A 215253-nucleotide genomic window follows, 5' to 3' on the forward strand; every position below is an offset into this window, starting at 1 on the left:
AGTTGCTATGAAGATCAAATTAGATCATGTGCAACAGAAGTTTAGAAAAGATTCCAAAAGCACTGTGCAATGGGAATGTATTTTTAAACTCCACTGAGTGGACTTAAAACTGTTTTTTTTTCTTTCTTTCTTTTTTTTGTTTGAGACAGAGTTTCACTCTTGTTGCCTAGGCTGGAGTGCAATGATGCCATCTTGGCTTACTGCAACCTCTGCCTCCCAGGTTCAAGTGATTCTCTGCCTCAGCCACCCGAGTAGCTGGGATTGCAGGCGCTCGCCACCATGCCTGGCTAATTTCTTTTTCTTTTGTTTTTGTCTTTTTAGTAGAGATGGGGTTTCACAGTGTTGGCCAGGCTGGTCTCGAACTCGTGACCTTAGGTGATCGACCCACCTTGGCCTCCCAGAATGCTGGGATTAAGGCTTGAGCCACCGCACCCAACCTGTGTTTCTTTTTTAAGCAAGAAAACAAATGCCTCTCCCCAGCGCTCACTAAACAAATCCCTCTTTTTTTTTTTTTTTCCATAGGATTCTTATCCTTCTTGCCCCACTGCAAACAATCTATTTTCTTTTGGCCTTTCCGTCCATCTGTGAAAGGGTCAGGCTTTCTAGCTAACCCTTAATCAAATATTTTTGATGACCACAGTCAAGACAGTACTTATTATGTTTTTTTTTGAGATGGAGTTTCGCTCTTGTTGCCCAGGCTGGAGTGCAATGGCACAATCTCGGCTCACTGCAACCTTTGCCTCCAGGGTTCAAGTGATTCTCTTGCCTCAGCCTCCCAAGTAGCTGGGATTACAGATGCACAACACCACGCCCAGCTAATTTTTGTATTTTTAGTAGAGATGGGGTTTCTCCATGTTGGTCAGGCTGGTCTCGAACTCCTGACCTCAGGTGATCTACCCACCTCAGCCTCCCAAAGTGCTGGGATTACAGGGGTGAGCCACCCTGACTGGCCAAGACAGTGCTTATTAATGCCTGAGATGCATCCAGGAGCACATGACCTGGCTGTGACTGTTCTAACAAAGTTCCCCACATGAGTGGCTCAGGACAACAGAAAGTCATTCTCTCCAGTTCCAGAAGCTTGATGTCTGAAACGGGCAGGGCAGTGCTCCCTCTGAAGGCTCTAGGGATGAATCCTTCCTTGCCTCTTCTGGCTTCTGGTGGTTGCTGGCATTCCTTGGCTTGTGGCCACATCATTCCATTCTCTTCCTTCATTCTCATGTGGCCTTCTCCCCTGTGTGTCTCTGTCTCTTCTTCTCTTCCCATGAGGATGCCATTATTACTCGATTTAAGGTCCACGCTATTCCAATATGACCTCTTTGTAATTAGATCTGCAGAGACCCTATTTTCTTTTCTTTTTTTTTGAGATGGAGTCTTGTTCTGTTGCCCAGGCTGGAGTTCAGTGACGCAATCTCAGCTCGCTGCAACTCTGCCTCCTGGGTTCAAGTGATTCTTCAGCCTCAGCCTCCGAAGTAGCTGGGATTACAGGTGCATGCACCATGCCTAGCTAATTTTTCTGTTTTTAGTAGAGACAGGGTTTTGCCATGCTAGCCAGGCTGGTCTTGAGCTCCTGACCTCAAGTGATCCTCCTGCCTCAGCCTCCCAAAGTGCTAAGATTACAAGCATGAGCCACCATGCCCTGCCCCTATTTTCTAATAAGGTCACATTCTGGGATTCCTGGTGAATGTGAATTTTTGGAGGACAGTATTCAGTCTAGCAAAAGGCAGAACATCCTCATTTTCTTCCCTACCTCAGAAATAAAGAAGTTAACTTCGACCCCTCTGAGAGAGAGAGGCTTCCTGAGCTTCCAACAATCAATTATCCAAATATTAGTCACAGAAGAGCACTAAGGGTTGTGCGCAGCACGTGGCCAGCCCATTCTCAGAGTCTGTCAATTTTAAGGTGAACGCTAATCCTGAATGAGTTTTAAAATGTATTTGGCATATCCTGGTCATTGCAAAAGGTTCTCACGTTGTGATGGCTGGGGCTTCCCTCTCAGGTGTAATCTGCGAAGTCAGACGTGACACAGCCTGGGTGAGGTAGGCCAAGCTGGGAACTGGGTTAAGAGGGAAGCTAGGGAACGATCTCCAAGGTCTCAGATCCCAAACTGGCTTTAGCCTGATTCACCCAGAGGGATCTCATAAAAAATGCACATTCCGGGGCCCACCCCAGACCTAATGAATCAGAATTACCTGGGAAGGAGCCTGGGGAGCTCTGTTTTCAGAAGCAGCCCAGCCGAAACCTATGGTCAGACAGGGCTAGGAAACTGAGCTCAGTCTAGCGCGGTAGTTCCCAAACTCGTCCGTGCTTCAAAAAATACAGATGCTGATGTCCAGGCATGGTGGCCCATGCCTATAATCCCAGCAGTTTGGGAGGCTGAGGCGGGAGTATCGCTTGAGCCCAGGAGTTTGAGACCAGCCTGGAGAACATAGGGAGATACTGTCTCTATAAAAAATTTAAAAATTAGCCAGGTGTGGTGATGCCCGCCTGTGATCCCAGCTACCGTGGAGGTTGAAGTGGGAGGGTTTCTTGAGCCCAGGAGTTGGAGGCTGTAATGAGCTATGATTGTGCCACTGCACTCCAGCCTGGGTAACAGAGCGAGGCCCTGTCTCTAAAACAAAACAAAAAACGATGCTATGTCCCATTCCAGAGGTTGAGGTTTAATTGTTCTTGGGTGTGGCCTGGGTTTTGGAAGATTTAAAAAAAAATCCCAGGTGACCCTAAAGTGTAGATGAGTTTGGAAACCACACATTTAAGGCACACTTGAATGGGGGAGCAGTGAGGTGGCGCGGGCTAGCCGGCCAGAACCCAGGGGTGGGGCAGTAGGAACCAGCATTGCAGAGGCCATTAAGGCTGGGAAGCATAGTGTCTGGGGCCCATAAAAATGCTTCGGCATGAATGCTTTAGACCTAAGACAATTGGCTCCTAAATATGCAAACTGCAAGGCTGAAATGAATGCTTGTTTAATGCTTTACAACACTGTCAAGTGATCAGCTGCAACTCCGTTCTGAGGGCCTGATGCCTGAGATATGCCTGTAATGGGGGTTGATTTTAATGAATTTAATATGGTGTGGAGTGGGGCCTTCAAAAGTAAAGATGTCAGTTCTAAGTTGGTTGCAGGGGTCTGGGCAAAGGTCTTAAAACCCCATGGTGAGCACATGGCCAATCCTGAACACCCCAATTTTAAAAAAGGGCCTTTTTTCCAAGAGACTTTTTGAAAATAGCTCCTATTTTGAGGGGAGGAACCCTGGCAGGAGAGAGCCAGAGTTAAGCCCAGCTGAGAGGGCGTTGGCAGGCAGGGGCCTGCCTGGTCCTCACTGAAGCTTGGTACTCAGGGTGAGCTTCCTAAACCAATGCAGATTTGCCAGCCCACTGAGCCTCGCAGATGAGAACCTGCATTTCAACAAGGTCCTCGGTGCAGCAAAGTTTGAGATATACTGGGCTAGAACACCCAGGGGACACAAAGGTTCTCTGAAAACTAAGGAAAATAGGCAGGGTGTGGTGACTCATGCCTGTAATCCTTGTATTTTGGGATGCCAAGGCGGGCGGATCACCTAAGGTCAGGAGTTTGAGACCAGCCTGGATCAACATGGTGAAACACCATCTCTACAAAAAATACAAAAATTAGCTGGGTGCGGCCGGGCACAGTGGCTCATGCCTGTAATCCCAGCACTTTGGGAGGCTGAGGCGGGCAGATCACGAGGTCAGGAGATCGAGACCATCCTGGCTAACACGGTGAAACCCTTTCTCTACTAAAAATACAAAAAAATTAGCCAGGCATGGTGGCAGGTGCCTGTAGTCCCAACTACTCGGGAGGCTGAGGGAGGAGAATGGCATGAACCTGGGAGGTGGAGCTTGCAGTGAGCCCAGATTGCAACACTGCACTCCAGCCTGGGCAACAGAGCCAGACTCTGTCTCAAAAAAAAAAAAAAAATTATCTGGGTGAAGTGGCAGGTACCTGTAGTCCCAGCTACTTGGGTGGCTGAGACAGGAGAATAGATTGAACCTGGGAGGCGGAAGTTGCAGTGGCCTGAGATCGCACCACTGCACTCCAGTCTGGTGGCAGAGTGAGACTCCATCTAAAAAAATATAAATAAATAAATAAAAAATAAACATAAATACTGGGCTAGAAGACCCAGGAGACCCGAAGATTCTCTCAAAACTAGGGAACATAATCTAGGTCACAAATATATTCTCTTCCTCCTTCTCCCCATTGCCCCCCTCCACCAGTAATCTTTATAGACTCAAATCGAGTTGATGTTCTATAATCAATTCTAGTCACTTTTATTTATATTTACTTATTTTAGAGATGGGGGTCTCACTATGTTGCTCAGGCTGGTCTCAAACTCCTGGGCTCACGTGATCCACCCACCTCGGTCTCCCAAAGTGCTGGGATTACAGGCATCAGCCACTGCACCTGGCCGTCACTTTTATTTTTGATGTTAAAATTATAAGCTAATGCCTGTGAGACCATAAATCCTTTTTATGCACTCAGTACATTTTCGTGTTTACCTTACATTTGTATTATGGAAAAATTCTGTTTTTTCCACTTGTTTCTATTTGATAATGAAGCCCTCTGTGCCTATCACCAGCCTCAGCCGCCATCATCTCATTACCAAGCTGGGTTATTTTGAAGCAAATATCTTCTAATATTTAGCCGGTGTTCAAATTTCCCTAACCATCCTAAATGAATGTTTAGAATAGTCGTTTCATTGGAAACAAGGTCAAAACAAATACATTTTACATTTTTAGGCCAGTCTTGAAAGTAAGTGTAAAACCATGTGTGAGGTAGGAGGTGGGACTAGCCTCTCAAGGTGGGGCCTGGATACCAGAACCAATTGAGGACTAGCTAAGACAGATTCCACAATGAATAACACCAGGAGGTGGGAATATTAAAGTCCATTGTGAAGGATGGCTACCACAATTTTTTGATCAACTAGTTATCAACCCTGACTGCAGCTGAGAGAGATTTGTTTTTGCTTTTTTTTTTTTTTTTCAGAGACAGGGTCTTGCTCTGTTGCCCAGGCTGGACTCAAACTCCCGGGCTCAAGTGACTCTTCTGCCTCAGTCTCCCAAGTAGCTGAGACTACAGCTGTGTGCCACTGTGCCCAGCAAGATATTAAAAAATACTTATGCGCGGACACCACTCTAAACCAACTAAATCAGAATCAGATATAGTGAAGTCATTAATCATTTTGCTCCTGGGTCTTTATGACAGTTTTGCTCCTGGGAAACTCCTGGGAATGCGGTAGAGAGAGAGAAAGAGATGGGAAAATAAGATTTTAAGAATGGTTGTTATGCATTTTGAAAATAATTTTTCTTTGGTGTTTGTCTTGAGGGATGGCGGTAAACATTTCAGTTGCCTTTAAGTATGCTTGCATGCTGGAATGATGGTTCTTTGAATGTAGCATCGAACTGGCATTGGGCCACATGGCAGCCAGCGTGAGGCTTTATGCCACATTTATAAACATGAATGTCATGAGCCCACTCTCAGGGACCTTACAATTTGGAAGGTTGGGTCAGATCCACAAATCTCTTCTATCTCATGGTAAAGGAAACCTGGCATGTAGCAGGAGATGGCGTGATAACCATAACATATTGCATGATCAATATTTGTATTCTTCTTAGCAATATTAAACTTTTTGACCCCCTCCATTGTGTCATCAATTTGCTTAACACAGTTTCTTCCTCAGCGTCGGTTTTTAGGCCTGGCATAAGCTGTTTGAAACCCAGGAACGTACCCCACCCATCATCTTTGGCCTAGTTAACACCTCCCCTCCCTGAGTGGTGGTTTGGAGAACCTGCTTGTTCCTCATCCCACTGATCCCAAAGCCAAGACACCCCACAGCTGCTGACCAGGATTAAACCTAACGGAGATTTAATGCCGTTAAATCAGAAGAAATTCTGATTCTCAGGGACTGACATTCATTCACTTAAATACTTGCAGAGTCGGCCAGGTGTGGTGGCTCACACCTGTAATCCCAGCACTTTGGGAAGCTGACGTGGGTGGATCACGAGGCCAAGAGTTCGAGACCAGCCTGGCCAACATGGTGAAACCCTGTCTTTACTAAAAATACAAAAATTAACTGGTGTAGCTGTGCGTGCCTGTAATCCCAGCTACTCAGGAGGCTGAGGCAGGGGATTTTCTTGAACCTGGGAGGTGGAGGTTGCAGTGAGCCAAGATTATGCCATTGCACTCCAGCCTGGGCAGCAGAGCGAGACTCTGTCTCAAAAAACAAAAAACCCAAAAACTTGCAGAGTGAATTTAGGAAACCATGAAGTCCACAGTTTGATCCAATGCCTTCCTTTTTCTCTTTCTCAAATATTTTGAGCCAGGTACTATCCTAGATTGTCTTGTGGTATTTACAATCTAGGAGAAGGCAGGAGAGAGAACTAAGAACAGAGAGCATGTTCTGAGATGTCTACTGTGTTTGCAGGTACCTTCTCTCAATTTCCCTACTCACTGGCCATGCTGGAAAGCAGGTCTTGGCGCTATATTTGTACCATGGTACTTCCCCTCCCTATACTCAATTGGTTGGCCAGAAGCCCAATTGTCATTCTCTCTCTCTCTCTACCTCTCCCTCTCTCCCTCCCTCCCTCTCCAAGATATCCAGTAACTGACTGATCAGCTGGCGGTGGGCTCTGCTGGCTGCCATGATGGGCCACCAGCAAAAAGGGAAAATTGGTTGTGAGTGAGAAGAAGAGATAAGAAAGTCCACAGGCCTGATAAGAAAGACCATGGGCTTCCAGGTGCGGTGGTTCACGCCTGTAATCCCAGCACTTTGGGAGGCCAGGATGGTCGGATCACGAGGTCAGGAGATTGAGACCATCCTGGCACACACGGTGAAACCCCATCTCTACTAAAAATACAAAAATTAGCTGGGTGTGGTGGCGGGTGCCTGTAGCCCCAGCTAATTGGGAGGCTGAGGCAGGAGAATGGCATGAACCCCAGGAGGTGCAGCTTGCAGTGAACTGAGATCGCACCACTGCACTCCAGCCTGGGCAACAGAGCGAGCCTGCGTCTCAAAAAAAAAAAAAAAAAAAAAAAAAAAGAAAAAAGAAAAAAAAAAGAGACCATGGGCTTCTGAGAGCAAGAAAGTGGAATTTTGGTTTCTGTAACTGCAGTTTCCATTCTCTCATGGCCTCTCATTTGTTTCTTGTGCCCATGAGTTTGCCTGTTAGAGATAATGTGTGTTCCTTGTCCTCAAGCTCATGCAAATGGGTTTCTGTTTCTTACAATCGTTGTTGCCAGATATGGATGGTGACTGATGCTCTACTAAATGCTGAAAAAAAGCAGAGTGGAAGCACAGAAAAGCGGGCTTCTCTGAGGAGGTGACGTTAGAGCCCAGTTGGAAGGCAGGAGTAAATGTGCACCATGATTTTTTAGGATTAAAACCAAGTATCTCACTGCTTGGGCACATGTAGATAGAGGTGATTTAACAGTAAAGTGTCCCAGTTGTACCCATTGTCAGTTACCTCACCACAGGGATTATGTAGCCCTGAGTTTGCTTAGTGCTTATTTATTTTAGGTTGTTGTTTATCCAAACCTCTTAAATGATACATGTTTGGAACAAGTAACAGCATCGTTCATTGATGTTGTGGACAAACCACTATTTTATTACTCAAGACTGGGTAATTTATAAAGAAAAAGAGGTTTAATGGGCTCACAGTTCCATGTGGCTGAAGAAGTCTCGAAATCATGGTGGAAGGCAAAAGGAATGTCTTACATGGTGGCAGACAAGAGTGATGAGAGCTATTTTGGTCATTGTTCGCTGGCCATAGAATTTACTTCTATATTTTGAACTAAGATGAGAGCCAGGCACGCAAGATGGGTACAGGTCTGTCTTTTGTTTTTGATGATGAAGATGATGATGAAATGGCTGACATGGTTGATGACTTGCTTTTTCTCATCATCTCAGACCTAGATTTTTGGCTGGACTATTGGCTTGGGATAGGTGAAAATCATTCCTTGTATCGCCTTATCTTAAAGTCAAGACTGAACCAGCCTCCAGACTCAAGCCTTCATGGGGCTTCAGATACCATGAGGAATGGGTGTCCCTGCAATATTGTCTTGGCTGTCAAAAGTGTTATTGGAGCTGGGCAAGTGGGTGCTCTCCTGTCATTCCATCCTGCTTAGATTTCCCATTCAACACCAATCTTATTTCCTTTTTTTTTTTTTGACGGAGTCTCGCTCTGTCTTCTAGGCTGGAGTGCAGTGGTGGGATCTCGGCTCACTACAGTCTCCACCTCCCAGGTTTAAGTGATTCTTGTGCCTCAGCCTCCCATGTAGCTGGGATTGCAGGTGCACACCATCAAGCCTGGCTCATTTTTTTTTTTTTTTTTGGTAATTTTAGTAGAGACAGTGTTTCGCCATGTTGGCCAGGCTGGTCTTGAACTCCTGACCTCAAGTGATCCCCCTACCTCGGCCTCCCAAAGTGCTGGGATTACAGGTGTGAGTCACCATACCTGGCCCCATTTCCTCTTATACCATAAGTCATTGCCTGCAGATGTGTTTTCTCCATTAGTTTGCAAAAGCTTCCTGAGAGTAGGTCTGTGCCTCATTTATTCTGGAACCTCCCTGGCACAAAGCACAGGGCTTTATCTTCTGTAGGCATCCAACGAATGTTTAATTTCATTCAACAGCTCCTCTTACCACTGCCCCCACCTTATTTGCAGGTGGCTAAGTACAATCGGAACAAGTAGGTATCATAAGATTTAGTCCAGAGTCAATTTGAGAAGAAATTACTTTAGTGGTATGAAAAGAAACCATGCTATTTAGTCAGAATACTTCTGAGAGTATCCCCTGTCCAAGCATTTGCTGAATTTCTATGTACTAATTTTCAGGTGGAACAGTATGGTTGTGGAGAGTCCATTTGGACAGAGATACACTTTCATGCATTCATGTCTTTAACAATAATTTGTGGCCCTACTGTGTTTGTTCACTAACTCCTTTGAACCTACCACATAAGCTATATCTGTATTTTCCTTGTAATTTGGGAGGTCCAATGCTTCATTAAGCTCATATGCCTGAAACTAATGAAGAAAATAGCTCGTTAACCAGCTAGTATAAAAGTAGCCACCAAATCAAGTCAATCACCTGCCTTAAATTAGCCCAGTACTCCCAGTTCTCCCAGCGGAGAAGCCCATTCTGAATCACAGTCAAGACATTGATGGAAAAACAGCTCCCTCTGGGGATCAAAACCACGCTTACTCCAAATCCTCCTCCCCAGAGTTCTACTCATTGCTCACCCACTGAACCCAGAACAAACCAGAAGTGCTTGAAATGAGGACGGGTAGCTCCGTGTACCAATCGGAATTTAAAACTCTATCAATTCCTGCTGTAGAAATGAGGCTTCTCCCCAGGACCAGCATTCCACGCAGGCAACTCTTTTCTAGATGGAGAAAACAGAACCTGAAGACACCCGTTTCCCTAAACTGCTCTTGCTCATGTGTAAGTGCAAATGAAAAATGCTGAGGCTGATTCTGTTGGCATTGCTTTTTAATTACAACCATCAATAAATCATTTTATCCCTGAACAAGACTTGAGAATGACCCGAAGGCAGAGGCACAACTCCTTAGGAATTAGGCCAACAGAGAATGGGCTATCTCTCTTCCCACCCCTTCTCTTACTCTGCTGTCAGAAACAGAAACCTTCTCTGTGAGTAGCTGGGAGCAGGAGGCCGCACTTGAATTCCATCTGGGGGTTCTGTTGACACAGTTTTACCCCAGCCTGCCTTGATGGCCACTGCCACACAAGCTGCATCTGTTCTTTCTTCTGCGCCTTTTGTTACTTCGTTGTTTTTCCTCTTTCTAGTGTAGTGAGCTGAATGGTGGCTTTGCACAAGATATATCCAGATCCTTGTGCCTAGAATCTGTGGAGGTGGCATTATTTGGAAAAAGGGTCTTTGCAGATGTAATTAAGTTAAGGATCTTGAGATTATCCTGAAGTATTTTAGGTAGGCTGTACATCTAAAGACAAATGTCCTTATAAGAGGACACTTTTGTCCAGGCGCAGTGGCTCATGCCTGTAATCCCAGCACTTTGGGAGGCCGAGGCAGGTAGATCACCTCAGGTCAGGAGTTTGAGACCAGCCTGACCAACATGGAGAAACCCCATCTCTACTAAAAATACAAAATTAGCTGGGCATGGTGGTGCATGCCTGCAATCCCAGCTACTGGGGAGGCTGAGGCAAGAGAGTTGCTTGAACCCAGGAGGAGGAGGTGGCAGTGAGCTGAGATCATGACATTGCACTCCAGCCTGGGCAACAAGAGTGAAACTCCATCTAAAAAAAAAAAGGACGCTCTTTTTCATGCGCGTCCGTGTGAAGAGACCACAAAACAGGCTTTTTGTGAGCAATAAAGCTGTTTATTTCACCTGGGTGCAGGTGGGCTGAGTCCAAAAAGAGAGTCAGTGAAGGGAGATAGGGGTGGGGCCACTTTATAGGATTTGGGTAGGTAAAGGAAAAAGGGGGGTTCTCTGGCAGGTAGGTGTGGGGGTCACAAGGTGCTCAGTAGGGGAGCTTTTGAGCCAGGATGAGCAAGGAGAAGGAATTTCACAAGATGATGTCATCCTTTAAGGCAGGAACAGGACATTTTCATTTATTTTGTGGTGGAATGTCATCAATTAAGGCAGGAACCGGCCATCTGGATGTGTACATGCAGGTCACAAGGGATATGATGGCTTACCTTGGGCTCAGAGGCCTGACGTTCCTGTCTTCTTATATTAATAAGAAAAATAAAATGAAATAGTGGTAAAGTATTGGGATGGTGAAAATTTTTTGGGGGTGGTATGGAGAGATAATGGGCGATGTTTCTCAGGGCTGCTTCGAGCAGGATTGGGGTGGCATGGGAACCTAGAGTGGGAGAGATTAAGCTGAAAGAATATTTTGTGGTAAGGGGTGATATTGTGGGGTTGTTAGAAGAAACATTTGTCATTTAGAATTATTGGTGATGGCCTGGATACAGTTTTGTATGAATTGAAAAACTAAACGGAATAAGAGAAGGAGAAAAACAGGTATTAAAGGACTAAGAATTGGGAGGACCTAGGACATCTAATTAGAGTGCCTAAGGAGGTTCAGCATAACCTTGAGAGCAAAGATTATTTAAGAGTTAAGAGTGGTGGTTTGGGGATAGCACCAGGAGATATCAGCTGTGATGGCTTGGAGAAACAGTGTAAACCACCAGTGTAAACAAGAGCAGGGCATATATGAGTAGTTGAGAACGGTGAATAGGAGTATGACTAGGCAGAAGATAGTAGGGATGACAAGCTTTTTGGGGCACAGTCCAAGTTGGTCTTGTGTCTGGAATGAGACTGGGGCCTAATAAAAAGGAGCGTCTATACAGGAGATCCAATGGGTATCGGGGGACCTGCCCCGATAATCATGTAGGTTCTTTTCTATTTTCCTAAGCGTCGACTGGCTTCAGAAATAAAAGGACAGAGTACAAAAGAGAGAAATTTTAAAGCTGGGCGTCCGGGGGAGACAGCACACATTGGTAGGATCCGTGATTCCCCACAAGCCACAAAAACCAGCAAGTTTTTATTAGGGAGTTTCAAAAGTGGAGGGAGTATACGAATAGGTGTGGGTGACAGACATCAAGTACTTAACAAGGTAATAGAATATCACAAGGCAAGTGGAGACAGGGTGAGATCACAGGACCACAGGACCGAGGTGAAATTAAAATTGCTAATGAAGTTTTGGCACCATTGTCATTGATAACATCTTATAAGGAGACAGGGTTTTGAGATTAACCGGTCTGACCAAAGTTTATTAGGTGGGAATTTCCTCTTCCTAATAAGCCTGGGAGCGCTATGGGAGACTGGAGTTTATTTCACCTCTGCAATCTCAACCATAAGAGACAGGTACGCCCTGGGGGTGCCAGTTCAGAGACCTACCCCTAGGTGTGGATTCTCTTTCTCAGGGACGTTCCATGCTGAGAAAAGGAATTCAGCGATATTTCTCCCATTTGCTTTTGAAAGAAGAGAAATATGGCTCTGTTCTGCCCGGCTCACCAGCGGTCAGAGTTTAAGGTTATCTCTCTTATTCCCTGAACAATTGCTGTTATCCTGTTCTTTTTTCAGGATGCCCACATTTCATATTGCTCAAACACACATGCTGTACAATTTGTGTAGTTAACGCAATTATTACAGGGTCCTGAGACGATATACATCCTTCTCGGCTGACAGGATTAAGAGATTAAAGCAAAGACAGGCATAGGAAATCACAAGGATATTGACTGGGGAAGTGATAAGCGTCCATGAAATCTTTACAATTTATATTTGGAGATTGCAGTAAAGACAGGCATAAGAAATTACAAAAGTATTAATTGGGAACTAATAAATGTCCATAAAATCTTCACAATCCACGTTCTTCTGCCATGGCTTCAGCCGGTCCCTCCGTTTTGGGGTCCCTGACTTCCCGCAACAAATGGGCTGTACCTTGCAGCATTCCAAGGACAGGCCTGACTTCTGAGAAGGGAAAGTGGTAAAAGTATTGTCCAGTCCTTTTTCAGTTGGTGGCTGAGCTTGGTAAGGTGTGTTTTTAAAAGACCATTAGTCTGTTCTACCTTTCCTGAAGACTGAGGACTGTAAGGGATATAAAGGTTTCACTGAACACTAAGAGCCTGAAAAAATGCTTGACTGACTTGATTAATAAAGGCCGGTCTGCTATCAGACTGTATAGAGGTGGGAAGGCCAAACTGAGGAATTATGTCTGACAGAAGGGAAGAAATGACCGTGGTGGCCTTCTCAGACCCTGTGGGAAAGGCCTCTACCTATCCAGTGAAAGTGTCTACCTAGACCAAGAGTTATTTTGGTTTCCTGACTCAGGGCACGTTGAGTAAAGCTAATTTGGGAGTCCTGGGTGGGGGCAAATCCCTGAGCTTGATGTGTAGGGAAGGGAGGGGGCCTGAAGAATCCCTGAGGAGTAGTAGAATAGCAGATGGAACACTGAGAAGTTATTTCCTTGAGGATAGATTTCCACAATGGAAAGGAAACGAGAGGTTCTGAGAGGTGGGCTAGTGGCTTGTACTATAGCATAGCCTGCTTTTGCTGGTGTGTGACAATTAGGCCTGGTGGAACTGCCATCAATAAACTAAGTGTGGTCAGGGTGAGAAACAGGGAAGAAGGAAATGTGGGGAAATGGGGTGAATGTCAGGTGGATCAGAGAGATGCAGTCATGGGGGTCAGGTGTGGTATCAGGAATAATGTGGGAGGCCGGATTGAAGTCCGGGCCAGGAACAATGGTAATTGTGGGAGACTCAACAAAGAGTACAGCAGAAGGAGCTGGGGAGCAGAATGTATATGTGGCAGGTGTGAGGAAGAAAATACATTTTGGAAATTATGAGAGCTGTAGAGAGTGAGTTGAGCATAGTTTGTGATTTTAAGGGCCTTTAAAAGTATTAGGGTGGGAGCAGCTGCTGCACAGAGACATAACAGCCAACCTAAAACAATAAGGTCAAGTTGTTTGGACAAAAAGGCTACAGGACGTGATCCTGGTCCTTGTGTAAGAATTTCAACTGCACAGCGCTGCACTTCGGCTGTGTGTAATGAAAAGGGTTGGGATGAGTCACGGAGAGCTAGTGTAACAGGACGAGTTGCAGACAAAACTCCTCAGACACCGGATTAAAGAAGGAAGAGGTTTTTTTGTTCAGCCGGGAGCGTCGGCAGACTCGTGTCTTAAGAGCCGAGCTCCCGGAAAAAGAAATTCCTAGCCCTTTTAAGGGCTGACAACTCTAAGCGGTCTACGTGAAAAAGTCATAATAGATCAAGTAAGCGTGAGGAACGTGACTGGGGGCTACATACATCAGCTAACAGAATAAAAAGTTTTTACAATGCTTTCTCATACAATGTCTGGAATTTACAGATAACACCAGTAGTTTTGGTCAGGGGTTAATATTATTGATATTTTAACCACCAGGTCCAGGTGGTGGCACCAAGGTCGTCTAGCTATTTATTTTACTTCTGTTTTTTCCAACTTTTTGCTTTCTCCCTTTTTTGCTGTCTTACAAACTAGGGAAAAGGGGAGGTTGGGGAGAAACTGGGAAGGACAACCGGAGAAGTGGTGGTCTCATACCATATTTCCCCCTTTGAGCATTTTCACTTTTTAGTGGGAGTTCTCACTCTCATCTTTACTTTTTGAGTCTATTTGTGAGATAGAGCGATAGTGATTTATATAACACACGTGTGCTGAAGTTTTCTGATGAACTAAAGTAGCTACAAAACCTTTTATCATTTGAAAAAGCAAGGGTAATACACAGGGGAGCAGCAAGCAAGTTCCTATCACTAGCAATACACCTACAATGAGGGTTTTAAATCCTGCTATAGCTGGAAACCATTTTTCCAATAAAGACTCAGGATTAAACTCGTGCCAAACCTGTACAGGCACATGTGCCACCTTTGTCATGTCCCTGACTATGTTTTTAACCACCTGTCCTTGATCACTTATTTGTAGGCAGCAATTGGTTAAGTTAAATTTTCCACAAACTCCTCCTTCAGCTACTAGCAAGTAGTCTAAGGCCAGTCTATTCTGATAGATAGCATTCCTTATTTGGGTTTCTTGCCAAGCTAAAACAGTCAAAGCTCTGCCAGTTTCATTAGTAATTATTTCTAAGATGGCCTGCAACCGTATGATCCAATTGAGCATGTAGATGGGGGTTCGGTATCCCCATAAGCCGTCTTGTGCCCATGTGGCAGGCCCATAATACTGAATGATCCTTTCAGGGGGCCACTCATTATCTTTCCAGTTTCCTATAACTGTGCCTTTCTTTTCTCGGGAGGCGTAGACAGGGAAACCTAGGAGCTCACCCATTTTTATGGGTAATAAGAAAAAGGATGGCTTAATAGTGCCAATAACACAACTGCCTGCCCATTTATTAGGTAACCGAATGTAGGCTCTGTGCCTACATATCTAGTATAGTCCAGTGGGAACCGTCCAGTCCTGATGAGATTCTGGATGAGCCTAAGCATTTTTTAATTTAGAAAATTTACTAAATGGATTCTTTTCAGTGTGGTTTAGGCCCTACTAAGTAATTGTCTTTGTTGTGCTGTTATACAACTTCTGTCCTATACAATTAAGCTTTCCTACAGAGATGATAAAGTGTTTCCCTTCTCTAGCTATACAGTATTGTCTAATAATTGAGGTTTTTAGGACCTAGAAGTTGCTAGCTTCGGCCTTCTAACTGGAATTATATCAGGAGCTGGATCAGTAGGCACCAACTCTCGGGCTTCCCAAGGCCATCTGTCTCCGATAGTGGTTCCTCCGCATACATAACAAGAAGTAACATTAAGTAAGAAAATTACATTTTCTGCTAATTGGAGAAACACATTTTTTGTCTTTTTCAGAAGTTCTGGTGCTGGCAGATTCAGCTCCTCATAAAAGGTTTGAAATACTGGTTTGGGAGAGCACTTGTGGACCTCCCCTCTAATTAAAATGGCAACTTGAGGGTTTCACCCTGTCCTATTGATCCCCAGGGTTACACGTTCTCCCTTTTTCCAAAGGGGATCTAGGGGATTGGTAATTATTAGTTCTAGTGGGTTACAGTGACCAGCAGCACAGGAGGGGTTGGCTTCCCCCTTCTGAAGATAAACCGGGTCCTTTTTGTTCTTTTTTTAAGTAGCCTAAATAACACATGGCCAATAGGCACAATTTTTACAAACCCCTGACTCATGACAAACATATTTATTTTCTACTCTTTAGCTCCTTTCTCAGTTAAGAGAACCACATCCTATTTCTAGCTTTTTACTATTAATGGCTGCACAAGCATCAAATCTTAAAGTTATTTGCTTGGGGATTTCTTTTTCTTCTGTTCTAGTTATTATTTTACTTGTATCACCTAGGAAAAGGCCAGTTCTTATTCTTATTTCAAAAACGGTGGTTGCAGGGGGCTCAGATGGGTTATAACACACATCAGGTTGGTCATTTCTCGGGCTACATACCTTGTACTGAGTGGCATTATACAAACAAGTTTCTTTTATTGTTTCCATACATTCATAATAACTATAGAACAGAAAGATTGTTTTAATTTGCTGTCCTACTTCGGTGACCTGATGAATACACTGGGAACAGTCCCCAGTTTGAGTAAGATCAGTTGAAGCCCTTACTGTATAAGTCCAAAATTTAAGAAAAATGAATCCAACGATGAGCTTCCTCATGCTTCGGCCGTGCGTGGACCAGTCAGCTTCAGGGTGTGACTGGAGCAGGGCTTGTCGTCTTCTTCAGGGTCACTCTGCAAGGGTTGTCTGGGCTTGGTCTTGCCTCCCAGGTTTCAGGCGCTGCAGGTTTTACATGGCTGTGGTGGATCCAGGCTGGGATTCCTTCTACCTTCACAGCGGTGGGAGTGCTCAGAACGACAGTCTGGGGTCCTTTCCACAGTGGACACGAAGAGGCTCCGTTCCAGGTCTTGATCCACACTCGATCACCTGGGGAGAATGGGTGAACTGGGGAGAATAAGCTAACAGGGCATCTCTCATTTACCCAGGCTGAGATTGTTTGTGTCATTTTTCCTAAGGCCTGTAGCTGTCGCTGTAACTCAATTTCACCTAACTCTCAGGGAGTGCCTGGAAGTCCCCGCAATATAGGAGGGGGCCTATGATATAATATTTCATAAGGGGAATATCCTGTTCTTTTATAAGTGGTACATCTAATTTTAAATAATACCATAGGGAGAGCCTGTATCCATTTTAATCCTGTTTCCTGACATACTTTCCCTAAACTATTTTTGATAGTTTGATTCATTCACTCCACCTTTCTGGAACTCTGAGGCCAGTAGGCAGCATGCAGTTTCCATGTGATCCCTAATATCTTTGCCGCCTTCTGTACTAAGTCAGCCAAAAATGCCGGCCTGTTATCTGAGCTGATCCATAAGGGCAGTTCAAATCTAGGAATAAGATCTCGAAGAAGCACACGAGTTACTTTACAAGCTTTCTCAGTTCGTGTTGGATAAGCCTCCACCTACCCAGATTAGGTACGCCCAAGAACTAGTAAATACTTGTTACCTCTACACTTTGACATCTCTGTGAAGTCCACCTGGAGATCTTCAAAGGGGGTGCTCCATAAGCTTGTATGCCGGGTGGAATGGCTGGACTTTGCCTCGCATCATGCTGTCGGCAGGTAACACGCCGCTGCCTCACCGTTTTGGCAAGAGCTGACAAATGCGAGATGTAGAAATACCAGCCTAACAACTTTTCAAGTGATTCCTGACCTAGATGGGTGGTTTCATGCACAGCCAGTACAACTGCAGCTCCCAGCAGCTGTGGCACAGCTACTCTCCCATCCGGTAACCGAATCCATCCTTCCTCCATCACTTGTCCTCTCTCTGCCTGGAGAAAGTCCTTTTCATCTTTAGAATAAGTAGGTACAAGATCAGGTGCTTGAGGGAGCATGGGGGCTGTGACTGATGCCCGGAAGGGGGCAGATGCTGCTTTTCGAGCCTCTAAGTCAGCGCGGGAATTCCCTAAACCAACCAAGGTGGAAGCTCGCTGGTGTCCTCTGCAATGCATAACTGCCACCTTGTGGGGTCTCCATACGGCTTTTAATAATTGCAAGATTTCTTGTTGATATTTTATGTCTTTTCCCCCAGAGTTCATTAGGCCCTTTTCTTTATATAATGCTCCACGCACTTGAAGGGTTGAAAAGGCATATTAAGACTCAGTGTAAATGTTGACATTCTTAGCTTCACTGAGTTCTAAGGCCCGAATGAAAGCAGTGAGTTCAGCTTTCTGAGCTGAAGTGCCCTGGGGAAACGATCTGGCTTCAGCAACAGTGTCCAGAGTTACCACCGCATATCTTGCACATCTCTCTCCTTGTGGGTTGATGAAGCTGCTCCCAGCCACGTATAGTTCCTAGTCTACTGATGCCTAAGGCTGGTCCTGGAGGTTAGGTCTGCTAGAGTAAACTGAGTCCAACACTTCTACACAGTCACGCTCGACAGGGCTCTCTGATACTGGGAGCAAGGTAGTGGGGTTCAGGGTGTTACAAACTTCAATGGTTATACGGGGATTTTCACAGAGCAAACTTTAGTACTTAGTGAGTCTAGCATTCATTAGCCAATGATGTCCTTTAGTATTCATTAAAGTCACCACAGCATGGGGGGCCTTTATGTTCAGGTTTTCTTCAAGAGTCAGCTTATCTGCTTCTTGTACTAGCAGGGCAGTTGCTGCCAAGGCCCTTAAACACAGGGGCCATCCTTTAGAAACCCCGTCTAGTTGTTTAGAGAGGAAGGCCACCGGCCTCGGCCAGAGACCCATAGTTGGGATTAAAACTCCAACTGCCATCTTTTCTCTCTCTGACACATACGATGGAAAAGGCTTTGTTAGATCGGGTAGCCCCAGGGCTGGGGCTGATATAAATCTTTCCTTTATCTCATGAAAGGCTTGCTGTTGCTGGGATCCCCATTCAAAAAGTCCCACCCCCCCCCTCCTTGTGACCTCATACAAAGGCTTGGCTAATACTGCAAAGTTTGGGATCTACAGTCTGCAAAACCCCACAGCCCATAAGAATTCTCTCACCTGCCTTCTGGTCTTAGGCTCCGGTAGATTTCAAATGACCTGCTTTCTTTCTGATCCTAGGCTGCTCTCCCCCTTTCGGATAGTAAATCCCAAGTAATGTACCTGCTGTCAGCAGATCTAAGCTTTTTTCTTGGACATCTTATACCCACAGTCCTCCAGGTGCCGGAGTAGAGCATCTGTTCCTTTGGTGCACCCGGCTGCCGTGGAGTGTCCCAGCAAAAGGTCATCAACGTACTGAAGCAACACGCAGTCTAGGTCTCTGGTGGGAAACTTCTGGAGGTTTCGAGGCAATGCCTCCCCGAAGATGGTGGGGGAGTTCTTGAACCCTTGGGGAAGCCCGGTCCAAGTGTACTGAGTAGTGACACCTGACTCCAGATCTTCCCACTGAAAGGCAAACAGCTTCTGGCTCTCAGGGGCTAATCTGATGCTAAAGAAAGCATCTTTCAGGTCCAAGCAGGTGAAGCAGCTGTCCTCAGCTGGCAGCAACCCCAGCAAAGTGTACGGGTTAAGTACTGCTGGATGTAAAGTCACTGTAGCCTGATTCACCAAGTGCAAATCCTGTACCGGCCAGTAGTCCTTGGTCTTAGGCTTGGGAACAGGCAGGAGGGGAGTGTTCCATGGAGACTGACAAGGAACTCTAATTCCAAAAGTTCTTAGGTGCTTGAGATGGACCTGGATACCTTCAAGAGCTTCTCTGGGGACCGGCTCCTGTTTTTGCCTAATCGGCTGGGCCCTAGGCTTAACGTCTATAAGTACGGGGGCTTGGTTGCAAACCCTGGAGGGTTGTCTTCCACCCACACTCTTGGCCACAGCTTAGCCAGAGCTGGTCTTATCTCTTGGCCCCACTCAGTTAAGAAAAGTCTCCATTCTTCCTCTCGGGGGACCGTAAGGGTCATAATGACTCCCATTCTGGGTAACTTTAGCAGCAAAGAGCCATGCTCTGTAAAAGAGATAGTGGCTCTCAGTTTGCTAAGCAAGTCCCTTCCCAACAAGCACAAGGGACAGTCAGGTGTGTACAAAAACTGATGAATCACTTTATGTCCTCCTACAGCACAAGTCCGAGGCAAGCAGAAAGCTTGCTTTGCTGAAACTCCCGTGGCTCCGATGATGTCAATAATCTTTTTGGATAAGGGGGCGACCGGGGCGGTTACTACCGAATGTTTAGCACCGGTATCTACAAGAAAATCAATGTCTTTACCCCTAACTGTCATCCTGACCATGGGCTCTTTGGGGGTCCTTGAGCCCAGTCCCCCTCAGTCCAATAACCCTTCTGCCAGGTTGAGCAGGGCCCCTTCATCCTTGTCCGGGGCCTCCTGCTCTGAGTCACCTGGTTTTCTTTTTAGCTGAGGGTATTTGTTTTTCCATTGTCCTATTTCTTAACAATAAGCACACTGATTACGCTGCAAGCTCTGAGAGCCAGGCTGAGTTTCCTTCCCGGGGCCCCCCTTCCCTTGCCTCTTTGGGGGACCCCTTTGATTGCTGTCGCTAACAGGTCAGTGTTTCGCTGGGCCTGAGGTTCATTGTCTCTGTGGTTTTCCTTACGGCTTACTGCATCCCTGCATCCCTATTTACAAACACCTGGTTAGCTATTTCAAATAACTGTGATGTGTTCATCCCTGCAAACTCAGCCTGTTTCTGCAGTTTTCTTCTAATGTCTTCTGCGCTTTGACTAACTAAAGCCATGTTAATCATGCCTTGATTTTCAGGGCTATCAGGATCAAAGGGAGTATACACACCATAGGCCTCACACAGTCTCTCCTAATTGTGCTGGACTTTCTTCTTTTCTCTGAATGACCTCAGAGACTTTGTTAACATTTGTGGTCTTCTGGGCTCCCCTCTTTAATCCTTCCAAGAGAGCTTCCCTGTCTCTGTTTAGCCTTTGCATATCCTCTCTTTCATGTGGGTCCCACTGGGGATCAGTTCCTGGTAACTGGGTGCTTACATACTCTTGAGGGTTTTGGTAATCAGCTGGTGCATGTTCCTCTAGCCACTTAGTTGCTTCTTGGCGCACTCTCCGCCTTTCATCTGTGTTAAAGAGGAACATGAGCAACTGGTGGCAATCAGCCCAGGTGGGGTTATGGGTCTGGATAATAGTTTGGAGCAAATCAATCAGAGCTTGTGGCTTTTCGGTACAGGATGGGGTATTGTTTTTCCAGTTGAGAAGGTGGGCAGAGGTGAAGGGCTGGTACCCAAAAACACGCCTCCCCACCACGTGACCATCCTCATCTATCCCAGTATACCGCTGCTCTCTCAGGGGCATTTGTGTCCCCGTTTTGGGTCTTAAATGAGCTACCAAGGGAGGGGTTTCTCCCGAGTCCTCACCTCCTCTCTTGTCTACTCTGGGTGGCCTAGGGAAATGTTTGTCTTGTGGAGGCGCAAGCACTGTGGACTCAAAAGTGGGGAGCCTGCCTCCCTGGTAAGGAGAGGGCACCACTGGGATCACTGGTGCCATCTCCTGCAATGGATCTTCTGATGTTGGGTCGAACAGAACTTCAGGAGTTGATTTCCCTCGGCGGGTGGAGCGGGATCCTTCCTTGGCTATCTGTCACTTTGCTACTAGCACTGCTGCTGCCTGCCCTCTTAGCCACTGTGGGGGTTTTAGCATCAGCTGTAACCAAGTGTCTATGTATGGGAACGGGTCTGGGTGTCCTGACTTACTAGTTACCTTGTGCCATACCTTAGAAACAAGGGACCTGTCCAGGCTTCCTTCTGATGGCCACCCTACTTCTAATGTTGGCCAATCTATTTCACACAAAGTTCTAAGTTCCCCAAAGTCTCCATTAAATCCTTTCTTAAAATTTTTCAACATACTTCCTAGTGGAGTAGGCTTACTTTGCATCTGACCCACGTTTCCTCGAGACAAAACACCAAGCTCAAACCACAGGCACACCACAGAACAAAGAATGGGTAAAAAGGGCACACACACACTTTTTCAGTTTTCACCAAACCAGAATCAAAACCAAAATCAGAGTATCCAGAAATCCAAGCCAGGTCAAACCAAAACCAAAGTATCAAGCAATTCAAGTCAAGTCAAAAACAAAAACCAAAGTGCCAGTACAGGCACGCCGTGGGTGATCAGGCCACGCTTCCACTCAAATGGAGTGGGCAAGTTCCAAAGATCAGTCTTACCAAGTTTCAAATGTCCGGACTCCAAGTGCCTCTTCCTTCCCTGTGTTCAGCCACTGTGTTGATCCTCCATGGGGGCCTACCACACACTCCTCTGATGAGGCATTCCTCTGGGGCAATTGCCTACCCGGGAGAGCTCTCAGGATCCGTGTCGCTCAAGCTGGCCGGAGTCCCCCGCAGGGATGCTCCACAGGGCAGGCCTAAGCCACCTAACGGGCTGCCTCGACTTTCCGTCAATTACCTCGCTTCCCAGTCAGGGAACCAAGACTAGGGTGGGGGCAGTCTTTAAAGCTGTCTTCAAGGAACAGAAAGAGGGTGGGGAAAGGATTTAGGATCTATGGGGTCAGCTAGGTTTCCTTTTGTGAGGTTATATAATGGTTTTGTTAGGATGGCAAAACCAGATATCTAAAGATGAACGTATCCAACCATGCCCAGGAAGGAAAGGAGTTGTTGTTTTGTAGAAGGGGTTGGGGTTTTAGAGATTAGTCACACACGATCGGCAGGGAGAGCACGTGTGTTTTTATGAGAATTATGCTGAGATAGATAACACATAAGGAAGAAATTTGGGCTTGACTGAAGTAATGGGGGCTGTCTGTGAAGCTTTGCAGCAGTACAGCCCAGGTAATTTGCTGAGCCTGATGGGTGTCAGGGTCAGTCCAAGTGAAAGCAAAGAATGGCTGGGATGAAGGGTGCAAAGGAATAGTAAAGAAAGCATGTTTGAGATCCAGAACAGAATAATGGGTTGTGGAGGGAGGAATTGAGGATAGGAGAGTATATGTGTTTGTTACCGTGGGGTGGATAGGCAAAACAATTTGGTTGATAAGTCATAGATCCTGAACTAACTTGTAAGGCTTGTCTGGTTTTAAGACAGGTAAGATGGGGGAATTGTAAGGAGAGTTTATAGGCTTTAAAAGGCCATGCTGTGGCAGGTGAGTGATAACAGGCTTTAATCCTTTCAAAGCATGCTGTGGGATGAGATATTGGCATTGAGCGGGGTAAGGGTGATTAGGTTTTAATGAGATGGTAAGGGGTGCATGATAGGTTGCCAAGGAGGGAGTAGAGGTATCTTCTACTTGTGGGTTAAGGTGGGTGGCAATGAGATGTATCTGTAGTCTGGGAATAGTCAGGGAAGCAGATAATTTAGTTGAAGTGTCTCGGCCTAATAAGGGAACTGGGCAGGTGGGGATAACTAAAAAGGACTGCTTAAAAGAGTATTGTCTAAGTTGGCACCAGAGTTGGGGAGTTTTAAGAGGTTTAGAAGCCTGGCTGTCAATACCCACAACAGTTATGGAGGCAAGGGAAACAGGCCCTTGAAAAGAAGGTAATGTGGATTGGGTAGCCTCTGTATTGATTAAGAAGGGGATGGACTTACACTCCACTGTGAGAGTAACCTAGAGTGTCTGTGATGGTCCTGTAGGCTTCCAAGGCGATCGATCGGGCAGTGTCGGTCTGCAGCTGCTAAGCCAAGAAGATCTGGAAAGGAGTCAGTCAGAGAGCCTTGGGCTCTGGGAGTGGTGCCAGGTGAGTTGAACAGTCCGATTTCTAGTGGGGTCCCACACATATGGGACATGGCTTAGGAGGAATCCCAGGTTGTGGGCATTCCTTGGTCTGGTGGCCAGATTTCTGGCACTTGTAGCAAGCTTCTGGGAGAGGAGGTTCTGGAGGAATGCCTGGCCACTGCACTTTAGGCGTTTGGAAGCTCTTGTGTGCTGGAGATGTGGCTGGGGTTTGTCTCACAGTGGAGGCAAGGAATTGCAACTGAGAAATATGTTGCTACTTGGCTGCCTCTACTCTCTTATTGTACACCTTGAAGGCGAGGTTAATTAAGTCCTGTTGTGGGGTTTGAGGGCCGGAATTTAATTTTTGGAGTTCTATTTAATGTCGGGAGCAGATTGAGTAATAAAATGTATATTGAGAATAAGACGGCCTTTTGACCTCTTAGGGCCTAGGGCTGTAAAGCATCTCAGGGTTGCTGCCAAACGAGCCATGAACTGGGGTGGATTTTTATATTTGATGAAAAAGAGCCTAAACCTTATCTGATTTGGGATAAAGAAAAAGGAGCATTAACCTTGACTATGCCTTTAGCTCCAGCCACCTTTTTAAGAGTAAATTGCTGGGCAGGTTGGGGAGGGCTAGTCATGGAATGAAACTGTAAGCCAGACCCAGTGTAAGGAGGGGAGGTGATAAAAGGATTATAGGGTGGAGGAGCAGAGGCTGAGGAAGAATTGGGACCTAGCTCAGCCTGGCAAGGAGGGGAGAGGTCAGATGGGTCTGTAGAAAAGGAAGATTAGAAAGACTCAGCAACACTTGGGGTTGGGACTGAGGGGACAGGTGGGAGGGAAAGAAAGAAGATTTGGGATGAGTTGCATTGGGAACAGAGACTAGGGAGGGACCGAAGTGTAATAGAATGCCTGGACATCAGGGACCTGAGGCCATTTGCCCATCTTATGGCAAGAATTATCTAGATCTTGTAGGATGGAAAAATTGAAAGTGCCATTTTCTGGCTATTTGAAACCACTCTTGAGTTTGTATTGGGGTCAAGCGGCATTGTAGAAGAAAATAAGGCATTTAGGTTTTAGGTCAGGTGTGAGTTGAAGAGGTTTTAGGTTTTGAAGAACACTGGCTAAGGGAGAAGAAAGGGGAATGGAGGGTGGAATCTTGCCCATAGTGAAGGAGGCAAGCCTAGAGAAAAGAGAGAGTAGAGACACAAAGAGAAGGGGTGGGGCATTCTTGCCTTCCAGAAAAGCAGGAAATGGGTTGGGGCACAGAAATAAAGGGTTGGGGTGCAGAGATAGGAGGTCAGGTTGTGGAAATAAGGGATCAGAGCACAGAGATAAGAGGGCAGGGCATGGAAATAAGGGATCGGGGTGCAGAGATAAGAGGGCGGGGTTCCTGTGCCTCCCCCAGAAAAGCGGGACTTGCCGCTAAGGGTGAAGGACCAAGGCAGGCATCCCTGTGTGGTCTGACACCTCTGAAACCTGGGTGAATAATCAGAGAGGCGTCCCTGCAATGATTAAACACCAAGGGAAGGCTGCCTTCCCTAGTCCGTGACCAGCACTGGAGTTTTGGGTCCATGGATAAAACGTGTCTCCTTGGTCTGTACCGGAAAATGAAAGGAATTGAAATTAAGAGAAGGGAGAGATTGAAGTGTGGTGCCAAGATTGAAAGGAGAAAGATGTTGAAGGATAGTGAGGGAGGTTGGAGAAGAGAGTAAAAAGAAGCTGCTTCCCAGATTTGAAATTGGTGAGATGTTTCTTGGGCTGGTCAGTCTGAGGACCTGAGGTCGTAGGTGGATCTTTCTCACACAGCAAAGAGCAGGAGGACAGGGGATTGATCTCCCAAGGGAGGTCCCCCAATCTGAGCCACGGCACCAAATTTCACATGCATTTGTGTGAAGAGACCACCAAACAGGCTTTGTGTGAGCAATAAACCTGTTTATTTCACCTGGGTTCAGGTGGGCTGAGTCCAAAAAGAGAGTCAGTGAAGGGAGATGGGGTGGGGCCATTTTATAGGATTTGGGTAGGTAAAGGAAAAAGGGGGGTTGTTCTCTGGCAGGCAGGAGTGGGGGTCACAAGGTGCTCAGTAGGGGAGCTTTTGAACCAGGATGAGCAAGGATAAGGAATTTCACAAGATAATGTCATCAGTTAAGGCAGGAACCGGCCATCTGGATGTGTACATGCAGGTCACAGGGGATATGATGGCTTAGCTTGGGCTCAGAGGCCTGACACTCTTACTCCAGAGGAGGAGACCCAGACAGAAGAGGAGGAGGCAAGGTGATCACAGAGGCAGAGATTGGATCATGCAGCCACAAGTTGAGGAATTCTAGTAGCCTCTATAAGCTGGAAGACGCAAGGAATGGATTCTCCCCTAGAACCTCTGAAAGGAGCATGCTCCTGCTGACCTTTGATTGATTTTGGACTTCTGGCCTCCAGACAATATTTTTTTTTTTTTTTTTTTTTTAGAAAGAGGCATGCTCTGTTGCCCAGTCTGGAGTGCAGTGGCACGATCTTAGTTCACTGCAACCTCCACCTCCCAGGCTCAAGCCATTCTCTTGCTTCAGCCTCCCAAGAAGTGGGGACTACAGGTGCCTGCCACCATGCATGGCTAATTTTTGTATTTTTAGTAGAGACAAGGTTTTGCCATATTGGCCAGGCTGGTCTCGAATTCCTGGCCTCAAGTGATCCACCCACCTCAGCTTCCCAAAGTCCTGAGATTATTTAGGTGTGAGCCACAGCACCCGGCCCAGACATTGTTTGAAGCCACCCATTTCATGGTTCTTTGCTGCAGTGGTTGTGGAATATGAATGCACTCGTGCTGTTGGTTAGACTTTGCTGACCTTGTGTCTGTTATTCCCTGGCAGTTCTACAAGGCCTGGAGCAGATACGAAAAACCTCCCTTCTTTGCCAAATGGTCCCCAGCTTCCCCATTCACTGAAGGCCCTGCGGTCAGGAACAGTCAGGACTTTGCACCCAGTTGTTGTGAGTGTTGGCCGACCCTTCCTCTTGTGTGATTCATGGACCCTTAGCATTGCATCACCTGGGAGCTTTTGGAATTGAAGACTCTCAGCGCTCACCGGAAGGACCTCCTGGGCCAGAATCTGCATTTTAACAAGATGCCCAGGTGATTTGCATACACGTTCAGATCTGAGAAGCGCTAGTAGGAGAAGCTTTAATGTGGTAATTAGATCTTTTCTCCACCTGCAGGAATCTTAGTTTCTTCATGTTAAATCTATTAACTGTGGCAATGGTATGGGGGTTATAAAACAAAACAAAACCCTTACATCAAGAATGCACCCGGGTGTGTTATGGATGTGGGTGAAATGAAATGTCTGGAATTTGCTTTAAAATATCCTAAAATAGCAAGAAGGAAAAGAAAAGTGGGAACTGGAATGAGATTGGAGAAATGTTGACAAGTTCTTGCAGTGGGATGATGGGTGCATGGGGGTTCATGGTATAATTCTCTCCCTGCTTTTTGTGTATATGGGAAATTTCCATAATGAAAAGTTAGAGGTCGGGCACGGTGGCTCATGCCTGTAATCTCAGCATTTTGGGAGGCTGAGGTGGGTAGAGTGCTTGAACCTAGGAGTTCAAGACCATCCTGGACAACGTGGTGAAACCCCATCTCTACTAAAAATGCAAAAATTAGGCATGGTGACAACATGCCTGTAGTCATGTTGAGGCACAAGGTTGAGACATGAGAATCACTTGAACCCAGGAGGCGGAGGTGGCAGTGAGCCAGGATCGCACCATTTCACTCCAGCCTGGGTGACAGAGTGAGACTTGGTCTCAAAAAATTTTTTAATTTTCTTTTTTTTGAGATGGAGTCTTGCTGTTTTGCCCAGGCTGGAGTGTAGTGGTGTGATCTTGGCTCACTGCAAGCTCCATCTCCCGAGGTCACTCCATTCTTCTGCCTCAGCCTCCAGAGTAGCTGGGACTATAGGCACCCAGCACCATGTCCGGCTAATTGTTTGTATTTTTAGTAGAGATGGGGTTTCACCGTGTTAGCCAGGATGGTCTCAATCTCCTCACCTCGTGATCTGCCCACCTTGGCCTCCCAAAGTGCTGGGATTGCAGCCATGAGCCATCGTGCCCGGCCTTAATTTTGTTTAATTTTTTTCTTTTTTGAGACAGGATCTGTAGCCCAGGCTGGAGTGCAGTGGTACGATCCCAGCTCACTGCAGCCTCTACCTCCTGGGTTCAAGCGATCCTCCCACCTCAGCCTCCCGAGTAGCTGAGACCACAGGCATGTATCACCACACCTGGCTAATTTTTTCCCTTTTTCTAGAGGCAAGGTCTTGCTATTTTGCCCAGGCTGGTCTTGAACTCCTGAGTTCAAGCAATCTTCCCATCTCAGCCTGGGAGTAATCCCAAAGTGCTGGGATTACAGGTGCGAGTCACTCTACCCAGCCTCAACTGTTTTTCATGACTCCACTTTTTCTCCCCTCTTGGAAATGAGTAGTCTTTGAGGGAGTGTCTTTTTTGTCTCAATCTCTGGTTTCTTTGCTCAGTGCACCTGTGTTTGGGGCTTTGTTGATCTCCAGGCCTTTTTCAGCAGCGTTGTCCCTGGAGAGCAGGATGGGAGCTGATGGCTTCTCAGCATCTTTTAACTCAGTTTAAAGATGACTATCAACAACATCTAGTCAGCATCTGTTGCTCTCGGCAGCTGGGACTTCATTTCTTTTCTCTTTCTCCACCTCTCTAACCTCTTTAAGACTCTGCTTTGTCATGGGTACAGCATCACCTGTGTGGCCCTTAGGCTCTCTTACTTACATGTGATCTGCGTATTATGTCTTTACTTCAGGGCTTCTCAACCAGGGGGTGATTTTGCCCCCAAGAGAACATGTGGCCATGTCTGGAGACAATTTTGGTTGTTGCAGCTGGAGGAGGTGGTGCTACTGGCAGCTAATAGGTAGAGGCCACGGATGCTGCTAAACATCCTACAATGCTCCGGACAACTCCCACTAAGACAAAAGAATGATCCAGCCCCAAATGTCAATAGTGCTGAAAGTGAGAGACCCTGATTCCATCTTAGAGATCATCCAAGCACACTTGGCCAAATAGTTTTTGCTACTATCCCATGAAGAAAAGGCAGACTCATGACTGATGGCAACGTCGATGGGAATTTTGTTTACTTCTTCTTTGTGGACTTTGGGATACGATGACTTACCATTTGTGCAAGTTGTGCATTGCATACCTCCAGGGGGCGCCACCCACATATTTATGAAAATGCCACCCCAGGAATTGCACAGTACATAGTCTACATGGCAATAAACAGTTGCTCTGGTTTTGGGGTTGTCCTGGGTTGCTCTGGAACTGGGAGGAACTTTATTTCTGGCCATTAGAGGCCCTGAGCATGACATTGAGTATCCTTTCAAGAAAGGAGAAATGTTGAACAGAGAGGACCTCATTTTTATAACTCTTGACCATCATCTAGTTACGCAGCATCCACTTTTCACCCCTGGGCCATATCCATTTGACGGATGAAAAATCATCAAATTATAATATCATGGCTTTTACTTTTGATAGCTTCTGCCCGGAACATGGCGGTAACAGCTTCTCATTTTCAATTGATTCATTGGGGGAGAAAATATACACGACTGCCCTAAGACTTTCTATTACATACCATTTGTTTGACGGGATTTCTTTAGTTTCTGTAGCATAACTTATTCTAACTGGTCCTCAATCACTTTGCAATAAAACCTGAGATTGTGAAGATGTTCACTGTCATTACCAGTGACGGAGCAGTAAGTACAGAGTTCTGGAGAGGGAAGGAATCGAGAGAGTTAAACTAGCAGAATGAGCCGCTCACCCTCAGCATTGCTTTTAATCTTGGTGAGAACTGAGGGGAATTTTGACAGGGTTCAGGGGGACTGCGGGGAGTGGGGCTGGGAAGTGGCTGTTTGCACGTGTGGTCAGCAAATCCAGTGAGGGGGTCCATGTACTGTAGGCAGCCCCGCAGATGGAGTTGGGATTGCCCTAGACTGAGTACTGGGTCATCAGTACTCAAGACATCAAGGCCCAGGCTGGTGCAGGAGATACATTGCACTGCTTCAGCCTTTCTTCTATCGCTCCTCTCCAATGACAGTCCCCGATTTTCCACCGAGGAGTCACTAGTTCCCCACGACATGTGTGCGACTGGCCATTCCCCACCCTGATCTGGAGCTGGGGCATGTGGTCCCAGCCTGGATGTCAGTATCCTTCCACCACCCTGGCCACAGTGATTGGGTCTGAGAAGCAGATTAGCCAAAGGAGAAACAATCTTGGAAATTTCATGTTCATGCTTAAGAAAGTAAAATGGAAAGCGGGGGGAGGGTGAGGGGTCATTCTGATGATATAGTTTTAGGACCTGGATGTAGCCATACCTGTAGCTGTCAACTCTGTGCCATAGTACTGCTTTTTTTTTTTTTTTTCCTTCAAATTTAAATACTTTCTAAAGGCAAGGTCTTGCTATGTTGCTTAGGCTGGTTTTGAAAAGTCCCTTTGGGGGGATGCTTTCACTGCTTCACTTCCTTTCTATGACAGCTCAGGGAATCAGAAGACAAGCGAGATGATTTTTTTTGTTTGTTTGTTTGAGACAGGGCTTGCTCTGTTGCCCAGGCTGGAGTGCAATGGTGCAATCACAGCTCGCCACAGCCTTGATCTTCTGGACTCAAGCGACCCTCCTGCTTCAGCCTCCTGAGTAGCTGGGACTGTAGGTGGGTACCAACATGCCCAGCTAACTAAATTTTTTTTTTTTTTAGAAGTGAGATCTCACTATGTCACCCAGGCTGGCCTCAAACTCCTGGGCTCAAGTGATCGCCCTGCCTTAGCTTCCCAAACAGACAGGTGTGAGCCCCCACACCAGTCAACGCTGTGGTTTTATGCACCTGGTGTCCCCCTACGCCCTGAGAAATGGTCCTCCTGCTTCAACCTCCCAAAGTGCTGGGATAACAGATGTGAAGCAGCATGTGTGGCCCACATAGTATTCTTATGGGTTAAATTGAGTCCTCCTCAAAACATGTTGAAATCCTAAATTCTAGTAGCTCAGAATGTGACCTTATTTAGAAATAGAGTTATTGCAGGCCAGGCGTGGTGGCTCATGCCTGTAATCCCAGCACTTCGGGAGGCCAAGGCGGGAGGATCACCTGAGGTCAGGAGTTTGAGACCAGCCTGACCAACATGGAGAAACCCCTTCTCTACTAAAAATTCAAAATTACCTGGGTGTGGTGGCGCATATCTGTAATCCCAGCTACTCGGGAGGCTGAGGCAGGAGAATTGCTTGAACTCAGGAGATGGAGGTTGCATTGAGCTGAGATCGCGCCATTGCACTCCAGCCTGGGCAACAAGAGTGAAACTCCGTCTCAAAAAAGAAAGAAAGAAAGAGAGAGAGAGAGAAGAAAAGAAAAGAAAAGAAAGAAAGAAATAGGGTTATTGCAGATGCTATTGATTAGGATGAAGTCATCCTGGAGTAGGGAGGGCCTAAGTCAATGACTGGTGTCCTTATAAAAGAGGAGAGGACACGCCGAGTCACAGAGACACAGGGAAGAAGGCCATGGATTGGATGGAAGATTGGACTGATGCGTATGCAAACCAAGAAACACTGAAGACTGCCAGGAGACCACAGGAAGCTAGGAAGAGGCAAGGCAGGACTCCCCGACAAGTGCAGGAGGGAGCGTGGCCCTGGTGGCACCTCCGTTTGAGACTGCTGGCCACCAGAGCCACAAGACAATCAATTTCTCTGGTTTCAAGTCACCCAGCTTTTGGTATTTGGTTGTGACAGCCCTAGGGAATGAATATAAGTACTTTCTCTTTTTTTTCTTTTTTTGAGATGGAGTCTCGCTCTGTTGCCCAGGCTGGAGTGCATGGCGAGATCTCGGCTCACTGCAGGCTCCGCCTCCTGGGTTCATGCCATTCTCCTGCCTCAGCCTCCTGAGTAGCTGGGACTACAGGCGCCGGCCACCACGCCCAGCTAATTTTTTGTATTTTTAGTAGAGACAAGATTTCACCGTGTTAGCCAGGATGGTCTCCATCTCCTGACCTCATGATCTGCCTGCCTCAGCCTCCCAAAGTGCTGGGATTACAGGCATGAGCCACCATGCCCGGCCGAATATAAGTACTTTTAAATTAACTCTCCTCTTCTCTCCATCTTCTTCTAAATCCTCATTTTTGCCTAAGCAACAGCTAGGTTCTAATACGGATGTGATGACTCACTTCAAAGTGGGGGAAGCCCCCATGTGCACCCAAAGCTCCTGCTGCCTTGGCCCTGGCTTCAGATACTGGACCATCATTGTGGAGGCTTGCTGGAGATCTGAGCCAGGACACCATTCTCTGTTGCCTTTAAACAAAGGCTGGTGCTCGCCCAGGCATGTAAGCTCCACCGAGGATCTATTTGGAAGGCAGAATTCTGAGATGACCCCTTAGGTTCTTGCCCTGGATAAATGCCAGGTGTAATCTCCTCTCCCCTGGAGTGTAGGCAGGACCCGTGGCTTGCTTCTAATCTATACCTATGAAAAAGATGAAGGGATTTTGCAGATGTAACTAAGCCCCTAATCCATTCACTTTGAGTTAATCAAAAGGGAGATTATTCAGGGTGGGCCTGACATCTTCAGGTGAGATCTTCAATGAAGGTCTGGAGGAGACAGACTCCTTCCTCCTGGTTTTTGGTTTTTGTTTGTTTATTTGTTTTTGACATGGAGTCTCACTCTGTTGCCCAGGCTGGAGTGCAGTGGCACGATCTCAGCTTACTGCAACCTCTGCCTCCTGGGTTCAAGTGATTCTCCTGCCTCAGCCTCCAAAGTAGCTGGGATTACAGGTGTGCTCCATCATGCCCGGCTAAGTTATGTAGAGACGGGGTTTCACCATATTGGCCAGGCTGGTCTCGAACTCCTGACATCAGGTGATCCACCGGCCTCGGCCTCCGAAAGTGCTGGGATTACAGGCGTGAGCCACCATGCTTGGCTGGTTTTGAAGAAGCCAGCCACATGAGTTCCACAGTTGCTTGGAAATAAATTCTGCCAACAACCATGTGAGGTTGGGAGAAGACCGTAAGCCTCATATAAGACACTAATTACAGCCGACACCTTGATCACAACCTTGTAAGTACCTGAGCAGAGGACCCAGCTGAAGCTGCACCCCCAGACTCCTGACCCACAGGAAAGGAGAGGTAATAGATGGGTGTTTTAAGCTGCTAAATTTGTATTGATTTGTTATGCAGCTTAGAAAATGAATACATCATTCCATTTTTAAAAAATCATAAGCTAATCACACCATTCGATTTCGTTTTTTCTTTTTTTTTTTTGAGACAGAGTCTCACTCTGTCGCCCAGGCTGGAGTGCAATGGCGCAATCTTGGCTCACTGTAACCTCTGCCTCCAAGGTTCAAGTGATTCCCTTGCCTCAGCCCCCCAAGTAGCTGGGACTACAGGCAAGCACAACCACACCCAGCTAATTTTTATATTTTTAGTAGAGATGGAGTTTCACCATTTTGGCCAGGCTAGTCTCGAACTCCTGACCTCAAGTGACCTTCCTGCCTCAGCCTCCCAAAGTGCTGGGGTTACTGACATGAGCCACTGCACCCGGCCTGACACACCATTCAACTTTAAGGAACTTCCAGGTGCTGTGGTCACGCCCCCCTTGTGTGGCATGCAGGTGGGGAGAGATGGGTTGGAAGATGACTGGATGGGGGCATGGAGCTAGGTGGGAAGAGGAAAAGTGTCTTGAAGGAAGTAATTCCCTTCAGATAAGGGAGGGAGAAGCTTGATCAATATGCAGACTTTCACAGTCCTTCAGTCCTGGGGATATTGGTGGAGAGACAGGTCTTGCCTTACATTTGAGAGTTACCATCCCAGGCAGAGGCCCTACTTCCACCTTCTTGCCGGTGGGGCTGGCGAGCAAATACTTAGAGGAGAAACGAACACCCTTTGTAAGCATGTGAAAAGTTTCTGGAGTAGAGAGATGATGAAGCAGGATATTTGGAGTCAACAGCCAAAGTTTTTATTTTATTTTTTATTTTCTATTGTACTTTAAGTTTTAGGGTACATGTGCACAACGTGCAGGTTTGTTACATATGTATACATGTGCCATGTTAGTGTGCTGTACCCATTAACTCGTCATTTAACATTAGGTATATCTCTTAATGCTATCCCTCCCCCCTCCCCCGACCCCACAACAGGCCCCAGTGTGTGATGTTCCCCTTCCTGTGTCCATATGTTCTCATTGTTTAATTCCTACCTATGAGTGAGAACATGTGGTGTTTGGTTTTTTGTCCTTGCAATAGTTTGCTGAGAATGATGGTTTCCAGCTTCATCCATGTCCCTACAAAGGACGTAAACTCATCATTTTTTATGGCTGCATAGTATTCCATGGTGTATATGTGCCACATTTTCTTAATCCAGTCTATCGTTGTTGGACATTTGGCTTGGTTCCAAGTCTTTGCTATTGTGAATAGTGCCATTATAAACATACGTGTGCATGTGTCTTTATAGCAGCATGATTTATAATCCTTTGGGTATATACCCAGTAATGGGATGGCTGGGTCAAATGGTATTTCTAGTTCTAGATCCCTGAGGAATTGACACACTGAATTCCACAATGGTTGAACTAGTTTACAGTCCAACCAACAGTGTAAAAGTGTTCCTATTTCTCCACATCCTCTCCAGCACCTGTTGTTTCCTGACTTGTTAATGATCGCCATTCTAACTGGTGTGAGATGGTATCTCATTGTTGTTTTGACTTGCATTTCTCTGGCCAGGGATGATGAGCATTTTTTTCACGTGTCTTTTGGCTGCATAAATGTCTTCTTTTGAGAAGTGTCTGTTCATATCCTTTGCCCACTTTTTGATGGGATTGTTTGTTTTTTTCTTGTAAATTTATTGGAGCTCATTGTAGATTCTTGATATTAGCCCTTTGTCAGATGAGTAGATTGCAAAAATTTTCTCCCATTCTGTAGGTTGCCTGTCCACTCTGATGGTAGTTTCTTTTGCTGTGCAGAAGCTCTTTAGTTTAATTAGATCCCATTTGTCAGTTTTGGCTTTTGTTGCCATTGCTTTTGGTGTTTTAGACATGAAGTCCTTGCCCATGCCTATGTCCTGAATGGTATTGCTGAGGTTTTCTTCTAGGGTTTTTATGGTTTTAGGTCTAACATTTAAGTCTTTAATCCATCTCGAATTAATTTTTGTATAAGGCGTAAGGAAGGGATCCAGTTTCAGCTTTCTCCATATGGCTAGCCAGTTTTCCCAGCACCATTTATTAAATAGGGAATCCTTTCCCCATTTCTTGCTTTTGTCAGGTTTGTCAAAGATCAGATGGTTGTAGATCTGTGGCATTATTTCTGAGGGCTCTGTTCTGTTCCATTGGTTAATATCTCTGTTTTTGTACCAGTACCATGCTGTTTTGATTACTGTAGCCTTGTAGCATAGTTTGAAGTCAGGTAGTGTGATGCCTCTAGCTTTGTTCTTTTGGCTTAGGATTGACTTGGCAATGTGGGCTCTTTTTTGGTTCCATATGAACTTTAAAGTAGTTTTTTCCAATTCTGTGAAGAAAGTCATTGGTAACTTGATGGGGATTGCATTGAATCTATAAATTACCTTGGGCAGTATGGCCATTTTCACGATATTGATTCTACCTACCCATGAGCATGGAATGTTCTTCCATTTGTTTGTGTCCTCTCTTATTTCGTTGAGCAGTGGTTTATAGTTCTCCTTGAAGAGGTCCTTCACATGCCTTGTAAGTTGGATTCCTAGGTATTTTATTCTCTTTGAAGCAATTGTGAATGGGAGTTCACTCATGATTTGGCTCTCTGTTTGTCTGTATTGGTGTATAAGAATGCTTGTGATTTTTGCACATTGATTTTGTATCCTGAGACTTTGCTGAAGTTGCCTATCAGCTTAAGGAGATTTTGGGCTGAGACAATCGGGTTTTCTAGATATACAATCATATCATCTGCAAACAGGGACAATTTGACTTCCTCTTTTCTTAATTGAATACCCTTTATTTCCTTCTCCTGCCTGATTGCCCTGGCCAGAACTTGCAACACTATGTTGAATAGGAGTGATGAGAGGGGGCATCCCTGTCTTGTGCCAGTTTTCAAAGGGAATGCTTCCATTTTTTGCCCATTCAGTATGATATTGGCTGTGGGTTTGTCATAGATAGCTCTTATTATTTTGAGATACGTCCCATCAATACTTAATTTATTGAGAGTTTTTAGCATGAAGGTTGTTGAATTTTGTCACACGTCTTTTCTGCATCTAATGAGATAATCGTATGGTTTTTGTCATTGGTTCTGTTTATATGCTGGATTATGTTTACTGATTTGAATATGTTGAACCAATCTTGCATCCCAGGGAGGAAGCCCACTTGATCATGGTGGATAAGTTTTTGATGTGCTGCTGGATTCGGTTTGACAGTATTTTATAGAGGATTTTTGCATTGATGTTCATCAGGGATATTGGTCTAAAATTCTCTTTTTTGGTTGTGTCTCTGCCGGGCTTTGGTATCAAGATGATGCTGGCCTCATAAAATGAGTTAGGTAGGATTCCCTCTTTTTCTATTATTTGGAATAGTTTCAGAAGGAATGGTACCAGCTCCTCCTTGTACCTCTGGTAGAATTCGGCTGTGAATCCGTCTGGTCCTGGACTTTTTTGGTTGGTAAGCTATTAATTATTGCCTCAATTTCAGAGCCTGTTATTGGTCTATTCAGAGATTCAACTTCTTCCTGGTTTAGCCTTGGGAGGGTGTACGTGTCGAGGAATTTATCCATTTCTTCTAGATTTTCTAGTTTATTTGCATAGAGGTGTTTATACTATTCTCTGATGATAGTTTGTATTTTTCTGGGATTGGTGGTGATATCCCCTTTATCAATTTTTATTGTATCTATTTGATTCTTCTCTCTTTTCTTCTTTATTAGTCTTGCTAGTGGTCTATCAATTTTGTTGATCTTTTCAAAAAACCAGCTCCTGGATTCATGGATTTTTTGAAGGGTTTTTTGTGTCTCTATTTCCTTCAGTTCTGCTCTGATCTTAGTTATTTCTTGCCTTCTGCTAGCTTTTGAATGTGTTTGCTCTTTGCTTCTCTTGTTCTTTTAATTGTGATGTTATAGTGTCAATTTTAGATCTTTCCTGTTTTCTCTTGTGGGCATTTAGTGCTATCAATTTCCCTCTACACACTGCTTTGAATGTGTCCGAGAGATTCTGGTATGTTGTGTCTTTGTTCTCGTTGGTTTCAAAGAACACCTTTATCTCTGCCTTTCATTTCATTATGTACCCAGTAGTCATTCAGGAGCAGGTTGTTCAGTTTTCATGTAGTTGAGGAGTTTTGAGTGAGTTTCTTAATCCTGAGTTCTAGTTTGATTGCACTGTGGTCTGAGAGACAGTTTGTTTTAATTTCTGTTGTTTTACATTTGCTGAAGAGTGCTTCACTTCCAAATATGTGGTCAATTTTGGAATAAGTGTGGTGTGGTGCTGAGAAGAATGTATATTCTGTTGATTTGGGGTGGAGAGTTCTGTAGATGTCTATTAGGTCCGCTTGGTGCAGAGCTGAGTTCAATTCCTGAATATCCTTGTTAACTTTCTGTCTCGTTGATCTGTCTAATGTTGACGGTGGGGTGTTAAAGTCTCCCATTATTATTGTGTGGGAGTCTAAGTCTCTTTGTAGGTCTCTAAGGACTTGCTTTTTGAATCTGGGTGCTCCTGTATTGGGTGCATATATATTTAGGATAGTTAGCTCTTCTTGTTGAATTGATCCCTTTACCATTATGCAATGGCCTTCTTTGTCTCTTTTGATCTTTGTTGGTTTAAAGTCTGTTTTATCAGAGACTAGGATTGCAACACCAGCCTTTTTTTTGTTTTCCATTTGCTTGGTAGATCTTCCTCCATCCCTTTATTTTGAGCCTATGTGTGTCTCTGCACATGAGATGGGTTTCCTGAATACAGCACACTGATGGGTCTTGACTCTTTATCCAATTTGCCAGTCTGTCTTTTAATCGGAGAATTTAGCCCATTGACATTTAAGGTTCATATAGTTATGTGTGAATTTGATCCTGTCATGATGTTAGCTGGTTATTTTGCTCATTAGTTGATGCAGTTTCTTCCTAGCCTTGATGGTCTTTACAATTTGGCATGTTTTTGCAGTGGCTGGTACTGATTGTTGCTTTCAATGTTTAGTGCTTCCTTCAGGAGCTCTTGTAGGGCAGGACTGGTGGTGACAAAATCTCTCAGCATTTGCTTGTCTGTAAAGTATTTTATTTCTCCTTTACTTATGAAGCTTAGTTTGGCTGGATTTGAAATTCTGAGTTGAAAATTTTTTTCTTTAATAATGTTGAATATTGGCCCCCACTCTCTTCTGGCTTGTAGAGTTTCTGCTGAGAGATCAGCTGTTAGTCTGATGGGCTTCCCTTTGAGGGTGACCTGACCTTTCTTTCTGGCTGCCCTTAACATTTTTTCCTTCATTTTAACTTTGGTGAATCTGCCAATTATGTGTCTTGGAGTTGCTCTTCTTGAGGAATATCTTTGTGGTGTTCTCTGTATTTCCTGAATTTGAATGTTGGCCTGCCTTGCTAGATTGGGGAAGTTCTCCTGCATAATATCCCGCAGAGTGTTTTCCAACTTGGTTCCATTCTCCCTGTCACTTTCAGGTACACCAATCAGACGTAGATTTGGTCTTTTCACATAGTCCCATATTTCTTGGAGGCTTTGTTCATTTCTTTTTATTCTTTTTTCTCTAAACTTCTCTTCTTGCTTCATTTCATTCATTTCATCTTCCATCACTGATACCCTTTCTTCCAGTTGATCGAATCGGCTACTGAGGCTTGTGCATTTGTCACGTAGTTCTTGTGCCTTGGTTTTCAGCTCCATTAGGTCCTTTAAGGACTTCTCTGCATTGGTTATTCTAGTTAGCCATTCATCTAATTTTTTCCCCAAGGTTTTTAACTTCTTTGCCATGGGTTCGAAATTCCTCCGTTAGCTTGGAGTAATTTAATCGTCTGAAGTCTTCTTCTCTCAACTCATCAAAGTCATTCTCTGTCCAGCTTTGTTCCATTGCTGGTGAGGAGCTGCATTCCTTTGGAGGAGGAGAGACACTCTGATTTTTAGAGTTTCCAGTTTTTCTGCTCTGTTTTTTCCCCATCTTTGTGGTTTTATCTACCTTTGGTCTTTGATGATGGTGACGTACAGATGGGGTTTTAGTGTGGATGTCTTTTCTGTTTGTTAGTTTTCCTTCTAAGAGTCAGGACCCTCAGCTGCAGGTGTGTTGGAGTTTGCCTAGGTGTCAGCAGTGGAGGCTGCAGAACAGCGGATATTGGTGAGCAGCAAATGTTGCTGCCTGATTGTTCATCTGGAAGTTTTGTCTCAGAGGAGTACCCGGCCATGTGAGGTGTCAGTCTGCCCCTATGGTGGGGTGCCTCCTGTTAGGCAACTCGGGGGTCAGGGACCCACTTGAGGAGGCAGTCTGTCCATTCTCAGATCTCCAGCTGCATTCTGGGAGAACCACTACTCTCTTCAAAGCTGTCAGACAGGGATATTTAAGTCTGCAGAGGATTCTGCTGCCTTTTGTTTACCAATGCCCTGCCCCCAGAGATGGAGCCTACAGAGGCAGGCAGGCCTCCTTGAGCTGTGGTGGGCTCCACCCAGTTGGAGCTTCCCAGCTGCTTTGTTTACCTACTGAAGCCTAGGCAATGGCGGGTGCCCCTCCCCCAGCCTTGCTGCCACCTTGCAGTTTGATCTCAGACTGCTGTGCTAGCAATGAGTGAGGCTCCATGGGTTTAGGACCCTCTGAGCCAGTCGCGGGATACAATCTCCTGGTGTGCTGTTTGCTAAGACTGTTGGAAAAGTGCAGTATTAGGGTGGGAGTGACCCAATTTTCCAGGTGCCATCTGTCACCCATTTCTTTGACTAGGGAAGGGAATTCTCTGACCCCTTGCACTTCCTGGGTGAGGCAATGCCTCGCCCTGCTTGGGCTCATGCTCGGTGCGCTGCACCAAGTGTCCTGCACCCACTTTCTGACACTCCCCAGTGAGATAAACCCAGTACCTCAGTTGGAAATGCAGAAATCACCTGTCTTCTGCGTCGCTCACGCCAGGAGTTGTAGACTGGAGCTGTTCCTGTTTGGCCATCTTGGCTCCACCCCCGCTATTATGATTCTTACACAGAGTCCTTTGCTTTCCAGCAGCCTCCTCTTTCTCCTTTTTGGGTTGGAATCCCTCTATTTTAGTGGCCACTGGGATTCTGAAATGACAAGTCTTTGTCTCAGAGACCTCACACATGCTCTTCCCTCTGCCTGGAACAGTTTTCCTTGCTCTGGTCCCCTGAGATCTCTTTCAGCTCAACTGCCCCATGCTCAGAGACCCCCTTTCTCCCTCTCTAGTTTGAAGCCAGTTTACCGCTGTAGTCTGTGCCTGGAATACTCGTTTTCCTCCTTGATGCCTGCTTAGTTGTCACGGGATGTATGTGCCTGTTTGGGTGTCTGGTGTCTGTCTCCCCGACTGGACTGCATGCTCCTGGTGAGCTGGAGGGACTGGACTAGCACAGGTCAAGGCCCTGGGGCTGGAGGGAGCAGGGCAGAAGGCACAGGCAAAAGGCCTTTGTGATCCGGAAGGAAGTGAAGGAGAGGGAGAGAGATGAGAGAGTCTGGCAGAAGATGGGCCAGGGGCCAGGCTGTGTGGGATCTTTTGGGCCACAGAAAGACATTTCAATTCTTATGTAAGAGAACCAGGACACCATTGGAGGGTATGAGTCACCTCATCTAACTGAGTGCAATGGCATGATCTCGGCTCACTTCAACTTCCACCTCCTGGGTTCAAGTGATTCTCCTGTATCAGACTCCCGAGCAGCTGTCGTTATAGGCATCTGCCACCACGCCCAGCTTATTTTTGTATGTTTAGGATAGACGATGTTTCACCATGTTGGCCAAGCTGGTCTTGAACTCCTGACCTCAGGTGATCCACCTGCCTCAGCCACCCAAAGTGCTGGGATTACAGGGGTGAGTCACCATGCTCGGCCTTATTTACTTTTTTAAAAAAGATCAGGCCAGTCACGGTAGCTCATGTCTCCAATCTCAGCACTTTGGGAGGCTGAGGTGGGATGCTCACTTGAGGCCAGGAGTTCAAAACCAGCCCAGGCAACATAGTGAGACACCCCCTGCCCCAATTTCTAAGAAAATGAGAAAATTAGGCATGGTAGGACTGCTTGAGACCAGGAGTTTGAGGCTCCACTGAGCTGTGATTATACCATTGAGCTATAGCCTGGGCAACAGAGTGAGACCCCGGAGCCGCCTCAGCCTCCCTAGAGCTGACCGAGCTTTTGCTTCTTATCACAGGGAATGACGGACGCTGGGGCTTTGATGGGCATCAGGTGAAATGGGCAGAGTGACGCTTACCTGGGATGGCAGTGAAGTGGGAAGGGGAGGTCATTGTGACAAGGGGCGGCATGAGGTACTTGGCCTTGACGCCCTCCCCGGCCAGACGGTCCAGGTTGGGGGTGTCCACATCCTGATCCTAGTCCCAGCGGAAGCCCTGGAAGGAGATCAGCAGCAGTTGTGAGTGCTCTTCTTCTCTGGGAGGAGGTGGCCGCCCAGCAGGACAGGCAGCGGCAGCAGCAGCTGGAGGGTGCCGAGCCATGTCATCCCACGAGCACCTGTCATGCACTCCTCACACAGTTCATGGGCTTCTCCCTCTTTAGTCCATTGTTGAACAAAGTCCACATTAATAATTCAGCCCAGCTCTGTTGTGGGACAAACAAACAAACTGGAGTGTAGCAAGGTGCTGCATATTTGCAGGACAGGATGAAAGCGTTCTGGAGATGGATGGGGGACATGGCTGTACAATGTGGTGGATGCACTTAACATCACTGAATTTTTCCTTTGAAAATGGCTAAAATAATAGATTTTGTGTGTATTTTACCACAATAAAAAATCAAACTGGCCGGGCATGGTGGCTTACACCTGTAATCCTGGCACTTTGGGAGGCCAAGGTGTGTATATCATTTGAGGTCAGGAGTTCAAGACCAGCCTGGCTAACATGGAGAAACCACATCTCTACTAAAAATGCAAAAATTAGCCAGGCGTGGCAGTACATGTCTGTAATCCCAGCTACTCGGGAGGCTGAGGCAGGAGAATTGCTTGAATCCGGGAGGCAGAGGTTGCAGTGAGCCGAGATTGCGCCACTGCATTCCAACCTGGACGATGGAACGAGACTTCATCTCCAAAAAAAAAAAAAAAAAAAAATCAAACCACATGAAATATTTTGGACTCTTATACTAATTCCAACATTTTGAAGATCTGAGGAGAACAAACTGGATTGGTGCTTTCCTTGGCTTAGTATGTTCTGTTTTTATAGGGAGAGCAAATTATTGTTCACCAGCACTATTAAAATAGCTACAACAGGATGGGCATGGTGGCTCACACCTGTAATCCCAGCACTTTGGGAAGCTGAGGTGGGAGGATCGCTTGAGTCCAGGAGTTCAAGATGCCAGCCTGGGCAACATGGTGAGACCCTGCCACTACCAAAAAATACAACAACAACAACAAAAATAGCTAGGTGTGGTTGTGTGCATCTGTAGTCCCAGCTACTTGAGAGGCTGAGGTGAGAGGATCACTTGTGCCCAGGAGGTTGAGGCTGCAGTAAGCCATGATTATGCCACTGTACTCAGCCTGGGTGACAGAGTGAGACCCTGTATGGAAAAAAAAATAAAAAGCTGCAGTGGACTCAGTGATCATGAGACCAGGCACTGTATACGTGTACATCATCTCATTTAATTTTTTCTCTTGTTTAAAATTATTTTTTCCTCTAATCCTCATGTTGATTGACATTTTTTTTAATCCTAGGAATTAGTTGAAAATTTTGCATAAGAATTAAAAATTGCCTGGCCTGATGGCTTACACCTGTTATCCCAGCACTTTGGGAGGCTGAGATGAGAGAATCAGTTGAAGCCAGGAGTTTGGGCCAGTCTGGGCAATATTGCGAGAATGCAACTCTATGAAAAAATTTAAAAAGCTGGGTGTGGTAGGGTTCACATGTAGTCCCAGCTACTTGGAAGACTAGGTATGAGGATTGCTTGAGCCCAGGCGGTAAAGGCAGCAGTGAGCTATGATTGTGCCATTGCACTGCAGCCTGGGTGACGGAGTGAGACTCTATCTCTCAAATAAATGGATAAAATTGTGGTATAATATATGCAACATTTACCATTCTGTGTATCTGAAAGTGTACAATTCAGTGACATTTTGTACATTTATCATGTTGTGCAATTATCACCACTACCTAGTTTCAGGGCTTTTTCAACACCTCAATTGGAAGCCTCATATCCATTCAGCAGTCACTCTGCATATCCCCTCCTGTAGCCCCTGGAAACCTCTCATCTACTTTCTATCTCTGTCGATTGGCTTAGTCTGAACATTGCATATAAATGGAATTGTACAATATATGACCTTTCATGTCTGCTTCTTTCACTGAGCATGTTTTTAACGTTCATCCATATCACAACATGGATAAGTTTTATTTTCTTTTTAGACCCTATCTAAAAAGAAAAAAAATTGTAAAACAAAAACAAAAACAAAAAAATATATAGGATGGAGATCAGATGAGTCCTGCAAAGTTTATAATATTTACTGTCTAGCACTTTACATAGAAGCTTGCCTACCTCTGAATGATATGCAGGTACAGAGATGACATTTATCTTGGCACTTATAGAAAGACCTATAAATTGTATAAAGACATCATCATTGGATTTCCAGTAACAAGAAGCGGCAAGACATGACGATGTGTCCAGGTGTTCAGGTGAAGTTTAGGGAAGGTCTTGTCTTGACGAGGTCGGATGTGAGACCCAGATGAGATAACCCCATTTCCCATGCTGAAATTGCCTGAGAATTTCATTCCAGTTATTTGCGTAGGTTGATTCTTTCGGTGGGGGTGGGGTGGGTGAGGAGGTGAAGTGTCAGGGGAGTTCTATTTTGTATTTGCACAACTTGGCTTTCTTTTTACTTGGTGTGGTGTTTTGCTGTATGAGGAATTTCATAGAATTTTATAATGAGTATGCAGCATAGTGGTTTGAATCCTGCCAGGCCGAGGGTCATATCTCAGCTCTGAAACTCATTATCTATGACGCCTTGGGGCAGGTCCCATAACTCTCCAAGCCTCTGTTCTATATTCCATGGGGTTGTGAGGTTCAGATGAAATAATGCATGCTGGCAGGAATGGTTACTGCTCATGGGATTTCCAGGTGTTCCCCGTATTCCCCAGACACCCTGTAGTTAGATGGATCCATGCCAGGGTCCAATGCTCTATAAGTGGAAGTCACTGACATCACCTCTAGTCTACAGCTTTTGAGGGCTTGGGAATAACTATCTCATTCTCTCATCTCCTGGTGCAGTAACTATGGGAGAATCCTTGCATTAAGATGGTAGAATTTCCATCATTCTAGGACTTTGAGTGGCCATATGGAGCACATCATACCCAGCCAACCCATTGTGGACATGGAATGTAAGAAATCAACCTTGGTTGCTAAGCTGCTGAGACTCTGGCGTTAATTTGTTACCGCAGCATAACCTAGTCCATCCTGATGCATGCAGCATGCAAACCACTTATGTTGACCCTTAGCCATGGTAAGTGCTCCACAGATGTTGGTTACTTTTGGTAGGAAGATAGATTGCCTCTGAAAGTTTTGTTAGCTGATCTCATGATGCCAATGTTGCTATTTTGTAATTGGATAAATTGGACTTGGCTCTCCTTCCGGCATGTGGGAGAGAAAGATGACTGAGAGACAATAAGGCACTATTATCTTCAGTTTGTGTCCTTGGATACCCTTGGTGGCAATGAACAATGCATGCCCCTCTGAGAAAACTGGACCTAAAGGAGAATGGGAGATGATACCAGAATTGGGAAAGTCCAAGGCCCCAGGCATTCCCTGGTCTGGAGACAACTTTGAGTCCTTGGTGGGAAGATTCTCCAAGGGAACATAAATGCTTCTACTATCTAGTTTGTCTCTTTGAGAATTAAAACTTTTTTTTTCATTCCAGTAGCTTTTGGGGTACAGTTCGGCTCTTTGAGAATTGCATACTAATTAATTTTAGGGGTCATCTGTACACATCTCTATATTCCTGAAACATGGTAGAAACAGCCAGCAGTCAGGCAACAATCTATCATGACCACTAAAATATCCCCAAAGTGAAACACCAGATGTGATCCACTGGGTTTAGTGGAGGTGGCTGGCTTGACAGTTGATTATATTTATTATTGTCACTGTGGTGATTATGGCCACAACATTGTGATGCGTGTTGGTCTTCTTTTGGTGAGTTGCAGTTTGGAAGGAATAAATCCATTTTTTTTTTTTTTTGAGTCTTGCTCTGTCACCCAGGCTGGAGTGCAGTGGTGCCATCTCAGCATGCTGTAAACTCTGCCTCCCAGGTGCAAGTGCTTCCCCTGCCTCTATGGCCAGGCTGGTCTTGAACTCCTGACCTCAGGTGATCCACCTGCCTCAGCCTCCCAAAGTGCTGGGATTACAGGCGTGAGCCACCATGCCCGGCCCCATTATTCATTTAACCAATATCTATTGAGCGCATTGGGTGTGGTGGAGGATGAACTGCAGGGGAGAGAGGAAGCCTCCTCCTGCCACTATGTTTTCAAGTTGTCCTAATACTCCACCATGACACTCAGGCTTATGGGTCCCAGAGCTCCAGAAGCATCTCCTGACCACAACATCCTGACCCAGATTCTACTGAAAAATACATGAGTCTAGCAGAGCCATCTCTGACACTTCCCTTCTTTTGAATGGCTGATCTGTCAGCCATGGGGAGCCCTTATGAAAGTGCAGTGTGTTTTGTGAAACTTGAGGTTGATCAAAGAATACCATTAAACTTTGTTAAGAAATCTACATATTGATGACATAGGCAGTGGGGTGGAGGTGGGGAAATTCCCAAATACATTTTAGGAATTATCTCAGGAGGTAAGAGTCAGAACTCTTGGTTGCCAGTGACAGAAACTCATCTTACTAGTGTGGAGTGGAAAAGGGATCATGTTTTTCTCTGCACTCCCCAACCCCAACCCCAAGCAGATCCTGAAAGAGGGACAGGATTGCAAGTGGATTATTTAGGAGATGATTCCAGGGAACACCAATAGGGGAGTGAGGAATTGATTCATGGAAAGGCAGGAGGCCACACAGGGGGCTTCAATGAGCAGCTTACCACTCCAGGCAACTAGGATTTGACCCCACTGGGGACCTCTGGGAGGTGATGTGGAATACATTTCAAAGTTGTTCCATCCAGGGGGCAAAGATATTGAAGCATTTATAGCCTGGCTCCCATCCATCACTTGCTGAGGACTGGTCCCAGGGCATCAACTCTCTGGCTTTGCTTTTTTCTTTTCTTTTTTTTTTTTTTTTGAGACATAGTCTTGCTCTGTCACCCAGGCTGGACTGCAATGGCATGATCTCAGCTCACTGCAACATCTGCCTCCCAGGTTCAAACGATTCTCTTGCTTCGGATTCCTGAGTAGCTGGGATTACAGGTGCCTGCCACCATGCCCCGCTAATTTTTTAATTTTTTGTAGAGACGGGGTTTTGCCATGTTGGTCAGGATGGTCTCGAACTCCTGACTTCGTGATCCACCTGCCTCGGCCTCCCAGTGTTGGGATTACAGGAGTGAGCCACTGCGCCTGGCTTCTGTGGCTTTTCTGACATACTCCATGCCTGACTTTGAGAAAGCCCTCAGGTGAAAGTCTTGGTTGTATGCAGTAGCAAGCATGTACTAGAATGATAAAAACCAAGGGGCTTACCACAAGATCTCTCTCTCTATCTCTGTCTCTAGCTTTGTCTGCATACTGGCTTAATTTCTTCTTACTCAAGCCTTTTCTCCATAAGGCGAGAAACGTGGCCACAAAAGCTCCTGTATTTCTCACTACACACAATTCCTGTCATCACAGAGAATGATTAACTTGGTCTAGTTCCAGTTTGGAAAAATATTCAAGGGAAGAATTCTGATTGGCCAATTTAGGCCAGATGCTCATCCCTGGACCAATCAACTGAGGCCAGAGGGGTGGAGTCATTTGAGAACATGGCAGCCCCCATGAGAGCCACATGAGTGGAGTAGGAAGTGTGAGTCTCTATAGAGGGGAGGGCTGCTAGGCTGAAAAGGCAATAGATGTCTGCAGTGAAAAGAATAGATCAGGAGATACATTCTGTTAAACCTGTTAATTATTTGAAAAAAAGAGAAACTTTCAATATACAGTCACAGTATACGTGAGCCGGCGGCTCACGCCTATAATCCCAGAACTTTGGGAGGCTGAGGTGGGCAGAGCAGAGATCAGGAGTTCGAGACCAACCTGACCAACATGGTGAAACCCCGTCTTGTGCGCCTGTAATCCCAGCTACTCAGGAGGTGGAGGCAGGAGAATCACTTGAACCAGGGAGGCGGAGGTTGCAGTGAGCTGAGATCATGCCCCTGCCCTCCAGCCTGGGCAACAGAGTGAGACTCCTTCTCAAAAAAAAAAAAAAGTTACATTGTGGTTCCCCCAGCATGATTTATCAGAAAGGAAAAATTTACAATATGCGTATTTCCTATGCACAGGCTACTGCTATGAATTGAAATTCTTAAATTCCAAAGATTAATTAAAATGTTTCTTAAGACACATAAACTGTTAGAATCTGCTTATAATGAGGCTGAAGTTGAGTAAGAAGAGAACTGGCATTTAGGACACTACTTTTCTTCTGTCGAGTACTTTCAAGTTTTGGTTCTGCCTGGAAGTAGATGCACCTCAAGGGAGGGTTGCATGTAAAGTGTGTGTGTGTGTGTGGTAGTTTCCAAAGATGGGTACAACTTTCTGCAAATGCTCGTGCAGTGTAATTGAACCAATCTTTCCTTTAAGAGGTAGAGTTTATACTCCTCTACATGAATCTGGGCTGCCTATGACTTGCTTTGGCCAGTGGAATGCTGCCAAAGTGATGGTGACCAACTTCTAGCCGTGAAAGGAAAATAAAGCTTGGGGCCCCAAGATCACTAAGCTAGGCTGGGCTCGGTGGCTCACGCCTGTAATCCCAGCACTTTGGGAAGCTGAGGCGGGCAGATCACCTGAGGTTAGGAGTTCAAGACCAGCCTGGCCAACATGACAAAACCCCGTCTCTACTAAAAAATATGAAAATTAGCCAGGCGTGGTGGCAGGTGCCTGTAATCCCAGCTACTTGGGAGGCTGAGGCAGGGAAATTGCTTGAACCCTGGAGTTGGAGGTTGCAGTGAGTCGAGATCGTACCACTGCACTCCAGCCTGGGCAACAGAGCGAGACTCTGTCCCTCCACCCAAAAAAAAGTTACTAAGCTAAAGAGAAAAGTCAAGCTGGGAACTGCTTAGGGGAAACCTGCCTCCCATTCTATTCAGTCACCCCTTTGTTCACTGAGATAAATATATATCTGATTGCCTCATTTGGAGAGGCTAATCAGGAACTCAAAAGAATGCAACTATTTGTCTCTTAACTACCTATGACCTGGAAGCCCCTTCCCCTTGTCTCACCTTCACCTTCACCTGGAGTTGTCCCGCCTTTCCAGACTGAACCAATGTACATCTTACACATATTGATTGATGTCTCATGTCTCTCTAAAATGTGTCAAACCAAGCTGTGTCCCTACCACCTTAAGCACATGTTGTCAGGACCTCCTGAGGCTGTGTCACAGGCATGCGTCCTCAACCTTGGCAAAACAAACTTTCTGAATTAACTGAGACCTCAGATTTTTGGGGTGCAAATAGTCTTAGGCCTTGAGAGCCCTCTCGTAGTTTCCATATTTTTGCCCTCTTGGATGCTGGCACCAAGCAAACCTTGGCTATCCTGCTTAAAGGGCCATTTGGAGAGGGGCTCTGGAGGGCGAGGGGCCACATGGAGGAAAACAAGTTTCCCCGGCTGACAACCAGCACCAACTGCCAGGCACGTGCATGAGGCCATCCTGGATGTTCCGCCCAGCTGGCCCTCCAGCTGCAGGTAGCCACACAAATGAGCCCAGGTTAAACCAGCCAGGAAGTCCCCATACAACTCACAGGTTCATGAGCAATAATGGCTTGTTGTGGTTTAAAGTTTCTAATTTTAGGTGCAATAGGTAACTGAAACAGCCCACAAGGGTGTGAGCCTGTGGAGGGTGCATTTCCCACCTGCTGAAGCTTCTCAATTCCCAGCATCCAATCCAGATAAGACTCTTGTTCTCAGTGTCCTTGATGGAAATGGCAATGAACTTTTTGCAGATTGGACCATCTCGGGAATCCCAAAGATCGGAAACTATTTTCTTTCTCAGAACCTTCCACACAGCATTGAGCCTTAGGAATTTCTAAGAAGGATCTGGAATGAAAAAAAATCTTTTGAAAAGGTATCTGTATAGCTTCAGTTTAGCAAGATTCATGGTGGGTATTAACACCACTAAGTGCTGGTGTTAAGCCAAACCATGTTTTTCAAAGACTCATCTGGCCTCAAGGTTGGCGGGATCAGAGTGGCCTCCCAGGATCTATCACATCCTCAGAAGAGTTGGTTCAACTGGCATGTACCCAGATCTCTTTGAGCTAGTATGATGCTCCCTTGAGTCAAAGGCTGCCACATCACATCTCCTTTAAGTCCCCCTAAGTACGACCCCAGAAGTATTGACAAAATAGTGCTATTCCTGAAGATTTCAGGAGGACATAAATGAAGAGACTAAACTGCAAGGTACCAAAACTTCCATCTTTGCTAAAGACCCTCATCCAGGCTGGGCACGGTGACTCACGCCTGTAATCCCAGCAATTTGGGGGGCCAAGGCGGGCAGTTCACCTGAGGTCGGGAGTTCAAGACCAGCCTGACCAACATGGAGAAAGCCCATCTCTACAAAAAATACACAATTAGCCGGGCATGGTGGCACATGCCTGTAATCCCAGCTACTAGGGAGGCTGAGGCAGGAGAATCGCTTGAACCTGGGAGTAGGTTGCGGTGAGCTGAGATCGTGCTATTGCATTCCAGCCTGGGCAACAAGAGTAAAACTCCATCTGAAAAACAAACAAAAAGTCCTTATCCAATGGTCATGCCACTCTATCTGGCCATGTAATTTCTCCTCCTGTCTTTCTGTAGCAACAGCCTTCTGAGGAACCTCACTCTGCCGTTCAAAACCCCTTCAACTTGTACCCTTCATCAGCAAAGTATTTAGCTCAACATGTATGCCTCTGGGGGAACTCATCCACATGCCATGTAAGGATATTTCCAGCAACATCATCTTCACTATCCCAGGACAGCATTTTAGAGTGGATTTCGTGCCTGCTGGATGTGTTGTACTTGAGCGAGTTAGAGAAAATGCCACACTTTGAGATGAATTAAGAGTCTGTTTATTTAGCCGGCGGCCAGGAAATGGCTAACGTTTAAAGTTCTCTCGGCCTCAAAGAAGGGGCTAGATTTTCTCTTATACTTTGGTTTAGAAAGGGGAGGGGGGTCTAGTTAAAACAATTGTACAGAAGTAGGCAAAAAAGTTAAAAGGATAAATTGTTACAGGAAAGTAAACAGTTCTAGGTCTAGGGGCTTTAAGACTATTACAAGGTGATAGACGCGGGGCTTTGGGCGTTATCAATTGGAGGAATTCCTGGGAACTGCGGATACTGCTCGCCACAGTATCTTATCAGTTAATTGCATTCTTAGATGTGCTGGGAGTCAGCTTGCACTAGTTAAGTCCTTGAGGAAGGGGCTGCCAGTGAAAGAGCCAAGATGGAGTCTGTCTGGCTCTCTTAGCTAAGGGAGAGTCAATTCAGGTGGAAATAAGGCTAGGTGATTAAAAGAAAGGGAGAGTCTAAGAACAGGGTTAGTAAAAACAAGGTTGGGCATTACATTCCTCACTCGTGTTTTTGGGGAATCAAATTGTTGATTCTTCAGTTATAACAAGGGGGTTATATTGAGTCTTAAGATACATAAGTTTGACAGAAGCTACGTGTTGTTTTACAAAATTAATAAACTAATTTAATATACAAGGTCCAAAAATTAGACTTAATAGTAGGATGGGGAGGGGGTCTGGCTAACTTAGTAATTAGAATAGTTAGCTCTGGGTTCTAGTTGAACATGCTTTGATACTAGGGGATGTTATTTTCTTGTTCTTGTTGGCTCTTATCTAGATTTTCTTGCCCTTTCTGGAGTGTATCTTTTATGACTAAGAATGGTGGAGGAACAGTTAAATCAACTTTGTCAGGGTGTTTCTGGAACATAGGGTTACTTAGATCAGTTAAAGGCCTGATTGGCTTGGGTGGGCTTTATGAGACTAGGGTTTTTTTGGATGGTGAACATAGTCTTAACATTAAATCCTGGGATATAAAATCTTAATCTTCATGACATGCCATGATACTATTGAGTTGAATTAAGGTCATGGACAGCTATAGTAAGAGGATTACAATTTTTCTAGTACATAATTTAGGATGAGAAGCACGACTTGTGGAAAGAGTTGAAGATCTGGTTGATCTTTTAGAGTAGGTGGCTAAAGTTACATATGTCTAATCAGGGCAGGAAAACTGATAAGTATCTTGACAGCTAACATCAGGGTGATTTCTAGGACAGAGGTAAAAGCCAATATTTTGGAGTCTTTTTTCTGCACTTTTGGAGCTCCCACACTTAGTTTGGCTCTTGGAGTGTCTGAATCTTGCTGCAAGGTCGACACTTCCTGCTCCTGGGACCGACAGATTGTGTTGCTTTTCGTGGGTATGGGCTGGCTTTGGGAATAGTACAAATAAATCAACTGCAAAGGAGACTTCCTTGGAGGTACTGGCCTTCTAAGTGGTGTTTGCAAATACATGTCCTGTTGTGAAAGAGGTGAGGAGAAAGGAGTAGGAAGGCACAGAGGATGTTACGGGCAAAAACAAATAAGTGAGGTAGTAAAAAGAATGAATCTAATGGCTTCACCTGACTTAGGTGCAGTTTTAAGGGCCTGACTTAGGCCTGGGGACTTATGTTTTTAGCTGGGCTCTGTTGGCCTTTTTGATGCGGGAGTGATGAATCTAAGCAGGAAGGCTGTCTACTTTCAGAGCCATTGGCGTCATGAGGATGACGGTGTGAGGTCTTTTCTAAGCAGGAGCGAGTCTTTCTTTTTGGAACTTTTAAACAAACACTAGGTCTCCTGGCTGGAACGAATGGCAGGACTTTGGTCAGGAATTGGATTGGGATGGGCTCCTCGAACAAGTGGCAGGATGATATCTTGTACCTGTTGGAGAGACTATAGGTACTGCAACAAATTAGTTTGCGATATTTCTGCTAATTTGGCATTTCTTAGCTTAGGCAAGATAGGCGGTGCCTTCTTATACATGATTTCAAAAGGTGAGAAATTTGCCGGGTAAGGGTGCACCTTACTTTAAGTAGGGCTAAAGGAAGGAGACTTACTTAATTTACACTATTTTTTTAAGATTAATTTTGTAGGAGTGTTTTTTAGGGTGTAGTTCATGCTTCCTACTTGCCTGAAGCTTTGGGGTTGATAGGCACAATGGAGCTTCTGTTGAATGTTTAATGCCTTACTGACTGACTGAGCTATAGGCGAGGTGAAGGCTGCTCTATTATCAGACTTTATGGCAGCAGACAGCCTATATTGAGGGATGATTTCATTGAGTAAAAACTTAACTACTGTGTTGGTGGTTTCGTTTTTGGTAGAAAATGCCTTAGTCTATCTGGAGAAGGTGTCTACTAGTACTAGAAGGTATTTGTACTTAGTCTGGTGTGGTTTTACTTCTGTAAAGTCAATTTCTTTTTTCTTGGTGAGTTTTTTCAGAGACAGTGGCCTGGGCTGGGTTTAGGACTTTGTTTGGCATTTATGTGGGCGCAGGTTGTGCACTGGAGAGCTGCTTAATCTGTTAGGCTTTGAAGATGGGGGATCTTAAAATGGCTCCGGAGGAGCTGAGGTAGCTTTGCTCTTCTTAAATGGGTGGTAGACTGTAGGTAACTGATTAAAGTTTCTTTAAGAGTTCAGGGTATGAAGATTCCAGAGTCAGGAAGAATCTACTAACTTTCCTGATTTTTATTGGCTCTGAGATCTGAAGCCAGTTTTTTTGTTGTTGAGTATACGGGATTGTCAGGCAGATCTGGCTGTGGAAAGGAGACTGTGGGCAGCAAGTTTAGAGGCGTGACTGAAAGTCTCGCTGCGACCTGAGCTGCTGAATCAGCTTTCTGTTTACTGTGGGCAATGGCTGTGTTTTCTTTTTGATGTCCTTTGCAGTGGATCACAGCTACCTGCTGAGGTGAGTAGCTTGCTTTCCTGGTAGATGGCTTTACGTACATGCACAGTAGCAAAGGTGTACTTGCTGTCACTGTAAATGTTAATACGTTTTTTCTACTTTATTGGAGAGCCTGAGTGAGGGCGATCAATTCAGCCTTTTGTGCGGAGGTGTTCGCTGGTAAAGCTTGAGCTTACAACACATCTGTCTCCGTGGTAACAGCTGCACTGGCTTTTCATACTTCCTGCTTGAGGAAGCTGCTACTGTCTGTGAACACGGAGGCATCTGCCTCTTCTAGGGGCACATCTTGAAGATCAGAGCAGCCAGTTTTGATAGTTTCTAACAGTTCTTGACAGTCATGAGCAGGAATAGTGCAGTCTGAGTCAGGAAGTAGTGTAGCTGGATTGAAACACTTTGAGGGAGAGAAAGTCAAACGAGGCTGATCTAACAGTAAACTTTGATACTGCAAGATGCGAGCATTTGACATCTATTTGCCAGAAGCATTTTGTAGTAAGGTCTTTATGGCATGAAGAGCTGTAAGGGTTAAATTTTGGCTTAGAGTTAACTTATCATCTTCTTGGGCCAGGCTTGCTATAGCCGCTAAGGCTCGCAGACAACTTGGCCATCTACAGGCCACAGGATCTAGCCTCTTAGATAGACCACTGGGCATCTTTAGGGTATTAGAGTCTGAGTAAGGCACGTCTTTAGCAACTCTTTGGCTTTTATGGAGACATTGGGGAGGGCTAAAGCAGGGGCTTCAGTTAATGCTAAATTAACGGGATATTTCATTCTGTACTTCTTGGATAGCTGCCACTAAGATTTTTGTTTGTCTTTTGAATGCTTTATCAGCAGCCTTTTCAGCTGCCTGTGTTGCTTGTTTTTGTTTTTTAAACTTTTGATGGTCAAAAACTTTTTGGGCTATTTCTGAAAGCTGACTGATATTTATTCTAGCAAAGCTTTCTAGTTTTTGGAGTTTCTTTTTAATATCCGGGGCTGCCTGAGCCACAAATGCTAAATTAAGAGCACGGCTATTTTCGGGAGCTGCCGGGTCAAAAGGGGTGTAAGTCTGATAAGCCTCCTGGAGGCGCTCTAAAAACGTTCTTGGTGACTTATCGGGCCTTTGGACAACTTCGGTCGTCTTAGACAAGTTTATGGGTTTCTGAGCGGCTCTTTTAATACTTGCGAGGAGATACCGGTGAAAATCGTCTAAAGCTCCCTTTCTACTTGAGGAATTTGGGTCCCAGTTAGGCTGGGTAGAGGGAAAGACCTCCTCAAGGAGGTCTCTAGCTTCTCCTTCCGGTCCACTGGCTGATGTGAGGAAGTACTTTTTGGCTTCTTTTCAGATACGTTCTTTCTTTTCAGAGGTGAAAAGGGTTAAAAGGAGCTGTTGGCAATCATCTTAGGTGGGTGAGTGAGTCCGGAGTACAGACTCTGTCAGAGAGGTCAAAGCCTGGGGCTTTTCAGAGAAGGGAGGATTATAAGTTTTCTAATTATATAAGTCAGAAGCAGAAAAAGGGACACAAACTAAGAAGGGTGCTGAGCGCTCGTCACCTGGAGGGACTTGTTCCTCTCTCAGTGGTAGTAGAGGGGCTACTTCTTCCTGCCTGCCACGGTCATGATTGAGAGGCAATGGGTGGCGAGCCTACAGGGGACGTCGTCGAGGAGACATGGGATAACTTTAAGGGAGCAGGCTGGTTGTAAGGCGGTGGGACTGGGTGAGGGAGACTCCCCCCTTCTTCAGAGGGAGGCAGTACAGGGGAAGCTGAACCGGCTGAGGGTGGAGGCGAAAACGCGGTCTGGCTTAGGAGGACCTTGGAGGTAGAATTATGAATGGCGCATGAATGGAGCCATGGAGGGGGGATCCTGACTAATCTTAGCTATTGATCAATGTAGGGAAACTGATCAGGGTGGCTAGGAGTTTCAGTAACAACCTGCCACACAGCTTGAACAATTGTGAGGTTCAATGACCCTTCAGGGGGCCACTTGACTTTAAACTTTGGCCATTTTATTTTGCACAGTGTCTGGAGCTTGCCTTTTTTAAGGCGGACTTTATAATCCTCTGAGGAACTGAGAGGAAAATTCTGCAGCATACATTGGAGAGGGCTTTAACTTTATAAGGCTGGGAGGAAGTGTTTCTTATTTTTTTTTTGAAGGCAATTTAATAAGATTTGAGCATAGACTTAGCATGGACAGAGAAACTTATTTCTTGGGGGACTAGAGTAGTGAAAGAACAGAAGCAACATGACTAGAAAGAGCAGAAAAACTACAACAGCTAATACTACTTGCTACATTACTGTAGCTTTAAGATTGAGGGAGGAGGACTAGAGCCAGCCTGAGATCTTCTGGGTCAGTTTGATCTAGGCGTTCTTCTTCTTCTTCTTCTAGATCTGCACTTTAAGTACTTTTGGTGTCTTTATGACTTAAAGGCAAATAGCTTAAACTTAGCTTTTTCTTTTAAGGGTTTAAGGAGTGAGAGCAGAGCCAAGTCCTAGAGACGCTGAACTTGCTGTCGCACCAGAAAACGAGATGTGCGGGGTAGGGGACAGGGACGAGGTGGAAAAGGACTACTCGGATCATTTTTAAGGTGGGAGAGTAGCCACAGAGGAACAGAGTAAGAATCTAAACAAAGTAAAGCAGTACGGGTGTACGTTTCTTTACACAGTGTTCTACTTAAGGACACAGGAAAAGTTACAGAATGATAAAAGAGGTGAGCAAGGAAATCTGCAGGGTGGCTGTTTTGAACTCACTACTGGTTTAGTTTAGAGGAGGTCTAATCACTTGGACGTGGAGTATGACGATCTAAATACTTAGAACTTTCATGGTGCTAGAAATCTTAATCAGGAAAATGTTTTTCACACTTGTTCTTGTAACAACACTTGACTTGGTTCTGGCAGAAAAGACAGGACTGTGGTGGCCAGCCTAAATGATTGATGAGAAATTTAACCTCCTGTGACAAAAAATCAGCACTAAGGACTTTGAAGAAGTTTTTACTTAGACGTCTTGGGCAATATCACCGTCCTGACATGCAAAACTTTCACAACTACTAACAAGACAATAGAAACTGAACAGAACAATCAACATAAGGCAAACAATTGACTTTACAGCATGTAAACAGTTATGACAGTTTCTTCCTTTTTTTTTTTTTTTTTTTTTAGACAGACAAGGGGAGTGGTTCCTGTGATGGGATCAGTCAGATGCCTGCCTGGCCGCTCCCCCTGAGGGGACTTGGGCTCCTCTTAGCATTGGCAGGCCGGTATAAACTTCCGGCTCAGATCGAGCTATGCCTGATGCTGCCTTAAGCCTTATGAGGTCGCCAAGGAACCGCAGGTGAGGGTCTACTTGAACTCCGTAGCTTTCGCCGTGGAGCTACAAACTGGAGGACAAGCGCAAGCCCTTGTCCTCCCTCATTCATTCATTATTCACAAAGAGTTTATAACAGTTTTTTTTTCTTTCTTGGAGATTCTTCAAGAAACTGGAACAAGAGAAAGATGAGAGATAGAAAAAGAGAGAGAGAGAGAGAGAGTGATCGGTCTGCCAGAAACCAGGACTCAGTCCTCCAGCATCCTGGGATGTGGACTGAGTCAAGAGAGGGCCCCTGTCAGGGCCACTTCCCTCCTAGAAAGAGACACAGAGGTGCCTAACAGAAAAACAGGGCTCTACCTTCTAGCGTCCTAGAGAAACGGGCAGAGTCAAAAGAGGGATGCCCTCATCAGGGCCGCTTCCCTCTTACTAGAACTGAAATCAAATCTGACCTACCTGACCTCGGGGTCAGAAGTTGAGGACTCAGAGGTGGAATTTTTGTGGGCATCCACACGGTAGTCGATCCGCTCTCCTCTGGAAGACGGTCACCTTTTGGGGACCTGAAAATTATTTTTCAGGTGGCACCCCCCCTACAAGCCGGCTGTCCTTCCGGGGGAGCCCGGAGCGAGCCCGGCTCTCGCCTGGTGGCGTTTCTCGCTCGGGCCTCCAAATGTTGTACTTGAGCGAGTTAGAGAAAATGCCACACTTTGACATGAATTAAGTCTGTTTATTTAGCTGGCAGCCAAGAGATGGCTAACTTAAAGTTCTCTTGGCCCCGAAGAAGGGGCTAGATTTTCTTTTATACTTCAGTTTAGAAAGGGGAAAGGGGTCTAGTTAAAAGAATTTTACAGAAGTAAAGTCGGCAAAAAAGTTAAAAGGATAAATTGTTACAGGAAAGTAAACAGTTCTAGGTCAAGGGCTTTAAGACTATTACAAAGTGATAGACGTGGGGCTTTAGGCATTATCAATCGGACAAATTCCTAGGAACTGCGGATATTGCTCGCCACAGTATCTTATCAGTTAATTGCACTCTTAGAGGTGCTAAGAGTCAGCTTGCACAAGTTAAGTCCTTGAGGAAGGGGCTGCCAGTGAAAAAGCCAAGATAAAGTCTGTCTAGCTCTCTTAGCTAAAAGAAAGTCAATTCAGGTAGAAACAAGGCTAAGTGATTAAAAGAAAAGGAAAGTCTAAGAACAAAGTTAATAAAAACAAGGTTAGGCATTACAGATGGGGTTATCCTTATATTCAGCACAGTGTTTGTTCTGAAACTTCGATGGAGTGCTCCTAGTTTGATAACTTGGACCATGCCAAATAAATTGAATTTATCTTTCTTAACAACAGATGTTTGAATACAGCCTCGTGTCCCTCTCTGCTCCTTCCTGCCTTCCTCCTCTCCTCTTCCTTCCCTTCCTTTTCAAAAGCAGGGTTTGCAAGCTTTTACTTCAAAGCATCAGATAGTAAATATTTTAGAATTCGTGGGCCATACAGTCTCTTGTAGCAGTTAATCAACTCTGCCACCCATAGCATGAAAGCAGCTGATATAGGTTGAATATGTGTCCCCGCCCAAATCTCATGTTGCAATGTAATCCCCAGTGTTAGAGGTGGGGCCTGGTGGGAAGAGATTGGATCATGGGGGTGGATTTCTCATGAATGATTTACCATCATCCCTTTGGTCCTGTCCTTGCAATAGTGAGTGAGTTCTTGCAAGATCTGGTTGTTTACGAGTGTGTAGCACCTCCCTCCTTACTCTCTTGCTCCCACTTCACCTTCTGCCATCATTGTAAGTTTCCTGAGGCCTCCACAGAAGCTCAGCAGATGTCAGTGTCATGCTCCCTGTACAGCCTACAAAACTGTGAGCCAATTAAAACTCTTTTCTTTATACATTACCCAGTCTCAGGTATTTCTTTATAGCATGAGAGAACAACCTAATCCAGCAGCCATAGACAATATGTAGCAAATGGTCATGGCTGTGTTTCAATAAAACTTTATTGACAAAAACATGTGCAGGCAGGTCAGATTTGGACCATGGGCCATAGTGTCCCAACCTCTGCTCTGGAATATTCTCTTTAGCCTGGATGGACATCTCTAGGTTGGTTTTTTTTTTTTTTTTTTTTTTGAGACAAAGTCTCACTGTTGCTCAGGCTGGAGTGCAGTGGTGCAATCTTTGCTCACCACAACCTCTGCCTCCTGGGTTCAAGCAATTCTCCTGCCTCAGCCTCCCAAGTAGCTGGGATTACAGGCACCTGCCACCACACCTGGCTAATTTTTCTATTTTTTAATAGAAATAGGCTTTCACCATGTTGGCCAGGCTGGTCTCAAACTCCTGACATCAGGTGATCCACCCACCTTAGCCTCCCAAAATGCTGGGATTACAGGTGCCCGCCACCACATCTGGCTAATTTTTTTGTATTTTTAGTAGAGATGTGATTTCACTATGTTGCCCAGGCTGGTCTCGAACTCCTGATCTCAAGTGATCCACCTGCCTCAGCCTCCAAAGTTCTGGGATTACAGGTGTGAGCCACTGCAGCTGGCCTCTAGATTTTTTTTTTTTTTTTTGACCATTGATTATTTGGTTTGACTTTCATTTTCTTCCCCATTGTGGTAGTCATTTTCTGAATGCCTGTTTGTTTGTCCATCTCTTTCCTCTGTAGTCCCTAGAGTCAGATGAACTCCTCTGCAGGTGCAATGGTGTAACACAGTCTAGTGCTGAATTTTGAGCAGGAGAAAGAGAGCAAGAGTGACCAGTACCCTTGGAAACTCTGGCCTCCTGAGAATTTGGTGTCTTCTCTGCAAAGGTTGCAAACCTGTTAACCCACAGGCCGGAGAGAGAGACAAGCCAGAATCATGATCTGTTAAGCTTGAGTTTAATATTTGATGCACAGAGATCACTGAGTTTTTTGATAAGAATTAGAGGGGGAAGAAATGGCCACAGAGATCACTTTCTATCTCCAGGTGAGGATTCAGGAGATAATTCTGCGAACAGAAATTCCTGAGAACTGAGATGGGGGAAATCGCTGGTATTAGAAGGGTGAAAAGGTCAGTAATTAAGGCTACGACTGTGCTCTTAGAGGCAAAAGAAGAAAATGAGACTGCCAGGCATGAATAATGAGAAATCTTTGATGGAATTAGCCATGCAGAACAGATACTAAATGCATCCTCATTCTTCTCATAGTCAAAAGTTTTTGCTTAAGCTGGATGGGAAAAAGAGAATCCCATTTCACTAAGTATAAAAGAGGGGATTTTAGAGAAGGTCTCAGAAGAAAGAGATGTGGCGGTTTGGTGAAACTCACCAGAGGCTGAACCCTCTCCAGCATAACACAGGGATTGGGAGGAGCGGGGAAGCATTAGGCCAGGTGCATAGCCCAGTGCTGCTCTCTCTGGACTTTCTGCTCTCTCTGGACTTGTTTGCTAGCTGAGCTCATCCATTTGCATAATTTTCAGTGCCATTTCTCAGCTGATGAGTCCTGAACTTTTGTCTTGAGGCTAGACTTCTCCTTCAAACAGCAGTCTTAAACACTCAACTTCTTTCTTGTTTTTTCCACTTGTCAACTCATGAACAACTCAACCTTGTTAAATCCAAAGCCAAACTCATGGCTTGGAGTGGTAGGTGATGGCTGTAATCCCAGTGCTATGGGAGGCTGAGGTGGGAGGATTACTTGACGTCAGGAGTTTGAAGCCAGCCTGGAAAACACAGTGAGACTCCCTATCTCCAAAAAAAAAAAAAAAAAAAAAAAGGCTAGGCATGGTAAAGTGCATCTGTAGGATCTGTAGTCCTGTTACATGGCAGGCTGAGGCAGGAGGATCACTTGAGCCCAGGAGTTTGAGGCTGCAAAGAGCTATGATTGCACCAATGCACTCCAGCCTGGGTGACAGAGCCAGAGTCCCTGTCTTAAAAAAAAAAACAAAAGCAAAACTCTTTTTCCTCCTCCTTCTCCATGGGCTCTGTCCATGCCATCTCTGTTCTGTAAATGGCACCATCCCCTGCTGAGCTGCTCAAGGTGGTCATAACTCATGTGTTGTGGTAACTCTGCTTTTGCCCTCTTCTCCAGTCAGAAGTCCTGTGATTCTAAACTTTATCCAACTTGTCCACTCTCTCTATCTTAACTGTCATTATCTTTGCCTAGGACACTGCTATCCCAGCTGGGCTACAGCAGCAGCCTCCTAACTGGTCTTAACTGGTCCTCTGCACCTGCTCTCCATGCTCAGCAATCCATTTCCTACCTAGCAGCTTCAGTGATCTTAAGGTGTCCATTGAGTCTCATCCCTGCCTTTCCTGCCCATGGCACATAGAGTCTTCTGCCTGTTCCTGCCACCTCTCCAGCTCTCTCCTATCTCCTCCCCTTGGCCTACTCTATTTCAGCCACTCTGGCCTCCTTTTGTTTTCTTCGATTTTCAAACCTCTCTCCACGACAGGGCCTTTGCACTTGCTGCTTCAGCCTGGAATGATTTTCCTCTGCACCTCCCCAAATTAGACCATCCTTTAGGTCTCAGCTAAAATGATGCTTCCAGACAGCTCTTTCCTGACCCCTTTATAAAGTGGACTTCCCTGCTCTTCTCCACCTTAACCTCATTATTTCTTGTTGCGGGAACTCAGGGACCCCAAATGGAGGGACTGGCTGAAGCCATGGCAGAGGAACATAAATTGTGAAGATTTCGTGGATATTTATCAGTTCCCAAATAATACTTTTATACTTTCTTATGCCTGTCTTTATTTTAATCTCTTAATCCTGTTATATTCATAAGCTGAGGATGTACATCACCTCAGGACCACTGTGATAATTGTGTTAACTGTACAAATTGATTGTAAAACGTGTGTTTCAACAATATGAAATCAGTGCACCTTGAAAAAGAAGAGAATAACAGCAATTTTTAGGGAACAAGGGAAGACAACCATAAGGTCTAACTTCCTGCAGGGTTGGGCAAAAAGAGCCATATGTTTCTTCTTGCATGGAGTCTATAAATGGACGTGCAAGTAGGACAGACATTGCTAAATTCTTTTCCTAGCAAGGAATATTAATATTAATACCCTGGGAAAGGAATGCATTCCTGGGGGGAGGTCTATCAATGGCTGCTCTGGGAATGTCTGTCTTATGCAGTTGAGATAAGGACTGAGATACGCCCTGGTCTCCTGCAGTACCCAAAGGCTTACTAGGGTGGGGAAAAACTCTGCCCTGGTAAATTTGTGGTCAGACTGGTTCTCTGCTCTCAAACCCTGTTTTCTGTTGTTTAAGATGTTTATTAAGACAATACATGCACCACTGAACATAGACCCTTATTGGTGGTTCTGCATTTGCCCTTTGCTTTGTGATCTTTGCTGGACCTTTATCAGTAGTTCTGCTTTTGCCCTTTGTCCTGTTCCCTCAGAAGCATGTGATCTTTCTTAGACCCTTAGTAGTAGTTCTGCTTTTTGCCCTTTGAAGCATATGATCTTTGTACCTACTCCCTGTTCTTACAGCCCCTCCCATTTTGAAACCCTTAATAAAAACTTGCTGGTCTGAGACTCAGCAGGCATCACGGACTTACTGATATGTAGTGTCACCCTCAGCGGCCCAGCTGTAAAATTCCTCTCTTTGTAGTGTCTCTCTTTATTTCTCAGCTGGCTGACACTTAAGGAAAATAGAAAGAACCTATGTTGAAATATTGGGGGCAGGTTCCATCAATAGTTCTTTCATGGATTTACTTATTTTTTGTCTCCCTCCATACCCTAGAAACTCCTGGAGGGCAGAGCTGTGTCTGCCATCTTCATCATTGCATTACCACCACCCAGCACAGTGCCTGGCACAAAAGAGTTGCTCAATAAATAAATCCGGATGAATGGATAAATACATGGATAGGCACTTTGAACTACAGATGAGTTTAAATACTTTGTGTTTTTCTTAGTCAAACATGTGCAATTAAGCATGTGATAAATGATATGATGACCACACCTGTGTCTTGCCTGATGTTCTTTGCAATCACTAAATGAAGTCAATTGTGCCTGTTTTGACAGTTCTGTTTTCAACCTAATGATCTGTTTCTTTTAACTTCTGGCTGTTGGCTTTCTTTGGGTTTGTTAGCCTGACAAAGTGGCAGATATTGGTATTTGCTCTTTTGTTTAAATGTCATGAACTTTAAAAATGCCTTTGCTTTTGGTAAGAAACCCTAGTTAGGACAGTCTAGCGGTCAGGATGATTTGGGTTCTGGTGCAGTAACAACAATCCCCAAATCTCAGTGGATCCATGCAGTGAGGTATTTGTTTGTTTGTTTGTTTGTTTTTTGAGACAGGGTCTCACTCTGTCACCCAGACTAGAGTGCAATGGTGCAACCTCAGCTCACTGCAACCTCTGCCTCCCAGACTCAAGCGATTCTCCTGCCTCCTGAGTAGCTGGGATTACAGGCCTGTGCCACTACTGTCTCGCTAATTTTTGTACTTTAGTAGAGACAGGATATCACCATGTTAGCCAGGCTGATCTTGAACTCCTGACCTCAAATGATCCACCCGCCTTGGCCTCCCAAAGTGCTGGGATGACAGGCATGAGCCACCATGCCTGGCCACAGTGAGGCTTATTCTTGGTCACGTTGCATGTCTGGGCTGTGTTAGGGCATTGTGGAGTGTTCTGTTCATTGTGTTCACTCAGGGATCCAGGCTGACAAAAGCCCCATCTCTGCATGTGTCCTTGATCTCCACTTCAGGGGAAAGGGAATGTGGTGGATCACACAGCCTCTTAACACTTCCACCTGGAGGTGACTCAAGTTGCTCTTGCTCATGGTTCATTGGACAAAACAGATCACAGAGACATGGACAACTTCTCTGTGCCTGGAAGGGGAATCAAAATATGAATAGCTACATTGATTTTCCCTAGCTATTACACAGAAGGCCTCATTTAAACACAGTTACTTATTTGTGTTTTGAAGCTAATTGTTGTCCATCAAACTTCACAGAAGATATGTGCACTTCCAAGTTATTATTAAGCACAATTTTTTTTTTTTTTTTTTTTGAGACAGAGTCTCACTCTCTTGCCCAGGCTGGAGTGCAGTGGCATGATCATGGATCACTGCAACTTATGCCTCCTGGATTCAAGTGATTTTCATGCCTCAGCCTCCCAAAGTGCTGTGACTACAGACACCCACCACTGTGCCTGGCTAAGTTTTGTATTTTTAATAGAGATGGGGTTTCACCATGTTGGCCTGGCTGGTCTGGAACTCCTGACCTCAGGTGACCCACCTGCCTTGGCCTCCCAAAGTGCTGAGATGACAGGCGTGAGCTGCCACGCCCATCCTTGAGTATGATTTTTGATTGGGAAGATCAGGGTTAGGGTTTTAGTCTGAGGACAGTATGATGTGAAGGTGAAAAGCAGAGCTTGGCTGTGAGTTTGCTGGGATGCCTGTGCTGCTTCTACAGTTCTTTGGCTGTGTGACCGTCACCTTTGGCAAGTTCCTTTATGTTTATATGTGTTGGTTTCCTCATCAATAAAATGGAAAAACTAATAATCGTAATATCTATTGGTTTTGGGATAGCCCAGTGGTTGACACATAAAGACTCAAAAATAGTTTTGTTTTTTTTTTTTTTTTTTTGAAACAGAGTCTTGCTCTGTTGCCAGGCTGGAGTGCAGTGGTGCAATCTCAGCTCACTGCAAAGTCTGCCTCCTGGGTTCAAGCTATTCTCCTGCCTCAGCCTCCCGAGTAGCTGGGATTACAGACGCCTGCCACCACTCGCAGCTAATTTTTGTATTTTTAGTAGAGACGGGGTTTCACCATGTTGTCCAGGATGCTCTCGATCTCTTGACCTCATGATCCGCCCACCTCAGCCTCCCAAAGTGTTGGGATTACAGGCATGAACTACCGTGCCTGGCTCAAAAATACTATTATTAATTTTGGGGGGTAGTTACTATATTTTGTGAAAATCAGAGTTCAGTACCTTGTAACACTGGGTTGGGATCTATCCCTGAAGGAACAGGCTTCCAAAGAGGAAGGCATGGAGAGAGGGGCAAAATTTCAGTGTATGTTGTAATGACTTTAGGTATATGGACCTGGGGCTAAGTTCTAGCTGGGGCCACCAGGTGGCAAGGTGGACTTTGCTAAATTCTATCACTTTCCTGGGCCTGAGACTCACTTGTTACAAATGGGGTTAAAGCATCCCTCTTTCAGGGCTAAGATAAAGATGATTAAGTAAGAGGGAATGAAAGTAACTTCCATCAACTGTCAAAAGTATTCGTTTAAATTTTTTTTTTTTTTGAGATGGAGTCTCTCTCTGTTGCCCAGGTTGGAGCGCAGTGGCATGGTCCCGGGTCACTGCAACCTCCACCTCCTGGGTTCAAGTGATTCTCCTGCCTCAGCCTCCTGAGTAGCTGGGACTTCAGGTGCATGCCACCACGCCTGGCTAATTTTTATATTTTTAGTAGAGACGGGGTTTCACCATGTTGGCCAGGATGGTCTCCATCTCTTGCCCTTGTGATCCACCCACCTTAGCCTCCCAAAGTGTTGGGATTACAGGCATGAGCCACCACGTCCGGCCCATTTAACTTCTATATTACTTTCCTATTGGTGGATTTACCAGTGCAAACTGAGCAGCTTAAAACACCACCCAGTTATTATCTGTTTTCATGAGCCAAGGGTCTGGGCAGGGTTTAACTGGGTCTTCTATTCAGGGTCACAATACGGCAACCAGAGTGTCAGTTGGAGCTGGGGTCTCATCGGATGCTCAGTGTCTTCTTCCAAGCTTATTCAGTCTGTGAACTGAATTCGATTACTTACAATTGTTGAATGAAGGCCCTCAACTCCTAGAGCTGCCACCTCCAAAGACAGCTCACAGCATGGCCATTTGTGTCTCCTTGGAGGCTAAGGGTTCAATCTCTGAAACTTCACCTTTAAAAGATTCACCTGATTAGGTCTGGCCCACCTAAGATCATCCTGCTTTGGATGAACTCAAAGTCAGCTGAGCAAATGTGCTTAACAAAGCAAGTGTGACCATAATCACATTTGCAAAATTCCTTCCTCTTGGTCAAATCACAAGCTCTGCACACACTCAAGAAGAGGAGATGATACAGGGAGCAGATATAAGGGAGTGGGTCTCTTGGGGGCTGTCCTAGAACTCTGCCCGTTACAACTTCCTTTCTCGAGGAACAGCAGGCCTGGGGAGAGATGATCACAGATGAGCGCAGCCCACAGGTGGTGAGTGCCTGGTGCTGGGGTAGGATGCAGGAGGCTGTGAAGCAAGTATGAAAAGCCTTCTCTGGGCTGGGTGCAGTGGCTCGCGCCTGTAATCCCAGCACTTTGGGAGGCCGAGGTGGGTGGATCAGGAGGTCAAGAGATCGAGACTATCCTGGCCAACCAACATGGTGAAACCCCGTCTCTACTAAAAATAAAAAAATTAGCTGGGCATGGTGGTGCATGTCTCTAACAACCCAGCTCCTCAAGTGAGCAATTCCTGTCCCTTTTAAGGGCTCACAACTCTAAGGGGGTCTACATGAGGGGGTCTTGATCTATTGACCAAGCAGGGAGTACGTGACTGGGGGCTGCATTCAGCAAACCCCATGTCTACTAAAAATACCAAAATTCAGCAAAGTTTCAGGATACAAAATCAATGTGCAAAAATCACAAGCATTCTTATACACCAATAACAGACAAACAGAGAGCCAAATCATGAGTGAACTCCCATTCGCAATTGCTTCAAAGAGAATAAAATACCGAGGAATCTAACTTACAAGGGACATGAAGGACGTCTTCAAGGAGAACTACAAACTACTGCTCAATGAAATAAAAGAGGATACAAACAAATGGAAGAACATTCCATGCTCATGGCTAGGAGGAATCAATATCATGATAATGGCCATGCTGCCCAAGGTAATTTATAGATTCAATGCCATCCCCATCAAGTTACCAATGACTTTCTTCACAGAATTGGAAAAAACTACTTTAAAGTTCATATGGAACCAAAAAAGAGCCCACATTGCCAAGTCAATCCTAAGCCAAAAGAACAAAGCTAGAGGCATCACACTACCTGACTTCAAACTATACTACAAGGCTACAGTAACCAAAACAGCATGGTACTGGTACAAAAACAGAGATACAGACTAATGGAACAGAACAGAGCCCTCAGAAGTAATGCCACACATCTACAACTGTCTGATCTTTGACAAACCTGACAAAAACAAGCAATGGGGAAAGGATTCCCTATTTAATAAATGGTGCTGGGAAAACTGGCTAGCCATATGGAGAAAGCTGAAACTGGATCCCTTCCTTACACCTTATACAAAAATTAATTCAAGATGGATTAAAGACTTAAATGTTAGACCTAAAACCATAAAAACCCTAGAAGAAAACCTCAGCAATACCATTCAGGACATAGGCATGGGCAAGGACTTCATGTCTAAAACACCAAAAGCAATGGCAACAAAAGCCAAAATTGACAAATGGGATCTAATTAAACTAAAGAGCTTCTGCACAGCAAAAGAAACTACCATCAGAGTGAACAGGTAACCTACAGAATGGGAGAAAATTTTTGCAATCTACTCGTCTGACAAAGGGACCTACGACTTTCTTATAACCAAGAGAATATGGCAGAGGTGATGGGATGTAGTGATTATGTTAGATAGGATGTTAAGTTGTCTGGCTAGGAGGCTGTCTGTCTCGCTGGCTTTGAAGATGTGAGCTGCCATGTCATGAGCGGCCAGATGGAGAGGCCCATTTGGCAAAAAGCTGAGGGCATCAACAAACTGGGGCCCTGAGTCCAGCAGCCTGCAAGGAACTGAATGCTGCCAACAACCAGATGAGCCTGGAAGCAGATCAATCACCAGTCAAGCCTCCAGATGAGAACTGAGCCCTGGCTGACACTATGGTTGCAGCCTTGCACTGAACCCAGCTGAGTCACGCCTGGATTCCTGACCCACAGAAACCATGCAGTGATAACTGTCTGCTGTCTCAAGCCACAAAGTTTGCAGTAATATTGTTGCACAGCAATAGATAACTAATATAAAAACTGTCCTGGCCGGGCGCGGTGGCTCACGCCTGTAATCCCAGCACTTTGGGAGGCCGAGGCGGGCGGATCACGAGGTCGGGAGATCGAGACCATCCCGGCTAAAACGGTGAAACCCCGTCTCTACTAAAAATACAAAAAAATTAGCCGGGCGTAGTGGCGGGCGCCTGTAGTCCCAGCTACTTGGGAGGCTGAGGCAGGAGAATGGCGTGAACCCGGGAGGCGGAGCTTGCAGTGAGCCGGGATCCCGCCACTGCACTCCAGCCTGGGCGACAGAGCGAGACTCCGTCTCAAAAAAAAAAAAAAAAAAAAAAAAAAACTGTCCTACATCATGTACATTACTGAGCGAAATGTAGAACCTGGATTTGAGCTCTGATTTCAGAGGTGTGGTCTCAGTCTCCCCAGGGAGACCTGTCCTGGGAGACAGTTATGCCAGGCTGTGATGCTGTGTTGATTGTTCTCTTCCTACCCAGAAGCTTTCAATAGGCATGTCAAGCATGTGACCCTAGCTACATATACCAAATGTATTTCTGACAAATGCCAGGACATCGTGAGCTTTCTTGTTTTACTGAGAGCTCCATAAAGGAATGACTATCTTTTTCTTTTTTTTTTTTTAAAGAGTCTCACTGTCACCCAGGCTGGAGTGCAATGGTGCTATCTCAGCTCACTGCAGTCTCTGCCTCCTGGGCTCAAGGGATTCTCCAGCCTCAGCCTCCTGAGTAGCTGGGATCAAAGGTGTACATCACCACACCCAGCTAACTTCATATTTTTGGTAGAGATGGGGTTTCGTCATGTTGGCCAGACAGATCTTGAACTCCTGGCCTCAAGTGATTCGCTTACCTCGGCATCCCAAAGTGCTGGGATTACAGGCATGAGCCACTGCACCTGGCCTGTCTTATTTATGTTATGTCTACGTGAAACAGGCCAGTGGTCAGCACAAAAGGGGGTCCAAATGTGAAAGGAAAGAGCAAACACAGGGGAAACATAGGGGTGTTCAGAAATAGTTCCCAGGTTACTGCCTGTTTCAATATGTACAGTCCTCGGCCCCACCCACAAGATTCTGACTTGGCAGGTCAGAGTTGGAGACGGGGGAGCTACCTGGTTACGAGGGATCCCAGTTCATTTTGAGGCAGCTGGTTGTTAGACTGCATTGTAAAAATTACCCCCCAAAGATGTGAAGGGATAATTTATGTATTTTTAATAGAGATAGGTTTTCACCATGTTGGCCAGGCAGGTCTCCAACTCCCAGCCTCAGGTGATCCGCCCGCCTTGGCCTCCCAAAGTGCTGGGATTACAGGCATGAGCCATTGCTCCTAGCAGTATTTTTTTCGTGAGGCAAAATTCACATAACACACAAGTCCCTGTATGAAACCATATACTTCAGTATCATTAAATACATTCACAATGTTAAGCAATCATCATCTCTGTCTAGTTCCAAAACATTTTCATTAACACCCCCCGCCCCCCCAAAAAATAACCCTGTATCCAATCAAGCACTCTCCATCCCCTCCCCTTTCCCCCAGTTCCTGGCAACCACTTACCTGCTTTCTGCCTCTACAGATTTGCCTATTCTGGACCTTTCACATAAATGGAATCATGTAATATATATAATAACCAAAAGGTAGCAACAACAAAGATGGTCATTTGGTTGATGAATGAATAAACAAAATGTGCTGTATCCATACAATGAAAGTATTGGTGCCTACTACATGTGGATGGACCTTGGAAACATCATGCTGAGTGAGAGAGAGCCTTGGTATTGTTTCATCTCCCCAGGAGATTCCAAGGTGCAGCCAAGGTTGAGACCCACTGACAAGCAATGGATATGGTTGGGTGCAGATGAAATAAGGCAGCCAGGGGCAGGAGGGATGTCTCATTGAAGATGACTGTTTGTGGATGCCTAGCAGGGGTGGGGATGAGGGATGATAACAGCAACCCCAATCTCAACACAGCGTGACCGATTTTATCTTCAGCCAGCTGATACGCCTCATGGGATTTGGACACATGACATCTCTGCCTCCCAGGTTCAAGCAATAACTCCTGCCTCAGCCTCCTAAGTAGCTGGGATTACAGGCATGTACCATCACACCTAGCTAATTTTTGTATTTTTAGTAGAAACAAGGCCTCATCATGTTGCCCAGGTTGGTCTCGAACTTCTGGCCTCAAATGATCCACCCACCTCAGCCTCCCAAAGTACTGGGATTACAGGCATGAACCACAGTGGCAGCCTCCAAATTCTATTTGAAGTTTGACTTTCCACCTCCAGAAAATCCAAACGTTTGCCCTAGTCACAGTGGGACACCCCGGAGTTAATTTGAGAGAAATGTGCTTTTAAAAACAACTCCAGGCCAGGCGCAGTGGCTCACGCCTATAATCTTAGCACTTTGGGAGGCCGAGGCGGACGGATCACGAGGTCAGGAGATCAAGACCATCCTGGCTAACACGGTGAAACCCCGTCTATACTAAAAATACAAAAAATTAGCCGGGCGTGGTGGCACATGCCTGTAAGCCCAGCTACTCGGGAGGCTGAGGCAGGAGAATCGCTTAAACCAGGGAGTCAGAGGTTGCAGTGAGCCGAGAGCGCGCCACTGCACTCCAGCCTGGTGACAGAGAGAGATTCCGTCTCAGAATAAATAAATAAAACCCTCCGATATGAACACCAAACTAGAATCACTCCATTGACTTCCCTCCACCAATCAGGGGGAGTGATGGTGATGGTGCATGAGTGTCTATTTGCATTGAGTCTTAATGGAAAATAAGGTTGTGTCACTCAAAGGAAAAACAAATCACAGCCCAGACTGGAGCTGTGGATGAATAACACGGCTGAGTGTTGGTACAGGCTTTCCACAGCAATATTAAAACTGAAAAAATCAGCAATGAAGCTCCCAGCCACATTTCTGCCTAATGATTTGGGGGAAAACAACAGAGGCACTCCTCAACTTTTCCTTCGCTGCACAAAGTGGGTTTGGCTGGAAATGCCAAATGTGCTTGTTGCTGGGATCTTTCAAATGAAAGCAAGCTGGGAGTCAACCTCCTGCAGCCACAGTCCAGAAATGGGTTGAGACCAAACTATTATACTCACACTGATGCACATCTAAACAGATTTAACTCCCTCACAGCAATCCAGATTAATTTAATATGCTTTCTTAATGGCATTCCGCATTTCTCATTAAAGCAAATGAACGTCCATCCCTCTGTGATAAATTAGGTCAAAAAACATTCATATATTTAGGGCACAGGGAAGGAGGAGTTGTTGGCTGTTAAAAAAAAAAAAAAGTCCTGCAAATGGACTTTCAAAGTCTAGACATCTTCATCATCAACACAAACACTCCTCTTCACAAAGGGACCTCAAGTAACCTTAGGCTGGAGGGCCCACCTGCTTATGTTTTTCTTCTCATTCTTTCCTACCTTCCCTCCAGCCCACACAACTCACATTCAGTGACCAAGTCACGTGGGTTTTACCTCCTAAATCTTTCTCATATCCTTCACTGCTCAGCCACTCTCCTGACACCACCATAAACCAAGCCACCATCACCTCCAGCTGTTTGACTGCAAATGCCTCCAGACTGGCCTCTGCTTTTCCCTGGCCCTGTGACAATCTGCATTCCTCACAGGGACCAAAGCAATCACTTCAGAAGGTGCATCCAAACAGATCACTCAACTTTCAATGGCTCCCTCTGCTGTGTGGGTTAACAATGATAAAAGCTCGGCCGGGCGCGGGGGCTCACGCCTGTAATCCCAGCACTTTGGGAGGCCGAGGCGGCCGGATCACGACTTTAGGAGATCCAGACCATTCTCCCTAACACGGTGAAACCCCGTCTCTACTAAAAATACAAAAAAATTAGCTGGGCGTGGTGGCGGGAGCCTGTAGTCCTAGGTACTCCGGAGGCTGAGGCAGGAGAATGGCGTGAACCCGGGAGGTGGAGCTTGCAGTGAGCCGAGATCGCGCCACTGCACTCCGGCCTGGACGACAGAATGAGATTCCATCTCGGAAAAAAAAAAAAAAAAAGATAAAAGGTCACATTTTCTGAGCACACACTATCTCAGTCCATCCCTACATCAGCCCTTTATTTCACCAGTGGGGAAGCTGGGACAGAGAGTAGTTACGTGGGATGCCCAAGGTGGGACCACTCGTGTGAAGTTTCCACACCCTAATGTGAGACCCTCCATGACCTAGCCCCTCTCTTTCTCCAGCCTCATTTCCTGATTCTCTCGCTTGCCCTGCAGGCTTCAGCCACAGAAACTTCTTGAAAGTCCCTTAAATCTGGCTGAGCACAGTGGCTCATGCCTGTAATCCCAGCACTTTGGGAAGCTGAGGCGGGTGGATCACCTGAGATCAGGAGTTCGAGACCAGCCTGGTCAACATGGTGGAACCCCATCTCTACTAAATATCCCAAAATTAGCCACGTGTGGTGGATGGCACCTGTAATCCTAGCTACTCGGGAGACTGAGGCAGGAAAATCGCTTGAACTCGGGAGGCAGAGGTTGCAGTGAGCCAGGACGGCACCACTCCACCCAAGCCTGGGCGTCAAGAGTGAAAGTCCGTCTCAAAAAAAACAGTCCCTTACATCTGCTCTATGCCTATCAACCTCAGGGACTTTACTATGGTGTTCCTCACCCTGAAATGCTGTTCCTCATTTCTCCACATAGTGAACTCATCCCACCCCCTACGCCTCTCCTTAAGTGTCATCTCTTCAAGGAAGATTTTACTTTTTTAATATAACTATTAAAATATAATTCAGGTACCGTATGATTTGCCAATTTAAAGTAAACAAATCAATGGTTTCAGTGCATTCACAGAGCTCGGCAACCACCATCATGATCAATTTTAAAACATTTTCATCACCCCAAAAGAAACCCTGTATCCATGAGCAGGTACCTGCCATTTCCTCCTCCCACTAAGCCCTGACAATCTACTTTTTTTGAGATAGAGTCTCTGTCACAGGCTGGAGTGCAGTGGCACAATCTCGGCTCACTGCAACCTCCGCCTCCCGGGTTAAAGCAATTCTCCTGCCTCCCGAGTAGCTGGGATTACAGGGATATGCCACCACGCCCATCTAATTTTGTATTTTTAGTAGAGACAGGGTTCCTGTCTTCATAGATTTGCCTGTTCTGGACATTTCATATAAATGAAATCTTATAATATGTGACCTTTGTGACTGGTTTCTTCTACTTAGCATAATATTCTCATAGTTCATCTGTGTTGTAGCACGTGTGAGTACTTCATTCCTTTTGATGACTGAATAATATTCCATTGCATGGTCAAACCATGTTCTATTTCTCCACTCATCAGTAGACAAGCATTTGTGTTGTTTTCACTTTGGCGCTATTATGAATAATGCTGCTATGAGCATTTGTATACAAGTTTCTGCACGGACATATATTTTCATTTCTTTCATAAACTGGAGTGGAAGTGGTGGGTCATAGAACTCTGTGTTTAAGCTTTTGAAGAAGTGCCAGACTGTGTAAGAAAGAAAGCCTTTCCTCACCCTGTGAGACTGAGCTCCCTCTCTCCATTTATACGTTCTCTTTATGCCCTTTGCTTCTCTTTCAGAGCAATTCACGTTGACCTGGGTCACCCTCAACTTAAGGCTCATAACTCCCCTAGATCCTCAGGGCCCACACTAAATGTGATGAAATATGATGGAAGCCACATATTTACTTTTGCATTTTGTAGTAACCACATTTTAAAAAGTAAAACAAAAGAAGTGAAGGTAATTGGAATAATATCACAGATTTAAACAAATCTATCCGAAATACCAGGTCTACAAGTATAAAATATTTTAACATTAACAAAATACTTTGCTTTCTTTTTACATTAAGTCTTCACAGTCTAATGTGTATTTGACACTTCTTGCACATCTCAGAATGATGGCAGCACCCCATATGGGGGGCCCTCCCGTGATGCCAATGATGGGCCCTCCTCCTCCTGGGATGATGCCAGTGGGACCTGCTCCTGGAATGAGGCCACCCATGGGAGGCCACATGCCCATGATGCCTGGGTGCCCAATGATGAGACCTCCTGCCCGTCTCATGATGGTGCCCAGTCAGCCCAAAATGACTTGACCAGACAGATAAGGATAGAGGGGAGGCCTCATTACATCAGTGTTGTTTTGTTGTTATTAATGTTGTGTTTTCTTTGTTTGTAATGTTTTGTTTTGTTTTTGAGACACAGTCTTCCTCTGTCGCCCAGGCTGGAGGGCAGTGGCACGATCTCAGCTCACTGAAACCTCCACCTCCTGGGTTCAAGCGATTCCCCTGCCTCAGCCTCCTGAGTAGCTGGGACTACAGGCGTGCGCACCATGCCCGACTAATTTTTTTTATTTTAGTAGAGACAGGGTTTCACCATGTTGGCGAGGATGGTCTCAATCTCCTGACCTCGTGACCCGCTCGCCTCAGCCTCCCAAAGTGCTGGGATTACAGGTGTGAGCCACTGCGCCTGGCCTATATGAGTTTTATATTTACCTGCTCCCTTCACCAGGAGATCATGCTGCTGTGATGCCGGGTTTTCTTAACAGCATAAGGAAGACTTGCCCGCTTGCCCTATCAAAGAGAATAGTTTTGGAGGGGAGAAGTGGGAACAAAAAAGATGCAGTTTTCATTTCTATTGGGAAATGTGAAAATAAAATTGTCAACTCTTTTAGTTAAAAACAACAACAAAGAAAAGGAAACGAGATGTGGGGCTGCCACACGCAATATCGTGCATTAAAGGGATCTTCTACTCTGGAGGAAAATATCTTTGCTGATGCCAGACCAACCTAACACAAAGACCTTTTGGTTTTTTAATGTGACTGTGTTTTATTTTACAATGTGTAATTCACTTTAGAAGGGCAAAGTACCTGTCTGGGGAAGACTATTTAATTTCCTGCATTTATTTAGAATATTGGCTAATGTTATTCTGAAGGGAAATATCTCTAACAAGTGAGTGCCCCCCACATAGACACAGCTCATGAGCTCACGGGGCAAAGGAATTGAACAGCAGCCTCCTAATAGCTAGCCTTCTTTGTGGTATGGAAATAATTATCAGCATGTAAAAGACTATATATATATTCAACAATTCTGACCCCCTGCAAAATTCAAATCTACAATTGATTTGTTTCCTGGGCCCCTGAAAACAACTTTGTCAAAATTGTTCAGAAATAAAATCAGCCAATCGTTGCCCCTTGGGGACGCAGGACAAAGCAAATCAGCCATGACCAATGTGGAGTCGGCCGTACACAATTACATGCAGACCTGCAGGACATCGAGTCCCTGCTATGGTCCCTCCGCAGTCAGGCCCCCATTGCCTGGGCTGCAGCCAGAAGCATTCAGGCACAAGTGCATTCAACAAATACTTATTTAATTGTATTGGTGGTTAGAGGGTTGCAGTTGATTAAGGTACATTAATGGATCCATGTCCTCCCTGTAACCAAGACTCTGCCATTTGTCTCTGCAGCTCCTCCCACTGAAGAATTGGAGTATATTTCTCCAGCCCCTAATGTTGGGTTTAGTCATGTGTCTAGCTTTGGCCACTGGAATATTAATCTGCATGACCAAAAACTTGGAATGTATGCATTCATTTGTGCTCACTCGCTCCTGCTATCACCATGAGAACAAGCCCAGGCCAGCCTGCTGCTTCCAGCAGAAGATAAGAGACACCAAGAGCAAAGCAGAGTTTCCCAGACATGCTCATGCTAGATTAACCAATCCTCAGCTGACCCATAGATCCATGAAAATAAATGACTGTTGTATTAAGCCTGGGTGACAGAGTGAGACTCCATTGCTTAAAAAAGAGAAAAAATATTTCCCAGATAAGCAAAAGACTGTTTGTTTGTGTCTTGTTTGTTGTGGTCCTACAAAAAATGCTTAAGGGAGTCCTACACTGGGAAGCAAAAGAACAATATCTACCATCATGAAAATACATGAAAGTATAAAACTCATGGTAGTGCAGACACACAAAGGAGAAAGGATTCAAACGTCACCATTAAAGAAAACCACCAAACTGCAACAATAAATAATGAGAGAAAAAAGGAACAAAGGTGTATTAGTCTGTTTTCACATTGCTGATAAAGACATACCTGACTGAGACTGGGCAATTTACAAAAGAAAGAGGTTTAATGGACTTACATTTCCACGTAGCTGAGGAAGCCTCACAATCATGTTGGAAGGCAAGAAAAAGCAAGTCATGTCTCACCTGGATGGCAGCAGGCAAAAGAGAGCTTCTGCAGGGAAACTACCCTTTTTAAAACCATCAGACATTGTGAGACGTATTCACTATCATGAGAACAGCATGGGAAAGACCTGTCCCCATGACTCAATTACTTCCCACCAGGTCCCTCCCACAACATGTGGGAATTCAAGATGAGATTTGGGTGGGAACACAACCAAAGCATATCATTCTGCCCCTGGCCCTTGCCAAATCTCATTTCAAAACAAATTTTGCCTTCCCAACAGTCCCCCAAAGTCTTAACTAAGTTCAGCATTAACTCAAAAGTCCACAGTCCAAAGTCTCATGTGAGACAAGGCAAATCCCTTCCACCTATGAGCACGTAAAATCAAAACCAAGTTAGTTACTTCCTAGATGCAATGGGGGTATAGGCATTGGGTAAACACAGTCATTCCAAATGGGAAAAAATTGCCAAAACAAAGGGGCTACAGGCCCCATGCAAGCCCAAAATCCAGTGGGGCAGTCAAATCTCAAAGCCCCAAAATGATCTCCTTTGACTCCATGTCTCACATGCAGGTCATGCTGATGTAAGAGGTGGGTTCCCATGGCCTTGGGAGAAAAAAGGCCACAGCTCCACTCCTGTGGCTTTGTGGGTATAAACCCCCTCCTGGCTCTTTCACGGGTTGGCATTGAGTGTCTGCAGCTTTTCCAGGCACACAGCGCAAGCTGTCAGTGAATCCAACATTCTGGGGTCTGGAGGATGGTGGCCCTCTTCTCACAGGTCCACTAGGTGGTGCTGCAGTAGGGACTCTATGTTGGGGCTTCGACCCCACATTTCCCTTCTGCACTGCCCTAGTAGAGGTTCTCCATGAGTGCCCTGCCCCTGCAGCAAACTTCTGCCTGGACAACTAGGCATTTCCATACACCTTCTGAAGTCTAGGCAGCAGTTCCGAAACCTCGATTTTTGACTTCTGTGCACCCACGGGCTCAACACTATGTGGAAGCTGCTAAGGTTTGGGGCTTGCACCCTCTGAAGCCACAGCCCACATTGTACCTTGGTTCCTTTTAGGTGCAGCTGGAGTGGCTAAGACTCAGGCACCCGAGGCTGCTCACAGCAGGGGGCCCTGGGTCCAGTCCACAAAACCATCTTTTCTTCCTAGGCCGCTGGGCCTTTGATGGGAGGGGCTGCCATGAAGCTCTGTGACATGCCCTGGAGACACTTTCCCCATTGTCTTGGAGATTCACATTTGACTCCTCGTTACTTAAACAAACTTCTGCAGCCAGATCGAATTTTTCTTGAGAAAATGGGATTTTCTTTTCTATTGCATTGTCAGGCTGCAAATCTTCCAAACTTTTGTGCTCTGCTTCCCTTATAAAACTGAGGGCCTTTAACAGCACCCAAGTCATCTCTTGAATGCTTTGCTGCTTAGAAATTTCTTCTACCAGATAACCTAAATCATCTCTCTCAAGTTCAAAATTCCACAAATCTCTACAGCAGGGGCAAAATGCCACCAGTCTCTTTGCTAAAACATAACAGGAGTCACTTTTGTGCCAGTTCCCGGCAAGTTCCTCATTTCCATCTGAGACCACCTCAGCCTAGACTTTATTGTCCATATAACCATCAGCATTTTGGGCAAGTCTCTAGGAAATCTCTTCCAAATTTCCCCACATTTTCCTGTCTCCTTCTGAGCCCTCCAACCTCTGCCTGTTTCCCAGTTCCAAAGTCACTTCCACATATTCAGGTATCTTTTAGCAACACCCCACTTCTGGTACCAATTTACTGTATTAGTCCGTTCTCACACAGCTGATAAAGACACATACAAGACTGGGAAATTTACAAAACAAAGAGGTTTAATGGACTTAAACTGTAGTTCTACGTTGCTGGGGAGGCTTCAAAATCATTGCGGAAGTCAAGGAGAGACAAGTCACATCTTACAGGGATGGCAGCAGGCAAAGAGAGAGCTTGAGCAGGGAAACTCCTCCTTTTAAAACCATCAGATCTCATGAGACTTACTCACTATCAAAAGAATAGCATGGAAAATACCTGCCCCCATGATTCAACTACTTCTCACTGGGTCCCTCCCACAACACATGGGAATTCAAGATGAGATCTGAGTGGGGACACAGCTAAATGAAATCAAAAGGATATACAAAATAACCAGCAAACAATGAACAAAATGACAGGAATAAGTCCTCACCTATCAACAATAACTTCGAATATGTGTTAAATTACCTACCTAAAAGATAGAGACAGGCTTAATGGATAAAAAATGACCCAACAACGTCTACAAGAAACTCACTTCACTTGTAAAGACACACACAGACTGAAAGTGAAGAGATTGAAAAAGATATGCCACACAAACAGAAATCAAAAGTAATCAGGAGTAGCTAAACTTGCATCAGATAAAACAGACTTTAAGTCAAAAACTGTAAAAAGGACAAAGAAGGTCATTATATGGTAATAAAGGGATCAATTCAGCAACAAAATATAACAATTCTAAATATGCATGCAACCAACACAAGTGCATCCAGACACACATAGCAAATATTATTAAATCTACAGAGAGAGATAGAGTCCAATACAATGATAGTTGAGAACTTCAATATCCTACTGTCAGCATTGGACAGTTCATCTAGACATAAAATCAACAAAGAAACATTAGATTTAAGCTGCACTTTAGACCAAATGGACCTAACAGATATTTTCAGAATATTTCATCCAGCAGCAGCAGAATACACAATCATCTCATCAACACATGGAACATTCTCCAGGATAGACCATATGTTAGGACACAAAACAAGGCTCAACAAAATTTTAAACATTAAAATCATATCAAGTATCTTCTCAGACCACAATGGAATAAAACTTGAAATCAATAACAAAAAATTTGGAAACTGTACAAATACATGGACATTAAATGTGCTATTGAATGATCATTGAGTCAATGAAGAAATTAAGATGAAAATCAAAAAATTTTTTTAAACAGAAAATGGAAACACATCATGCAAAACCTATGGGATACAGCAAAAGCAATACTAGGAGGAAGGTTTATAGCAATAAATGCCTACACCAAAAAAGTAGAAAGATCTCAAATAAACAACCTAATGTTGCACCTCAAGGAACTCAAAAAGCAAGAACAAACCAAACACACAATTAGTAGAAAGAAAAAAAAATAACAGCAGAACCAAATGCAACAGAGACAAAAAAGAAATGCAAAGAATCAACAAGATAAAAGTTGTTTTTTTGAAAAGTTAAACAAAACTGATAAACCACTAGTGAGGCTAACCAAAAAAAAAAAAAAAAGAGAAAGAAAGGAGACCCAAATAAATACAATCAGAAATGAAAAAGGAGATATTACAACTGTTACCAAAGAAATAAAAAGGATGATTAGAGGCTATTATGAACAAGCATATCCTAACAAATTGGAAAACTTAGAGGAAAGGGATAAATTCCCAGACATACACAGCCTACCAAGATTGAACTAGGAAGAAACAGAAAACCTGAACTGACTCAAAATGAATAGCAGGTTTGAATCAGTAACAAAAAGTCTCCCCAAAGAGAAAAGCCCTAGAGTAGGCTTTTATGCTGATTTCTACCCAGTTTATAAAGAAAAACAAACACCAATTCTTCTCAAACTATTCCCAAAAATTGAAGAGGAGGGAATTCTTCCTAACTCATTGTATAAGGCCAGCATTACCCTGATATCCAATCAAGACAAGGACACAACAGAAAGAGAAAACTACAGGCCAATATTCCTAATGAACACAGATGGACAAATTCTCAGCATAATACTACCAAGCCAAATCTAATGATGAATGAAAAAGATAATATACCATGATCAAGTGGGATTTATCCCAGGAATGCAAAGATGGCTCAACGTACACAAAATCAATGCATGTGATACATCACATCAACAAGATGAAAGGCAAAAACTATCTGATCATCTCAGCAGATGCAGAAAAATCACTCGGTAAAACTTACCATTGCTTCATGATGAAAACTCTCAACAAATTAGGCATAGAAGGAACACTTCAACATAAGAAAAGGCATATATGACTAATCTACAGCTAACATCCTACTCACTGGGAAAAATTGAAAAGCTTTTCCTCTAAGAACTGGAACAAGACAAGGATGCCCACTTTCACCACTCTTATTCAACACAGTATGGGACATCCAAGCCAGAGTGATCAGACAAAATAAAGAAATAAAAGGCATCCAAACTAGACAAGAGGGAGTCAAATTGTCTCACTTTGCAGATGACATAATCTTATACTTGTAAACAGAAAAACCTAAAGACTCCACCAAAAAACTCTTAAAATGGATAAATTAGGCTGGGCATGGTAGCTCATGCCTGTTATCCCAGCACTTTGGGAGGCCAAGGTGGGCGGATCACCTGAGGTTGGGAGTTTGAGACCAGCCTGGCCAACATGGTGAAATCCTGTCTCTATTAAAAATACAATTAACCAGCCATGGTGGTAGGTGCCTGTAATCACAGCTACTTGGGAGGCTGAAGCAGGAGAATCACTTGAAACCCAGAGGCGGAGGTTGCAGTGAGCCAAGACTGCATCACTGCACTCCAGCCTGGGCAAGAGAGCGAGACTCTATCTCAAAAAATAAAAAATAAAAAAAATTTAAAAAAACAGATGTATAATTCAGTAAAGCTTTAGGACACAAAATCAACATACAAAAATCAGTAATGTTTCTATATACCAGTAACAAACTAGCTAAAAAAGAAACCAAGGAAGAAATTCTATTTACAATAGCTACAAAAATAAAATACCTAGGAATAAACTTAACCAAGGATGGGGAAAAAAAAAAAAAAAAACCTCTACAATGAAAACCACAAAACACTGATAAAATAAATTGAGAAGACACAAACAAATGGAAAAGCATCTCATGCTCGTGGCTTGGAATTACTAATACTGTTAAAATGACACTACCCGAAGCAATCTAGAGATTCAGTATAATCCCTATCAATTATATTCTTCACAGAAACAGGAAAAAAAAAAACCCTGAAATTCATATGGAACCACAGAAGACCCCAAATAGCCAAAGCAATACTGAGCAAAAAGAACAAAGCTAGAAGCCTCACACTACCTGATTTAAAAGTATACTGCAAAGCAGCTGGGCGTGGTGGCTCATGCCTGTAATCCCAGCACTTGGGGAGGCCAGCGCGGGTGGATCATGAGGTCGGGAGATCGAGACCATCCTGGCTAACACGGTGAAACCCCATCTCTATTAAAAAAAAACAAAAAAATTAGCCAAGGCTGAGGCAGGAGAATGGCGTGAACCCGGGAGGCGGAGCTTGCAATGAGCCGAGATTGCATCACTGCACTCCAGCCTGAGTGACAAGGCAAGACTCTGTCTCAAAAAAAAAAAAAAAAAAAAAAAAAAAAAAAAAAATATATATATATATATATATATATATATATATATATATATATGTATATACACACACATACTGCAAAGCTATAGTAACCAAAACAGAGTGTATTGGTATTAAAACAGACACAATAACAAAGGAAACAGACTAAAGAACCCAGAAATGAATCCACATATTTACAGCTGATTTTCAAGAAAGGTGTCAAGAACATACATTGAATAAAAGACACCCTCTTCATTAAATGGTGCCAGGGAAACTAGATATCCAAACACAGAAGAATAAAACTAGACCCTTATCTCTCATCACTTACAAAAATAAACTCAAAATCGATTAAAGACTTAAATGTAACAGCCACAACTATAAAACTACTAGAAGTAAACACAGGAGAAACGCTTGAGAACAAAGATTGTATGGCTAACACTTAAAAAGTACAAGCAACAAAAACAGACAAATGGGATTATATTAAATTAAATACCTTCTGCATATCAAAGAAAACAATCAACAGAGTGAAAAGACAACAACCCTCCCTTACACCATATACAAAAATTAACTCAAGATGGCCTACAGACTTAAATGTAAAACCCATAACTATAAAAACCCTGGAAGACAACCTAGGCAATACCATCCGGTACATAGTGATGGGCTAAGAGTTCATGGTGAAGATGCCAAACGCAATTGCCACAAAAGCAAAAATTGACAAATGGGATCTAATTAAATGAAAGAGCTTCTGCACAGCAAAAGAAACTATCAAAAAATAAACAGACATTTCTCAAAAGAGGATATACAAATCACCAAGTTTATGAAAAAATATTCAACATCACTAATAATCACGGAAATGCAAATCAAAACCACAGTGAGATATCATCTCATACTTGTTAGAATGGCTATTATTAAAAAGACAAAGCACAACAAATGCTGGCAAGCATGTGAAGAGAAGAAAATTATCATATATTGTTGGGAATGTAAATTAGTACAGCCATTATGAAAAAAAGTACAGAGATTTCTCAAACAACTAAGAACAGATCTACCATATGATCCAGCAATCCCACTCCTGGGTATATATCCAAAAAAAAGGATATCAGTGTATCAACGGGATATCTGTACCCCCATATTTACTGCAGCACTATTTACAATAGCCAAGATATGGACTCAATCTAAGTGTCAATCAATGGATGAATGGATAAAGAAAATGGGAATAGACGCACAATAGAATAGTATTCAGCCATAAAGAAGAATGAAATCCTGTCATTTTCAGCTAAATGGATGGAATTAAAGGTCATAAAGTTAGGTGAACTAGGCCATGCACAGAAAGAAAACTATTGCATGTTCTCACTTATATGAGCGGTTTATGCTCCTGGAAATCAAAGTGGGGGCCATGTTTCAGGTCAGTAGGGTCAGGGATAGAGACCGCAGTTATGGACTTGTGTGCCCTGGAGCTATATAAAATTGATATCATGGAGATAAAGAGTAGAATGATAGTTACCAGAGGCTGGGAATAGAAGGGGTTTGAAAAGAAGTTGATTAATGGGTATAAAAATATATAATAGAAGGTATAAGATCTAGTGTTCATTATCACAGAAAGTGACTACAACAATTTGTTGTATATATATATTTTTAATTTCAATAGTTTTTAGGGAACAGGTGGTATTTTGTTACATGGATAAGTTCCTTAGTGGTGATCTCTGAAATTTTGGCGTACCCATCACCAAAGTAGTTTACCCAATGTATAGTCTTTTATCTCTCAACTCCTCCCACCTTCCCCCTGAGCCCCCAAAGTCCACTGTTTCATTCTTGTGCCTTTGCATCATCATAGCTTAGCTCCCACTTACGAGTGAGAACATGCAATGTTTGGTTTTCTATTCCTGAGTTACTTCATTTAGAATAATGGTCTCCAACTCCATCCAGGTTGCTATGAATGCCATTATTTCATTCCTTTTTAAGGCTAAGTAGTATTCTATGGTATATATATATATATATATATATATATATATATATGTGTGTGTGTGTGTGTGTGTGTGTGTGTGTGTGTGTGTGTGTGTGTGTGTGTATATATATATATAAACACATTTTCTTTATCCACTAATTGATTGATGGGCATTTGGGCTGGTTCTATAGTTTTGCAACTGTGAATTTTGCTGCTGTAAACATGTGTGCAAAAGTATCTTTTTCATATAATGACTTCTTTTCCTCTGGGTAGATACCTAGCAGTGGGATTGCTGGATCAAATGGTAGATCTACTTTTAGTTCTTTAAGGAATCTCCATGCTGCTTTCCATAGTGGTGGTACTAGCTTACATTCCCACCATCAGTGTAAAAGCGTTCTCTTTCACCACGTCCGTGCCAACATCAATTTTTGCTTTTTTTTTTTTTTTTTTTTTTTTTTTGAGATGGAGTCTCGCTCTGTTACCCAGGCTGGAGTACAGTGGCGCGATATCAGCTCACTGCAACCTCTGCCTCCCGGGTTCAAGCAATTCTCCTGCCTCAGTCTCCTGAGTAGCTGGGATTACAGGCAACCACCACCATGCCTGGCTAATTTTTGTATTTTCAGTAGAGACTCGGTTTCACCATGTTGGTCAGGCTGGTCTCAAACTCCTGACCTCCTGATCCGCCCACCTCGGCCTCCCAAAGTGCTGGGACTACAGGCATGAGCCACCGCACCCAGCTCTATTTTTGTTTATTTTACACGTGGTATTGCATTGTGATTTTGATTTGCATTTCCCTGGTAATTTGTGATGTTGAGCATTTTTTCATATGTTTGTTGGCCATTTGTATATCTTCTTTTGAAAATTGTCTATTAATGTCCTTGGCACACTTTTTGATGGGATTATTTTTTTCTTGCTGATTAGAGTTCCCTGTAGATTCTGGACATTAGTCCTTTGTCAGATGCAGTTTGTGAAAATTTTCTCCCACTCTGTGGGTGATCTGTTTACTCTGCTGATTATTTCCTATGCTGTGCAGGAGGCTTTTACTTTAATTAAGTCCCATCTATTTATCTTTGTTTCTATTGCATTTGCTTTTGGGTTCTTGATCATGAACTGTTTGCCTAAGCCAATGTGTAGAAGCGTTTTCCAATGTTATCTTCTAGAATGTTTATGGTTTCAGACCTTAGATTTAAGTCTTTGATCCATCTTATGTTGATTTCTGTATAAGGTGAGAGATGAGGATCCAGTTTTATTATTTTACATGTGGCTTGCCAATTATCCCAGCACTATTTGTTGTATAGGGTGTACTTTCCCTACTTTGTTTTTGTTTACTTTGTCGAAGATCAGTTGGGTGTTAAGTATTTGGCTTTATTTCTAGCTTCTCTACTCTGTCCCGTTGGTCATGTGCCTATTTTTATACCAGCACCATGCTGTTTTGGTGACTATAGCCTTGTAATATAGTTTGAAGTTGGGTAATGTGATGCCTCTAGATCGGTTCTTTTTGCTTAGTTTTGCTTTGGCTGTGCAGACTCTTTTTTAGTTCCAATTGAATTTTGGCATTATTTTTTTCCAGTTCTATAAAGAATGATGATGGTATATTGATAGGAATTGCATTGAATTTGTAGACTGCTTTTGGCAGTATGGTGATTTTCACAATATTGAGTCTACCCATCCATGAGCATGGAATGTGTTTCCATTTTTTTGTTTCATCTATGATTTCTTTCAACAGTGTTTTGTAGTTTTCCTTGTAGGGGTCTTTCATCTCCTTGGTTAGGTATATTCCTAAGTATTTTATTTTTACAGCTATCATAAAAGGGTTTGATTTGATTCTCAGCCTGGTAGGTGTTGGTGTATAGCACTGCTATTGATTTGTGTACATAGATTTTGTATCCTGATAAATGGATTTATTGTATATTTCTAAATAGCAATAAGATTTGAAATATTCCCAACACAAAGAAATGATCAATGTTTGAGGTGATTAATATCCTAAAGACCCTGATTTGATCATTACACATTGCATGCATGTACCAGAATCTCACATGGACCCCACAAATGTGTACAATTATTCTCTATCAAAAACATTTTTTTAAGAAACATGGAGGAATACACTGTACCTCTTCCTTGTTGTCTCTGGATATTGTCACATGAGGACTTGACATGCGGATTGTGGCAGCCTCTGTGACCAAGAGCAGAAGACAATAGCAGCATAGAAACCTCAAATGAAAAACCTAACATCTCAAGCTACTAATTTAGCCAACCTTGGCATCAGCTATCTCCGGTCTTAGTACATGAGGTGATAAGCCCCCACTGTTCAAGTTCGGTGGCCATCAATTGCTGCAGAATAGAAGTTAATGAGGCTTCCTCCTCCTGGATCCTCTACTAGACCCTGACATACCCATTCAGTCACAGGCAGAAAGGGAAGCAGAGGGTAAGGAGACCTGGCTGGCTGTGCCAGATGCAGATCTTACCTGTCCTGCTTAGAACACTCAAAGCTCAATTGGTTAAACAAAAAAAGGAAAAACACAGTAAGGAGTATAACACTCCCCAGATGCAACTTAATCTAACACTCTATACTTTAAATTTTCTAAACATACAGAGAAATCAGACCACTACTTCTGCAGAACATTTTCCTGGTAAAAAGAACAGCCCACATGAGGGAAAACTGATTTGGTGGAAGACAACAAAAACAAAACATGGGAAATAGGTAAGGTGATAACATGGGGGAGAGGTTTTGCTTGTGTTTCACCAGGAGAAAATCAGCTTCCTGTTTGGATACCCACTAGACATTTGAAGTTCTACAATCAACCCATCAGAGATGCAAATGAAAGTGCCTCCGCAGAGACAGAAAACCCGCAATCAAGCATCATCGACTCGCAGGGTGAACAAAATGGTGATATCAGAAGAACAGATGAAGTTACCATCCACCAAGAAAACGGCACATGTGGAGAGCCAGGGAGAAGAATAGAAAGAAAAAGAGACAGAGATCAGAGACAGACACAGAAAGTGAGATTGGGGAGAGAGATAGTGTAAAAGAGAGAGAGAGAGAGAGACCATAAGAGAAGGGAGACAAAGAGATAAAAGGTGCGAGTCATCAGGTGAGGAGAAAGACTGAAAACGATGAGAAACAGCAACTAAGACACAAAGGAGGTGGGAGACTGCCTGGGTGCCGCAGCACCCACACCGTCCTCTTGCCCCCGTCACTTGGGTTAAAACCACCGGAAATTCCACTATTGCAAATTTTGTATTAATCCTTGTATGTCTGTCTTTTCTGTTGTTAGTCTACAGGTGTATCCAGCAGCTCCAGAGAGACAGCGACCGACCAGAGAGAAGGGGCCATGATGATGGTGGTGGTTTTGTCAAAACGAAAAGGGGGATATGTAGGGAAAAGAAAGAGAGATCAGACTGTTACTGTGTCTACATAGAAAGGGAAGACATAAGAGACTCCATTTTGAAAAAGACCTGTACTTTAAACAATTGCTTTGACAGAGACAGTTGCTTGAGTGCATTCATGTGTCTTCTTCTTCCACAGGGAGAACGAGGCCCCTGAGGTCTTCCTGGACTCCGAGGTGAGGAAGGATGCCCTGGTATGAGGGGACCTAAGGTGAGTGTGACCTTAAGCTGTGGGATTCTTTCTCTTTCTTGGCTTCATCTCTTGAGTTTGAGGAAAATCATAACTCTTCAACATAGCTATGGAGTCTTAGCTCCCCCTCAGATTAAAGGTTTTCCAGAAGTAAAGCCTGAGAAAAAGAGTCAATTGCAAGTATTTTACTGGGAGATAATTCTAGTAAGCATTAGTGGGGAAGTAAAGAAGTGAGATAAGGAGGAAAGGAGGCCTGAAAAGGGTACATTATAAATCAGATCACCACTGTGGGTAGATGGAGCTTAATCATACTGAAGAACTCTGGCACCCAGAGTTGAACATGCATCTCAATGTACCCCAGTTAAGGGATGAGGGAGCTGTGGTATTTATACACCAAATCCCATCAAGAATTAGTTAACAGCAGCTTCCAGGAGGTATTAGTTCCTAGCACTTTGGGTCTGTCTTGCATGTGGGTAGAGCAGGCCCTGGTCCCTGAAAAAACCCTCAGAAAAGAGTGACAGGTGCTGGTGGTTGGAAGTAGGATTGAGAACACTAAAGTTTTTTTTGTTTTTGTTTTTATTTTAATTTTAAGTTCTGGGGTACATGTGCAGGATGTGCAGGTTTGTTACATAGGTAGACGTGTGCCGTGGTGATTTGCTGCACCTGTCAACCCATCACCTAGCTATTAAGGCCTGCATGCATTAGCTATTTTTCCTGATGCTCTCCTTCCCCCAACTCCATCCGCCGACAGAGGCCCCAGTGTGTGTTGTTCCCCTCCCTGTGTCTATGTGAGAACACTAAAGTTTTAAAGGCTAAAGGGATACAGGTACATTTTTGGCTGGTTGCATTAAATGTCCCTCAACTGTCCAGGATTGGAGAATCTTCCTTAATAAACTAAAAGAAAAAAATTCTACAATCTAAGAATCCTAAAGACAGTTTTCCTAACCACAATGACCATGTTCTGTATACCTATCAAATTACTCTTTCAATTCATTTTTCCTGTTGTTCCTTGAACTCCTATCATGCTTGCTAGCCGATATATTCTCACTTTTGTTTGAAAAAATATCATCATTTTAATAAGAGGTAGGCCACTGTTGTTCCCTTTCATTCCTACTATGTGAGGAACTGCAAAGTGCAATTTTCTCCAGGTTCCATGCAAAGGAGGGTAGCAATAACCAGGGTGTTGTAATGCCCACCACATTTGCCAGACAAGGCATCTTCATTTTGATCTAATATTGTAATTGCATTTTCTTCAAACCAGGGAACATATGGTTTCCTAAATGAAACAAGGGCTTAAAAATCTCATTCAAGCTCAATTCTTATGATCTCTTTCTAACTTTAGGGAGCAAGAGGATTTTCAGGAGAGAAGGTAGGTAATCTCCTTTATCCTTCTTAAACTGGATAGCAGTTTCTTTGGGAAATGCAATACTTATTTCAATCGCATTTCTTTGCCTGAGTGAGGTGAGGCTTCAGACTTTTAGACAAGAGAATTTGTCAGATGATATTAATAGCCAAACTTCCATGCTAATGAGTGACTATTTTTAAGACATGTATTTCAGGTTTAAGGCAGTGACATATTGTTTGCAATCCTCGCTGACTCTGTATAAGAATTGGGCCACCATATTCATCACATGATGGTCTAGAAGTGTTGGTCCTGAATCCAGGGTATGGTGGGCTGGGTCTGGTCAAGGTGGGTGTCAAATGGAAGAGGAATGCTGGGATGAGGTTGTTAGGAAAGGAGTTGGCACAAGAAGGGAATGATTTACATTCAGATTCAGAACCATAGCATCCATTTGCTGATTCACTCACTCAAAAAGTATTTATTAGGTACCCACTCTGTTCCCCACATTATCCTAGGGAGTGGTTACAAAATGATGAACAAGACACACAAGGGCTCATGGAGCTTCCTTATTCATGTTTTCTGGTACCATCGATTAACCTTCTGCGGCCTGTGGCAAATATGCCATGTAATTCTAGTCCAAGAGTTCGGTATACTTATTTTTATGTATAACTCAGCTGTGCTTTGGTTAAAAAAAAGCCTGAAACTTGATTTGCTTTTGTAGACAGCAGGCGTAAATCAACTATTTCACACATGCAAATGCATTTTATTTTGCTTGTGAAACTCTGGCTTTTTCTTTAAAAAATTCTTTATAATGAATATATTATTGGTCATTTTGGGTTAGTTGGCAAAATGAAGGGCCCATAATTTGAAAGTGATGGAATATTTGATGAGATGTCACCATGCCACTGCCCAGTTTTACTCTTATCTCCTAATTAGCCTCAGTTTTTCACTTCCTTTCTTTTTTAAAATTTTATCTCCCAAAATGCACACACATGCACACACACTCATTCAGTTCCTCCTTAATCTGTGAACTACCAGGTTTCCATTAGATTGATTAATTTGGGCATATTTGCCATCTTTTTAAAGAAGGTCAATGACAAAAAGACCATTTTTGGCATTCGACAACCAGTGTTTCATTTGGTCTTGTGAAACAGCTACTTGTTCCAAGTGCAAAAGTTTAAAGGGAGTCTCTTATCCACTCAAATTTTGAGGTTAAAAAATACATACACATTTTTAGCACCTGAAGCTATGAGGTAAAACAGTATATAACCCTAATAACTGTTTCAGGAAGAAAATAATCATTACTTTTTAGTAACTGGGTGCAGTATATAAGTGTTACAGAGTCTAGATTCTGTATCAATTGAAAAAATATTAGCAAGGAAATTAACATCAAAGAAATATTCACATAAACCTGTTTCTCTTGTCTCTAAGATTCTGATCTTCCTTTGCTTCACAGGGCAACCCTGGTGAGGGAGTTGATGGCTTGCATGGAGAACAGGTGCAGAAGTTTCTCATTTAATGTCTTCCTCTCTATTAACCTGGCATTTATACTCTTGTAGAGAGTACAGCTTTTCATGACTAGCTAGAATTTTTAACATGCATACTCAACAATGTTTAATGTTAATCTCTGTATTTTTCCTCATCCTCAAAATACAAGGACTCTAGAAACTTTAATCAACTCCCTCCCATATTACATATTATTGTCTAGTATTTTATTTCCATCTTGTTTTTGTTAAATTCTGCCGATTACACATTCTTATTGTTGTTTTATATAGTCAATGCTTATCTAGCTTTACCCTCATGTTTACTCATCTGACTGATGCCTTCCTTGTAGTCATCGATACCTTCAAAAGAACATGAAAAAATCATGTTTCTTTTGCTTAAGGCACAACTTTTAGAATTTCCTTTAATGAAGGTCAGTTCATTGTAAACTCTTCTTGTTTTTGTTTTCCTGAAAATCTCTTTGAAAGATAGTTCACTGGGTAAGCAATTCTGGTTGATGGTTACTTTCTCTCAGCACTGTGAAAATGTAATTTCAACCATGGCATGTGTATACCTATGTAACAAAACTGCACATTCTGCACATGTACCCCAGAACTTAAAGTATAATAAAAAAGAAAAAAAGAAAAGACTTGGAAAAAATACGTAAGTGCTCCAACTCAGAGTATTAGAAAAAAGGAAAATGTAATTTCATAGTCTTCTGGCTTCTATTTTCTTCTACCTTTCATTAGTGCCATTAAGAAGTTATCTGTTGGCCGGGTGCGGTGGCTCACGCCTGTAATCCCAGCACTTTGGGAGGCTGGGGCGGGCGGATCACGAGGTTAGGAGATCCAGACCATCCTGGCTAATATGGTGAAACCCCGTCTCTACTAAAAATACAAAAAAATTAGCCAGGCGTGGTGGTGGGCACCTGTAGTCCCAACTACTTGGGAGGCTGAGGCAGGAGAATGGCGTGAACCCGGGAGGCAGAGCTTGCAGTGAGCCGAGATTGCGCCACTGCACTCTAGGCTGGGTGACAGAGCGAGACTCCGTCTCAAGAAAAAAAAAAGAAAAAAAGAAGTTATCTGTCAAAATAATTGTTCTTTTGTAAGCAACTTTAAAAAATGTATAAGGCTGCTTTAAAATGTTCCCTTTGATTTTAGTTTTTGACAGTTTCAATATGATGTGTCCAGGTGTGGATTACTTTTTATGTATTCTGCTTAGGACTTGTCAGTCTTTTGAATCTGACTGTTTATGTTTCTTATAAATTTTGGAAATCTTCAGTGCTTAATTTTGAAATTATCATTTTGAAATTTTATTTTTCCTATTTTCTGTATTATTTCTTTGCAGAAATCTAATTAGAAATTTGTGAAAACTTCTCATTTTGTCCCCAATATGTCTTAACTGCTCTTTTGTATTTCTATTTCTTTGTCATTCTGTGCTGCATTCTGTATAATTTCTTCAGTTTCTAGTTCACTAATTCTCACCTCACTTGCATTTAATATAATATCTAATTTGTCAATTGAATTTTTAATTTTAATTATATTTTTCACTTCAAGTAGTTCTATTTGATCCTTTCTGAAATCTACTTGGTCTCCTTTCATAGTTTGTTATTTTATTCATTCTCTTCTAATTATTTAAACATACTAAATATACTCATTTTATATTCAGTATATTATAATCCCAATATTTGCAGTCACTGCAGGTCCGATTTTGTTGTGTGTTGTTTCTGCTGGCTTCTCCTTCATGGCATCTCCCTCATGTGTGTTGTGACTTTTGATTTAAACTCATTTTTTGATGGAATGTTATCTGTGAGACATCATTAGGGCCTGAGTTGAGGTTGTTTGCTTCTGTCATGTGTTCCTAGTGGCACTACGTTCTGGGACCACCCTAAAATAAATTGTAAGTTTGAGGCCCTTCACACCACACACACACACACACACGGCACACACCACACACACACACAATTACAAGAAGCCCTCAGGACAGCCATGAGCTATTACTTGTCTGCAATTTTGCTTTCTCTTTATTATGAACCATAAGGATTTTTTAAATCAGATTTTTTTTTTTGAGATGGAGTTTTGCTCTTGTTGCCCAGGCTGGAGTGCAATGGCGTGATCTTGGCTCACTGTAACCTCCACCTTCCGGGTTCAAGTGATTCTCCTGCCTCAGCCTCTTGAGTAGCTGGGACTACAGGCATGTGCCACCATGCCCGACTAATTTTGTATTTTTAGTAGAGACAGGGTTGCTTCATGTTGGTCAGGCTGGTCTCGAACTCCCAGCCTCAGGTGATCCACCTGCCTTGGCCTCCCAAAGTGCTGGGATTACAGGCCTGAGCCACCGCACCCAGCCTTAAATCAGATTTTTAATGCATACAAAATATATTTTAATTTATCTGGAATTTTAAATTTTCAGTGGCAGGGTTATTCAAAACATCTAATCTGTCACATTGTCAGAAATAGAGTAGTAAAGGTACTTTCTACTCTTGGCTAGAATTGTGAAAATACATAAAGAAAAATTTTGGTGGGACTAATAAAAGGCAGGCTCTCTGTATGTTCATTTTTCTTTTTTTAGGGTAATCACGGAATCCCAGGGTCATCTGGAGAAAAAGGAAATAGGGGAAATCGGGTAAAGTATGATGATATTCTTTCATTTTCCTGTTGAGTAACCTGATATGGATAGTTTATTTTTAAACTGTGGGAAACTGTGGGAAAAAAAAATCATCTAGTGGCTTAAACCCTATGGAGTTAAATGGAGAGTTAAAGGGCAATTAATATGAGATAGCTGTTTGGAAGCTTCACCTAAGATCTGACTCTGCTGATGGTAGAATGAGTAAAGTAAGTCCTGTGACTTAACATTTTGTGATTGAGAACAGTGATCATGTCACTCCCCATCTCACAAGCTTCTCATGGCTCCCTGTCACCGATGATTTAGTGTTACATCCAAGGCCTTTCAACCACATTCTTTACAAATCTCTGTCAAGAAATGTCTTCCTAGGCTCACTGTCTCTGAAATGTTGCTTATGCATGCCCACCTCTGTGTCTTTGCTCATGCCAGCTGCCTCTCCTGGAATGCCTTTTTCTTGGTTCCATATTCAGTGCTTAATCTGAATATCACCTTTTCCTCAATGGGCCCAGTTCCTCTCTTTCTTCCTCACAACAGCTTCCTTGGCATGTCAGTTTGTAGTGATCTTTGCCTTCTCTACATCCTTGCAATTATTTGTACTATCTGTTTGACAGTGATTACACACTTCCTCCTGATGGTAATTCTGTTTCCATGTAAGGGATGGCAGATACCTAGCATATGTCCCACAACCCTCCCTTCCTGTGCCCATGGCAGACATACTAACCATTTATGGGATCCAACATGGCTGAAGGATCCATCTTAACACAGTACTATAATCAGCTTCTATTGATTGATAGGATTAGACATAAAGGGTGTAATTTATTTGCTTATGCTTCTTTGTACTCCTCATGAAATTGGAGTAATGCTTTTACTCCAAAGGTGCACAATTAGTGTTGTGGATTGAATTCCTGATAGGTGAAACAGGGAGAGTCAGAAGACATGGCTCTTTATTGAGGTTTAATTTCTAACTTGAAGTTTATGGATCAGACTTTGGAGAAGGTGGGAGATACCATACTTTCTTAACACTGGAGAGCCTTCAGTTTCAGCTAAATTTAGTTAAATTCAATAAACACCTGTCAAGTGTTTATTGTCCCTACATGTGGGACATTTGCTAGATACAAAAAAGGGTTCCAAGATACATAAGCCATGGCTCTGACCAACAAAGAGCTTATTGAGTGTGCAGGAGATACAACTGGTACAGGAAAAACTATAATATGAGATAGGATAAGCTACAGGATGTAACAATGCTGCAAATAAAGAATGAATGGGAGCACAGTGACTTGGAGAGGAAACGAAAATAGATTCCCTTTTCTTCACTTGATCAATCATCAAAATTTATTGAGCATCTATTGTAATCAAGGCATGATTCTAGAATGGGGAACAAAAGAGACATGGGCTCTATCTCTTAGGATTGGCCTCTATGGAAAAAGATAGACATGAATGAAATAATCACAGAAATAGATATAATATTACTGCAGAGATAAAGGTATGGAAAGGAATACGACAGGGGATTTGACCCAGCCTGTGTAGTCAGAAAGGCTTCATTGAGGAGGAGATGGGATGAAATTTAAAAGATAGGTAACAGTTAAGGAAGAGAGAGGGGGGCAAGAGAACAACTTCTATATGAGCAGGTGCTGAAGGGTGGAGAGGACTCCGGCTTTCCAGAAAATGCAGGAAATCAAGACATTTTTCACTCAGACCTCTGTGAGAGGGACTGGGAGAGAGACACAGGGTATTCTAGTTTAAGAAAAGGGCTCAAGGAAAAGGTTAGAGTTAGAAGAAATCAGGGTAGGTCTGGAAAAATAAGGATCCTAATTTCATAGGAGTGGAGGATAAAATAAAAAGTATAAAGAGTGGGGAGAAAGCCTGAAAGGGCAATTTGGAGCCAGTTTAATGCTACTTTTGGGAGTTTTGTTTCTACTGAGTTATCAAGGGCTATTGAAGGTTTATAGGCAAGGAAGACACATGTTGGAAGCTGTAGGTTTGGAAGATTACTCTGAAAGTCCAGTGACTGGGTCAGATAAAGGAGGGTCTAGAAGTAGGGTGAATCATAATAGGAACCATATGCCTAAACAGTTGAATTTATTCTTCTATTTAATCCCTACACTGTTTCTATAAGTTAGGCACATCTGTTTCACAAATGAGAAAATGGAGTCTGAGAAAAGTCAAAGAAATTTACCAATGTAGGAAATTAAATAGCAGGATTGGAATCTACAGTTATCTAGCTCCCTTTTACCATTATATTAGGCCAGGAAAGAGATAAGGAGGCATCTCAAGTAAGATTATGAAGTGGCTTCTTTTGGAGTCTAGAGAACATTTTATTTCCTTTGTGTCTGAAAGCTAGAACAGTGATCCCATCTGTTAATCATGCACACCCTCCGGCTCCAGGCATGTGATGTCGTCTGAGGAAGGCACCTGTGGTGGAGCCTCTCCCCAGTTCATGGCTCTGTGGGCGCTACGACACAGGAATGGCACAGATCATGGCAGCATTTAAGAGAAGCATCATTTACTTGTCATAGTCCTATGGCAAGTTTCTTCACCCCTCTGTTTTCCTATCTGCAGTAGTCGGGAGCTCTGGAAACATTGTTCTCTCCTTTCTCTTTTTCGTGAGACCTTGCTCTACCGCTGCTGCCCATGCTCATGATGGAGAAAGCCCTTCTCACCACCACCCCCTTTTTAAGCAACAACAACAGCAACAACAACATGTGTTTCTGTGTGGAGCACCACCAAAGGGTGGAAAGATCAAGGAATTTGATGATAGGGAGACCTGGGCCCAACTTCCTAGAATCTCAGGTCCTGCATAATGCAAATTGGTGAATTCCTGAGTTGTGAGGGCTAAATGAGGTAATACACATCTAGGTCCAAGCATATGGCAGATAGCCAATAAAAGTATGTCCTTCTTTACCTTTCAATCTCACCCCCTTGGCAGTGAATGCTTTAAAATTCAAGTACTAAGTTGCTCTTTTCATTTGATTCTTATTTTCGCTCTTAATGTTCTCTTCTCTCTAGGCAATATGTGATTTTTAAAAGTGACACATTTTTTCTTTGTGATTTAAGGGCTTGACGGGACTGCCAGGACAACCTGGAGAGCGTGGAGAGCCTGGGTTAAGGGGAGATCCTGTGAGTGATGTTGGGGGATTTCTGCTGCTTTAATTCCAGGGACTGGAGAACTGTTTGCTCGTGACACAAAGGCAACGAGCAATTAATTATTCATTAATAAAGCATCTGCTCACCCTATCTTAGTATTGCAACAAATAAAAGATTTGAGGGAAAACTTATAGAAAAGTTGAGTTCTTAAAAAGGTTGGAATTTTAATTGGATTAAAAGTCTAAGATTTTTGAGCAGGCCCAGACAATAAAAAGGGTCCACTTTAGTTGTACCTTATTTTTTTGTTTTGTTTTGTTTTAAATAATTCTTCCTATAATTTCTTTTCTGTCCATTTGAGGTAATGAACCCTTTATTTTCTCAGGGGGATCCTGGAACTAATAGCTATATCCAAGGCCCTAAGGGAGAAAAAGGAAGGCGTGGGCGTCAGGTAAGATGTTCTGTTTCCTTGAGGGGCTACATGGGAACGGATGCTAGCTGGGGCAGAGGACTTGGGCATTCCGGTAGGATCAGCATAAAAAACCAGAGAGCAAGCCTGTGGGAATCCACTGTCTATGGAGATAGAAGCTCTGAATGCCAATCTCCACTGACATCCTCGTCCTTGCATACTTAATTCATAGTTGTTTTTTTCTATACGAATCCTTTCTCCTACAACATTACATCTTTTGTCCTTGGTTTCCTCATCTCCAAAATGAAAGCACCAGACTCAATAATGCCTAAGATATTTCTGGTTTCTAAATTCTCTATCTTTATAATGATGTATTGATTTAGAAGGTACTCAGGGTCATTACAGTGCTGGCTTGCTTTCTGTCACAGCCAGTGCTGATTGATGTGAACTGGGTATTAGCCATTTTTTAAGGTGAAATCCTTGCCTAGTTCTGAAAACTAGAAGCATTGTGATAGAAGGCATCACAGAAGCAAAAAGACTTGTTAACTTTGATCGATGTTAACTTCTTGGCAGCCATTTTTAGATTTTCATGTCCCAGACATTAAAATGTATGATTCTGAAAAATGACTAAAATAACCCAAGTGCTTCAGTCCTCATATCTTCCCTAATTTCCAGGCATGAGGTCTGCATAGAGAAACGTTTGCAGCTAGAGAGGAACCTCTATTACTTTGAACTCCAGTTTTTCATCCTTTGACAAAATTATAGGACATTGGCTCTCTTCTGTAGCTAGTTTGCATTCCTTTTACATATGTCTAGATCCTGAGTTAAATGCAGTTTGTAACAAGATGATTATTATGTTGCTGTGTGAGAAAACCAGCATGACTTGCTGCAAGAATCTCATCCTGTTGTTAATTGCAGTTGTTTTGGACAAACCCCATTGAGAGGGTGTCCTGTGGTGAGTTGACATCAGAGAGCCCTGTGAACAGCCACTCAATCGGCTATGGAACTGAGCTAAGGGAGCAGCAGGACAGCAACCCTTAACCCATGTGGGCCCCGGTTTCATCTGGAAGGAGGGAAGGAAGATAGAGAAACCATTTCAAAGCTTCCATGAGTTGTGGTTGTTGTGAGAAGAAAGATCATGATCTGTCTATTCAGACTGGTTCTCTTATTTGCTCAAGGTTTTACTGCTGGGAAGGAACCTAGGCCTCTAGACAAACTGTCCAGTGCTGTGTACATCAGAGCACTGCAGACACAGCAAGAGCCGCATGTTCACAGCTTTCTGAGGTCTCCATCACTGAGTTTAGCCAAGGGTTAACCTTGATCACCAGATCCCTACTTGTACATGCAAACAAAAATTGTAACCCTCTGGGGCAGTGCTGTGACATATTCCATTTGTGTTCCCCATGGTTTCTGCTCCCATGCTGGGCCAAAAAACGGTGGTAACTAAATATCCTTTGAATAGACTTAGATAACAGAAATCACTCCCACCAGCTATATTACCCTGAAGCTGGTAGATGCTGACATTCTAGCCTGAGCTTGTCCAATTCACTGCCCATGGGCAGTATGTGGCCCAGGATGGCTTTGAATGCAGCCCAACACAATTTGTAAACTTTCCTAAAACATTATGAGATTTTTTTCTCTTCTCTTCTTTTTCTTTTCTTTCTTTCTTTCTTTCTTTTTTTTTTTAAAGCTTATCAGCTATTGTTAGTGTTAGTGTATTTTATGTGTGGCCCAAGACAATTCTTCTTCCTCCAATGTGGCCCAGAGAAGCCAAAAGATTGGACACCCCTGTTCTAGCCTGTTAAGTGCTGTTGGGAGATAGCTCTCTAGGGGGCAACGGCTCCTTTCTGACATGAACCAAAGAGTGGCTTAAATGTTGCAGTCTGGATGGAGAGGTTTTCCTGATGAAGCAGTCTTTCTGACCAAGCAGAATAATTTTATTATATACCTAATATTGGAGAAAGCGTGGAGAGCCAATCATACCAGTCAGAAGTGAGAAAGTAACACTTCTGGGGAGAATGAAAGTCAATACAACCTTTTCGGGAGGCAATAGGCAATGCACATCAGTCATCAGTTAGGATTACTGGTTTTTTTTTTTTTTTAATGTTTTTAAATATACCAATGAAAGCCTGACTAGCAGTGTTTAGCTAATAAATGTGTTTTATAACCCAGGGATAGGTGATGACAACTTTGGCACATCAGTTTATGGTCCCATCGAACCTCAGTGATGTCGTCAGGGACCCGGCGCCTTTCCTCCCACACTGCCATCCTCAACGTGTCAGCTTTCGGTCCCTAGGTTTAGCAGCTCCAAGTGTTTTTTTGTCTTCACCTTTACATAAAATGTCAGGAGAAAAGGGGCTTTCCTTTCATCAAATTACTCCCAGCAATATTCTCTTTATAGCTCATTAGCTAAAATAGACCCTGTGCTCCCCAACAGCCCTTGCCCCATTTCAAGAGATCCAGAGAAAGCAAGTCTCTAACAAAAGGAAATGGGATCATCACAGTTGGCTTAGGCCTGTTCATCCCCTGGAGCTGGGTATGTCGTTGCTCCAAACAAAACTAAAAAGACCAGATTTTCTTAGCACAGAGGAAGGGAGGGCCTGTTTTGTAGGCCACCAACTGAGTCTGCCACAGCTTTAAGATGTGTATGTCGGCTGGGCATGGTGGCTCACACCTGTAATCCCAGCACTTTGGGAGGCCAAGGCAGGCAGATCACGAGGTCAGGAGATCGAGACCATCCTGGCTAACACGGTGAAACCCCATCTCTACTAAAAATACAAAAAAATAGCCGGGCGTGGTGGCTGGCACCCATAGTCCCAGCTACTCGGGAGGCTGAGGCAGGAGAATGGCGTGAACCCGGGAGGTGGAGCTTGCAGTGAGCAGAGATCACACCACTGCACTCCAGCATGGGTGACAGAGCGAGACTCTGTCTCAAAAAAAAAAAAAATTAAAAAAATAAAAATAATAAAAATAAAAGGATGTGTATGTAATTTGATCTACCCTTTCTAGTCCTAGAAATTTATCTGTACGCTAATCATGGTGCAACACAAAGATTTAGCTCCAAGGATGGTCATTGCAGTGATTTTTAAGGTAGTAAAACATTGAAAATATTTAAATATCTAATAATAAAGGAATATTTATGTAAACAATGCTCTTCCACACAGTGGAATAGTATTAGGCCATGAAACATAATGTAGAAGATGATTTCATGATATGGAAAACATCCATGATGTAATATCAAGTGAAAAAAGCAGGTTGCAACCCTGTATTTAACCTGAGTCCAAATTTGTAGAATATTTCTATATTGCCAAAATTGTGTATTTCTTTTTTATTAATTTCGATTTTTATTTTAGATTCAGGGGATAATGTACAGGTTTGTTACAAGGGTATATTGCATGGTACTGAGGTTTGGGCTTCCGTCACCAAAGTAGTAAACATAGTACCCAATAGGAAGATTTTCACTCCTTGCCCCACTCCTCCCTCCCCTTTCAGAGTCCCCTGTGTCTATTGTTCCCATCTTTATGTCTGTGTGAACCCAAGATTTAACTCCCACTTATAAGTGAGAACATGTGGTATTTGGTTTTCTATTTTTGCATTAGTTCATTTAGGATAATGGCCTCCAGCTGCATCCATGTTGCTGCAAAGGACATAATTTGGTTCTCTTTTATGGCTGAGAGTGCGTGCACTTTACATGGGACACAGTGTCCATTGTCAGCACCCTCAGTTCCTTCAGAAGGAGTGGGTTACAACTTTTTTCAGTATTTGGTAGAACTGGGTTTGTCCTTCAGCTCACTTACGGTGGAGGCTGTGGAATTGCCAGCCTGTATCTATTCCCTTGTATGGAATAAAGAAACAGAGATAAGAAGGAAGGAATAGAAGTAAGAAAGAAGGAATGTAGAAAGGAAGAAAGGAAGGACGGGGAGGGAGGGAGGGAAGAAAGAAAGGAAGTGAAAGGAGAGAGAAAAACCAACTTGTTTGTAGCAGCAACATGCCAGCCCCTAGTGTTTCTTTACCTTAATTTTATTCTCTGTATTGTTGAAATAGTCCATGATGAACCTGTTACTTTTTATCCTCTTCATTCTGAAAAATTTCAAATCTACAGAAAAATGTAGTTGTAAGTCTAAACACCAATTTTTATCCTTTAGCTATATTTGCTTTATATCTCTTTATACAAATACTTAAGGGTCTGTGTGTGTGTAACTGAGCTAATTGAGGATTAATTAAAGGCTTCATGAGAATTTGCCTCTAAATATTCAACAAGTATATGTTAAGAAAAAGGATATTCTTCTATATAAACATAATATAATCATCACCCTCATGAAATTCAATATTTATACAATATTCTTTTCTTTCTTTCTTCTTTTTTTTTTTTTTGAGATGGAGTCTCACTGTGACACCCAGGCTGGAGTGCAATGGCTCACTGTAACTTCCGTCTCCTGGGTTCAACGATTCTCCTGCCGAGAGCAGCTGGGATTACAGGCACCCGCCAACACACTGGCTAATTTTTGTATTTTTAGTACAGATGGGGTTTCACCATATTAGCCAGGCTGGTCTCGAACTCCTGACCTCAAGTGATCCGCCCGCCTCAGCCTCCCAAAGTGCTGGGATTACAGGCGTGAGCCACTGTGCCCAGCCAATATTATTTTCTAATACACAGTCCATATTCAAATTTTCCCACTTGCCCCATGTCTTAGGCAGTTTGGGCTACTGTAACAGAATTAATAGAGTGGGTGGCTTAAATAACAAACATTTATTTCTCATAGTCCTGGAAGCTGGGAAGTCCGAAATCAAGGTCCTGGAAGATTCAGTGTTTGGTGAGGGACTGCTTCCTGGTTCATAGCCATCTTCTTGGCTGCAACCTCACATGGCAGAAGGAGAGCTATAGTGTTCCTTCAAGCCTCTTTTATAAGGGCATTAATCCCACCATGAGGGTTCCCCCCTCATAGCCTAATAACCTTCCAAAGGCCCCACCTCCTCATACCATCACATTGGGGATTAGGATTTCAACATATGAATTTTAGGGGAACACAAACCTTGAGTCCGTAGCACCCCAATAATGTCCTCTGTGGCTGCTGCTGTTGTTCCAGGATCCAGCTGAGGACTATGCGGTGCCTTTAGTTGTCCTGTGTCGTCAGTGCCCTTTCATCACATTTGCTCAGTTATTTGTTTACATGACACTGACACTGTACACCAGTTATTTTGCTAAACACCCCTCAATTAGGATTTGTATGATTGTTTTCCCATAACTAGATTCAGGCTAAATACTTTTGGTATTATAGCACAAACTTTTATGTACTTTAAAAACTTTTGAAAAACATAGTTTTTAATTGTTGCATTCTATTTCAATAAGTGTTTCTGCCATAATTTGATCAACACTTCCCTCATGTTGTGGGATGTTTAAATTGTTTCAGAATTTAATCTATTATGAATAACAGTTGGGTGAACAGCTTTGCACAAAACGTTTTTGTTTCTGTTATTTCACACTCTTTCCCTATTTATGTATTCCTATTGAGTTAGCATGTAACTTTATGAAATAATTATCTGAGGTACCCCTACTTGGGATCCCACATGGTTTCCATTTTTCTTAAAAGATAGACTCATTTTTTTCTCTGGACAATACTCATTTTTCCACTTCTGACCCCAAAGAAATGAGAACACTAGACTCTTTCCTCACTGTGACTATATAACCTCTTTCTCTCTCTGTCAGCATCTGTATATATTGATCACCCATGTCTTCAGAGAGACGCTTTTCTACCTTCTGTTTCTATCTGCCACTCAGGACCCTAAATGATACAGGTAGAAAGAGAAGTGCCAATATTTTCAAATATTAAGCATGGCTGTGTTCCCAGCGTGATGAACTGTGAGGAGTCATCAAAGGAACAATCTCTGGGGAAAGATGCCTACAACACTGATATTTTGAAACATCAGCATTTAATGCCATTTGCTTCTTGAGGAGCACTGACCAACAGAACATTCTGAGATCATGGAAATATCCTGTGTCTGTACCGTCCAATGTGGTAGCCACTAGCCATATGGAATTATGGAACACTTGGAATGTGGTCAGCATAACAAAGAAACTACATCTTTAATTTGGTGCGAATTTAAGTGCTACATCTACCTAGTGCCTTCTGTATTGGACAAAAAGTTTTGCTAGCGTTTGTTGTTGTTTGTTTCTGATCTTCCCTTTATTTCTTACTTTTCAGGGAAGTTCTAATGTTGATGGACCTCAGGGAGAAACTGGAAATGTCGGCCCTTGGGTAGGTGTTAACAGCTGGAGGGATGTATTTCCCCTGCGTTTGTGGAAGAGGATGGTAGGCTGGGGTGAAAATTGGTTTATATCCTTCTCTAAGGTCTCTGCTTTCCATTTTTCTTAGGGGACAATAGGAAGGCGAGGTCTGCCAGGATTAAAGGTCAGTGCTTTCTGGAAAGAGTTGCTCTTTGTTCCACACATATGACTACTGTATTTATTATTGATACATAATATCTGCACATATTTATGGGGTACATGTGATATTTTGATACATACATAGAACATATAATGATCACACCAGGGTATTTAGGATATCTATCACCTCAAACATTTATTATTTCTTTATATTAGCAACATTTCAAATATTCTTTTCTAGCTATTTTGAAATGTACAATATATTGTTGTTAACTATAGTCACCCTACTGTACTATCAAACACTAGAACTTATTCCTTCTATGTGACTGTATGTTTTACGCATTAACCAACCTCTTTTCATTCTCCCTACCCTCAACCCCCCTTCTCAGCCTCTGATAACTGTCATTCTACTCTCTACCTCATGAGATCAACTGTTTTAGCTCCCACATGTGAGACAGAACTTGTGATGTTTGTCTTTCTGTGCCTGACTTATTCCATTCAACATAATGACTTTTAGTTCCATCCATGTTGCTGCCAATAACAGGATTTCATTCTCCTTTATGGCTGACTTTTATTTCACTGTGTGTATGTATCACATTTTCTTTATCTGCTCATCTGTTGGTGGAAACTTAGGTTGATTCCACATGTTTGCTATTGTGAATAGTGCTGCAATAAGCATGGGGTGCAGGTAACCCTTTGATATACTGACTTTCTTTTCTTTGGGTAAATGCCCATTAGTGGGATTTGTGGATCATATAGTAGTTCCATTTTTAACTTTTTGGGAAATCTCTATATTGTTTTCCATAATGACTGTACGAACTTATATTCTTACCAAAAATATGTATCCCTTTTCTCTGCATCTTTGCTAGCATTTGTTGTTTTTTGCATTTTTGATAAAAACTATTTAACTGGGATAAGATAATATCTCATTGTGGTTTTCATCATCAGTGATGTTAAACATTTTTTCATATACCTATTGGCCATTTGTATGTCTTTTGAGAAATGTCAGTTCAGATATTTTGCCCATTTTTTAATGGGATTGCTTTTTTTTTTTTGCAATTGAGTTGTTTGTTCCTTGTATATGCTAGATATTAGTCCGTTGTCAGGTGAATAGTTTGCATGTATTTCCTCCCATTCAACAGGTTGTCTCTTCACTCTGCTCATTGTTTTTTTTTTTTTTTCGGTTCAGAAGATTTTTGTTTAATATAGTCCCATTTGTCTATCTTTTATGGCTTCTTTAAATTGTTCTCTCTGAGGTCAAGGAGAGTGCCGGCTGGGCTGTCTGAGGTTGCATGAGGTTCATTGAAAGTTTCCATGGCGATTTTTTTCATGAAAAAGGGAAAGTTTATATGGTTCTCTGCCTCCTCCCCACCTTGCTATAATGTTTCATTTAGATTGAAAAGAAGCTAATATCCTAATATCTTAGAGTAGGACTTTCATTTCTATTATTTATTTCATTTATTTCTGTTTCATTGCTCTATATGCCTATTTTTATACCAGTACCATGCTGTTTTGCTGACTATGGCCTTATAGTGTAGTTGATTTTTAAAATAAGAGATATAGTTACAAATATTTTCAGGCTTCAGGATGAACTGGGTTTATCCACCATGTCAGTGGTTTGCTAGTTGACTCAACATTGGAGCACTGGTCATATAGGCTCATAACTCCAAATTACAGCATTCCTTGGACTTTGGGAAAATCTGGCTCAGTATTATCTACAAAATTAGATCTGCTGGCCTTTGCAAGATGTATAATAAAGTGGAATTCTAAGTATAATTTTATTTATGGAAAAGGTTATATTTATGCCAAACAAATTGATGCATTCCTTTTTTGGCAATAAGGCAAGATTTTAAACTTGCTGTTTATGATAAAATTGAGAATGTTATTAATTTTTTTAAAGGTACATAAACCCACCACCCCTCGGCAAGTATTTTCATGTTTTTCTGTTCTCTTGTATAAAAAATAAAGGATTATTATAATGTAGATAACATTTTATATTCTGCTTTTTCCTGTTTCCAAATCTCCCTATTATCATTTTAGAACATTATGTTTTACTCTATTGAAGTACCATGATTTACTAATCTTTCTTATGTTGAGCATTTAGGTAATTTCTGTTTTGTTGGGTATCGTGGTAATTGATGTGAAGAACGTCAGTGACGTGTATTATAGGTTTTTTGTTTTGTTTTCACTTTTGCTCCACTCATATTATTTTCTTAATATAAATGTATAAGCATAGAGTTATGATAGAGTCTGAACATTGCTATATATAGCCACATTGTTTTTATAAATGTTGCACTATGAATATCACTAATGTGATATGCAAATTAGACCACATTTCATAACCTGGTTCAAAATTTCTAGCTGTATTCCTTTTAAAATTTGGTTCATATTTATAAATCTAGAAATCAACTCTTAAAGAGCAGAATAACATAACAGGAATGATTAATAGAAGTACTGAATAGTTTCAAAAACTGATGAAGCACAAGTAATTGATCCACATATTTATTAAATTCTGACTTTGAAGTTTTTGCTCTTTGCATATCTATGAATAATTAATAATCTAGTCAACATGTGAGCAACATGAAAAAGAAGGCAGAACAATTCACAAAATGGATGTTATCCTCAATCTTGGAAAACATATCTTCTCTGAGAAATGAAAATATTAATTTGTGGGATAAATTAAATCAGTTATAGAATGAATCATTTTAACAACTCATCCTTTGCCTAGAGAGCTAGCTTCTTGCCATCAAGGTCTGTAGGGTTTTAAAGCCACTTTCCTGTTATTTTCCCAAGCACTTTTTGTGCCTTTGTCTCAGAGTGTCATGTTTATTGTTGTGATCAACATTCTGAGTTTCCTTGTATGAAATAAAAGACCTTAATGCCCTTGAACGTTTAGTCTGTATGCCTTAAAAGGAAGGACTGTTTAGGAACCAGTTATTACACAAAATACGAATTTGGGTTATTTAAACAAAGTATTTTTGCTCCCATCACTAGCTGAGACATTGGAAGGAGATGTGCAAAGACTGGGAAAGGCCTTAAGAATCTGGTCTTGCCTTTTCCCAAGATAAGTGTAAATACCCACATTTCCCCTTCAACTTCATCTCCTAAGAGGATTGATCACAACCAGTCCAATCTTGTTTGAGTCTTTCTCTTGTGGTTTCAAGTGATATATTGCAGGAAAAGCTGCTTTCAATAAGAACACTAAAGATGGCTGGTGAACTCACTATAAGTTTTATTCATTTTGACAGGGTGTGCCTGGAGAATCTGGTGAACAGGGTTACCAAGGAGAGCTTGGGTATCCAGGCTCACAGGTTGTATCTGGGAGCTTGGTTTTAGTGCTGAAGGATATTTGTTTGAAATTTTAACTTATTGTTTGATAATAATTTAACATAAATCAGAATGGCTTTGGATGCCTCCTTTCCAGGGCCTCCCAAAGAAAATTGTATAGCCCCTTTTCTGAAAAGATTAAACCACAATAGCTAATATTTATTGACCTCTATGTTCTAGACACTGTCTAAAGCACTTGTATTAACTAATTTAATTCTTCAATGGGAGGGAAGTTATTATCCTCATTTTACAGGAGAAAAATAAAGAGGGAATGGAGAAGTTAGGTAAATTGGCAAAGGTCACACAGCTAGTGAGTGATAAAGCTGGGATTCAAACTCAGGCAGTATAGTTACAAAATCAGTGCTCTTGATTACTGCCTCTGAAGCTGTGTATTCAAATATTATTTAATTTGCTGAAATTGTATTTATATCTTGGCATAGTGGTGTGCACCTTTCATCCCAGCTACTTGGGAGGCTGAGGCAGGAGGGTCACTTTGAGCCCAGGAGTTCAAGGACGCAGTGAGCTATGATGGTGCCATGGCACTCCAGCCTGGGCAACAGAGTGAGACCCCATCATTCAATTTGGTAGGAAAAAATCAGTAAAGTGTTTACAGAGTATGTATTATGCACAGGGAACTGCTAATAGACCTCGGACATTCATACCATTAAGGCAAGGGTCCTGCCCTCAAGAAGTTCATCCAGTGGGGTTTTGTTAGGTTATCAAATGATAACTGGAAATTTAAACTTTCAACCTGTTCTTTTGGCATCGTCTAAGCATAACCCAAATCTGTCATTCTATAGCCCTTCTGGAGCACATTATATGTATTTATTTTAAAAAACAAATTGTTTTTAAGTATACTCAAATTGAAGAACTTCGGAACAACAAATTTTACTAATATATCAAATCATTCTCCATAATTAAAAATCCTATGAGTGTCAGATGATAATTTCAGAAGGTATCTGCTGCTCTTAGACTTGCTAAGGGAACTAAGGAAAAAAAAATGGTAGTTAACGTGTAATTAGAGATTATACTTATTTTATGATGGAAAATAGCATCTGAACTGAAGGGAAAGCAACTAAAAGATGTATATTTTTCCCTTTTCTTTTTGATGACTGGCTCAGGACCCTCTACCACTGTTGTGTCGCTGCTTTCCTGTCTATACCCACTTCATTACACAGCTGATTGGAAGTGAAGCAAGTCATGCTGGGAACCATGAGCAAGATAATCAATAAAACCTCTCCTTAATTCTCACCTTCCCGCTGGGATGTGAGTGTGATGGTCTATTTAAATAGATGATTATCAATACCTCACTTAGGAGAGTAGAAGCCATAGTCAATCAATACTTCTAATAGGAAAGTGTTTCTCAGAAAAGCTGGGAAAATATTAAAGTGTCAAAAATCAGCAAAGTAAAATAGATTGGAGAGAAAATGAGCAAATCCCAGCAGTGTAGTCAGTGAGATTAAGCTACTTAAATGCACCCTTGGCTCTTGATCAAATCGAAAACACAATCTCTTGTCCTTAACCCTTGTGTGTATAAGGAAAAGGTTCATTCTTCAATGGAGATCAATAGCCTCGCTGCCCTCTCATCACCCTTTTAGAATTTAAAATTGGTTGAGTGAATTCAAAAATAAAAGCAATGTTCTCAAACTGTAGTACTCATCAGATTCACCCGGAGAGATTGCTAAAAATAGAGACGCTGAGGACTCGCATCCTCTGCTTCAGATGGCATGAGTTTGAAGTGAGTGTTCTGGGGTGCTTCAGAGTGCAGATGCTCCCTGATTAAAGTTTGATAAATGAGATAGTGATGGGTCAGGGCACCTTAATTTGTGCTTCCATTGGCATCCAAGGTGATTTTGTGGTTACATGGAATATAAATGACTCTTTAAAAATTGGTTGCATTTTAATTTCATCTTTGGATCAGGGACCAAGAGGAAGGCAAGGACCACCAGGAACTTCTGGACAAAAAGGCTTAGTGGGTGCTCAGGTAGGTTTGTAAAACAGCTACAATGCAGCTACTCATTAACACTGGCTGATTCATACCCCTGAGTGTTCCTGGATAAATAACATAAAGTCACACTGTTTGTTCTGGGATATGGGGATATCAGGAATTTCTAGAAAAGCTAATTTGATGCAGTAGATATTGATCATCTGCTATGTATCTTCTTCTACCCTAGGTAAGTTTTGGGAATATAGTGACCAATGAGATATGGGTTTAAACCTCGAGGGTATGTAATATAAGTTCATATTTAGCTATAGTAAAAGATGACATAATGGTACCATATAAAATTATAAATAACTAATCTGCTCCTTACAAATATGTAAGGAAGCATTACTATACCAATTTTATAGATAAGGAAACTGAGGCTAAGGGGAATTAAATGACTTGTCATCCGGATAGTAAGTGTCTGAACTGACTTCCAACTTGGTTCTTTCTAGTGCCTGCTTTACTCCCCACCTAATATCTTGATGGTTCATAGGATGCTTGGATAGATTGAGACGGATGATTAGATTGGCTTCCTGAGGAAATGAGCATTTGAGATGGCTTAGAAACATAAGCAGCATGATTAGAGTCAGGAATGAGTCTCCATCAGGAAACTGAAAATAGCAGCTCAAAGATGGCCAAAGCAATAGTTCTGCTATTTTTCTGCCTTGATCAGGAAAGAAAATCTAGCCTTATAACTGATTATATTATTGTCAATCTCAGTTGAAAATATCTTCAGTTTGGAGCAGGTGAAAGTCTAGGCTTTTGTTTTCCTGATCTCTTAATCAAATAATGTTTCCCTCTGTAGCATAGAAATGATTCCTTCAATTCTCAGTATGTGGTAGATGTGGCCTCCTGCTCCCCTATCCTAACCCCCCCAGCCCATAGTGTGTGTATATTATGCATTTTGAATGTTGGAGGATAGAATTAATTAATTGTATTAAATACTAAAGGTTAAACTCCCATCTCTAAGGTGATTCATGAGCATATTACCAGTTACAGAGTATTTCAATAATAACAACAGAGACAGACAGTTAACTTTGTGGCCCTGGTGGTGATTTTGGCCACGGTCTTGTTGCAGGGGAATCCTGGGCCTCCAGGGCCAAATGGTTCAAAAGGAAAAGCTGGACCAAGAGGAGTGAAGGTAAATGTCAGAGAACACGCTCTTTCTTGATTGTAGCTTGAGAGAACCCCTTGGGTTTTCTTAAACAAATCTTTACTTATATCATCACTTCCAGCATACATTTCTGATATGGTTGGTGATGCTATTGATTGAAGGCAAGGCATATAGATGAACATATAGAAAAATGAATCACATGTTTAAGTAGACAAAGATGTATCAACAGATAGATATACATATGGATTCACCACAAATATAAATGTGCACATCCAAATTTAGAAAAAGACATAGTAATATAAAATTCTGTAATTGTTGTTGCATACCTGGTGCTGCTAATTTTCGGTACCAAAATTGTTACTATGTTTGTTAGTCATCCATATTTAACAAAGCCTAGAGAAAAGTATTTACCTTAGGCTGTATGGCATGCTACCAAAACTTGAAAGCAGTGACTGTAAAATCTCTAAGGAAAATGACACAAAATTACATAATCTCACAGAAGAAAATTAATTAGATATTTTCTCTTTATAATAAAAGGGAGAGATTGGTGATGTAGGAGAAAGAGGCCCACAGAGTCGACAAGGACCAAGAGGGCAACCTGTAAGTCCAGTTTCTCTGTTTTGGATTCTTGATTGAATTTGTTTGCCATTTGTTCTTGTTTTACATAAAATTCTAATGTTTTAAATGTATGCAACCACTTTTATTCAGTTCAGAATATAGGTACCAGAGACAAGAAATCAGGCAAATCAGGGAGATATAGTCTAAAAAATCTCAGTGTGCACTAAGCCGAATTTTGATGGAGTCATCTACCACAGCATTAAAGTGTCTTATCCATATTTTAGATGCTGGTAAGAAATTATGAAAAAAGAGGTTTGATAAACAAAAATGGCATCAACTTGATGTAATAAATTGAAATGGCTTTAACATCATTGCTGTGAACACAAAATTTTAATATTCTTGATGAGTTAAACTCATGGTTCCAAATATGACATGACCACCAGAGCTCTTAAGAATCAAAACAGTCAAAGTTTCTGAGACTTCTTGTATAAATTAAGAATCTAAAGATGACTTGGAATTTATTTTGCCTTCTCACATATTGAAGAGCAAAGTGCCAATGTCTCTCATCTGTTTGACAATGATATTTTATAAGCATTTGAGTCTTTTAGGAATACAGAGATGTTCAGTGAAACATTTTTTTTCCAGGGCAACAAATAAGGCAGCCAGATCAGCAAACTTTTAAGAGTATGGGTTTGATTATCCAGAGCATAGAAATAATCTTTGGAGACCAAAGATCATAAAAGATTTCCTTTTACAAGACAATACTTTCAAACGCAGGGCTATGCATTTTTACCTTAGTTATCACCCCGAACAGGAGAGCAAGTTAGCTATTTTATGACTATTTTCAAAAGACATCTCGAAAAATACAGAGTTTGGGTCTTGGGGGTTGCAGATGCTGGAGGTTCTGCACATCCTTCAGCAAGGACAAGATGGAGTAACAGCAAATGAACTTCATTATCACCGCCCCATGGCCCCTGCCAAGAACTCATTTTTGGCAATCTTCTGTCTTATTTTTCTTTCTTTTCTAGTCTTTCAGACTTTCCTATTTAGACCATAGGAATCTTTTTGTGACTTCAGATTTTTAATTTTTCTTCTCAACTGATCTACCTGGTTTAGGGGAACTCTGTCCATTCAGAAAAAACACCTATAGGGTTTTGAATTTACTCTTTATTACAGTAAGCTCATTGTCTGTCTATACAGATGCTAAGCTCCTTGGTAGTATCACCAATTTCATGATTATTATCATCACCACCACTGCAACCTCCACCATCATTATCTTCAGCAATAACATCAAAACTACCAGCATAATCACCACCATCACCATCACCACCGTCACCATCAGTACCACCATTACCATCATCACTATCACCATCACCACCACCACCACTACCATCATTACTACCACTACCACTATCACAATTATCATCACCACCACTACCACCATCACTATCACCATCATCTTCATTATTACCACCACCATCACCATCATCACTACCACCAACACCATCATCACCATTGCCACCATCATCATTACTATCACCATCACTATCATCAATCACCATTGCTACCACTATCACTACCATCACCACCACCTTCACTATTATCATCAGCACCACTATCATTACTGCCCTCCTCCGACACCATCATTACCACTGCTACCACCAGCAGCAGACTAATTACCATCTATCAAGTACTGCCTCTGTGCCTGACATTGTGCTAAGCACTTTTCATACACAATCTCACTTAATCTTCCCAACAAGTATACAATGTAAGATGATACTATTATCCCTATTTTACAGATTAGGAAACTGAAGTTTATAGAGGTTGTGCAACTTCCCTAGGGTCACTCAAACAACTAATGTTGGGACTGGAATAAAAATTCAGGTCTGTCTGGGTTTATAGTCTGTACACTTAATCACTAAACTATATTGCCTATATTCCACTCTTTTTCTCCAAAGTCTGTGCTTTTGTCTGATGATTTACCAATTCTAGAGCTTCTATTTTTACTTTATCTCACAAGGAAAGCAAGTTTAGCCCAAGGGAAACTTTGTACAGTTGTGTATGGCTTCCTACAACCAAGGTATCATCTTGCTGATGTACAGATGGGGGTTGAAAAAACCTAAAAACTTCCTTCTGTTGTGGTCTTTCAAAGTTTTAAACCCTCATCTTCTCCAAATCTGAGTGTTTGTCCTATGAAGGTTGTCTCCCAATCTCCATCAAGCCCCATTGTTGTCCTTACTTCCTTGCATTGTTGATTTATCCAAGGGTTCAGATATTATTATCAACCAAGTGTTGGTCTGCATGACTCTACAATTCATCTTATATGTCATTTTCTTAGGGTCTTCCTGGTTCTGATGGATAAGGACATCCAGGAACAAAAGGAACAAAGGTGAGGGTAACCTTACAGGGTATTCTGAACTAAGGACTGTAGTTTTTATTTTATTTTATTAAAATAAGTGTTATTTTCCAAGTTGTATGCCAGGAACGGTTTGTACATATTTACAAAATGTTTTGGCCACCAGAGCTCCCTCCCTAAAAAGTAAAAATTGATTTTGTCACTCTCTTATTTAAAAGTCAAACTTCTTCCCTCATCTTCCACATATATGTCAGATATTCCCACCTCAGCTCTGGTAGTGCCAGACCCTTTCTCAACTTCCTTGGCATTGCAAACGCTCGTGTTTCCATTTGGAATGTGCTTCCTGATCTCCATCTCTTGGACAATTTTTACTCATTTTCTAAGACCCAGTCAAGTACTAACTTCTCCTTGTGGAAGCAGCCTTGGTCTTCCCCAGACAGAATTTGCTGTCCTATACACTGTGTTCCTAAAGCACGTTCATATTTCTGCAGTAGCTCCTTTCTGTTAAGGTTGTATTGTAATTTATTCTTGTATCTCCCAGGCAATAAACCTGACAGCAGCATTGCACTTTTGTTTTTCTGGAGTTGAGCCTGGCAGAGAGTAGGTGTTCAATAAGTGTATTTGTTTTTTTTTTCTTTTATTATTATACTTTAAGTTTTAGGGTACATGTGCACATTGTGCAGGTTAGTTACATATGTATACATGTGCCACGCTGGTGCGCTGCACCCACTAACTCGTCATCTAGCATTAGGTATATCTCCCAGTGCTATCCCTCCCCCCTGTCCCCACCCCACAACAGTCCCCAGAGTGTGATGTTCCCCTTCCTGTGTCCATGTGATCTCATTGTTCAATTCCCACCTATGAGTGAGAATATGCGGTGTTTGGTTTTTTGTTCTTGCGATAGTTTACTGAGAATGATGATTTCCCATTTCATCCATGTCCCTACAAAGAACATGAACTCATCATTTTTTATAGCTGCATAGTATTCCGTGGTGTACATGTGCCACATTTTCTTAATCCAGTCTATCATTGTTGGACATTTGGGTTGGTTCCAAGTCTTTGCTATTGTGAATAGTGCCGCAATAAACATACGTGTGCATGTGTCTTTATAGCAGCGTGATTTATAATCCTTTGGGTATATACCCAGTAATGGGATGGCTGGGTCAAATGGTATTTCTAGTTCTAGATCCCTGAGGAATCGCCACACTGACTTCCACAATGGTTGAACTAGTTTACAGTCCCACCAACAGTGTAAAAGTGTTCCTATTTCTCCACATCCTCTCCAGCACCTGTTGTTTTCTGACTTTTTAATGATTGCCATTCTAACTGGTGTGAGATGGTATCTCATTGTGGTTTTGATTTGCATTTCTCTGATGGCCAGTGATGATAAGCATTTTTTTATGTGTTTTTTGGCTGCATAAATGTCTTCTTTTGAGAATTGTCTGTTCATGTCCTTTGCCCACTTTTTGATGGGATTGTTTGTTTTTTTCTTGTAAATTTGTTTGAGTTCATTGTAGATTCTGGATATTAGCCCTTTGTCAGATGAGTAGGTTGCAAAAATTTTCTCCCATTTTGTAGGTTGCCTGTTCACTCTGATGGTAGTTTCTTTTGCTGTACAGAAGCTCTTTAGTTTAATTAGATCCCATTTGTCAATTTTGTCTTTTGTTGCCATTGCTTTTGGTGTTTTAGTCATGAAGTCCTTGCCCATGCCTATGTCCTGAATGGTAGTGCCTAGGTTTTCTTCTAGGGTTTTTATGGTTTTATGTCTAACGTTTAAGTCTTTAATCCATCTTGAATTGATTTTTGTATAAGGTGTAAGGAAGGGATCCAGTTTCAGCTTTCTACATATGGCTAGCCAGTTTTCCCAGCACCATTTATTAAATAGGGAATCCTTTCCCCATTGCTTGTTTTTCTCAGGTTTGTCAAAGATCAGATAGTTGTAGATATGTGGTGTTATTTCTGAGGGCTCTGTTCTGTTCCATTGATCTATATCTCTATTTTGGTACCAGTACCATGCTGTTTTGGTTACTGTAGCCTTGTAGTATAGTTTGAAGTCTAGTAGTGTCATGCCTCCAGCTTTGTTCTTTTGGCTTAGGATTGACTTGGTGATGCGGGCTCTTTTTTGGTTCCATATGAACTTTAAAGTAGTTTTTTCCAATTCTGTGAAGAAAGGCATTGGTAGCTTGATGGGGATGGCATTGAATCTGTAAATTACCTTGGGCAGTATGGCCATTTTCACGGTATTGATTCTTCCTACCCATGAGCATGGAATGTTCTTCCATTTGTTTGTATCCTCTTTTATTTCATTGAGCAGTGGTTTGTAGTTCTCCTTGAAGAACTACACATCCCTTGTAAGTTGGATTCCTAGGTATTTTATTCTCTTTGAAGCAATTGTGAATGGGAGTTCACTCATGATTTGGCTCTCTGTTTTTCTGTTGTTGGTGTATAAGAATGCTTGTGATTTTTGCACATTGATTTTGTATCCTGAGACTTTGCTGAAGTTGCTTATCAGCTTAAGGAGATTTTGGGCTGAGACAATGGGGTTTTCTAGATATACAATCATGTCGTCTGCAAACAGGGACAATTTGACTTCCTCTTTTCCTAATTGAATACCCTTTATTTCCTTCTCCTGCCTGATTGCCCTGGCCAGAACTTCCAACACTATGTTGAATAGGAGTGGTGAGAGAGGGCATCCTTGTCTTGTGCCAGTTTTCAAAGGGAATGCTTCCAGTTTTTGCCCATTCAGTATGATATTGGCTGTGGGTTTGTCATAGATAGCTCTTATTATTTTGAAATACGTCCCATCAGTACCTAATTTATTGAGAGTTTTTAGCATGAAGGGTTGTTGAATTTTGTCAAAGGCCTTTTCTGTATCTATTCAGATAATCATGTGGTTTTTGTCTTCGGCTCTGTTTATATGCTGGATTACATTTATTGATTTGCATATATTGAACCAGCCTTGCATCCCAGGGATGAAGCCCAATTGATCATGGTGGATAAGCTTTTTGATGTGCTGACAATAAGTGTATTTAAATGAATGACTGCCACTCTCATAAGAAGCTTGTATTTTAATAGGTAGTTAATTGGTCACTGACAGGTCTTAAAGCATGGAGGTCACATGGAACTTGTTGAGCAAATCAAATCTCAATACCCACTGTTATTCTGGATGCTTCAGTCTTCAAGTTACATGTATTGCCTCACAAAATAAGAAATTACTGGAATGTTTAGTGATGCTTAGTTGCTTAATGATGTCCGTACTCTGGGCTGGCTTCTCTGCAATTCTCTTGTTTCCCTGTGGCTGCAAGATGGCACCACTGCCATTTTATTGAGCAGAAAAATGCCTCAAACATAGTAAGTTCTCAGTAAATATCTATGGAATGATGGGCTATGGGGAACCTCAGTGATCATCTAGTTTAGCTTTGTCAATTTACATTTCAGAGAATTGAGGCTTAGAGAAGTGAAGTAACTTGCCTGTGGTCACACAGCTAGTTAGAGGCAGAGCTGAATGTGGAAGCTAGTCCCTTGAAATTCCATCCAGGTAAACTAAATTTTTCTTTGCTATGGACAAGTTTGCATAGCAGGGAAATTCTGGGTAGAATTCAAATATATGTGGTTTGAGCTACATGTCAGTTTGGAGCTAAGCACAAGTGCAGTCTTTGTTTATCATGATACAGTTAAATTATGGAACACAGATTCAGTCCATATTTGCATGAATTTTTCTTTGCGAGATGTAATGGCCTCACTTTAAATGTCTCATAATGCTGATTGGCCAGTTGACTACATTTTCTTAATCTGTTCACTCCCCTTCTCTCTGAGTTGACTATTTTACACCCTCACCTCTCTCCTCAAACTTCCAAGATCTGCTTTGTCTTCCATACTTAAAGCAGATGATCATGCTTCCTATTTCAAGAACAAAATTGAAGCAGGGAGAAAAGAACCTCCATAAATGTTCACCACCAAGTAGGCCAACCTACTTGCCTCTGTACCCATACACCCTGCCTTCTCTCCTACTACTATGGACGAGGGTCCATGGTCTTACCTAAGACTAATCCTTGCCTCCTAGACTGGATTCCACTCCCTTTTGCTTTCTGAGGCTCTCGTTCCATTTTTTTCCCCTGGGCAAAACTCACTGAAGGAGTAGTCTATACCAGTGCTTCTCAACGGAAGTGATTTTGCCCTCCAGGGGACATTTGACAATGTCTGGAGATGTTTTGGTTGTCAGAACTCAAGGAGAGGGTGCTGGCATCTACTGGGTAGAGATGCTGTTTAACATCTTACAATACTCAGGGCAGCCCCTCCCAACAAAGAACCATCAGGTCCAAAATATCAGTGATGCTGAAGTTGAAAAACTGACACTCAAGCCTTCACTCCTCAACCCTCCCCACTCAACTACATCTGCTTTAGTTGAGGTAAACCCCATGTTGCTAAATTCAATGGTCACTTCTCTGCTCTCATTGTGCTCCATCTCTCAGCAGCATTTGACAGATTGATCATGGGTTTATTCCCGATTTTTTCCCTCACTCAACTTCCAGTGCGTTCTATTTTCCTGGTTTTCACTGTCTTCTCTTTCTCATCCTGCTTTGCTAGATCTTCTGGATGTTCTTGACCTTTAAGTATCAGAAGACTGAAAGCTCTATTCTCATACCTTCTTCCCTCTTTACTCACCTCTCCGGTGACATTTCTTGGGGAAATCCAGTTCCATAGCATCAATAACCATCAATCCTGTTATCTCCACTTTATCTCTCCAGCTTGGACCAATATCCTAAACTCTAAAAATATTTCCACTTGGTCGTTTAGCAGGCATCTTAAAATTGGCATGTCCCCAAATAAATTTCTTCTTGTTTTTTTGTTTGTTAACGTTTTGTTACAGAAAAATTCAAAAATAAAAGTGGAGACTAGTATAATGACATTCTTCTGCCTCACCCCACGTTCCTATCACCTAATCCAAACAATGAACAACCCCTGGCCAATTTTGTTTTCTTTTATTTATACACCCAGTCACTTATCCTCCCACCATGCTGATTTCATACCCCCTCCTTCCTCCTCAAACCTCCAAGATCTGCTTTGTCGTCCATATTTAAAGCAGATGATCATTCTTCGTATTTCATTAAGAAAATAGGAGTGAGGAGAGAACGTCTACATACGTTCGCCTACTGTAGGTCATGTGATATAGGTGGGATTTACTTCAAGATAATCATATATTCCATGCATAGACATTTCAGGTTGCATCTTTAAAAGATTATTTAAAAATGTAACCACACTACCATTCTTACACCAAAGAATTAATAATAATCCTTTAATATTATCAAATATCCAGTCAGCCAAAACTGGTTCCCTTAACAACCTGCCCCTCCTCCAGCCTTTCCTATCTCAGGGACTGGAAACTTCATCCATCCAGTTGCTCAAAACAGACACTTGCAGCTGTCATTGATAAATCTTTTTCTCTCACTCCCACATTTAATCCATCAACAAATAGTGGTAAGCCTATCTTCAAAGTACATCCAGCATTTTATCATTTCTCACAACTGCACTGCCACCCTCTGGACCAAGCCAACATAATTTTCCATCTGTGTTACGGCAATAGCCACTGACCTGGTCTCTCTGCTTCCACCCTTGCCTCATATAGTTAGTTCTCCATGCATCAGCTAGAGACATCTTTAAAAACATAGTCAGATCAAGTCATTCCTTTATTCATAGCCCTTCTGTCGTTCTCCATGTCACTCAGAATAAAACCTACTGTTAACATGGTCTATAAGAATTTACACAGTGTGGTCTCTGTGAACTCTTTGTCTTCATCTCCTCCTGCCTGCCCTCCTTGCTCCACTCTGCTTCAGTGTTCCTCAAACATGTCAGCACATACTCTTCCTCTTACTTCAGGGTTTTTTTTTTTTTTTTTTTTTCACATACTCCTCCCTCTGCCTGGAACACTCTTCTCCCAGAAGTCTGCTTGTTTTCTCAATTCATGCTGGTCTTTGCCCAAATGCCGCCTTTATAAAAAGGCTTTGCCTGACTACCTCATATAAAATAGTGTCTCCTCATCCTTTGATACACATGGTTCTTTATTCCTTAATACCCTTTCTGGAATAACATTGATCTCTTTCTCACATATTATATATTTCTTTGTTCATTTTCCTCCCCACTAGCTTGTAAGTTCCGTGAGAGCAAGGTCTTCATTCTGTTCACTGCTGAATTTCCTGTGCCTAGAGAAGTGCTTGGAAGATAGGAGATGTGAATAGATATTTGTTGAATGAATGATTGCTTTGTAGTTTGCCTTTGGTTCTGACAATGAGCACCTGCTTCCCAACACTCAATGTGGTGCCCTCTCCCTTGGTTTCTGTTGGATTAAACCTCAGGTTATTTAAACTGAGAGATAAAAATGCCCTATGGAAGAAGTTTCATTACACAATATACTAGGGAGGGGGGGAAATTTGTAAAAATTATTTACAAGTTGTTTCATGTTGAATTAGAGATATGAAATATGGCCACTTGAGAGCAGCTCAAGATAACAACTGTTGCTATAGTTGTTTTTCCTGGCACCTGTTTTGAGTATATTTCCTCAAAATTATAGTGTCTTCTTTTTCCCCAAGGCATGTCAAGGAAATTTCTTAATCATATGACATTAAACAAGACCTTATCTCATTTCTGACACTAGGGTGAACCTGGATTATAGTGTCTTCTTTTTCCCCAAGGCATGTCAAGGAAATTTCTTAATCACATGACATTAAATAAGACCTTATCTCATTTCTGGCACTAGGGTGAACATGGATTCCCTGGCTATCCTGGTGCACAAGTAAGAAGATATATTTCTGGGCCTGGCAACTGGTAGGCAGCATGTGTCATTTGTTTGTGCTTATTTTTCTTTACACTCAAAGTTCTGCTTTTGATTCTATTAAGGGAGAAGATGGTGACCCGGGCCATCAAGGAGAAAAGGGGGCAAAGGGAATAAGAGGGAAGAGGGTAAGAATCAAAGAAACTTCCTAAGATCTATAGAAGCCCACATCATTACGGAAGTACGTTTCCACTGGGTTAGGACTTCTTAGCAGGAAGCCCATTCCTGCCCAGTCAATGCTCATTCCACACCTTCCTTTGGCTATCCCACTCCCCACTTAATCCCACTCTCATTTATCTCCTGAATACAAATACAGTTTACCAAGCCATAACAACAGAAAATCCAAGTTGGGAGTTTTGGTTTTACAATACCAACCTTTTAAAACCAAGTTTGGGAGCACCTGTGTCTTTGGTAAGTCTAGACATCATTTGGAAGGATATTGTTTTAGCTGTTGAGCAAACATTGCTGTTTCTTTAGGATTCTTCCAAGCCTTAACTTTCTCTTGCTATTTTTAGAAAAGATTCTTGAGAATGTAGTTGCCATCTTGGTGGACTTTGAGTCCACTGTGCTTTATACAAGTCTCCGATTAAAAATCAATTCCTTTATGTTCTGAACAGTCAGCCTTGAACAGCCACAATCACTGGCAGCTCTTTTTGAAGAGTAAGCCTGTGGATATCTAACATCTTGGTAATGTTTAGCCGATCAATGTTAGAGACCAAGGTCTTCTAGGAAATGGACTAGTGTTTACTGCAGAAAAGAGGAAAGGAAAGATAATGTATGTTTTCTAGGTACTCAAGAATTAGCATTTTCATACATTGGCAAGGACATAAAGAAATATTTGATCTGTGCCTAACTTGGCTTGCTGCTGACTATGGTTGCTCTGATCAACTAACTTTTATTTCTAGTTTCAAATAAAAAAAGATAAAGGATTCACTGTATTTAGATAACACTGTGTCATTTCAAATGCTTGGAAGATGAGCAGTGAACCTATGACCACCATGTGCGTTTTCTGAAACACTGAGAACCAGAAGGTGGTAGGGAAATTTTTCCTTTTTCCTGATGTCAGGCCCTTAATGCAGACGTCCTGCATTATTTTTATTATATAACCTCAAGACTCAACAGAGTGTATTGAGTCATATTTTAAGGATCTGTCTAGAAGTGTGTGTTTGTGTGTGTATGTACATATGTGCATGACTGAGGTTGGGTATATAGGGGGGAATTTGGATGGTTCCCATAAAATGACCTTCCTCTCTTTCTATTCTCCATGTCTTGTCCCACAGATATATAGTTTATAAACTAACTGGTCAATAGCAGACTCATTGGCATTAGGAATAATAACATATCAAAATGGATCTGATGGTTGTAATCAAAGAGGAAGCTTATTCTTCTGGCTTGGTCTTTTTTTAGGGTAATGCTGGCTTTCCTGGATTTGTTGGAACTTCGGGTGACCAAGGCCCACCAGGACAAATGGTAATATGTACCCTTCCTTTTTCTTTTGTTTTCAACTGTTGTATAAAAATAAATGAAGATTTGATAAGAAGCATCTCTAAAGAAGAAATGAACATTTGGGACAAACAGTGGGATCAACATAGAGAATGGGGTAAATTTGTCCTATAGCATATTAGCTTCAAGTCTTTATACAGTATATTTATTCAATATATATTTTTACTTGAACATGGGGAAGATATTGGAGTGGCTGGAGATTTATGAACCTAAATAAATAAAATGATGCATAAAACTCACTGGAGAGTGAGTTTATCATTGTTTATCATTGCAAACAAGATGAGCAACAATATTTATGCAAAACTAGGGGGAAACCCTAACAAAATATAATATTTATATAATCTTAACTAACAATGTTGCAAGTCCACAAATATTTTTTAAATTCCCTGGAACATCATTTGATATGAAAGGAAAGAGTTTGAGGCTACGATCCTTCTGCTCTGCGCCTTGTCCTAGGAGGCCAGACTGTCAATCCACGAGGGATGGCGCAGTAGGTCAGCCATGGATTGAACCTGGTGGTCTCACTTGCAGTCTAGGGTTTACTGGAGAGGTGCAACAAAGTCAGAAAATAAAAAATTTTAATGCTAGAAGGACCATTCATGGCATTTTTACAGAAGAGGAAACAAAGGCTGAGATGCTGAGATAATTATAGTGACCTGCCTGAGGTCACAAGTTACCACCTTGTAGATTCTAAATAAGAAAAATGATCTCTAGACTCCCAGAGGTTGGAGCCATGAAGCTCTAATCGCAAGGTTTCCAGAGAAGACTTCTTGTTCAGTATTATGGCAGAAAAAGGGTGGTGCTGGGTGGCCTGAAGAGAAGGGATAAGGGAGGAACTGGGGTCTACTTTAGAACTATCGATGAATGGTCCTGGGATCTTTGATAGCCCTTTTTCTGAATGTGATCCTAAACTATGGTTTCAAAATGACCTGGTCCTCTAAGAGTGTTTCTGTCTAGGCCTTCTGGACTCAGAGGTCTTGGATACACCTCTTAGGCACTCTGGCTTTCTTCCTAAAGGAGTCAGACAGAACTCTAGGGCTGGGAGTGAAGGACAGAAGATGGTCTATGTAGTGTGGTAGAGTTTTTAAGACTCTTTTGCCAACTCTGTAGAAGAATGTGTTGGATCTCAAAATTTTGCATTTTAAACTCAAGTTTCCATTCTTTCCAGGGTATAAAGGGCCCCAAAGGTTTGGTAGATATGACGGTAGATGAAGATTTTAATTCCAAACTTTATTATTATTATTATTGACATGGAATCTCGCTCTGTCACCCAGGTTGGAGTGCAGTAATATGATCTTGGCTTACTGCAACCTTTACCTCCCAGGTTTAAGAGATTCTCCTGCCTCAGCCTCCCAAGTAGCTGGGACTACAGGCGTGTGCCACCATGCTTGGCTAATTTTTGTATTTTTAGTAGAGACACGGTTTCACCATGTTGGCCAGGCTGGTCTTGAACTCCTGACCTGTAGTAATCCATTTGCCTCAGCCTCCCAAAATGCTGGGATTACAGGCGTGAGCCACTGCACCCAGCCAAAACTTTATTCTTCTTAGAACACAAAGCTTTCCACTTTCACAAAATAGAAATCTGTTAATCTTAAAGATTCTTTAGTTTTTTCCTCTTACAAATTCTGTTAGTACTTTAAGTTTATAGACTTTACTCTGAAATGTTATCGCCAAGTCAAATAAAAATAGTAGAATGGTATTTTAAATCTAGCAGGGAATTGGGGTGTTTTTGAGCAACACTAGTTGACATTAAAAAAGAAAAAGACTTTGAGGCTACTACCTTTCTGTAATGTGACTTTTTGTAACTCTCAAAAACTGCTTATAAAGTATTTATAAACCCACACACAGGCTTTTGAATAGCACAGGTTTCTGTGTTTCATGGAACACTTGAAAACAATCTCAAAAGTTATGATAGCGTTTCATCTCCCAAGTACAAAAATACTATTAGGCAGGGGGTGGGGGGTGTGGAGGCAACTGAGGAGCAGGAAGTGATGAGGACTGGGATGGAGAGAAGAACAGAACAGAGAGGAAGGGATCGAAGGAAAGAAGCAGAATGACTAGGTGAGGTGTTAGGGGTGTCTGTCTTGGCAGTCATTCTAAAGAAGTGATATAGGAATTGCTATTATAATATAGAGTGCCAAGAATTGAAAGCATTTCCTTGCATTCTCTGCTGAGATTCTTTGGTTTCAACTTCTTCAAAATCAGGTTTTATTCCATTACTTTGTAAGGCAGATTTAAAAAATGGGTACCCCTTATCTACCTATCTCCAAAAATATGGGCACTACATTGCACACACATCTTTTAAGTGTTTTAAAATATCGACAGGATTTGGAAATGTAATTGTAGAGTATCTCATCGGCTCTGACAATTTTTGGGTTTTCTGTTGTAGATTAAAAAGCTTCAGATAGGCACTGATAACATCCATATGACATTCCTAAGGTGACATGTGTGAATAAAAATATGCTTCAAGTTAGATACTTTTTCCTTTTTCCTGTTCTCCCCCCATCTTTTTAACAGCCTTGCAAAATTGTTGATTTCACACGTGAAAACTGCCGTAAGTTGTTTCGGAAAGGCTCAAAAGGAGCCAGTGGTATGAGCTGGGGATGGATTACGGATTAGGGGCATAAGTCACCTGAGGCTTTGGCTGAGGTTTGGAAGGTGCCTGATTCATTGCGAAAGGCTCTTATAAATTCATCCATTGGGCTCAGTTACCCTTTAGGTAAGTAATCTTTCCCAATGTGGTCTCAGAAATAAAGTGGATTGACAGCATGCCATCTCAACGATGAAGAGAAGCTCCACTGAGCAATACTGTGCCCCAGGAGATGTCATAACTGCACACCTGTGTGCCTACATCTTGCTGCTTCTTATCACAAAACAAAGGAGGTTTGTTCTTTTTATGTAACCCTATTAAATAGGAGGGATCAATAGTCACCCTTTGAGAAGAAATCTGTCCTATTTTATTTACAGTTGTGTTTTGAAAATGGAATTATGAACAATCCAATCTTAAGTAATGTTTTGTCACATCCTCAAGTTGGAATTTATTTATTATGTTCAATGCATTCCAGGATATTTGTGTCCTATGATATGTACAGTTATCTACTTAATGGCCATGGGGTGAGAATGTAGATTTGGCAAATTGCTTAGTTTGGAAGTTTGGGTTTTCTCTGCAATCATCCTGCCCTTCTTACCCTAACCCTTCCATGTTCTCTCTGTTCCCATCCAGTGGCTGTTCAGAGAGATTCTGGACTTCTTTTTCCTATAAATCATAAAGAATAATACCATCAGTGTGATTATGAATTAAAAGAGTCTCAGCGTCAACCATGTAAAAAGTTAAAACCTTTTTACATTGAGGGATGCCATGAAGTCAAAAGTAAACAGAAAAGTGGGAAAAAATAGTTTGTAATATAAGCAAAGGACACAGGCAAAGGAACTAACTTCCTTACTATATCATGTTGAAATATAAAAAATTGCTACTGCTCAGTCATTTTTATCTACAAACACAGACATTGCATAATGGCTAAAACTAAATGTAAAAACAAAAAAACACCACTTTTAGAAAATGGGCAAAAGACATGAATGGGAGATTCAGAAAAGAAAATATACAAACGTACAATAAACCTGTAAAAATGTTCAACTTCACCAGAAGTCATAGAATATAAATTAAAACAATGAGATACCCATTTTGTCTCTCAGGTTGGAAGTGTTTTAAAAATGCCAGAAAAATTCCTATTCAGATTGGGAAATGTGTAAGAGTACATATTGCTGATGGGAGTGTACATTGATACAACTTTTCTGAAGAGCAACTGGCTGGACCATGCATATAAAATCAATACTTACAGAGATTTATATAGGGCTATGATTGGACAAATGTGCACAGATACATGTGCAAGTATGCTCCTCATAAAGGATCATCTATATAGTAAAATAGATGATATTGCTCTAAATTTATTGATGGAAAAAAATCATTACACACTAAGTGAATAAAGATTCAGAATAAATATATCTTAAGCTCCAAGTTTTATAAAATGAAATGAAATAATTATATATTTATTATTTATATACATAAATACATATACATGATGAATTAAGGGTAATTCTATTTTTTGTTTTTTTTAGTATTTTTTGAAAATGTATTACTTGTATACACACACATATATAATACATATAGTTTATAATTAATATATATGTAATTTTATATGTGTATATATTATATACATGTATATAATATAGTTTCAGAATAGCTCAATGTATTCATTAGGTTTAAGTTCAGTTGAATGTGACCTAAATCCTCAGTAACAGTGGTACAAATGTTATTTCTGAAACCATAGGCTGGAACTAGTCAGTTCAGGTTGATATGGAGCCTGTGGTGGTCAGGGATTAGTCCCTTTATATTTTCCTGCTTTGCCATTGTGTGTATATGGGATGTTCTATTCCCCAAATTGCTTCATGGTCTGAAAATATATCAGGCTTCAGTCATCACATCTATATTTCAACCATCAGGGAAAGGAAGGGAAAGGAGAAGAATATTTTTTCAGTTTTACCTATCATCTTTCCTATTCTATTACCTAGAATTTGTAAGATGGCTAAGTTGGGAAATGTTGTCTTTGTTCCAGGCATCCATATGCTCAATGTGAAATTGGGGGTTCCATGACTATAGAAAAAAAGGGAGAATGGATTTTGGGGGACAAGTAGAGGTCTCTGCTACACTCAGCAGGAGCCTGAGAAGGCCATGCTTGAATTTCTCAGAAAAGATGGTTTTTCATATTGAAGCACACACATGGGAAAGGTGCCACTGCCTACATAAGCTAACAATGTCTTCTTTTCTCTCCAAAATAATTTCCCTTCCAGTTTGTTCAAGAGGTAAATAATATTCCTTCTTACTCACTTCAATCCTTACCTCTTTCAAGGCATTACAGAATATCTTAAATCTGTGTATCTGTTGTCTCAAGGTATTTCCAAATGCCCAGCATTCCCAACTGAAGTGGCCTTTGCCTTGGACATGTCAAATGATGTCTCCCTGTTGGATTTTGAGAGGATGAGAGACATTTTATTGTCTCTGTTGATGAAGATGGAAATAAGTGACAGTAACTGCCCAACAGGTGCCCATGTGGCCATTGTTTCCTACAATGCCAAAACCAATTACTTGGTTCGTTTCTCAGACTACAAGGGGAAGGTTGCACTCCTGGAGGCTGTCAGGAACATCCCCCTGGAGCAGTCATCTGGCCGCAGGAACCTCGGGGCCACCATGAGGTTTATGGCGAGACGTGTTCAAACGTGTACGCTCGGGTCTTCTCATGAGGAAGGTGGCTGTGTTCTTCCAGGCGGGCTGGGCCTATGATGCAGCTTCCATCAATACAGCCACACTGGAGCTTGCTGCAGTGGGCATCATCCCCGTGGTCATCACCTTCACAGAGGGGCACAACCTCCCGGACACCCTGCTGGTATGTACGGGGAACCACAAGTGGGCAGGGAGCTGGGGGTGTTAACACCTGGTTTCTACCTCTCCATCAAGAACCACATGAGGAATGAGAGATGTTTAGGGAAAGAATTTCCCTGGAATTGATGTGTATGCAAGGAGTGAGGACTCTCAGTATGGCCTGTATACTGGTGCTACTCCTAGTACCCACTGGCTAATCTTGGGCAACCTATTCTGTGCTATGTGCCTCATATACATTATCTTACTTAATGAGTCCCACAACTCTGTAATGTAGGTGTTATTGTTTATTTCCAATTCCAGGATAAGAAAACGAGGGCTTATGGAGGTTAAATATATCATCAAAGGCCAAATAGTTAGTGGCAGATATGGTCTGCCTCCAGAGCCTGTGCTTAACCACTATGCTAAACTATATCATTGGAGGTCAGAGAATACAATTTTCTTCCTTTTTAAAAACCAGAATATAACATACATACTCATGTAACAAAGTGGGCAAAGTGCAGTAATTTTAAATGTACAGATGGATGAATTTTTATATATGTTTAAATCCCTGTGACGGATACGTGGTTCAAGATATAGAACACATTCAGTGCCCTGTAAGTTTTCTTCATGTTCTTTGTGCAACCATAAAGCAGTCACTCCCCATGGTAATTGCTTCTCTGAGTTCTATCACAATCAAGTACTTTTTGCCTGTTCTGGACCGTCATATATTGGGTCATACAGCATGTACTCATTTGTATCTGGCTTCTTCCAGCCAGCATGGTGTCTCTTCTTGTTCCTCCATGTCGTGTGTGTGGGTAGTTTGTTCTTTATTATTCCTGTGCAGTATTCCATTGTATGTATACATAACCATTTATTTACTTATCTATTCTCCAGACTTTACTTTCCTAATTGAAACCCATGCAACACACTCTGATGGAATATCTGGGATGATTTATCAGAATGAAGGGCGATTTTCTTCTTAAGAGATTCCAGGCTGCTTATGAATGTTAGGTTGGATCATGGGATATTGGCAATATTTCACCAGTTTTGAGCTGCAGAAATGGAAATGTTACATGGTTCAACATAACAGCTAATCAATTCAGCCCATTTAATTTTCTCTGAAGGTTCAGTGTGCAGCAGAAGTGGTAGGTGAGAGATTTTGTTGACACAGCTCTGAATATGCACATAAGAATCAATAAAGTTGTGACAGCTTCCAAACTGTGGGGAAGGATGGACAAAATATCTTGAGTTGAGAAAGTTAAAATGCAGAGAATGAGTTCCTTGTTCATCCTTACATCCCTCTTGCCTACTATGATGTCTGTACAGGGGGGGTTGGTAGGGTACATCCTCAAAACTGCTAGAATGGATTTATAAAGGCAGGGTATAAACAAATAGCTAATTAAATTAGAGATGCAGCTTTTGTCTTTGGCTCTCTCATCAATAGTGAGGTGCCTTTGGACAAGTCTCTTCACCTTTCTTGGTCTTATTTTACTCAGCTCAAAAATGGAGAGGGGTTGCAACTAGATATTGTCCAGGCTCCCTTCCAGGTGTAATTATCAAAGCGTTTATTTCTCAGGAAGGGATTTCCTTAACATTTGGAGAGTGATTCCTGGGGTGTGATCACATCCCTCCAATGCTCATCAGTGCTGCTCTCTGAGAGGGAATCTTGGGCAGACAGTGTTGGGATCTTGCACACAGATGATCCTTTGTTGTGATGTTCTTGCCCTCTTAGTTGCCTTAGGTTCTGAGTAAAGGGATATAACGGTATGTGAGAAGGTCGTGCCAGCTTGTGTACTTGAACCTCAGTTCTGTCATTTCTATCTGCTCTCCTCTTCATTTATTGGACATATTCTTACCCCAGGATGCTGGGAGACAACTTCGTGTTCTTTAAATTTAACAGTTTACAAAGCATGTTAAATGATACTTGCCAGCTCAGCTATAATGAGTAACCTCATTTCTGGTGACATTGGTAAGGAGAGAAACTGTAAAAATGACAACTGCATTCTCAGGACCTTTCAGAAAATCCTCATTTCTTCACAACTGGGCAGAAAATTCAGCCCTTAACCTCCCCTACTCTGTTCCTCAGCCTTAGCGGAATCCAGTTAGGAGAGTGGAAATATCTTGTGATTTTTCTTCTGAATTATCTGCCTGAAGGCTTTCTTTGATTATGTGTGGGGCTTTGTCTTTCACCTCTATGTTATTTTGATTTTCAGAACAACACCCACATGCTGCTTCTGGAAAAATGATGGTTGTTCAATTTGAAGCAATTATGTAAACAGATGTCCTAACTTCCCAGTCCATTTAAACATGCTTAGAAGCTGTGGTGCATATTGAAAAGGTTTATAAAGCCATCCATGGAGTTGTCTCAGACCTAAATAAAACTGCATTATAACATTTGGACTTTCTGTGCCTAATCCCTTTGTTAAGAAATGTCACATGGACACAGGAAGGGGAATATCACACTCTGGGGACTGTGGTGGGGTCGGGGGAGGGGGGAGGGATAGCATTGGGAGATATACCTAATGCTAGATGACACATTAGTGGGTGCAGCGCACCAGCATGGCACATGTATACATATGTAACTAACCTGCACAATGTGCACATGTACCCTAAAACTTAGAGTATAATAAAAAAAAACAAAAAAAAAACAAAAAAAAACTAAGTTTTAGAAATAATATTGACAGTATACTATATTCAAATAAATGTTGTTAAAACATGAAAAAAAAAAAAAAGAAATGTCTAATTGCCTTATGTCTCAAAAGAAGACTTCATTAGACCCATTTTTTTTGGCTGTTTTATTATTTTGTTTTATTTTATTTTTATTTTTTATGTATATTCTTTTATTATTATTATTATACTTTAAGTTTTAGGGTACATGTGCACAATGTGCAGGTTAGTTACATATGTATACATGTGCCATGTTGGTGTGCTGTACCCATTAACTCGTCATTTAGCATTAGGTATGTCTCCTAATGCTATCCCTCCCCACTCCCCCCACCCCACAACAGTCCCCAGAGTGTGATGTTCTCCTTCCTGTGTCCATGTGTTCTCACTGTTCAATTCCCACCTATGAGTGAGAACATGTGGTGTTTGGTTTTTTGTCCTTGCGATAGTTTACTGAGAATGATGATTTCCAATTTTGTCCATGTCCCTACAAAGGACATGAACTCATCATTCTTTATGGCTGCATAGTATTCCATGGTGTATATGTGCCACATTTTCTTAATCCAGTCTATCATTGTTGGACATTTGGGTTGGTTCCAAGTCTTTGCTATTGTGAATAGTGCCACAATAAACATACGTGTGCATGTGTCTTTATAGCAGCATGATTTATAATCCTTTGGGTATATACCCAGTAATGGGATGGCTGGGTCAAATGGTATTTCTAGTTCTAGATCCCTGAGGAATCGCCACACTGACTTCCACAATGGTTGAACTAGTTTACAGTCCCACCAACAGTGTAAAAGTGTTCCTATTTCTCCACATCCTCTCCAGCACCTGTTGTTTTCTGACTTTTTAATGATTGCCATTCTAACTGGTGTGAGATGGTATCTCATTGTGGTTTTGGTTTGCATTTCTCTGATGGCCAGTGATGGTGAGCATTTTTTCATGTGTTTTTTGGCTGCATAAATGTCTTCTTTTGAGAAGTGTCTGTTCATGTCCTTCACCCACTTTTTGATGGGGTTGTTTTTTTTTCTTGTAAATTTGTTTGAGTTCATTGTAGATTCTGGATATTAGCCCTTTGTCAGATGAGTAGGTTGCAAAAATTTTCTCCCATTTTGTAGGTTGCCTGTTCACTCTGACGGTAGTTTCTTTTGCTGTGCAGAAGCTCTTTAGTTTAATTAGATCCCAATTGTCAATTTTGTCTTTTGTTTCCATTGCTTTTGGTGTTTTAGACATGAAGTCCTTGCCCATGCCTATGTCCTGAATGGTAATGCCTAGGTTTTCTTCTAGGGTTTTTATGATTTGAGGTCTAACGTTTAAGTCTTTAATCCATCTTGAATTGATTTTTGTATAAGGTGTAAGGAAGGGATCCAGTTTCAGCTTTCTACATATGGCTAGCCAGTTTTCCCAGCACCATTTATTAAATAGGGAATCCTTTCCCCATTGCTTGTTTTTCTCAGGTTTGTTAGACCCATTTTTTTAAGTTAAAAAGCAGAGGATTACAAGGAAAATGCAATTTGTGGCCAGGTTTCAAATTTTGTTTTTCTTTATAAAAAGTCTAGCCCATGTTCCCTTGAAACAATGCCTAATAGCTCACATTTATTGATCTAGGCACTGTTCTAAGATCTTATTGAGTCATTTAATCCTCACAGCAGTCCAATGAGATAAGTGTTATTATGAGCCCATTTTTCAGATGATGAAACTGAGACACAGAGAAGTTAAATAACTTGCTCAAGGTCTGGAATTCTCATTAGCAATGGGATTTTCAAAAGTCAAAAATCAAAAACAGGAAAAGAAGAGAGACTTTAGAAGATTTAAGTTCTTTCCCTGTATTTATCCATTTTATCTTTACAATAACACAATGACACAGGTCTATGAATTGGCCCTATTTCGAGTTCTGTGTATTGCTCTTAAAAAAGAAGGCCAAGCAATGGAATGATAGCTATAATGGGAGGCAAACAAAAAAATCACCTTTAGAAGCTGAAAACATTAAGAGAAAGGCTAAATTTTGGGGGTATATTTTTGTATAATTTCAAAATTCAGATAATTTCAGTAGGACATTCTTTTCTATTTTGGGGAGACAATAAAATATATGTATTTATTTTTATTTTATTTGTAATCGACAAATAATAATTGCATATATTTATGGGGTATAAAGTGATGTTTTGATACATATATACATCATGTAACAATCAACTCAGAGGAATCAACATATCTAAAGTTGGGAACATTTCTTTTGAAGAAAGGTGGTCTTGGGTTATGCAGTTAGGCCCTTTCAGAGAAGGCCTATGGCTGCTCTGTTCTCCGCCAGACTGTTAATGCCCTAAGGCCAGGACCAGCACCAAAGGAAGAATTAGGCAATGAGGCTTCAAACCGTGGTTTTGTCCCTTATGTCATCTGGGCATGTTATTTGGCAGTGGGGCCCCCTTAATTTATTCTCTGTAAAATGGGGATAAACTCACAGGATTGTTGTGAGAATTATAAGAGATGGTACCCACAGGGATACCTGACACTTTCTATGTGTTTACTCAATTGGGTCACTATATTACCATCTTCTTGAGGTCTATAAGAATGCCCTTTGCGCACTATTTATTAAATCTGATAGTGAGTGCCTATGGAGTTCCAGCCACCATGCCACATGCTTTCCATGCCTTATCATCCCAACCCCTCCCTATTCAAAATGTGGTTCAGGGACCACCACCAGCAGCAGCATCACCCAGCATGTGATGCCTTTCCCCTGATGGAAGCGATCAGGATCTGTATTTATAACAAGATCCCCAGATGGTTTGCATAAATGTTAAAATTTTAGGAGTATTGGTCTGAGCCTCATAGCTATGCTACAAGTTAATAATGATAATTGTACATTTCCCAGATATGTGAAGGCCAGAGGTGAAGTTACTTGTTCTCAGCTACAGAGTCCTGAAATTTGCATTCAGATATGGCTGGTTCCTAAGTCTCACTATACAACCTAAACCCTTAACCCAGTGCTGACACCTAATGTTTTCCAAGGAATCTAGGAAGAGTTGGCTGTTTCATGGCAGTCTTTGGTGGGACCATGCCAACTGGAAGGAGCCGAAACTGGACTCAAGCTCCTGGGGTCAGTCACGGGTTACCTGGCTACTCTCTCCCTCTGTCTCCTTCCCCCTACTTTTTCCAGTTTGCTGTCCTTGTTTCTCAAGTCCTTACTTCAACTTGATGACAGATGGTTTCTAATTCTCTCTCCTTAGGGTCCAGTTAGTTCTTCCTCTGTCCAAGGCAAATCCTCCTTTCTAGCACTTGCTTCTTTCTACTGTATTCTCATCTTTCCAAGCCAAGAGACTCCCCCAACTCAGTCCCAGAGATGAACATTATCCCATGGCTTCTGGCAGCTTAGTACGACAGCTGATGCATTGACTTTAACCCACAGGGTTAAGTTTGAGTCAGGGATCATGGGGAGTTTTTTTTTTTAATGTTGAGAGTTGAAGTTTGAGAGTTGTCCTTGTACTCCTTGAGAAATGTCTTTCTGTCTATCAAACAAAAAAGGATGTTAATTTAACCCCTTTGCCATATCCTTTCCCCTCAATATACTCCTGTCTTTAGCACACAACTAGTCCCAACAAACCACAACTGGACATTTAGGGATGAAGTTGGTTGAGAGAATTGCTAAAGGTGCTGATTCAAACTATGGTAAAAATTTGAACCTCAAGCAGACCTCTTGGTTTATGTTAAAGACACACTCTACTGATATTTCCTTCTCTGGTGTTGATGGGACTTTGCAGTAGGAATCGTACACAGTTTTCTCCTCTCCTCCCACGCTATCTCGCTGCTTGAACTTTCTCAGGAAGTATCTTGTCTATTTTATCAGTGACAAGGACCATGCTGGCAAGTCCAAAGTCAAAGTAATTAAATGTTTATTAATAACAACTAGGTACAGATGAATCTATACTGAATCATAGCTTCCCTGTGGACTTTTATCATGTTTTTGTTCCCACAATTTTGTTTTTGCAGGAACAGTACAAATTTTAAATATGATCATAAAATTGTTTGTTAGAAAAGGTTTTAAAAGGTAAGTGTTCAAATTCAGTGGAATTTGATAGTTTTCCAGCAAATATCTATAGAATAAAGATAGAAGAGTTATGTGCTCTGAGCTGCTTAAAGTGGAAAAGTTGGTGCATTGTCCTGATCAAGAAGCAAATAGAGAAGGTAGTTACCTAGGACCAGGCTGTGTTGGAAAATGAAGAGAACTCAGGGGCATTGACTCTTTCCCTAAAACTCTGTTGCTGAGGAAACTGAAGCCAGAGGTTTATCCAAGGCCACATAGCCAATTATAGCCAATGAAGGACTAGGACCCAGGTTCCTGACCTCTAATCTGTTAGTGCTGCACATAACTTTCCCTATGAACCATCTCTAAGACAAAGGAGAATGAATTTATACAGACTTGGGGGAATGTTCAAATTTGTTTGAAGTCTTTCATGCTACTTTAAAAAGTCACTGAAATTTTTGCATTTTATAATATACTTCACCCATGTTTCCTGTGCTTAAAAAATAACGTACACTAACTTAGCATTTCCCTACAACTGTCGGAGTAAAATTGATGCACCCAGAGTTATCGCAGCCTCTTCATATCTCCTGACACATTGCCATGAATTCTGGGTTCAGAAGCCTTCCAGATTGCCTCGTGTGATTTCCAGTACAGCTAGTGATGTGTCATATTCCTGCCTACGCTGTTTTCTCAATCCCTGGTGATTAATTAGGTCCATTTGGCTTGGTCAGTACCCAGATCTGATGATCATGTGCAGTAGATCTGAGTGTTGAATGTTGGCAGCGCTGCACTCACTTTTCATGCCAGCTTTCTTCACGTGGCAAGGAGTTCCACAGATGTGCGCCATGCAGCTGCAGGTTGGAGGTGGGTGTACGCTAATCTGTGGGAGCAAGAGCATAGAGCAGAACTCCAGAGATAAGCACAGTCCGCCTCTGGGCCTTTGTACATGCTGTCCCTTCACGCTAGAATGCATTTCCCTGCTTCTTTGCCAGTTAAATATCGACTTATTCTCTCAAAAGTGCCAGATGCCATAATTTTCATTAGGTTCCCTCTGTTCCTTTCCCTTGAAATGAAAATCTCCTCTTCCTGTGCTCCTTAAATATATTATTGGAGCTCTTTCTTGTTTGAAAATCATTTATCTATCTTTCTACTTGGATTTTAATCTCTTTGAAGATGTGGCCATGTCATCTTTATATCTCCAAATGGCTTGTTAATGCTTTCATGTAGTATCTGTTTAATCAGTCTTGATTGATTTGCATTTCTAAGTTAAGAAAAAGCCTAATTTAAGGTTGCTTTTGCCATATAAGGAGCAAGAGAGGATGCTTTTTGCTTTTATTCTTAGGAGACTTAGGCCTGTTCCCATGGTTTTCTGTGTTACGTTAGCATAAACATTGAACTCTTCATATTTCTTTTCCCACTAGGATTTTTTTTCAAGTAATCTGACTCTGAAAGACAATATTTGGGATACACTACAGTCCCGAGCAGAAAGAGTGAAGAGCTCTGTAATGTTAAGAAACTTTGTTTGCAAATTAACCCCTGACTGTCTATCTTCCTGAGGTCTAGCCTGACATCTTCATATCCTCAGCATCTAACATCTTCATATCCTCAGCATGTTGCTACCTGGAGGAGGGCCCAGAGCCTGCTTGTTCCTGCCCACACAGATGAAGGAGGAGAAGCTGACTCTCAGTGGGGCCCTTTTCTGCATGCTTTGCCAGACAGTAGATACAAAGATGGACATGACTAAGCTTAGACATCCACCTCTTTGTAAACCACACCTCAAATCTTGAGAGAAACATTTCTAGTTTCATCATGAGTTTGACATTCTGCAAATTGTCTGTATAAGTCATGGCAGGTTAACTGTGAAACCTTCTTTTCCAAGTCTCAGTGTCTTAACAAACATAAGTGGTTATTTCTGCCACCTGTCATAAGTGGATATGGGCCCTTGTGTATGTTTGTGTGGGAGAAGGCATGTTTTGCTACGTGCCACTGTTTTGGGATGTGGGCTGCTTCTGTCAGCGGCCCCATTATATCGTAGGGCCTCAAAGCCTTTTTCTGGATCCTCCTCACCTGACTGGCAGATGAGGGGAGAGGGAGTAATGGAGTACAGTGCATGCACTGGAAATGACATATGTCACTTCTACCTGCATCCCGTTGGCTAGACCCCAGTCAGTAGGCATCACCTAACTGCAAGAGGGGCTGGGAAATGTAGTCCAGCTGTGCCCTAGGAAGAAGAAGGAAGGGGTTTGCTGATCATCTAACTAGTTGACCCATGGACCTTGTTGGATTTATTGTTAATATTTTGCTTTTAAGCATTGTTATTAGTTGTTAAATTAATCATAATTGAAAAGGCTAAGTAAAGGAGATAAACTAAATAAAGGAGATAAATTTATATCTCTCTAAAGCCTTCCCTGATCCCTCTTCACTCTTATATTCTGGTTGTGATATGTTTAGCTCTGACCACCAGGAATACTCTAGAGAGGATTCCCACATGGTGTCTACTGTTTCCATTCTAATGGTATTTGACATTTACGACTGCCCCTTTGAAGAGTCTGCCATTCAGGTCAATAGCTCCCACCACACTGCATTCCGTGAACAATTAATAAAGATTTATGAAGTTTACAAATGATTTAACGTTGTCTCCTTACTCCCATTCCGATGTGTGATATTGGCTGAGTTTTACACATATTGGGAGTCTGAAGACCCACGATACACATACCCACACCAATGACAGTCCAACCTCCAGGTTAGAACTAGGGAACTAAATAGCAATAAATAACTGGAATGTATAATGCTGAGTTATTTGTACATATATTTATATAATTATATATCCTTTAAAAATCATATTCATGTTTTTCTCATCTGAATAAGAAAACACATGAAAAAGATGGCCTGAAATTACTCCAGCTAATCATAAACTTGAGTGTGTGTGTGTGTTTGGATTAGATGGATGGAACCAACAGATTTTACTTGTACGTCTGGGAGACAGAGCGCCAGCAGGATGTGGAGCACGTGGCCCGCTGTATTCTCTGCTATGGTAAGCCAGGACAGCCTTTAGAACAGGATGAATTCACTGGTGGCCACAGGCTAGCTCTGCTCGGCAGATGTGTATTTACTTGGCATGTGCAGGGTTTTAAAATCTAGAGAATTTCCTATGAAGTCTGGATTTCTGGTTTTTCTTAGGAAGTCAGACTTATCATGAGAGTCACAGACACTGCATTCCCATGAGAAACAGTCAGCACAGCTGAGTTGGGCCTGACCCCTCTTAATGGGGTGAGGAGTCTCACAGTCCTTACCCCTCCCTATCTTACTCCTGGCATGCTCTGCTCATTTATCTGTCCTGCTAGCTGCTGGGTTGGCTGGGCTTGTGGTTCCTGCCTTAGTGCACCTTAGTGTGACGGGCAGGCCACTGAACTAAGAATTAAGAGTGATAGGTTCTAGGCCTGGAACCACCATTGACCAGCAGTGGGATACTGGCCAGTCATCCAGTTTGTCTTGGTTCCCATCCTCCATTGCTGTATCCCACACCAACCTGTGCTGGAGAGAAGTTTCTGCTGAAACGCGTGCATGCCTATATGTGAAGAGCTCCTGTCCACACCCATTTTACCTAGCACCAGAGTGGGTAAACTTGAAGGGATGTCATGGTTTTCTGTGTTTGATCCACACTAAGCCCAGTACTACCACAAGATACTCAGCTATGACAACTTGGTCAAGTCAAGTGTAGTAACTGCCATTTGTGAGTATGTCACAGGTGATGAACTGCTTTCACATCCATCATCTACTGTGAACTGCTTTCACATCCATCATCTAATCTGACACATTGCTTTTTTGGGCCTCAGTTCCCTCTCCTCTAGAAGCCTAAACCTAGCTAGTGTTCATCGAGGTTTTACTATGCATCAGGCATTGTTTTGAACACTTACATATATATGAACTCAGTTTTTCTTTTAAACTTCATAAACAACCTCAAAAGGAAGTACTATTATTATCATCATCATTACCTCCATGTGTCAAATGAGGAAACTGAGGTTCTGGTAGACTAAGTAATTTACCCAAGGTCACATGCTGAGTAAGGAATAGACCTGGAGTGAACCAGGCAGCCGGGTTGCTGAACTCTTGACTATTACCCCTGTGCTTTGCTAATGACTGAATTAGGAGTTTTTAACCTTTCTTGGTATCATAGATCCCTTCTGCATCTGGTTAAACCTATGCTCTCCTTAGAATAATGTTTTTCAATGCAGAAAATAAAAAACAGGATTACAAAGGAAAATGATTACATTGACATTATCAAAATACTTAAAAATTTTGATATAGCAATATATATTTTTAAAAGTTTTATTTTTAATTGGCAAATAATAATTATATAAATTTTTGGGGCACAGTGATGTTTCAATGCATGTATGCATTGTTGAATGATCAAATCAGGCCAATTAACATAACAATTGCTTCAAATACTTATCACTTGTGTATGGTGAATATGTTTAAAATCCACTTTTTAAAGCTACTTTGAAATATACAATACATTATTACTGACTATAACACCATGCTGTGCAACAGACCACCAGAACCTATCCTTCTGTCTAACTTAAACTTTGTACCCTTTGACTAATGTACCTCCTTTCCCCATTCACCTCCCTGCCGCTCTCCCTATGCTCTATTTCTATGAGTTTGAACTTTTTATATTCCACATACAAGTGAGATCATACAATATTTGTCTTCCTGTACTCGGCTTATTTCACTTAGCATAATGTCCTCTAGGTTCATCCACATCACAAATGACAGAATTTCCTGCTTTTTAAAAAGGCTGAATAGTATTCTGTTGTGTATATATACCACATTCTTAACCCATTTGTCATGTGCTTCTTTATTAGCATTTTAAATGATAAGATCTAGCAGGTCTAATAACTATTATTTCAAAGTATTAGTGAGTGCAAATAATATTGAGCCATTTGCAACCACTGATAAGGAAATCAGTGATTTCTATTGGTGTCGGAATCACTGGTATTATAGTTGTTTGTTGTCTTTATGCACAGTGAAAAGAAATGTTAAATTTCATTTCAATAGAGGTAGTGAAAATAAAGATGTAATTTTTTCCCATCCTCATTCACAGACACCTTGGGAGACTGTGGTTCCCAGGTTAAGAACACCTGCCCCCGCCAGTTCTAAATGAAAGATTTTGGCCCAGCAGTGGGTCTCTAACACCGTTGTTCATCAGAATACCTGCATACATTTCAATGATAGATTCTGAGCTCCCTCCCAACACTACCAAACCAGAATCTTGACGTGGCTGGAGCCTGGGAATCTACAGTAAAAAAAGAAAAAAAAATTATACATGCCATTTCGATGCTGAACCAGCTTGAGAGCTCTAAGACTACACTATTAGCTTTTCATTTAAAATTGGCAATGTTTGATCTTTTTTTCTTAACCTTAAAAAAAAGGCACTTTCATATGGTCATTAAGGTCACTTGCAGCTCTAGCAATCAATGTTTTTTTACGTGGTTTCCCACTAGTGTTGATTTATCTATTGTTAGATTATAATCTATTATTAGATTATAATTATTTTTTGGAGGAGGAAATAGAGGTGATGTCTGTGAACACAGAGACTGGGAAGCCATATGGCCTAGTGGTTGAAAACATTAAGTGTGCAATTGATCTCAATTCTTCTTATGAGAAATGAGCCCATTTACAGTGCCCATTGACTTGCCACGTCACCACAATGCCTGGAGGATAGTGCTCAGAGACAGCTGTCCTTACTGAGGGTCTGGAACTGTGTTTTGCATGGAAAAGAAGGGGATGCGTGGTTTAACTCCGGCCTCTCCCTGCACTTCCTTCCTAGACAAATGCAGACCAGACCCAGAATGCCCGGCTGGCACGCCGGGGCCCCAGGAGGTGGACGTGGACTTGGTATTTGTGGTGGACAGCTCCTATGGAGTGGATGCCGACGTGTACCGCGGGTCTTTGAGTCTAGCGGACGCCGCGCTAGAAGACCTGGAGGTGGCTGAGCAGCCGGGCGCGTCCCACCGTGGGGCGCGTGTGGCCCTGGTGACGCACACGACACCCAACTTCTGGCCGGGTGTGGGTTGCCTCCCTGTGCTCGAGGGCTTCCACTTGACCACCTATGGCAACCGGAAGCAGATGCAGAGACATGTGCGCGAGGCTTCAGCCCGCCCCTTACAGGGAACCGCCCCCCCTGGGCCACGCCCTGGAGTGGACGCTGGAGAATGTGCTCCTGGCAGCCCCTCGGCCGCGGAAGGCACAAGTCCTCTTCGCCATCGTGGCCAGCGAGACAAGTAGCTGGGACAGGGAGAAGCTATGGACTCTGTCCCTGGAGGCCAAATGCAAGGGCATTACCCTCTTTGTGCTGGCCTTGGGTCCGGGTGTGGGGACCCATGAGCTAGCCGAGCTAGCCGAGCTGGTCAGTGCTCCCTCTGAGCAGCATCTACTGCGCCTACAAGGGGTCTCAGAGCCAGAGGTTAACTACGCTCAGGGATTCACTCGGGCCTTCCTGAACCTCCTAAAAAGTGAGCAGTCCCCGGGAACTGGGGCACCTTGGGTGGAGTGGGGAGAGGGATTTACAGAGCCTGGCATTTGGGCATGCAGGTGCCTGTTGCAGATTCACTATTGCCTAATGTTTGTAGCCCAGCATCCCTGGGAAAAGCCAGGGAGCACCCCATTTCCTGAAAACCCTGCACTATTACCGCCCTGACATTGTGTCAAGCCTTGTGATGGTTTTTTGTCCTGAACTTCTCATAGGGGAGAAGTTCATGGCTGGGAGCCTCAGACTTCCACATAACTTTTCAATTTTCTCATTTGTCAAAATGAGAATTGCAGTCTTTTCTCTAATTGTGAAGCCATATGTTCAGGGAGGGGCTTTGAAAGCACCAATATTGTACACATATAAGGCATAGTTACTGCTATTACTATTTATTACTGCAGTTTCCAATAGTATTTGACAGTGCTTCTTAAGTTTTTACATGCACATGAATCTCCTGGGGATCTTGTTAAAATGTAGATTGTGATTCGGTAGGTCTGCATTGGAGACAAGAGTCTGCATTTCTTACAAGCTTGAGAATGATACCAATGATCCTAGTTTATTTGATGTTTATTTTAAAGTAGAGGTTGACATGGCAGTGTGGAGTCAGGGGTTTTCAGGGACTCACTAGGAAGTAAGGGAGACAGGACAAAAGTCTAGGGTCTTCCATTTCAGGTTGGATTGATGAAGCCAACAGTGAAGATTAAGGGGCAAGGGCTGTGCCAGTGGGTCCTAGCCAGAATTCTTTCCCATCCCCCTGCTCGAGCATCCTTAACTCCAATTAGAACTAGTGGAATTGTTATTGTTTTTTCTCTTATAACTAGATGAGTTAAATTCGTGGGCAGCCAAATCTGTATCCCTAGCATGATAATGGAGATTTAGAATTGCGATGGCAAGGGTATTATCCTGGTCACATTGTTAGCAGTTTGTCTTGGGTTTCATCCTCCAGTGCATAATTCAACTTATGTGCAGGGTGCTTTGCTGTAACATGTGGAGCCTCCTTGCCCTCCTTGCTTGGAGACTTTAGTTTCTCAGTTTATAGGTGGTTGTGGTAGCCCACTGGGAGCCTTGAGGGACATCTTCGCCTTCATCACTATAAGAATAAAAGGAGTTTGATGGACATCTTAGAAGTACTAACACAGCATTTGTACCTCTCCAATTTGAGAGGTACAAAGATCAGTGAATTAGTTCTAGTCCTAGCTCTGCCATTAGTGAGCTATGTGATCCTAGAAAAGTTCATGAATGTCTCTGAACCTTAGATTTCTTATATATGTGGGGAGTGGTAATAGAAGGCTGATGGCTTAGAGATTCTTTGAAGGAGAAGCGGCCTGAAGGAATCACTTTTCTAATCTGTTTTAATTTAATTTTACTTTATTTTTTATATTGTATTATGTTAGATTGTATTTTGTATTTTGTTTTTCTCTTAGGTTGGATTTTACTTTGCATTATTTACATAATAGGATACATTTTATGTTTTTATTTTGTTTTATTTGCTTTTATATTATATTTATTTTATGCTTTATGTGAATATATTTTATGTCTTTTTGATTTTATGTCTTCCAGGATTAAAAACATTAATGTTTTATTTGCTTTTATTTTTATATTGTTATGTTTTATTTCATTTTGTTTCATTTGTTTTATTTTATATTTTACACTTTGTTTTACTTGATTTTATGTTTTGAATTTGATGTCTTCATGAATAATATTTTGTTTTATTTTATTTTAGAATTTTATATTATTTTATATTTGACTTGATTTTTTATTTTACTTTTAGGTGGGACAAACCAGTACCCACCCCCAGAGCTCACTGAAGAATGTGGGGGCCTACACCGTGGGGACACTGTGCTGCAATTAGTCACACCTGTCAACAGGTGGGTTGAGGACAGGGTTGAGATTGGTCCATACCTCTGCCCCAAGGCAGAAGAGACTTTCTCCCTAAAGAAAGGTCATATGCAATGCTAGTCCTCAACTTGACCTAAACCACTGGTCCTGGGATGCTCCTGGGTTTGACAGTTCTGATATGGATTGTCTTTCTTTTCTTTTCTTCAGACAGGGTTTTGCTCTATTGCCCGGACTAGAGTGCAGTGGCATAACCTCGGCTCACTGCAGCCTTCACTTCCCAGGCTCAAGCAATCCTCCTGCCTTAGCCTCTCACATTGCTGGGACTATAGGCCCATGCCAACACACCCTGCTGGTTTTGTACTTTCTGTAGGGATAGTTTCACCATGTTGCCAAGGCTGGTCTTGGCATTCTACCAATTTCTACCAATTTCCATTCTACCATATCGCCCCAAGCTTGAATTCCATATCCCAGAGGTAAAATTGATAATGCTAAACATATCATTCTGATTTTTCAAATATGTCTGCAAAGCTAAGAAAATAGTTAATGCAATAATACAGTCATTAGGAAATGCCCAAACATAAGGCTTACAAATCACAGCAATAACAGTAACAACAGTTGAGCCTCTCAGTTCTTGAGATTTTTTTCATGCAGTTTGACATGGATTGTTTCTATACAGGTTGCCCAGGCACCAGTTTGGTATGTCTGGCTTGGCTGATGATTTGGAAGCACTTGAAGCAACAGGCATTTTTCTAGAAGAGAAGAGAAAAGACATCACAACATCTATAACTCAGCAAGAAGCACTTGAAAATTATGAAAATAACAAATATGACATTGAAGAAAATGAACAAGAAACACCAGCAAAACAAAAAGAAACTAGAAAAGAAATAAATGCAGACACTACCTATGGTAAAAACCAAACTACTTCTTGGTCCTTAAGTTGGATTCACTTTTTTCATTTTTAACTTTTTCTTAAAAAAAATCCTGTGCACTGTGTTAGCATGCAATTTTTTAAAATTCACTTTGCTTACAAATCCACAGGTTCATGTATGCAGCTAAAGAAAATAGTTTAAAAAGAAAGACAAAGGCTAACTTTCACCTGGCTGTCGAACTGGAGCTGGATGAAAGTTATTTCAGGGCGTATTATGAAGGCACACTCTATGAAGTGTCTGCACTACCTTTGCAGAGAAGCAATGAGTTATTGCAGAAGTGGTGAAGATACTCCTGACCTTGAAATGCACCTACTTGGAGACAGGCTCTACATTTTGGATACATCTAAAACAACTGTAGCATCAATTTTGGATTACAGCATGCAGTAATGCAAATGCCAAGTTCCTTTTTTTTTTTTTTTTTTTGAGACAGAGTCTCACTGTCACCCAGGCCGGAATGCAGTGGCATGATCTCGGCTCATTGCAACCTCCGCTTCCTGGGTTTAAGCGATTCTCCTGCCTCAGCCTCCTGAGTAGCTGGGATTACAAGAGCCCGCCACCAAGCCTGGCTAATTTTTATATTTTTAGTAGAGACAGGGTTTCACCATGTTGGCCAGGCTGGTCTTGAACTCCTCACCTCAGGTGATTCTCCTGCCTCGGCCTCCCAAAGTGCTGGGATTACTGGCATGAGCCACTGCACTTGCTGCCAAGTTACTTTTTATATGTGATCAGCAAATTAAGCAGAACACTAAACACATGAGAAAGAGATACAGGAAAACTTCTCTGTGAAGTTCTGGAAACTGATTCAAGATAGCTGAAAGAGTTTCTAGTGAGTGGTGTGGTTAGTCCTGGTTACATTAAAGGAGAGATCATTTATCTGAGGTTTTGAATGTGCCTAGATAATTCTCCATCTGGGGCTACTGGCTAGGTGGCCATGGGAGTTATTCACTCTCTTGGTGACTCAGTTTTCTGCTCTGCAAAGTGGGGATTATATGAGTCCCTACCTCATAGGTTTGAGAATACAACTTGATAATTCATGTGTTTGCCACATAGTATACATCCACACAAGTTAGTTAAGATGCTGATGATACATGCTACCTTTTAGATTTCAAAGCAAACACATGTCCAAAATAAATAACAGAATCAGACAGACATAGGAATACCACCTCCTTAGGCTAGAATATTAAACATAGAATAACTTACCTTGTTGGTTCTTATGTTTTCAGTATAGAATATCCTCAGGTAATCTTACTAAGGTAATGATTTTCAGTCTTGATTGTACACTAGAGTCACCTGGGGATCTTTAAACATTGACCTCAGCCCAAATCAGTCAGAATCTCTGGGTGTAGGACTTACCCGGTGATTCCACTGAACAACCAAGAGTGAGAACTACTGCTTTAAGGCATTCTTTCTCATAAAATCAAGGTGGAAAGGATGGGGGAGAGTTTCCTAGTCAACTAATCCAATCCCATTCACAGACAAAAACTGAGGTTTGAAGGTCCCTGATACTTCTCAGCCGCTCTGTTGTTACGTGGCTCTGGCTGGCCAGTTTCCTTTCAGTTTTCATTCCAAGGTCATTCGAAACCCTCACCACCTCCTCAAGGTCCTTCCTCCATGCCTCTTCCTCTAGCAGATATGCCTCCCTCTTTTTTTATTCTTTTCAAAAGAAATAAAGGTGACCGAGCACAACCTCCTGTAACTTTCTGTATTTCTGCAAGCCTCTCTTCCTGCCCTCCAGTTGGAGAAAAGAACTGGCCCTTCTCTTATTCTGAATCGTCAAGAAAGACCAAAGGGCTCTTCCAGACCTTGTTGACTTGTGCTTCTTGGGATCTGGCCACTGTTGGCCACTACCTTCCTCTTTAAACCCTCTCTTCTCACAGCTTTGGAGACAACATTCTCCTCTTGTTCTTCTATTCTGGCCAGTCCGTTTTTGTGGGCTCTTCTTCCCAGATCCACCTTCACAGGGGGATTCAGGTTTTATGGAATTTATACAATTTGGGGGCCCTCTTTAAGAAAAAGATTTTAAAAAATTATTAAAATTAAGTGAAAAGTGAATATTCATTTAGAAGAGCCTTATGCAAATGATTTGCTGTGAAGCCTAGGCTTTATTAATGTCATGATGAATCTGCTACACCCTTCCCCAAGATTCTTTCTTCAGTCCTCCAAACACTCTGCACACACCACACTACTTAGGTATGCTTTCCCCCCCGCCCCCACAACATCGACTATCCCCTCTGTGCTGGTGACTCTCAAATCCATATCTTCCACTTTAACTCTCTCCTGTGCTATAGCATAGTGTATTCAATTACCCTCCAGATCGTTCCACTGGATTTCCCTGCAGTCACATCAAGCCAGCTTAGTTCAACAAACCCAACTCATTGTCTTTCCCATTCAAATCTCCTTCTCTTCCTTTACCAACTATCTTTATTGGTATGAACCACCAGTGGCCCAGGAATAGAAAGCCAAAACTCAGTATTATTTTTAAAAAATTAATTAATTAGATTTAGGAGTGCAAGTACATGTGGATGTATTGCATATTGGTGAAGTCTGGCCTATTAGAGTACTCATTACCCAAATAGTGTACATTGTACCCAAAAGATAGTATCTCATCCTACACACCCCTGCCCCTGCCCCTGCCCCAGCCCTCCCACCATTTGGAGTCTCCAATGTCTTATTCCACTCTGTATGTCCACATATACCAATTGTTTAGCTCCTACATATAAGTGAGAACATGCAGTTTTTGACTTTCTATTTCTGTATCATTTCACTTAGGATAATATCCTCCAATTCTATCCATGTTGCTGCAAAAGACATGATTTCATTCTTTTTTATGGATGAGTAGTATTCCATGGTATATATACCACGTTTTTAATCAAATTAATTCGTTGATAAGCATTTAGGTTGATTCCATGACTTTGCTATTGTGAATAGTGCTCCTATGAGCATACGGGTGTAGGTGTCGTTTTGATATAATAATTTCTTCTCCTTTGGGCAGATACTCAGAAGTGGAGATGCTGGATTGAAGAGCAGTTCTATTTTTAGTTCTCTGAGAACTCTTCATACTGTTTTCCATAGTGATTGTACTAATTTACATTCCCACCAGTAGCGTTCCCTTTCTCCACGTTCTCACCAACATCTGTTGTTTTTTGACTTTTTAGTAATAGTCATTCTGACTACTCTAAATGCTATCTCGTTGTGGTTTTCATTTGCATTTCTCTGATGATTATTGATGTTGAATATTTTTTCACATTTGTTGGCTGCTTGGATGTCTTCTTTCAAAAAATGCCTGATTGCCCAATATTATTCTAGTTGACCTCTTCTCCCTTGCCTCCTGCTGTCTAACTGGTCTGCTTTCTTCCAATTTGTCCTCCTTCCAGTTCCATTCTAAACAGCTGATTGACATTTCTAAAACACAAATATGGTTGTGTCCCTTCTCCTCTTCTATGGTTCCTCATTGTTTATAAGATAATGTTCAGGTGCCTGTGGAAGGCACATGGGCCTTTACAATTAGACCCCTGCTTTGGTCCTCTGGGGCTTTACTGGCTGCCACTTCCCTGCATATGCCTTTCGTGGCCTTTATGCCCCGCAGTTTATTCCAGATCTCTGTACCATTGCTTACCCTCACCTGACTGTCTATATTTCCTCCACAGTGTCCACGTGGGCTATATCTACTCATCTTTTACTACTCAGCTCAAGTTTCACCTCTCCTTAGAGTTTTTTTCTATGCCCCCAGGTAGTTTTAAATTTTCACAGCCTCCTTGGTGCTCCTGAATCTTAAGACAAATTCTGCCATAGTGCCTGCTACCTTTCATTGCGCCTACCTGTAAAGAATTAAATGAGTTATCTCTCTTCGCAGGTGCCAGGCTGATCTTGGTACATTTTCAAGTTCAGTGTTATATCCAAAGCACACAGACCAATTTTTTGGTTTTCCCCTCCAAGTAGGGCTATAAGACATATATGCCAGGGAATAGAATAAGCTGGAGCAAAATTATAATTTCATTGTAGCTGCTCTTTATACCTGCCAACTCTTTTCTTTTTCTTCACCTTTACCTTTCTTTACTCCTGGATTCCAAGAACTACTGTGAGTAAAATTGTTACTGCCACCGCATAGTTCTTCCAAGAAGGCAAAGGTTAATATTCATGGTAAAAAATAAAGCCAAATATAAGACTGGGGGCTAGCGATAATTGCTTGGGTAAAAATTTGTTGGCCCTCAATGCCTTAACATACTGGTAAAAGAAAAATTAAGACTAGTGGTATTCTGAGTGTTAAGCTACAATGATAATTTAGAGATAATTAGCATAAAGCATGAAGGACTCTTTCACCTATAGCCGTAATGACCAATGTAATAACTGCTAGCCACATTGGCTATTTACATTTAAATGTAAATAATTCAAAATTAAATAACATTAAAATTTCAGTTCCTTGATTGCACTAGCCACATTTCAAATGCTCAACAGCCACATGGGAGTGGTGGCTACTGTATTGGACAGCACAGATTTTCCGTTATTTTAAACATTTCATCGTTATAGAAAGTGCTACTCTAGAAGTCTAATTTAGGAAGAGCAGTCCCTGTTTGATTGTCTCTCAGACCCAAAGCAAGGGTGGAGGTTCTAAAGATGACAGAGTGTCCCTAGGAAAAGTGATGGATATATTTGAATGAATTCTTGGTTTGTCAGTTCAGAATCAGTTGTAACGGCAGAGGTTGGTGCCGGCTGATAACTAACCCGAGTCTATTTGTTGGCTCTAGAGAGTACAGCAAAGAGTTCACCATTGGAGTGTTTTTCTGTTGACAACAACAGGTTTTTGAATAAGTATTTCTCTTACTTCTCCTGGGCCTGTACTGCTTGTTATCTTATATCCTCCAGAGTAGGGGTCATGCAGTGAGCAAATTCAAATATGACTACTCAAAGCATAGGACTATTTCCATGATCAATTTCTTACCGTACTAAGAGCATATCTCATCCCTGTGGGTACAGTACATCTGGTCACCTCTCCTAGAAAACTAGTCTGTGCCGATTATACTATTGGGAGGTTAGCAGATAGTTTCACAGAAACAAAGCATGAATTTTAAGGCTTGTGTTTTTGAAGATAGTATCCTCTTTATTTAAGGGTACATGGAAGGCCTAGGAGGAACTGTGGGGAGGATGGCAGCATTCTGTGCTTCAGGGCCAACCTGGATCAGAAATACTTCTGTGTGATACAAAGGATACCCAAGGAAATCTGTTCTCCCTAGAAGTTGAGGTGGGGAGGGTTATATACCTGGGAAAATCATTGCCTCATGTAAAATTCAGGGAGTCTCAGATCTTGCTTTGTTGTAATGTGTTGATTTCCAATGCTGTTTTTAATTGTTCAGGAACATCATGTTTTTCCTTTAATAGATGTCTTAATTTCTCAGGCAAGAGCCAGGGTACTATAAATAATAAATAAGCTAGATTTCCTTAGGTCATTAGAAGACTGGAGACAAGGGATTGGGATGGTTTGCAAAAGGAGGGAAAGCAGTATAATACACAAGTGAGGAGTGCTCAGTATCAGAAAGATTTATTAATATTCATTCACTTATTCCCTCATGTGTACATTATCTGTGGCATGTCTTCCAGGTACTGTGCAAAGTCATAGCTATAACTATGTTGCACATTTCACATATGTTATATGACACTTTATAACATACTTGTGATATAGAAGTTTTTTAAAAATATTGCTTTTATAGCTGAGGAAATTGAGGCTCTGAGGGGTTAAATTACTTGCTTAAGGTCACAGAACTAGTTGGTGGTGAGGCTGAGATTCATTCCCAGGTCTGTGACTCCAAACCATTGCTCTTTTTCTGTCATGCTCATGCAGGAAATTCAGCTCTGTATTTATTTTGTTGCAGGTCCTTGTTCCATGGATCCAATGGAAGGCGAGTGTCAGGATCACACCCTGAAGTGGCATTACAACAAGGAGGAACGGGTTTGCCAGCAGTTCTGGTGTGGCAGCTGTGGCGGCAATGCCAACCGGTTTGAAACCAAGGAAGAATGTGAGGCTTGGTGTGTCCCAATACAGTAACAGTACAAGCAGAGCCCTGTTACTGTTAAAGGCAGAGCTTTTAATGCTGATGAAATGGAGATTACCAGGGCTGAGGCAGGACCTCACAGCTCAGAAGTGACAGCCCATTCCAACACCTTGGACATCAGATTCCTAAACGTCTGAATGTTTTCACGCCAACAAGGACTTGGGCCAGATGATTTGTGACTTGAGGACTGAATTCTAATAGTTAAAAAAGTAACTGAAAGATATTTAAATGAATTAGAACGGAATGAAAAATAAACTTGAACTTATAATATTATTTTAAAATTTGGGGGTGCTATGTAGCAAAATAAAAATCAGTGTAAGCAGTGAGAAAAACCTAATTCAGAAATGAATCGAAACTTGGTTTGTTTTTTTCACCACCAGAGAATAGGGAAATATTAGTCAAAGAGAGGGCATGGAAGAAGGGACATCTAATGTGAACGAACTTCATACTTACTACTTAATGTAGATAAATAAAGGCATTCTTTATTAAATCATTTGGCATGAGACTGTGTGTGATCCTTGCTCACTGCAATCTGTGCTATACTTTGTGACATTGTGGTTGATGAAGAGACAGCCGTGATTTTTCCATGAGACCAACCCTTTGGCACCCATTATAGTGGCCTCTGTCCTTCAAAACATGGTGACTCAACAATTAAGGCTGACATTATTAATGAAAAGTGAAATGAAAGCTTTACGTTCACCATGGATGAAACATTTTGCAGCAAAGATATTAAGGAAAATCGTGTTTTTTGTGAGATTTTCCTCTGCCTCATGGCTTGATTCTCTGGGCCTCTAACCATGGGCCTGGCTTCCAGACAGAATTGGGAACTGTGTGGAGGAGATCTGTGGGGGCACTGAGGATGCACGGCTTGGGGTCTTTGTAAGATCATGCATTAGTCAGCTGGGGCTGACATAGCAAAATACCACGGGCTTAAACCACAGAAATTTATTTCTGACAGTTCTGGAGGCTAGAAGTTCAAGATCGCAGCACAGAGGGCACTCTTCCTGGCTTGCAAATGACTACCTTCCCGTTGGGTCCTCACATGCCTTTCCTCAGTGCATGCTCATAAAGACAGCAAGAGAGAAAAGACCCAAGCTCTCTGGTGCCTTTTTTTTTTTTTTTTTTTATTTTCATTTGAGACGGGCCTCACTATACCAATATTGCCTTGGCTAGCCTCAATGTCTTAGGCTTAAATGATCTTCCTGCCTCAGTCTCCTGAGTAGCTAGGACTATAGGCATGAGCCACTGCACCTGCCTCTGGTGTCTCTTCTTATAAGCACACCACTCTTATTGGACTAGGGACCATTCGTATGACCTCATTTAACTTTAATTACCTCCTAAGGCCCTAAATACAACTATAGCCACATTAGGCGACCATATGAATTCTGGGGAAACACAAACATTCAGTCCATAACTGATCACAAGCAGCTGGTTTTCCCCCAGGGACACAGGATGGAGTTGCTCTCTGGTAAGTTCCTGGTTCTGTAAGTGTGACTGCTATAATCTGTGTGTTTCTCCACACAGTCTGGTGACATAGCAGGTGGGATGGAATCAGCTTTATACAAAATGTTCAAAGAAGCACATTTTAAATTCTATTTTTATAACAATCATTTTAATATGATCACAAAAGGATGACTGTGTTCATGGTAGCAAATCTATAAGACACAGAAATGCACATGGAAAAAATAAAGATCACCTATAATCTTTTCTCCCAAAGGTAACCGTTTTGATATAATCCAGGCTTTTTCTAATGAATGAATATACTATCTTCTTTTTCTTCCTTAACACAGTACAAGCAACTGATTTTTTGACGGGAATTAAATGGCAGATGCTCCATCCTGCCACAGAGCTGCTCATCATATGAATGGGTATATGCATTTCTCTGTTTTAGGCATAACTTCAGCTGCCTGAGCATAAAATGGCCAAAGTGATCTATCCTGAGGATGGTATTTGATTTGAACTGTGATTTATTTTCTATTTCTTATTCCCATTCTTCCCTTCCTATGTCCAGGAGTTGGGAACACCAAGGCAAAGTTTCAATAATAAGAAGATCATTGGGAAGAAACATTCAAGTGTGTTGATTGTCCCCACTTGTTAACTTAAGAAAAAACATAATTTATAAATTTAGAAGAGAAGAGGCTTTAATTCTTATAAAAGGTTACAGCCTGCAAGGTGGTTGTCCCACAGGCTGGGAAGCCTGCCTCTAGCCAAGACCAGAGACAGGCGTTTGGAAGGAGGAGGGGTTGGGGTAGGAGTTTTATGCTGAAAAGGTTGGCTAAACATACATGTTCAACAAGTTACAGGAGGAGCTGAGTATTCAAGAAAGTGGTCCTGACACAGGCATGTTAGATAAACATACATGTAACTTATGACCGATGTTCATTTTGAAATGAATAGATGAAATGTATTATACCTAGCCCCTATGTCAAAAGATCTTTTCAGGACATGAAGGTACACAGGTGTGCAGTCTCTGTAAACCAGCAAGAACCAGTCCATGGCTGGTGGTCTTCTCATCAGGAGAAAGTTACTGAATTCAGCCTCTTGTCCAGTCAAAGCTGTTTCTGGTCGGTGGAACAGGGGTTCAGTGAATCAGCATCTGTGAGCTGGATGAGTTGTAATTGTTTTAATACTGTTTATCTGGAGGCCAGTGCTTGTTTAGCTGCTGGAGAAAAAGAGAAACCTTGTGGCAGTTAGAACATAGTTGATTCTTTAAGTGCAGGAGTGTGTGACTTAACCCTTTGCCTGGTATGGTCTTAGGTCCTGTTTATAATTTGGTATCTTATTGCCATGAAAAGTCTCCTCTGTCAGTCTTATGATCCCTATTTTAACATTAATGCTGGTCAGTTGTGTCTAAACTCTAAAAGGAGGAGGTATAACCAGGCATGTCTGACTTTCCATCCCGTCATGGCTGGGAATACAGTTTTAAGGTATTTCTGGGGTTCCCTTTGCCAAGAGAGAGTCCATTCAGCCCGTAGGAGCTTAGGATTTTAAAGTTTACACATCCTTGGAACATTCATGAGATCCAACTGCAGTTCTCCCTGTGTTTACTAGGTGGCGGTATAACCCTTTCACGGAGGTCCTCTGACTCTCAACATAAACCTTACACTCCATAAATTCCGAGGTAGCAACAATATAGCCAAGGGCAGAAACAACTGTCTATTGTTTCAATATTCATACCCACTCTTACTGTATACACAGTTTATAAAGCACTTTCCCATGTTATGTCATGTATTTGCCCAGCCCCACCACTAAATCTGGGATGTTGGCATTGTTCATCCCCTTTTTGGGATAAACTATCTTACAGAAGTGATGTGGCTTGGCTCAGACCCGTAACAGAAACTGGCCTTGAACTCCTTTTTATCCCGAGACCAGGGCTCCTTGAGCTATACTGCATTTGTTCCAAACCGTTAGCTGCCACCAAAGAATTCTGAAAGTCAGAGCCACAGGGGTGGGAGGATGGGCTTGATTTCTGCCTCAGATTCCCTGCTCTTCCATCTGCTGCCCCCACCCCCACCCCCACCCCACCCCACCCTACCCCACCCCACCCCTGTGGTTCTGGCCTGGGTGGAAGTAGGAGTGGACTGAAAGAGAAGTTGAACTGCAGTGCAGGTCAGTTGTGATGGCAGCCTCGGCCAACCCCACAGGGATCTCTGGACCTAAGTGGGCTTGTGTGAGTTACCCCAGTGTGGGCTAACTTGGCTGGGTCTGTATCCCCTGCCTCCATCACCCAGAAGGGCATACCTGTGGACGTGGCAGCTCTGAAACTGTGGCAGGCTCTAAAGTCGACCAGCTGAAGCCTTTCTGCTCACAGCACTCCTAGCAGGTGGGGCAACAAGTTCTTCCTTGAAGCAGGAACTGCAGAGCACAAACCACACTCATCATAGTTCCTTTACCTGGAATGTCTTTTTGCATTGTTTTCAAATTTCCCTAGCTTCCAAAATCCAACAGGACACAACGAAAATCATTTGTGCAAGTTCTCAGAGATCTAGCCTTTGCATTCATCTCTAGCCTCACCTATGGTGGCGGTTGTTCTGACCCTCCAACTTTTCATTTGAGCAATACCATTTCCTGGAAACGCCATATTCCATTCACCTATGCTGTTGCCCTTGGTGATACTTTTGTGGGAAATGCCTTTATTTAATTTATTTACAAATATTTAATAGGCATCTATTATGTACCATATCCATTATCTGTGCCAAAACCCAGCTCAGCTCTCATTGCCTCTCAGGAAAACATCTCCCATTGCCCCCTTTCAAGAAAGAATTAATCAGTAGCTCCTATAGGCTGCCTTGTATACCCTTATCTTTTTGCCCTTTTCCCTCCATTTTACACCATTTGCCAATTAGTCTCCTTATTAGGCCATGAGCCTCTTCATCTTGGAATCCCCTCCCCAGGACAGGGCCTGACACTTCTCCCTTTAGTTCTGATATTTAAACTCCCTGCCAGTTTTCAGACTGTTAGAAATGCCCCACAGCCACCCCAACAGTTGGTTGCCTTCTATATCTCTTGCTCTAGAACAACTTTTTGCTTAGTAATTCTGCATTTATTTTTGTTCTGCATTTGTTTCAGACACCAGGGCATCTGCCTCCATCAGTCAATTGTAAAAAGGTTCATGTGTTTTTAAATTCCTCCTTGGATCTGTTATTTCATTAATTATAACCTTGCACTGCTTTGGGGATATTAATTTATCTGATGAAAGAATTGAGACCCAGAAAGTTCAAGTGGCATCAAATCTTACACCATGATTCAATTGGTAGCCTAAAATTAGAATTAAAATGTGTTTTGAACTGATTTGGCATCTGCTTGGTTCGCTCTGCAAAGTTTAAGGGTTTTAATCATTACGTGAATTGACTGCTTTGCACTTTTAAACATGTAGTGGATTTCACTGATCCTAGAAAAGTGGAGGGTTTGCGATTGGTAGGCTCAGAACTTGGTTCCCAGCCATGTATCAAAATGTATAAATGCATACAGGGATTTTCCCCAAGCTCTCCTGAGTGGAGATCATGCTGACTGTGTACTATTTATGGTTCTTCCTTTAATTTCTGACCTCTTGTGATCTCATGGTGGATTCTTCGTTTAACTTTTGAATAATCTCAAAGGTATATTTGTAATACAGCTGGAGAGTCAATGTTGGGATTACGGTGTTATGGGAAATACCAAGACTGGGGCATGTGAATTCAGCATCTGGTTCCCTCCGCAGCTTTCCTGGTGACTTCATAGAAGATACTCTATTTTTCTGGGCTTTGGTCTTTTCTGTCTGAGGAGACTGGAGAGGAGAGAAACATTACTTGCCCCTTTATCGTCTCTCTAAGTTCTGCAAACAAAAGCATTCCTTCTTTAGCTAATCTCTTAGGAAGCTAAAAGATGCAAGCCCAGCAGAGGACAGGAGAACCACCCAGCTGAACCCAACCCAAACTTATGACCCACAGAATACTGAGCTAAATAAATGGCTGTTGTTTTAAAACACTAAGTTTTGGGGTAATTATTAATTTCAAAAAGTTGTGACTGGGCTTGCTCATGTGTCTAGTCAGCTACCAGTCTGTTGGTCAGTTGGCTGGCCTAGGATCAATTCCTAATGATAAAAAAAAATAAAAATTGTATATATGTATTCATGTAATAATATAGCCTCAAAATACTTAAAACACCAATGAAATTAGATTAGAAAAAGCATTTAGAAGCAGAATAATTGGAAAGGAAGACATAATATAGTTTCTATTCATACACAATATGAATACATATCTAGAAAAGTAAAACATTCTAAGAGAACAGCAATGTTACAGAAAGAGTCTTCTCCATCAGCCTAGAGCCTGCGGTGATCATTCAACAGCTGACCATGATGGACACAAAATATGATTGAGAAAGAAACCTTTGTTTTTGTAATCCACCAAAATTAGGGGGTTGTTACTGAAGCATTTCCAGGCCTGTCCCCAGAGATACAGGTATAGAGAAATGGGAACTCTCAAACATGGCTTTTGGAAGCAAATATTATAAAATGTTTTGGCGTTTTCTAGTAAAATTAAAAATTTAAATACTATGAACCAGCAATTTTACTTGTAAGCATATTCCCTGAAAACTCATTTGCTTGATGACCAAGATAAAACCACATTCATGAATAATGTTCACAGCAGCATTTTTAAAAAAAAAACCCAAGTTGTAAACAACCCACGTGTTCATTAAGAGTGAAATATGTAGGCTGGGTGTGGTGGCTCATGCCTGTAATCCCAGCACTTTGGGAGGCCAAGGTGGGCAGATCACTTGTGGTCAGGAGTTTGGACCAGCCTTGACAATATGGTGAAACCCCATCTCTACTAAAAATACAAAACTTAGCCGGGCATGTTGGCGGGTGCCTGTAATCCCTGCTACTTGGGAGGCTGAGGCAAGAGAATCACTTGAACCTGGGAGGTGGAGGTTGCAGTGTGCTGAGATTGTGCACTGCATTCTAGCCTGGGTGACAGAGTGAGACCTTGTCTCAAAAAATGGAAAAAAAAAAAAAGAGTGAAATGTGTGAATATGCTGTAGTACATTAAAATAAGGTGTACAACAATGAAAATGAATGAATGAAATTGAATTAAGATTAAGCCACATTGACTAAATCTTAAAAGCATATATTTGAGAAAGACACAGAAGTATGCATACAGTAGGATTTCATTTATCTAAGCTCCAAAATAAGGCAAAATTAAAATTATATTGTTATCCTTTATGTGGTAAAACTAGAAAAAAAAATCCAAATATGTGGTCACAGTTGAAGTGAGGACAGAAACATGGTAGACGCCGTGATGTGTTGCCTACATCCCGCTTCAGGAATGAAGAATTTGTTCTTCAGCTGCTGTGAGTGCTGCTGGAAGGTGACTCTCAGAGGTCAGCCCTCATTGAGGATTTCCTCAGAGGAAGAGAAATTTACCTTCCATGGGCAGATGCATCCAGTGACTGGTCAACACTGAGTTATAAAATCCCAGCCCAACAACTTGGGATAACTCTGCAGGCCATCCCACAGCTGCTTATGGGGTTGACTGAGGCCTTCCACTGGACTGTACCACAGCCCAACTTCTCTCGCTGCCTAATTTTGCTCTTTTCTTCATTCCACAGGTGTTGATTTTAAAGACACTCCCATATAAATGTCCTACATGCTCGTCTCTGTTTCAGAGACTGTTTTCTGGGGACTCCAGTCTGTAATCCTCTTGTGGAGGGAGGTGGCTAGGACCAGGAAGGAAAACACGAATGATAAGAATGTTCTATTCTTCTGTCGAAGTTGTATTTTCACAGGAGTTCACTTTGTATGTATTAATCAACGTGTATATTTATATTTTATGCTGTTGATTTATGTTTCATGCATCATAGTAATCCAGAAATTCCTCAGAAACACAAATCCAGGACAAGTGAGCTGATGTCACCCTCGTATTACCCCTGATTCAGGAAAATAAAACATATTCTTTTAAGATATGTGTCAGCCTGAGTGAATCTCCTTTTTTTGGAAGGGGCAGGGGGCTCTTCATTATGCATCTATGAGTGGACACATTTTAAAAGCATATTTTTTCATTATTCAGAATGTAGCAATTTTGTCAGAATTCCTTCTGTCAGGAAAAGAAAATTCCAGACTGGTTCCTGGTCTTGCCTTCTTAATCATTTTCCTCAGGGAAAACTGAAAAGTGCTCTCAGAATGTTGGTCTCATTTTAATCCCGTGGTCCTTTGGACATAATTTTGTTTTGATTCAAAACTGTACAGGGGCTTAAAGAGAAACTTATAAGTGTAGATGTAAGAAGTGATATATAGCTATTCTGTCAATATATATTTACTAAGCACCTACTATGTGCTAAGAACTCTTCTAGTAGCTCAGGAAATGGCAGTGAAGAGTAACAGTAATAAAAAAAAACAAACCCTGCCCTCATGGAGTTTACATATTAAGAGCACAGCTGGGGATCTTAGAGATAGTACCACAGTAAATAAGTAAATTATCCAGTGTGTTATAAGGTGAAAGCACTATGAAATAAAAATGAAAGTTTAGCAAGGTAAGGGTACCTGGAGTGCCAGCGGGGAGGTTTGGGCAAGTATTAAGAAGATGGCCAGGGCTTGCCAATGAGGGGCTGACACTTGAGCAAAGATTTGAAGGAGGCAAAGGAAAAGCTTGTCCTTGAAAGGCTATGTAGATATCAGGGACAAGGTCATTCCAAGCAGAGGCAACAGCTAACACAAAGAAAGGCTGTGGCCAGGCATGGTGGCTCACGCCTGTAAACCCAGCACTTTAGGAGGTCGAGGTGGGCAGATCACGAGGTCAGGAGTTCGAGACCAGCCTGGCCAACATGGTGAAACCCTGTCTCTACTAAAAGTACAAAAGTTAGCTGGCCATAGTGGTGGGCACCTGTAATCCCAGCTACCCAGGAGGCTGAGACAGGAGAATTGCTTGAACCTGGGAGGCAGATGTTGCAGTGAGCCAAGAATGTATCATTGCACTCCAGCCTGGGCAACAAGAGTGAGAGTCCATCTCAAAAAAAAAAAAAAAAAAAAAAAAGAAAAAGAAAAAAGCTGCAAGGTGGAAATGTACCTGGTTTGTTTGAGGAACAGCAATGATGATGCCAGTATGCATGAAGCGGTATGAAAAAGTGAGTCAAAGAAATGAAGTTAAAGAGGAATTGAGGAGGAGAATCATATTGCATATGGCCTTATAAAGGATTATGTTTAAGTTATCTATTGCTATGTAACAAATTATTCCAAACTTTATGGCTTAACTCAATGAAAACACTTTGTTCACTAATCTGTGATTTGGGCACAGCTCAGTGGGAAAGTATATCTCTACTTTCCTCAGCATCCGTGAGTATAGCTTGAAGGCTGGGGCTGGTATCATCCCTAAGGCTTCCTCACATGTCTGGTGGTTGATGTTGGTTGGGACTTCAGCTGGGGCTGTGGCCAGACCACCTATATGTAAACTTTCCATGTGGTCTGGGTTTCCTCACAATATGGTAGTTGAATTCCATGAGCCTCTAGAGAGAGACAGAGCCAGCTTTTGAAGTCATGCCCCGTCACTTCCATCCCATTCTAGTCATTAGAAATGAGTCACTGGTCGCTGAGGCTGGTCCCTAAGCAAGGTGAGGGAGATTCAGCTCTACCTTGAAGTGTGAGGAGTATCCCAAAGTTTGCAGATATGTTTTAAAACTACATTTTAAAAAGTTCTCCAGATTTTATTTTGAGTAAAGTCCATTGCAGGGTTTTGATAGAGGAGTGAGATCATTTGATTCATGTTTTAAAAGTATTACTCTGCTGTAGTGTTGTCAATAGAATATAGGCCTGCAAAGGTGGCAGTGGGGAGATGAATTAAGATGCAAGGGATAATGATGGCTTGGATATCATGGGTAAGAAATGGTGATATTTTAGATATATTTTGAACTTAGAGCCAATATTGACAGATTGAATGTGGGATATGAAAGAAAAACAAGAGTCAACGATGCCAGAAAGGCTTTTAGCACAATCAGCTTAAAGGATGAAGATGCTGTCAACTGAAATGTGGGACAGTCGTGAGTGGAGCAGGTTTGACGAGTTGTTAAAGACCAAGAGATCAGCTTTGGAAATGTTGAGCTTGAGACAGCAATTGGACATGCGGCTGGGGATGTTGAGTAAGCAGCTGGATATGTGAGTCTGGAACTTAGAAAAAGGCTGGGGCTGGAAATATGTATTTTAAAGTCATTAGACTATAGATACTATTTAAAGTTCTGAGATTGGATAAGATTCCCAAGTGAACGAATGCAGAGAGAAAAGAGAAGAGGACAGAGGACTGATTCCTGGAGCACTCTAGCATTTAGAGGAGAAGCCAGGGAAAAGAGGAGAAACCAGGGAAAGAGACCAAGACAAAGGGACCAGAGCACTAGGAGGAAAATCAAGATATTGTGATGTCCTTCCTGGAAGCGCCGAGAGAAGAAAGTGCACTGAGGAGGAAGAAGTCTTGGCAAGCCTGTTTTTATTATAGTTCTTTTATTATGAGTATTGTAATCAACTTTTTAGCTTTGGGGGGTGTTATTTTGGCTTCTTTTTCTATAAACTTTATATTTATATCTTTTAAGTCAAATTTTCTACTGAGTTGGTTATCTTTTTCTTACTGATTTTAGGATCTCTTTGCAAATAAAGAAAATTATCTGTCGTATGTGCTACTGATATTTTTTACAGTTTGTCATTAGTATTTAGACATGGTTTAACATATGTGTATATTATATAAAATATATACTGTAGTACTCTATATACATATAGTACTCTGTCTCTCTGTCTATATATATATATCTTTAAAGTAATAAAATTACATGAATTATATTTGCAACTATCACTTGCCTTAACAGCAAGAGCGCCCTCCGATCCACATTCTATTCCAGGAATCTTCAAAGTTGGCTGTGGGAGGAGGATCTTTCGGCTGATGGGATGGCTGACAAACAGAACAAACTCTGTTTCTCGGGCTTTGTCTTCCTTTCTTACTGACTCTTTTACTCACTGCCACCACCTTGTCTCCTTGGGTTTTAACCATCCCAACCCTACTCCACTATAAAGTTTAGAAAGCTGAAAGCTGAATTTCCCAGACTCCCTTGTAGCTACGGGGGCCTTGTGACTGAGTTATGGCTAATGAAAAGCAGGTGGGAGACTGCTGGTGCTGTATTTCCATTTTCTTGCCTGTTTTTTAACCTACAATATAGACACGAGCCTGGAGATCCAGGAAGCTTCACTAAGGATGGCAGAAAGATGGAAAGAGTCTAGAGTCTTGAGGGCATAGACTTTCAATCTACCTGCCTTGGTCTGCCTGTCCCAGACTTCTTGTCATGTAAGACAAATTACTTGTTTGGGCCATTGTTTATCAAGTTTTCTGGAAACAGCAACCCAACAGTACCCTAACTGATACGTAGGCATTCAAAGCTCCTCCTTTAAATCCCTTGCTCAATTGTAGAAAGGCCCTTCCTCCCCTGTGCTTTAGTCAAGATTCTTTTGGAAGTGACAGAAGTGAAACTCAAAACAGTTAGGGCAATAAAAATTTGTTGGCTCGTGCATCCTTCTTAGGAAATGTATACAGTTGTGCTTCTGGAACGAGAAACTCAAATACTGACTAAACTCTATATTTCTATGTTTAATTCTCTTTCTCTCTGTGGGTCAGTTTCAGTTTTTCAGCCCAGATGTTTCTAGGAGTCTTGAACCACCATCGTGACAGTTCCTTGGCCACTTCTACCCAGCTAAGCCACCAGAAAATAAGGATCAGAGGGCTGGGGACTTTCTCACTCTCAGGTCCCCTCCACCTGGTGGATGACATCCAAAATCTGCCACTAAGAAATCTCTTCTTTGACACTTTGAACAATCAAAATTAGAGTCTCCCCTGGATGCTACCTTGGTAATCCCCTCTCAGTCCTGATTTTCTGTCAGAAAGACTTCCACTCTTCAGTTACACCTATAAGAGTGTAGCTTTTATCTTCAAATATTATGAGCACATGTTAGAAATATATAAGTATTCCTACAAATGTAACTATATATTTAGGTATGAGGAAAAGAGAAGAGGAGGTTATTTTCTCATGGGTGTCACCCCCACCGCCCCTGTTCCAAATTATGTGAGAATGTACCTTTAAAAGGAAAACCACAAAACTCAAACCAATTGTCATAAATTAATTAAAGTTCAAGAGAACTCGCAAGAGTTATGTAAGTCATAATGTGATTGGATTCAGGTTAGGGAAAGAATGGTTGAATTTCAAGAACTTCTCGGATTTCTCCATCTTTCCTACATACAGAATGATGGCAAAGAAGGAAAACAGAAAGGAATGTTACACTACAAATCACCATAACTTATGAAATAAATACATTTATGCAAAAGGAGATGGTAGAGGCCTTCCAGTTAAGTATTGCAGAATCAAGATAAGCCAACTTCATTCTCCCTTCTGAAACAACAAAAAGAGCAGAGACCACATGAGAAGAAAATCTCAACCCACAATCAATGAAGAATAGCTGCCAAATGCAGTGAAATTTAGACCATTCTCTTTTAAATTGCAATTGTTTATCCTCTACCACTCCTGATTCCTCCTTTCTGCACTTCTCCCCAATATATTTATCAATTTTTATAATTTATGGTATTATTTTTTATAGTCTCTCCCCCTCTCCTTGCTCCCAACAAGGCAAATTCAGCAAGGGCAGAGATATTTTTTCTTTTGTTTATTGATGCATTTTGAAGGCTTAGAACAGTACCTGCAATGTGGTGTTCACTCAACACATATTTTTTGAATAAATGAAGTTACTTCTTCAGACTCCACCACTGCATAGAATTCTCCATGTGTAGGTGGTTAATGAGGGTACAAACAACCTCTGATCTTGGAACAGATGGCTTACTGGAATATCCCTGAGCCTCACTTAATATTAAAAAGCAGTAAGAAAGTTCAGATGTAAAGAGTAGCAGAGATGCCATCTCATGAGAGTCAAGCTGTGGTAGGGTAGAGGAGAAATGTTGTGGGGCAAGGTCATTTGAAGAGGATTAAGCACAAAGTCACTACATGAAGAATCTGGGATATTGGCCTCATGGAGTCCCATGTCTAACTCCAAAAGACAGAGCTTCAGAGTAGAAAGTTGGTGGGAGAATATTTTGAGGCAATAGATCTAGACCCTATTTGCCAGCTGGGCCAGGTCACCTAGACTGATGTCTGTTACCATACACTATTCTTCAGCAAGCAGCTGACCAAGAAAAACTAGCTCCCATTAAAATATAAACAATAATTTAAAAATCCAGCCAGAAACTATGATAAAAATATTAAAAGATAAAAATGAAGAAACTCACTATAACAAGAACACCAAAGTAATTATGTTACAAAGCATAAGAAAATATTGAACACTTTCCTTGAATTAAAATAAGATACATTAAAAGAAATATGTCTCTTTGCACCAAGAGCTCAAAGAATACAGACAAGTGTACGAATAAAATAATAACAAAAAAATTCTAGAAAGGGATTTTTAAAATGAGCTGGAAGAGCCAGGAGAAAAAAAATTAGAGGAGAGACTGAAGCCATTATATAAAAGATAGCCACGCTAGAAATATCAATAAAAGGAGAAAAGGTAGTACCAAAAATACAGTTAGGAATATTGAGGATAGGTTTCAGAAAAATGAGCAAAATAAAATGGAAAAGCAAAAGAGCATTTGAAAGGATTACAGAGAAAATAATAGAAAAATAAAAAGGATTTTATTTATACCTTATTAGTATCCTTGAATAAGAGTAAAGAACAGAGAAAGTCAAATTGTCCTTCTTTGCAGATGAAATAATCTTATATACAGAAAAATTAAAGATGCCACAAAAAGCCCTTAGGACTGATTAATGAATTCAGTAAAGTTGCAGGATACAAAATCACTAGCATTTCTATACACCAATAATGAACTAGCTGAAAAAGAAGTCAAGAAAGCAATTCCATTTACATACCTACAAAAAACCCGAAGTACCCAAGAATAAATTTAATCAATTTATTGATTAAAATAAATCAATTTTACAGCCGGTAATCCCAGCACTTTGGGAGGCCAAGTGGGGTGCATCATTAAGGTCAGGAGTTCGAGACCAGCCTGGCCAACATTGTGAAACCCCATCTCTACTAAAACTACAAAATTAGCCAAGCATGGTGGCGGCACTACTTGGGAGGCTAAGGCAGGAGAATTGCTTGACCCTGAGAGGCGGAGGTTGCAGTGAGCCGAGATTGTGTCACTGAACTCCAGCCTGAGCAGCAGAGCGAGACTCGTTTATCCCCCACCCCCCAAAAAGGTGAAAGACCTCTACAATGAAAACTACAAAACACTAATAAATGATGCTGGTTTCTTCTGGTTTTCAGTTTCTTTTTGGTTTTGTTTTGGGGATTCCCCTCACTTTCTTTAAACTCAGGTATAGAATTAAAAGACTGTTAGTGAATTTCACCCAATATTTCTAGATACTTTTTAGTGAGAGGTTTTTCCCTTCAGTATATCTAGCACGTAATATTGATAGAAATGGAAATCTGCCACATAGTATTTCTTTTCTCTGTTTAAAATTTAACTTTAATTTTTAATAAGGCTTTCCATGTACATAGATTAAAGAGTCAATTGATTCTACTAAGGTTACTATAGAAGATAAAATTTTCTTGCCTCTTGCCTCCCCAGTTCATGCGCTCTAAAGACAACCACACTTAACTCTTTCGTTTTTGTATAATATTCTCATGCATCTCTTTCTTGCTTTTCTAGTTTTAGATATTCTCTATAGAATTTCTTTAAAGGCTGTCTTAACCACCTTTGCATTTCCCTTATCATCCTCCAAATAATTATATCTATTTAAACGAGATCAATGTTTACTGTCTATATTACTATGACTATGCAAATATTGTTCCTAACAGAGCCATGTTTTATACTTTGTGTGCAATTTATTGTTTTCTTAGGAGTATCGGTCACTTCTATTTCTTGTTTTGTTTGACTGTCATTTATACATGCATCAACATTTCATTGCCAAATTTTGTAGGAAGTGTAACTCTCCTTTCACTTTATTAAATACATGAGTTATTCTATCAGGTTTGTCTCTCTTCCATCTCTCCTGAAGCCTTTCTGCTCTACTCGGGACTGCTCTTGCTGTATAGCTCTCTCCCTTCACCATCATACTGGGAATACTTTGGCTCTGTCTTATGTTGATGATCTGTTTTCTGGATTCCATGGCTTTCTATTTGTTAGTTTCTTCGTGTGTTTTAATGGAATACATGCTTCAGCAGATTTTTTTGGGACTATATTAACATCTAATGGCTTTATTTATGTGTTACCTATTATAATAGCATTTCTATTTCCAGGAAGTGGTCTTATTTTCTTAATAATGGCTTTACTGAGACATAACTAACATGCCATATAATTCAGCTATTTAAAGTCTACAACTCAATAGTTTTCAGTACATTCACAGAGTTGTGCAACCATCACCACAATCAATTTTTCAACATTTAAATCACAATCACCCAACCAAAAAAATCTGTACCCATTAGCAGCCACTCACCATTTCATTCCAACTTCCCCACCCTTCTACCTTGGGTAACCATAAATCTACTCTCTGACTTGATAGTATGTGTGGTGCTTTGTGAATGGTTTCTTTCACTTAGAATAATGTTTTCAAGATTCATCTGATTAAAATACGTATCAGTATTTTATTACTTTTTACTGCTGAAGAATATTCCATTGAAAGAGCATTATATTTTGTCAGTTTCCCAGTTGATGGACATATGGATTATTTCCACTTCTTGGATATTATGAATAATGTTGTTATGAACATTCATGAAAAGGTTTTTGTGTGGGACATATGTTTATTTTTATTGGGTAGGTATCTAGTGCTATGGTCTGAATGTTTGTGTCCCTCTCAAATTCATATGTTGAAACCTAATCACCAATGTGATGGTATTAGGAGGTGTGGACTTTGGGAGGTAATTGTCATGAGGGTAGAGCCCTCATGAATGGGATTAGAGCCCTAATACAAGAGGCACCAGACAGCTGCCTTGCCTCCTCCACCATTTGAGAATGTAGTAAGAAGGCTCCGCCTATGAATCAGAAAATGGTTCCTCACCAGACATCAAATCTGCTGACACATTGATCTTGGACTTCCCAGCCTTCAAAACTGTGGATAATAAATTTCTGTTGTTTATAAGCCACCAAGTTTATGGTATTTTTTAAATAGCAGATCAAACAAATTGAGACACTTAGGAATGAAATTGCTGGGTCATACAGAAACTCTGTCATGTACTAAGTTGTGTCCTCTTCAAATTTATATGTTGGAGTCCTACTCCCTTGCACCTTAGAATGTGACTGTATTTGGAGACAGGATCTTTAAAGAGGTAATTAAAATAAATGAAGCCCTTAGGATAGGTTCTAATCCAATATGACTGGTGCCCTTATAAGAAAGAAGATTAGAACACAGATAGATACAGAGAGAAGGCTATGTGTAGACATAGGGAGAAGACAGCCATCTGCAAGCCCAAGAGAGAGGTCTCAGAAGAAACCAACCCTGCTGGCACCTTGATCTCAGACTTCTAGCCTCCAGAACTTGAGAGTTGTTTATGCCACTCAGTGTGTGGTGCTTTGTTATGGAAGACCTAGAAACTAATACTCTCCATCTAGGTTTAGCCTTTCGAGGAACTGCCAGACTATTTTCCAAAGCAGCTCTGTCCCAGGCAATCCCACTAGTAGTTTACAAGGGTTCAATAGCTTGTCATTATCTGACTTTTTGGCATCCTAGTGGGTGTAAAGTAGTATCTCATTGTGGTTTTAATGTGCATTTAGTTGATGGCTAATGACATCGATCATTTTTTCATGTACTTACTGACCATTTGCCTATCTTCTTTGGAGAAATGTTTATTCAAATCCTTTGCCCATTTTTAATTGGGCTTTCTTTCCATGATTGAGTTATACGAGTAAGAGGTGTTATATATTTTAGATACAAGTCCCTTATCATAAATACGATTTGCAAATATTTTCTCCTATTCTGTGGGTGTCTTTTCACTCTTCTGATGGTGTCTTTTGTGGCACAAAAGTTTTAAATTTTTATAAAGTCCAATTTTTCTAGTTTTTTCTTTTGCTTCTTGTACTTTTGGTGTTATGCCTAAGAAATCAGCCTATTCTAAGTTAATAAAAATCTAGACCTATATTAACTTCTAAGAATTTTATAATTTTTGCTCTTATGTCTATGACTTTGATCAATTTGAGTGTATTTTTGCATGTATTTAATAGTATGAGGTAGGGGTCCAATTTTACTATTTTGCATGTGGACATCCAGTTGTTTTACCACTATTTTCTGAAAAGACTATCCTTTCACCACTGAATTGTCCTGGCATTTTTGTTAAAAATAAATTTACCATAAATGAGAGGGTTTATTTATGGACTCTCAATTCTATTCCATTGATATATGTCTGTCTTGGTGCCAGTACCATACAGTCTCAATTACTGCCAGGTTAGAAATGAGGAAATGCAAGCCCTCCAACTTTGTTCTTTTTCAAAATTGTTTTTGCTATTCTAGGTCTCTTGAATTATCATATATATTTTAGGATCAGCTCATCAATTACTGCAGAGGGGCCAGCTAGAATTTTGATGAGGATTGTGCTGAAACTATAGGTTAATTTGGGGAGTATTTCCATTTTAATAAAATTAGATCATCCAATTGATGAACATGGGACCTCTTCGTATTATGTATTGATAATATTCAGACATACAATTGATCTTTTTTGTTTTCTTGAGACAGTGTCTGGCTTTGTCACCCAGCCTGGAGTACAATGGTGCAATCTCGGCTCGTTGCAATCTCTGTCTCCTGGGCTCAAACCGTCTTCCCCCTTCAGCCTCCCAAGTAGCTGATACTACAGGTGCATACCACCATGCCTAGCTATTTGTGTATGTGTATTTTTGGGAGATATGGGGTCTCACCATATTGCCCAGGCTGGTCTCGAACCCCTGAGCTCAAGCGGTCCTCCCACCTCAGCCTTCCAAAGTGCTGGGATTACAGGCATGAGTCACCACACCTGGCCTGATTTTTTATGTTGATCAGTTGAAATAATGAATCTATCTTTTATCCTGTAATGTTGCTGAACTAATTTATTATCTGATGATTTTTTTTAGTGGATTCCTTAGGATTTTCTATACATAATATCATCTGCAAATATATATGGTTTTCCTTTTTCTTTTCCAACTGAATGCTTAAAAAAAAAAAAAAATTTCCTGATTGACCTGACTTGAACCTCCTGTACAAAGTTGAATAGAAGTTGAAGAGGGAGCAGACATTCATGTCTCATTCCTGATCTTAGGAAAAAAGTTCTCAGTCTTTTACCATTAAGTATGTTAGTTATGAGACTTTTGAAGATGCCCTTTATCAAGTTAGGGAAATCCCATCTTCTACTTATTATTTGTTGCATATTTTCTTCATGAAGTACTGTCAAATTTTGTCAAATGGTTTTTCTGTATTTATTGAGATGCTCATGTAGCTTTTGTCGTTTATTCTATTGACATGCTGTATTACATTGATTCTTGGACGTTAAACCAACCTTAAATTGCTGGTATAGATCTTGCTGAGTAATGGTTTATAATCCTTTTCTTATGTTGCTGAATTGGTTTGATAGTCCTTTGCTGAGAATTTTTGCTATTGCACTAACAGAGGTTATCAATGTAAACTTTTATTTTATTGTAATATGTTTGTCTGGTTTTGGTATTAGGGTAATACTAGGCTCATAGAATGAGTCAGAAAGTGTTCCCTCCTTTGGAAGAATTTGTGGAAAATTGATGTTAATTTATCTTTAGACATTTGGTATAATTCAAATGAAGCCATATGGGCCTGTTTTTATTTGTGGGAAGTTTTAAATGTCTAATTCAATCTATTGTTAAATCTTTTCAGGATTTTTACTTCCTCTTGAGTCAGTTTGCAGTTTGTGTCTTCTAGGAATTTGCCCATTTCATTTAAGTTATCTAATTTGTTAACATACAGTTACTGCTCATCATATACCTTATGACCCTTTTTATTTCTGCAAGTTCAGTATTATGCTCTGTCTTCTATTTCTTATTTTAGGAATCTGTCGTGCCTCTTTTTTTCTTGGTCAGTCTAGCTTAAAGTTTGTTAATCTCTTTAAAGAACAATGTTCAGCTTCATTAGTTTTCTATATTGTTTCTGTATTCTACTTCATTAATTTTCATTATAGTCTTTACTATTTCCTTAATTTTACCAGTTTGAGTTTAGTTTATTCTTTTTTCCAGTGATTTGTATTGGAAGCTTAGGTTATAAATTTGAAATATTTCTTCTTCCTAAAGATAGGTTTTTACTACTATAAATTTCCTTCTAAGCATGGTGTTAGCTTCATTCCATACTTTTGAAATGTTGTGCTTTTATTTTAATACATCTCTAAGTATTTTAAATTTTTTATTTCCCCCATTGAATATTTAGAAGTCTGATGTTTAATTTCTATATATTTGTGAATGAAATTTTTTTCTGTATGTTTTTGATTTTTAATTTGATTCCTTTTTGGATAGAGAATGCACTTTGTATGATTTTAACCCTCTTTAATTTATTGAGGTTTGCTTTATGGCCTAACACATGGTCTGTTCTGGAGAATGTTCCTTATGAACTTAAGAAGAATGTGTACTTTGCTGTTATTTTGTGGATTATTGTACAGATGCATGTCAGGTATAGTTGGTTTACACTGTCATTCAAGTCTCCTATTTTCTCATTCACCTTCTGTGTGGTTATTCTATTCATTACAGAAAGTAGAGTATTGAAATCTCCAACTATTATTGTTGAATTATCTATTTATTGAATCTGTCAGTTTTTGCTTCATGAATTTGGGGGCTCTGTTATTAGGTACATACATGTTTATAATTATTATACCTCTATAAATAATGACTCATCATTATAAAATGTATCCTTTAGTAACAGTTTTTGTTTTAAAGTTGATTTTGTCTTATGTTAGTATTGCCACTTCAACTTTCTAATGGTTGTATCCTCTTTTATTGTTTTACTTTCCATGTATTTGTATGTTGGAATCTAAAATTAGTCTCCTATAGACAGGATAAAATTAATGATTTTTAAAAGTCCATGTTACCAATCTCTGCCTCTTAATTGGAAGATTAATACATTTGTTTAATGTAATTATTATATAGTTGTTCTTTTTAAATATAATTTTCACTCATGGTTATTTTGCTAGACAGTGGGTCTGCAGAGCTCTTCAGGCAGCTTTAACATTCCCTTTTATTCTTATAATTTTATCCTTTCGAAATTTATTTACTGGGTCATTTGTAAATGCACACGGAAAAATTACCTTTTTCCACTACCTCACATCATAAACAAAAATCAAGTTCAGAGTTACAATTATAAAAAGAAAACAATGCGATTTTAGAAGAAAATGGAAAATATCCTCACGACCTTGGGGTAGGCAAAAAATTCTTAAACAAGATATAAAATGCATTAGCCATAAAGAAAAAAACTAATAAATTAGCTACATTAAAATTATGAATTTTGCTCTCTACCTTCTCTGCACTGAAAGCAACTGTGTTCCCAAAGCCCCTCACCCCTAAAAATGTACAGCTGCTCCAAGTGTGCCTCCACCCACTCTTGGTCAAGAGTACCTCCCAGTTGCTGAGCTGCCTACTATCTGCAGTGGTGATGAAATGACCAGAGACACTGACAGATGAGAGCCTCAGCAGCTTGGCAGTCTCACATCCCCTTATCTCACTTGTCCCTACCTGCAACTTCCAAACCAGTGCAATTTCAAGAGACATTGACACAGCAGCCAAGTTTATTGGAGTTGGGGCTGCTACAGTTGGGGTGGCTGGCTCTGGGGCAGGGATTGGTTGGGACTGTGTTTGGGAGCATCATCATTGGTTATGCCAGGAAACCTTCTCTGAAGCAACAGCTCCTCTATCCCATTCTGGGCTTTGCCCTGTGGGAGGTCATGGGGCTCTTTTGCCTGATGATAGCCTCTCTCATTCTTTTTGCCATGTGAATGAGCCATCTCCACCTCCCATAGTTCTTTCTCCTATGTCTCATTGGCCCTGTATGTTCTTTTTTCCTATACATTCCCAGGTAGCCTGGGGAACGTGGTTGGCTCAGGGTTTGACAGAGGGAAGACAAATAAAGAATGTATTAATAAGGTGAAAACAATTATGAATTTTAAGAAAGTAAAAGGTAAGCCACATTGTAAGAGATGACCGTTGAAATACATACATCTGATAAAGGACTCAAATCCTGAGTGTACAAATAACTTATAAAAAAACAAAAAGAGAAAGGCAAGCAATACAATATAAAAAAGCAGAGGAAAGATTTGAATAAACACTTGATTAAAATCAGAACATCCAAACGGCAAATAAGAACATGAAAAGGCACATAATTTTATTAATCATCAAAGAAATGCAAATAAAGTCATAAGCAATGTCATAGCCACTAGAATAGTTAAAATGAAAAAGGCAAAAGTACTAAGAGTTGGCAAAGATGTGTAATGATTGAAACATTCACACACTGTATGAAAGTGTAAATTGGTACAATCACCGAAGAAAACTTTTTGGCAGTACCTACTAAATAGAGAAATATATTATATTCTTCAATGAGAGGAACTAAGTGGCAAAGATGCCAACTATCACTACACTAATTTATAAATTCAAAAAATAGCAAATAAAATATCAAAGAGTTTTTTTTGTTTTGAGTTTGGCAAAGCAATTTTATCTTTTGTCTGGAAGAATAAGTAATTCATGAAGGGAAACAAAATATTGAAAGGAAGAACCACCAGTGGAGCACAGAAGTGCTAGGCATTAAAATATACCACAAATATGTATTAAATAAAATAATAGATTATTCAGTTATTGTAAAGCATTTTCAAGAAAAGACCAAAGATTATATAGGAGTTAAATTTGTGGTTTCAAGTAAATGGGGAAGATTAAATTCTTTAATAAATAATGCTGAGTTAACTGGTTAAATATTTGGAAAAATTTAAGCCAGAGTCTAAACACTCTGCATGCACCAAAGTATTCCAGATGAATTAATATTTAAATGTTCTTACAATATTAACAAAATAATAGATGCAGAAAAGGCCTTTGACAAAATTCAACAGCCCTTCATGCTAAAAATTCTCAAAAAATTCGGTACTGATGGGACGTATCTCAAAATAATAAGAGCTAATTATGACAAACCCACAGCCAATATCATACTGAATGGGCAAAAACTGGAAGCATTCCTTTTGAAAACTGGCACAAGACAGGGATGCCCTCTCTAATCACTCCTATTCAACATAGTGTTGGAAGTTCTGGCCAGGGCAATCAGGCAGGAGAAAGTAATAAAGGGTATTCAATTAGGAAAAGAGGAAGTCAAATTGTCCCTGTTTGCAGATGACATGATTGTATATCTAGAAAACCCCATTGTCTCAGCCCAAAATCTCCTTAAGCTGATAAGCAACTTCAGCAAAGTCTCAGGATACAAAATCAATGTGCAAAAATCACAAGCATTCTTATACACCAATAACAGACAAACAGCCGAATCATGAGTGAATTCCCATTCACTGTTACTTCAAAGAGAATAAAATACCTAGGAATCCAACTTTCAAGGGATGTGAAGGACCTCTTCAAGGAGAACTACAAACCACTGCTCAACAAAATAAAAGAGGATACAAACAAATGGAAGAACTTTCCATGCTCATAGATAGGAAGAATCAATATCGTGAAAATGGCCATACTGCCCAAGGTAATTTGTAGATTCAATGCCATCCCCACCAAGCTAACAATGACTTTCTTCACGGAATTGGAAAAACCTACTTTAAAGTTCATATGGAATCAAAAAAGAGGCCACATTGCCAAGACAATCCTAAGCAAAAAGAACAAAGCTGGAGGCATCAGGCTACCTGATTTCAAACTATACTACAAGGCTACAGTAACCAAAACGGCATGGTACTGGTACAAAAACAGAGATATAGACCAATGGAACAGAACAGAGCCCTCAGAAATAATACCACACATCTACAACCATCTGATCTTTGACCAACCTGACAAAAACAAGAAATGGGGAAAGGATTCCCTATTTAATAAATGGTGCTGGGAAAACTGGCTAGCCATATGTAGAAAGCTGAAACTGGATCCCTTCCTTACACCTTACACAAAAATTAATTCAAGATGGATTAAAGACTTAAATGTTAGACCTAAAACCATAAAAACCCTAGAAGAAAACTTAGGCAATACCATTCAGGACATAGGCATGGGCAAGGACTTCGTGACTAAAACACCAAAAGCAATGGCAACAAAAGCCAAAATTGACAAATGGGATCTAATTAAACTAAAGAGCTTCTGCACAGCAAAAGAAACTACCATCAGAGTTAACAGGCAACCTACAGAATGGGAGAAAATTTTTGCAGTCTACTCAACTGACAAAGGGCTAATATCCAGCATCTACAAAGAACTCAAACAAATTTACAAGAAAAATACAAACAACCTCATCAAAAAGTGGGCAAAGGATATGAACAGACACTTCTCAAAAGAAGACATTTATGCAGCCAACAGACACATGAAAAAATGCTCATCGTGACTGGCCATCAGAGAAATGCAAATCAAAACCGCCATGAGATACCATCTCACACCAGTTAGAATGGGGATCATTAAAAAGTCAGGAAACAACAGATGCTGGAGAGGATGTGGAGAAATAGGAACACTTTTACACTGTTGGTGGGACTGTAAACTAGTTCAACCATTGTGGAAGACAGTGTGGCGATTCCTCAAGGATCTAGAACTAGAAATACCATTTGACCCAGCCATCCCATTACTGGGTATATACCCAAAAGATTATAAATCATGCTGCTATAAAGGCACACACACACGTATGTTTATTGCAGCACTATTCACAATAGCAAAGACTTGGAACCAACCCAAATGTCCATCAATGATAGACTGGATTAAGAAAATGTGGCACATATACGCCATGGAATACTATGCAGCCATAAAAAAGGATGAGTTCTTGTCCTTTGTAGGGACATGGATGAAGCTGGAAACCATCATTCTCAGCAAACTACTGCAATAACAAAAAACCGAACACCACATGTTCTCACTCATAGATGGGAATTGAACAATGAGAACACTTGGACACAGGGTAGGGAACATCACACACTGAGGCCTGCCATGGGGTGCAGGGTGGGGGGAGGGAAAGCATTAGGAGATATACCTGATGTAAATGACGAGTTAATGGGTGCAGCACACCAACATGGCACATGTATACATATGTAACAAACCTGCATGTTGTGCACATGTACCGTAGAACTTAAAGTATAATAATAAAAAAAAAGTCCAAAACATTTAAAAAAAAAGATTTTGCCACATTTCTATTATATTTTCAGCTTTGGTATTGCTCAGTCAAAGAATATTAGTTTTTGGTTTATTTTATTCACACTGCCACAATACTTTAGAGAAATGCTATAGCAACTCCTAAAAATATATTTCCCCCTTTACTATGCAAAATACTATCATAAAGGTTATTAAATTAATAACTTGTTGAAATGATTATTTTTATTTCAGATAAGGTAATATGTTTTATATATTTATTTGAATATCCTCTTTTGTATAAAATCAGTTATTGACCTTTGTAAATGTTTAATGAGACCCTGAGAAATTTTACATTATTCTGTATTGTTCATAAATTTAGAATATTAATTTCTCATATGCATTACATTTTCATTCACCTTAAAAAAATTAACAAAATAAAAGTATAAAACAAAAGGAATATATTTAAATATAGATGAATATTTAAAAGCGTTACACCAAAGAGAAAATTAAACAGAAAAATACTGATACATTTAATAACAGAAAAAACATACATTTCAGATAACAGTACAAAGAAGATTTTAAGGCAAATTCAACCAAATATTAAGTTTTTAGGAAAAGATGGTTATCTCATTTTTTTTTTTGGGTTTCCCTAAGATTTTATAAATGTCTCATAATAAAGAAATTATTCAGAAAGAAACAACTGAAAATTAAATTTCAGTAAAAGTCCCCTAAGAAATTAATATTCAAATAACCAATATATTCATAAAAAATGGATGAAGGATGCAATAAACTTTTCAAAAAGGGAAAGTACACCACCAATAAAACATTAGAAAATCAACTTCATAATTATTCAAATAAATAAATAAGAATAAGAAATGACCATGGTATGCTGGCTGAAGCGTTTAGGGGGAAGTGTGCTGATGTATGCAACTCTGAAATGCATCAAAGGTAAGATGAATAGATGGATGGATGAATAAACAGATGGATAAATATGTGATATAACAACTAGAGTAAAATGTTACTGGTAGAATCTAGGTGGAGAGTACACTGTAAAATTCTTTCAATCCTACTATAAGGTTGAGCATTTTTATAATAAATATTGGAAAAAAAATGAGTGGAGACAGTAAAATGAGTTAGTAAGTTTGTTTAATAGTCTGCAAACAAGAGCTCAAGATTAAGATATCTACTGAAGCAGTGTTGGTGAGGGTCTAACTAAAGGAAAAATAGTGTGCTAAAATGTTGTTGCGGGAAGTCAGGGACCCCAAATGGAGGGACTGGCTGAAGCCATGGCAGAAGAACGTGGATTGTGAAGATTTTATGGACATTTATTAGTTCCCCAAATTAATACTTTTATAATTTCTTATGCCTGTCTTTACTGCAATGTCTAAACATAAATTTCTAAACATAAATTGTGAAGATTTTATGGACACTTATCACTTCCCCAATCAATACCCTTGTGATTTCCTATGCCTGTCTTTACTTTAATCTCTTAATCCTGTCAGCTGAGGAGGATGTATGTCGCCTCAGGACCATGTGATAATTGCGTTAACTGCACAAATTGTACAGCATGTCTGTTTGAGCAATATGAAATCTGGGCACCTTGAAAAAAGAACAGGATAATAGTGATTGTTCAGGGAATAAGAGAGATAACCTTAAACTCTGACCGCTGGTGAGTCAGGCAGAAAAGAACCATATTTCTCTTCTTTCAAAAGCAAATGGGAGAAATATCGCTGAATTCTTTTTCTCAGCAAGAAACATCCCTAAGAAAGAGAATACATGCCTGGAGGTATAGGCCTATAAATGGCCCCCCGAGGTGTGCGCGTCTCTTGTGGTCGAGACTGCAGGGTTGAAATAGACCCCAGTCTCCCATAGCGCTCCCAGGCTTATTAGGAAAAGAAAATTCCCGCCTAATAATTTTGGTCAGACCGGTTGCTCTCAAAACCCTGTCTCCTGATAAGATGTTATCAATGACATTGGTGCCCAAAACTTCATTAGCAATTTTAATTTTGCCCTGGTCCTGTAGTCCTGTGATCTCGCCCTGCCTCCACTTGCCTTGTGGTATTCTATTACCTTGTAAAGTACTTGATGTCTGTGACCCACACCTATTCACACACTCCCTCCCCTTTTGAAAATCCCTAATAAAAACTTGCTGGTTTTTGCGGCTTGTAGGGCATCACGGAACCTACTGACATGTGATGTATCCCCCGGACACCCAGCTTTAAAATTTCTCTATTTTGTACTCTGTCCCTTTATTTCTCAAGCTGGCCGACACTTAAGGAAAATAGAAAAGAACCTACGTGAATATCAGGGCAGGTTCCCTGATAAAATGTAAGCTCAGGCCCCTGTCTTTAGGATGTAATTTTTCGATGTTCTCTCTGAAACATGACCCCCATCCAAAAGAACTAATAAATTTGTCTGCCTGTCTTTCCAGGGAGTCAATAGATCTATCAGGGGAGAAGAAAGTAGAAATCCTGGAGACAGGAGCTCTTCACAAATGACAAATAGTTCACAGAAAACACTTCTACCCCAGAGTATCAGTTCCTCCAGCGAATCAGAGCTTTTATCCAGCCTCAGGGCAGAAGATTCTCTGAGTTAGAAAAATTGCCACACTGACAGCTTTATTTTTACCAATGACATAGACAGTCATCAACATAGTCATACCACATAAGCAGTGTGTTCAAAAGACAATTAGAGAGGGCTCTGGGTTGCTATGGTGACAGACCAGCCTGCCAGACCTGATATTTCTCCTCCTAACTTCTCATTAAAATAGCCTTAAAAAAACAGAAAACGATAAAAACTGGAAAGCATGCTGGAAAATAAAAGTAAGAGATGTCAGAGTTGGAGTGGAATTTTTCCTGAGCATATAATTTTAGAGTAAATCAAGGAGCATCATCCTAGATCATTCATCTCCTTGTCATCCTCTGAAATAGACAGTTTGGAGCCCCTCAGAGAGTTGAGAAAGGCTTTAAGTGACCTCTTTCCTAAATCAGGGATACAGGGCTTCATAGATAGAAAAACATCAAACCTCACACCAACAACCAGACTCCGGTCTTATGCCTGCCTACTAACACCTTTTTTTTGTATATTCACTCAGAGATTAATACTCCTAGCACCAAACATGGCAAAGGTAGAAGATGAGCAGAGATTGGTTGTGTTCCAGAATTCTTTGTCATTGAAGAAACTCACCAGTTGCAGAGCCAGGAAGAGTTCTGATAGCAGCAATCACTTGGGGTTTAATGTCCCATGCAATATAGTTCACCAGAACAAAAGCTATAAAAATCTAACTTAATTAGAAATCTCCAATTCTCAGATCAAGATAACATCCAATTGTATTGTTTTTGTACTCATTAACCAAATTGACCCAACAATTCTATACTTCCCTAAATGTTATAGGTGTTCAAAAGTAAAAAAGAGACATCCTGAGATATGCAAGAACCCAGAAAAGTCATAATTATTCTTTCTTTCTTCTTCTTCTTTTTTTTTTTTTTTGAGACAAAGTTTCGCCCTTGTCCAGTCTGGAGCGCAATGGGGCGATCTCGGCTCACTGCAACCTCCGCCTCCCGGGTTCAAGCAATTCTCCTGCCTCAGCCTCACGAGTAGCTGGGATTATGGGCACCCGCCACCATGCCCGGCTAATTTTTGTACATTTAGTAGAGACGGGGTTTCACCATGTTGACCAGGCTGGTCTTGAACTTCTGACCTCAGGTGATCCACCTGCCTCGGCCTCCTAAAGTGCGGGGATTACAGGTTTGAGCCATCATGCCTGGCCCTTCCTTTCTTTAAGAAAATTCTCATTTGGGTATTCCAATCCATTGAAAAAATCAAGAGATGATTGGAGAGATGAAAGACGGCGATTAGCGAGAGATGGTGAGACGGCAATTAGCATTATAGAGCTGTAACACTAGTCAAAGTCTCTTTTAAGATCATCATCTTTCCTGCCAGTGGAGCTGAGTGGACGGGCAAGTAGCCATAGTGCCGCTGCCTTGTGTGGGACTCACTACTCTGACTGGCAGGCCGGCAGGTCACTGGTCCCCATGCCACGCCCCATCCTCCCGCAACATGGCAGCCAAGCTCACCCAGGCTTGAAGTCAGAGGAAAAGGACCAGGGGAAGGGGTGACAGGGACGTGCTTTGGGGTACCCAAATGATGGTGGACTTTAAACTGACCCTCTAGCCAGAGGCTTTATTCCCCGGCTCACTTGATTCAAGAGGGGTGGGGGCTGGGAGGGCAGAGGGACACGCATCCATCCACAGAAGGCAAAATGGCACTGACTGGTCTTCTATGTGGGACTCGGGTGAAAGTCTCTCCAGGTTCCCTCAGCTTGGGTGAGCCAGCCGTTTTATTTTCAGTTCTCAATTGTATGTTTTGTTTGAGGTTTTTTTTAACTTTGATTTTCTGTGAACTGTATTTGGGCAATTGTTTAAGGCAAGACACTTGGTTGTGAGAAGTCCCCATTTTGCCGACTCTGGGATGCCAGAGTCATATTGTTCTGTGGCCCCAACCAGCCCTTTGGGGTTCACTGTTGGCTGCCCCTCAGATGCTCTGGAGTTTTCAGCATTTGGTGTGGGGCCCCTTGTTGGCCCATACTTGGGTACTCTGGGTTTTCAGCATTCGGTATTGTTGGCTGCCTCCCAGATGCTCTAGGGTTTTTGGCATTGCCATTATCTCTAGGATTATGAGTCCATCCTAGGGAATTCTTGGTCTTCCCTTTTCTTGTTTTCTGACCTAAAGTTATCATTTTCTGTAATAGCATTTTCTTGTCTTTGTCACTTTATTTACACTTTTCCTTTTACATTTTGCTTTATAAAAATACTTCTTTTGTCATATTTAATTCACTGGCAAATGCTTATAATCTACTTTTGTAATGCCTTGCTACCTACACTTACATCTTCTCTGCAGGCAGCAGAAATCTGAAAGGAAAATAGTGAGGACCCGTTTTCTTTCCCTCTTGCCAGACTTAGAAAAACTTCTGTGTCCATTAGAAATCCTTGTTTGACATGGAAACAATGATAAGCATCCCAGAAAACTCACCGCTAGGATGTCTTTAGGGCTATAGGAGCAAATTGAAATTCAGCTTAAAGAAAAATAAATTCATTTTCTATCGCAACACCATTTGGGTTTAATATAAATTGGAAAACCAAGATATTTGGCCTAAACATGGTTCTATACATTATACTGCTGTTTTACAATTGGACTTATCCTGTAAAAAAGAAGGAAAATGGGAGGAGGTCTCTTATGTACAGGCTTGTATGGCCCTTTACTGGCTCATGTTACTTCCAGATACCAGGAAGCTGCACTTAAGGGATTCCCTCCGAGCTATTCTTCCTAAAAGGCCTACACCCTCTCCAGAGTCTCTTCAGTCCCTTAGTTCTCAGGCCGGGTGCAGGTCCCACCACTTCTCTAATGAAAGATTCTACCCCAAAGTCATCAGGCAACCCTCCCCCTTATCCAACTTGCCCCAGCACATATACCCTGCTGCCCAACCAGTACCACCAGGAATGGGGTCCCCTATCAGCCCCTAAAGTCAAACCTGTGTTCATTGTGGGAGGTAGCTGATGGAAATGGGGGAACACTTAGAGTACATGTGCATTTTCTAGATCTGATTTGGCTTTATACAAGCAAAAATTTGGCCAGTTTTCAGAGCATCCAGAAAAGTTTATGGAGGAGTTTGTTAAGTTGGCCACGTTCTTTAATTTAACTTGTCATGACTTACAAGTATTGTCCACTTGCTGTGCCGTAGAGAAAAAGTAGAGGAAAAAGTGTGTTGTTAAGCCAGTCAATTATGACAAGATTAGAGCAATAATTCAGGGAAAGGATGAAAATCCTACTCGGTTTCAGCTGTTTGGTTGGGGCACTCAGGAAATATACTAATGGAGACCCAGACTCCCCATATAGGCAAGCTCTCCTGGGTATACATTTTTTACTCCATCTGCCCCTGACATTATAAGGAAACTACAAAAATCAGCAATGAGACTTCAAACCCCTCTGAGACAACTCTTAAATGTGGCCTTTAAGTTTACAACAATTAGGGACAGGCAAGTCTTTTATTGGGTCATCTGCTATGCCTGAAATGCCTACTTCTTTCTTCCTTCAATCAACATTCTATCCCATCTTCAAGGTCTTCCCTTCAGGAGACCTTCTCTTATCTGATATTTACCTCATCAGAAAGCTTATTTTCCTACCCTGAACTTCAGGGGAAATACAGTAAAAAATAAAACCTCCTACCCATCCAGAAAATCCTCTCCACAAAATATAGGAAAGAAAAAAAGTAGTTTTATTATTGAATAAAGTTTAAACCAGACTCTGATGTGGATCACAGGCAATCTGCTAAGCAGATCAAAAAGACAGAAAGAAAGCTCACCCTTTATAAAACCAAACAGATACAATCCATTACACGCATGTTCTCAAGGATAACCAGATCTCAAGTAAGGGGACTTTGACCTGCCCTTTGTCACACATAATTTATCCTAACTCACCTGGTAATTGAGGTGGTTATTTGTGTTTGCTAACAGACTTTATCCAGAATAAAAATAAACTTCTCATATCTCTCTCTCTCTTTTTTTTTTTTTATAACTTCTCATATCTTTACCGCAAGTGGTAGTCTTGCAACTTACAGTCAGGTGTCCTGCCAAAGAGAGAGTCCTATCCTTCCATTGGAACTGGGAGATGGGGAGACGGGGGTACTATCTTCCTTGATGATCACGTTTCAAAGAGATGGGTGCCACATCCCTGAGAAAAAGATTCCTGGGTTGTAAAACTGGCAAGAGGCTTATTTATCTTTTAAAAATATTCACATCCATCTCAAAGAGTCAGAGAAAGAATTTATAAACTTTCTAAGTAAATACTCTAAGAAAAGGGATGGGGAAATTATCTCTCCTTCTTTTTGTACTAAGGAGATTTTCCCCCCTTTATTCTTAATTTGTATTTGCCCTTGCAAACTCACATATCCTCTTTGGTCTGTGTCATTAAAATGTTATTTAATTGACAGGGGTATTTGTATACTCCTCATCTCTTTTTCACTCGATCTTAGTAGAAACTGTGTCATGTGCATTTGTGCTGTGGCACCTGATGTGTCCCCTGCATACAACTTAGTCCTTTCAGTCTATTTTTTTTTCTTGGCCAACCTCTTGCTTCCAGTCTTTCTATTCAGCCTGTCTCTGGCTTTGGTCATCAATTCACAAGCATCACCAATCACTTTGGCTCTTGTTCCTTGAGACTGATGGGGTCCTCTGTGGCTTGGCCTCAAATTATTCCCTTAGGAACTACCTCCTTGAGAAGCACAGGTGTGTGAAACCCATACATTTAATGGAACCTGACTGTCTTCTTGGTGCTGATTATAGGAGTATAAGTAGCAAGAAAATAGTAGCTGTGGTTGCCAAGTTGAAATAATGCCATATGTACTTAATTATAGCTAAGCCGTGCAAAACTTAGAAACTTCAATAGTGAACCAAATTGTGAGAAAATAATAGGATAAAAACTTCCACTTTTTGAGGGCTCTTTATTTGTTGACAACTCTGGTAAGTTGTGATTTACACTTCCGAGAGAAAAGCCCAATAACATGGTGAAGAATTGAGGTTTTGGAGGGGCATCCTGCAAGAGAGAGGCCAAATTCCCAGAGGGAATGGCAAGAGAAGAGGAGACTTAGGATAACTTGTCACATGAGGATTTTTGAGCATTTTGCTTTGTGGTGTGTGATGTAAAGTCTATTCTGTCGCAAAAATTTCAACAAAATCTATGTTGCTCATTAATGCTTCTAGTGTGAGTGAATTCCCTTTGGGGAATGCAACTAGTATTGAATTTGGGGTGGTTCAAGTACAGTAAAGAGCAAAAACAGAGATTCTGTTTGGGGACATCTGACCTCTGTGTTCCATTAGTCCTTAAGTGTTCATTCAAAATTATCTCCTCAAAGGCGATGACTCCTGGAAATTTTCTAGCTTTCTTAAGAAGAGAATAGAGACAATGTTTAATAAAGTAATTCAGAGATGAAGTTGAATAATTTCCCAATAGCAGGGCTGCTGAATATTGATATGATTTCAAAAAAGTATTCAAGCATCATATGGGGATGGAGGCGCAATTGGATGATTTTAAATGCACCATGGAACCCTTAAAGCAATATTTCCAGGGAAGGTTTTCTCATTTCCTTCTCTAAATTAAGAATCTTTTAAAAGATCTATTTCTATTTGACCAAGAGGATAGGAATTAGGACTCCTTACCCCAGTCCTGGACTACTTCATACTGTATAAGGACTGCGTTTTGCTCTCCTCTCTTCACCCCAGCTTGGCAGGATCCAGGTAGAGAAGCTCACACTTCACTAGCCAGAGGGGTTATGAGGTAGTTTGAGCCTACTGCTTATACAAAGGCCAAGGGTCTCTCACTCTCCTCCCAGTGCAGTCCTCATCTCCCTCCAAGTCTCACATTTTTCACATTTATATGTAGAGCCATTCAGCTTGGACTCAGCTACCTTGATCTTGCATGTTCACATCTGCCAATTCATATTATTTTCCAAGTATGTGAAAACTTGTATACTGACAATGATGACTTTGTTTGGTTTGAGAAAACAGAAACATCCTCAAATTATAAACATCCACTTTCTTTAAAAATCACTAGGATTGGGATGAATAAACAATCTGTTTCTCATTCCACCCATTTTGTTAAAAGCGTCTGTTCTTTGTCTTTGCTAAAATTTTCCCTCACGCACTGAAGCTGGAAACCTAAGGGTCATCTCTAATACCTTTCTTCCCTTCTATCCCACATCAGAGCTATCACCAGATCAAAGTAATTTTATTTTCAAATTACAGTAAGGCTCTGGCTACCCTCCTCTGTTTTCACAGTCAGTACCCTAGTCCAAGTCACCATCACCTCTTATGGTGACCACTGCAGGAGCCTCCAGTCTGGTTTCTCTGCTTCCATTTAATTATCACAAAGCAGCCATAGCATTCTTCTTAAAATGCAAATAGAATCATGTCACTTTTCTGCCAAAATCTAACCCTTCAATAATTTCTCAATGTGTTCAATAAAACCCAAACTCTATAACATAGTCTGTAGTATGCCTACATGATATTGGCCCTGGCTTACCTCTCCAAGCACATTTTGTGCTATTTTCTCCCTAATACTTTTCCTTAGTAAATCACTAATTTAGTTCAGTTATATTGGGATGAATAGTTTTTTCTAATTTACTACAGTTTAGCCACACTCAGAATTATTCTGGCAACTCATACTTAGCTCTACTCTATTGGCATTTCTAATTTTCCTGACTAAAACATTTAATCGTAGATAAACATGCACCATGAGCTTAGCTACTGCAGAGATATGTCTTCCCTAACTAAACCTGAGACTGTTTCCTACCTCTTTCAAGGTGCTAACAGTCTTTAGTTTTTCAAAGAACGATGTATGTATTTATTTCAACCTTTTGTATTGTATCTATAATGGTATAAAATGTATCACACAGACAAAGCATATGTCATATGTAAACACACGATAAAAAGTCTTATTTCTGTCTTTATTACCGTGGAAGAGTATCAAAAATTTTTAAAAATTTTAATCTCCTTCAATTTTAATCTTAAAAATTTCTAAGTCATTGCCCAATGTTATGTTTTTAGGGGCAAATTGGCTGGGAAAAGCTGCCAATCATAGCTAAGCCAAAAAACCTGATGTGTGTCCTTTTAACCACCAGAGACACCAGAGGATGAGACTTGTATGAAAGACATGGTAAAAAGTCACATTTTATTGGGAACACCAATCACCCCCAAGTTGATGGTTTTTACTTTGCTTAGTCTTTGGTGACACATTCAAATCAGATAATTTGAAGATAATTTAATAAAAGGTCTCTACAAGGAACTCAAACAAATCAGCAAGAAAAAAACCCAAACAATCCCATCAAAAAGTGGACAAAGGACATGAATAGACAATTCTCAAAAGAAGATATACAAACACCCCAAAAACATATAAAAATGTTTAACATCACTAATTATCAGAGAAATGCATATTAAAACCACGATGAGATACCACCTTACTCTTGCAAGAATGGCCATAATTAAAAAATCAAAAAATAATATATGTTGGTATGGATGTGGTGAATAGGGAAATCTTTTACATGGCTGGTGGGAATGTAAACTAGTACAACCACTATGGAAACATTATGGAGATTCCTTAAAGAACTAAAAGTAGAACTATGATTCCATCTAGTAATCCTACTACTGGGTATCTACCCAAAGGAAAAGAAATCATTATAAGAAAAAGACACATGCATGTGCATGTTTATAGCAACACAATTCACAATTGCAAAAATGTGGAGCAAACCTAAATGCCCATCCACCAATGAGTGGATAAAGAAAATGTGGTGTATATATATATACATACCATGGGATCTACTCAGCCATAAAACAGAATGAAATAATGGCCTTTGCAGCAACTTGAATGGAGTTGGAGATCATTATTCTAAGCGAAGTAACTCAGGAATGGAAAACCAAATATTGTACATTCTCACTTATAAGTGGGAGCTAAGCTATGAGGATGCAAAGCCATAAGAATGATGTAATGGACTTTGGGGATCAGGGAGAAGAATGGGAGGAGGGTGAGGAATAAAAGACTACATATTGGGTACAGTGTACACTGATCAAGTGACAGGTGCACCAAAAATCTTAGAAATCACTACTAAAAAACGTATCCATTTAACCAAAAACCACCTGTTCTCCAAAAACTATTGAAATAAAATAAAAGGAAAGATTTTTAAAAGTTTAAGTAGGGTCGAGGAAAAGCAAGAGGGAATGCTCTAGTACCTGGAAACACCTGAGCTAGTTACACATTTCTATTGAGTTTGGGTCCAGTTGTTACAGCACTGAGCCTACTTTAATGTACAAGTGAGCTCTTTAAAAATTAGAATCTATTTAAATATATTTAGTAAATTTCTAACTTGATTTTTAAATAGGTAAATTTACATGGATCCAAAGGAATAAAGGATTTTCAGTGTTAGGTCTCTCTGCCCCTACTCACAACCACTCATTAGTTAATTGTAATCTAGAAATACATATAAGCAAACATATAAAAATTGTTATACCTTTTTCCATTTTTACAAAAATCTTGGCAATATTGTGAGCATTTACTCTATACCAGTTTCTGTTCTAAGAATTTACATTTAACTCATTAACTATGAAACAACCCTATAAGATATATACTGTTATAATCTCTAGTTTACAAATGAGAAGGCTGAGAAACAGAAAACACAGATGTGCCCAAGAACATACAGCTAATGAGTACTGGGGGTAAGATTTGAACCCAGGCTGCCTGATTCCAGTTCCTATCTTCTTAACCACTTTATTGTATGGCTTCAGAGATAACACTGTTAACATAATAAATGTATTTTATTCTATATATGTTATAAAACAGTATGTTACTGTTTCTATGATATAATAATGTATTTTTAAAAATTTCATTTATTCCCTCGAATTGGAAATTATGCACTCTATTTTTTCATTGTTATTCTTAAAAGTAGAATATGTATACTTAATGTAAAGTCTACAATTAATTATTTCTATTTTCTTCAGAAACAAAACATAACAGCCTAATCACATTCTCCCTGGTTTATATGCTATCATTTTCTATTATGTCCAATTTGGGATTCATCATACTATTTTTTAAATTCACAAGTTAAGACATTATTATTGCTGTATGCAGTCTATATTTGTTTAGATTTGCCTATGTATTTACCATTCTTTTTGCTGACCTTTCCACCCCAACTTCAAATCTCATGTGCACATAATTGGATAAATCATAATTTGGACTCATGATATGCTGTCATCATTAACCCACTATGATCTTCGTTTTAAAATTCTCTCTTTTGCTTAAGGAACAACTATGAATGTATTGCTGAACCCACAAACACTAACTATAATGTATCTATGTACTCTTTTTTCTTGCATCTCAAAACAATTTATCTTTTTTCCAAAGTACATTCTTCAGAGAAGTTCCTCTGGTCTGCTGGTGGTAAATGCTTTTAGTTTTTGTTAGACGATAAAAATCTTTACGTCACCCTTTGTCTTGAATGACAATTTTGCTGGATAGAGAATCCTAGGTTCATAGTTTTCTCTCAGCATTTTGAAAATATTATTTCATTGTCTTTGGATTCCATTTTTTGGTTGATGAGAAAGCTGTTTTCACTCAAATTATTGTTCTGTTTAGTGGCTCTTTCTTTCTGACTGCCTTTAAGAGTTTCTTTGCCTTTGGTACCCTGCAGTTACATTACAACATGACCAGGTGTGAATTTGTTTTCCTTTTTCCTGCTTGGTTTATGTTGTGATTCCTGTATCTATGGATGTATATCTCTCATTATTTCTGGAAAATTCTCAGCCATTATTTTTTCTTCTTCTACTTAATCCTTTGAAAATATATACTAGATGTTTTCCCATTTTATCCTCCATTTCTCTTAACATTTATATATATATATATATATTTCACCACTCCTTAGTTCTCTGCACTACATTCTGGGTAATTTCTTAATTTCTCTTTTCCAATTCACTGTTTGTTGTATTGTGTCCAAACTGCTTTTTAATTGCTCGATTGTGGTGATTATCATTTTTCTTCCCAGAAGTTCTATTTGGTTCTTTTTAAAATCTGCCTAATCAACTATAATTCCTTTAAATATTTTATACAACTTATTTCATATTCTCTAACTGGTAGTCCTAATATCCGAAGTCTGGTTTTTTAAAAGAATTATTTATGCTGATCACTCCTCATGGCACCTTTTAACTCATTTATTTGGTATATTTTGTTCATTGATTCACATTTAAATGACTTGAGTCTGTGACTATTTGATGGTTCTGGACTAAGAATGTTTATCTCTAGAAAGAATTTGCATTTGCTTCTGCAGGGTATCCAATAGTACTATTAAATTGAAACCACTTTAATTTAACTTGTAGCTCTGGGGATTACCTAGGCAGAGGTAGCATAAATTTAAATCTCAAATTTGTATCAGAACAAGCCTATAATATCATTTCTCAGGAAGTCTATTGTTTTATATATAGATATAACCCAGAAAAGGAGCAGAAACAGGTAGCTTCCCACGTTGGCTCTCTCTGCAAGCAGATGGGTATTTTCCTCAACAACCTCTTCAAGTGACTCCTGAGTAGTCTGAGAGCTACCCTCCCATTCCCTGAATCAGCCAACCATTAATCCCTCAAACTCTGGGTTCCTAAAATGGATTTTTGCTCCCAGAAGTGCTACGTTCTGTCCATCTTTGTTTATCTCTGTAATTTTTGCTTACTCTTCATTTTTGCTAGCCCTTAGGGATTTTTTATACTTCTTTGTGTGCCCAGCAATGCAGTTGACAGTTTGGCTCTGTATCCCCACCCAAATTTCATCTCGAATTGTAATCCCCATAATCTCCACATATTGAGGAAGCGACCTGGTGGGAGGTGATTGGATCATGGGAGTTGTTTCCCCCATGCTGTTCTCATGATAGTGAGTTCTCACGAGATTTGATGGTTTTATTACGTGTTTGACAGTTCTTCCTGTTCTCTCTCACAATCTCACCTGCCACCATATAAGATGTGCCTGCTTCCCCTTCTGTCATGATTGTAAGTTTCCTGAGGCCTCCCCAGCCATGCAGAGCTGTGAGTCAATTAACTGTCTTTCATTTATAAATTACCCACTCTTGGGCAGTTCTTTATAGCAGTGTGAAAACAAATTAATATAGCAATATATACGTATTTATATATAGTATATATATTATTTTATATATCAAATATGTTTATATATAAAACATATATATATATATATATATATATACGTACACACACACTGCCCAAGGCAGAACTTCTAGTGTGATCTTTTAAAAGACAAACTTTTTACCCCTAATTAGAATATTTTGATGAATTCTTAATGTTCTTAGAATAAAGACTAAAATATATCTTCACAAAGTCTGTGAAGACTTATTTACTGCAGCTATAATTTTACATTTATTTGTGTTGACATTTTTTAAATGCCTGGTAGCCTCCAAGATAACTGTCCCCCACCCAGCCCAAGATTCTCACCTTCTGGTATTTGTGCTCAGTGTAGCTCTCTCCCATTTTGAATGAGGCTGACATATATGGAACTTAGGATATTGTGGAAAAGATAATGTGTGACTTCTGCAGTAAAATCGTAAAAGATATCTCACTTCTGCCTTGCTCTCTTGGGTCACTCACTCTGGAGAGAGTCAGCTGCCATGAGGCACCGAAGCAGCCATATGAAGAGTTCACATGGTGAATAACTGAAGCCTCCTGCCAGGAGGCATGTGAGTGAGCCATTTTAGAGGCACATCTTTCCTCTGCAGTCAAACCTTCATCTGGCCAACATTCTGACTGTTACCCTATGAAAATCTTTGAGCCAGAACCACCCAGTGAAACCACTCCTAAATTCCTGACTTACAGACTTTGTGAGATAATAAATGATAACTTGTTTTAAGCTACTGGGTTTTGGGATAATTTGTTATACAGCAAAAGATAATAATAGATAACTAATATGATGTCCACCTCTTCCCCTACACTGAATACTTCATGAAGCAGAGACTGTGTCTGTTTTTGCTTACTCTTGCATGCCCTGTGCCTGGCAAATAGTAGAGACTTAAGAAATATTTGTTGAATCAACAAAGCAATGAACGTAAAGATTGTATGTCCTTAGTCTCTAGCAAAGATTTCATGGCAAAAATGCCAAAAACAATTGTGACAAAAACAAAAATTGACAAGCTCATTAAACTAAAGAGCTTCTGGACAGCAAAAACGAAAACAAAAACTATCAACAGACTAAAGAGACAGTCTACAGAATGGGACAAAATATCTGCAAACTATGCATCTGACAAAGGTCTAATATCCAGAATCTACAAGGAACTTAAATTAATAAGCAAAAACCAAATAACTCCATTAAAAAGTGGGCAAAGAACATGAACAGACACTTCTCAAAAGAAGACATACATGCGGCCAACAAACATATGAAAAAAACTCAACTTCACTGATCATTAGAGAAATGCAAATTAAAACCATAATGAGAAACAATTTCACACCAGTCAGAATGGCTATTATTAAAAAGTTAAAGGATTACAGATGCTGGCAAGGTTGCAGAGAAAAAGGAACACTTAAACACTGCTGGTGGGATTGTAAATTAGTTCAGCCATTGTGGGAAGCAGTTTGGCGATTTCTCAAAGAACAGAAAACCAAATACATCATGTTCTCATTTACAAGTGGGAGCTAAACATTGATTATACATGGACACAAAGAAGAGAACAACAGACACCAGGGCCTACTGGAAGGTGAAGGGTGGGAGGAGGGTGAGGATCGATCACCATTCAACCCAGCTTCCCATTTTTAGGTACTCAAAGGAATAGAAATCATTCTATCATAAAGACACATGCATGTGTATGCTCATTGCAGTACTATTCACAATAGCAGAGACATGGAATAAACCTAGATGCCCATCAACAGTAAACTGGATTAAAAAAATGTGGTACATATACACCATGGAATACTATGCAGCCATAAAAAATGAGATTTTGTCCTTTGCAGCAACAGGGATGCAGCTGAAGGGTATTATCTTAAGCAAGCTAACATAGGAACAGAAAACCAAATACCTCATGTTCTCATTTACAAGTGGGAGCTAAACATTGATCATACATGGACACAAAGAAGGAAATAACAGACACCAGGGCCTACTGGAAGGTGGAGGGTGGGAGGAGGGTGAGGATCAAAAAACCACTTATCAGGTACTATGCTTATCATCTGGGTGATTAAATAATCTGTACAGCAAACCCCTGTGACATGCAGTTCACCTATATAACAAACCTGCACATGAAATCCTGAACCTAAAATAAAAGTTAGAAAAAAAGAGAGAGATTGCATGTCCTGTGCCATAGAAATGACCAGAAGAACCCAATGCTGAGAAGTTGCTAGAAAAATAATCTTGACAATATATAATGGCCAGTATTTTCCTTAGAGACTTAGAAATTTTATATTTGGAATATGTTTATGCAGAATCTGCTGTAGTTAATGGGTTTTCAAAATATTTGGGCAGTGAAAGATGACAACGGGGATCAGGCAAAGTAGTTCTCATCATTTAAGCTCCTTAAAAAAAACAAAACATCACAAATGTTTAAAAACGGCTTTGGTTCTCTTTCAAAGTAAGAATTAAAAGGGGAAAGATAAATCCAGAATTGAGTACGTGGATGTTCCTGGGTATGGGTGTATGTGTTCATTGCAGTAGTGGTGGTGGCAGCATTAGTGGTAATAATGGCTCTGGGAATGAGGGTAGAAGTGCCTCACCCTATCCTTCTGCTTATCTAGCCTTGACCCTTCCAACAAAGAAGCGTTGGAGATTATTCCAAGTGCCTATTTTCCAACAAATAACAGTTCATTTCTTTCTTCTGGAAAGCTTTCTCTGACTCTCAGGGGCCGCTCCCTCCTTTCTATTGCACTTATCATCTTTAAGAACATCATGAAGGCCTCAGTTCATTACTTTATATTATGGTTTACCCCTTTTTTTTCTGAAACAATATCTCTCTGTCTCTTACTTTCAGGCTGGAGTGAAGTGGTGCAATCATAGCTCATTGTAATCTCAAACTCCTGGTCTCAAGCAATCCTTCCACCTTTGCCTCCCAAAAAGCTGGGATTAGAGGTGTGAGCCACTGAGCCTGGCCTGGTTTATGCATATTTATAAGTATGTTATGTACTTGATTTCCCTCCGTGGAACAGAAAGCATTCTCAGCAGAAAGAAGATTCCCTCAGTTAGAGTTGCTATTCAGAGCAGTGGGAAATACACACAGTAGGACTGGCGGAGGAGAAAGTGGAGGTCATTCCCAGAGTCCTAGAGGATTGGTTTCAGTTTCAGCCTCAAGGGATAAGTGCTTAGCCAGAGAGAAATACTATGATGAGGCACAGTCAGAAACCAGACTGGAAGGCAAGAAGAGACAAAGAGATCCTAGATGCAGGTGCAAAAACGCAGGATCAAGAGTTCAGTCTTATTGGGTATTGTCTGTATGGTCACCAGAGCATATCACCAAACTGAAAGTTGCAGACCTAGACTGATGTTCTTTCCCAAACTAGACTATGCATTCCTCAAGGATTGGTATTTGTACTCATCTCTATCCTCAGGGTATTGCATAGGGCTCTTAATATAATAGTTGCCCAGTATATATATATGTATATATATATATATATATATTTTAAACTTTGAATTGAATTTTACTGTATTTATATTTGATTTTCATATAGCTAGTTGTGTGAGATTAATCTTTACTAGGTAGATAAAAGGGTTGAAGCTTATTAGTTGTGAGTAATATATATACTACAAAAATAGGCCATTGTTGGTGAATCTCTAAAATAAAATTGACATAAAACCTTCACCTACAACATCATCTGAGCTAACTACATACTATCATATAGATTACTTGAACCAACCTTACTAGAGGACTCATTTGTAACCAGGAAATAAATTGAATACAAATAGGATTTGCTAAAGAATGTGGTTTTCTTTTGCAATATTTACTTATTTGTGACATGTGTCTAAATTATTGCTACTCGGAATTAATGAGGTTGAAAGGAATAAGGTTCAATTGCTGTGTGATGAGTTAAAATATTAATTGTGCTTATTTTTCTATATTTGTTCCTTCTGCCATTTCAAGCAGGTAGCCAGGACCTAGATAATTCCTGTGATTTTAATTCATTTTAAAATTTTAATTCTAATTTTTGGCAAGGCTGAAACCTGAAGCCACTTGAAATAAAAGGATCTTCACATATTTGTTGGAACCTAAATTCATTGAAGAGACCATTCCAAGTGAAGAGATTATTCCAAGTGCCTTTGAGGAACAATTAGGGAAGAGAAGAGTGGATATAGAACTCTGGCAAGAAATGTGCTTGGGGTGCACAATGGCTTTAAAATGCTTTAATTTAAATGTCTATAGATGGGGTGAACTTTACTCAGATTGACACAGTCCCTTCCTGTTTCTGACATTTGACTTGAGAACTTTTGCTAACAGGCAATAGTAGGAAAAAGGGGGAGGTTTTCCAGACCGAAAAAGGCAGCCTGAAGCCATGAGGTAGGAAAAAGCAGCACGGCAGCACAAGGTGTACCAAAGAAGAGATGAATGTAGTTTTGATTTGCATTTCTCTGATGGCCAGTGATGATGAGCATTTTTTCATGTGTCTATTGGCTGCATAAATGTCTTCTTTTGAGAAGTGTCTGTTCATATCCTTTGCCCACTTTTTGATGGGGTTGTTTGATTTTTTCTTGTTAATTTGTTTAAGTTCTTTGTAGATTCTGGATATTAGCCCTTTGTCAGATGGGTAGATTGCAAACATTTTCTCTCATTCTATAGGTTGCCTGTTCACTCTGATGGTAGTTTCTTTTGCTGCCATCTCACACCAGTTAGAATGGCAATCATTAAAGTCAGGAAACAACATGTGCTGGAGAGGATGTGGAGAAATAGGAACACTTTTATACTGTTGGTGGGACTGTAAATTAGTTCAACCGCTGTGGAAGACAGTGTGGGGATTCTTCAAGGATCTAGAACTAGAAATACCATTTGACCCAGCAATCCCATTACTGGGTATATACCCAAAGGATTGTAAACCATGCTACTATAAAGACACATGTGCACCTATGTTTACTGCGGCACTATTCACAATAGCAAAGACTTGGAACCAACCCAAATGTCCATCAATGATAGACTGGATTAAGGAAATGTGGCACATATACACCATGGAATACTATGCAGCCATAAAAAGGAGAGTTCATGTCCTTTGTAGGGACGCGGGTGAAGCTGGAAACCATCATCCTGAGCAAACTATCACAAGGACAGAAGACCAAACACTGCATGTTCTCATTCATAGGTGGGAATTGAAAAATGAGAATACTTGGACACAGGGTGGGGAACATCACACACTGGGGTCTGTCGTGGGGTGGGGGGATGGGGGAGGGATAGCATTAGGAGAAATACCTAATGTAAATGACGAGTTAATGGGTGCAACACACCAACATGGCACATGTATACATATGTAACAAACTGCACATTGTGAACATGTACCCTAGAACTTAAAGTATAATAACAAAAATAAAGAAAAAAAAAGAAGAGATGAATGTAGAGACTACCTTTCAGTATCTGAGACCTAAAAGCTGAATTTCATAAGGGAGAGCTCTGCTCCACAGGCAGGGCCTCAGTGAAAAATGCAACCTGCTGATCTGACAATGGGTTGTTGGTAAGCGTCTTTGGGTTGTGTTGTTTCTAGAGGCAGGAGTGGATTGACCTCAGCCTTAGAAGCTGTTTCACTGGAGTGAGCTCACCACTTACTGGTTGGTTTCCAAAGTGGGAGGCTGTCATTTATTGGCTGGCTTTCAGAGGAAAGTACGTTCCTGCTGAATGGAGTAGCAGTTCTGGTATTTATTTGTTACTGTGGCTATAGAACTGCCAGTTTTTTCTTAGAAGAATGGGATTTTTACTTTTGATTTTGCTTAATTCTCAGAAAGAAGGGACCTTGTTCTCATCTAGACAAAGATTTACAAGTGCACATCATATTTCTGAAACAGGGAGTTTCCAGACCATAGACAACCACTGGGTTTTGGACATGAGGATGTGAGGGGCAACCACAAGGGCATGGAGGTGAAAGGCCTTCCCTGTTCTGCAGGTGTCATGGAAACCTCATGGCTTCTGCTGTCATATAGAAAAGAAGGTGCCCACAGCAATTAATAGTGAATTGCCTCCCAACCCAGAGAGATGGGTGCTAAAAGCAAGATTTGAATTGATTTAAAGAATATAAATAAATAGAGTACTTCTTGCAACCCTGTGTTTGTAGACTGATATCATTTTCCTCATTTTATGAAAGGGGATGTTTATGATACATACTTGTCATTAAAAGATGGAAGAACATTAAAGGAACAGTAAAAATGGGACTGGGGATTTTGTTTAAATTGGATATGAAGGGTAAGGGGCAGGCATTTGTAGTGCAAACATTTCTTCCTTGGCCTCTCAAAAGAAACTCACCATTCCTGAAATGAAGGAGCTGGGCTAAATCATCTCTAGGGACACTCACAGATCTAACCCACCAATTCCATTGATTTTTATTATTATTATTTTTAAATGTAATATTGTTTTTAATAGGACGAAGACAGCAGATTCCAAGTTTCAGAATGTAACTGCATCTTGTTAAGAAGAAAAATCTATTCATTCATTAACACCAGGGAAGAGTAAATAAGCTTAGTTATTTTACATATAATGTTCTACATTTGTAAAATGACTTCATGCCACCCATCTCACTTTATACTCAATAAAACTGTCAAACTCTTATAGGGTAGGAAATATTAGAAGTGCCCAAGAATTCTGGAGCCCTTCCCTGGCTCTAGTACTGACACTGGGAGGCATGAGGAGATGGCCACAGAGCTCCTAGACCATCATCCCCAGCACTCAGAGACTCATCACCTTATCTGCTTTGGAGTCTTGCAGTCTATCCTATCATACCCTCTATCCCTTTTCATATCAGCCACCACAGAAAGCCAACACCTCCACGTCTTCCAACATCACCTGGACTCCCATCCTCGGGAGGCTCTGAACATTCCCTAATTCTTCTACTCCTCCTTCCACCTGCTCCCAAAGCCCCCAAACCTCTCACTGCATCTCCTGAAGCTCTGTCAGTCACCAGCTAAGTCCTCTGTGCCCTCAGCCTCCTCTGTGAGTGTTCTCTTCAATTGCTTGTTCTCACTGGACTCCTAAGGAACCATGTTCCCATAAGGCCTCTCAGGTGAGAGGACTGCCAATCTCTTTTCTCTCTCACATCACTCATACCACCATGTAGAGAGGCAAAGATCCTTATCGTTGCTTCTAGGATGTTTCTCACTTCTCCCTAATGGCCTAACTTTTAATCTTATGCCATTGCAATTCTGCTACACCATCCCCATTCTGAGCCTCAGATATCTTCAGATTCCTCAGTCACTTCATGAAGATTTTAGCTCGTGGCTCACAGTCACTCTCTCCATCACTACCCCTTCCCTCATTCTTGATGATATCAGTATCCACATGGATCACCCTTCCAATATCTTCTCAGCTCCTTGGCTTTTAACAAAGATCCTACCTACTTCAGTTAAATACTCCCAGGACCCACAATGGCCCATGTCATTACCTATACTGCACACTCCATTGTCTTGAATCCAAGCATCTGGGTCTCTGACTGTTTCACCTCACTTCTACTGGTACCCAGAGCCAACAAGTTTTGTTGACCACACTGAGATCTATGATCCATTGATCCTGTAACCTTTTCACAGTCTGCCTCCTTTTCCCATCATGTCTCCACTTCTCAGATTCTAGAAACCATCGTAATCGTTTCCTTATATGCACCTTCAATTTCCTTGTCCTCTTTTCTGCCTCCATATTCATCTGGGAAAACTTGACCTTGGTAAAATACAGCTCTCCACATCCTTGCCACCTGCATCAGGCAGTGAATGTGGCTGGGAGAAAATGAACAACTATGTTGACCAGTGGTGCTCCCCAGCAAATCAAAATTACATTTTTCTTCCCTCCTTTCTACTCAACATGTAGTTCATAGTTCCACAACATCAACGTTTGAGAGATGATTAGAAATGCAGGATCTCTATCCCCAGCTCACTTAATCACAGTCTGCATTTTAACAAGGTCCCCAGGTATTTCCTGTGCACATTAAAGTTTGAAAATAATGATCTAGAGGATGATTTAAAACCTAACTGGCTTGGCACAGTGGCTCACTTGTAATCCCAGCACTTAGGGAGGCTGAGGCGGGAGGATCACTGGAGCCCAGGAGTTCAAGACCAATCTGGGCAACTTAGCAAGACCTCATCTCTAAAAAAATTAAAAAAAAAAATAAACAAAAATTTTAAAAAATTACCCTGCATGGTGGTGTGCGCCTGTAGTCCCAGCTATTTTGGTGGCTGAGGTGGAAGGATTGCTTGAGCCCAGGAGGTGGAGGTTGCAGTGAGCTGAGATCGCACCACTTCACTCCAGCCTGGGCGACAAAGTGAAACCTGTCTCCGAATGAATAAAATAAACAAATAGAACCTTCTTTCTTCTTAAATTTCCAATACTTCCAGACCATCCTTATTCTCAGCGGATGAGTTCACTTCCTGTTTCAATGAGGAAAAAAAAGCAATCTGAAGAAAACAGCCACATTTCCATCCCTGCCTACCAACTGTACAGAATGTGTGCCTGTATCCTGTCCTTTCTTCTCTCCCTGTGGGTGGACTGCCAATTCTCTTTTCTAAGGCTATTCATCATACTTGTGTTCTAGCTCTCCTCCCCTCTGCCCTCACCAGGGAGACTACTTCAACTCTCTCTCTCATGTCCTCAATTTTTCTTTCCTCTAAGTCTTTTGTATCAGCATCCTACCATTCTATAATTTTTCTCATCTTAAAAACTAAGCACACAGATTAAAAAAATAAAGCACTCATCCTTTGCTACATTCTCATGAAGCTGCCCGTTTCTCTGCTCCCTTTTATAAAACTCTCCCGAAAGTGTTCTCATTCTCCTCTTTTATCCCTCCGATCAAGCTTTCATCTCACTACTTCACCAAAACTGCTCCAATTGTGGGTACCAGCGACTTCTATGTTGCTGAATCCGATGCTCAATAAATCCCCTTTTCACTTGACCTCCAACAGTAATTACTTAGTTGATCAAGCCTTTTTTGAAAAAAACAAACAAACAAAAAAACACTTTCTTTGCTTGAAACAATAAAAGCCCCAAAACGTGTTTACTTTCTACGCAATCAATTCTTAGTTTAAGTTTACAATTCTAGGTTAAATATACATGTCCTTTAGGATTGCTAAAGCATTTTTCCTTGTCTTTTTTTAGACTAAAGTATTGTTGGAAAGAATGGTGATACTATAATTCCTGGTCCATGTATTTGACCTGCTTTTACTTTCTCAGAGACTTTAGGATCTACAATTCATCACTTGGGTTTAGAAATTTCACATTGATATGCTTTTTTGTGGGTGGTTTTTTATTGATTATACTGAATTCACAGAGGACTTCTTGATCTGGGTGGTCATGTCCATCAGTTCAGAGAATTTTTCTTAATTACTTTTAAAGTAATTTTTTCCTTCTACTTTCTATGTTCTCTCTTTCTGAAATTCCTACTTGGATATTGGATTGCCTAAATTGAGTCTTTAATTTTCTTTTTTCTTCAAAAATTTTTCTCTATCTCCTTTGCAGTTTGTTTGTTTGTTTTTATTTTTATTCTACTTTCTGGGATTTCCTTTATCTAATTCCAATTATTATTTTTTAATTGCTGCTATCGTATTTGTAACTTATAGGGGCTCTTTTTGTTTGTAAAACTACTTTTGAATAATTTCCTCTTCTTGTGTAAAGAATATGATAGCTTCTCTTATCTCTCTGAGGATATTAGTTCTAGTCCTACGTCTTCCTTCAGTTGTCTCCTTGCATTGCTTATTGAATCGTTTCTATTTCTTCCTAATTTATTTATTTTTCTGTTTATTGTTTTGCTCTATTGTTTAGCCTTTCTTTCCCCAAATGTCCTGTGATTGGTAGTCTTGTATTGAATTTAAGAGGAAGCCACTAAAGAACTGATTGGACACCTTGTATGTAAATGAGAGAGAGAGAGTGAGGGTATAGTCTTCAGGTAGGCTATATTATGGGTTGATTTGGCTGGGATGTTTCCTTAAGAAACCTTACAATAATCATATTCTAAAGTTTTGTTTTTTTTTGTTTTTTTTTTGTGAGATGGAGTCTTGCTCTGTCGCCCAGGCTGGAGTGCAGTGGCGCGATCTTGGCTCACTGCAAGCTCCGCCTTTTGTTTTTTTGTTTATTCTTATTATTTTAACTTTTATTTTATGTTTGGGGGTACATGTGAAGGTTTGTTACACAGGCAAACACATGTCATGGGGGTTTGTTATACATATTATTTCATCACCCAGGTATTAAGCCCAGTCCCCAACAGTTATCTTTTCTGGTCTGTTTGTTTTAATCTTGGCCTGGTCTATTTTTAAAGCATGAGATCCTCCCATCATCTGCCCAGGAGAAGTATAGCATTCTGCTAATGTTTTCATGGAAGCACAACATGGAGCGTAGATAAAAGTATTATTGTTCAATATGCAAAGTTTCACTTAATCTTCTCATGTGACTATCTACCCCTCATCTGTTCCTGTTGTCACATTTGAAGTTTTTCTAGTGAATTTTCTCCATGTACTAGTCTCTGCCTTGATGAAGCAGGAGAGGGGAGGAGTAGAGAAGAATAATGTGGCTACATAGGGCAATGAAAGGTGCCTGGTGGCATCTAGTTACTTCTTATACATAATGTCAACCATTTCTCCTATTTTCAAGTATACATATGCAACATCTTCTGGAGGTTCCTAGAACCCCTGAATTCTGAGCCTTTTAGGAGTGTTTTATAGCATAAATTAGCCTGCTTCTGACTTTGTCCCTTTAATATTGTTAAAATGTCCATACTATCCAAAGCAATCTACAAATTCAGTGCAATTCTTATCAAAATTTCAATGGTATTTTTCACAGAAATTAAAAAATAATTCTAAGATTTGTATGAAACCAAAAAGACCCCTAAGAGTCAAAGCAATCTTGAGGAAGAAGAACAAAGCTAGAGACCTCATATTCCTTGATTTCAAACTATGCCATAAAGCTACAATAATCAAAACAGTGTGGTACTGGCATTAAAAACCAATGCATAGGCGAATGGAATAGAATATAGAGACCAAATCTAAATCCCTGCATATATAGTCAACTAATCTTTGAGAAGAGCACCAATAATAGACACTCTAGAGGTATGAAAGACTCCTCAATAAATGATGTTGGGAAAAACTGGGTATCCATATTCAAAAGAATGAAATTGGACCTTTGTCTTAAACCATATGCAAAAATTAACTCAAAGTGGATTAAAGACTTAAGTGTAAGACCTGAAATCATAAAAATCCTAGAAGAAAATATTTCCTAGGGGAAATGGTCGACACAAAGTATAAGAAGTAAACATAAAGAAAAAGCCCCTTGATATTAGTCTTGGAAATGATTTTTTGGATATGATACCAAAAGAACAGGCAACAAAAACAAAAGTAAATAAATGGGACTACATCAAACTAAAAAGCTTCTGCACAGCAAAGGAGACAATCAACAAAATGGAAAGGCAACGTATGAAATGGGAGGAAACATTTGCAAACCATATTATCTGATAAGCTATTAATATCCAAAATATGTAGGGAATTTACACAACTCAGTAGCAGAAAACAATAACCTAATTAAAAAATGAGCAAGGGACCTGAATAGACCTTTCTCAAAAGAAGACATATACCAGGCCAACAGGTATATGAAAAGGTGCTCAACGTCACTAATCGTTAGGTAAATGCAAATCAAAACCACACTGAGATATCACCTCACACCTGTTAGGAGGGCTATTCTCAAAAAGACAGAGATAACAGGTGTTGGTGAGGGTGTGGAAAAAAGGGAACCCTGTACACTGTTGGTGGACATGTAAAATTGGTACAGTCATTATGGAAAACTATATGGAGTTTAATGAAAAAATTAAAAATAGAACTACCATATGATCCAGCAATCACACTTCTGAGTGAATACCCAAAGGAAATGAAATCAATATTTCAAATAGGTATCTGTTCCGCCATGTTTATTGCAGCATTATGCACAATAGCCAAGATATAGAAAAAACATGTGTCCATTGATGGATAAATACATAAAGGAAATGTGTCACACACATACACACACACACATTCTGAAATATCATTGACCATAAAAAGGAAATCCTGCCATTTGTGACAATGTTGATGAACCTGGGGGACATTATGCTAAGGGCAATAAACCAGACACATAAAGGCAAGTACTGTATGACCTCACTTATACATGGAATCTAAAAAAGTCAAGGTCATAGAATCAAGAGTAGTACAGTAGTTAACAGTGGATGGAGATTGGGGAAAATGGAGAAATACTGGTCAAAAATTACAGACTTGAAGTTATAAGATGAACAAGTTCAGGGAATCCAGTGTGCAGGAGGGGTGATGATGGATGTGTCCATTAATTCGATTGTGGTAATCATTACATAATACATACCTGTCAAATCATCACATTGTACACCTTGAATATGTAAATATTTGTCAATTAAATTTATTTCAAAACCTTGAGAAAAACAGAAACACAAGTTATTCTCAAACAAACAAATTCCATTTGCTGGAATTTTAGTAAGTTCTGGGAGTGGCAGTAATGTCTGTTCAATCTACCATATTCAATTATAATGTCTGTCTTGATTTTTATTTACCAAATTAGGGCATTAAAACACTTATGGCAAAGGATATTAGAAAACATGAGTGCTGAGAGATAGGTATAAAACAATGGTCAAAGTCTTCAATTTAGCCTTTCTTAGGCCATGGCAGATCATATAGATGAAAAATACAACTATAAATGTATTATGGTAGCCAGTCTTCAAGATGGCTTCTGGTATCCATGCTCTTGTGTAATCCTTTTTCACATTTTATCAGGGTTGTTCTGCATGATCAATAGCATGTGGAAAGGTGACTGTGTAACTTCTGAGGCAAGATATTGCTGTTCCACCTTGTTCTCTTGGGTCATTCACTCTGGGGCATACCAGCCACCATGTCCTAAGGAGAGTCAATTGATCCCTTGGAGAGGCCCCTGCGGAGAGGGCCTGAGGACTATTACTAACTTATTAGTCATGTGAGTGAGCAACCATGGAAGCAGGTCTACCAGCTTAAGCATAACCTTTAGATGATTGTAGTCTCATGAAAGATTTTGAGCCTAAACTTCCCAGTTAAGCCAACCCCACAATCCTGACCCATTGAAACCATAAAGGATGATAAAGCTTTAAGATTGTTTTAAGCTACTATCTTTTGGCATAATTTTTTAATGCCAACACCTATGAAACCAGCCTCATCACCCCTGTTCAGAGACATCAGCAAACAGCTGCCAATTGTTCCCCTCTCAGAGTCCAGTCTCACATCTGAATTTAGACCTGTACCAATCAAGCACCTTATTCTCAGAGATCTGAGTTTCAGTTCTGTAAGGCTCCTCCTCCAAATTTAAATTTTAAGAACAATGCCAACCTCTTTTCTTTGCTTGCATAGCTCCTTTCTGAAAGTTGTTATATCCATGATACCTTAGATCCCTTAGTGTTTACTCTGTGCCTTTCAATTAACTAGTTAACAATTTTTAAATGAACTTCTCTGGAGGAGCTCCAGCATCCACTCTAGCCATTTACCCAAGAGGGATGAAAGCATGTATTCACACAAAGGTACACTCAAATGTTCATAGCAGCCTTGAATTCCTTCATTCATTAGGAATCCAAAATGTAAACAACTTACAGGTCTATTATCATGTAAATGAGGAAATAAATTGTGGTACATCCATACGATGGAAAAGTATTCAGGTATAATGGAAAGAAATACAAATATACACAATATTATTGACGATTTCCAAAAAGTCAGTAAAATAAACTGGGTGCAGAAGTCTTAGATTATCTTAGTCAATTTACATGATAGTTTGGGAAAGACGAAACTGTAGTGATGGAAAGCAAATCAGTGTTTGCCAGAAACCTGAGGCAAGGATGGGAGACTGGCTGAAGAGGGGCATGAGGGGACTTTTGGAAAGAATGGAAATATCCTGTACTGGTAATGAATACATTAATTCACTTAAAAAACTAATAGAATTATTACTTAAAGTTTGGTAAATTTGGCTGAGTGTGGTGGCTCATGCCTGTAATCCCAACACTTTGGGAGGCTGAGGCAGGTGGATCACTTGAGGCCAGGAGTTCAAGACCAGCTTGGCCAACATGGCGAAATCCCTTCACCACTAAAAACACAAAAATTAGCCAGGCGTGGTTTTGTGCACCTGTAATCCCAGCTACTTGGGAGGCTGAGATAGTAGAATTGCTTGAACCCAGGAGGTGGAGGTTGCAGTGAGCTGAGATCACGTCACTGCACTCAAGCCTGGGACACAGAGTGAGATCTTGTCTCAAAAAAAAAGAAAAAAAATTGGCGAATTCTATTTTATGTAAGTTATACCTCAATAAATAGATTATACCTATGGAAATTTAATTTAAAAATACCATTTACAATAATTTTTAAAGTGTGAACTACTCAGGGATAAATCTGATAAAAGATGTATATGAAACCTACAAAACTGCTAAGAGAAATTAAAGATTTAAATGCATGGATTGAAAGACTCAATATTTTTAAAAATGTTAATTTTCCTCAAATTTAATACAATTCCAATCAAAAACTCCAATAGGGTTTTTAAAATAGAAATTGACAAGCTGATTCTAAAATTCATATGGAAATGCAAAAGCTTTAGAATAGCCAAAATAACTTTGAAAAGGAACAAATTTGTAATACCTACACTACCTTACTTTAAGACTTATAAAGCTACAGAAATCAAGACAATGTGATGTCACCATAAAGACAAACAAATCAACAAAACAAAGAGTCTGGGAATAGAACTACATAGATATGGTCAATTGATTATTAATACAAAGGCAATTTATTTAAGAAAGAATAGTCTTTTAAAAAATGTGTGGTGGAATATTTAGATATCCATATGCAAAAGAGTGGACATTGATCCACATCTCGAAATAGATCACAGACCTAAGTGCAAAACCTAAAACTGTAAAACTTCTAAAAGAAAACAGGAGAAAGTTTGAGTGATCTTGGGTTAGGCAAAGATTTCTTAGAATACCACAAACACAACCCATAAAAGAATTTGATAAATCAGACCTTATCAAAATTAAGAACTTCTGCTCTTACTGTTAGAGAATAAAAAATACAAGAAACAGTCTGGAGAAAATATTCACAAATCACTTAGGTGATAAAGTAGTGGAAGAAGACTTCATGTGTTTTTCCTAGCTACAAGGAAATGTCTAATTTTTCACCATTTATTAAGGGGGTTGCTATTTGTTCTTTATAAGAACTCTATTATGTTTAACAAATTTACTTATATTCTAATTTTATTTAGCAATTGTATCAAGAACAAATGATAAATTTTATCAAAATTATTATTTTTAAATCATGTGTTGATAAAGCACTTTTAAGTTGATCTCTCCCCATATGTACTCGTTATTTATCCTACTGGCTCTATCATTACAATAGGATTAGCAGGGTGTAGGGTTGGGGAGGAGAGTCTCATAAGTTATCTGTCTTTTTTATGTTTCATAAACAACCTAACTCTTTACCAAAATAAACTGTTTAAGTCTGCAAGTTTTCTGTTGATGGAGGGCAGAGGCCATGAGAATGAGTTCTTTTGTTTGCTGCAGATCTTGATGAAAATTGTTTTTGCTACCCCTCCCCAAAGGTAAAAGATCTTGGGCAATTGAAATTGCTCAATAATGTGTTTTCCATCACAGGAAGAAATGGGCAGAATTCTGCATCCCTTGATGAATGGAAGGACCCTTAGGAGTCATACCGAATAACATGCCTGGAACAGAAAGTGATATTTGAACCAACTTTCCTTCCTTCCTTCCCTCCTTCCTTCCTTCCTTCCTTCCTTCCTTCCTTCCTTCCTTCCTTCCTTCCTTCCTTCCTTCTGGACTGGCTCTCCCTCTGTCACCCAGGCTGAAGTGCAGTGGTGCAATCTTGGTTCACTGCAACCTCCGTCTCCCAGGTTCAAGCGGTCCTCCCACTTCAGCCTCCTGAGTAGCTGGGACAACAGGCATGCACCACCATGCCCAACTAGTTTTTGTAGTTTTGGTAGAGACGAGGTTTCGCCATGTTGCCCAGTCTGGTCTCGAACTTCTGAGCTCAAGTGGTCCCCCACCTCAGCCTCCCGAAGTGCTAGGATTTCAAATCTTCCATATCCTTCTCATCCATCAACAGAAAGTGGGACTGTGTTCATTCCCATATCAGAAAGTACACATGTTGTGGGAAAAGGAAACTCAATCATTTTTGAGCAGGCATTTCATGAAAATGTTTTCTCTCCAAATATTTTCTCTAACTGAAGAATCATCAAGTCACATCATCAGAGAGGGACACATACTACCTATAATCTCCCATCATTTCTGCAAATTAAGGACACCACATCATTGACAATTACCTTGACGATGACAGATTTCATAAAACACAGCAATTCTCCATAAGGAGACTCTAGCAGTGCTTCACCTGAGGGAAAAAAATTGTTTTCAGCCTTCACCTCAACCCATGGTCAAGCAGACTTAAACCCCTTTTAGGACCATGTGTCTTTGTTCAAAAGACTAAAAGCATAGTACGGAGTATTTTTTCCTGTTACAGTACTGTGTAACAAGCAACCCCCCGCCCCGCCCCACAATCTCAGTAGTTTAAAACAATAAACAGTTCTTTATCATGACTTTTAAACTGTGGTCCAGCTGATTATGGGCTAGACTCAGCTGGGCTGAGATGGATTTCAGCTTCTGTTTGGGTTCAGGTCTGCTCTATGAATTTTCATCTGGCAACCTGAATTATGGTCTTCACCTGGCAAAGATGTGAAGAGCCAAGAGGGTTGGTGGAAACTCTATACTTCTTAAAACTTTAACCAGAAAAAAAGGTACTGTTGTGTTTGTTTATATTCCATCGGTCAATGTACATCATAAGGCCAAACCCATAATAAATGGAGGTGGAGAGCTATACTTATCTCACAGTAAATCATGACAAAGTTGTGGAAGAAGAAAAAAAAATTATGAATAAACATTGCACTCTACCACTCCAAAGTTCACACAAGAGATGATTTTTTTGACAAACAGAAGTAGTAAAAAAAAGAAAGAAAAAAAGAGAGACAATCTACAATTCTGCATTAAAGAAAGGATGTTTATAAATAAGCAGAATGGGAAAACAATGTAAGTAAAGCGAAATATACAAAATTTTGCATAACATGCTAAAAAATTAGAAGACAAAATTAGCTGAAGTAGAAGATTCACATTTGTAAAATGTGTAAGAACTTTGAAAAATGTATGAACCACATCGTCAAAGACCTTGCATACCTGGTTATACAAAGTACGAGTAAACATTAAATTGTATTAAATTACATAGGCAATAGAGATCCATGAAAGATTTTTCAAAAAGAGAATAGCATATGCAAAGCAATATTTAAGAAGGTTAACCTTGAATTGGACCACATGACATATCAGGCAGCAAAGATATTGGAGGTAGGGAATGTAGTTGAGAGCCAGTTGGGGATGAGAACTTAAAGCAGGTGTTTAGAGAATGGAAAGAAAATAATATTTCAAAGAAAATATCAGTAAGATCTTACACAAAATATGTCTTTTTTAGTGCAGATAACAAAAACCAGGTTTGAACTGAGGGATTTCGTTGTAAGGACTTGGGGATATCTTGTAGACTTCAAGGTGAGGGCTAAAGCTAGATTGCAGAAACAACTGGGACCAAGTTTAGAACTCCATCAGATGTTTTCTCCATTTAAAATTTCTGCTCCTCTCTCTCTCTCTGTTGGCTAATTTTTACTTTTTCTCTCTCTTCAGTCAGGCTTTTTCAACTTATCCCACCCATATGGTAGAAAACCTGGTCACTGATGGCTCCCAAATTTAAGTCTAGGCTCCCAGAAAGGGAGTGATCTAAGTTGCCATTCCTCAGGGATGAACCATCATTGGGACTATAGCTTGGGTCAGATTTCCACCTCTAAGCCAATGAATAGTGGCCAGGGGGCAGATCTTAGATAAATATGGCAGATTCTGTAGCAACAATGTGGGTAGAGACAGAAGGGCAAGTAAAAAGGGATGATAGATAGCCTAAGCAGGTTCTTCATGCTTGATGACTATCTTTATAGAGAGTAAAGAACAGCATAATAAAAAATGACTTTGAAGTTTGATTCTGGGAGAATATCTGTGGCACTGAGAAAAATACGGGCTTGCAGAGTTGCTGGGCTTCTGGAGAAAGATTGTAATCTTGCTTGTGGATATGTCAATATTGAGATGTCATGGAATGTCCAGACAGCACTGTTCATCAGACAGTGGGAGATGTGGGACTAACACTGAAACAGAGTCTTGTAGGCATGGTGTTTGTACATACATGCTCAGAGTTGCAAGATTAAACTGAAAATTGGTTCAGCATGCAGGGGAAGCAGAGCCAAAGGTCAGGTATTGAAATTTGATGTGGCCACAGGTAGGAGGCTGAAGGAGGACATGGAGTCGAGGAAGAAATGTCACAAAATATGAGAATAAAGCCTAGAGTGTATGGTCTCTCCAAAAACAAAGAAGAAAACATTGGGTGGTGAGGCCAAGAAAACCTAACACTGTGTAAAAATTCAGGAGAATGAAGGCTGAGATTTAGCAGTTTAAGTAACCTTAGCAGTTTAGGTAAAGCAACATCAAAGTGTTGTTTCAGTTAGGATCCTCACAAGCAGCAAGTCATAGAAAACTCTAACCTAGCTGACTGTTTTAATAAGGATATTTATTGTCTCAGATAACAAGAAGTCCAAGGGAAGGGGAGCCACAGGCTACGAGCTGCATCTGCTCAATGACATCATCTAAGTCCCAGGTTTTTTCCATTAATCGTGAAGCTAATCACAAGATGCCTGCTGTAGCAACAAGCATCTCACTTGACTGTGATAATGCCAGGAGAAGAAAATAGAGTGTACTTTTTTAAAAAAGAGAAAACAGAAAGTGATGTCAAAAGGTGCCGTAATAGAAAGTCCTAGTCCTTGTCCCCCAACAGAAACATAAATTTATTAATAAGTAACAAAATACCTTCATGGAAGTCCAGAATCCAGTTAAGCAGTTGCAATACCCCAGATGAACACAAAATTGGAATCAGCTGCACCAAAACAAATATGAAGAGCAATTTTATTTTACCTATGTCAGCCTTTCCCCCAAGGCAATGCAACTAAGCATTTAGAGAGATTGCAACTCCTCTCTGGAAAGAAGGAAAGAGGGGGGGCAAATGTCAATCTCTCTTGACTTTCAGTGCACTCTCTAAGGAGCTAGCTTCTGTTTCACCTCAATGGAGTGTTGAAAGTACTGGTATAACCTGTGTGCCTGGGGAAGCTACTAGACAGGCTCTTTCCTGCAGCCAGCATTGTTCTGGGGATCAAGGAGAAGGCGTAGAACTGAGGCCTCTCCTCTAGGACAGAGGGAGAAATCAGAAGTATGGCTCTAATGTCTCTGGTCCTGTAGTATGCTCCCTAAGAGGCTGGTTTCAGCCCCTAGAGCACTGAAGAAACTGGCATAGTCTAGATTCCCAAGGCACCTGTGGCTGGCATGACTCTGTAAGGCTAGAAAAGAGTGTATGACTGAAGGTTTATGCCAAGGGAAAAAGGGAAGAGTGGAACATGCTCCCAGTGTACCCAGCCTTTCAGTGCATTGCCCAAGGGGCTAGCTTCCATCTCACCACACACAAAGCATTGATGGAACTAACATAGTCAGATACCAGAAGGAGCGAGAGATTATGGGCTTCTGGAAAAAAAGGCTGGATGCCTAAGGCAACTAGGAACAAAGGCCTAGAATCTCTCTAGCCAAGCTAACTGGTGAAGGTCTTTCCTACTCAAAGCCGGTTTCTAAAAAGTGGGAGAGAGAGCCGTTTCTCCAAATACACAGACAGAAGTGCAAAGCTACAAGAAACATGAAGAATCAGAAAAACACCACACAATCAAAAGGATGAACTAAATTTCTATTAATTGAACCTAAAAAAGTGGTGATCTGTGAATTGCCTGACAAAGAGTTCAAAATAATTGTCTTTAAAAAGTTCAGTGAGTTAGAAGAGAACACAGATATATAACTAAATGAAACAGGAGAACATTACACAAACAAAATGAGAATATTAACAAAGAGATAAAAATAATAAAGAAGAACCAAACAGAAATTCTGGGACTGAAGAATATAATAACTGAACTAAAAAAAATCAGTAGAGAGGTTCAACAGTAGATTTAATTAAGCGGAAAAAAATCAATGAACTTGAGGGCAAGTAATTTGAGATTCTTCAGTCAGAGGAGCAAAAAGAAAAAAAAAAGAATAAAAAAGAGTGTAGAAATCATAAGGGAATTATGGGATACCATCACAGGAGCTAATATATGCATTTCAAGAGTTCCAGAAGGAGAAGAGAGAGAAAAAGGGACAGAAATCTTATTTAAAGAAATAATGCATGAAAACCACCCAAATTTGGGGCAGGAAAATGGACATCTAATTTCAATTCATAAATCCTAATGTGTCCCAAATAATATGAACCTAAAGAATTCTACAAAGAGATAAAGATATGGAATCAATCTAAATGACCATCAATAGATGAATGGATAAAGAGAATGTGGTATATATACACATTGTTATTCAGCCATATAAAAGAACACAATCATGTCATTTGCAGAAACATGAATGGAACTGCAGGTCATTATGTTAAGTGAAATAAGCCAGGCACAGAAAGACAGATGTCACATGTTCTTGCTCATATGTGGGAACTAAAAAACAACTGATCTCATAAAGATAGAGAACAGAATGACAGATATCAGAGGCTGGAAAGAGTGTGTGGATAGGAGGAGGGAATAAAAAAGAGGTTGCTTAGTGAGATAAATGTACAGTTAGATAGAAAAAATAAGCCCCAATATTTGAGAGCTGAGTAGGGCGATTATAGTTAGCAACAAGTTTTTATATATTTCAAAGTAGCTAAAAGAGAGGACTTTACATGTTACCAACACATGGAAATGATAAATACTCAAGGTGATGGATACCCCAAATACCCTGACCTGATCATTGCAGTCTATGCATGTAACAAATACTCACGTGTACCTCATAAGTATGTAAAATATTTTGTATCAATAATAAGTAAGTAAATAAAAAAGAAGTAAAATTATCTGCATATGACATTATCTCATATGTAGAAAATCTCAATGACTCCACAAAAACCTGTTAGAACTAATAAACAAATACAGTAAAGTTATACAATCAATGTACAAAAATCATTTGCATTTTATACATTAACAACAAACTATCTGAAAAGGAAATTAAGAAAAAATTTCATTTATAAGAGCATCAAAATGATACAATACTTAAAAATAAACTTAACCAAAGAGGTAAAAGACTTGTACACTAAAATATGTAAATTGTTCATAAAAAAAGTTAAAGAAGACACAAATAAATGCAGAGATATTCCATGCTGATGGATTGAACAAGTTAATATTGTTAAAATGTCTATACTACTCAAAATAATCTACAGATTCAATATAATCCCTATCAAGATTCCAATGAATTTTTTTTACAGAAATAAAGAAAAGAATCCTTAAATTCATGTGAAATCACAAGACACTGAATAGCCAAAGCAAATTGAAAAAGAAGAACAAAGCTGGGGGCATTATACCTCCTGATTTCAAACTCTATTATAAAGCTATTGTAATCAAAACAGTATGGCATTGACATAAAAACAAACATATAAATCAACAGAATAGAATAGATAGCCCAGAAGTAAACCCATATACATACAGTTAGCTGATCTTGGACAAGGGTGCCAAGAATACATAATGGGGAAAAGATAGTCTCTTCAATAAATGGTGTTGGAAAAGCTGAATATCCACATGCAAAAGAATGAAATTGAACCTTTATCTTACACCATACACAAATATCAAAGATGTAAATGTAAAACCTGGAACTGTAAAACTACTAGAAGAAAACATAGATGTATACTTCATGACATTGGGCTTAGCAATTATTCTTGGATATGACACAGAGTACAGAAAACAAAAACAAAATTAGATAAGTGAGACTATATCAAACTAAAACACATCTGCACAGCAAAGAAAACAGTCAACAGATTGAAAAGGCAACCTACAGAATAGGAGAAAGTATTTGCAAACCATATATTTCACAAGAGATTAATATCTTAAACAAAACCCAAAACAAGGAACTCCTATGATTCCACAGCAAAAATAAAACTTAAAAAACAAACAACAAAAAAAACAATGAAAATCAAAACTAAAGTAAACAAAACTAATAATCTGATTGGGCAAGGGACCAAGAAATGAAGACATTTCTTCAGAAAAGAAATACAAATGGCAACAAGTACACGAAATGATGCTCAGCCTCATTAATCATCCAGGGAAATGAAATTAAAACCACAGTGAGACGTCGCTGCATACCTGTTAGAATAGCTGTTATCAAATAAACAAAAGATAAGTGTTGGTGAGGATGTGGTGAAATTGAAACTGTTGTACACAGTTGATGGGAATGTAAAATGGCACAGCCACCGTGGAAAACAGTATGGCAGTTTCTCAAAAAATTAAAAACAAAACACCATATGATCTGGCAATTCCACTTCTGGGTATACATCCAAAAGAGTGAACATTAGGATCTCAAAGATATATATGCACTCCTATGTTTGTTGAGGCATTATTCGCAATAGTCAAGATCTGGAAACATCCTAAATGTCTATCAATAATGAATGGATAAAGAAAATGAGGTATATACATACAATGAAATATTATTCAGCTCTAAAAGAAAGGGAAATCCTGCAATATGTGACAACATAGATGAACCTAAAGGACATTATGCTAAATGAAATACATCAATCACAGAGGGACAAATACTGTATAATTCTATTTTATGAAGTATCTAAAATAGTAAAACACATAGAAATGGAGAATAGAATGGTGGTTGCCAGGGGCTTGTGAGGAGGAGAAAATGGGGTATAAAGTTTCAGTTATGCAAGATGAGTAAGTTCTGGAGATCTGCTGTACAACATTATGCCTATAGTTACTGATACTGTATTGTGCACTTAAAAATTTAAGAAGGTGGAGCTCATATCAAGTGTTCTTACCACAGGGTGTATAAATAAAAAGAAAAAATGTTTGGATCTTCCTTTGTGTATAATTGGCTAGAAGAATTTCACATGCCCACTGGCAAGAATAGGACTAACATAAACTACTTGGTTTAAACTGAGTTGGCAATATGGTCAATTTCCCTAAGTACAATGCCACACAGAGCGTAGATACTTGAACAAAACTCAAACACTGCTAGTGAAGAAGAATGGCATACTGAATTGTGAGTAGGAAGCCAATATTGTTTGCTACTATTTCTTATTAGGAAATTGACAAAGAGGGTGTGGAGTTTAAGAGATTGATTGGTACAGAAAAGTTTGAAATAGATGTGGTAAATTCAGTAAAATCAGAATAGAACAAATAAGAAGCTTGTGAAATGGCAATGAAGGCCTACTGACGTTAGATAGCATTGCTCAGAAGACCTAATCAGCAAATTCTTGAGATATTGAATAATATTCAAGACATTTGGTTGTAGGAATCATGGTCATTGACATTTCTAATACTAGTAAGGAGAAAATCAGATGCAAGAGAGCTTTTCTTTTCTTTCTTTCTTTCCTTTTTTTTTTTTTTTGAGATGGAGTCTCCCTTTACTAAGTGTCCATAAAACTATATCTTGTTTGTTCAGTTAGGAGGGCTTAGATAAAACTCTCATTTGTCTTGATTCATGAAAATAACTTATTATCTTCTGGATTAGAAAATTTCTGAAAACCCCAACCACAATGTAGCAAGAATATTTTTTATGTATGTATGTATGTATTTATTTATTTATACATACTATGGTAAGAATGCTTGACATGAGCTCTACCATCTTAAATTTTAAAAAGTCAAATAAATTGTCTTATTATGGAACCACATGTGGACATGACGAATAAATGTTTTCTAATGTGTGGTTTTCCTCTGAAGAGATGTTGTCAGTACAACCCTTGGGTTCCTCACTGTGTGGTCTCTGTATAAGCAAAATCAGTTGTCACTGTCTTTACACAAACCCCATTGATTTGGTGAAGTGGGTGGTGGTCAAGAGTACCCGCCCAGCAGAGGATTCTGCTCTTCAGTCAGGAGTAAAAGAGTGTTTCAATTAAGAAGGAAATAGAAAAATTTCTTGAAACAAATGATAATGGAAACACAACATACCAAAACCTAAGAGATACAGCAAAAGCAGTACTAAGAGGGAAGTTTATAGCTAGTTTACAGATATAGGCTATAAGCATCTACATCAAAAAAGAAAAACTTCAAATAAATAACTTCATGATGCATCTCAAAAACTAGAAAAGCAAGAGCAAACCAAACCCCAAATTAGTAGAAGAAATAATAAAGGTCAGAGTGGAAATAAATAAAATCAAAATGAAGAAACAATACAAAAGATTAATGAAATGAAAAGTTGGTTTCTTGAAAAGATAAATGAAATTGACAAAGTTTTAGCCAGGCTAAGAAAAAAAGAGAGAAGACCAAAATAAATAAAATCAGAAATGAATAAAGAAGACATTACAACTGATACCACCGAAATTCAAAGGATCATTAGTGGCTACTCTGAGCAACAATATGCCAATAAATTGGAAAATCTAGAAGAAATAAATAAATTCCTAGACACATACATTCTACCAAGGTTGAACCATGAAGAAATCCAGTACCTGAACAGACAAGTAAGTAATGAGATCAAAGCTGTAATAAAAAATATCTCAGTGAAGAAAAGCCCAGGACCTGATGGTTTCACTGCTGAATTCTACCAGACATTTAAAGAAGAACTAATACCAGTCCTACTCAAACTATTCAGAAAAAATAGAGGAAAAGGAAGTACTTCCAAAATCATTCAACAAGGCCAGTATTATCCTGATACCAAAACCAGAAAAAGACACACCAAAAAAAAGGGAAACTATAGGGCAATATCCTTGATAAATATTGATGCAAAAATCCTCAAAAAATACTACCAAACTGATTCAACAACACGTTAAAAAGATCATTCATCATGAACAAGTAGGATTTATCACAGGAATGTATAAAAAGGAACATATCTCAACATAATAAAAGCTATATATGACAGTCCCACAGCTAGTATCATACTGAATGAGAAAAAAACTGAAAGCATTTCCTTTAAGATCTGGAACATGACAAGGATGTCCACTTTCACCACTGTTATTCAACATAGTACTAAAAGTCCTAGCTAGAGCAATCAGACATAAAGGACATCCAAATTGGATAGGACAAAGTCAAATTATCTTTGTTTGCAGATGATATGATCTTATATTTGGAAAAACCTAAAGACTCCACCACAAAGCTATTAGAAGTGATCAACAAATTCAGTAAAGTTGCAGAATACAAAATCAACAAACAAAATTGGTAGAATTTCTACATGCCAACAGCAAACAATTGGAAAAAGAAATCAAGAAAATAATCCCATTTACAATAGCTACAAATAAACCCCTAGGAATTAACTTAATCAAAGTAATGAAAGATCTATGCAGTGAAAACTGTTAAACATTAATGAAAGAAATTGAAGAGGACACCAAAAAAATGGAAAAATACTCCATGCTGTGGATTGGAAGGATCGATATTGTTAAATGCCCATACTACCCAGAGCAATCTATAGATTCAATGCAATGCTTATCAAAATACAAAAGACATTCTGTACAGTAATAGAGAAAACAATCCAGACACTCATATGGAACCACAAAAGACCCAAAATAGCCAAAGCTATCCTGAGAAAAAACTACAAAACTGGAGGAATAACATTACCTTACTTCAAATTATACTATAGAGTTATAGTAACAAAAACAGCATGGTACTGGCATTATAAACAGACACATAGACCAATGGAACAGAATAGAAAACCCAGAAACAAATTCATCTATTTGTAGTAAACTCATTTTTGACAAAAGTGCCAAGAACATACATTGGGGAAAAGACAATCTCTTTAATCAAGTGTGCTGGGAAAACTGAATATCCATATGCAAAAGAATGAAACTAGACCCCTATCTCTCATCATATACAAAAATCAAATCAAAATGGAGTAAAGACTTAAATCTAAGACTTCAAACTATAAAAATACTAAAAGAAAACATTGCGGACACACTGCAGGACATTGGCCTGGGCAAAGGTTTCTTGAGTAATACCCCACAAGCACAGGCAACCAAAGCAAAAATGGACAAATGGGATCACATCAAGTGAAAAAGCTTCTGCACAGCAAAGGAAACAATCAACAAAGTGAAGAGACAACCTACAGAATGGGAGGTTGTCTCAAAAAACTAAAAATGGGCTACTATACAATCCAGCAATCCCACTGCTTAGTATAAACCCAAAGAAAAGGAAATCAGTATATTGAAATGATATCTGCACTCCCACGTTTTTGTGCAGCACTATTCACCATAGCCAAGATTTGGAAGCAACCTAAATGTCCATCAACAGACAAATGGATAAAGAAAATATGGTACATACACACAATGGAATACTAGTCAGCCATAAAAAAGAATGAGATCCTGTCATTTGCAACAACATGGATGGAACTGGAAATAAACCAGGCACAGAAAAACAAACTTTGTGTGAGCAAAAAATTAAAACAATTGAACTCATGGAGATAGAGAGTAGAAAGATGATTACCAGATTATCAGAAGCTGGGAAGGGTAGTGGGGGTGGAGGAAGTGGGGATGGTTAATTGGTGCAAAAAATAGAAACAATGAAAAAGAACTAGTATTGATAGCACAACAAGGTGATTATAGTCACTAATAATTATTTCCGCCTATTTTAATTTAATTTAATTTAATTTTTGAGATGGAGTCTAGCTCTGTCGCCCAGCCTGGAGTGCAGTGGTGCGATTTCAGTTCACTGCAACCTCTGCCTCCCAGGTTCAAGTGATTCTTCTGCCTCAGCCTCCCAAGTAGCTGGGATTACAGTCGTGCACCACCACACCTGGCTAATTTTTGTATTTTTAGTAGCAACAGGGTTTCACCATGTTGGCCAGGCTGGTCTCAGAATTCCTGACCTCAGATGATCCCCCCGCCTTTGGCCTCCCAAAGTGCTGGGATTACAGGAGTGAGCCACCACTCCAGGCTTATATACGTATATATATTTTTTTTCTACAACTTTTAAAGTTCCAGGGTACATGTGCAGAATGTGCAGGTTTGTTAAATAGGTAAATGCGTGCCATGGTGGTTTGCTGCACAGATCAACCCATCACCTAGGTATTAAACCCAGTATCCATTAGCTATTCTTCCTGATGCTCTCCTTCCCACTCCCCACCTCACGCCCAATAGGCCCCAGTGTGTGTTATTCCCCTCCATGTGTCCATCTGTTATCATTCAGGTCCCACTTATAAGTGAGAACATGCGGTGTTTGGTTTTCCGCTCCTGTGTTAGTTTGCTGAGGATAACAGCTTCCAGCTCCATCCATGTCCCTGCAAAGGACATGATCTCATTCTTTTTTGTGACTGTATAGTATTCCATGATGTATATGTACCACATTTTCTTTATCCAGTCTATCATCGATGGGCATTTCAGTTGATTCCATGTCTTTACTATTGTGAATAATGCTTCAGTGAACATACGCATGCGTGTATCTTTACAACACAATGATTTATATTCCCAGTAATGGGATTGCTGGGTCAAATGGTATTTCTGCTTCTAGATCTTTGAGGAATCACCACACTGCCTTCTGCAGTGGTTGAACTAATTTACATTCCCACCAACAGTGTAAAAGTGTTTCTTTTTCTCTGCAGCCTCACCAGCATCTGTTGCTTCTTGACTTTTTAATAATTGCTATTCTGACTGGCATGAGATGGTATCTTATTGTGGTTTTGATGTTCATTTCTCTAATGATCAGTAACATTGAGCTTGTTTTCATATGTTTGCTGCCCACATGAATGTCTTCTTTTGAGAAGTGTCTGTTCATGTCCTTTGCCCACTTTTTAATGGAGTTTTTTTTGTAAATTTGTTTAAATTCCTTGTAGACTCTGGATATTAGACCTTTGTCAGATGGATAAATGGCACAAATTTTCTTGCATTGTGTAAGTTGTCTGTTCATTCTGATGATAGTTTTTGTTTTGTTTTTGCTGTGCAGAAGCTCTTTAGTTTAATTAGATCCCAACTGTCAATATTTGCTTTTGTTGCACTTACTTTTGGTGTCTTCATAAAAACTTTGCCTCACCTATGTCCTGAATGATATTGCCTAGATTTTCTTCCAGGGTTTTTTATAGTTTTATGTGTTACATTTAAGTCTTTAATCCATCTTTAGTTAATTTTTATATAAGGTGCAAGGAAAGGGTCCAGTTTCAATTTTCTGCATATAGCTAGCCAGTTCTCTCAGCACCATTTATTGAATAGGGAGTCCTTTCCTCATTGCTTTTTTTTTTTTGTCAGGTTTATTGAAGATCAGATAGTTGTAGGTGTGTGGTCTTATTTCTGGGTTCTCTATTCTCTTCTGGTCTATGTGTCTGTTCTTGTACAAGTACCATGCTGTTTTGGTTACTGTAGCCTTGTAGTATAGTTTGAAATTGGGTAGCATGATGCATCCAGCTTTGTTCTTTCTGCTTAGAATTGTCTTGGCTATTCAGGCTTTTTTGTTTGTTTGTTTCATATGAAGTTTTAAATAGTTTCTTCTAATTCTGTAAAGAATGTCAACAGTAGTTTAATGGGAATAGCACTGAATCAATAAATTGCTTTGGGCAGGATGACCATTTCATGATATTGATTCTTCCTATCCATGAGCATGGAATGTTTTTCCATTTGTTTGTGTCATCTCTGATTTCTTTGAGCATTAGTTTGTAGTTGTCCTTGAAGAGGTCCTTCACTTCCCTTATTAGGTGTATTCCTAGGTATTTTATTCTCTTTGTAGCAATTGTAGCTGTTATCCTCAGCAAACTAACACATTCACAATTTTGCTCTCTGCTTGCCTGTTGTTGGTGTATAGGAATGGTGGCAATTTTTGTACATTGAGTTTGTATCCTGAGACTTTGTTGAAATTGCTCATCAGCTTAAGAAGCTTTTGGGCTGAGATGATGTTTTCTTGATATAGGATCATGTCATCTAAAAACCAAGATAATTTGATGTCTTCTCTTCCTATTCGAATACCCCTTTTTTCTTTCTCTTGCCTGATTGCTCTGGCCAGAACTTCCAATACTATGTTGAATAGGAGTGGTGGGAGAGGGCATACTTGTCTTGTGCCGGTTTTCAAGGGGAAAGCTTCTAGCTTTTGCCCATTTAGTATGATATTGGCTGTGTGTTTGTCATATATAGCTCTTATTATTTTGAGATATGTTCCTTCAATACGTAGTTTATTGAGAGTTTTTAACATGAAGCGATTTTGAATTTTATCAAAGGCCTTTTCTGCATCTATTGAGATAATCATGTGTTTTTTGTCTTTAGTTCTGTTTATGTAGTCATTAATAATTTAGTTGTACATTTAAAAATACCTAAGAGGGTAATTGGATTGCTTGTAACACAAAAGAAAGATGCTCGAGATGATGGATACCCCATTTATCCTGATGCAATTATTACATATTGCATGCCTATACCAAAATATCTTATGTTTCCCATAAATATATACACCTACTATGTACCCACAAATTTAAAAAAATTTTTTAAGAGTTTTAGAATTGTCCCTCTGGGCTGTTGAAAATATAATTGAATTAAAAGGACTTCAACTGCTCCTTGGAAGTGTAAAATCTGAACCATGACATTGATTGTTAAAACTTTCTTCATTTTTATAAATTCTCACCCAAGTTTCTGGGTGATAGTCACAGAAATTTCATTTGTTTTATATTTTCTACACATTTGAATTTGAGAAGCATTTGGAATCTTTTTATAAAATCTTTTCTAACAAGGACAACAACAACAAAAAACTCTTAACCATCCACTAAAGACATCTTTCAGACTTACGTGATGGCCAAAACACTAACACTCATTGACTTACCCACATTTCCTTTTCTAATTGTTTCTTGTCTTGCTTTTCCTTTTAGGGGATGAAGGCAGCACAGTACAGAAATTTCAGGTGTATACAGCTGGAATAATTACAGTGAGCATCAAGTCATAACATCTTGCCAATGTATCTTTTAGTAATTGGATGTATACAGTAGAATTAACATTGAGGATTTGAAATTTCTTGTTATTTAATATCCTTCAGGGACATGTTTACAGAATTTCATGCTTACGCTTGACAGATGTTTGGTGATTCAGGAAGGAATAATGAAAAATTCAGATATGTAAACAAAGATCTTAGTTACTCAATAAATTAGACAGGAAATGTTTCCCAAGAGTACCAAGTAAAATCAGCAGAAAAGGACCCAAAGCATTTGGCATTTCTTTTTTCTTTTGAGATGGAATCTTACTCTGTCACCCAGTGTAGAGTGCAGTGGTGCAATCTCAACTCACTGCAAACTCTGCCTCCTGGGTTCAAGCAATTCTCCTGCCTCAGCCTCCTGAGTAGCTGGGACTACAGGCGTGTGCCACCATGCCTGGCTAATTTTTTGTATTTTTAGTAGAGACGGGGTTTCACCATGTTAGCCAGGATGGCCTTGATCTCCTGACCTCATGATCCACCCGCCTCAGCCTCCCAAAATGCTGGGATTACAGGCGTGAGCCACCACTCCCAGCTTGGCATTTCTTTTACATCTTTTACTTGCTTGTATATAAATCGCTAGGTCTATATTGGTTTCTCTGGATTCTTGACATCCAAGCCAGTGTTTATTTGTTAGACAGCAATAATAATAAACACTCAGGATATTTTCAAAGGTAGAAGTAGCAGTTACAGGATTCACATAATGGAAGTGATTTCAGTGGAAAGACCTACTCATAACAAGGGCAAAATGAATGGGCATTGTGGTTTGTTAATGAGGGTTTTGCACATTTGAGTATGTGAATCATTTCTTTGAACTAGAGTTGCTCAACTCTTCCTGCTCAAATGAATCAATGCTGAAGCCTAAAAATATACAAATTTCTGACACCATTCCCCAGAGATTCTGAATTAATTGGCCTTAGGTTGGGCCTATATATATGCCTTTTAAAAAAAACTCTCTATTGACTTTGAGACACAATCCAGTTGGGAAAATGTAATCTGAAGCCTGACCTCACCAAAACCTAATAAAACAAAAGCCAGAAAACAGGTTCAGAACCCATCAGGTTATGGCGGCTCCTTTAAGATTTAACTTGTACCAGTAAATTAGCCTTAACTATTTCTTACATTATTAATTTTAATATCCCGACAGCATTGGTTTAAGGCATTGCATGTTTTTTGAAATTTGAGCTACTCCTACAAGCCCTCCTTGGTGACTTGATGTACTGAGAACTTGTCCACTTGCTTAGCAGTGGTTGTTGAACCTTGTATGTGGTGTGTACTTAAGTATGTGACTTCATTCATTGAGCGGGACATGAGATATTCTGAAGTTTCCTGTGGTTAGCTCTTTATTTCAAATGGAAATGGATAATATTACTGTTTACTTTTCCTATTATGGTGCTCTTTTATTTTTAAGTTACTTCAAGACGGTTCTGAGATACAAAAATGAGTAAGATATGGTTTCACTAATACAACCACGATTAACTAGGTGAATAGCAATTATATTTTATTGAATGAAACACAGCTTAATTAGGTTAGGCCAAGGAGGGCTATTTCCTCACCAATGAGCACACCTTGAGGGAAGGACAAAGTATTAAAGATAACTAGAATTTGAGATTCTAACACCCCCTGAAGCTCTCCATCTCTCTTCTCCACATGTCAACTCTAATCCTTAGATAGACTTTTTTCACAGTGACTGGAATGTGGTTTCCATCAACCTTCAGGGTCACATTTATCTTCTGAGGAATGGAAACCCAGTTTTTTTGAACCTGGGATCCTAGGGCTGAC

General features: G+C 40.8%; 6 long non-coding RNA genes and 4 pseudogenes across 8 annotated transcripts, besides 3 other annotated features; 7 read left to right on the forward strand and 3 right to left on the reverse strand.

Moving 5' to 3' along the window:
* Positions 10884-11651: an enhancer, noted in NCBI's record as "NANOG-H3K27ac hESC enhancer chr3:129857063-129857830 (GRCh37/hg19 assembly coordinates)". NCBI's record gives its function as "activates a minimal SCP1, AML or CMV promoter by ChIP-STARR-seq in naive H9 embryonic stem cells {active_cell/tissue: H9 hESC(naive)}" and the evidence as "EXISTENCE:reporter gene assay evidence [ECO:0000049][PMID:30033119]".
* Positions 25724-26477: an enhancer, noted in NCBI's record as "NANOG-H3K27ac hESC enhancer chr3:129871903-129872656 (GRCh37/hg19 assembly coordinates)". NCBI's record gives its function as "activates a minimal SCP1, AML or CMV promoter by ChIP-STARR-seq in primed H9 embryonic stem cells {active_cell/tissue: H9 hESC(primed)}" and the evidence as "EXISTENCE:reporter gene assay evidence [ECO:0000049][PMID:30033119]".
* On the forward strand, positions 25838-28411 carry LOC107986131 (uncharacterized). Its single transcript, XR_001740905.2, has 2 exons — positions 25838-26247; positions 27928-28411. It is a non-coding gene; the product is annotated as an uncharacterized LOC107986131 (long non-coding RNA).
* Positions 28412-39155: 10744 nt separating this feature from the next.
* LOC107986133 (uncharacterized) lies at positions 39156-77994 on the reverse strand. Its single transcript, XR_001740907.2, has 4 exons — positions 74613-77994; positions 48215-48398; positions 40472-40607; positions 39156-39321 (listed from the first exon to the last, which is right to left on the reverse strand). It is a non-coding gene; the product is annotated as an uncharacterized LOC107986133 (long non-coding RNA).
* ENPP7P3 (ectonucleotide pyrophosphatase/phosphodiesterase 7 pseudogene 3) lies at positions 40454-40694 on the reverse strand (annotated as a pseudogene).
* Positions 48202-48261: an enhancer, noted in NCBI's record as "active region_20522". NCBI's record gives its function as "activates an Ori minimal core promoter by ATAC-STARR-seq in GM12878 lymphoblastoid cells {active_cell/tissue: GM12878}" and the evidence as "EXISTENCE:reporter gene assay evidence [ECO:0000049][PMID:35858748]".
* LOC124906285 (uncharacterized) lies at positions 52198-61478 on the forward strand. 2 transcript variants are annotated; one of them, XR_007096082.1, is made up of 3 exons: positions 52198-53658; positions 55411-55582; positions 61261-61478. It is a non-coding gene; the product is annotated as an uncharacterized LOC124906285 (long non-coding RNA). The 2 variants fall into 2 exon arrangements; XR_007096081.1 differs by having other exon boundaries at positions 52198-52279.
* On the forward strand, positions 57282-58665 carry LOC124906287 (uncharacterized). Its single transcript, XR_007096084.1, has 2 exons — positions 57282-57404; positions 58505-58665. It is a non-coding gene; the product is annotated as an uncharacterized LOC124906287 (long non-coding RNA).
* Positions 72375-73156, forward strand: SNRPCP8 (small nuclear ribonucleoprotein polypeptide C pseudogene 8; annotated as a pseudogene).
* Positions 72893-74245, forward strand: LOC124909433 (uncharacterized). The gene is made up of 2 exons (XR_007096085.1): positions 72893-72929; positions 73942-74245. It is a non-coding gene; the product is annotated as an uncharacterized LOC124909433 (long non-coding RNA).
* Positions 77995-85483: 7489 nt separating the features above from the next.
* On the forward strand, positions 85484-146470 carry COL6A4P2 (collagen type VI alpha 4 pseudogene 2; annotated as a pseudogene). Its single transcript, NR_027898.1, has 23 exons — positions 85484-85558; positions 86880-86906; positions 88336-88377; positions 90933-90986; positions 94041-94103; positions 94453-94518; positions 100680-100733; positions 100851-100886; positions 106110-106172; positions 107251-107313; positions 107824-107886; positions 110183-110233; positions 116955-116990; positions 117095-117157; positions 118437-118499; positions 121050-121086; positions 121281-121415; positions 123381-123392; positions 123482-123973; positions 133577-133667; positions 136464-137148; positions 138934-139030; positions 139678-146470. The product of NR_027898.1 is annotated as a collagen type VI alpha 4 pseudogene 2 (transcript).
* A 1626-nt stretch (positions 146471-148096) lies between these two features.
* LOC105374106 (uncharacterized) lies at positions 148097-149367 on the reverse strand. Its single transcript, XR_924479.3, has 2 exons — positions 149280-149367; positions 148097-148639 (listed from the first exon to the last, which is right to left on the reverse strand). It is a non-coding gene; the product is annotated as an uncharacterized LOC105374106 (long non-coding RNA).
* ATP5MC2P5 (ATP5MC2 pseudogene 5) lies at positions 165943-166574 on the forward strand (annotated as a pseudogene).

The sequence above is a fragment of the Homo sapiens genome, chromosome 3 (genome assembly GCF_000001405.40).
Source record: "Homo sapiens chromosome 3, GRCh38.p14 Primary Assembly".
NCBI lineage: Eukaryota > Metazoa > Chordata > Mammalia > Primates > Hominidae > Homo > Homo sapiens.